A 288358-nucleotide genomic window follows, 5' to 3' on the forward strand; every position below is an offset into this window, starting at 1 on the left:
CTCCTGTGTGTGTTGAGTGCTGTGTGTACGAGTTTCTATTCTCCCTTATCCATGAGGTTTTATGTTTGTGTTTTCCGGCCTACCCAGAGTGTGGTGGAGTGGGAGAGTAAGAAAAGGGCCTGGACAGGAGTAAGGGTCACGCAGGGGGCTCGGACCTGGTTACCATCAAACCAACCTCTGAAATAAGGGACAGCGCTGGGTTGCAAATCTTAGGGCCAGTTTCAGTTTAGAGGCCCCTGTCCTATGTCCGTATATCCCGTGACACCAGGCCATTTTTTCAATTCTGACCAGTGTCACTTTATGAGGTTTAACTCTGGAGTGCTTCAATGGATACCAGTACTTCTGAAATAGTTTTTTTCGTGACATATTGTACTTCCTGATAGCGGTAAATTTAGGATGATATTTTTTGTACTTGTTTGTAAAAATATCAGAAGTTTAGTCAAAATTTCAAAATATTCAATCTTTGAATTTATATGTCCTTAAACCAGAGAGTTATGTCACACAAAATAGTTAACCCTAGAACGCATACCTGGGGCCTCGCAGGCCTGCTAGGTTACTTGTTATCAATGGTTGATTTCTATGGTTGCGCGTTCTAGGGTTAATAAATAACATTTCCCATATGTCTACTTTACATCAGCACCATTTTTAAAACATATTTTGTTAGGAAGTTAGAAGGGTTCTCATTTTCCAAAAAAATTTACAAAACCTTTTTTTGGGACCACCTCACAGTTTAAGTGACTTTGAGAGGCCTAGGTAACAGAATACACCCCAAGTAACAGCATTCTAAAAACTGCACCCCTCACACTGCTCAAAAGCACATTCAAGGCGTTTATTAACCCTTTAGGTGCTTCACAGGAACTAAAGCAATTTGGAATGAAAAAATAAAAATTTTACTTTTTCCATAAAAATGTTACTTTTGTCCCAAATTTAGCATTTTTGCAAGATTGACAAGAGAAAATAGACTGTACAAATTGTTGTGCAATTTCTCCTGAGTACACGGATACGCATTGTGCGGTGGAAAACTACTGTTTGGGCGCACGCCAGGGCTCGGGACATAAGGAGCGCCATTTGAATTTTAGTGCTTAAATTGTCTGAAATAGCTAGTGGACGCCATGTCGTGCTTGGAGACCTCCTGAGGTGCCTAAACAGTGGAGCTCCCCTACAAGTGACCCCATTTTGGAAACTAGATATCTTAAAGAATGTATCTAGGTGTTTGGTGAGCACCTTGAACTCCAAGGTGCTTCACAGAATTTTAAAACATTGAGCCGTGAAAATGAAAAAAATATATTTTTATCTCAAAAATGATGTTTTAACCTCAAATCTTTCATTTTAATAAGGTTAACAGGAGAAAATGCACGATACAATTTGTTGAGCAATTTCTCTTCAGTACTTCGATACCCCATAGGTGGTGGAAATCTACTGTTTGGGCGCACGGCAGGGCTCGGAAGGGAAGGAGTGCCATTTGACTTTTTCAACGCAAAATTAGTTGGAATCGTTAGCGAACGCCATGTCACATTTGGAAAGCCCCTGATGTGCATGAGCAGTGGAGATCCCCCACAAGTGACCTCACTTTGTAAACTAGACCCCTTCCCTCAAGAAATTTAGCTAGATGTTTAGTGAGCACCTTGAACCCCCAGGTGCTTCACAGAATTTTATAACATTGAGCTGTGAAAATGAAAAAATATGTTTTTACTACAAAAATGTTGCTTTAATCCCAAATCTTTAATTTTCACAAGGGTAACAGGAGATAATGCACTGTACAATTTCTCCTGAGTACGAATACTCCATATGTGGTTGAAAACTACTTTTGAGGCATGATACAAAGAGAAGAAGGGAATGAGCGCCATATTTTAGGTCAGATTTAGTTGGAATGGTTTGCAGGTACCATGTCACATTAGCAGAGCCCTTGAGGTGCCAGAACAGGAGAAATCCTCCATTTTGCAAAATGTACCCCTTAATTAATTCATCTACGAGTGAAGTGAGCATATTGACATTGAAAAAGAATAATTACATTTTTTACCGCAAAATGTTGTTTTAACCCCAGATTTCCAATTTTCACATAGGTAATAGGTACAAAAGGCGCCATAATGTGTTACACAGAACGTGGCAATACCCCATATGTAACGGTACAGTACTATTTGGCCACAGATCCGGGCTTGGGAGGGACGGATCGCCATTTGATTTTTGGGGCACAGATTTTCCTAAAATAGTTTGCATACTCCAATTACAGAACCCAAAGTGCCAGAACAGCAGAAACCCTGAGCATCCCTTCTAATAACTTTGAACCCTATACCCTTGTTTGAGCCTCTCTATTCACACAGCAACGTTGGCAATCCTCTTGCTCCTTTTACCAATGAGATCTGTTTTCCATTATTTTTTTTTTTTTTGCACACTTCATCTGATCATGCTGTTGTTACTCCCAGTGCGAGCCATTCAAACACTGCAAGTGGCTCATACTGGGCTGAGCACCGAGCGTACCCAAGCACAGCTATGCTCGCACAAGTGGTTTGCATACGTAAAGCACCCAAACAGCTTTTTTTATAAAGTCTGTGTATGATACTAACACCAAACCTTGGGTTCACTCATCTCTACCCAGAACAACTTCCAAATAGATTAGAGGTGAACTCTAAAGTCCAGGTACAGTGTCAGATAGAACCATTCGTCGCTGTCTTGGCCAAAGTGGACTTAATGGAAGATATCCAAGAAGGAAACCACCGTTGATAGTAAATCATACAAAAGTGTGACTAGAATTTGTCAAAATGCATATTGATGAGAGACAAATGTTCTGGGAAAATGTCCTTTGAACAGACGACAAAACGGGAGCTTTTGGCCATCACATCAGCTACATGTTTTCAGATGCAAAAATGAAGCAAAGAAAAGAACATTGTACCTACTGTCAGACATGGAGGAGGCTTGGTTATGTTCTGGAGCTGCTCTGCTACATCTGGCACAGGGGATTTTCAATTTGAGCAGGGTACAATGAAATCTCAAGAATAACAGGGCATTCTAGAGCAAAATGTGCTACCCAGTGCCAGAAAGCTTGGTCTAAATAGCAGGTCCTGGGTCCTCCAACAAGATAATGACCCAAAAAACACAACTAAAAGTCTTCACCACAGTGTCTTCAATAAAATGGCACCAGAGATTGCGGTTCGTTAATGTGCTGACTCCGGCTCCATTTAATGAAGACAGAATTACTGTGGCAATGTGCACGTGCCGTCAAAAACAGCAATGGGGGTGTGATATTCAAATAAAGAAAAAGGGGCAAGCTAGTAGGACGCTGGAAGAGAAGGAATCAACGCCAAGGACCTGGCCCACAAACGCCCGCCCCCATTGCACTTGTCAATCAAAGTGCTGAGCATTTCTGAAACTTTGCTTAAAGATATTTCATCAGCCAAACATCCAATCTTTCTACAACAGGTATGCCTGGATTCAATATCCTAGTGCCAGTACGGCACTGCCTTTAGTTCATATAGCAAAACCCTGGTGGTTGGTTCTTTTTAAAAGGATGAAAAAAATTGACAAAAATGTCAGATGTAAAAGGTAAAAAGAAGAAATTTGATATAAAATGTGAAATGATATAAAAGTAACACTAATTTTCCCATTTCTTAAGTAAATAAAAGCTAAAAATATATAAGTATTACCAAGTCTGTAAAAACCTGGTTATCCCAAATGGTAAAAACTGTGTGTGTGTGTGTGTGTGTGGGTGTGTGTGTGTGTATATGTATATATATATATATATATATATATACACACACACACATACACATATGTATATGCATATTTATGTATATATATATATATATATATATATATATATATATATATATATGTGTGTGTGTGTGAAAAAGAAATGTAAAATACCATCTACAATATGCACAATAATCACTAAAATCTTCAGATTCACAATTTGCTAAGGAAATGAACACTCAATTTGTGACCTTTTGCTTCTAAACTAAACATAAAGGGGTTGTCTGGGACGTTTATATTGATGGCCTATCCATAGGATAAGTCAGAAATATCTGATCATGGTGGTGTGACACCCAATACTGCACATCTTCCCATTATTGAAATCTATTCGGAACTTTGAACAGCATATTGATGATATATCTTAAGGATAGGCCATCAATGTAAAATTCCTGGAAAAGCCCTGTATAGGCTTTCAGCTCTTGCAGAAAAGCAGGTGTCCTAGAAGTAAACCATAGTCAGAGTCACTGTACAGAAATTAATCAATCATAGTACAGTTGACTTACAAAGATTTAAGTGAATGCAGAGACAGCTATTAATGAGTGCTCCACTCTCTTCAATGCTTTGCTCAAGGAACACCACAATCTGAGATAAGCTTGTAAGATAAAGATTAAATAACTCCATTGATTATGGGGCTTTTATATATTTTGTAGATCAATAGTATTAATAATCTGGATATCTAGTAACTCTAAATAGAAAACTAAAACATAAACATACAGAATGAAGTACAGCATATGTACATTTCTTGGAGAAGTCTACCATCTAGTGGTATAAAAGTAGTACTGCAGATAATGTGCTAACCAGCTTTGTTGCATTTAGCAATTTTAATAACTGAGCTCTGCTACATTAATGACCAACTCTACTACATTAAATCATGTGTACAACTCAGCACTGCCACACCGGTGGCCACCTGTGCTCCATTGAATTACATGTACAACCCAGCCCTGCTACATCTCTACATTGAACTGGAATCAGAGATTCCTCATATTTTAATTTTTGTAAAGGAGCCCTTACAGGTTATTACAGCCGTTAACCAGCTCTTCTTCACGCAGTATGGATAGGACCCTCATGATGTCGCTATTGCTTTCCGCTGATGACAAGCAAACTCATCAAAAACCCATGTGTATATAGAAACCCACGTATACATAGCCTCCCATGCATACATAGCCTCCCATGTATACATAGATCCCCATATATACATATAGCCCTATGTATATATAGACCCCCATGTGTACATAGATCCCCATGTATACATAGCCCCCCATATATACATATATCTCCATATCAGCATAGACTCCCATGTATACATAGACTCCCATGTATACATAGACCCCCATATGTACATATAACCCCATGTATACATATAACCGCATGTATACATAGACCCACATGTATACATAGACCCCCATGTATACATATGCCCCCATGTATACATAGATCCCCATTGTCAAGGGGCTACCGCAACAGAAAGTGGTGTACATAAGGTCCGTGCCAGAGTATTTTTTGGACTTTGAGGATGTTTCTGAGCAAGGGAATCATGAGCTGCCTCCTCACTGCCATTATGATTGCGCAATAAACCTAATTCCAAGTGCCAACTTGCCTAAAAGCAGGCTATATAACATTTCTGCTCCTGATAAGAAAGCTATAAAGGATTACATTTCAGAAAGTCTTTCTAAAGGGGATATTAGACCCTCCTCATCTTCCCTGGCAGTAGGGTTAATCTTTGCAAAGACAAAAGATGGGGGGGTGCGCCCTGTTTGGACTTCCCCAAAATAAATCAGATCACCATTCAGGAACCCTATCCTTTCTCTTTCATCATGGAACTGTTTAACCAGATTATTGGGGCTAAATGGTTTACCAAAATGGATCTCAGGGGGTGGGGGGGTCTACAATCTTAACCGTATTAGGGAGTGGAATGAGGGGAAGACGGTCTTCAACACTCCAGAGGGGCATTATGAAAACCTTGTCGTGCCTTTTGGTTTGTCCAACGCTCCCGCCATTTTTCAGCATTTTGTTAATTACATTTTCTGACATCTGGTGGGTAGATTTGTGGAAGTCTATTTGGATGACATTTTAATTTATTCACCCGACCTAGAGTCACCAGGTACATGTGTGGGAGATTTTACAGGTACTTAGGGAGAATAAACTGTTCGTCAAGTCAGAGACATGTATGCTCGCCATTTAGGAGATTCAATATCTGGAGTATCTAATATCATCCACCTGTTTTCATATGAATCCCGAGAAAGTCCGGACAATTCTGGACTGGGATCTTCCTGAAAATCTAAAGCTGTTTCAGCAGTTTCTTGGTTCCAGCAACTATTACCATAGATCAGAGGTCCCCAACCTTTCTGACCATGTGAGCCACATTCAGCTTCGAAAGAGGGTCGCAAACCACATACAGCTATCACCCCTTCAAAAGTAGTGACACCCCGAGAGCCCATTACCAGTGCAATGACAGCTAAAGCTTTTCCACAGAAATCAAACCGAGGCAGTATACCAATATTCAGGGGTTACCAAAATACCCCCATTCAGATCTGCTCTTCTGCGAGACGCTACTCACAAAAGTCACCATCTAGAGACCTGCTCTTCATAGCTGTGTGCTAGCCCTGGTGCTTATGCGCCAAGCTGGAAAACAGCCGCAACCCACACATCACGGGCTCCAGAGCCACATGTGTTGGGACGCCTGACGAAGGTTAATGAATTTTTTTTTTCGGTTCTGGCTAGAATTTTTTGAGATGGTCTAATCAGGCCCATGTGGCATTTGCTTCTTTAAGCAAAATTTTAGCTTCTGCTCTGATCCTCATACAGCCAGATGTCACCCAACTGTTTTTGTAGAGGTGGATGCTTCAGAGGTGGGGGTAAGGGCTGTATTATCAAAGGGGTCGTTCTCAAGCGAATGGAATCAGTGAACTTTTTTGTCTAAAAAATTGTCCCCACTTAAAGGAATTATGATATCGACACTAGAGAACCTCTGGCTATAAAATTGGCCTTTGAGAATTGGAGTCATTTGTTGGAGAGGGCAGTTCATCAAGGTCCTCACGGATCATCAAAATGTTTTGGAATCTGCTAAGCGACTAACTCCTAAGGGTGCTTTACACGAGTCGAGCTATCGTGCGATGCATCGTCGGGGTCACGGTTTTTGTGACGCACATCCAACATCGTTCACGACGTCGTCTCGTGTGACACCTCCGAGCGACGCAGTATCGCTCACAAATCGTGAGTCGTGTACTCGTCGCTCAGTTTCAAAAAATTGTTTAATTAAAATGGTGCAGGTTGTTCATCGTATCCGGGGCAGCACACATCACTCCGTGTGACACCCCGGGAACAATGAACACAGCTTACCTGTGTCCCGCGGCTCCCGGCAGCTATGCGGAAGGAAGGAGGTGGGCGGGATGTTTACGTCCCGCTCATGTCCGCCCCTCCGCTTCTATTGGCCGGCGGCTGTTTGACGACGCTGTGACGCCGAATGTCCCTCTCCATCAGGAAGTGGATGTTCACCGCCCACAGCGACGTCGCTCAGCAGGTAAGTGCGCGTGACGGGGGTTTCACGACTTTGTGCGACACGGGCAGCGATTTGCCTGTGGCGCACAAATGACGGGGGCGGGTACGATCGATCGTGAAATCGCACAATCGGTCGACTCGTGTAAAGCAGGCACTAGTCTCTGTCCACTAAATCCCTGCTTGTCTGGCATTGATAAATTTAGCTTGGGCATTTTTAGTCCAAAAGCATGACCTCGGCTGTGTGAATGGAAGCCTGAGACGTTTCATGTCAGTGGATTATTGTTTTCCCATTTCACGGCAACTTTTCCCATCCACAGCGCTGCCGCCATCTTATCACATCTATCACATTTACACTGCAGGACTCGGCAGATTTGTAGCTCTTGTGCTTAGAGAACTGGAATGGCCGCTCTGTCTTAACAGAGATGACTAAAAAAAATTGTGTTTTCTTTACTGCCAACTCTTTGCTTTGACAGGACACTAAAATATCAATTCCTCTATATGAAGAAATCACAAATGGTTGTCGGGTCTGTACAACTGAACAATCACAGTAAGGCTACTTTCAAACTTGCGTTCAGCGCAATCCGCCGCTATGGAGAATAGCACAATCCGTTAACGCACTGCGCTATTCTCCATAGACTTGTATTGACGACGCACCTAACGCATGTGTCTGCGTTGCATCCGCTGGACAACACTGCGTCATTATTTTGACGCAGCGTCGGGCGGAGGGAACGCTGCATGTAGCGTTTTTTGGGTCATTAAAATAACACACTTTCACGGATTCCGTTAGAATCCGCCAAGGTGTCTAATGATTGTCTATGGGGGCGGATTCCATCACGTTCTACTGAGCATGCTCAGCATGTCCAGCAGAACGATCTAAATCGTTTAAAATCAGTCCTGGTCTCTCTCCCCCCTCTCTCATACTCACCGATCACCGGCGCTGCACGACTGACTCCTCTGGCGGCTTCTCCTGCTCTTGAAAATGCCGTCCGCTCATTATTCCATCTAGTATTCACTGCTTTCCCTGCCCACTGGCGCCTATGATTGGTTGCAGTCAAACACGCCCCCACGGAGTGACAGCTATCTCACTGCAACCAATCACAGCCGCCGGTGGGCAGGTCTATATTGTGCAGTTCAATAAATAAATAATTTAAAAAAACGACGTGCGGTCCCCCCCTTAATTTTGATATCAGCCAAGGTAAAGCCACACGGCTGAAAGCTGGTATTCTTAGGTTGGGGAGCCCCACGTTATGGGGAACCTCTCAGCCTAAAAATATCAGTCAGTCCATTAGATGCGACAGTTCCAGGACTTTACTCAGCTCATCCCGAATTGCCCTGGTGCGGTGACAATCGAGGTTATAAGGAGTTAATGGCAGCCCATAGCTGCCACTAAGACCTAGGTTAATCATGGCAGGCGTCTATGAGACACATTCCATGATTAAACTGTAAGTGAAAGTAAATAAACACATACACCCGAAAAAATACTTTATTTGGAATAAAAGACAAAAAAACACCCTCTTTCACCACTTTATTAAAAACCCCAAATTCCCCTCCAGGTCCGGCGTAATCCACACGAGGTCCCGCGACGCATCCAGCTCTACTACATGAATCTGACAGGAGCGGCAGTAGAACATTGCCTCTCACTGTGAGCTCCACGCAGAAACTGAAGGGAGTCGCGCTGTCAGTGGGGACGTCACTGAGGTAATGCCCGTGTGTGTGTGATGATGATGAGTGCGGTAGTGCCTGCGTGTGTGCGGGGATGATGGGTGTGGTAGTGCCTACATGTGTGCGGTGATGATGGGTGCGGTTGTGCCTGCGTGTGCGAATGATGATAAGTGTGGTAGTGCTGACGTGTGTGCGGTGATGATGATGGGTGCGGTAGTGCCTGCGTGTGCGAATGATGATGAGTGTGGTAGTGCTGACGTGTGTGCAGTGATGATGATGGGTGCGGTAGTGCCTGCGTGTGCAAATGACGATGAGTGTGGTAGTGCTGACGTGTGTGCGGTGATGATGATAGGGGCGGTAGTGCCGTGGTGTGTGTGATGATGATGAGTGCGGTAGTGCCAAGGTGTGTGTGATGATGATGAGTGCGGTAGTGCCAAGGTGTGTGTGATGATGATGAGTGCGGTAGTGCCAAGGTGTGTGTGATGATGATGAGTGCGGTAGTGCCGAGGTGTGTGTGATGATGATGAGTGCGGTAGTGCCGAGGTGTGTGTGATGATGGGGGCGGTAGTGCCAGGGTGTGTGTGATGATGATGAGTGCAGTAGTGCCTGCGTCTGCGGTGATGATAGGATCTCTCTCTCACGGCTAGAAAACTTAACGCAACGCGTTATTTCCCAGGAGTCCGTTGCCTTTATTATCACACTATTTGCAAGGCATCCGTCACATGCGTCACACAATGCAATGCAATGGATGCCGTTCAACGCAAGTGTGAAAGTAGCCTAAAGCTTTCATTTTTCATTAATAAAATCTGTGCTCTCGATTGGTTGCCCTTTTTTTTTACCACAGGAGCCTCATGAATATAGAGTGCTCTCATTGGTTGCTTTTTTTTTTACCTCAGGAGGCTCATGAATATAGAGTGCTCTGATTGGTTGCTTTTTTTTTTTTTTACCTCAGGAGCCTCATGAATATAGAGTGCTCTGATTGGTTGCTTTTTTTTTTACCTCAGGAGCCTCATGGATATAGAGTGCTCTGACTGGTTGCCAAAGATATCAGTAAATAAGGCTCAGTATTTCATAACTGATTTTTTTTGTTACATTTATCTACTAAAATAATCAGCCACTGGACCACATATAAGCTTTATTATCAATGCAATAAAAAAAAATCTATTCGAGGTTACCTCATGTTAAGAAGCCTCCGATCATGTTCTATGCCACGCCATTGATCACGTCACTATGTGCCAGTCAGAAGACGTCTCCTAAGTCACATGACCTCATACCACAGCTCTCTTTATGCCTTGTCGTCTTCCCGCCTTTTTTTCCCCTCACACTTTACTTCACACGCACAGATGACGCCTCCTGTGGCCCCCTTCACACTTCCGTGAAAATCACGCACGTGTGTTACGGGCCGTTTTTTGGGTCCGTATCCCGATTTTGTGTCCGTTTTTATGGTCCATGTGGCATCTGTGTGAATTGCGTATGCTAGCCGTGTTTGTGTGCAGAACGTCCGTGTGTGCGTGTGGAAAGAACGTGTATGTGTACGTGGAATGTCCGTGTGGAATGTCCGTGTGTGTGATGCACAATGTCGTTTATAAATGTCGGCTGACAGCCGACAGAGTTGCGCGATGAGAATGAACTCGGGTGAACTTCACCCGACTTCATCCTCATACCGCGGCTCTGTCTGTGTCGAGTACTGATTAGCGGTCACCTGTGAAGGATTCACCGGTGACCGCTAATCCCCCGAGTGACTGAAGTTTCCCCCCCTCTCTCATACTCACCGATCCCCGATCCCCGGCGCTGCGCGGCATTCACACTGCTGCGGCGGCTTTTGCTATTTTGAAAAAGCCGGCCGCTCATTAAACAATCTCGTATTCCCTGCTTTCCCCGCCCACCGGCACCTATGATTGGTTCCAGTGAGACACGCCCCCACGCTGAGTGACAGCTGTCTCACTGCACCCAATCACAGCAGCCGGTGGGCGTGTCTATACTGTGCAGTAAAATAAATAAATAAATAATTAAAAAAAGGCGTGCGGTCCCCCCCCAATTTCAATACCAGCCAGATAAAGCCATACGGCTGAAGGCTGGTATTCTCAGGATGGGGAGCCCCACGTTATGGGGAGCCCCCCACCCTAACAATATCAGTCATCAGCCGCCCAGAATTGCCGCATACATTAGATGCGACAGTTCTGGGACTGTACCCGGCTCTTGATTTGCCCTGGTGCTTTGGCAAATCGGGGTAATAAGGAGTTAATGGCAGCCCATAGCTGCCACTAAATCCTAGATTAATCATGTCAGGTGTCTCCCCGAGATTCCTTTCATGATTAATCTGTAAATTACAGTAAATAAACACACACACCCGAAAAAATCCTTTATTAGAAATAAAAAACACAAACATATACCCTGGTTCACCAATTTAATCAGCCCGAAAAAGCCCTCCATGTCCGGCGGAATCCAGGATGGTCCAGCGTCGCATCCAGCTATGCTGCATGGAGGTGACAGGAGCTGCAGCACACACCGCCGCTCCTGTCAGCTCCACGCAGCAAATGAAGAGTGCCGCGCGATCAGCTGAGCTGTCACTGAGGTTACCCGCTGTCACTGGATCCAGTGACAGTGGGTAACCTCAGTGACAGCTCAGCTGATCGCGCGGCACTCTTCATTTGCTGCGTGGAGGTGACAGGAGCGGCGGTGTCTTCTGCAGCTCCGGTCACCTTCATGCAGCAGAGCTGGAAGCGACACTGGACCATCCTGGAGTACGCCGGACATGGAGGGCTTTTTCGGGCTGATTAAATTGGTGAACCAGGGTATATGTTTGTGTTTTTTATTTCTAATAAAGGATTTTTTCATGTGTGTGTGTTTATTTACTGTAATTTACAGATTAATCATGAAAGGAATCTCGGGGAGACACCTGACATGATTAATCTAGGATTTAGTGGCAGCTATGGGCTGCCATTAACTCCTTATTACCCCGATTTGCCAAAGCACCAGGGCAAATCGGGAAGAGCCGGGTACAGTCCCAGAACTGTCGCATATAATGTATGCGGCAATTCTGGGCGGCTGATGACTGATATTGTTAGGGTGGGGGGCTCCCCATAACGTGGGGCTCCCCATCCTGAGAATACCAGCCTTCAGCCGTATGGCTTTATCTGGCTGGTATTGAAATTGGGGGGGACCGCACGCCGTTTTTTTTAATTATTTATTTTACTGCACAGTATAGACACGCCCACCGGCTGCTGTGATTGGGTGCAGTGAGACAGCTGTCACTCAGCGTGGGGGCGTGTCTCACTGCAACCAATCATAGGCGCCGGTGGGCGGGGAAAGCAGGGAATACGAGATTGTTTAATGAGTGGCCGGCTTTTTCAAAATAGTAAAAGCCGCCGCAGCAGTGTGAATGCCGTGCAGCGCCAGGGATCGGGGATCAGGGAACGGTAAGTATGAGAGAGGGGGGGGAAACTGACCGACAGACTGTGAGAGAGGGACAGAGATAGTGACGGACCGACAGAGAGACAGAGAGACCGACCGACGGACTCAGGGAGATTGACCGACATACACAGAAATAGAAAGAATAGCCGACATCATTAGAAATAAAAAGACCAAACGGACACGGACTATAGGTAGATGCATACGTGTTTACTAACGTGTGTGCACATACCCATAGACTTTCATTGTGTCCACGTGTGCGTGCTCCGTGCAGATAACGGACATGCTTCCGTGCAAAACGCAAACACATACGGATCACGGACACGCACACACGGACATAATGAAATAACGCACGTGTGACCACAATCATAGATTAACATTGGTGCACGTTTGTCCGTGTCTCCGGTATATACGGAAACGGACCAAACACGCACGTGTTTCACGGACGTGTGAAGGGGGCCTGTGAGAGGGCGAATGCGTTAGTGATCACCTATCACTGTCTGCCAATCAGAAAACGTCTCAGAGGTCACCTGACCCACACGCCCATTCCCCCGCGCTGTCACCTCTCCTTGTCGTCTTCCCGCCCTTTTTTACCCCCTCACAGAAGTTTTACTTCACACGCACAGGTGACGTCTCTTATGAGGGGGCGGATGCGTCACTGTTCACGTGACACACCTCCGACCTATCCCAAGGACGCTGAGAGTCATGTGATGCGCAGCCGCTTCCCCGCGCAGTCAGCGCCTCCTTCCTCCGGTCAGAGCGGTGAGGAGGGCTCAGCATGGCGGAGGCGGCCGCTCCCGGTGCCGTCCTCCTCTTCCTCATCTCGCTGTCTCCGCGCCCGGCGTCTTCCTGGCTGCTCGGTCTCCGGCCGGAGGACACGGTGGGCGGCCGTGTGTCCCTGGAGGGTGGCACGCTGCGGGCGGCGGAGGGGACCCGCTTCACCCTGCGCCTGTACTTCCAGCCTCCGCTCTCGGCTCAGCCGCATCAGCAGCAGCCGAGCTCCGCGGGTAACGGCTCCAGCCCTCCCCCCAGGCTGGTGTTCATCGAGGAGCCCCGGGCTGGCGGTGACCCGTGCGTGGATGAGGGGGCCTGGGCTTCGGATGTGGAGGTGCTCGGCCCCCTGCAGCCCTCCCCTCACGGGGGCTCGGCCCTGGTGGAGGTCCGGGTCCGGGAGCTGCGGAAGGGGGAGCGGGGGAAGCTGTTCTCGCTCTGTGCCTTTGACGGGCGGCGCTGGGAGCACCATGGAGGGGAGCACTTCGTGCTGGAGGTCCGGGAAGCGGCCGAGGCGATGGCGGCCTGGCTGCGGGCGCTGGTGGCGCTGCTGCTGCTCGCCATGTCCGCGCTGTTCAGCGGCCTCCGCCTCAGCCTGCTCTCCCTGGACCCGGTGGAGCTGCGGGTGCTGCAGAATAGCGGCTCTCCGGCGGAGAAGGAGCACGCCCGGCGGGTGCAGTCTGTGCGCGCCCGGGGCTCCTACCTGCTGTGCACCCTGCTGCTCGGCAATGCCCTGGCCAACGCCTCCCTGGCCGGCTGGCTGTGCGCGTCCCTCCCCGCGGAGCCCTGGCTGGCCGTGCTGCTGTGCACCGCCTGCGTCTTCCTGTGCGGGGAGGTGGCGCCCTACTCGGTGTGCTCCCGGCACGGCCTGGCCCTCGCCTCCCGCACCCTGTGCCTCACCCGCCTGCTGATGGCCGTCACCTTCCCGCTGTCCTACCCTCTGAGCCGCCTCCTGGACTGGGCCCTCCGCCAGGAGATCAGCACCTTCTACACCCGGGAGAAGCTGCTGGAGATGCTGCGGGCGGCCGACCCCTACAACGACCTGGTGAAGGAGGAGCTGAACATCATCCAGGGCGCGCTGGAGCTCCGCACCAAGGTGGTGGAGGACGTGCTCACCCCGCTGGGGGACTGCTTCATGCTGCGCTCCGACGCCCTGCTGGACTTCAGCACCGTGTCCGAGATCCTGCGCAGCGGATACACACGCATCCCGGTCTACGAGGGCGACGACCGCGCCAACATTGTGGATATCCTGTTTGTCAAGGACCTGGCCTTCGTGGACCCTGATGACTGCACCTCGCTGCAGACGGTCACCCGCTTCTACCACCGTCCACTGCACTGCGTCTTCAACGATACTCGGCTGGACGCGGTTCTGGAGGAGTTCAAGAAGGGTGAGGACGGCCACGACCCCGACCACCTGTGCATGTCCCCCATCTCCGGGCTCCTCCTGTCCAGTGTCGTCCACCCCCCCCTCCTCATCTCCGGCCTCCTCCTTTCCCCCGTGTCGTTCCCCCCCCCCCCTCCTCATCTCCGGCCTCCTCCTTTCCCCCGTGTCGTCCCCCCCCTCCTCATCTCTGGCTTCCTCCTGTCCCGTGTCGTCCCCGTTCCCCCCCTCCTCCATCTCCGGCTTCCTCCTGTCCCGTGTCGTCCCCGTTCCCCCCCCCCTCCTCCATCTCCGGCTTCCTCCTGTCCTGTGTCGTCCCCGTTCCCCCCTCCTCCATCTCCGGCTTCCTCCTGTCCCGTGTCGTCCCCGTTCCCCCCCCCTCCTCCATCTCCGGCTTCCTCCTGTCCCGTGTCGTCCCCGTTCCCCCCCTCCTCCATCTCCGGCTTCTTCCTGTCCCGTGTCGTCCCCGTTCCCCCCTCCTCCATCTCCGGCTTCCTCCTGTCCCGTGTCGTCGCCTGCCCCCCCCCCCTCCTCATCTCTGGCCTCCTCCTGCCCCATGTTGTCACCCCCCCCCCTCCTCATTTTCGGCCTCCTCCTGCCCCGTGTCTTCCACCCCCCCCCCCCTCTCCTCTCCAGCCTCCTCCTGTCCAATGTCGCCCCCCCCCCTCCTCATCTCCAGCATCCTCCTGCCCCGTGTCGCCCCCCCCCCCTCCTCCTCATCTCCAGCCTCCTCCTGCCCCGTGTCGCCCCCCCCCTCCTCCTCATCTCCAGCCTCCTCCTGCACCGTGTCGTCCCCCCCCCCCCCCTCCTTCCTCATCTCCTGCCCCGTGTCGTCGTCCCCCTCCTTCCTAATCTCCGGCCGCCTCCTGCCCCGTGTCGTCGTCCCCCTCCTTCCCCATCTCCGGCCGCTTCCTGCCCCGTGTCTTCGTCCCCCTCCTTCCTCATCTCCGGCCTCCTCCTGTCGCGTGTCGTCATCCCACCCCCCTCCCCCATCTCTGACTTCCTCCTGTCATTGTCCCTCATCTCCGCCCCCCCCCCCCCCCATCCATTCCTGGCTGCCTCCTGTTTCGTCCACCATCAAATTCTTAGACTTCTCCTTTTGTGTCATGCCTCCCTGGCCTCCTGTGTCGTCACCCCCCTCCATTCCTGACCTTCTGTGTGCGTCTCCCATCCCCAGCCTCCTTTTGCGTTTCTAGCCTACTGTGTGTGTCATGAACCCCGCAGCCCATCCCCGGCCTCCTGCGCGTCCCATCCCCGGCCCTTGTCCTCTGCAGTCTTCACCCCCCCCTCCGCAGCATGTGCCCAGCATGGAGCATCCCCTGGCTGCAGCTTCATCAACCAGCCATCATCACAAGCCTGTGTCCTCAGTAGTCATTGGCTCCTGCATACTAGTGTATTATGGATCTAGTATCCCTCTACAGCAGCGCTCAGTACAGTAATCGGCATCATTGAGCAACTGTATTGTACTGTATCACACATATATTATTCAAAGATTTCTCGTCTGTATGGTATCTTCTTCAACTCCTGCTTCGTAATATAGATCTCTAGTATCCTCCATCACCTTCCTATATCCCAACTACGGTTGTCAGCTCCTGCATCTTACGTTGCACGCACGTTAGCGGTATTCTGCCGCAATGCCGGATCCGTCAGAAATGTGGTACAGTTCAATACAGTTAAATGGCATTGCGGCAAGATACGGTTACACACGATCACATGATTGCCACGATGCCATTTAACTGTATTGAACTGCATTTCAATACAAGCATTTATGACGGATTCGGCATTGCGGCAGAATATCGCTGATGTGAAGACAGCTTTACTGTATCATGTATCTTATCAGGGGTACACACAGAAGAGGGCCCCTGTGTAAGAACAGTGTGTGCCTTTTTGGAGTCCACTAGATCATCTTAATGAGCCCCTCTGTGTCATTTTGGATGTAGAGGTGGCCCCCTTATCTGTAAGGCCCCTGTGCAGCTCCAGAAGTTGCACCAATGAGGTGGCAGATCCAGTCTCCCCATCAATCCCTGGCTGCAGTACAGTTATTCATGTCATTCGGCATCAGTACCCTATTATTATACATCTAGTATCCACTAGTGATGGGCAATCCGGCTCTTTTTGGTGATCCGGTTCCCATAGCTCCGCTCACCAAAAAGACCCGGATCTTTCAGATCGTTCTCTGTTCCTTATTAAATGTGTTCATCCCAGGTGAACACCTATTTAAGATTATAGTAACCCCGCCCACCCGCGGCTAAACCCCTCCCACTTACAAATGACCAATTAGATTGTTGAGTAGGCGGAGATTTGCCGTGGGTGGGCGGGGTTTCAGCGGCGAAACGAGCCGTTTAGATTTTTTAGTGGCTCTCATTGGTAATCCGGCTCCTGTCGGTCACTGCAGGGAGCCGGATCTTTAGTCTTAACTATTGTCATCTGAAAAATTAGAACCAGGCACTCCAATATATGTAAGAAGGATGAATTCACTATTGTCATCAACTGTATCCTCCTGTCTTACAATACAGTCTGTATCCTCTACAGGCATCGATCAGCTCCTACATTACTCCTCTAGCATCAGCGGCCGGTATGCTCCTGACTAGTTATCAGCATTGTTCAGCTGTTTTGCCCTTCTACTCAGATCTGTATCCTCATTAGCAGCCGTCAGCTACTGCGGTCTGTAATATTACGTAACTAGGATCTCCATCACCAGCCTTTCTCCCCCAATCTCTAAAACCACTGCACTGTACAACTTATTACTTTTATTCCATTTCTTTTATCCCCCCTCATCAGACTATTCGTAATACAGTTATCACCTTGGTTCAGTTGCTGCATATTTTCTATTTTAAATATCTATTACCAGTGATGTGTGAACTCGCAGATAACCGGGACCACCTCTAACTGGATTAAAAAAAAAACACAAAACCCCGGTTCCGCCCAGGATTTGACCTGGATATCTGGGCAGACACCGGTCCCTATATAAGTCTATGGGGACCAGAATCCTGCTATTAAAAATGGTGGTAGACTGGATAGGAGCAAGTGGGCTGTTCTCACAGAGGCTCCGGTGAGGCTGTAACTGCTCCCGCAGCCACTCGTTCACTTACGGGGCCGCTCATTACTTTCATAGCATATGCACTGCTTTCCCTGCCCACCAGCGTCTGTGATTGGTTGCAGTCAGATGCTTCCAATCAGACGCTCTGTGTGTCTATCGTGGTATAAAAATAAATCAAATATATTTGCTGTAGGGTCCCCCCTATTATGATACCCAGCGCAGATAAAGCCTTTGGCTACAGGCTGCAGCCTCCAGCCGTGCACTTATCGTGGCTGTGTATGTGGCTTTTTATTTAAATTAATAATTAAAAACAAGCGGGTCTCCTCAATTTTGATACCGAGCCATGGTAAAGCCTGACAGCTGCTTTTTTTTGTCTTTCAAATAAAGGATTTTTCGTTGTTTGTGTTTTCTTTACTTTCACTTACAGATTAGAAAGGGTGGGGGGTCTCATAGACGCCTGCCATTACTAATCTATGGTTTAGAGGCAGCTGTAAGCTGCGATTTACCTCTTATCACCTCGATTGCCACCACACAAGATCAATTGGGAAGAGCCGGGTAGAGTGCTGGTATTGTTGCATCTAATGGATGCAGCAATCTTGGGCAGCTGCAGACTGCTATTTTTAGGCTGGGGGGCAATAACCATGGGTCTCTTCAATGAAATTGGGTGGGGGATCGTACTTTTTTTTTTTTTTTTTTTTTTAATTATTATTGATTTAAATAAAGCTGCATGTGCTTCCTCCTATTTTGATACACAGCCAAAGTATGCGCACAGCTGGGGGCTGCAGCCTGTAGCCATAGGCTTTATCTGTGCTGGGTATCAGAATACAGGGGCCCTCTACACCAATTTTTTTATTTTATTTTACTGTACTACATAGAGCCACAGATGGTGCCTGTGACTGGAAGCGTCAGACACGGTCACTCAGGGTGGGGGTGCATCTGACTGCAATCAATCACAGACACTGGTAAGCAGGGGAAGCAGTGCATATGCAAGGAAGGTAATGAGCGGTCATGGGAGCTGTTACAGCCGCGCCGGAGGCTCGGTAAGTACAGCCCGCTTGCTTTATTATTTTCTTTATATATATATATATATATATATATATATATATATATATATAATTATTAAACTCAAGGAAAACAAATGTCAGAATTGTCAAACAAATGTCAGAAAAAATAAATAAAAATTATGAGAAAATATATATATATATAATATATATATATATATATTAAACATTTATATTTCATAACTTTTTTTTTTATTATTACTAGTGTCAGATTCGGATCAATAACCTGAATTCTCTGAGAATTCCAGGTCGGGCACTCTGGTACCTTTTGAACCTGTGCGGGTCTAGAATTTTACAGTCTGGGTTCGCCCATCACTAATTATTACCCTTCACTAATATCCTATTACATATTTCACCAAGTATCTACTATCCTGGCTCTGTGTTCTCAGCATCATTCAGTAACTGCATCCCTTTACAACCTGTATCCACAATAGTCATTGCTCCTGCATCCTGCTATGTGAAAGGGGTTGTCCACTTTTGAAATCAAATTAGTATTTTTACTTAGAAGTATTTGGATGAAGTGCTTGCATCTTTCTTATCTATGTGACATCAGATTGTATCCCCATTGAATCAATTTGCTATGTGACGCATTTTTCTCATGCTGTAAAAATAGCGAAAGTCAGCACCTAAGCAAGTGAAATTAATGGGCAGGTGCAAACCTGCTGTGACTGCAATACGATAACTAGCACAAAGATGCGGCGGGGCCCTCCAAGTGATACAATATATGCAAACACGGAAACATTTTAGTTATGACCACTTAATTACATTTTTTTTTTTTTTTTTTTGGTGCTTATGATTTTTTTTTTTCCCTTTAAAACAGCCATAACTGTTTTCTTTTTCAATCATAGCTGTATAAAGGATAGGTGTTGCGGTAAGGGTAGTAATGTTTTCAAAGATGCCATTCTTTTTACCATATAATGACTGAAAAATAGGGATAACAACCAGAGTAGTTTGAAATGGTGAGAACCCCCCCCCCCACCCCCCCCCCCCGCCCCAATTCTGACATTGTTTTTCTTGAGTTTAATTTTTACTACAATCAATGTGCTGTGAAACTGACCTGGTAACATACATGATTCTTCAGACAAGTGTAATTATGGCAATACCAAAAATATACAGTGCCTTTCGAAAGTATTCGGCCCCCATGAATTTTTCAACCTTTTCCCACATTTTAGGCTTCAAACATAAAGATAAAAATTTTAATGTTCTGGTGACGAATCAACAACAAGTGGGACAGAATTGTGAAGTTGACTGAAACTTATTGCTTATTTTAAACTTTTCTAAACAATAATAAACTGAAAAGTGGGCGTGCAATATTATTCATCCCCTTTACTTTCAGTGCAGCAAACTCACTCCAGAGGTTCATTGAGTATCTCTGAATGATCCAATGTTGTCCTAAATGACTGATGATGATAAATATAATCCCCTGTGTGTAATCAAGTCTCCGTATAAATGCACCTGCTCTATGATAGTCTCAGTGTTCTGTTTAAAGCACAGATAGCATCAGGAAGACCAAGAACACAACAGACAGGTTCGTGATACTGTTGTGGAGAAGTTTAAAGCCGGATTTGGTTGCAAAAAGATTTCCACAACTTTAAACATCCCCAGAAGAACTGTGCAAGTGATCATATTGAAATGGAAGGAGTATCATACCACTGCAAATCTACCAAGACCCTGCTGTCCCTCAAAAATTTCATCTCAAACAAGGAGAAGACTGATCAGAGATGCAGCCTAGACGCCCATGATCACTCTGGATGAGCTGCAGAGATCTACAGCTGAGGTGGGAGAGTCTGCCCATAGGACAACAATCAGTCGTACACTGAGAAATGGCTTTCTCCTTGCCACTCTTCCAGAAAGGCCAGATTTTTGCAAAGATATACATAAAAAGTGTTGTTTAAAGTTTGACACAAGCCACCTGGGAGACACCCCAAACGTGGAAGAAGGTGCTCTGGTCAGATGAAACCGAAATTGAACTATTTGAGCACAATATCAAACGATATGTTTTGGCGTAAAAGCAACACAGCTCATCACCCTGAACACACCATCCCCACTGACAAGTATGGTGGTGGCAGCATCATGGTTTGGGCCTGGTTTTCTTCAGGAGAGACAGGGAAGATGGTTACAATTGATGGGAAGATGGATGGAGTCAAATACAGGACCATTCTTGAAGAAAACCTGTTGGAGTCTGCAAAAGACCTGAGACTGGGACGGAGATCTGTCTTCCAACAAGACAATGATCCCAAACATAAAGCAACATCTACAATGGAATGGTTCACAAATAAACGTATGCAGGTGTTAGAATGGCCAAGTCACAATCCAGACCTGAATCCAATCGAGAATCTGTGGAAAGAGCTGAAAACGCCTCCATCCAACCTCACTCAGCTCCAGCTGTTTACAAAGGAAGAAAGGGCGAGAATTTCAGCCTCTCGATGTTCAAAAGTGATAGAGACATTCCGCAAATGACTTGTGCTGTAATCGCAGCAAAAGGAGGGGCTACAAAGTATTAACTTAAAGGGGCCAAATAATATTGCACGCCCAAATTTTGTTTTTTTTTATAAAAGTTTAAAATAAGCAATACATTTCGTTCAACTTCACAATTGTGTCCCACTTGTTGATTCTTCACCATAAAAAAATTAAATTTTCTTTGAAGCCTAAAAGGTTGAAAAATTCAAAGGGGCTGAATACTTTCGCAAGGCACTGTATAGATTTTCTTTTTTTACTTATTTAAATGGCTTTAAAAAATTAAACCTTTTTTTTTAAAAAAAAAAATTGGTTTGTGTCGCCATTTTCTGAGCCATAACTTTTTTCTTCACAACTTATTTAAAAGAATCCCTTCTCTCAACAGCTTTCATTTTTGTTTCAAACACGTTGTCCTTCATGAGTTTCCAAATATTTGGAACCACAAAATTGCCTTCCTTCAGTTTTGCTTCGGACAGTCTGAAATTTTGTACACAGGTACTTAAGTTGCTTTTCCATTCGGTAGAGCTTTCACAAACTGCTTCATCAGTCCAAGCTGAATGAGGAGTGATGGCAGGAGAACTTTAGTGGAATAAACTAAACTTTCTGCAGCTATGATCTTGAGTTGAGACCCAAGAGATGTGGTATGAAAAGAACCATGTCCCTGTACGGTCAGACACAGCCATTACACAGTACATAGCAGGGACTCTTGTGTAGAAAATTATCCAGCATCCAGATCAATAGATTGGTTAAAAATCAATTTTCCTTTATTCCAAACTTCATAAAACATAAAATTCTCCATCATGATGAAGAACGCATCACAAGGCGTGTGAGGTGGACGCATTTCGGACAAAAAACTAGTCCTTAATCTGAGACAACACATAATACATCTGAACACATACTTATAAAAGGAACCACAGGAAGTCATGGAACAATCAAAGCTGAACAAGGCCACCTGATATGCTGAGTAATGAATCGCAGTAACCCTTACAAGACACTCAAAATTTCGTTTCTAACATTCATGCCTGTTGGAGTTCTACTTTGTAGAATTAACATCCATTTTGCCTCACGGCGCAATAATAAATCATTTAAATCTCCACCTCCCCTCAGTGTCTGCACTTTCTCTATTGCATTAACTCTAAAGTGACTCAAATCACCTCTATGTATATGCAAAAAATAACGGGAGGCGGCTGATAAACTGCGTGTGGTAGTGTGACCCACGTCATAAACGTGCTCTGATATGCGGCGTCTTAGGGTTCGTGAAGTATTCCCCACATACTGGATATTGCAATCTGTACACGTTATGACATAGATCACACCAGCAGAAGCGCAGTTCATCAGAGACTGAATTTTAAATTCCTTTTTTGTAACAGAGGAAACAGTTTTGTCCGTATTCCACATGAATCTGCACAGCCCAGTTTTTCTGGCCGCATTTGAAAGACCCACAAGTGGGTAGCCAATTCCTTGCAGTTATTTCGTTGCCCAGAGTGTTTTTATTTTTGTTCTTTTTGGAGTGATCACTGGGGGACACTCTATTAGCGATAGTTTTATTCCTCCTAGACACGAATTTGACTCCGTTTTTTAATATATTTTTTAACGTGTCATCTACATATAAAATCGGCAAGAATTTTTTAATGATATTAACAATCCGATAAAAATCGGTACTGTAGCTTGTTGAAAAAACAATAGGCATATGACCTTCAGCAAGAGCAAGGGTTTTTTTGGTATTATTTCTGCTTATTTTTAAATAATCCTCTAGTTTTCTCATCCGTTTTTTGTTTAGCTCTCTCTATATTTTTATTAGAATAGCCCCTCTTCTTAAAGCGCTCACCAATAATCTCACATTGTTTCTCATATATATGGGGTGCAGTACATGTTCTCTTCGCCCTTAATATCCCCACGGGGGAGTTTATAACTATTACATGGCGCGGGTGACAGCTGGTTGCATGTAATAACGAATTCCCTGCTATTGTTTTTCTGAAAATATCACAGTCAATTTTCCCTTCCTCCAGGTTTGCTGTCAGTAGAATGTCCAAAAAAGGGATTGTTTGAACACTATACTGATATGTAAACCGTATATTGCATGGATTATTGTTAATGTAAAAGGCGAAGCTCTCAATGTCGGCCACTTCACCATCCCACACGATTATAACATCATCAATAAATCTCAAAAAAAGAAAAATATTGGCAGAAAAAGGATTTTTTTCCGAAAAAATATATTCCTCCTCCCACCAAGCCATGAAGATATTGTCGAGAGAAGGTGAAAATCTAGAACCCATAGAACAACCCTTGTACCTGTAAATAACGATCATCCAGAAAAGAAAAAAAATATTTTTTAACAAAAAATAAGTAACTTCAATTAAATAGCTTTGTAAATCAACTGAAAAATTACTATATTTTTGCAGGTAGATTATTAAAGCCAAAATGGCCAGATCGTGGGGGATGGAGGTGTACAAACTTTGCACATCACAAGTTAGCCAGCAAAAAGAGCTCCGCCATTTCACCTGTGAAAAAATATTCAGAACATGCTTAGAATCCTGCACGTAACTAGGTGAGATTTTGGCTAGGGGACTCAATCTAACGTCCAGCCATTCTGACAGGTTCTCATTGAGAGATCCTGTGCCAGATATGATTGGGCGGAAAGGTGGTGGGAAAATTTCCTTGTGCACTTTTGGGAGTGCATGGAGCAAGGGGGTTCTGGGATACAAAGGACAAAAATAATCCAGCTGTTTTTGATTAATAATTCCCAAACTAAGGCCCCTATTGAGGAGTTCCTGTAGTTCTGATCTGATATTTTCCGTGGGATCACGATTAATCATTCTATACACATCACTATTATGAAGCATAGCCCTAACCTCCTTTTCATATAACCCAGTGTCGAGTATAGTTACAGACCCTCCCTTATCGGAATTCCTCACAACAATATTGTGATTCACAGATAACAAATCAAGTGCCTGTCTTTCAGCAAGAGAGATATTAGAACGTCCATTCTTTTTTACATTGTAGATTTTCATAAATTCATCCTCAACAAGGTACTGGAAATCGTCCATAATCTGCAGTTTGGAATGCTCAGGATAGGATTTGGGATTAGGGATCCTTGAGGAAAAGTTGTCATCCGTTAAATGTGGTAACCTGGATCCAGATTCTGACAAGTCCCTCAGATTTGTAATGGTGACCTGCTCCTGGAAAGAGGTGGGTGTAAATTCCTCTGGATCCATAGAAAAATTCATAGCATTACTATCCATAGCATTTCTCTGGCCTGAGTCCTCCACAAAAAAATGTCTCTTAAGGGTTAATCTTCTCATAAAATGGTTTACATCAAGCATAGTATTAAATATGTCCATTTTTGCAGAAGGAACAAAATTGAGACCCCTTTTAAGAATATTAATTTGGTCATTAGATAAGATGGAAGCAGAGAGATTCAAAACCGTAAACTCTTCAGTTGAATCTAGAAGTGTTTGTTCCGCGCCGATCTTCTGAATTCCCTTATTATGGGGGTGTTTTCTCCCTGATCTCCTTTGGCGTTTTTTCTTCCTGGACCATTTTTTGAATGATTATTACTGTGGCAATTCTGTTGATCTACACCCTGTGCGTTATTAAAGCTGGTGGAAGACAGATTCTCAGTATCAGAGTTGTCTGTATTAACATCCGTATTGTCCATATCTGTTGAAGAAAAGCTTACTCTGTTCTCTCTCCGTTTCAGAATAGAGGGATTAATATTATTGCGTCTCCTTCTATAGTCATGCCAGTTATATATGTGGTTATTTTCATAATCGCTCTTATCCCTTCTAAACTTTTTTCTTTTATAGCTGTAATAGAGTCCTCCATTTTAATCAGATTGTTGTTAATTTTTTCTTTAGTAGTTTTGAAAAAGGTAGAATCTTTAAATTTTGTCAGATCATTTTCAATCTTTTTAATAGATTCCTCCAAAGTCAGCATCTTAATCTCCTCTCTCTCCACAATCAAATTCATCAGCTTAGTGGAACAGTAATTCAAAATGTTATCCCATTCTTTTACAAATTCAGGGTCATATTCTGTAGTAGGGCGCTTTTTAATGCGCAAACCCCTAGGGATCATTCTGCTGTTCACATAAGCCTGCAGGGTTTTGTGGTCCCACCACACCCTGAGCCGGGAAGACATATGTTTCTCAAGTTGCCTCATAAGCGATTTCAAATCCGTTTCATCCTCATGCAATATAGTTTACATATCAGTATAGTGTTCAAACAATCCCTTTTTTGGACATTCTACTGACAGCAAACCTGGAGGAAGGGAAAATTGACTGTGATATTTTCAGAAAAACAATAGCAGGGAATTCATTATTACATGCAACCAGCTGTCACCCGTGCCATGTAATAGTTAATATCCCCACGGGGGAGTTTATAAGGGCGAAGAGAACATGTACTGCACCCCATATATATGAGAAACAATGTGAGATTATTGGTGAGCGCTTTAAGAAGAGGGGCTATTCTAATAAAAATATAGAGAGAGCTAAACAAAAAACAGATGAGAAAACTAGAGAAGATTATTTAAAAATAAGCAGAAATAATACCAAAAAAAGCCTTGCTCTTTCTGAAGGTCATATGCCTATTGTTTTTTCAACAAGCTACAGTACCGATTTGTATCGGATTGTTAATATCATTAAAAAATTCTTGCCGATTTTATATGTAGATGACACGTTAAAAAATATATTAAAAAACGGAGTCAAATTCGTGTCTAGGAGGAATAAAACTATCGCTAATAGAGTGTCCCCCAGTGATCACTCCAAAAAGAACAAAAATAAAAACACTCTGGGCAACGAAATAACTGCAAGGAATTGGCTACCCACTTGTGGGTCTTTCAAATGCGGCCAGAAAAACTGGGCTGTGCAGATTCATGTGGAATACGGACAAAACTGTTTCCTCTGTTACAAAAAAGGAATTTAAAATTCAGTCTCTGATGAACTGCGGTTCTGCTGGTGTGATCTATGTCATAACGTGTACAGATTGCAATATCCAGTATGTGGGGAATACTTCACGAACCCTAAGACGCCGCATATCAGAGCACGTTTATGACGTGGGTCACACTACCACACGCAGTTTATCAGCCGCCTCCCGTCATTTTTTGCATATACATAGAGGTGATTTGAGTCACTTTAGAGTTAATGCAATAGAGAAAGTGCAGACACTGAGGGGAGGTGGAGATTTAAATGATTTATTATTGCGCCGTGAGGCAAAATGGATGTTAATTCTACAAAGTAGAACTCCAACAGGCATGAATGTTAGAAACGAAATTTTGAGTGTCTTGTAAGGGTTACTGCGATTCATTACCTAACATATCAGGTGGCCTTGTTCAGCTTTGATTGTTCCATGACTTCCTGTGGTTCCTTTTATAAGTATGTGTTCAGATGTATTATGTGTTGTCTCAGATTAAGGACTAGTTTTTTGTCCGAAACGCGTCCACCTCACACGCCTTGTGATGCGTTCTTCATCATGATGGAGAATTTTATGATTTTATGACGTTTGGAATAAAGGAAAATTGATTTTTAACCAATCTATTGATCTGGATGCTGGATAATTTTCTACACTACGTCCTGCTGCAGAGGGATCCTGCTTTCTTTTCTGTGCACCGATCAAACATTTAGCCGTCTCCATTGGGTGAGCTGGACTTTTTCTATATACTGCATAGCAGGGACTCTTGTATAAGATTATCTCAGCACAGGAACATTGTTGTTTGTGTGGGGGTTTTTTTGTTTTAATAAATATATCCAATTGTTTAAATTTGTTTTTATTCTAAGATCTATTGATGAAAATCAGCTTTTAAAATGAACGTTGTTTGTGTGGAAAACCTCTTTAAATTTTTCCATCAGCCCAGAAACTCCACTGCAATACACTAGAGCACTGCATTGAGAATAGTATGGAAGAAATTCCTTTTAGATCTCTATGGAATTTTTTTCTTTTGACAGACTATGATGTCTGTGTTTGTGAAAAGAACTAAATGGAATTTTTTTTATATATATATATATATATATATATATATATATATATATATATATTTTTACTTAGTTCAGCTATTGAAAGTATGTCATCTCTTTTCAAACCATTTTAACTTTGCAACCATCTACAGTGTGGAAAGAAAGTATTTAGTCAGCCACCAATTGTGCAAGTTCACCCACTTAAAAAGATGAGATTTGCCTGTAATTGATATCATAGGTAGACCACAACTATGAGAGACAAAATGAGAAAGCAAATTCAGAAAATCACCGTGTCTGATTTGGCGAAATTGTTTTGCAAATTATGGTGGAAAATAAGTATTTAGTTATCTAAAAACATGCAAGATTTCTGGCTCTCACAGACCTGTAACTCCTTTGAGAGGTTCCTCTGTCCTCCACTCATTACCTGTAGTAATGGCCCTTGTTTGAACTTATCAGTATATAAAGCACCTGTCCACAACCTCCCTTTTTTTTTTTTTAAATCAGATACTTTTTTATTAAAACAGAATACATACAACAGAATAACAAATCGGCATCCAAATTAAGATTATCACATCTATTACCCCTTTAACTCCCCCTCCCGCCCCCTCCCCCACCCCGGCAGCAACACTTCTCTCCGATACTACATCCCATTTAGTACACACTTAGAATACCCTCCAACTGCAGTATAGCAACCATCCCGCTGTGCAGGAGGAACAACTAGTAACACAAATAAAACAAAGCACACACATCAGAGGTCTCCGACGGCTATCCCGGTCCCAAATCAGTTTACTGGTCCATCACTCGTCCTATTCACATTGCAGCCAAGGAGACCAGAGCTTCTCAAACATTTTAACATTCCCCCTTCTTTCATACACTCCCTGTTCCAGCTGAAGAATACATTTCACCCTTTTAATTTACTCTCCCCTGGTCGGGGGGTCTTTTTTAATCCAGGACCTGGCGATCAGCTTTCTTGCCGTATACAGCAGCCTAGCAATGGCAATTTTCATAGTATTTTCCACCCCAAGCTCCTCAACATATCACAATATGCATAGCAATGGTTCCCTGGGAAGGACACACCCATATGTTCTTCCTATCTTGTGGATAACCTTAGTCCAAAAGGAGACCAGTCTCGGACAAAGCCACATCATATGAAAAATACCTGCGTCAGCTCCCTGACACCTTGGACACTCCGAATTCCTTTTCAACCCCATTTTAAACATCAGTAAAGGAGACCTATATACCCAGTGAATCACGTATAGGTGAGATAGTCTGGCCAGTTCGCTCATGGAAAGTTTAGGGACATACTCTAAGATACTCTCCCACACCTCCTCCGTTATCGGCCCAACTTCCTCCTCCCATTTAGATTTAGTTTTAATTGGGTAGTCTAAAAGAAAGGTATGTAGTATATCTTTATATGTGCCAGAAATGATCCCTTTAGTGCTTCCTCCCCCCTTACACACATACTCCAGTACCAGGTCAGTCTGTATGGCCACACTTTGTTAAGCCGCTTGGGCTGCAATCGCATGTTTTAATTGACTGTAGTGGAGCCAGCCGGACGCCGGTAACTGAAACTCACTCTGTAACTGTGGGAAAGATTTCAGAATTCCCCCGTCCAATATCTGATGCATGTATATTACACCCTTGCGTCTCCACTCCTCAATATTCCCCATTTTCTGAATCTCCGGGAGATTACTGTTATCCCAGATAGGTGTAAACTTAGTTAACCGGGTCACCCCTCTCACCCTTTTCAGCCTATCCCAGGTCTACCTGTCCACAACCTCAGTCACACTCCAAACTCCACTATGGTGAAGACCAAAAAGCTGTCGAAGGTTACCAGAAACAAAAGTTTAGCCCTGCACCAGGCTGGGAAGACTAAATCTGCAATAGTCAAGCAGCTTGGTGTGATGAACCACATGGGGGGACCTAGTGAATGACTTGCATAGAGCTAGAACCACCGTAAGGCTATGTGCGCATGTAGCGTTTGTCCCTGCAGAAATTTCTGCAGCGATTTGAACAGCACATGTGCGGTTCAAATTGCTGCAGAAAGAGTCCGTAATGAAAAAAAAAAAGCCGAATCCATGCGCTCTGAGTGCAGCCCCTCCCATAGACAGCGGGCGCTGCATGCAGAGCGCAGGAAAGTAGAATGTCACTTCTTAGAATGCGCGCTTCGGGCAGTAGCCACGTGCGCACGTCTCCTGCATAATCTTCATATATTATGCTCAGGACGCGTGCAGTTACGCTGCGGTGCAGATCGCAGCGTAACTGCATGCAAATCCGCAACGTGCGCACATAGCCTAACAAAGGCTACCATCAGAAACATAATACGCCGCCAGGGACTCAGATCCTGCAGTGCCAGACGTGTTCCCCTGCTTAAGCCAGTACGTGTCCGGGCCCGTCTGAAGTTTGCTAGAGAGCATTTGGATTATCCAGAAGAGTATTGGGAGAATTTCATATGGTCCGATGAAACCAAAGTAAAACTGTTTGGTAGAAACACCTCGTCGTGTTTGGAAGAGACAAAATGCGGAGTTGCATCCAAAGAACACCATACCTACTGTGAAGCATGGGGGTGGCAACATCATTCTTTGGGGCAGTCTCTGCAAAGGGAACAAGATGACTGATCTGTGTATATGAATGAATGGGGCCATGTATCGTGTGATTTTGAGTGCAAACCTCCTTCCAACAGCAAGGGCATTGAAGATGAAATGTGGTTGTGTCAGCATGATAATGATCCCATGCACACCACCAGATCAATAAAGGAGTGGCTTCGTAAGGAGCATATGAAGGTCCTGGAGTGGCCTAGTCAGTCTCCAGATCTCAACCCCATAGAAAACCTTTGGGGAGAGTTGAAAGTCCGTGTTGCCCAGCGACAGGCCCAAAACATCACTGCTCTAGAGGAGAGCTGCATGGAGGAATGGGCCGACATATCACCAACAGTGTGTGCCAACCTTGTGAAGACTTACACAAAATACCTGACATCTGTCCTTGCCAACAAAGGATATATGACAAAATATTGAGATGAACTTGTTGACTAAATACTTATTTTCCACCATAATTTGCAAAAAAAAAAATCTTGGCAAATCAGACGCGGTGATTTTTCTGGATTTGTTTTTCTCATTTTGTCTCTCATAGTTGTGGTCACCTATGATGTCAATTACAGGCCAATCTCTTTATAAGTGGGAGAACTTGCACAATTGGTGGCTGAATAAATACTTTTTTTGTCCCCCCACTGTAACTACTACCTAAGTAATTAAAATCCTGTAATACCTCATAAAATTAAGGAGATGACTATATGCAGACAACACATACAAATCTCTAAGTCTCTGAATAATGTGGCCAAATCCCACAAAATACCGTTTTTAAATAATCTAAATTGTGGTATTTTATGGGATTTAATTACTTGGTGCAGTTTAGGTAGTAATGTTTCATTGTTTATTTAAAAAAGGTTGTTTTATTGGTAACCTCCTTTTCAATGAGTCATGTTTTAGTGTTATGTAGGACAAGCGTTCAGATGATCACAGATTCAAGTTGCAGAAGCAAACAAAAACTTTTTTTCTTTTTAAAAATCCTTTTTTAGCAAATTTCAGATTTTTTTTTTACCATTTAAAAATACATTCCTTTCTCGCCTTTTCATTGGGGGACACAGACAGTGGGTATTATGGTGTCTCCAGGAAAGCATGACACTAGATTTGCAAAAGTGTTAGCTCCTCCCCCCAGAGCATATACCCTAGCTAGGCAGGAAACTAGCTCAGTTTTTTCTAGTGTCAGCAGGGAGGCTGACATGTCTGGCCTTGCCCTACCAGGTGCCTCAGGCCAGCTTATTTGTTTTATTTTTTATTTTGTTTTTGCTTTTCATTCTATTTTTGATTATGGTGCAATACCGGGGTGCCTTGCCACCCTCGTTCCCCCCGCGTACGGAGAGGAAACCTGGCGTGCACAAGCCGTCAGTCTTCCCTCGCGCCCAAGTGGTCGGGTCTGCGTACCCCTCCAGGCTCCCTGGAAGCACCTCACACCAAGGTAGCTCCAGAGGGCTGAGCAGAGCCGAAAACCTGCTTCAGCCTTGAGCCGAAGATGCGTCCCTAAGATCCCCGCATCCATCATCGACACGTCTTCAGACGGAGCCAGGAGCAGGTAGGGAGACGACGAGTCATCTGTCCCCTGCATCCAAACCGCTGCCTGGAAAGGCGCTGGTGGGGCAATTCAGGCCGTGATCCCGGGGAGCATCATTATTTTAGCCCCCGGCTTCTGGCTGCATTATAGCAACGCCCCTTCTCACTGCTCTGGAAGCTGCTCCCTCACTCAGGAACAGCTCCTTTCCGATTGGCTGTCACGCTTAGTCCCAGCCCTGAGACAATCAGCCTCAGGGGGCCGTCTCCTCCATGCTGCCAGGAACACTGGACGCCATTTTCCACGTGGGGAGCAGACTCTGGTGAGATCGCCTCCTTGGCTCTGCACTTCTGCAGCACTATATACCACTCTGCTCAGCGGTATATCGCTGTCTCTCTAGCTGTCAGGTTTCCAGGTTTTCCAGTTCTCTTTTGAATGAGCTTGCCCTCGGTTAACATGGAGTTTACTGTTCTGTTGCCCTACTTCCTGTCCAGCTGCTTAAAAGGCCGCCTCTAAGCCTAGTCCAGTGCCTGAGTATACTGCTTGCTGTGTGCTCCTGCTTTGCTGCTGCTAATCCTGATTGCCTTTGGATCCTCCTAAAGACTACCGACCGACCGACTCTGGACCTTACCCGGTTCCTCTAAGCTGTGCCCGGATTCCGTCTGCCATCTTCGGTCAGCACTCTGCCCGGTTCTCTCTGGTTCGTAACCACTCTGGACAATCATTCCGTACGGACACTCCTGGACTTTTACCGCTTGCCCCTTGTGTCCCGGCTGCGGCGCATTTAGGCCTTCCGGGGTGATTGCCGGACAGTCCCTGTATAGGGGTTCGCTCTGGTGGTCTCCCTGGGGGAGTCCGGTGCGTGGCCCCGGGAATTCCCTTCGCTCCGTTTCGGAAAGGTATTTTGTGTATTTGTACTGCTGTGTTTTCCGTTGTGTATCTACCGTGGTTACATATTATAAAACATCTTGTACCAGGAACTCGTCTCTGATTGTCATTGCCCTACGCTATCGAAATCCTCAGAACATATATAAGTATTACACTAGCGGTGTGTGCCTGCTGGCTAGCGGTGTATATCAGCTATTAGCGGTATATACTGGCTCTGCCTGCAGGTATATGCCGGCTGTTTGACAGTATATGCCATTTCTTCATCGTTCCTTATGGGAGACCCAAACCATGGGTGTATAGCTTCTGCCTCCGGAGGACACACAAAGTACTACACTAAAAGTGTAGCTCCTCCCTCCGAGCATATACACTCCCCGGATGACAAATCCAACCAGTTCAATGCTTTGTGTTCAGGAGGTCACACACACACATGCATCCTCTGATTTTTGATTTCAAAGATTTGGAAGAAAAGCGAGTCCAATCTGGACTCCCGGCATGTCCTTTCTCACCCCACTGTGTCGGCGGTGCTGTTAAGGTTGATGTTACAAGGCTGGAGCCTTCACATGCCGCGCTCCTTCACCATCCCCTGAGGCTCTGGCTTGAAGTGGGAGCCATCACGGTTCTCTCTGCTTTGCAGGAGACCGGTCTCCATCCGCAGCCCTTTTCAGGACCCTGACGGACGGAGCGATCACCCCCCAGGGACCTGGCACCTGCGTCTCACAAGCTAAGTACTGAGACGTTATTACCACAGACGGTGGTCTTTCCAGGGGTCCCTTGTACTTTATATATTGGGGAGAGTGTGTTTTATAACTGTGTTCACATTTCCGGCCGGTTCTCCAGTTTTCACTGGAGAACCGCGCCGATGGTGCCTGCACGCTGGCCGCATGTTTAAATCTAGGCCCCGGCTTCGCCTGAGGCCTAGTTTCGATTCTCTACCCCTGCATGTCAGTCAGTGCAGTGGGACAGTGTGGCTCCGCCCAGCGGCTATTCAGCACAGGGAAGGGACACTCCTCACTGAGGAAAGATTCCCTCCCCTGTATGCCTCATTTGCCCTCCGTCCTGCTCTCAGAGTAGGCCCCGCCCCCTCTCCTCGCTACGGACGCCATTTTCTCAGCGTTCTAGGGCACAGAGATCAATGTCTGCAAACACATTGTGACAAATGGGGGCCTGGGACAGAGCCCCCACTTCTGGGGGATCTGGAGGGCACAGAGATGCCCCTATGTTAAACAGTCTGGCAAGCCACAACCTCCGGTTGTGCAGCTGCTTATATACTCTGTTTATATACTCTGCTGGGGGTTTTTTTCCGGAGAGCCCCCACTTCTGGGGAATCTGGAGGGCACAGAGATGTTATGTTAAACGGTCTGGCAAGCCACAACCTCTGGTTGTGCTGCTGCTTATATACTCTGTTTATATACTCTGCTGGGGGTCTTTCTGGACAGAGCCCCCACTTCTGCAGCATGTCTCATATCAGAGCAGGGCTGCAAGGCTGTTTTTTATTATGCACCGCATGTAGACTCGTACTGTCTGTACCGAGCACATAACCACATTGTGATGCCTGCTCTGACATAGTGGTGCCTCAGCCTGGAAGCTCATCCCCAGTGGTCCCTCCGGCTGCTCCGGCTCCGGTGGCTGAACCCCCGGCTTGGGTAGAATCCTTCTCTCCAGGGGACAGCTGTCCCGGACACTGCTGAGCATGCATCAGCCCCCTTCTCAGGGCGCTTCTGCTGCTACGGCTCGCTCAGCAAAGCTCACAGAGGATTCTTCATCTGGTCTCAGACCCCGTCCTCCTAAAATGGAGACGCAGGGTCCCCTTTCCCTCCTCGCCCCGCGGCTCTGGTTCACGAGCTGACTCGCAGGACAAGGAGGATGCCTTACTGGGGGCTCGGACGCTTCTCCATGTACCCCATTGATCTGTCCGAAAGTGACGCAGATGCTAATGATTTGATTGCGTCCATTATATTTGTACTGGACCTCAATCCGCCTGTATCAGGGGAGCACCCCTCTTTGGCAGAAAAGCATCAGTATACCTTGCCTAAGAGAACAAGGAGTGTGTTCCTTATCCACTCCAGCTTTCAGGTCACTGTGACCAAGCCCAGAGCCTGTCCTGACAGACGCTTCCCAGAGCGTGGTTCTGATGACTGTTTCCCCCTTCCACCAGTGGTGGTCAAGGAGTGGGCTCATTCACCAAGGGTGGACCCTCCGGTGTCTAGACTTTCAGCCTGGACAGTTGTATCAGTGGCTGACGGCACCTCTCTAAGGATCCCACTGTCCGCCAGGTTGTCCTTCTGGCCAAATCTATATATGAGGCGGCAGGGGCCTCGTTCTCCCCATCTTTTGCAGCAGTGCGGGCTCTCAAAGCCATCTCTGCTTCTCGGGAGGAGATGCATTCCCTCACCAGGGTCTTTATGCCCGAATTGGTTGCCTTAACTTCCAGGCTTCAGTCTTTTCATCCTATAGCTGGAGACTGTCACCGCACTGCGGTGGCCTCGGCTACTTCCCTCGCTACCCGCAGGTTCCTGTGGCTTCGAGAGTAGAAGGCAAATGCTTCTTAAGAAGTTCCTTGCTGGACTCCCTTTTGCTGGGACCAGTCTATTCGGTGAACAACTGGATGAAATTATTAAGGAAGCTTTTGGCAGGAAGAGTACTTCCATGCCACAACCCAGGAAACCTTCCAGGGCAGGAACCAGTCGAGGTTTCGTTCCTTTCGTTTCCTCTAACTGGTCGTCCTCTAAGCCCTCGGCCTCGTCCACTAACTCAGCCAAGGTCCGTAAACCAACTGGCGCATGAAGCCGCGTCCTAAGTCGGCAGGAGCTGCTGCCACCAAGGCAGCCTCCTCTTGATTATCTGGCCGCGCCAGTAACGTCCTTGGTCGGTGGCAGGCTCTCCCTCTTGGGCGACGTGTGGTTTCAACACGTCTTCGATCAGTGGGTGTGGGTTACCATCTCCCACGGCTACAGAATAGAATTCTATCCAGCAGCCAAACAGATTTTTTCTGACAACTCCCCCCTGCTCCAAGGACGCCGCCTTCTCACAGACTGTGGCATTCTTGCAGGCCAATGGAGTAATTTTACCAGTTCCCGACTGGGAACGGTTCTGAGATTTCTACTCAAATCTCTTCCTAGTCCCCGAAAAGGACGGTGCTTTCCGACCTGGATCTCAAGCTTCTCAACAAGCATGTTCAGGTGCGGCAATTTTGCATGGAATCTCTGCGATCAGTCAATGACCCAAGGAGATTTCTTAGCATCCATCGACATCAGAGATGTCTCTCTGCATGTGCCATTCGCAGTTTCACACCAGCGTTGGCTACGTTTTGTAATCGGAGAGGAACATTTCCAATTCGTGGCTCTCCCCTTTGGGTTAGCCACGGCCCCTCGTGTATTCACCAGTTGCGGTTCTGCTCCTCCAGGGGTTGGTAGTGATTCCTTACCTGGACGCCCTTCTAGTCAGGGCTTCATCCAGTGCAGACTGTCGGCGGAGTGTCTCGCTCACTCTCGCCACGCTTGCAAGTCCACTCTGACCCCGACCCAGGAACTTACGTACCTAGGGATGCAATTCGAGACTCTGCTGGCACTTGTGAAGCTGCCCTTAGTCAAACAGCAGTCCCTTCATCTGGCGGTTCGCTCTCTGCTGAGGCTTCGCCGTCATTCCATCAGGCACCTCATGCAGGTGCTGGGTCAGATGGTGGCGTCAATGGAAGCGGTTCCCCTTGCCAGTTCCATCTGCGTCCCCTGCAGCTGGACATTTTCCGCTGTTGGGACAAGGGACTTCTTCCTTGCACAGGCTGGTGGCTCTGTCGCCACAGACCAGGAGCTCTCTTTAAGTGGTGGCTTCGGCCCCTCTCTCTGTCCCAGGGACGCTCCTTTCTGGCCCCGTCATGGGTGGTTCTCACCACGGATGCCAGTCTATCCGGCTGGGGAGCAGTGTTTCTCCACCACCGAGCACAGGGCACTTGGACTCCGTCCGAATCAGCCCTCTCGATCAATGTGCTGGAAATCAGGGCTGTACTCCTAGGACTCGCAGCCGCCTAGCAATGTTGGAAGTTCAACGTATCCTTCAGTGGACGGAGGACTCCAAGTCCACCATATCCGCAGTCCACATCCCAGGCGTAGAAAACTGGGAGGCAGATTATCTCAGCCGTCAAACCGTGGACAGCGGCGAGTGAGCCCTGCATCCGGCAGTGTTCCGGTCAATTTAGCAGGCGGGGCACTCCGGAAGTGGATCTAATGGCATCCCGGCACAACAACAAGGTCCCGGTTTACGTGGCTCGCTCCCACGATCCTCAGGCCTTGGCAGCGGACGCGCTGGTTCCAGATTGGTCCCAGTTCCGTCTGGCCTACGTGTTTCCCCCTCTAGCTCTCTTGCCCAGAGTCCTGCGCAAGATCAAAATGGAGGGCCGTCGGGTCGTACTCATCGCCCCAGACTGGCCCAGGCGAGCTTGGTTCCCAGACCTGCTCCGTCTGTTCGTAGAGGTGCTGTGGCATCTCCCGGACCGGCCAGACGTTCTCTCAGAGGGTCCGTTTTCCACAACAATTCTGCGGCTCTCAGATTGACGGCGTGGCTCTTGAGCCCTGAATCCTTACGGCTTCAGGCATTCCTTCCGAGGTCATCTTCACTATGACTCAGGCTCGGAAGTCTTCCTCGGCCAGGATTTACCTCAGGACTTGGAGAATTTTCCTGTCCTGGTGTCGTTCTTCCGGCCATGCTCCTTGGCCGTTTTTTCCTTGCCGACCATCCTGTCCTTTCTACAGTCCGGCCTGCAGCTAGGACTGTCCCTCATTCCCTCAAGGGACAGGTCTCGGCTCTGTCAGCGTTGTTCCAGCGGCTTATCGCCCGACTGGCCCAGGTGCGCACCTTCATGCAGGGTGCATCTCACATCATTCCGCCTTACCGGCGGTCTCTGGATCCCTGAGACCTTACTCTGGTCCTCATGGCCTTACAGAAACCCCCCTTTGAGCCTCTTAGGGAGGTTTCGTTGTTTAGTCTTTCACAGAAAGTGGTCTTTCTGGTGGCCATAATTTCTCTCAGGAGAGTCTCTGATTTGACTGTGCTCTCTTCGGAGTCACGCTTTTTGTTTTTTTTCACCAAGACAAGGTGGTTCTCCGTCCAACTCCGGGCCTTCTCCCTAAGGTGGTGTCTCCTTTCCACCTTAACCAGGACATTTCATTGTCTTCCCTTTGTTCGGCCCCTGTGCATCGCTTTGAGAAAGCGTTGCATGCTTTAGATTTGGTGCGGACGCTCCGGATCTATGTGTCACGCACCGCTGTTTTTTTAGGCGGTGCACCTCTCTTTTTGTGCTGACCACAGGTCAGCGCAAGGGTCTCTCGGCTTCTAAACCGACCCTAGCTCGTTGGATTAGGTCGGCCATATCCGATGCCTACCAATGTTCTCAGGTGCCTCCCCCGCCGGGGATTAAGGCGCACTCGACCAGAGCTGTCGGTGCCTCTTGCGCTACGGCTCAGCAGATCTGTCAGGCTGCCACTTGGTCTAGTCTGCACACCTTTTCGAAGCACTACCAAGTGCATGCTCATGCTTCGGCAGATGCGAGCTTGGGCAGACGCATCCTTCGGATGGCTGTCGCCCATTTGTGAAGTTAGGTTTGCCTACTTCTCAGTTTCTGTTATTTCCCACCCATGGACTGCTTTGAGACGTCCCATGGTTTGGGTCTCCCATAAGGAACGATGAAGAAAAAGAGAATTTTGTTTACTTACCGTAAATTCTTTTTCTTATAGTTCCGACATGGGAGACCCAGCACCCTCCCTGTTGCCTGTTGGCAGCTTTCTTGTTCCGTGTGTTTTCACCGGCTGTTGTTGTAGACAGAGGTTCCGGTTATTCCGGGTTTTACTCTATCTCTACTTATGGGTGGATGTCCTCCTTCAGCTTTGGCACTAAACTGGTTGGATTTGTCATCCGGGGAGTGTATATGCTCGGAGGGAGGAGCTACACTTTTAGTGTAGTACTTTGTGTGTCCTCCGGAGGCAGAAGCTATACATCCATGGTTTGGGTCTCCCATGTCGGAACTATAAGAAAAAGAATTTACGGTAAGTAAACAAAATTCTCTTTTTTGCTACGGTATATACCGGCTGTGCATAGCAGTCACTTTATAATACTGCTAGTGGCTCCTCACTCATATAACTCTACCCCTATAGGGCTGTAGGACTCTATTGCTGACATGCGTAACCGCAAGGGTGATAAACCTTCCCAGGCGTCCTCTACGGACCTGTACTATGCCTGTATCACCTGTGGACGCTCGTTTTCTAATGGCCGAAGCTATCTACTATGCCGGGGCTGCGATGCCCCTTCTACCGTGTCACATCAGACCCCGTTGCCGGACCAGGATGCCGTGCAGTCTCTGGATTCTGCTCCGGCCACCGGCCAGGCAGCACCCCCGTCTGATGACGTAATGCCTGCATGGGCTCTTCTAATGTCTAAAAGGTTAGATGACCTTGCCGCTCAGATATCCCAGCTGTCCTCAGGCTCCCACAGCCTTCCCCCAGCCCAGCTCCCTCAGAGGAGCCCGCCTGCTTCGTCTGGTCCCTCTTCCCCAGAACGTAAAAAGGCTGTTTCCAAAAGGCGCCATTGCGACCTCTACGCCTCATCCGACTCGGATGATGGTCAGTCTGACCGAGGTTCCGTGACCTTTAGTAGTCACGATTCTCAAGACTCTGACTCTGATTCAGATGTCCTTTCTGAGTCTAGGCATATAGAAGACACACTAATTTCGGCTGTCAATCACTCTGTCGAGCTCTGATCAGCCTCCTGACCCGACTTCTCAGTCGGCAATCAAGCGGGCCAAGAAGCCTCCTAAATCCTTTGCTCAGGATCCGGTTTTTCGGCAAATTATATCTAAACGGTGGGATCACCCTGATAGAAGGTTTAATAAAAAACCCTTCTCTTCATTCGCTTATCCCTTTTCCTCTGAAATGGTTAAGCCCTGGTCAGTACCCCCCGTTGTGGATCCGCCAGTATCCAGACTGGCTAAACACACGGTCATGTCTGTTTCAGACAACGCGTCTCTCAAGGACTCGTCTGACCGCGCAGTTGATGCTGCAGTCAAATCTATTTTCCAGGCTTCGGGCTCCTCTCTTCGCCCCCTGTTTGCCTTAACATGGGTCGCGAGAGCTATGGGGGTGTGGAGCAAGAACCTACGCAGGATGCTTCGCTCTTGTAATATTCCCCCGGCGGCTTTTGAGGTCCTTGATTTGTTCTCTCTAGCCTCTAATTATTTTCTTCACGGCTCCCTAGATGCAGCTAGTTTGTCAGCCCTATCGGCGGCCAATGCTGTCTTTGCCCACAGAGTCCTTTGGCTAAAAATATGGAATGTGGACAGTGCCTCCAAGAAATCCCTGTGCACACTCCCCTTCCATGGCCTGCGTCTGTTTGGAGAATGCCTGGACAAACTCATATCTGAGACGACGGGTGGTAAAAGTACCATTCTACCTCAGAAGCTACCCGTCGTCTCAGATATCCAGGAATTTTAAAAAATCTCCTTGGCGCAGGCAGTCCTCATCAGCGCATCACCTTTTTAGGTATGCTGATAGACACGGCTCAGTCCCGGGTTTTTCTTCCAGAGGACAAGAGGTCTTCCCTGATCCGAGCCGCCCAATCCCTCCGCTCTCGCCTTCACACATCCCTTCGGAATGGAATGAGAGTGTTAGGCAAGATGGTGGCGGTCATAGAAGCCGTGTCCTTTGCCCAATTCCATCTGCGCCCTCTACAACTGGATCTTCTATCCTCCTGGGACAAGAATCCAGCTTCCCTAGACCGGTCAGTCCGCCTATCTCGGTCTGCGCTTAGCTCCCTCGTCTGGTGCACTCAAGCCTCATCCCTATCTCAAGGGAAGTCCTCCCGCCCGGTCCACTAGCAAATAGTCACGACGGATGCCAGCCTGATAGGCTGGGGGGCGGTGTTTCTCCACCACACTGTTCACGGACGCTGGTCTCCTTCCGAGCGCTCCCTGCACATCAATGTTCTGGAGATCAGAGCCATATTTTTGGCCCTTCAGAATTTTCAACCCTTACTATTGGGCCTCCCTGTTCGGATCCAGTCAGACAATGCCACGGCCATGGCTTACATCAACCGTCAGGGAGGAACTCGCAGCAGGGCAGCGATGAAAGAAGTATCCAGGATTCTTCTTTGGGCAGAGATGCACATTCCCATTATTTCAGCTGTCCATATTCCGGGGGTAGACAACTGGGCCGCAGACTTTCTCAGCAGGCAAGGTCTAGCGGCAGGGGAATGGTCCCTCCACGACGAAGTGTTCCATCAGATCACTCTTCGTTGGGGACTCCCAGATGTTGACCTCATAGCTTCTCGGATGAACGCCAAAATACATCCCTTCATATCCCGGTCGAGAGACCCACTAGCGCTCGGCTCCGACGCTCTAGTCTTTCCGTGGTCGCAGTTTCGCCTACCCTACATCTTCCCTCCGTTTCCTCTCATTCCGAGAGAAATCAAGAAAATCAAAGCGGAGGGAATCCCGGTGATCCTCGTGGCCCCGGACTGGCCCAGGAGAGCCTGGTACCCAGAGCTTCTCCAACTGCTCGGCGACACTCCCTGGTATCTCCCCAACCGCCCGGATCTTCTGTCGCAAGGTCCAATACTCCACCAGAATACAGCACAGCTGCATTTGACGGCGTGGCGCTTGAATCCTTGATTCTAGCAAAATCAGGTCTTTCTTCTAAGGTAGTTAATACCATGCTTAATGCTTGGAAGCCCTCCACCGCCAGTATCTACCACAGGACCTGGAAGACCTATCTTTCCTGGTGTGACCGTCATAATCGGTCGCCCCTTACCTTTTCAATCCCTAATGTTCTTGCCTTTCTGCAAGACGGTCTGGACTGGTCTAGCTCTCTTTTCTGCCTTGTCAGTATTTTTCCAGAAGCGGCTGGTTTCTCGCCCTCTGGTCCGTACCTTTCTTAAAGGGGTGGCGCATTTGGTCCCTCCTTATCGCCACCCCTTAGATCCCTGGGATCTGAATCTGGTTCTCGGAGCTCTTCAGCTTCCTCCCTTTGAACCTCTGAGAGAAATCTCTCTTCAACGACTGTCCTGGAAGGTTGCCTTTTTAGTCGCCATTACCTCTATCAGATGAGTGTCCGAACTGGCGGCCCTTTCCTGTCGCTCACCTTACCTGATTTTCCATCATGATAAGGTGGTCCTTCGGCCTTCCACCGCCTTTCTTCCGAAGGTCGTATCTTCTTTCCACTTAAACAAGGACATTGTGTTGCCGTCATTCTGCCCGGTCCACTCTTTTGAAAAAGCCCTTCACACTCTAGATCTCGTCAGGGCTCTGCAGATCTACATCTCCAGAACAGCGCCGTTGCGCAAGTCCGATGCCCTCTTCGTCCTCTTACAAGGACACAAAAAGGGCAATCCGGCTTCTAAATCCACGATTTCTCAATGGATTAGGACTGCCATCTGTGAGGCTTACAAAACATGAGGTGTTGTTCCTCCTCAATCTGTGCGGGCCCACTCTACGCGAGCAGTGGGTGCTTCCTGGGCTATCCGTCATCAGGCTTCGGCGGCCCAACTTTGCAAGGCCGCTACCTGGTCCAGTGTGCACACGTTTACAAAATTCTACAGAGTGCATACGCATGCCTCCGCGATTGCTGCTCTTGGAAGACAAGTCCTTCAGGCGGCAGTAGCCCATTTATAAGTGACCACTGCTCGGTTTCTTGACAGTTTTGATACGTGTTCACTGCAGTTGCAGTTGTTAGTCAGCTCTTTGTCTGATGTTATACACTGTTAATAGTACAGTTCCCACCCAGGGACTGCTTTGGGATGTCCCACTGTCTGTGTCCCCCAATGAAAAGGCGAGAAAGGAAATGACATTTTTGTGTACTCACCGTAAAATGTCTTCCTTGGAGTCTTTCATTGGGGGACACAACTCCCACCCTTGTGGTTTTGGTTGTCCTTCTCCTACTGCTTTTACACCAAACTGAGCTAGTTTCCTGCCTAGCTAGGGTATGTGCTGTGGGGGGAGGAGCTAACACTTTTGCAAATCTAGTGTCACGCCTCCCTGGAGACATCATAATACCCACTGTCTGTGTCCCCCAATGAAAGGCTCCAAGGAAGACATTTTACGGTGAGTACACAAAAGAAGGGAATTTTGTTACTTACCGTAAATTCCTTTTCTTCTAGCTCCTATTGGGAGACCCAGACGATTGGGTGTATAGCTACTGCCTCCGGAGGCCACACAAAGCATTACACTAAAAAGTGTAAGGCCCCTCCCCTTCTGGCTATACACCCCCAGTGGGATCACTGGCTCACCAGTTTTAGTGCAAAAGCAAGAAGGAGGAAAGCCAATAACTGGTTTAAACAAATTCACTCCGAAGTAACATCGGAGAACTGAAAACCATTCAACATGAACAACATGTGGACCCGAAAAACCAACCAAAAATCCCGAAGGACAACAGGGCGGGTGCTGGGTCTCCCAATAGGAGCTAGAAGAAAAGGAATTTACGGTAAGTAACAAAATTCCCTTCTTCTTCGGCGCTCCATTGGGAGACCCAGACGATTGGGACGTCCAAAAGCTGTCCCTGGGTGGGTAAAGAAATACCTCATGTTAGAGCAGCAAAGACAGCCCTCCCCTACGGGGAGGCAACTGCCGCCTGCAGGACTCTTCTACCTAGGCTGGCGTCCGCCGAAGCATAGGTATGCACCTGATAATGTTTGGTGAAAGTGTGCAGACTCGACCAGGTAGCTGCCTGGCACACCTGTTGAGCCGTAGCCTGGTGTCGTAATGCCCAGGACGCACCCACGGCTCTGGTAGAATGGGCCTTCAGCCCTGATGGAACCGGAAGCCCAGCAGAACGGTAGGCTTCAAGAATTGGTTCCTTGATCCATCGAGCCAGGGTGGCTTTGGAAGCCTGCGACCCTTTGCGCTTACCAGCGACAAGTATAAAGAGTGCATCCGAGCGGCGCAGGGGCGCCGTGCGGGAAAAGTAGATTCTGAGCGCTCTCATCAGATCCAACAAATGCAAATCCAATTCATATCGATGAACTGGATGAGGACAAAAGGAAGGTAAGGAGATATCCTGACTGAGATGAAAGGGGGATACCACCTTAGGGAGAAACCCCGGAATCAGGCGCAGCACTACCTTGTCTTGGTGAAACACCAGGAAAGGAGCTTTGGATGACCGCGCTGCTAGCTCGGACACTCTCTGAAGAGACGTGACCGTTACCAAAAAGGCCACTTTCTGTGACAGTCGAGAAAGTGAAAAAACATCCCTCAGAGGCCCCAAGGGCGGCTCCTGGAGAGCAATTAGTACCCTGTGCAGATCCCATGGGTCTAACGGCCTCTTGTACGGAGGGACAATGTGACCAACCCCCTGCAGGAACGTGCGTACCTGAGGAAGTCGTACTATGCGATTCTGAAAGAATACAGACAGCGCTGGGACTCGTCCTTTAAGGGAGCCGAGCGACAAACCTTTTCCCAAACCAGATTGCAGGAAGGAAGGAAAAGTAGGCAATGCAAATGTCCAGGGAGACACTCCCTGAGCAGAGCGCTAAGAGAAGAATATCTTCCACGTCTTGTGGTAGATCTTGGCAGACGTCAGCTTCCTAGCCCGTCTCATGGTGGCAATGACGACTTGAGATAATCCTGAAGACGCTAGGATCTCGGACTCGATGGCCACACAGTCAGGATCAGGGCCGTAGAATTCAGTGGAAAAAACGGCCCTTGGGACAGTAAGTCTGGCCGGTCTGAGGGTGCCCACGGTTGGCCGACCGTGAGATGCCACAGATCCGGGAACCACGACCTCCTCGGCCAGTCTGGGACGACGAGGATGGCGCGGCGGCAAGCGGAGCTAAGCTTGCGTAGCACTCTGGGCAACAGTGCCAGAGGTAGAACACCTAGGGTAGCTGGAACTGCGACCAATCCTGAACTAGGGCGCCTGCCGCCAGAGCACTTTGCTCGTGAGACCGCGCCATGAAAATCGGGACCTTGTTGTTGTGCCGAGACGCCATTAGGTCGACGTCCGGCATCCCCCAGCGGCTACAGATTTCCTGACACCATTCTGGGTGCAGAGGCCATTCCCCTGCGTCCATACCCAGGCGACTGAGGAAGTCTGCTTCCCAATTTCCTACGCCCGGGATGTGAACTGCGGATATGGTGGATGCTCTGTCCCCCACCCACATCAGAATCCGCCGGATTGCCTGGTAGGCTTGGCGATGCGTGTTCCGCCTTGGTGGGCGATGTCTGCCACCGCTGTGGAATTGTCCGACTGAATTCGGATCTGTTTTCCTTCCAGCCACTGCTGGAAGGCTTGCAGGGCAAGATACACTGCCCAGATTTCCAGAACATTGATCTGAAGGATGGACTCCTTGACCGTCTGAGAAGGGAAACGTTCCTGTCTAGGGACGTCGACTCCCCAACCCATTGGCAAAGCATGTCCCATTGAAGTGGACGCAGATGAAACTGCGCGAAAGTGACTGCCTCTGCATGAGACGTCTTAAGGGGTGTGACTGGCCTTGAAGGAGAGACTGCACCCCCGTCTGTAGTGAACGCTGCTTGTCCAGCGGAAGCTTCACTATCGCTGAGAGAGTGTGAAACTCCATGCCCAGATATGTCGGCGATTGGGTCGGTGCCCGATGTAACCTTGAAAAGTTGATGATCCACCCGAAACTCTGGAGAGTCTCCAGCGCCACGTTCAGGCTGTGTTGGCATGCCTCTTGAGAGGGTGCCTTGACAAGTGGATCGTCCCAGTAAGGATCACAGAGTGACCCTGAGAGTGCAGGACTGCTCCCACTGCTGCCCTGAACTTGGTGAAAACCCGTAGGGCTGTCGCCAGACCGAAGGGCAGGGCTACGCACTGAAGATGCTCGTCTTCAATAACGAAAACATAGCAAACGCTGGTGCTCTGGAGCAATCGGCACGTGGAGATAAGCATCCTGATGTCTATTGATGCTAGGAAATCTCCTTGCGACATTGAGGCAATGACGGAGCGGAGGGTTACATCCGGAACCGCCTGGCCTTCACGTGCTTGGTGAGCAGTGTTAGGTCCAGAACGGAACGGAAAGAGCCACCCCTTTTTCGGCACCCCAATCAGATTGGAGGAAAAAACCGTGTCTTGTTCCTGAAGAGGAACAGGGATTACCACTTCTTCTGCCTGCAGAAGAGCATCGGCTCGGTGGGGGGAGGGGGGGAAGTGCTGAAGAATCGCGTCGGAGGACGAGAACAGAGCTCTATCGTGTACACGTGAGACAAAATGTCTCTCACCCACCGGTCTGTGACCTGTGGCAGCTAAATGTCCCCAAGCGGGAGATTCTGCCACCAACCGCGGATGCGGAGAGAGAGAGCTGACAGTCATGAGGAGACCGCCTTGGTAGCGGTTCCTCCTGCTGCCTTCCTTGGGCGTGATTGAGCCCGGCCGGAATCTGAGCCCCTCTGAGCCTTTTGAGCCCTTTTGGACGAGGAAAATTGGGACCTGCCCGAGCCTGGGAAGGACCAACCTCGACTGTCCCTCCAGGACAGCATTACTAGGGTAAGTCGCAATGCAGACATTGCGAGGTTAAGGACACCACCTGCGGCACAGATGTACATGTGCTCAAGACCAGCTGCGCAAGCCCAGCTGAAATAGGTTAGAGTGCCCATACGGCTGCGAATGCCGGAGCAACCGACACGCTGATAGCTTCACAGACAGATTTCAACCAGAGGTCCATCTGTCTGTCAATGGCATCCTTAAGTGAAGCCCCATCTCCACTGCAACTATGGATCTAGCCGCAAGCCTGGAGATTGGGGGATCCACCTTTGGACCCTGGGTCTAGCGCTTTACCACGTCAGGTGAAAGGGATAACGTGTATCCTTAAAACGTTTGGAGAAAACGCTTATCTGGTAAGCGTGGTGTTTCTGAACTGCTGCTCTGAAGTCAGCGCCAGAAAAATACGCAATATACACATGAGTACTGAAAAAGGATTTCTCCTGCTGTGAAGCTGACTCCTCCACTGGGGGAGCTGAGGGAGAAGTATCCAACATTCCATTGATGGACGCTATAAGATCATTCACTATGGCGTCACCATCCGGTGTATCCGGATTGAGAGCGGTGTCAGGACCAAAGCCCTGATCAGCTACGTCTGCCTCATCATACAGAGAGTCCTCCTGCTGGGACCTTGACCAGTGATGAAGCCGAGTGCCGCACCCAGCGAGCTAGCTTAGGCTGTCTGGGACTGCCGTCCGTGTCAGAGCCTTCACCCTGGAATGCCTGGGACCCCCCCGGAGCACTGATTACGTTCCAAATGAGGGTGGCCAGGGAGCATTAATCAAGATTGCCCATGGCCTGTCTGGACTGCAAAGTCTCTATCCCATGACAATCCATCAGCCGAAACTGCAACTCCGTCCCTGTCCCTGGACAGGGTTCACGGATGGTTCCTTTGGCCACCTCTAGTAGAGACCCCGGCTGACCAAGTGCTACAGGGGAGCTTGCACACAATGGGGGTCAGTGGAACCTGCCGGTGGAACAGTATCACATGCAGGAAAAACAGCATAGGAAGCCTTGTTGCTTTTTTGCTGCTGTATTCAATCCAGCTATGCAATGTATAGCATACAAGCATAAACACTTCAGCACATGCAGTACAAGCAGCATAGAAAGCCTGTGCCTTGGCACCCTTGCTTTTTTGCTGCTGTTGTCCAGCCATCTAGGAGAATATAGCCCAGAGTAGCGACCGTACAGTGCAATGTATAGCATACAAGCATAAGTACAAATGAACACTTCAGCACCTGCAATACAAGCAGCCTATAAAGCCTGTGCCTTGGCACCCTTGCTTTTTTGCTGCTGTTGTCCAGCCCTCTAGGAGAATAGAGCCAAGAGTAGCGACCGTACAGTGCAATGTATAACATACAAGCATAAGTACAAATGAACACTTCAGCACATGCAATACAAGCAGCCTAGAAAACCTGTGCCTTAGCACCCTTGCTTTTTTGCTGCTGTTATCTCGCCATCTAGGAGGGCATATAGCCAAAGATAGCGACCGTACAGTGCAGTGTATAGCATACAAGCATAAAATACAAATGGACACTTCGGTATTTAGTGGGGTCAGCACTTCAGGTGCTGCTTACCGCCCGCCTATAACGCGGGTATGTGGTCGCCAGAGCCCTGTGTTGGTTGCCCAGAGCATGTCTCCGTTCCCCAGCTCGGACTGCGTGCAGGAATGGCTGCCGGCGTCCTTCTCCAGCTCGTGTGACGAGGGGCGGGCCGTGGGCGTGCCCCAGACACGAGCGGGAAACTGGCGTCCCACTGTGTCCAGTGAAGAGGGCTGGAGAATGCAAAGCAGACTCCAGCCCTCTGCGCTGACTGTCTGTACAGCGTCCCGCCTCTCCCCTGACTGGCAGGGCTGGAGGCGGGAACGAAACGAAAACTAGGCCGCAAAGCCGGGGACTCGAGTAATAAGCGCGGCCGTCCATGTGCACGGCCAGCGCGGAAGTCACCGGCGCACCACAAGTCCCAGCCGCGCCACAATGTAAAAAACACCCAGCAGCGGCCGGCGCGGCAGTTCCCAATACATAAAGTCACTCAGCAAAGCTGTAGTGAATAATAGCACGAGCGCTCCGCGCTGTTACCCCCGGCGCACTAACACTCCCAGCAATGCTGGTGTGTGTGTGCGCGCTTGCCCGGGGACACAGAGTACCTTAATGTAGCAGGGCCTGTCCCTGACGATACTCAGCTCCATATCCAGCAGGTTCTCTGGGTCTGTGGATGGAGCCCGGTCTCAGTGCCTGGAGACCTGTAAGATCCCACTTCGCCCAGAGCCCTGAGGGGGGATGGGGAAGGAAAACAGCATGTGGGCTCCAGCCTCCGTACCCGCAATGGGTACCTCAACCTTAACAAACACCCGACAAAAGTGGGGTGAGAAGGGAGCATGCTGGGGGCCCCATATGGGCCCACTTTTCTTCCATCCGACATAGTCAGCAGCTGCTGCTGACTAAAAACAGTGGAGCTATGCGTGGATGTCTGACCTCCTTCGCACAAAGCAGAAAACTGGTGAGCCAGTGATCCCACTGGGGGTGTATAGCCAGAAGGGGAGGGGCCTTACACTTTTTAGTGTAATGCTTTGTGTGGCCTCCGGAGGCAGTAGCTATACACCCAATCGTCTGGGTCTCCCAATGGAGCGCCGAAGAAATGTCATTTTTTGTTTAAGATTTTTATATTTGTTTGGTATTGCCATAATTGTGCTAACCTGAAGAACAATAATGGCAGATAATTTTTTTTTATTTTATTTTTTTTTACCATTAAAACAAAATCCAAAAATTAATTTCAGAATTTTTTTTTTGCCATTTCACATGAATTTTTTTTTTCTGTTCTTCAGTAATTTGTATGTTTAAAATAAATGTCATTCAAAGTTCCAACTCGGCCTGCAAATGACAACTCCTCAAACGGATATGTTGGTGAAAAAATAAGAAAGTTGGGATTTGGGAGAAGTACTACAGTATAGGGACAACGATGGGCACATTACTACAATATAGGGACAAGGATGGGCACATTACTACAGGATAGGGACAACGATGGGCATTTTACTACAGTATAGGGATGTGCACATTACTACAGGATGGGGACAACGATGGGCATATTACTACAGTATAGGGACAAGGATGGGCACATTACTAAAGGATGGGGACAACGATGGGCACATTACTACAGTATAGGGGCAAACATGGGCACATTACTACAGTATAGGGACAAGCATGGGCACATTACTACAGGATAGGAGTGAGCACATTACTACAGTATACGGACAAGCATGGGCACATTACTACAGGATGGGGACAACGATGAGCATATTACTACAGTATAGGGACAAGGATGGGCACATTACTAAAGGATGGGGACAACGATGGGCACATTACTACAGTATAGGGGCAAACATGGGCACATTACTACAGTATAGGGACAAGCATGGGCACATTACTACAGGATAGGGGTGAGCACATTACTACAGTATACGGACAAGCATGGGCACATTACTACAGGATGGGGACAACGATGGGCATATTACTACAGTATAGGGATAGGCACATTACTATAGTATAGGGACAAGGATGGGCACATTACTACAGGATGGGGACAACGATGGGCATATTACTACAGTATAGGGACAAAGATGGGCACATTACTACAGGATGGGGACAAGGATGTGCACATTACTACAGGATGGGGACAAGGATGGGCACATTATTACATGATGGGGACAAGGATGGGCACATTACTACAGGATGGGGACTTTACTACAGGATGAGTACCATGATGGAAAAATTATTATTATACGTTGGGGACGAGGATGGGGCACATTAATACAAGACATTGACCGAAATTACTATAAGGTACAACAGTAAGACGATATTACTTACAAGAAGGGGATAAAATGTAAAAAAATAAATAAATAAAGCATAAACATTTTTTACCATTAAAAATGCTGTAACAACCCAAGCTATAAAATCGTACCAATGATATAAAATGATGAATGCCATTAAAAGAAATAAAATAAACAATAAAATAAGCAAGCGCACAATGTTCAAAAAAGTGATCTAAAGGTGTATAGAAAGAATATATGGTATCACTAAAAATGTCACTTTATCCTGCAAAGAATGCAGCCCCTTAAATTCAATTGTTTTCCATGGGCGGCCCATATACCCAGCCGAATTTGAGACTCCTGTGTTACAGCTCACCTTCTCTTGTACAGTGACATAACACATCTACATACAGTGTGTAATAGAGGATTCACAATAGATGAACCGCTCACCTCCTCCCCCTCCTGTACAATGACTGGTAACACCTTTATATACAGTAGAAAACACAGGATCCACCATTTACAATAGGTGATGTCACAGCTCACCTTCTCCCTCTACTGTAAAATGACCTCTGCCCTGATTAGAGCACATTCAGTATACCAATATGGTCTAGATCAGTCTTTTGTCTCTAGAGCCCATGTGAAGAGTATGCAGGAGCCTAATATCAGAGCTAGTGTCCAGTTTGAATGAGTTTTTTTATTTTTATATAAAAGTATAAAATATATATATAAATTTTTTTAAATTAGTTTTCCTGATGACATATTCATGTTAGGTCCTTGTACATATAATAATAATAATTTTATTCATTTATATAGCGCTATTAATTCCACAGCGCTTTACATACATTTGCAACACTGTCCCCATTCGGGGTCACAATCTAGAGTCCCTATCTGTATGTCTTTGGAGTGTGGGAGGAAACCGGAGTACCCGGAGGAAGCCCCCTCAAACACAGTGAGAACATACAAACTCCTTGCAGATAGTGTCCTTGGTGGGATTTGAACCGAGGACCCCAGCGCTGCAAGACTGCAGTGCTAACCACTGAGCCACCATGCCGCCCGTACATATGGACGTATTACAGCTTCATGCAGCCTTACAGTTATTACAGGTAGTAGCTTCTGTCGGGTTTCTCCAGTGACCTTACAACCTTGCATCCAGCTTGGCTTTTATTGCTTGTATTAAATGGAAGCCGTGATCCAAGTGTGAATAGAGGCTGACTTTGGTATTACTCATAAGTGTGACGTCAGGTATTATAACAGATTATGTATTCCCCCTGCAGACTAATTGCAGTTTTATTCTTTCATCTTTCACAGGTAAATCTCACCTGGCCATAGTGCAGCGGGTCAATAATGAAGGTGAAGGAGATCCGTTTTATGAAGTGATGGGAATTGTTACATTGGAGGATATCATAGAAGAGATCATAAAGTCAGAGATCCTGGATGAGACTGATCTGTACAGTAAGTATCACATTTAGAATATGGTGCACATTTTGTTTCATTAAAGTGGATCTGTCATTGGATTTCACAGTACACATTAAGGCTATGTGCGTACTGAGTTTGTTCCAAAAATATGATGAGAAATCAATTCAAAACGCTTGAAACACTTTCTGTTCATTTCAGTTACAAAAACTACTTTGGTCACGTTTAGTGTTGTCAGCAATTTTTTTTTCCACTTCCGGCTTTGGAAAATGCCTGGTGGGAAGAAACGAAAGTGCATGTTAGGCTAGCTTCACATTTCCGTTGTTTTAAATCCGTCAGGTCCATCAATGCGACTGAGCGATGGATCCGTCACTTTTTAGATGTCAACTGACGCAACGGATGTGTTATTTCACAAGATTCCGTTCACAGGAATCCTGTGCAAAAACGTATCCGTCACGTCCGTTACATCCGCTGTGCGTCGGTTTTTTGACGGATCCGTCATGATCCGTTTGTGTTTGGGACAGCCCAGTGGGTGTGCCAAACATGCTGGGCATGCTCAGTAGAGCATGACGGAATCCTGCACTGGATTCCGTTGTAAGACGGATTACGACGGAATCCAGCACCATAGACAACCATTACAAGCTTGACGGATTCCTGCGCGGTGCGTTAAATTTGACAGCCCAAAAAACTTTACATTCTGCATAGTTTCCGCCCGGCAGTCAGTCCAAAAACGACTGACCGCGGCGCAGCGGATGCAACGCAAGGTAATAAGTCGCATTCCGCCACTAATACAAGTCTATGGGACACAACGGAATCCGCCAAACGGATTCCGTTGTTTACCAGAGCCGTGGATTGTGACTGATACAAATTGACGGAAATGTGAACCTAGCCTTATTTGTTTGAAGAGGCTGGAAAATTCTCCAAACTAGAGACTATCCAATCAAAATGCTGGAAAAAAAAACCTACTCAAAATCTTATTAGAAGTTTTTGCAGACAGAGGATTTTTTTGCTAGTGTTTGCAAGAGAAACTAGTATTGTCTTGACGTCTCTTAAGCCCCCATGGCCAAATTGCATTTTCGTGTTTTCCTCCCCTTCTTCCCAGAGCCATAACTTTTTTTTATTTTTGTGTCCACACAGACATATGAGGGTGCATTTTTTTGTGGGGCAAGTTGTACTGTTGAATGACACCATTCATTTTAACACATAACATACTGGAAAATGGTAAAAAAAAAATTTAAGGGCAGCGATTCCCCCCTCCCTCCCCACCCGCAGTTCTCACATTATTTTTTTGGAATTGTTTCTATGGCATACATTTCTGGTAAACATAACCCACCAATATGATTCTCCCCACTCGTATGGTTACGGTGATGCCAAACTTGTCCAGTTTTCTTATTATTTTAGTGTTAAAAAAAAAATTGGATCGTGTCACCATTCATTTAAGGCTAGGTTCACATTTACATTATTTTGCATCAGTCACATACGTTGCTTGACGCTTGTGACTGATGCGTTGTACAACGGGTGACAAGTATTGGAAGAGAAAGCGGATTCCGTTATAAAACAAGAGACAGAGATAACGATCAGCTGATCGCTTTCATTAGCCGGCCGCCAGGAGATAATCTGTTCGCTCTCAAAAGCCGGCGGCCGGCTATTGTGAACGATCAGCTGATCGCTCTCAATAGCCGGCCGCTGGGTGATCAGCTGATCGCTCACAGAAGCCGGCCACCGGGTGATCAGCTGATCAGTCACAGAAGGCGGCTGCTGGGCGATCAGCTTATCGTTTGGCCGCCGAGAGAGCACATGCACAGCGAAATCAAAAGGATTCCGCTGCTCAAAAAACGCTACTTGCTGCGTTCCTGCCGCCCGATGGTCAGTCATTCCACGACTGATCAGTCGGGCGTTGAATGCAATGCAAGGCATCAGTCACAATCCGCCGCACATACAAGTCTATAGGAACAACAGAATCCGCCAAGCGGATTCCGTTTTTTATCAGAGCGGCAGATTGTGACTGATGCAAAACAACGGAAATGTGAACCTAGCCTAACAGGTTAACAGTTGTCTGCCCCGCTCCACTCCACGCACAGTTTACCAATTGGGGGTGTGTCCCCTACAAATTTTGAAGCTATCCAATCAGTGCTGACCATTTGTGAACACACCCCTTTGACAAGAAGCCACACCCCTTTAACCCTTAACATGAAAATCAATCTTTTTTACATTTTTCTTTTTTTTTGTACAGCAGATAATAGAAAAAAAGAGAGAATTCCTCACCGGGAGAGGAAACAACATGACTTTTCTCTGTTCAAGCTGCCAGACAGTGAGATGAAGGTGAAGATTTCTCCGCAGCTTCTTCTGGCTACACATCGATTCATGGCAACAGGTTTGTATTGATGCGTAGATCTACCTGCAGGACTTACCTTATACGTAAATATCTGATGCTCATTCACATGCGACTAGAAGGCTATGTGCGCACGTTGCGTACTAGCCCTGCAGAAATTTCTGCAGCGATCTGAACAGCACACATGCGCTTCAAATCGCTGCAGAAACAGTCCGTAGTAAAAAAAAAAAAAAAAAAGCCGATTCCATGCGCTCTGAGTGTAGCCCCTCCCATAGACAGAGCGGGACCTGCAGGCAAAGCGCAGGAAAGAAGTGACATGTCACTTCTTAAAACGACCACTTCAGGCAGCAGCCGAAGCGCTGCGCTCTAAGACGCCACGTGCGCACGGCTCCTGCATAATCTTCATAGATTATGCAGGGGACGCAGGAAACATGCAGTTACGCTGCGGTGCAGATTGCACCGTAACTGCATGTAATTGCGCACACGTGCACACATAGCCGAAAAGAGCAAATCGATTCTACACTATGCGATTGTACCATAGATTTCCTCCATAATTCCAGTTCTAACTAATCCAAACTTGGTTCACTCGTCTCTTGTTGGCTCAACCCATACCTGACTCCCCCCGCCCCCTCTTTGGTCCTTGTCTTCCTGCTACCTCTGAGTCTCCTTTCTTCTGGCCACTTCTTGAATGGGCTCAATGCAGTCACACAGAGCACAATGCACATCATTGACGTGCATATGTTGTTAATGTTGATGTACTTCCCAGCAAATTCACAACAAATTTATTCAGTGGTAAGCACAGCAAACCCCCCCCTCAAATTGAAAAAATCTTCTGGAATCAAATTTCAGGAAATTAGCTCAACTGTACATATAGATTTTATAAAAGAAGGGTATATGGACAATATAAAGGGGAGGTCCCCTGTTTGGAGCCACGTGCTGTTAGCCAGCCATAGTCTGGGTGTCCACCTTCAGTAAGCGTATACTCCCAAAAATGGTGCATGACTAAGCACACGGTGACTCCGTCTGCACCATTATAGTCAATGGCCCGGTTGGCACATGCGTCCAAAACCCGTTTTGCGGGGGATTCAGGCGGAAGCCCCGACAAAACTACTGAATGGGGAGAGAAGCAGAGTGTAAAAGGGGCACTAATGGACTTGGTGCAGTCATGTACAATTGAGTTTCCTATTCTTTTGCAGCCACCTGCAATACCATGTAGTCATTGGGTATTTCCGTAAATCAACGTCTAAGGTGACCCTCCAGAGCTTTTCTTCTTCCCAATTAATGCTCTTTCCCCTGCAATTACATCACAATCTTTTTGTTACTATTGGTTTCTTGATCTGCATTTTATAATCATTCTTTCTTTATCGTTCCTTTGGGAGACCCAGACCATGGGTGTTTAGCTTCTGCCTCCGGAGGACACACAAAGTACTACACTTAAAAGTGTAGCTCCTCCCTCTGAGCTTATACACCCCCTGGTAGCCAGTCCCAGCCAGTTTATCGCTTTGTGTCAGGAGGCATACATCCACACATGCATTCTCATCTGATTTGTTTGACTTTTGGAAAGAGTTTGAAGAAAAGCGGGTCCATGTCTGGACTCCCGGCATGTCCCTTCTCACCCCACTGTGTCGGTGGTGTTGTAAGGTTGATTTACAAGGCTGCAGCCTTACATGCCGCGCTCCTTCACCATCCCTTCTGGGCTCTGGCTTGAAGTGGGAGCCAGCACGGTCTCCATGCCTGGCAGGAGTCCGGTCTCCATCCACAGCCCCTTGAGGATTCTGTTGGACCGGAGCACTCATCCCCAGGGACATGGCCCTGCGTCTCAGCAGCTAAGTACCTGAGACGTTTATGTTGGGGGTCCCGGTTCTTTATTGTAAGGGGAGAGTATGCTGTATGTGATTGTTTTAACTTTTCCGGCGGGTTCTCTAGCTTTTGCCTGAGAACCGCGCCGATGGTGCCTGCTTGTCGGCCTCGCCGCTTAAATTTAGGCCCCGGCTTCGCCGGAGGCCTAGTTTCATTTCATTTTCCTGCCCTCGCATGTCACTCATGCAGAAGGACAGGTTCGGCTCCTCCCGGCGGCCGTTCTACACAGGGGAGGGACACTCCCCACTGCTGGGGCGTCCCTCCTTCCCTGCAGGTCTCTATAGCCCTCCAGTTCCCGCTCTTTTATAGGAACGCCCTCTTCTCAGACAGAGGTCACTCTGCTCTGGGACATCCTGCATTCTGCATCTCTGCTGAGGTGCTGCGACAGGGGGACCGGGCTTCGGGATCTGGAGGGCACACAACACCGCGCTCAGCGGTCTGGTAAGCCACAGCCGGTCTCCGGTTGTGGACCTCTGTATATTCTCCCTGGGGTTCATTCTCTGCAAAGCCCCCACTCCAGCAGCACCTATCCACATTGTGATGTCTGCTCTAACTTGGCGGTGCCACAGCCTGGAGTCTCACCCCCAGTGGTCTCTCAGGCTGCTGCTGCACCTGTGACTGAACCCCCGGCCTGGGTAGAGTCCTTTTCTAGGTCCATATCCCAGTCATTTGCTGAGTCCATGGGACTTTTGTCCAGGACTTTGATGAATATGCATCAGCCCCCCTCACAGGGTGCCTCTAATACTCTTGACAGAGGACTCCTATCCTCTGACCTCCGTCCATCGGAGCTCACGGAGGATTCATCATCTGATCCCAGACCCCGTCCTTCTAAGAGAAGGCGCAGGGTTTCCTCCCCCTCCCCGTCCCACGGCTCTGTCTCAAGAGCTGACTCTCAAGATGAGGAGGATGCCCTCACTGGGGGCTCGGAGGCTATGTATCCCTTCGATTTCTCTGAGGGTGACTCAGATCTTAGTAATTTGATTGCTTCTATTAATTCTGTGCTGGATCTCAATCCGCCAGTGTCAGAGGAGCATCTCTCTTTGGCAGAAAAACATCAGTTTACCTCGCCTAAGAGAGTAAAGAGTGTGTTCTTTAACCACTCCAGTTTTCAGACCGCTGTGACCAAACCCAGGGCCTGCCCTGACAAACGCTTTCCAAAGCGTGGTTCTGATGACCGGTTCCCGTTTCCACCTGAGGTGGTCAAGGAGTGGTCTCACTCCCCAAAGGTAGACCCTCCAGTGTCTAGGCTCTCAGCCCGGACCGTTGTGTCGGTGGCTGACGGCACCTCACTTAAGGATTCCACTGACCGTCAGATTGACCTTCTGGCCAAATCTGTGTATGAAGCTGCGGGGGCCGCGTTTTCCCCGACTTTTGCAGCAGTGTGGGCTCTCAAAGCCATCTCTGCTTCTCTAGAGGAGATGCATTCCCTCACCAAGGAATCTATGCCTGAGATGGTTACCTTAACTTCTCAGGCTTCAGCTTTTTCATCTTATGCCATGTCTGCCATGCTAGAGGCTGCTCACCGCACTGCGGTGGCTTCAGCTAATTCTCTTGTTATCCGCAGGATTTTGTGGCTTTGAGAGTGGAAGGCAGATGCTTCTTCCAAGAAGTTTCTTGCTGGGCTCCCTTTTGCTGGTTCACGGCTGTTTGGTGAACAGCTGGATGAAATCATTAAAGAAGCTACTGGCGGGAAGAGTACTTCCATGCCACAAACCAAGACCAGGAAACCCGCCCAGGGTAGGAATCAATCGAGGTTTCGTTCCTTTCGTTCCTCCAACTGGTCATCCTCTAAGCCTTCCGCCTCGTCCGCTAACTCAGCCAAGGATCAGAAATCCAACTGGCGCCCAAAAGCACGTCCACAGAAGACCGCAGGAGGTTCTGCCACTAAGGCAGCTTCCTCATGACTCTCGGCCCGCTCCAGCCACGTCCTTAGTCAGTGGCAGGCTCTCCCACTTTGGCGACGCTTGGTTAAAGCAAGTCTCCGATCAGTGGGTGAGAGACATCATATCTCACGGCTACAGGATAGAATTCTCTTCCAGCCCGCCAAACAGATTTTTTCTCTCAACTCCCCCCTGCTCCAAGGCCGCCGCCTTCTCACAGGCCGTGGCGTCCTTGCAGGCAAACGGAGTGATTGTCCCAGTTCCCGCTCAGGAACGGTTCAGAGGTTTTTACTCAAATCTCTTCCTAGTTCCAAAAAAGGACGGTACCTTCCGGCCCATCCTGGATCTCAAGCTTCTCAACAAGCATGTCCGGGTGCGGCATTTTCGCATGGAGTCTCTGCGATCAGTCATTGCCTCTATGACCCAAGGGGATTTCCTGGCGTCCATCGACATCAGAGATGCCTATCTACATGTGCCAATCGCAGTGTCACATCAGCGTTGGTTACGTTTTGCGATAGTAGAGGATCATTTCCAATTCGTGGCTCTCCCCTTCGGGTTAGCCACGGCCCCTCGGGTATTCACCAAGGTCATGGCGGCAGTGATTGCGGTCCTGAACCTCCAGGGGTTAGCAGTGCTTCCTTATCTGGACGACCTTCTGGTCAAGGGTCCATCCAGCGCAGACTGTCAGCGGAGTGTTTCGCTCACTCTCGCCACCCTAGCCCAATTCGGGTGGATTGTCAATCTTCCCAAATCCACTCTGACTCCGACCCAGAGTCTCACGTACCTAGGGATGCAGTTCGAGACTTTGCCGGCACTTGTGAAGTTGCCCTTAATCAAACAGTCTCTCCGGCTAACGGTGCGCTCTCTCCTGAGGCCCCGCCGTTATTCCCTGATGCAGGTGCTGGGTCAAATGGTGGCCTCCATGGAGGCGGTTCCCTTTGCCCAGTTCCATCTGCGTCCTCTGCAGCTGGACATTCTCCGCTGTTGGGACAAGCGGCCTTCCTCCTTACACAGGTTAGTGGCTCTGTCGCCACGGACCAGGAGCTCTCTTCAGTGGTGGCTTCGACCACTCTCCCTGTCCCAAGGGCGCTCCTTCCTGACTCCGTCCTGGGTGATTCTCACCACGGATGCCAGCCTATCCGGCTGGGGAGCGGTACATCTCCACCACAGAGCACAGGGCACTTGGACTCTGTCCGAGTCAGCCCTTTCAATCAATGTGCTGGAAACCAGAGCTGTGCTTCTAGCTCTCCTAGCCTTTCACCACCTGTTGGCGGGCAGGCACATTCGAGTCCAGTCAGACAACGCGACAGCGGTTGCCTACATCAATCACCAAGGCGGGACACGCAGCCGCCTGGCAATGTTGGAGGTCCAACGCATTCTTCAATGGGCTGAGGACTCCAAGTCCACCATATCCGCAGTCCACATCCCTGGCGTAGAAAACTGGGAGGCAGATTATCTCAGCCGTCAATCCGTGGACGGTGGTGAGTGGTCCCTGCACCCGGCAGTGTTTCAGTCAATCTGCCGCAAGTGGGGCACTCCGGATGTGAACCTAATGGCATCCCGTCACAACAACAAGGTTCCGGTTTACGTGGCTCGCTCCCACGATCCTCAGGCCTTCGCCGCGGACGCTCTGGTTCAAGACTGGTCCCAGTTTCGTCTGTCCTACGTGTTTCCCCCTCTAGCTCTCTTGCCCAGAGTCCTGCGCAATATCAGAATGGAGGGCCGTCGAGTCATCCTCATTGCACCGGACTGGCCCAGGCGAGCTTGGTATCCGGACCTGCTCCAACTGTCCGTGGAGATGCCGTGGCATCTTCCGGACCGTCCAGACCTGCTCTCGCAAGGTCCGTTTTTCCGCCCGAATTCTGCGGCACTCAAATTGACGGCGTGGCTCTTGAGTCCTGGATTTTGACGGCTTCTGGTATTCCTCCTGAAGTCATCTCCACTATGACTCGGGCCCGTAAGTCTTCCTCCGTCAAGATCTATCACAGGACTTGGAAAATTTTCCTGTCCTGGTGTCGCTCTTCCGGCCATTCCCCTTGGCCATTCTCGTTGCCGACCCTTCTGTCTTTTTTACAGTCCGGTCTGCAGCTAGGATTGTCCCTCAACTCTCTCAAGGGACAAGTCTCAGCTCTATCAGTTCTGTTCCAGCGGCGTCTCGCCCGGCTGGCTCAGGTCCGCACCTTCATGCAAGGTGCGTCTCACATCATTCCGCCTTATCGGCGGCCCTTGGATCCCTGGGACCTTAACTTGGTCCTCACGGTATTGCAGAAACCCCCTTTCGAGCCCCTTAGGGAGGTTTCTTTGGATCGTCTTTCTCAAAAGGTGGTCTTTCTAGTTGCCATAACTTCTCTCAGGAGAGTCTCTGATTTGGCTGTGCTCTCCTCGGAGTCACCTTTTTTGGTTTTTCACCAAGACAAGGTAGTTCTCCGTCCGACCCCGGACTTTCTTCCTAAGGTGGTCTCTCCCTTCCACCTTAACCAGGATATTTCCTTGCCTTCCTTCTGTCCGGCCCCTGTTCATCGCTTTGAGAAAGCGCTGCATACTCTAGATCTGGTGCGTGCTCTCCGGATCTATGTGTCTCTCACCGCTGCGCTTAGGCGGTGCACCTCTCTTTTTGTGCTAACCACAGGGCGGCGCAAGGGTCTCTCTGCTTCTAAGCCGACCTTGGCCCGTTGGATTAGATCGACCATTTCGGACGCCTACCAGAGTACTCAGGTGCCTCCCCCGCCGGGGATCAAAGCACACTCGACCAGAGCTATCGGTGCCTCTTGGGCTTTTAGGCACCAGGCTACGGCTCAACAAGTCTGTCAGGCTGCCACTTGGACTAGCCTGCATACCTTTTCGAAGCACTACCAAGTGCCTGCTCATGCTTCGGCAGATGCGAGCTTGGGCAGACGCATCCTTCAGGCGGCTGTCGCCCACTTGTGAAGTTAGGCTCCGCCTACTTCTTAGTTTTTTCTGTTTATTCCCACCCAGGGACAGCTTTGGAACGTCTCATGGTCTGGGTCTCCCAAAGGAACGATAAAGAAAAAGAGAATTTTGTTACTTACCGTAAATTCTTTTTCTTATAGTTCCGTATTGGGAGACCCAGCACCCTCCCTGTTGCCTGTTGGCAATTTTCTTGTTCCGTGTGTTATCACCGGCTGTTGTCGTGGACAGAGTCTCCGGTTGTTCCGGTTCTTACTCGGTTCTACTTGTGGGTGGCTATTCTCCTTCAGCTTTTGCACTAAACTGGCTAGGACTGGCTACCAGGGGGTGTATAAGCTCAGAGGGAGGAGCTACACTTTTGAGTGTAGTACTTTGTGTGTCCTCCGGAGGCAGAAGCTAAACACCCAAGGTCTGGGTCTCCCAATACGGAACTATAAGAAAAAGAATTTACGGTAAGTAACAAAATTCTCTTTTTCCTTACTGAACCGTGTATATATATTTATCTTATGACTTCCTGCTGAGTTTGTTATAGGGAGTTGTCCCCTTTCAGATAACATTTGTCCAGGTCTGACATCATGGTGGTAGACAATCAGTGAGGTCAGCAGCTCTGAGTGGGGCGTTCAGTCTACAATGGCAGAACTGCTGAGTTCACTGATTGGCGCCCAGGCTGTCAGCGTAATGCCAGACACTGTACTCGCTGGTGGACCCATGGAAGGCGACTAAAGCTCTTCTTTTTTTATTTTTTTTTATTGCAAACTGTGCTCCAGGAAAAACATTAACTGAAAGGGAACAAAACCTTTAAGCCCTATATTTAGGCACAGGGAATCATCTCCTTTGGGTGTTGACTTGCATATGATTTTTGAGATATGACCGGACATTAATTTTAAACCCTTTCAGATCAACTGATTTTTATTTTCTGTGGTTACTTTTTTTTTCTCCCTTTCTTTCAACAGCCATAACTTTTTTTTTTTTTCTTTTCTTTTTCCTTCAACATAGCCATAGACCAAGTTGCAGTTTTCAGTCACACCATTCATTCTACCACATCATATACTGAAAAATCATTACTGATCGCAAAAAGGTGTCACACACAACGACATCGCTAACGTGGCCGGATGTGCGTCACCAACACCGTGACCCCGACGATATCTCGTTAGCGATATCGTTGTGTGTAAATGGACCTTTAGTTGCTGATATATTTCACAGGTTCATACTGTTGTGTTCAATTTGTACGTGTTTTATACATTTTGCCATGTTGGATTAGATTTACTGAATTACAAACATTATCTCTTATTGTCTTTTTCAGAGATTGAACCTTTCAAAACCCCGTACCTATCAGAGAAGATTCTGCTGCGGCTCCTGAAACATCCACATGTGATCCAAGAACTGAAATTTGATGAGAAAAATAAAAGGTCTTGTGATCATTTTCTTTACCAGCGCAACAAACCGGTGGACTATTTTATTTTAATCCTGCAGGTAAATATCTGTAATGTGCAATTTGTTGAGTTATATTCACCATTTCCACATTATGTTGCATCCTCAGATTTCTTTGCTTTCGTCCTTCTAAGGGTAAAGTGGAAGTCGAAGTTGGTAAAGAAGGATTGCGATTTGAGAATGGCGCCTTCACCTACTATGGCGTTCCTGCTATACTCACTGCTGTGTCTTCAGGTAATGGTGATTTCCAATTTGCATCAGCTTACACTGCAGAGCGATTACCGTATTTTTCGCTTTATAAGACGCACCGGAATATAAGACGCACCCCAAACTTAGACATAAAAAAAAGGTAAAAAAAAGAAAAATGGGGTCCGTCTTATACTCCGGTGTTCTCTTACCGGAGGGGGCCAGCAGTGGTGGTGAAGCGGGGTCACAGGAGGCACAGGTTGTGCTGGCAGGCGCGGCAGGTCAGTGGCAGCGGGGTCCGTGGTTGCAGGTGCCGTGGCGTCCGTGGTTGCAGGCGCGGTGGCGTCCGCGGTGGCAGGATCCGTGGGGTCCGTGGTGGCGGCAGCAGCCGTGGCGTGTGAGCCGTGCAGCAGGCCGGTGCAGTGAGTGGCAGCGGCGGCGGCGGCGGCTCAGTGGTGGGAGCGGCGGCAACTGCTCAGTGGTGGCAGCGGCAGGGACTGCTCAGTGGTGGCGTGTGTCCGCGGTCCCGGTTCAGTGGTGGCAGCGGCGGCGGCGGCTCAGTGGTGGGAGCGGCGGCAACTGCTCAGTGGTGGCAGCGGCAGGGACTGCTCAGTGGTGGCGTGTGTCCGCGGTCCCGGTTCAGTGGTGGCAGCGGCGGCGACGGCTCAGTGGTGGAGTGTGTCCGCGGTCCCGATTCAAGTAATGGCGCCCGGAGCGACGCATGCGCAGATGGAGCTCTCATCCAAGGGCTCCATCTGCGCACGCGCTGACTCCCGGAGCAGCGCGTGCGCAGATGGAGCTCTCATCCAAGAGCTCCACCGGCGCCATCATCTGAAAGTGGGACCGCGGACAACTGGTAAGCTGCACAGCCGCCCGCCCCGCATGCACAGAGTGGCAGCCAGCAGGCTGCCCGCCCACTCTGCGTACAAGCCGCCGGGTACCTGTGCTTGCGTACGGTGGCAGCCGGGTACCCATGGCTGTGTGCGGGCGGCAGATGGGTGACTGTGTGAGGGCGGCAGCCGGGTACCTGCACGGGCACCCGACTGCCGCTCGCACACAGCACCCGGCTGCCGCCCGCACACAGCCATGGGTACCCGTCTGCCACCGCATGCAAGCACAGGTACCTGGCTGCCGACCCCACACAGCACCCGCTGCCGCCCGCACAGCCACGGGTACCCGGCTGCCGCTGCATGCAAGTACAGGTACCTGGCCGCTTGCATGCAGCCACAGGCACCCGCCCGATCGCCTCAGACAGGACCCCCCCCCCCCGCTACCACTTTATAAGACGCACCCCCCATTTTCCTCCCAAAATTTGGGGAGGAAAAGTGCGTCTTATAAAGCGAAAAATACGGTAAATAGAAGTATGATGCAATGTATCTTTCATTTCTAAGATGTTTGCACATCATTTACCTTTTCTGGACTACATGATTATTCATTTGTTTTTTTTTTTCTTTCTCTCCCCTTTTTCCAAGGTCCATAACTTTTTTTATTTTTCCATCATCCGACCCATACGAGGCCATGTTTTTTATGACAAATTGTTGATTTGAATTACACCCTTTTCTCCCATATGTTGTAAAAAAAAAAAAAATATTCCAGGTGTGGTGTAACTGAAAAAAAAAAGTTTTTTTACTTGCTACATAAAAAATATGTACCATACTTTTTGTTTTATAAGACGCACCCTAAATTTAGAGAAAAAAATGTGGAGTCCGTCTTATAATCCGCGGTGCTGTCTTACATCTTACCGGAGGGGGCGGCAGCTGTGGTGGAGCGGGGTCACAGGTGTCGGGAAAGTGCTGAAGAGTATGATGGTGCAGCAGGTGTCCCAGATGCTCGCTGTGGGCGCTGTGACGCAGGAGGAGCATCCAGAAACTGTCAGCGGTGCGAGCTTCAAAGAAATGGTGCCCAGAGTCGATGCGTGCGCAAATGGTGCTATCGGCTCAATGACAAGCCGAGATCTCATCTGCGCACGCGCAAGCTTCGGATGCCATTTTCCTTAAGTCTGCCGCAGGGAGATAAATGGGCCAGGAGTCGGCGCGTGGACAGATCAGATCTTGAGCCAAGAGCTACATCTGCATATACGCCGACTCCGGGCGCCATTTGAAGCCTGCTCCGCTGACATTTTCAGAATGGCGGCCCCTGGCCTCGCAGCATTTCCCCTTCCTTCTGTGACCATTCTCCACCACCCCGGTAAGGTACATTCAGATAAGATGCACCCTTCATTTTCCTCCAAAATTTATGGGAGGAAAGGTGCGTCTTATAATCCGAAAAATATAGTACTTTTTTCTTTTAAATGGCTCCAGCCGTCATATATTGAGAGTCATAACCTTTCTATCCATTGATAATGTTGTATGAGGCTAGATTCTTGCAGGAATTTGGGCTCCATATGATTTTCTGATATTTTTATTTTTAGGAGGGATGTTACATTATTATTATTATTATTATTATGTATTTTTAAAGCATCATTAATGCTGGGCTGCTGAGCATATAAAAAGGGGTTAAATGCATATAATATAGAGTGTGTATATGTATATGTATATATATATATATATATATATATATATATATACAGTGCCTACAAGTAGTATTCAACCCCCTGCAGATTTAGCAGGTTTGATAAGATGCAAGTAAGGTAGAGCCTGCAAACTTCAAACAAGAGCAGGATTTATTAACAGATGCATAAATCTTACAAACCAACAAGTTATGTTGCTCAGTTAAATTTTAATAAATTTTCACCATAAAAGTGTGGGTCAATTATTATTCAACCCCTAGGTTTAATATTTTGTGGAATAACCCTTGTTTACAATTACAGCTAATAATCGTCTTTTATAAGACCTGATCAGGCCGGCACAGGTCTCTGGAGTTATCTTGGCCCACTCCTCCATGCAGATCTTCTCCAAGTTATCTAGGTTCTTTGGGTGTCTCATGTGGACTTTAATCTTGAGCTCCTTCCACAAGTTTTCAATTGGGTTAAGGTCAGGAGACTGACTAGGCCACTGCAACACCTTGATTTTTTCCCTTTTGAACCAGGCCTTGGTTTTCTTGGCTGTGTGCTTTGGGTCGTTGTCTTGTTGGAAGATGAAATGACGACCCATCTTAAGATCCTTGATGGAGGAGCGGAGGTTCTTGGCCAAAATCTCCAGGTAGGCCGTGCTATCCATCTTCCCATGGATGCGGACCAGATGGCCAGGCCCCTTGGCTGAGAAACAGCCCCACAGCATGATGCTGCCACCACCATGCTTGACTGTAGGGATGGTATTCTTGGGGTCGTATGCAGTGCCATCCAGTCTCCAAACGTCACGTGTGTGGTTGGCACCAAAGATCTCGATCTTGGTCTCATCAGACCAGAGAACCTTGAACCAGTCTGTCTCAGAGTCCTCCAAGTGATCATGAGCAAACTGTAGACGAGCCTTGACATGACGCTGTGAAAGTAAAGGTACCTTACGGGCTCGTCTGGAACGGAGACCATTGCGGTGGAGTACGTTACTTATGGTATTGACTGAAACCAATGTCCCCACTGCCATGAGATCTTCCCGGAGCTCCCTCCTTGTTGTAATGGGTTAGCCTTGACTCTTCGGACAAGCCTGGCCTCGGCACGGGTGGAAACTTTCAAAGGCTGTCCAGGCCGTGGAAGGCTAACAGTAGTTCCATAAGCCTTCCACTTCCGGATGATGCTCCCAACAGTGGAGACAGGTAGGCCCAACTCCTTGGAAAGGGTTTTGTACCCCTTGCCAGCCTTGTGACCCTCCACGATCTTGTCTCTGATGGCCTTGGAATGCTCCTTTGTCTTTCCCATGTTGACCAAGTATGAGTGCTGTTCACAAGTTTGGGGAGGGTCTTAATTAGTCAGAAAAGGCTGGAAAAAGAGATAATTAATCCAAACATGTGAAGCTCATTGTTTTTTGTGCCTGAAATACTTCTTAATACTTTAGGGGAACCAAACAGAATTCTTGTGGATTGAGGGGATGAATAATAAATGACCCTCTGAATAAACTTTTCACAATTAAAAAAAAAAAAAATTAAAAAAGAAATAACATTCTTTTTCTTTATCGTTCCTTTGGCAGACTCAGACCATGGGTGTTTAGCTTCTGCCTCCGGAGGACACACAAAGTACTACACTTAAAAGTGTAGCTCCTCCCTCTGAGCTTATACACCCCCTGGTAGCCAGTCCTAGCCAGTTTATTGCTTTGTGTCAGGAGGCATACATCCACACATGCATTCTCATCTGATTTGTTTGACTTTTGGAAAGAGTTTGAAGAAAAGCGGGTCCATGTCTGGACTCCCGGCATGTCCCTTCTCACCCCACTGTGTCGGTGGTGTTGTAAGGTTGATTTACAAGGCTGCAGCCTTACATGCCGCGCTCCTTCACCATCCCTTCTGGGCTCTGGCTTGAAGTGGGAGCCAGCACGGTCTCCATGCCTGGCAGGAGTCCGGTCTCCATCCACAGCCCCTTGAGGATTCTGTTGGACCGGAGCACTCATCCCCAGGGACATGGCCCTGCATCTCAGCAGCTAAGTACCTGAGACGTTTATGTTGGGGGTCCCGGTTCTTTATTGTATGGGGAGAGTATGCTGTATGTGATTGTTTTAACTTTTCCGGCGGGTTCTCTAGCTTTTGCCTGAGAACCGCGCCGATGGTGCCTGCTTGTCGGCCTCGCCGCTTAAATTTAGGCCCCGGCTTCGCCGGAGGCCTAGTTTCATTTTCCTGCCCTCGCATGTCACTCATGCAGAGGGACAGGTTCGGCTCCTCCCGGCGGCCGTTCTACACAGGGGAGGGACACTCCCCACTGCTGGGGCGTCCCTCCTTCCCTGCAGGTCTCTATAGCCCTCCAGTTCCCGCTCTTTTATAGGAACGCCCTCTTCTCAGGCAGAGTTCACTCTGCTCTGGGACATCCTGCATTCTGCTTCTCTGCTGAGGTGCTGCGACTGGGGGACCGGGCTTCGGGATCTGGAGGGCACACAACACCGCGCTCAGCGGTCTGGTAAGCCACAGCCGGTCTCCGGTTGTGGACCTCTGTATATTCTCCCTGGGGTTCATTCTCTGGCAGAGCCCCCACTCCAGCAGCATGTCTCACACAAGGAGCAAGGCTCCAAAGCTTTATTCTGCATGTACTGCATGTAAGCTCCTGCTGCCTGAGCCGAGCACCTATCCACACTGTGATGGTTGCTCTAACTTGGCGGTGCCACAGCCTGGAGTCTCACCCCCAGTGGTCTCTCAGGCTGCTGCTGCACCTGTGACTGAACCCCCGGCCTGGGTAGAGTCCTTTTCTAGGTCCATATCCCAGTCATTTGCTGAGTCCATGGGACTTTTGTCCAGGACTTTGATGAATATGCATCAGTCCCCCCTCACAGGGTGCCTCTAATACTCTTGACAGAGGACTCCTATCCTCTGCCCTCCGTCCATCAGAGCTCACGGAGGATTATCCCAGACCCCGTCCTTCTAAGAGAAGGCGCAGGGTTTCCTCCCACTCCCCATCCCACGGCTCTGTCTCAAGAGCTGACTCTCAAGATGAGGAGGATGCCCTCACTGGGGGCTCGGAGGCTATGTATCCCATCGATTTCTCTGAGGGTGACTCAGATCTTAGTGATTTGATTGCTTCTATTAATTCTGTGCTGGATCTCAATCCGCCAGTGTCAGAGGAGCAACTCTCTTTGGCAGAAAAACATCAGTTTACCTCGCCTAAGAGAGTAAAGAGTGTGTTCTTTAACCACTCCAGTTTTCAGACCGCTGTGACCAAGCCCAGGGCCTGTCCTGACAAACGCTTCCCAAAGCGTGGTTCTGATGACCGGTTTCCATTTCCACCTGAGGTGGTCAAGGAGTGGTCTCACTCCCCAAAGGTAGACCCTCCGGTGTCTAGGCTCTCAGCCCGGACCGTTGTGTCGGTGGCTGACGGCACCTCACTTAAGGATTCCACTGACCGTCAGATTGACCTTCTGGCCAAATCTGTGTATGAAGCTGCGGGGGGCGCGTTTTCCCCGACTTTTGCAGCAGTGTGGGTTCTCAAAGCCATCTCTGCTTCTCTAGAGGAGATGCATTCCCTCACCAAGGAATCTATGCCTGAGATGGTTACCTTAACTGCTTAGGCTTCAGCTTTTTCATCCTATGCCATGTCTGCCATGCCAGAGGCTGCTCACCGCACTGCGGTGGCTTCAGCTAATTCTCTTGTTATCCGCAGGATTTTGTGGCTTCGAGAGTGGAAGGCAGATGCTTCTTCCAAGAAGTTTCTTGCTGGGCTCCCTTTTGCTGGTTCACGGCTGTTTGGTGAACAGCTGGATGAAATCATTAAAGAAGCTACTGGCGGGAAGAGTACTTCCATGCCACAAACCAAGACCAGGAAACCCGCCCAGGGTAGGAATCAATCGAGGTTTCGTTCCTTTCGTTCCTCCAACTGGTCATCCTCTAAGCCTTCCGCCTCGTCCGCTAACTCAGCCAAGGATCAGAAATCCAACTGGCGCCCAAAAGCGCGTCCGCAGAAGACCGCAGGAGGTTCTGCCACTAAGGCAGCTTCCTCATGACTCTCGGCCCGCTCCAGCCACGTCCTTAGTCGGTGGCATGCTCTCCCACTTTGGCGACGCTTGGTTAAATCAAGTCTCCGATCAGTGGGTGAGAGACATCATATCTCACGGCTACAGGATAGAATTCTCTTCCAGCCCTCCAAACAGATTTTTTCTCTCAACTCCCCCCTGCTCCAAGGCCGCCGCCTTCTCGCAGGCCGTGGCGTCCTTGCAGGCAAACGGAGTGATTGTCCCAGTTCCCGCTCAGGAACGGTTCAGAGTTTTTTACTTAAATCTCTTCCTAGTTCCAAAAAAGGACGGTACCTTCCGGCTCATCCTGGATCTCAAGCTTCTCAACAAGCATGTCCGGGTGCGGCATTTTCGCATGGAGTCTCTGCGATCAGTCATTGCCTCTATGACCCAAGGGGAGTTCCTGGCGTCCATCGACATCAGAGATGCCTATCTACATGTGCCAATCGCAGTGTCACATCAGCGTTGGTTACGTTTTGCGATAGGAGAGGATCATTTCCAATTCGTGGCTCTTCCCTTCGGGTTAGCCACGGCCCCTCGGGTATTCACCAAGGTCATGGCGGCAGTGATTGCGGTCCTGCACCTCCAGGGGTTAGCAGTGCTTCCTTATCTGGATGACCTTCTGGTCAAGGGTACATCCAGCGCAGACTGTCAGTGGAGTGTTTCGCTCACTCTCGCCACCCTAGCCCAATTCGGGTGGATTGTCAATCTTCCCAAATCCACTCTGACTCCGACCCAGAGTCTCACGTACCTAGGGATGCAGTTCGAGACTTTGCCGGCACTTGTGAAGTTGCCCTTAATCAAACAGTAGTCTCTCCGGCTGGCGGTGCGCTCTCTCCTGAGGCCCCGCCGTTATTCCCTCAGGCGCCTGATGCAGGTGCTGGGTCAAATGGTGGCCTCCATGGAGGCGGTTCCCTTTGCCCAGTTCCATCTGCGTCCTCTGCAGCTGGACATTCTCCGCTGTTGGGACAAGCGGCCTTCCTCCTTACAGAGGTTAGTGGCTCTGTCGCCACGGACCAGGAGCTCTCTTCAGTGGTGGCTTCGACCCCTCTCCCTGTCCCAAGGCCCTCCTTCCTGACTCCGTCCTGGGTGATTCTCACCACGGATGCCAGCCTATCCGGCTGGGGAGCGGTACATCTCCACCACAGAGCACCGGGCACTTGGACTCCGTCCGAGTCAGCCCTTTCAATCAATGTGCTGGAAACCAGAGCTGTGCTTCTAGCTCTCCTAGCCTTTCACCACCTGTTGGCGGGCAGGCACATTCGAGTCCAGTCAGACAACGCGACAGCGGTTGCCTACATTAATCACCAAGGCGGGACACGCAGCCGCCTGGCAATGTTGGAGGTCCAACGCATTCTTCAATGGGCGGAGGACTCCAAGTCCATCATATCCGCAGTCCACATCCCTGGCGTAGAAAACTGGGAGGCAGATTATCTCAGCCGTCAATCTGTGGACGGTGGCGAGTGGTCCCTGCACCCGGCAGTGTTTCAGTCAATCTGCCGCAAGTGGGGCACTCCGGACGTGGACCTAATGGCATCCCGTCACAACAACAAGGTTCCGGTTTACGTGGCTCGCTGCCACGATCCTCAGGCCTTCGCCGCGGACGCTTTGGTTCAAGACTGGTCCCAGTTTCGTCTGTCCTACGTGTTTCCCCCTCTAGCTCTCTTGCCCAGAGTCCTGCGCAAGATCAGAATGGAGGGCCGTCGAGTCATCCTCATTGCACCGGACTGGCCCAGGCGAGCTTGGTATCCAGACCTGCTCCAACTGTCCGTGGAGATGCCGTGGCGTCTTCCGGACCGTCCAGACCTGCTCTCGCAAGGTCCGTTTTTCCGCCCGAATTCTGCGGCACTCAAATTGACGGCGTGGCTCTTGAGTCCTGGATTTTGACGGCTTCTGGTATTCCTCCTGAAGTCATCTCCACTATGACTCGGGCCCGTAAGTCTTCCTCCGTCAAGATCTATCACAGGACTTGGAAAATTTTCCTGTCCTGGTGTCGCTCTTCCGGCCATTCTCCTTGACCATTTTCGTTGCCGACCCTTCTGTCTTTTTTACAGTCCGGTCTGCAGCTAGGACTGTCCCTCAACTCTCTCAAGGGACAAGTCTCGGCTCTATCAGTGCTGTTCCAGCGGCGTCTCGCCCGGCTGGCTCAGGTCCGCACCTTCATGCAAGGTGCGTCTCACATCATTCCGCCTTATCGGCGGCCCTTGGATCCCTGGGACCTTAACTTGGTCCTCACGGTATTGCAGAAACCCCCTCTGTCAGGCTGCCACTTGGACTAGTCTGCATACCTTTTCGAAGCACTACCAAGTGCATGCTCATGCTTCGGCAGATGCGAGCTTGGGCAGACGCATCCTTCAGGCGGCTGTCGCCCACTTGTGAAGTTAGGCTCCGCCTACTTCTTAGTTTTTTCTGTTTATTCCCACCCAGGGACAGCTTTGGAACGTCCCATGGTCTGGGTCTCCCAAAGGAACGATAAAGAAAAAGAGAATTTTGTTACTTACCGTAAATTCTTTTTCTTATAGTTCCGTATTGGGAGACCCAGCTCCCTCCCAGTTGCCTGTTGGCAATTTTCTTGTTCCGTGTGTTATCACCGGCTGTTGTCGTGGACAGAGTCTCCGGTTGTTCCGGTTCTTACTCGGTTCTACTTGTGGGTGGCTATTCTCCTTCAGCTTTTGCACTAAACTGGCTAGGACTGGCTACCAGGGGGTGTATAAGCTCAGAGGGAGGAGCTACACTTTTGAGTGTAGTACTTTGTGTGTCCTCCGGAGGCAGAAGCTAAACACCCAAGGTCTGGGTCTCCCAATACGGAACTATAAGAAAAAGAATTTACGGTAAGTAACAAAATTCTCTTTTTTTGCTGCAGTGCATTTCACACTTCCAGGCTGATCTACAGTCCAAATGCCACAATGCCAAGTTAATTCCGAATGTGTAAACCTGCTAAATCTGCAGGGGGTTGAATACTACTTGTAGGCACTGTATATATATATTATACTAGAAGGTGGCCCGATTCTACGCATCGGGTATTCTAGAATTTACGTATTGTGTAGTTCATGTATGATTTTTGTTATATATATATATATATATATATATATATATATATATATATATATATAAATGTTGTTGTGTGTAGTTACCAAGTGTTTGTGTAGGGCGCTGTACATGTTCTGGGTGTTGTCTGGGTGTGACGGGGGGTGAGAGCGGTGTTGTATGTGTGTTTCGTGTGTTGCGTTGTTTGTGGAGCGCTGTGTGTCTGTAGCGTTTGTGTGTGTGTGGTGTGTTTTGGGGGGAGGTATGTTTTGTGCAATGTGTGTGTTGTGCGGTATGTGCGTATATTTGTGTGTGCCGCGGTGTTTGTGTGTTGGGTGTTGTGTGTGTGCAGCGTTGTCTGTGTGTGTGGGTGTCTGTGTAGGGCAGTTGTTTGTGGTTCCCAGTGTGTGTGGTGTGTTGTGCAGTGCGCGCGCGTGTGTGTGTGTGTGTTGGGGGGAGGTGCGCACTCCCAAACATGCTCCATCCCCCATGCAGCGCACTCCCCATCGTGCTCCATCCCCCATGCAGCGCACTCCCCATCGTGCTCCATCCCCTATGCTGCGCACCCCCCATCGTGCTCCATCTCCCATGCTGCGCACTCCCAAACGTGCTCCATCCGCCATGCTGCGCACTCCCAAACGTGCTCCATCCGCCATGCTGCGCACTCCCAAACGTGCTCCATCCGCCATACTCCGCACTCCCCATCGTGCTCCATCCCCCATGCAGCGCACTCCCCATCGTGCTCCATCCCCCATGCAGCGCACTCCCCATTGTGCTCCATCCCCCATGCAGCGCACTCCCCATCGTGCTCCATCCCCTATGCTCCGCACCCCCCATCGTGCTCCATCTCCCATGCTGCGCACTCCCAAACGTGCTCCATCCGCCATGCTGCGCACTCCCAAGCGTGCTCCATCCGCCATGCTGCGCACTCCCAAACGTGGTCCATCCGCCATGCTGCGCACTCCCAAACGTGCTCCATCCGCCATGCTGCGCACTCCCAAGCGTGCTCCATCCGCCATGCTGCGCACTCCCAAACGTGGTCCATCCGCCATGCTGCGCACTTCCAAACGTGGTCCATCCGCCATGCTGCGCACACCCAAACGTGCTCCATCCGCCATGCTGCGCACTCCCAAACGTGCTCCATCCGCCATGCTGCGCACTCCCAAACGTGCTCCATCCGCCATGCTGCGCACTCCCAAACGTGCTCCATCCGCCATGCTGCGCACTCCCAAACGTGCTCCATCCGCCATGCTGCGCACTCCCAAACGTGCTCCATCCGCCATGCTGCGCACTCCCAAACGTGCTCCATCCCCCATGCTGCACCAGCATCAGCCTCTCTACCCGCAGCATCAGCCTCTCTCCTCCCAGCATCAGCCTCTCTCATCCCAGCATCAGCCTCTCTGTCCCCAGCATCAGCCTCTCTGTCCCTAGCATCAGCCTCTCTGTCCCCAGCATCAGCCTCTCTCATCCCAGCATCAGCCTCTCTCCTCCCAGCATCAGCCTTTTCTGTCCCCAGCATCAGCCTCTCTCCTCCCAGCATCAGCCTCTCTCCTCCCAGCATCAGCCTCTCTCCTCCCAGCATCAGCCTCTCTCCTCCCAGCCTACCCCAGCCTCAGCCTCCCCCAGCATCAGCCTCTCTCCTCCCAGCATCAGCCTCTCTCCTCCCAGCATCAGCCTTTTCTGTCCCCAACATCAGCCTCTCTCCTCCCAGCATCAGCCTCTCTCCTCCCAGCATCAGCCTCTCTCCTCCCAGCATCAGCCTCTCTCCTCCCAGCCTCCCCCAGCCTCAGCCTCCCCCAGCATCAGCCTCCCTCCTCCCAGCATCAGCCTCTCTCTTCCCAGCATCAGCCTCTCTCCTCCCAGCCTACCCCAGCCTCAGCCTCCCCCAGCATCAGCCTCTCTCCTCCCAGCATCAGCCTTTTCGGTCCCCAGCATCAGGCTCTCTCCTCCCAGCCTACCCCAGCCTCAGCCTCCCCCAGCATCAGCCTCTCTTCTCTCAGCCTCCCCATCCCAGCCTTCCCCAGGATTAGCCTCTCTCCTCCCAGCCTCCTCCAGCATGCCGTGCTCCTCTGCCGACACTCACACACCCGATCGCATACACTCACACACACACACCCGATCGCATACACTCACACACACCCGATCGCATACACTCACACACACCCGATCGCATACACTCACGCACACACACATTGACGATATTGCACATACGCGCTCATACTCACAACATCCGGAGATACCACATGCTTCTGGCCATGTGATCCTCCGGTAGGTCCTGGAAGCTCACAGCACAGTATCGCCGCCGAGAAGCAAGCGATATCCCAGGATGTTGTGAGTATGTGGATGCGATGTGATGTGTGTGTGAGGTGTGTGTGAGAGTGAGTGTGATCTGATGTGTGTGTGTGTATGTGTGTGTGTGTGCTGTTATGTGTGTGCGTGTGTGTATGTTCCGCCGCTGCAGGACCTTGATGTGTGGATGCGATGTGATGTGTGTGTGTGAGAGTGAGTGTGATCTGATGTGTGTGTGTATGTGTGTGTGTGTGCTGTTATGTGTGTGCGTGTGTGTATTTTCCGCCGCTGCAGGACCTTGATGCGCTGGTAACTATGCTACCATGGTTACCAGCGTATCTCGTCCCCCGCTCGCACGGGAGCCCACACCAGCATACGCCGGCCAGCCCCAGCAATGCGAGGGTATGTGTCGGCTGGTTTGGCGGCGTACGCTGATTTGGGCTCCCAGGGGTACAGTACTCACCTGGTAGTCGTGGCTCCGTGACCGTGTCGGTTCGGGGAATGCGTGGGGGGGCGGGGCCAGAGCTAGCGTGCATTGCGTGAGGGGGGCGGGGCGTGGCCGAGTTGCCAATGCCTGCAGGGTGCCGGGGCGAGAGGCCAATCTGTGGGGGGGGGGGCGGAGCCTGGGCGAGCGGCCGGCCAATCCGTGTGGGGGCGCAGCCTGGGCGAGCGGCCAATCCGTGCGGGGGGGCGGGGCCATGGCGAGCCCAGCGGCCAATCAGCTTTGTGTCACCGTAAGGACACAATTTTGGAGCAAGACAGACAGACAGACAGACAGAATAAGGCAATTATATATATAGATGTGGACAGTACTGTGAATTGCTATTCATTTTTTGTTTGTTTTTACCTTTGCAGACAATGATGTGAGGAAAGTTGGAAGTTTAGCTGGATCATCCTTTCTCTGTAAGTATATTGCCCACTGGTATTTGTAGGTTACCAGGCTAATATCTCAGTTCTCAATAATATATGCAGTGGACCTGGGTACCAGTGTTGAATTTTCACTACAGCGCCACCACAGGGGAAAATCAGCATTACACATTTCCTATTGAAATCAGAAGCATTTTAGAAATCAATGCAAATCTTAAAAGATTGCCATGCAATAGGTTGTGTTTGGTTCCTACATAATGGGTCAAGAGTGGCACTGTTTCAGTAAATAAAAAATAATGGGCTATGGTGCTGTTATGATGTGATGTCACATCTGTGATATCACCACCGATATGAAGTCTTAAATGGTATGAATCAGGCTATGTCCCTGACACCCCCATGTTCATGTAATCCATGACATGTCCATAAGAAGGATTTATACAAGATTTTGGAGGTGTCTGTGGGAAATTTTAACCCTTCATCCAGAAGAGCACTTTTGAGGTCACACTGATATTGAGCTTGCAGTTTTTGGTCTGGTTCATCCCAAAGGTGCTGGATGGAGTTGAGGTCCAGGTTCTGTGCAGCCGGTTATGTTCTTCCCCCAAACTCCCCCCTCCATGTCTGTATGGACCTTGTGCACTGGATACAGTCATTGGGAACAGAAGAGGGTCTTTACAGAACTTCCCAAAAAGCTGTAAACATCTATTGTCCACAATGTCCTGTGCTAAAGTATTATGCTTTCCCTTCACTGGAATTAAGAGGCCGAAACCTGATAACAGCTCTGAGCATCCTCCACCAAACTGTACAGCCGGCACAATGCAGTCAGGAGGGTAACGTTCTCAATTCACCAAACCCAGACACCTCCATCAGAGACAGAGCAGTGTGATCTGTCCTAGCACAGAACCAGCTTCCTCCAAAGTCAAGTGGTGGCGGCTTTACACCGCTCCATCCGATGCTCAGCATTGTGCTTGGTGATGTACGGCTCGGCATTGTGCTTGGTGATGTACGGCTTGGCATTGTGCTTGGTGATGTGCGGCTCGGCATTGTGCTCGGTGATGTACGGCTCGGCATTGTGCTTGGTGATGTACGGCTCGGCATTGTTCTTGGTGATGTACGGCTCGGCATTGTGCTTGGTGATGTACGGCTCGGCATTGTGCTTGGTGATGTACAGTTTGGCATTGTGCTTGGTGATGTACAGCTTGGCATTGTGCTTGGTGATGTACAGTTTGGCATTGTGCTTGGTGATGTACGGCTCGGCATTGTGCTTGGTGATGTACAGTTTGGCATTGTGCTTGGTGATGTACGGATCGTCATTGTGCTTGGTGATGTACAGCTTGGTATTGTGCTTGGTGATGTACGGCTCGGCATTGTGCTTGGTGATGTACGGTGGTTGCTACTGCTCGGCCATGGAGCCCCTGGAAGCCGCAGTGTTTGTGCTGATGTCACCAGAGGAGGTCTGAACTCTGCAGTTATGGAGTCAGCAGAGAGGTGGTGACTTTTCTGCACTCTGCTCCTCAGCACTCGCCCCCCCCGCTCTGTAACATTATGGGGTCTCCACTTTGTCGCTGAGCGGCTGCGGTTCCTTCCACTCCTCAACAATATAAGTCACAGGTGATGGGTAAGATTTAGGGAGAAATGTCATGAACTGACTTTTTACCCCAGTAGCTTCTATTGCAGGATGCGCTGGTATCAGTGAGCTCCGCACCACCGGCCGTTCTGTCACATGGTAGTAAAGGCAGACGGCATGGGGGGGGGGGGGCCAAGGTTATACATTGGGGTCGAAGGGCCAGAAATTTCATACTCATATGAACGAAAAATTAAAATGCAATGATTAAGATGTGTGTCCTCAATATTTTCTTCATATGTAGAATAGAGGAGACGCTTTGCTCTCAGCGGCCAATCAGATTGCTTCTTTAATTTTCGAATGAGCAACTGAAAATAAGACCTGTGATCTGATTGGTTCCTGCTGCATTTTTCGCACATTTTGATAATTTTCCTCTTAATAGTTACTATCCTGGTTGGTCTCCCTCTTGCAGACACCTCCTGGTGTTGGCCTCACAACCCATTTTCAAGCTTCTGTAATTTTTTTTAGTTGTTTTTTTTTTCCACTGTGCCTCCTCTTAATATATTGTCCTTAGTGCAGACAGCACTGAAGATGCTCTTACAATATATTGGTGATTTCTCCAGACATTTCACCCTCTTACATGATGTGATTCTTTCCGTTGTGTGTGTTGTATCTTCTATGTATCGTCCCTGTCATTCCTCAAACTCTTCTTATTCCCTACTTTTGCTTTGCCCTCTTAGTACCCGTGTCCGTATCTCGTACCTTCGCTTTCAGCAGAGGGGAATCATTGGCTGGCTCCCCAGGTAAACATGCATGGCTGTGTTCTTTAGGTGAAAATGGGTTGAAATTTTTTATATAGGTGGATCCTGTATATAGTTCATTCTATATGGATCTATTGCTGGTTAAATACAGTGTGTCCACCCATATCCTGTCCACCTCCATTAACTTGAGAACAGCGGCAGCTTTAGGCATAGAAGTGGTGTCTAGGTATTGTAAAGTAGCCATGCGCTACACAATGAAACCACCTATAGCGCCACCTGGTGGAAAACAACGGAGTTAGTATTTTTATCTCGAAAACGGAACGAGATAGAGAAAAAAAGTGAATTACAAAGTTGTAGGGCATCATCAATTCAATACGAATCGACACCTTGCATACAGAAATGCTATGATATGAAACCCATGATTTCCCCCCAAAACATTGAATGCTGGTCACGCATATAGCGCTCATTTAACTTTGATGCTCAAAGTGGCCCCCGTCAGCTGCAATGCACATCTGGACTCTGGACAGCATACTGTATCTTGCTGCACGTTGTGCAATATGGTAGGTGACACGTTTGCACAAGCATCGGTGATACGTCGTCGTAGGTCCTGCAATGTTGGTGGAGGGGTCGCATACACCTGCTGTTTGATGTGACCTCACAGAAAGAAGTCCAATGGGGTCAGGTCAGGTGAGCGTGGAGGCCACTCCACACAGCCACCATACCCAATGACTTGTAGGAAGGTCTCCATGAGGTATCGCTTCACGTCCGCAGCCTTGTGAGTTTTACACGTTCTAATCATAGCATATTCTGTATGCAAGGTGTCGATTCGTATTGAATTGATGATGCCCTACAACTTTGTAATTCACTTTTCTTCGTCGCTCTATTGGGAGACCCAGACAATTGGGTGTATAGCTACTGCCTCCGGAGGCCACACAAAGTATTACACTTAAAAGTGTAAGGCCCCTCCCCTTCTGCCTATACACTCCCCGTGGGATCACGGCTGCTCAGTTTTCATGCTTTGTGCGAAGGAGGTCAGACATCCACGCATAGCTCCACTGTTTTTAGTCAGCAGCAGCTGCTGACTATGTCGGTTGGAAGAAAAGAGGGCCCATACTAGGGCCCCCAGCATGCTCCCTTCTCACCCCACTTTCTGTCGGCGGTGTTTGTAAGGTTGAGGTATCCATTGCGGGTACGGAGGCTGGAGCCCACATGCTGCTTTCCTTCCCCATCCCCCTCAGGGCTCTGGGTGAAGTGGGATCTTACAGGTCTCCAGGCACTGAGACCGGGCTCCATCCACAGACCCAGAGAACCTGCTGGATATGGAGCTGAGTATCGTCAGGGACAGGGCCCTGCTACATTAAGGTACTCTGTGTCTCCGTACACATCGCGCACACACACACCAGCATTGCTGGGAGTGTTAGTGCGCCGGGGACAACAGCGCGGAGCGCTTGTGCTTTTATTCACTGCAGCTTAGCTGAGTGAATTTATGTATTAGGAACTGCCGCGCCGGCCGCGGCTGGGTGTTTTACACTGTGGCGCGGCTGGGACTTGTGGTGCGCCGGGGACTTCCGCGCTGGCCGTGCATAGGACGGCCGCGCTTATTACTCGAGTCCCCGGCTTTGCGGCCTAGTTTTCGTTTCGTTCCCGCCCCCAGCCCTGCCAGTCAGGGGAGGGGCGGGACGCTGTACAGAAAGTCAGCGCCGAGAGCTGGAGTCTGCTTTGCATTCTCCAGCCCCCTCACTGGACACAGTGGGACGCCAGTTTCCCGCTCTTGTCTGGGGCACGCCCACGGCCCGCCCCTCTTCACAGGACGCCGGCACCATTCCTGCATGCAGTCCGAGCTGGAGAAGGGAGACAAGCTCTGGGCAACCAGTCACAGGATTCTGGCGACCACACACCCGCTTTTGTGCGGGCGGTAAGAGCACCTGAAGTGCTGACCCCACTAATGCCGAAGTGGTCATTTGTACTTTATGCTTGTATGCTATACACTGCACTGTACGGTCGCTATTCTTGGATATATACCCTCTTAGATGGCTAGACAAGAGCAACAAAAAGCAAGGGTGCTAAGGCACAAGCTTTCTATGCTGCGTGTATTGCATGTGCTGAAGTGTTCATTTGTACTTTATGCTTGTATGCTATACATTGCACTGTACGGTCGCTATTCTTGGCTATATACTATCCTAGATGGCTAGTCAACAGCAGCAAAAAAGCAAGGGTGCCAAGGCACAGGCTTTCTATGCTATAAACAACAATCAGGTCCACACAGCAAATATACGTGTGATCATACTCAATTTATTAAATGTTACAAAAGCATACATATAAAATTGTGACAATGCAAATTCATAGATAGAAGCTACACAGATATGGAATAGGGAAAGAGTCGCACTACTCAGGGTGACCGCACGGGACCAGTGCACTCCGCAGTAATAAGTTACCTGCAGCCATGTGATGCCTCCTGACGAAACCGGAAGCGGTGAAACGCGCGTCGAGGTGGGAGTGGCTACACGGGCAGGTGCATACCGAATAGACACATGGCTGCAGGTAACTTATTACTATAGTCCTGTATCAGTGTAGGGGCACAATAGATGATTAATAGAGACGGCTGAGTGATAGCGCAATTCTGAGGATCTCGGTTTAACAAGGGATGATGAACCTTAATTAACTATGTGTGTATTGATACCACCAGTACCCTCAATGTTAATCAGAGCCCATAGATAATCTGCCATTATACATTTGTGTCTGCGGAGTGCACTGGTCCCGTGCGGTCACCCTGAGTAGTGCGACTCTTTCCCTATTCCATATCTGTGTAGCTTCTATCTATGAATTTGCATTGTCACAATTTTATATGTATGCTTTTGTAACATTTAATAAATTGAGTATGATCACACGTATATTTGCTGTGTGGACCTGATTGTTGTTTATAGGATATCTTATTCCCAGGGACACGTTGTATGACATATATGAGGCTAATTATAGGTTACAGGCTTTCTATGCTGCTTGTACTGCATGTGATACCGTTCCACCGGCAGGTTCCACTGACCCCCATTGTGTGCAATGCTCCCCTGTAGCACTCGCTCAGCCGGGGTCTCTGCTAGAGGTGGCCAAAGGAACCACCTGTGAACCCTGTCCAGGGAAAGGGACGGAGTGGCAGTTTCGGCTGATAGATTGTCTGTGACTATGACTAACATCTTAGAGACTTTGCAGTCCAGACAGACCATGGGCAATGTTGATTCAATGCTCCCGGGCCACCCTCATTTGGAACAAATCAGTGCTCCGGGGAGGTCCCATGCATCCCAGGGTGAAGGCTCTGACACGGACAACAGTCCCAGACAGCCTAAGCGAGCTCGCTGGGAGCGGCACTCGGCTTCATCACTGGTCAGGGTCCCAGCAGGAGGACTCTAATGATGAGGCAGACGTAGCTGATCAGGACTCTGATCCTGAGACCGCTCTCAAGCCGGATACACCGGATGGTGACGCCATGGTGAATGATCTTATAGCGTCCATCAATGGAATGTTGGATATTTCTCCCTCAGCTCCTCCAGTGGAGGAGTCAGCTTCACAGCAGGAGAAATTCCATTTCAGTATCTCAAGCGTAAATTGAGTACTTTTCTGGCCACTCTGACTTCAGAGAGGCAGTTCAGAAACACCACGCTTATCCAGATAAGCGTTTCTCCAAACGTATTAAGGATACAAGTTATCCCTTTTCACCTGACGTGGTCAAGAGCTGGACCCAGTGTCCAAAGGTGGATCCTCCAATCTCCAGGCTGGCGACTAGATCCATAGTTGCAGTGGAAGATGGGGCTTCCCTTAAAGATGCCACTGACACAGATGGAGCTCTGGTTGAAATCCATCTATGAAACTATCGGCGCGTCGTTTGCTCCAGCATTCGCAGCCGTATGGGCACTACAAATTAGTTCAGCTGGTCTGGCGCAGATTGACATCGTCACACGTACATCTGTTCCGCAAGTAGCGTCCTTAACCTCTCAAATGTCTGCATTTGCGTCTTACGCTATTAATGCTGTCCTGGACTCTACGAGCAGTACGGTAGCGTCCGCCAACTCCGTGGTTGTACGCAGAGCCTTGGGGTTAAGGGAATGGAGGCAGATGCTGCTTCCAAAAAAGTGCTTAATTGCCATTTTCTGTGACAGACTGTTTAGTGAGAGATTAGATGAAATCGTTAAACAGTCCAAGTCTAAGGATTCTTCCTTACCCCAGCCCAAACCTAACAAACCCCAACAGAGGAGGGGACAGTCGAGGTTTCGGTCCTTTCGAGGCTCGGGCAGGGCCCAATTGTCCTCGTCTAAAAGGACTCAAAAGGTTCAGAGGAGCTCAGATTCTTGGCGGGCTCAGTCACGCCCAAAGAAGGCAGCCGGAGGAACCGCTACCAAGGCAGCTTCCTCATGACTGTCGGCCTCCTCTCTCCGCATCCTCGGTCGGTGGCAGGCTCGCCCGCTTTGGGGACATTTAGCTGCCACAGGTCAAAGACCGTTGGGTGAGAGACATTCTGTCTCAAGAGCCTCCCGACCGAGCCGGTGCTCGTCTGCAGGCGGGTGCTCTCTAAAGGCAGAAGGAGTGGTGATCTCTGTTCCTCTCCAGGACCAAGGTCACGGTTTTTACTCCAATTTGTTTGTGGTGCCACAAAAGGGACGGGTCTTTCCGTCCTGTTCTGGACCTAAAAAACTGCTCAACAAGCATGTGAAGACCAGGCGGTTCCGGATGGAATCCCTCCGCTCCGTCATCGCCTCAATGTCTCAAGAAGAGTTCCTAGCATCAATGGACATGCTCCAGAGCACCAGCGTTTCTACGCTTCGTTATAGGAAACGAACACCTTTAGTTCGTAGCCCTGCCTTTCGGTCTGGCGACAGCCCCACGGGTCTTCACCAAGGTCATGGCTGCAGTAGTAGCAGTCCTGCGCTCTCAGGGTCACTCTGTGATCCCTTGCTTGGACGATCTACTCGTCAAGGCACCCTCTCAAGAGGCATGCCAACACAGCCTGATCGTTGCGCTGGAGACTCTCCAGAGTTTCGGGTAGATCATCAACTTTTCAAAGTCAATTCTGACCCCGACCCAATCGCTAACATATCTTGGCATGGGGTTTCATACTCTATCAGCGATAGTGAAACTTCCGCTGGGCAAACAGCGTTCACTTCAGACAGGGGTGCAATCTCTCCGTCAAGGCCAGTCGCACCCCTTGAGACGCCTCATGCACTTCCTAGAGAAGATGGTAGCAGCATTAGAGGCAGTCCCTTTCGCGCAGTTTCATCTGCGTCCACTACAAGGGGACATTCTCCGCCAATGGGACGGGGAGTCGACGTCCCCTCGACAGGGACGTTTCTCTTTCTCAGGCGGCCAAGGAGTCTCTTCGGTGGTGGCTTCTTCCCACCTCATTGTCTTCAGGGTGGGGAGCAATTTTTCTCCTCCACAGGGCTCAAGGTACGTGGACTCAGCAGGAGTCCACCCTTCAGATCAATGTTCTGGAAATCAGAGCAGTGTAATTTGCCCTACGAGCCTTCCAGCAGTGGCTGGAAGGCAAGCAGATCCGAATTCAGGCGGATAACCCCACAGCGGTGGCATACATCAACCACCAAGGGGGGACACGCAGTCGGCAAGCCTTCCAGGAAGTCCGGCGGTTTCTGACGTGGGTGGAAGACACGGCATCCACCATATCCGCAGTTCACATCCCGGGCGTAGAAAACTGGGAAGCAGACTTCCTCAGTCGCCAGGGTATGGACGCAGGGGAATGGTCTCTTCACCCGGACGCGTTTCAGGAGATCTGTCGCCGCTGGGGGATGCCGGACGTCGACCTAATGGCGTCCCGGCACAACAACAAGGTCCCAGCTTTCACGGCACGGTCTCACGATCACAGAGCTCTGGCGGCGGACGCCTTAGTTCAAGATTGGTCGCAGTTCCGGCTCCCTTATGTGTTTCCACCTCTGGCGCTGTTGCCCAGAGTGCTACGCAAGATCAGGTCCGACTGCCGCCGCGCCATCCTCGTCGCTCCAGACTGGCCGAGGAGGTCGTGGTTCCCGGATATGTGGCATCTCACGGTAGGACAACCGTGGGCACTACCAGACCGGCCAGACTTGCTGTCTCAAGGGCCGTTTTTCCATCTGAATTCTGCGGCCCTGAACCTGACTGTGTGGCCATTGAGTCCTGGATCCTAGCGTCTTCAGGATTATCTCAAGAGGTCATTGCCTCCATGGGATAGGCTAGGAAACCAAGCTCTACCAAGATCTACCACAGGACGTGGAAGATATTCTTAGCTTGGTGCTCGGCTCAGGACGTTTCTCCCTGGCCATTGGCATTGACTACTTTCCTTTCCTTCCTGCAATCCAGGTTGGAAAAAGGTTGGTCGCTCGGCTCCCTTAAGGGACAAGTCTCTGCGCTCTCTGTGTTTTTTTCAGAAGCGCCTGGCCAGACTCCAACAGGTACGCACGTTCCTGCAAGGGGTTTGTCAGATCGTCCCTCCTTACAAGCAGCCGTTAGAGCCCTGGGATCTGAACAGGGTTCTAATAGCTCTCCAGAAGCCGCTTTTCGAGCCTATGAGGGATGTTTCCCTTTCTCGCCTTTCACGGACAGTGGCCTTTTCTAGTGGCGGTCACGTCTCTTCGGAGAGTGGCCAAGCTAGCAGCGCTGTCTTGCAAATCTCCCTTCCTGGTGTTTTCACCAGGACAAGGTGGTTCTGCGCCCGATTCAGGAGTTCTCCCTAAGGTGGTATCCCCCTGTCATCTCAATCGGGATATCTCCTTACCGTCTTGTCATCCAGTTCATCAATGTGATCGGGATTTGCTTTTGTTGGATCTGGTGAGAGCTCTCAGAACCTACTTTTCCCGCACGGCGCTCCTGCGCCGCTCGGAGGCACTCTTGTCCTTGTCGCTGGTCAGCGTAAGGGGTTGCAAGCTTCCAAATCCACCCTGACTCGGTGGATCAACGAACCAGTTCTTGAAGTCTACCGTTCTGCGGGGCCTCCGGTTCCCTCAGGGCTGAAGGCCCATTTTGCCAGAGCCGTGGGTGCGTCCCGGGCATTACGGCACCAGGCTTCGGCCCAGCAGGTGTGCCAGGCGGCTACCTGGTCGAGTCTGCACGTTTTTACCAAGCATTATCAGGTGCATACCTATGCGTCGGCGGACGCCAGCCTAGGTAGAAGAGTCCTGCAGGCGGCGGTTGCCCCCATGTAGGAAAAGGCCATTTTACGGCCTATCACGAGGTATTTTTTTACCCACCCAGGGATTGCTTTTGGACATCCCAATTGTCTGGGTCTCCCAATAGAGCGACGAAGAAGAAGGGAATTTTGTTTACTTACCGTAAATTCCTTTTCTTCTAGCTCTAATTGGGAGACCCAGCACCCGCCCCTGTTTTTTTGGGGTATACATGTTAGTCATGTTGAATGGTTTCAGTTCTCCGATATTCCTTCGGATTGAATTTGCTTAAACCAGTTTATTGGCTTTCCTCCTTCTTGCTTTTGCACTAAAACTGAGCAGCCGTGATCCCACGGGGGGTGTATAGGCAGAAGGGGAGGGGCCTTACACTTTTAAGTGTAATACTTTGTGTGGCCTCCGGAGGCAGTAGCTATACACCCAATTGTCTGGGTCTCCCAATTAGAGCTAGAAGAAAAGGAATTTACGGTAAGTAAACAAAATTCCCTTCTTTTTCTCTATCTCGTTCCGTTATCGAGATAAAAATGCTAACTCCATTGTTTTCCACCAGGTGGCGCTATAGGTGGTTTCATTGCGTAGCGCATGGCTACTTTACTATACCTAGACACCCCTTCTATGTCTATAGCTGCTGCCGTTCTCAAGTTAATGGCGGGGGACAGGATATGGGTGGACACACTGTAGGTTTATACATGTATAAAAAAAAATCTTCAGTTTGGATACAATAAGACGTTTTATGGTTTTAATACGAAACTCGATTCCCTGTATATTTTATTCCTCGCTGGTTTTGACGATATCTGCTGCCTATCAGTGAATGAGAACAAATCCAAGAGGCTGGAAGTCTGCGCTGATCATGTCAATCTGACACAAGTTCACTTCTCATTTCAAGAATGAGCTCAGATCTGCTGTACCGAGATATTAACCCGCGCTAGTTGGACATGATCAGTGCAGTAGGGTCCAAATCACTGACAGCCAGCAGAGATCTTGAAAATGGTAAGATATAAAATCACAAAGTATATTAGAAAGTTGTAGAACTGTGTGCAATAACTAGGCAAGATGTACAAAAAAAGAAACACTGAAGAGTAGGAAAACTACATCAAGGTATGATTGCAACTGCACCAAGATGCAGATTAAGGCCTCGGTTCCACTTGCGTTTTGTATGAACGAGTGCAATCCGATAAAACATCGGATTGCTCTCACTCTAATGCAAACTATGGGGCAGCGTCCATCTGCGATTGATTTCTCATGCCTTATAGACATCAGAAATGAATTGCAGCACGCTGTGTCTGGCAGCGAGTCTCGTTTCACGCACCCATAAAAGTCTATGTGTGTGTGTGAAACATCGCACTGCACTCACATGTCATCCGACCGCAGTGCGATGTATGCAGAGACAGGCAGCAGAGGGGATGGGGAGAAAGTGTTCCCTCCCTCTTCTCCGCAGCTGTGATACGATCGCAAGATCACATCACAGTCGCATGACCCTCGGCTCCCGCTCGCAACAGAGTCATTTGCATATCGCTATAAGGTATGTGGAAGTGGAACCGAGGCCTAAATGTGCAAATCATCTCTACAGAGAGGAAGAGAACTTGAGCTATAGCGCCATCTACTGGAAGTAGCAATCCTAAAAGTCAATATTGAGCCTTTAATGAGCCTTGACACATAACTTAAAAAAAAGCCAAACCAGAAAGACATGCCAGCCAATTTGCACATTTAATTTCCTAAAGGAGCATTGCAAGGCATTTAAGTCTCCTCATACTGGCATGTCACTCTCCACCAGGGAAACCTTACCCTTAGTTTCCAATAGGCAATTTATCAGCTTGTAGCTAAAACAGTTTGATTAAAGGGGTTGTCCCACCAATTTTAAGAAAAAAAGAAAACACTCTGAATGGTGTAAAATGATAAAAAAAAAACCCCTTACCTGGCTGATTGTTCTTGGCCTCCACGTTTCCGGTTTCCACACTTCATGCTGTCTGGACAAATGTGACCACTGCAGCCAATCACAGGCTTCATCAGTGATCAACACTTTATTGCTAAAGCCAGGGATGGTTTGAAACTATAACGTCAATTTTTGCATGATTTGGACTGAAATACCATGTTCCCCCAAAAATAAGCCCTAGCAGGATTTTTTGGCCTTTTTTTGAGTAGGCTTGAAATATAAGCCCTACTCCAAAAATAAGCCCTAGTTGCTTACTCAAAGTAGCAGTGTCCTGAAATAGGGCTTGTGGAGCCCTATTTCTGGATACGTAACTTGTATTGCCCCTTGTGTTGCTCTATAGCCCAGCTAATTAAGTGAATAAATATTCACCCTATTCCCCGCCCTCCACCGTGAACTTTGCACGCACGCTCTATGCCTGCTGTACTATATCACTGTACGAGGATCGCATCTCAATCCTCGGTATCTCTCCTGAGCTGAGAGTGACAACTGCATATACATACACGCTGTCACTCTCGGATCAGGAGTGCCGTTGATGACTGCGGTAAGCAAGCACATGGCTAATTAAGTGAATGACTATTCAGCCTCATGTCCTGCAATCCCACTGACCGCTCTGAGTCCTGCACTGCACTTGCACTTTGCTGTATTACCAGTACTGTTAGGCTATGTGCCCAAGGTACTCTGTATCCGCGGATTTTTCTGGAGCTAAATCCGCAGCATTCCCCCGGAAACTGCAACTTTGCATAGGTGCGGATTTCGCTTTTTTTTAACATTCACTTGCATGGGCAAAATCCGCAGGTATCCGCAGGAATAATTGACATGCTGCTGATTTTTCCGCAGGGAAATCCGCACTATTTCCGCTGCGTAAAAAAAAGCAGCGTGGGCACAGCAGTTCCCAAATGCCATAGAAATGGCTGGGGAGTAGCTGTGCTGCAGATTGTTGAAAAAAACACGGAATTTCCGCGAAAAATCGGCGGCAAATTCCGCGCATTTTCCGCAGCGTGGGTACATAGCCTTAGCCCGAGGATCGCATGACAATCATCGGTGGCACTCCTGAGCTGAGACTAACAGCGTGTATGTCTATGGAGCTGTCACTCTCAGCTCAAGAGAGTTGCCGATGATTGCGATGCGATCCTGGTACAGTAAGGCTATGTGCGTACGTTGCGTATTTGCATACAGTTACGCAGCGATCTGCACCGCAGCGTAACTGCATGTGTCCTGCGTCCCCTGTATTAGGCGGGCTTTGCACGCTGTGACATCGCAAGCCGATGCTGCGATGTTGCACGCGATAGTCCCCGCCCCCGTCGCAGGTACGATATCGTGTGATAGCTGGCGTAGCGAAAATTATCGCTACGCCAGCTTCACATGCACTCACCTGCCCTGCGACCGTCGCTCTGGCCGGCGACCCGCCTCCTTCCTAAGGGGGCGGGTCGTGCGGCGTCAGAGCGACATCACACGGCAGGCGGCCAATAGCGGCGGAGGGGCGGAGATGAACAGGATGTAAACATCCCGCCCACCTCCGTCCTTCCGCATAGCCGGCGGCGGCAGGTAAGGTGATGTTCCTCGCTCCTGCGGCTTCATACACAGCGATGTGTGCTGCCGCAGGAACGAGGAACAACATCGTACCTGTCGCAGCACCGGCATTATGGAAATGTCGGTGAATGCAACGATGATACGATAACGACGTTTTTGCGCTCGTTCATCGTATCATCTAGCATTTACACAGTACGATGTCGAAAATGACGCCGGATGTGCGTCACTTTCGATTTGACCCCACCGACATCGCACGTGCGATGTCGCAACGTGCAAAGCCGCCCTTAGAGCGCAGCGCTTCGGCTGCTGCCCGAAGCGCGCGTTCTAAGAAGTGACATGTCACTTCTTTCGTGCTCTCTGCATGCTGTCCCCGCTCTGTCTATGGCAGGGGCTGCACTGAGAGCGCATGGAATCGGCTTATTTTTTTTTTTTCCATTACGGACTCTTTCTGCAGCGATTTGAAGTGCACGTGTGCTGTTCAAATCGCTGCAGAAATTTCTGCAGGGACAGAACGCTACGTGCGCACATAGCCTTACACACTATGCCTGCTGTACTGTATGAGTGCAGGGTTCAGATCGGTGGGCGGGATTCTCTGTGGGGAAGAGGGTGAATATTCATTCCCTTAATTAGCCATGCGCCTGTTCAACGCAATCATCAGTGGCGGCACTCCTGCTCTGAGAGTGACAGCGTGTATTTCTATCTAGGCAGTTTTGATTTTAAACATGTATGCTTTTAACATGTTTTGTGAATAAAGAATAACTTAATTTTCACTGAAGACTGGACTACGGGTGCTGGATTACCACTTACTCTTATTTAGAGTGTATTTCTATGCAGCTGTCGTTATCATTTCAGGAGAGATAATGAGTATTGTGGTGCGATCCTCAGGCACTAATACAGCCGGCAAATATAAGACACCCCCTGAAAATAATCCCTAGCATATTTTTGAAAGCAGAAAAGAATATAAGCCTCTGTCTTATTTTCGGGGAAACACGGGTATGATGACAAAAGCCCGCCGTTTTGTGGGAAGTAGAAAAAGTGACGAGGGACCCGGGAAACATCAGAATGGATCTGACAAGGGATTCGTAAGGTGAGTCTTTCTTATTTTATCATTTTACATCATTCCGAACTTTTTTTTTCTTAATACATTTTACTTGTTTAATAACATTGTAGTAAAATGCTATATAGGTGCAAAAGCAAAAGCAAGCGCCTTCCGTCACAAAAGGCAGGAATTCACATAGGGATCGTTTGGCTGAGACTCAGCTCCTTGGATTTCGTGGCTGTGTGGTGGGCACGCGTTGACTGCTAAGTAGGACCCTACCCTAAAAGGTGGCGATATAAAGGAAACCTGACAAATGATACTTGCTGCGCAAGCAACGGGCCGCATTGGTTTCAGCAAAAATGTTGGACCTTTGTGCTTTTGCAGACTCTTTCGCTGTGCATTCAACACTGATGTGGTCATATATCTGCTGAGGAGCTCAGAAAAAGAGGGATAAAAGTTACCAACTCCTCATCAGACCATCATAGTAGGCTGACGGAGTTACGCCACTTGCACTTGTTTAATATTTGGGGAGTATTTCACCCCAGTAGTTGTAAGACAAAACCAGGAGGGGGTAAAAAAAATATACAGAAGTGGTGCCCGTGTTTCTATTATACTTTTCCTCTGATTATTCCACTTCTGGTTTTGGCTACAAAGATTGAGGAAAAACTGACCAAATACTCAACATGTGCATGTGGCCTTATTCTGCACCCAGAAATAGACAGGGCTATAGAAGGCAGATGGTTCAACATTTTTAATGACACCTAATTGCAAAAAATTATTTTCGACCCAAAATACATGCAGTTAAGTAAAAAGAAAAAAAAGTGTCACTTAGGCCTGTTTCACACGTCAGTGATTCTGGTACGTTTGTGCTTTTTTTTTCTACATACCAGAATCACTGACATACGCAGACCCATTATAACCAATGGGTCTGCTCACACATCAGTGATTTTTCACTGACCGTGTCTCCGTGCGGCGTACCCGCGTGTCCGTGATTGCCGCACGGAGACATGTCCATTGTTTTCTGGCATCACTGATGTCCCACGGACCACGCAGTGGTGTGATCCGTGAAACACGTGCCAGAAAAAAACATGCATATAAAATAAAAATCATTTTCTTTGTCGCTCCATTGGGAGACCCAGACAATTGGGTGTATAGCTTCTGCCTCCGGAGGCCACACAAAGTATTACACTTTAAAAAGTGTAACCCCTCCCCTCTGCCTATACACCCTCCCGTGCATCACGGGCCCATCAGTTTTTATGCTTTGTGTTGAAGGAGGCACACATTCACGCAAGCTCCACATTTAGTCAGCAGCAGCTGCTGATTTTATCGGATGGAAGAAAAGAGGGCCCCCCACAGGGCCCCCGGCATGCTCCCTTCTCACCCCACTAATGTCGGCGGTGCTGTTAAGGTTGAGGTACCCATTGCGGGTACAAAGGCTGGAGCCACATGCCGTTTTCCTTCCCCATCCCTTAGAGGCTCTGGGAGAAGTGGGATCCTAACCGGCCACCATGCACTGGGACCGGGCTCCCTCCGCAGCCCCTGGGGGAATCTGACGGACAGGAGACTGGCTATCATCAGGGACAGGCCCTGCTTCTAAGAGGTACTCTGTGTCCCCTTGGGGACGGCGCACGGAGCGCCTGTGTAACAGACGCTGCAGCGGCTGCTGTGTTTTTTGTGACGCCGGGACTACCGCGCCGACCGCGCCTGTTTGCCGGCCGCGTTATTAAATTTAGTCCCCGGCTTCTGCGGCCTAGTACCATAACTCCCGCCCCCGGGCCTGCCAGTCAGGGGTAAGGGCGGGACGCTCGACTAGACGTCGGCAGTGAGGGCTGGAGCATACTTAGGTATCCTCCTCCCCCCTCACTGAGCACTGAGGGGCACCAGATTCCCGCACTTTATTAATCACGCCCACGGCTCCCTCCTCCTCTGAGAACGCTGGCAGCCATTGTTATAATCACTTCTGCCGGTGGAGGAATTCAGAACGAGCTCTACAGCTCTGGGAGGCCCAGGCAGGGAATCTGGTGGTCACACAACCGCTTTGGGCGGTCGGTAAGCCGCACCGGTTATAGGTGCTGGCCCCCTTGGGTGCCGAAGTGTATATATATATTTATATATTGTATACATTTTCCCTGTTCGGCCGCATTATTTGCCTTTGGCTATATACCCTCACTGATTACTCTAAGAGGAGACAACAGCATGTCGTCCGCAAAGAGCAAGGGTGCCAAGGCACAGGCTTATTTTGCAACCTGTACCTCTTGTGCGGCTATGTTACCTGCAGGTTCCACCTACCCTCATTGTGTGCAATGCTCGGCCCCTGTGGCACTCACTCAGCCGGAGCCTCAGGCACTGGTGGGACCCTCGGCTCAGGTAGAACCACCGGCTTCCACTGTCCAGGTGGCAGGGACAGAGTTTGCAGTTTTGGCTGAAAAACTCTCTGAGTCGCTTTCACAATCCATGGCTCAGTCTATGGACATATGGTCTGCTAAGATACTAGAAGCCTTGCAGTCCAGACCGGTATCACAGGCCCAGGGCAGGTCATTACCCCCAGGCCCCCCTTGGTCGGCGCAGCAAAGTGCTCCTGGGGTGACACCTAGGTCCCACGGGGAGGACTCCGACACGGACCGCAGTCCCAGACCGCCTAAGCGGGCTCGCTGGGAACCTTCCTCGCCTTCATCACGCTGCTCAGGGTCTCAGCATGAGGACTCTCTGGAGGATGAAGCGGAGGTCGCAGCTCAGGGCTCTGACCCTGACATTGCTCTCAATCTTGATACACCGGAAGGGGACGCCATAGTAAATGACCTTATAGCGTCCATCAACCAGGTGCTAGAACTTTCTCCTCCAACTCCACCTATAGAGGAGTCGGCTTCACAGCAGGAGAAACACCAGTTTAGGTTTCCCAAACGTACACGGAGTGCGTTTTTCGATCACTCTAACTTCAGAGATGCTGTCCAGAAGCACCGAGCTTTTCCGGACAAACGCTTTACTAAGCGCCTTAATGACACACGTTACCCCTTCCCCCCTGACGTAGTTAAGGGTTGGGCTCAGTGTCCCAAGGTGGATCCTCCAGTCTCTAGACTGGCGGTTAGATCCGTAGTATCAGTGGCAGATGGCTCATCGCTCAAGGATGCCACTGACAGGCAAATAGAGCTCCTGATGAAATCCATCTATGAAGCCATAGGCGCGTCTTTTGCTCCGGCATTCGCAGCCGTGTGGGCACTCCAAGCTATCTCAGCTTGTCTGTCTGAGATTAATGCGGTCACACGTACCTCTACTCCGCAGGTTGTGTCTTTGACTTCTCAGGCGTCGGCTTTTTCGTCCTACGCCATGAACGCCGTCCTGGACTCTGCGAGCCGCACAGCGGTAGCATCCGCCAATTCGGTGGCAGTCCGCAGGGCCATGTGGCTACGCGAATGGAAGGCAGACTCTGCTTCCAAGAAGTTCTTAACCGGTTTGCCATTTTCTGGCGACCGTTTGTTTGGCGAGCAATTGGACGAAATTATTAAACAATCCAAGGGAAAGGACTCGTCCTTACCCCAGTCCAAACCAAACAGACCTCAGCAGCGAAAGATACAACCCAGGTTTCGGTCCTTTCGGCCCGCAGCCAGGTCCCATTCCTCCACGTCCAACAGGTCAGAGAAGGGCCAGAGGAACTCTTCTGCATGGCGGTCTAAGTCACGTCCTAAAAAGACCGCCGGAGGAGCCGCCCCCAAGGCGGCCTCCTCATGACTTTCGGCCTCCCCAAACCGCATCCTCGGCCGGTGGCAGGCTCTCCCGCTTTTGCGACGCCTGGTGGCCACATGTCCAAGACCGATGGGTGAGAGACATTCTGTCTCACAGTTACAGGATAGAGCTCAGTTCTCGTCCTCCGACTCGTTTCTTCAGAACATCTCCGCCCCCCGAGCGAGCCGATGCACTTTTTTTAGGCGGTGAACACTCTGAAGGCAGAAGGAGTTGTGATCCCCGTTCCCCTTCACGAACGTGGTCGCGGTTTTTACTCCAACTTGTTCGTGGTGCCAAAAAAGGACGGATCATTCCGTCCCGTTCTGGACCTCAAACTGCTCAACAGACACGTGAGAACCAGACGGTTCCGGATGGAATCTCTCCGCTCTGTCATCGCCTCGATGTCCCAAGGAGACTTCCTAGCATCAATCGACATCAGGGATGCTTATCTCCATGTGCCGATTGCACCAGAGCATCAACGCTTCCTGCGTTTCGCCATCGGGGACGAACACCTTCAGTTCGTGGCACTGCCTTTCGGCCTGGCGACAGCCCCACGGGTCTTCACCAAAGTCATGGCAGCAGTGGTGGCGGTCCTACACTCTCAGGGCCACTCGGTGATCCCTTACTTAGACGATCTTCTAGTCAAGGCACCCTCCAGGGTGGCATGTCAACACAGCCTGACCATTGCTCTGGAGACTCTCCAGAGGTTCGGGTGGATCATCAATTTCACAAAGTCAAAATTGACACCGACCCAATCACTGACTTACCTCTGGATGGAGTTTCATACTCTCTCAGCGATAGTGAAGCTTCCGCTGGACAAACAGCGTTCGCTGCAGACAGGGGTGCACTCTCTCCTTCGGGCCCAGTCACACCCCTTGAGGCGCCTCATGCACTTCCTAGGGAAGATGGTGGCAGCAATGGAGGCAGTTCCCTTTGCGCAGTTTCATCTGCGTCCACTTCAATGGGACATTCTCCGCAAATGGGACAGGAGGTCGACGTCCATAGACAGGAACGTCTCTCTTTCACTGGCAGCCAAAACCTCTCTTCAGTGGTGGCTTCTTCCCACTTCTTTGTCGAAGGGAAAATCCTTCCTGCCCCCATCCTGGGCTGTGGTCACGACGGACGCGAGTCTGTCAGGGTGGGGAGCGGTCTTCCTCCACCACAGGGCTCAGGGAACCTGGACTCCGACAGAGTCCTCCCTTCAGATCAATGTTCTGGAGATAAGGGCAGTGTATCTAGCCCTAAGGGCGTTCCAGCGGTGGCTGGAGGGCAGGCAGATCCGAATACAGTCGGACAACGCCACGGCGGTCGCATACATCAACCACCAGGGCGGCACACGCAGTCGTCAAGCCTTCCAAGAAGTTCGGCGGATTCTGCTGTGGGCGGAAGCCACAGCCTCCACCATCTCCGCAGTTCACATCCCGGGCGTAGAAAACTGGGAAGCAGACTTTCTCAGTCGCCAGGGCATGGACGCAGGGGAATGGTCTCTTCACCCGGACGTGTTTCAAGAGATCTGTTGCCGCTGGGGAATGCCGGACGTCGACCTCATGGCGTCTCGGCACAACAACAAAGTCCCGGCATTCATGGCACGGTCTCAAGATCACAGAGCTCTGGCGGCGGACGCATTAGTTCAGGATTGGTCGCAGTTTCGACTGCCTTATGTATTTCCTCCTCTGGCACTACTGCCCAGAGTGTTACGCAAGATCAGGTCCGACTGCCGCCACGCCATCCTCGTCGCTCCAGACTGGCCGAGGAGGTCGTGGTACCCGGATCTGTGGCACCTCACGGTGGGTCAACCGTGGGCACTCCCAGACCGACCAGACTTGCTGTCGCAAGGGCCATTTTTCCATCTGAATTCTGCGGCACTCAACCTGACTGTGTGGCCATTGAGTCCTGGCTCCTAGCGTCCTCAGGGTTATCTCTATCACGCCTTTCGCAGAAGGTGGCCTTCCTCGTGGCAGTCACATCACTTCAGAGAGTGTCTGAGCTAGCAGCGCTGTCATGCAAAGCCCCCTTCCTGGTGTGTCACCAGGATAAGGTGGTTCTGCATCCGGTCCCGGAATTTCTCCCTAAGGTGGTATCCCCTTTTCATCTCAATCAGGATATCTCCTTACCTTCTTTTTGCCCTCATCCAATTCACCAATGTGAAAAGGATTTGCACTTGTTAGATCTGGTGAGAGCACTCCGGCTCTACATTTCTCGCACGGCGCCCCTGCGCCGTTCTGATGCGCTCGTTGTCCTTGTCGCTGGCCAGCGTAAGGGGTCGCAGGCTTCCAAGTCAACCTTGGCTCGGTGGATCAAGGAACCGATTCTTGAAGCCTACCGTTCTTCTGGGCTTACGATTCCTTCAGGGCTGAAAGCCCATTCTACCAGAGCCGTAGGTGCATCCTGGGCATTGCGGCACCGGGCTACGGCTCAGCAGGTGTGTCAGGCGGCTACCTGGTCGAGTCTGCACACTTTCACGAAACACTATCAGGTGCATGCCTATGCTTCGGCAGACGCCAGTCTAGGTAGGCGAGTCCTTCAGGCGGCGGTTGCCCACCTGTAAGAGGGGGCCGTTTTCGGCTCTTTTTTATCGAGGTATTCTTTTACCCACCCAGGGACTGCTCTTGGACGTCCCAATTGTCTGGGTCTCCCAATGGAGCGACAAAGAAGAAGGGAATTTTGTTTACTTACCGTAAATTCCTTTTCTTCTAGCTCCTATTGGGAGACCCAGCACCCGCCCCTGTTCCCTTCGGGCTGTTGTTCTTTTGTGTACACATGTTGTTCATGTTGAATTGTTCTTTTGGTTCATGGTTTCAGTTCTCCGAACATCCTTCGGATTGAATTTACCTTAGACCAATTTATAAGTTTCCTCCTTCCTGCTTTGGCACCAAAACTGATGGGCCCGTGATGCACGGGAGGGTGTATAGGCAGAGGGGAGGGGTTACACTTTTTAAAGTGTAATACTTTGTGTGGCCTCCGGAGGCAGAAGCTATACACCCAATTGTCTGGGTCTCCCAATAGGAGCTAGAAGAAAAGGAATTTACGGTAAGTAAACAAAATTCCCTTCTTTACTCACCCGGCTTCAGCGGCGCTCTCTGCAGTCTGTGCTGTGCTGCTTCTGAGCCGGCTCATTACTGTCGTGCATATTCATGATGTGCGACACAGCCAACCCGGAAGCAGCTGCTGCGGGGGTCAGCGCTGGCCGGATGCTGCACCGCGGGAGCGTTCAGCACCATGGAGAGCGGGAGCGGGCGCAGGTGAGTTGATCTCTATGTGCAATCACGGACCACGGAGAATGGAGCCCGGATTGCACTTAGACAACCCACGTGTGCCATGAATCATGGCACATGGAGGGACATGTGCGTGTTTTACACGTCAGTGAAGAACGTCTATGTTTTTCACTGACGTGTGAAACGGGCCTTAAGGTGAACATTTTTAATCCTTTGAAGTTCCCTCTCCCCATCTCCTCGCTTGATACTTGCAGGTCAGTAGTCCCGCTCCGCCTATAGCCCTCATATAGTTCATTCTTGTTGATGTATTGCTTCCTTCTTTTGCAGTAAATCTCCTTTCTTGCTGTCTTCCTTACCCTATTTTCTGTCCAATTTTTCTGCTTTCTTTTCCTCCACCCTTTCCCCCGCTCTCCGTAGTAAACAGATCCCCTTCTCGCTGCAGTGGTTTGAATCGTTCTGAATCCCCTAACAGAGAACGTAATGATTACGGGGGCAGCAACAACCAGCTAAGCAACAGCAACAACAACCTGTACATTCCAGATTACTCCGTCCACATCCTGTGCGATGTCCAGTTCATCAAGGTAACCCAGCAAACACAGTTTTTTTGGTTTTCTTATAGCCCGTATAGTATTGCACTTTCCAAATTTGGATTTTTCTATCCTAATTGCTTTTCAAACAAGTGGTATTGCCCTTACTACCTGCTGTACCTGAAGCCAAAGCTCAGCGTAAAAGCATGGTCTTGCTGCCCTCGTTTCACCCAAAGTATAACTGCTTTTGATGTACCCTATTTTTAGTTTTATAAGACGCAACCCAAATTTAGAGATAAAAAAGGGGGGTACGTCTTCCGGTGGCGAGTGGCAGCGATGGTGGAGCGGGAAACACAGGAGGCAGGGGCGGTTCTGCAGGAACTGCTGTGGCTGTGCTGGCTGCGGAGGCTGTGTAGAGCAGGGCGGTGCGGAGGGTGTCCCAGATGCTTGTGTCAGCGCTGCGGGCTTCAAAACAATGGCGCCCGGAGTCAGCGCATGCGCAGATTGAGCTCTAGGCTCAATGACAAGGCAAGATACCATCTGCGCACGCGCCACCACCAGGCACCATTTTCGTTAAGTCCGCTGATGAGATCTTCAGCCTAGAGCTCCATCTGTGCACACGCCGACTCCGGTGCCATTATTTGAAGCCCGCACTGCTGACAGAGCATCTTGGACACCTGCTGCACTGCCCTGCTCCACATCAGCCAGCACAGCCCCCATCGCAGTCAGCACAGCCCCCATCGCAGCCAGCACAGCCCCCATTGCAGCCAGCACATCCCACACCGCAGCCAGCACAGCCCCCACCACAGCCAGCACAGCCCCCACCACAGCCAGCACAGCCCCCACCGCAGCCAGCACAGCCCCCACCGCAGGCAGCACAGCCGCCAGCAGAGCCCACACCGCAGCCAGTACAGCCCCCACCGCAGCCAGTACAGCCCCCACCGCAGCCAGCACAGCCCCCACCGCAGCCAGTACATCCCCCACCGCAGCCAGCACAGCCCCCACCGCAGCCAGTACATCCCCCACCGCAGCCAGCACAGCCCCCACCGCAGCTAGCACAGCCCCCATCGCAGCCAGCACAGCCCCCACCACAGCCAGCACAATCCCCACCGCAGCCAGCACAGCCTCCACTGCAGCCAGCACAATCCCCACCGCAGCCAGCACAGCCCCCACCGCAGCCAGCGCAGCCCCCACCGCAGCCAGCGCAGCCCCCACCGCAGCCAGCATAGCCCCCACCACAGCCAGCACAGCCCCCACCGCAGCCAGTACAGCCCCCACCGCAGCCAGCACAGCCCCCACCGCAGCCAGTACAGCCCCCACCGCAGCCAGTACAGCCCCCACCGCAGCCAGTACAGCGCAGCCAGTACAGCCCCCACCGCAGCCAGTACAGCCCAGCCAGTGCAGCCCCCACCGCAGCCAGCACAGCCCCCACCGCAGCCAGTGCAGCCCCCACCGCAGCCAGCGCAGCCCCCACCGCAGCCAGCGCAACCCCCACCGCAGCCAGCGCAGCCCCCACCGCAGCCAGCACAGCAACCATTCTCCACCTCCCGGTAAGCAACACTCGGATTATAAGCTGCACCCCTCATTTTTCTCCCTATTTTCTGGGAGGAAAAGTGCGTCTTATAATCCAAAAAATATGGTATATACCAGTCTAATATGTTCCGGGACTGTCCCGATTTTCCTGCTTTGTAACTTGCGATCTACTTTTAGTGTGAGCAGTAACTGAACGTGCTGGAACTTTCATGTCCTTGCTTCCTAGTTTTCATTGTACCTGTCATTCTCCAATAGCATGGGAGGCCAACACTCCTACTGAGGTGAATAGAAGCCGAGCTGTAGTGCCCAAAAACAGCCACTACACAGAATATGCATCTGTTCTATTCCGGCTCCATTCACTGCTTACACCCGGCCAAATGGCTAATCGTTGGGTTGTCAGGTGTAGGACCGATCTGATATTGATTAGAAAAGAGCTGGACAATTTTAAGCTGTAGTAAAATGTCTTTCTTTTCTACCAATAGATTACAAGGCAACAGTATCAGAACGCACTGGCTGCCAGTCGCATGGACAGTTCTCCACAGTCCCCGGAAATAGAAGTGTTCAGTGATGGGGAATCCACAAAAGTCACCAAGTATCACCGAGTGTCCGAATCTCCAAAAGACGACGCTGTCACCACATTAGTGAGCGACAGAAATTGCAACTTAGGTAAATGACATCGATCTCACATAAGGGTTATATGTGCTTCCTATTAAAGAGGGTGTTGCACAAATATTAAATTGTGTTTACAGCTACAGACCATGTAAAATACACGCACGCTTTATAATGGGGTCAGTAAAAGAGCGGAGACTGTGTGCAGCCGTCAGTGTTGGAGCTGCTGAGATAGAAATCAATGGACTGACGTGACTGCACATAATCTCTGCTGTCCCCTCCTCACCCTGCATTATTGTAAGTAGACTGTGCCGTCAATGGCAAATGGGTATAGCTCCGCCTCTATTATCAAGTCTGCTCTGAAAAGCAAATTGAAAGATGGATTCCTATTGGTTGCTGCACTTTTAAGAAAACTTTTGACACGTTTGGCCACGTGCACATGTTGAGTATTTGTAGCCAAAACCAGGAGTGGAAAAATCAGAGGAAAAGTATAATAAAAACACGGGCACCAGTTCTGTGTTTTTTACCCACTCCTGGTTTTGGCTACAAATACTGAAGTAAATAAACTCTCCAAATACCTAACATGCATGTGGGCTTAAGGGTACTTTACACTCTGCGATATCGGTACCGATACCGCTAGCGAGCGTACCTGCCCCCGTCGGTTGTGCAACACGGGCACATCGCTGCCCGTGGCGCGCAACCTCGCTAACACCCGTCACACGGACTTACCTTTCCTGCAACGTCGCTCCGGCCGGCGATCCGCCTCCTTTCTAAGGGGGCGGTCCGTGCGGCGTCACAGCGACATCACACGGCAGCCGTCTAATAGAAGCGGAGGGGCGGAGATGAGCGGCCGGAACATGCCGCCCACCTCCTTCCTTCCGCATTGCCCGTGGACGGAGGTAAGGAGATGTTCGTCGTTCCTGCGGTGTCACACGTAGCGATGTGTGGTGCCGCAGGACCGACAACAACATTGTACCTGCAGCAGCAACGATATTAAGGAAATGAACGACGTGTCAACGAGCAACGATTTTTGCGCTCGTTGATCGTCGCTCATTGGTGTCACACGCTGCGATGTCGCTAACGGCGCCGGATGTGCGTCATTGACGACGTGACCCTGACGATATATCGTTAGTGATGTCGCAACGTATAAAGCACCCTTTAGGGTTCGTTCACAGATTTATCTTTATTCAATGGATCACTGAAGATCACTTGATTACAGGGTATCCTGCTCCCAGGATCCTTAATGTGATGCTGTCATCTGTGGGCAGCGCCAGCAGCAATATTAAACTCCTATTTCGCTCCAACACATGGTCCTGATTAAAATGTATAATCCCGAGACAGAGTTGGATTGAGTACTCTGAGGTGGAAGAAACACTTTGTAGAGTCCCACTTCCACGGGCTGATCTGCTCATTATGAGCATTGATATAGCGAGTTAGTTACCTCCATTTACATGGAGCTATACGGGCGAACCAAATCCCATGTACATGAGACGTGTCGCTGACGGCAGTGATTATTATGTCTGCAGAAAACAATAAGTACACATGTTGACTTAGAGAAAAATGAAGAAAAAAAATTGGGATTCTGATCTGGCTTATATATCCTAGGTCATATTGCAAAGGATTGTTAAAAATCCACATTTGACTTTTAGGATCGCTACTTCCCATAGGTGGCGCTGCGCTAGAGTTTGTCTCCTTTCTTGGAGAGACAATTTGAATAATCCCTAGAGGGGCGTGGCAGCTATAAGTCCCCTTACTTTACTGACAGCCAGACTGGCTTGCAAAGTCTCCTTAAGGAGAATAGTGTTCTCCTGTGGTCCCCACAAAGCTTCTCATGAGCCAGATCAGACACCCCATACTTTGCACTGACGAGGGGCAAGCACCCCGAAACACCGTGTCTGCAAATTGGGATTCTGATCTGGCTTATATATCCTAGGTCATATGCAAAGGATTGTTAAAAATCCACATTTGACTTTTAGGATCGCTACTTCCAATAGGTGGCGCTGCGCTAGAGTTTGTCTCCTTTCTTGGAGAGACAATTTGAAAAAAAAAATAAAAATTGTTGAAATTGTTTTGTTTGTGCCCCCTCCCCCCCCCTTTAACTCAACCTCCCATTTTTCTCTGACGCCTCATTGGGGGACACAGGACCATGGGTGTTATGCTGCCTATCCATAGGAGGACACTAAGTAGATGCAAAAGCATAGCTCCTCCTCTGCAGTATACACCCCCTGGCCGGGCCAGGCAGTCTCAGTTTTAGCTTAGTGTCTGTAGGAGGCACTTCCTTTCAAGGTTTGTTATTTTTTGAGGGCGACGGTTTCCTTTTGGGACCGATCTCCCACTACCATCAATGGGTGGGAATGTGAAGCGTTGCCTACACGTACCCCCTCCCGCGACGCTGGATCCTGGGCTGGACGACGGGTTCCATAGACACCGATTTTCCAAAGCCCAGGGCAGAGGCACAATTCCTTAGCCCCTCTCTGCAGGCTCTGAGTTGAATATGGCACCGTTGTGACCGGATACAGCAAGCTGACTCTGCTATTGTCACTGCCAGGATTGAAGCAGTGTTTAAGGTGAGATCCCCCCTGACTGGTTTCCCGGACAAAGGGAGAAAAGGCTGTGCAGGAAAGGCTACCAGGGCTGAATATACAGTATTTATTATGAGAAAGTCCCTGGCTAATGCAAGGAAGAGAGGGGGGGGGGGTGACTTAGAGAATCACAGAGCTCAGGGACTCAAGTTTATTATCTGCTCTGTTTATTTGATCTAGCAGAAAAGCGGGCTGATAACCACCAGTGACACGCTGTGTGCTGACTAGAGGGAGGAAAACTATCAGAAGCTCCTTTCCCGCCGTTTTTTTTACTACCCACAGCGGGGGGGGGGGGCACACTGACTACTTCTTCGCGCTCTTTTAGCGCTAAGCCCTGCCCCCCGCGGCCGCAATAAGCCCCGCCCCCCAGGAAAGCGTGGGAAGATCTCCAGCCATTGGCTGATTCTGGTAAGTTGCTGCTCACTGTAGCTCTGCTGAGCATTGCTCCCCCTCCTAGCATACTCCTATCAGGAACATGCAGAATTCAAGGGGCACTAAGAGGGCTAAGGCTCACATAGTCTATTATTCAGCCTGCACTGCCTGCCACGTTGAGCTACCACGTAAACACAACTCTTCTCTCTGTGAGTCCTGTGCCCCTATAGCCCTCCAAGACCCCCCTGCCACCACCGCCGCAACCGTCAGCCCAGAGCCTAGGGCTCCCAGCCCACCGGAATGGGCACAGTTTCTGTCCCAATCCATGGAAAAACTGTCACAGAACCTGGTGCTGGCTATGCAATGTCGTCCTCCACACCCTTCTGGGTCCCTGGACGGAACACAGCCTGAGCATACCCCTATAGAGGATCCTTCTGAGGTAATCCGGACACATGCTTCATCGGTTGCAAGGATCAGGAAAAGAGCACACGGCCGGGTGTCTCCAGCGGGCTCTCCCTCGGGAGCACACAGGGCAGGCTCTCCCACACGCTCCACGGCTTCTGAAGAGCTGGAGGAGGGAGAATGCTGTTTGTACCAGGAGGATTCCTTGGTTTCAGCCTCCCCAGATGATCAAACTGCAATAGACTCCCTTATAGCAGCAATCAACCAAACTCTGCATGTAGAGGATCCCCCATTCACTACCACTGACCATGCGGTCTCCTTTATGAGGGCAAGGAAACCCCAAAAGGTTTTCGCTGATCACCCTGAGTTTCAAGATATACTCACAAAGCAAAGGAGAAGCCTGACAGGCGCTTCGGTAACCGAAAACTCATGGAGTCCCGGTACCCTTTTGCCTCACCTGCCCCTAAGGGCTGGGCCGATCCGCCCTCGGTCGACCCCCCGGTCTCCCGCCTTACCACAAAGACGCTCCTGTCTTTACCCGATGGTTCATCCATCAAGGACCCAACAGACAGACAGGTGGAGCACCTCGCCCGCTCTGCTTTTGAGGCTGCGGGTTCCTCCCTCTCACCCTCCTTTGCCTCTGTGTGGGTCGCAAAGGCGATCTCGGTCTGGACAGAATCCCTTAACACTTCGCTTGAGGAATCCCAGTTCACTCATACCTTCACAGAGGTAACAGCTCAAATTGCCGCTGCAGCGGAGTACCTCATGCAGGCCTCCATGGACGCTGCTACCTGCGCAGCGTTTGCCGCCTCAAATACCATAGCCATCCGTAGAGCTCTCTGGCTCCGACAATGGCGAGCGGACTCTGCCTCCAAGAAGTCTGCTTCATCCCGCATTTACCACCGTACGTGGAAAATCTTCCTTTCATGGTGCAGAGAAACTAACGTCCAGCCTATGCCTCTGGCCATCCCCAGAATTCTCTACTTTCTACTTTCTACTGGCTTGCAAGCGGGGTTGGCTCTCAGTTACCTTAAAGGACAGGTCTCAGCGCTCTCAATCTTTTACCAATGCCGCCTGGCTCAAAAACTGCAAGTCAAGACCTTCCTCCAGGGCGTTTCCCATCTAGTTTCCCCGTACAAACAGCCACTGGACCCATTGGACCTCAACCTCGTTCTGAACTGTCTCCAGAGGTCTCCCTTTGAACCCCTCAAGGAATTCTCCCTTGCTCTTCTGTCCTGGAAGGTAACATTCCTGGTGGCAATTACGTCCATCAGACGGGTTTCGGAGCTAGCAGCACTCTCTTGCCGCGAGCCTTTCCTGATCTTTCACCAGGACAAGGTGGTTCTGCGCCCCCTTCCGGATTTTCTTCCAAAGGTTCTTACCCCGTTTCATTTGAACGAGGACATTGTTCTGCCTTCATTTTGTCCACACCCAGTTCATAGGGTGGAAAGGTCTCTGTATTCGTGAGACCTCGTCAGAGCTCTCAGATATTACATATCCAGGACAGCCCCCCTTAGGAAAACGGACTCTTTGTTCGTCATTCCTGAGGGGCCTAAGAAGGGACAGGCAGCTTCAAAGGCGACTCTGGCTCACTGGATTCGCTCTGCGATCCAGGAAGTCTACCGCCTGCAACTCAGGCCCATTCCTAGTGGGCTGCGGGCTCATTCCACGCGAGCAGTTGGCGCTTCGTGGGCCATTTGGCATCAGGCTTCAGTGGAACAGGTGTGTAAGGCTGCGACCTGGTCTAGCCTACATAAGTTTTCAAAGCATTACAGGTTTCAACTGAGGCAAATCTGGGTAGGAAAATTCTGCAAACGGCAGTAGAGCACCTCTCTCAGTAGGCGCTCCAGGCTGTCTGGGACTGGCTCCTAGTCCTTGGGTTGTGTTGTCTTCTTTTATGTTTCCCACCCATGGACTGCTTTAGGACGTCCCATGGTCCTGTGTCCCCCAATGAGGCATCAGAGAAAAACGGATTTTTTGTTTACTCACCGTAAAATCGTTTTCTCTTAGCCATCATTCGGGGACACAGCACCCACCCTGTTGCCCTGCGGGGCCTTGGTTCTCTCAGTACCTTATTTGGTTTTGACTCTTCTTTTCTCATGTTCCTCTGTTGAGAAGTTTTTTACTGCTTTTTTCTCCTACTGCTTGTGTACTAAAACTGAGGCTGCCTGGCCCGGCCAGGGGGTGTATACTGCAGAGGAGGAGCTATGCTTTTGCATCTACTTAGTGTCCTCCTATGGATAGGCAGCATAACACCCATGGTCCTGTGTCCCCCAATGATGGCTAAGAGAAAACAATTTTACGGTGAGTACACAAAAATCCGTTTTTTAGAGATGGAACTCATCTCGCTCCATCAAAGGAAAATAATGATGGCTCCCAGAAAATGGTTACAGAAAACAAGTTTGTTTTTTTGTTTTGTTTTTTTTTAACAAAAAAAAGTCAACTTTTTTTAAGTTCCTAAAATAATGAAAATTATACCTTTTTGTACCCGTGTTTTGATACAAATATAATAACAATAATAAAGATATATTAAACATAAAATAATATACTATAAGCTTGGCATCGCCTCAAGCAAACGGATCAGAAGAATAGTGTTGCCAGGTCATTTTTTTCTTTTCCTTACATTGAATGTCATAAAACGGAAACCCAAAAAATAATGGCCAAATGCATTTTTTTTTATACACCATTTTACCGCACTTGGTGTTTCTATCCTGTTTTTCCGGTACATTTTCTGTGTAAAACCTAAAGTGTAAAATGAAAATTGCCTGCCATTAAAAGGATTGTCTAATCTTATTAAATGTGTACATTTGTAAAAAGTAACTTTGACATTTTTTCTCGTTAAAAATCCTCTCCGCTTCCAAGAATGGAGGAATTTTTAACTTTACAGTGTATGCCTTGTTGCCTATGTTACCGGCCACTTCTGCAGTCTCAGTGGCCACGTACCTACTTATTGAGCCTGCTCTTCTAATGATAGAAGAGACAAGCCTTTTAGGAGGTTGACATGATACCTTTTTGGTAAGAATGATGTTCCATATTCCTCTTGTTGCTGGCTTTACTCTGCAGTCACCAGCTGGTGGCTATGGTAGTATTCCTGTATAATCAATTGTGTAAACATTTTAATTTTTTTTCTAATTATCGGTGCTTAAATAATAAAATATAAGACTATAACCTATTTTCTCTTACCAGCCGGCAGCAGATCAGATGTTTTGAAGAGTCCCAATGACTCTGTGTTCTTACATATGGAGGACATCCCCCAAATAAGAGAGGAGCTGGCGGACATTTACAGCTGCACAAGTGAGTTTGGAGATCACTGTTGTCATTTTTTTTTATATATATATTTCTCTGACGCCTCATTGGGGGATACAGGACCATGGGTGTTATGCTGCCTATCCATAGGAAGACACTAAGTAGATGCAAAAGCATAGCTCCTCCCCTACAGTATACACCCCCTGGCCGGGCCAGGCAACCCCAGTTTTAGCTTAGTGTCTGTAGGAGGCACATCTTTCAAGGTTTTGTTATTTTTTGAGGGCCACGGTTTCCTTTTGGGACCGATCTCCCAATACCATCAACGGGCGGGAACGTGAAGTGCTGCCTCCACTTACCTCCTCTTGCGACGCTGGATCCTGGGCTGCCTTTTACTGGACGACGGGTCCCACAGACACCGATTTTCCAGAGCCCAGGGCAGAGGCACAATTTCTCAGCCCCTCTTTGCAGGCTCTGAGTTGAATATGGCACCTGTGTGGCCGGACACAGCAAGCTGACTCTGCTATTTCCAATGCCTGGACTGAGGCAGTGTTGAGGTGAGATCCCCCCCTGACTGGTTTCCCAGACAAAGGGAAAAAAGACGGTGCAGGGAAGGCTCCCAGGACTACTGAATTTCAAGTATTTATTATGAGAAAGTCCCTTGTTGATTGCAAGGAGGAGAGCCCCAGGGATCCTGAACACACAGTGTTAATTTTTCTCTAACTGCGTGCTGGCTGGAGGAGGGGGGAAGTCCCTCGCTGTTTGCAGAAAATCCTGCACAGATAATTTAGCGGTGGCGGGGGGAGGGCCCAGAGCTCAGGAAGTCACACGGTTTATTTGCTCTGCTTATTTGCTCTACTGCTTGCTCTGATTGCAGGAAATCCGGCAGAGATAATCCTCGGTGACAAACTGTGTGCTGACTTGAGGGAGGGGGTGAAAAACTGTCACAGAAGCTCCCTTCCCGCCGTTTTTTGCTACCGACAGCAGGGGGGGCACACTGACTTCTTCTTGGCGCTCTTTTAGCGCTAAGCCCCGTCCCCCGCGGGCCGCGATAAGCCCCGCCCACCCCAGGAAAGCGTGCGAAGTTCTCCACAGAGCTTACTCCTTCCTGAGGATGCAGGGCCATCGGCTGATTCTGGTGAGGTACCTGCTTCACTTGTAGCTCTGCTGAGCATTGCTCCCCCTCCTGGCATACTCCTACTAGGAACATGCAGAATTCTAAGGGTACTAAGAGATTATTCAGCCTCCACTGCCTGCCACGCTGAGCTACTTCTTCTCTCTGTGAGTCCTGTGCCCCTATAGCCCCCCAAGACCCCCCTGCCACCACCGCCGCAACCGTCAGCCCAGAGCCTAGGGCTCCCAGCTCACCGGAATGGGCACAGTTTCTGTCCCAATCCATGGAAAAACTGTCACAGAACCTGGTGCTGGCTATGCAATGTCGTCCTCCACACCCTTCTGGGTCCCTGGACGGAACGCAGCCTGAGGATACCCCTATGGAGGATCCTTCTCAGGTAATCCGGGCACATGCTTCACCGGTTGCAGGGATCAGGAAAAGAGCACACGGCCGGGTGTCTCCAACACTCTCTCATGGCCCCCATGGCTCTCCCTCGGGAGCACACAGGGCAGGCTCTCCCACACGCTCCACGGCTTCTAAAGAGCTGGAGGAGGGAGAATGCTGTTTGTACCAGGAGGATTCCTTGGTTTCATCCTCCCCAGATGATCAGACTACAATAGACTCCCTTATAGCAGCAGTCAACCAAACTCTGCATGTGGAGGATCCCCCATTCACTACCACTGACCATGCGGTCTCCTTTAAGAGAGCAAGGAAACCCCAAAAAGGTTTTCGCTGATAACCCAGAGTTTCAGGCTATCCTCACAAAGCAAAGGGAGCAGCCTGACAGGCGCTTCGGTAACCGAAAACTCATGGAGTCCCGGTACCCTTTTGCCTCACCTGCCCCTAAGGGCTGGGCCGATCCGCCCTCGGTCGACCCCCCCCGGTCTCCCACCTTGCCACAAAGACGCTCCTGTCTTTACCCGATGGTTCCTCCATCAAGGACCCGACAGACAGACAGGTGGAGCACCTCGCCCGCTCTGCTTTTGAGGCTGCGGGTTCCTTCCTCTCGCCCTCCTTTGCCTCTGTGTGGGTCGCAAAGGCGATCTCGGTCTGGGCAGAATCCCTTAACACTTCGCTTGAGGAATCCCAGTTCACTCATACCTTCACAGAGGTAACAGCTCAAATTGCCGCTGCGGCAGAGTACCTCATGCAGGCCTCCATGGACGCTGCTACCTGCGCAGTGTTTGCTGCCTCAAATACCATAGCAATCCGTAGAGCTCTCTGGCTCCGACAATGGCGAGCGGACTCTGCCTCCAAGAAGTCTCTCACGGGCCTTCCCTCTTTTCCAGACCGATTGTTTGGCGAACGTCTGGACAAGCTCATTTCTGACGCCACGGGAGGAAAGAGTACCTCCCTCCCCCAGCTGAAGTCCAGGACGACCTTCACCAGACGTCCATAGTCCTCGTTCCGCTCCTTCGGTACTCATTGGTTGGTCGACATCCCGTGCTGTCCTCGCCACCAGCCGCGGACTACGCAGGGACCGACCTTCTCAGCTCTCCCCGAAACCCACTTCGTCATGGCAGCCTAGACCGAAACAGTCCAGGACTAGGGAGACTCGTCCACGACGTTTTCCCCCCTCACGACTCCTTCGGCGCCCCGGAAGACACACTCATTGTAGGAGGTCGACTGCGGCTCTTTCAACACATCTGGGCTGCCGCCACAAACGACAAATGGGTGCGAGACCTTGTGTCTTTCGGTTACCGGGACCCGACCCTTTTCTCTCAAACCCCCCAAAGACCCGAAAACGACGCAAAGCTTTTTTCTCAGCAATCCGCTCGCTCCAAACAGCAGGAGTGATAATACCTATCCCGGACGACGAGAAGTTCAGGGGTTTTTATTCCAACCTCTTTGTGGTCCCCAAAGAGGATGGGTCAGTTCGACCCATCCTGGACCTCAAACACCTGAACAAACATGTGCACGTACGGAGATTCAGAATGGAGTCCCTAAGGTCCATTATTGCATCCATGGTTAAAGGGGAATTCCTCGCCTCCATAGACATCAAGGACGCGTACCTGCACATACCCATTGCCCCAGATCACCAAAAGTTCCTCCGCTTCGCAGTTCAGGACTCCCACGTTCAATTCGTAGCTCTACCCTTCGGCCTTGCCACCGCACCAAGGGTCTTCACCAAAGTCATGGCGGCCGCCATGAGCGTCCTTCACGCCAGGGGAGTAGTCGTTCTCTCTTACTTGGACGACCTCCTCATCAAGGCCCCCTCCTTCCGCGACTGCTCAACCAGCGTACAGATCACTGTGGACACCCTATCCCGCTTAGGGTGGCTAGTGAATCTAGACAAATCATCCTCGATCCCATCACGATCCATCACCTTCCTGGGCATGTCCCTGGACACCCGTCGGGGCTTGATCTATCTCCCCCTGGACAAGGCAATTGCTCTTCAACGAGTGGTACGCTGCCTTCTACGTCCTCCGTCTCGCTCCATTCGATTCAGCATGAAGGTGCTCGGCAGGATGGTGGCGGCTATGGAAGCAGTACCCTTTGCTCAACTGCACCTCCGCTCACTGCAGCTAGCCCTTCTAGTGGCCTGGGACAAGAGCCCCTTCTCCCCGGACAGACATCTTCACCTGACGCCTTCAATCAGGTACGCACTCTTCTGGTGGCTTCGGTCCTCATCCCTATCGAAGCAGAGAATATTTTCTCCCAGTGAACTGGCTGGTCCTGACCACGGACGCCAGCCTCCTAGGCTGGGTAGCAGTGTACCGGCACCACACTGCTCAAGGACGTCTTCCCTACCCATAAACATCCTGGAAATCTGCACGATCTTCCTCGCGCTCAGGGCGTTCTGCCCTCTGCTAGCGGGTCATCAGATTCGAGTCCAATCGGACAATGCGACAGGGGGACACCTGCAGCAAGGCAGCTTATCTCGAGGCCCACAGGATCTTCAGCTGGGCCGAATCGACAGGGTCAGTGATATCAGCGGTACACATACCAGGAGTAGAGAACTGGTCAGCAGACTGCTAAGTCACCAAGGCCTGGCCACCGGAGAGTGGTTTCTCCACCCAGAAGTGTTCCTACACATCTGCACTCGCTGGGGTACACCAGACGTGGATCTAATGGCCTCAAGGTTGAACGCAAAGGTACCCGCGTTCATAGCCAGGTCACGCGATCCGCAGTCCATCGACCCGGTTGCTATAGTCTGCTCCTGGCACCACTTCCGCCTGCCTTACATTTTTCCACCTCTACCACTGCTGCCGCGGGTAGTCAGAAAAATCAAGGCAGAGGGAGTCCCGGTGATACTGATAGCACCGGACTGGCCCAGGCGCGCCTGGTATGCCGAATTAGTACAAATGCTTGTAGACGTACCATGGTGCCTTCCAGACATCCCAGACTCGCTGACCTAAGGGCCCATTTCCCATCAGAACTCCAGAGCCCTGAAGCTGATGGCATGGCCATTGAGACCTGGGTATTAACAAGAGCAGGATTCTCCCCCGCGGTTATCTCCATCATGATCAGCGCCCGAAAGCCTGCTTCATCCCGCATTTACCACCGTACGTGGAAAATCTTCCTTTCATGGTGCAGGAAAACTAACGTCCAGCCTCTGCCTCTGGCCATCCCCAGAATTCTCGATTTTCTGCAGGTTGGCTCTCAGTTCCCTTAAAGGGCAGGTCTCAGCGCTCTCAATCTTCTACCAATGCCGCCTGGCTCAAAAACCGCAGGTCAAGACCTTCCTCCAGGGCGTTTCCCATCTAGTTCCCCCGTACAAACGGCCGCTGGACCCATGGGACCTTAATCTCGTTCTGGACTGTCTCCAGAGGTCCCCCTTTGAACCTCTCAAGGAATCCTCCCATGCTCTTCTGTCCTGGAAGGTGACGTTCCTGGTGGCAATTACGTCCATCAGACGGGTTTCGGAGCTAGCAGCACTCTCTTGCCGCGAGCCTTTTCTGATTTTTCACCAGGACAAGATGGTTCTGCGCCCCCTTCCGGATTTTCTTCCAAAGGTTCCTACCCCGTTTCATTTGAACGAGGACATTGTTCTGCCTTCCTTTTGTCCACACCCAGTTCATAGGGTGGAAAGGTCTCTGCATTCGTTAGACCTCGTCAGAGCTCTCAGATATTACATATCCAGGACAGCCCCCTTTAGGAAAACGGACTCTTTGTTTGTCATTCCTGAGGGGCCTAAGAAGGGACAGGCAGCTTCCAAGGCGACTCTGGCTCGCTGGATTCGCTCTGCGATCCAGGAAGTCTACCGCTTGCAACTCAAGCCCATTCCTAGTGGGCTGCGGGCTCATTCCACGCGAGCAGTTGGCGCTTCGTGGGCCATTCGGCATCAGGCTTCAGTGAAACAGGTGTGTAAGGCTGCGACCTGGTCTAGCCTACATACGTTTTCAAAGCATTACAGAGTCCATACCCAGGTTTCAGCTGAGGCAAATCTGGGTAGGACAATTCTGCAAACGGCAGTAGAGCACCTTCTCTCAGTAGGTGCTCCAGGCTGTCTGGGACTGGTTCCTAGTCCTTGGGTTGCGTTGTCTTCTTTTATGTTTCCCACCCATGGACTGCTTTAGGACGTCCCATGGTCCTGTGTCCCCCATTGAGGCGTCAGAGAACTGGGACTATAACCCACCAGGCGGACAAAATATATATTTGTTTAACCTAGTGTTAGCCTTCCACTGGTAGGTTGTATAAACACCAAAGTGATCTGCGGCTTTTCCCTGGACCCTGCGTCCTTTGACTGACACCCCTGGGTTCTGGTAGGTGCCCTCCTGGTCTTTCTCCTTTTCTTTTCTTAATGAAGCCCCTATGGGCCCTATTTTGTTTGCTCACACTGCAGAAAATGCTTATCATGCAGTCAGACAGGTTCCCTCTGTGTCCAGTACTATAACACTGCGCCTGTTTAGGACCCGTTGGACACAACTTTAGGAATTTGGCTTTTCAGATTGGGTCAGAAATGTGACACAGACCTTTTATAATCTGATGAGGCTTTCCTAGTCTGTGGTGGAGTCTGTAGAGGGGCTGCCAGCTCACATTGCCACCCTCCTCCATTCCCTATTAGCTACGTCTTACAGCGAGCCTACTCCAGTTTCCCACCGACGCACATGAAAGAGAACCAGGATCTTCTCCCATAGACCATCCACGGCTTTGGAGTCTTCACAGGATAGAGCAGCCGTTAACGAGCCTGCTTCTCTTCTTGCTTAGTCTGAATTCTCGGGGAACCCTTCTTAGCCGTCCAAGCTAAGTGCTAAGCTGGCTTTGGCCATGCAGAACTTTATCGGGCAGTGAAGGACCCTCTCCTTGCTGTGGACTAACTAGTCCGCCTCCTTCTCCCAGGAGAAAATTTCTTTCCGTCAGCACCAACTGCAATAGGTGTTTTTTTGCTAAACACATGGACTTTGATGATCTCCTTGACAGTGAATGGAAGCATCCCGGCAACTCCTTGCCTTCCTTTTAGAGGGTGGACTTTCCTTTCCCCTTTTTGATGAGTTGGTTCCTAAGTGGTCCACGCTTCCATCTTTCTATACTCTTGTGACATGTCTTTCCAGAGCCACCACCTTTCCTTATTCTGATGCAGCATCGCCAGTGACACGATGAATAAAAAGATCAACAACCTCTCTAGAGCAGCCTTTTAAGAGGCAGGCCCCCCTGTGCTTCCCTTGTACTGGATCAGTAAGACAAGCATGGTGTGGACTAGTCCGCTCCCTCACAGCCTGTCTTCTGGAGCTCCGCAGGAAGATCTTGTAGATCCGCTCCCCCACAGCCTGTCTTCTGGAGCCCCGCAGGAAGATCTTGTAGATCCGCTCCCTCACAGCCTGTCTTCTGGAGCCCCGCAGGAAGATCTTGTAGATCTGCTCCCTCACGGCCTGTCTTCTGGAGCCCCGCAGGAAGATCTTGTAGATCTGCTCCCTTACAGCCTGTCTTCTGGAGCACCGCAGGAAGATCTTGTAGATCTGCTCCCTCACGGCCTGTCTTCTGGAACTCCGCAGGAAGATCTTGTAGATCCGCTCCCTCACAGCCTGTCTTCTGGAGCACCGCAGGAAGATCTTGTAGATCTGCTCCCTCACGGCCTGTCTTCTGGAACCCCGCAGGAAGATCTTGTAGATCCGCTCCCTCACAGCCTCTGGAGCCCCGCAGGAAGATCTTGTAGATCCGCTCCCCCACAGCCTGTCTTCTGGAGCCCCGCAGGAAGATCTTGTAGATCAAGCTTTGCCACAACACTTTCCCTCAGCTGCATCCAAGGGACCTACCAGTCCATAGTTTAAGCTGGTAAGACCCAATCTGCATAGTGTATCACTGGACTTTGGGAGTCCTCCTTTTTTTCTTCTTCTTGAAACCTGCAGGATTTTTATCCTTTAGGCTGTATGTATGCACACAGTCCATATAACTCAATACTTTTTGGTCATACAATAAAGGGACTGTTCCCCAACCTACTAGCTCTGAAGGAATCATATAAGAACCCTCAAACACAAAGAAAAACACCAGGATAAAAGTAATAATTTTATTAATATGTTAAAATTAAGAGAGGACATTACAGAAAATATGAGGGAGCTGAGAAATGGCATAAAGAATACACCCAAAGGAGAAGTCCACTAAACGATTCTTCAAAAAGTGGAGAACATTTATTGAGCAAAGCTTCACACAGACGGAAATCACCCAGTTATTTAAAGCATTTGAACACACGGCTTGGTATTGGAAGACATTACAGGGACACTAAAGATAGGGAGCATCCAAAGGACCAACTGAATTGAACAAATATGTTAGTTTGTTAAGTTAACGGAAATTATTGTTAAGATAATTCTATGGAGATGAAATTGTCAAAACAATGAAAAAGAAAGTGATGTAACAGAAGCATTGTACAATCCGGAGAAATTTTATGGAATGTAACAACTTTTACTCTTGTTGATGCTATATGCTTGTTGACATCAAATGAAATATGTTTAAAAAAAAAAAAAAGAATATACCCAGATAAGTATAAACATATACACTATATACATATATACTATAAAATCCCAAAATATACCGTAGTCACAAATATGCTATATTTCAAAATAGTTTCTATAAATGCACATAAATCAAATTACAAAAAAAGAAATATCTGCATATCTGTGAATTACATTGCATGTATATAAATCCAAGATAACCACAGTCAGAAGATACAGACATAAATCAATGTTAAACAAGAGGTAAATAGTAATAATATAAGTGGTCATATCACACATAGCCACTAGATGGCATAACTGATCTATATATGAGAACTGTTCTCAGTAAATGCAAGCAATACAACAAGCCATGACAATAGAGCATATAAGGAATGTCCGCTATTACCAACATTATAAACCAATGAAAGTGGTCCAGTAATTACCTTGGTAAGTGTACCAATATTCCAGGTGCCTCCAACCCTACGCGCGTTTCGCCCAGCTTCTTCTTTACACCTCCCCCCGCCAAAGAAACTGGGCGAAACGTGCTGTATTCAAATTTCAGTTATCAAGACTGCTAAGAAGTGAATTTTCTATAACAAAAGTGTCAGTTCAGTATTAGACTTTGTAGTCAGAGAGCAAACTGCAAGATTTCAGGACTTCTTTTTATTAATAAAATGAGGTGAAGAATTTAAAAAAAAAAGTCACAAAAAATCTTTATATTTAGCATAGTAATTTGATTTGTACTGTTGTACATTTTCTGATCAATCATATATATAATTTTTTTTAAGCAAATTTTTCTTGTGTTTTCTGGCAGAACCGGACTCCTGCAGTGTCACTGTGGACATGGAGCATTCCTGTGGAGACGTGATATCCAGTCCAGCGCAAAACAGCGGAGAGGAGACTCTTGGCAAGAAGTTATTGAGGACACTAAGTATGTCTGTTGTTTACTATGAGACCTGTTTGAGGGTGCACAGTCTGTAAGACCCCAAACACCGGCTGTATCTCTGCTAGGAGGATCAGTATGGACCCAAGAGCTGATGCAAAGTTCTCACCCACCCAACCAAACAAAACCTACTCTGTACTAGCAAGGAGTGAAAACTCAGAAATCCCACTGTCTGCAGTTGGGTGTCTGTGTTTGCATGATATCTTAAGGCTCTTTAAATGAATTCTGTCACCAGGTTTTGCTTTTTGCTACCCCAACTCTGAACAGCATAATGAGACTGCGACTTTGATTTCAGCGCTGTGTCACTTACTGGGCTGCTTGCTGCAGTTTTGATAAAATTAATATTTTATTTGCTGGAGATCTACCAGTTAACTGAATGATGAGCTTTGTATAACTCCGCCCCCACCACTGATTGGCATCTTTCTGCCTATGCACAGTGTACACAAAAAAGCTGCCAATAAAATTGGAAATAAGAATATTTTTATGCTAGAAATACTGAGAATTACTTTAAAACTGACAACCTGCAATGTGGCTCTATTCAATTGAATAAGGCTTCCTACAGTTAGCAGCACAATGCAGGCGAAAATTAGGAGGCGACAAAGCCTTAAGGCCACTTTACACACAGAGATAAATCTGCGGCAGATCTGTGGTTGCAGTGAAATTGTGAGCAATCAATGCCAGGTTTGTGGCTGTGTACAAGTGGAACAATATGTCCATGATTGCACTGCAACCACAGATCTGCCAAAGATTTATCTCTGTGTGTAAAGTGGCCTTTACACCTGAATCATGGCCTTTTCTCTCCCATGGTTTCTAGGGGTCCCAGAGATCAATCATAAAGTGATGGCATATCCTTGATTAGATGGGAGTACCCATTTTATTAGCTTATTATCTCAATGCCAATTTTCATAACATGCTGTGCCTCTTTTTTCCTTTATTTCTTTTGGCTCCATATGCTCTAGAATATGTTCACACACATCAGAATTGTTGCTAAAATTTCTGAGAACATTCCATTCCATAAATCTGAATGAGGTTGTTTCTGCAGCATGTGCATGGATTTCTGCGCTGTGTGAGTATACCCCTTAGGCCATGTGCGCACTAGAAACTGCCTTTTTCTAAAGAAAAAAGCGTACCCTCTGAAAGAATTCCGCACTCGCGGTAAAACCGCACCCGCTTTTTTGCCGTGGATTTACTGCAGATTTACAGCATATTTTCCGCAAATTGGTCCCCACGGTTTTTACCATTATCTATGGGAAAAACCGCAGGTACCTGCGGAATAGAAGTGACATGCTCAGTAATTCCGCAGCGGAAAAAAGGAATTTATGGTAAGTAAACAAAATTCCCTTCTTCTTTGTCGCTCCATTGGGAGACCCAGACAATTGGGATGTCCAAAAGCAATCCCTGGGTGGGTAAAAGAATACCTCGATAAAAAGAGCCGAAAAACGGCCCCCTCTTACAGGTGGGCAACTGCCGCCTGAAGGAGTCGCCTACCTAGGCTGGCATCTGCCGAATCATCGGCATGCACCTGATAGTGTTTCGTGAAAGTGTGCAGACTCGACCAGGTAGCCGCCTGACACACCTGCTGAGCCGTAGCCTGGTGTCGCAATGCCCAGGAAGCACCGACGGCTCTGGTAGAATGGGCTTTCAGCCCTGCAGGAATCGGAAGCCCAAAAGAACGGTAGGCTTCAAGAATCGGTTCCTTGATCCACCGAGCCAAGGTTGACTTGAAAACCTGAAGTCCCTTACTCTGGCCCGCGATAAAGACAAGAGCGCATCGGACCGGCGCAGAGGCGCCGTGCGAGAAATGTAGAGCCGGAGTGCTCTCACCAGATCTAATAATGCAAATCCTTTTCACATTGGTGAACTGGATGCGGACCCAAAAAGAGTAAGAAGATATCCTGATTGAGATGAAACGGGGATACCTTAGGGAGAAAGTCCGGAACCGGACGTAGAAACACCTTATCCTGGTGAGACACCAGGAAGGGGGCTTTGCCTGACAGCGCTGCTAGCTCAGACACTCTTTGAGTGATGTGACTGCCACTAGGAAGGCTACCTTTTTCGAAAGGCGAGATAGAGAGATCCCGCCTCGGCTCGAAAAGTGACTTCTGAAGAGTCGTCAGCACCCTGTTAAGATCCGAGGGTGCTAACGGACGCTTGTAAGGTGGGACTATGTGGCCAACCCCCTGCAGGAACGTGCGGACCTGCGGAAGCCTGGCTAGACGCTTTTGAAAAAACACGGAAAGCGCCGATACTTGTCCCTTGAGAGAGCCGAGAGACAAGCCCTTGTCCATTCCAGATTGAAGGAAAGAAGAAAAGTGGGCAAGGCAAACGGCCAGGGAGTAAAACCCTGAGTCAGAGCACCAGGATAAGAAGATCCTCCAAGTCTTGTGATAGATCTTGGTGGACGTTGGTTTCCTGGCCTGTCTCATGATGGCAATGACGTCTGGAGATATCCCTGATGACGCTAGGAGCCAGGACTCAATGGCCACACAGTCAGGTTTAGGGCCGCAGAATTCAGAAGGAAAAATGGCCCTTGAGACAGCAAGTCTGGTCGGTCTGGGAGTGCCCACGGTTGACCCACCGTGAGGTGCCACCGATCCGGGTACCACGATCACCTCGGCCAGTCTGGGCGACGAGGATGGCGCGGCGACAGTATGACCTGATCTTGCGTAACACTCTGGGCAGTAGTGCCAGAGGAGGAAATACATAAGGCAGTCGAAACTGCGACCAGTCCTGAAGTAGCGCGTCTGCCGCCAGAGCTCTGTGATCCTTGGACTGAGCCATGAATGCCGGGACTTTGTTGTTGTGCCGAGACGCCATTAGATCGACGTCCGGCGTTCCCCAGCGGCAACCGATCTCTAGAAACACGTCCGGGTGAAGAGACCATTCCCCTGCGTCCATGCCCTGGCGACTGAGAAAATCTGCTTCCCAGTTTTCTACGCCCGGGATGTGAACTGCGGAGATGGTGTAGGCTGTGGTTTCCGCCCACAGCAGAATCCGCCGAACTTCTCGGAAGGCTTGACGACTGCGTGTGCCGCCCTGGTGGTTGATGTACGCAACCGCCGTGGCGTTGTCCGACTGAATTCGGATCTGCCTGCCCTCCAGCCACCGCTGGAACGCCTTTAGGGCTAGATACACTGCCCTTATCTCCAGAACATTGATCTGAAGGGAGGACTCTGTCGGAGTCCAGGTTCTCTGAGCCGAGTGGTGGAGGAAGACCGCTCCCCACCCTGACCGCCTCGCGTCCGTCGTGACCACAGCCCCGGCTGGGGGCCGGAAGGATTTTCCCTTCGCCCAGGAAGTGGAAAGAAAGAGAGACGTTCTTGTCTAGGGACGTCGACCTCCTGTCCCATTTGTGGTGTCCGATAGAAGCGGATGCAGACGAAACTGCGCAAAGGGACTGCCTCCCTTGCTGCCACCATCTTCCCTAGAAAGTGCATGAGGCGCCTCAAGGGTTGTGACTGGGCCCGAAGGAGAGAGTGTACCCCTGTCTGTAGTGAACGCTGAATATGCAGCGGAAGCTTCACTATCGCTGAGAGAGTATGAAACTCCATCCCGAGGTAAGTCAGTGATTGGGTCGGTGTCAGTTTTGACCTTAGAAATTTGATGATCCACCCGAACCCCTGGAGAGTCTCCAGAGCAATGGTCAGGTTGTGTTGACATGCCACCCAGGAGGGTGTCTTGACTAGAAGATCGTCTAGGTAAGTGATCACCGAGTGGCCCTGAGAGTGTAGGACCGCCACCACTGCTACCATGACCTTGGTGAAGACCCGTGGGGCTGTTTCCATGCCGAAGGCAGTGCCCCGAACTGAAGGTGTTCGTCCCCGATGGCGAAACGCAGGAAACGTTGATGCTCTGGTGCAATCGGCACATGGAGATAAGCATCCCTGATGTCGATTGATGCTAGGAAGTCTCCTTGTGCCATCGAAGCGATGACAAAGCGGAGAGAGTCCATCCGGAACCGTCAGGTTCTCACATGTCTGTTGAGCAGTGTGAAGTCCAGAACGGGGCGGAATGATCCGTCCTTTCTTGGTACCACGAACAAGTTGGAGTAAAAACCGCGACTACGTTCTTGAAGGGGAACGGGTAACGCAACTCCTCCTGCCTTCAGAGTGTTCACCGCCTGAAAACGTGCATCAGCTCGCTCGGAGGGCGGAGATGTTGTGAAGAAACGAGTCGGAGGACGAGAACTGAGCTCTATCCTGTAACCGTGAGACAGAATGTCTCTCATCCAACGGTCTTGGACATGTGGAGACCGCTCCCCTGACCTGGACCGCCATGCAGAAGAGTTTCTCTGGCTCTTCTGTGGCCTGTTGGACGATGAGATGGGGACCTAGCTGAGGGTGCTAAGGTCTCTTTGGTATGGGCTGGGTAAGCACAAGTCCATTCCTTTGGAATGCTCAATCGATTCATCCAATTGTGCGCCAAACAATCGGTCGCCAGAAAATGGCAAACCGGACAAGAGCTTCTTGGAAGCAGAGACTGCCTTCCATTCTCGTAGCCACATGGCCCTGTGGACTGCCACCGGATTGGCGGATGCTACCGCTGTACGGCAAGCCGAGTCCAGGACAGCATTCATGGCGTAGGATGAAAATACCGACGCCTGGGACGTCAAAGACGCTAATTGCGGAGCAGAGTATGACCGCATTAATCTCAGACAGAGCAGCTGAGATAGCCTGGAGTGCCCCCACTGCCGCAAATGCTGGGGCAACGGACGCGCCTATGGCTTCATAGATGGATTTCATTAGGAGCTCTATCTGCCTGTCCGTGGCATTCTTGAGCGTTGAACCGTCAGCCACTGCTACTACGGATCTAGCCGCCCGTCTAGAGACTGGAGGGCCACCTTGTAACACTAAGCCCAACCCTTAACCACGTCAGAGGGGAAGGGATAACGTGTGTTATTAATGCGTTTAGTAAAACGCTTGTCCTGGAAGCCCTGTGCTTCTGGACAGCATCTCTGAAGCATTGAGAGCCACGTCCGGACAGAGTCCTGGGCTGCGACCTCTGCCTCATCCTCTAGAGAGTCCTCAAGCTGAGAGTCTTGATGAAGTCGGGGAAGATTCTAAGTAAGCCCGCTTAGCCGGTCTGGGACTGCAGTCCGTGCCGGAGTCCCCCACGTAATAACTAGAGGTCCCCCCAGGAGCCCGCTGCGTCGCGGACCGAGCGGGGCCTGTGAGCTATCCCGCAGTGCCCGGGGCCTGTGTAAGGGGCCGGTCTGGGCTGCAAGCTTCTAGTATCTTAGCAGACCATATGTCCATAGACTGAGCCCTGGATTGTGAAAGTGACTCAGAGAGTTTTTTAGCAAAAGCTGCAAACTCTGTCCCTGCCGTCTGGACAGGGGACGCCGGCGGTTCTACCCGGGCCGAGTCCAACCAGTGCCCCAGGCTCCGGCTGAGCGAGTGCCACATGGCCCGAGCAATGCTCACAGTGATCACTGAGTATGTACCGCCGAACTGTGAAAATGCATACAATATTATATATATATATATATATATACAGTTCAGCACTCTAGGTGGCCCAGCCCGATGGGAAGAAGACACCTGGCTTACCGACCGCTCAAGCAGTGTGTGCTGCTTAAAAACATGGCTGTCGGCGTTTACAGGGGAAGAGGGGGCCGTGGGCGTAACCCCAAAAGTGCGGGAATCTGGAGTCCCGGAGTGAAAGTGAGGGGGGCGGAGGACAGCCAAGTGTGCTCCAGCCCTCACTGTCGGCGTCAGACCGACCGTCCCGCCCCTCCCCCTGACTGGCAGGTTTGGGGGCGGGAGTTTAAGGCACTAGGCCGCAAAAGCCGGGGGCTAAAGTTAAAAACCTCGGCCGGCCAGCAGGCGCGGTCGGCGCGGTAGTCCCGTACTACCCCCGCAGTCGCCGCCAAGTCTGAGGCCAAGGTGCTCCATGCACCGTCCCCGAGGGGACACTGCGGGGATCTGTGCCGTAGAGTGATTAGTGAGGGGGGCGGAGGACAGCCCAGTCTGCTCCAGCCCTCACTGTCGGCGTCAGCCCGACCGTCCCGCCCTTCCTCCTGACTGGCAGGTCCGGGGGCGGGAGTTTAAGGCACTAGGCCGCAAAAGCCGGGGGCTAAAGTTGAAAACCGCGGCCGGCCAGCAGGCACAGTCGGCGCGGTAGTCCCGTACGAACCCCGCAATCGCTGCCAAGTCTAAGTCCAAGGTGCTCCATGCACCGTCCCTAAGGGGACACTGAGTACCTGTGCGGGGATCTGTGCCATAGAGTGATTAGTGAGGGGGGCGGAGGACAGCCAAGTGTGCTCCAGCCCTCACTGTCGGCGTCCGACCGACCGTCCCGCCCTACCCCCTGACTGGCGGGGCCGGGGGCGGGAGTTTAAGGCACTAGGCCGCAAAAGCCGGGGACTAAAGTTAAAACCGCGGCCGGCAAGCAGGCGCGGTCGGCGCGGTAGTCCCGGCGTCACACCAATCACTGCAGTCGCTGCAGCGTCTGAGGTCCAGGTGCTCTATGCACCGTCCCCAAGGGGACACAGAGTGCCTGTAGATGCAGGGCCCTGTCCCTGATGATACTCAGTCTCCTGTCCGTCAGATTCCCTCAGGGGCTGCGGAGGGAGCCCGGTCCCAGTGCCTGGATGACCGGATAGGATCCCACTTCTCCCAGAGCCCCTAAGGGATGGGGAAGGAAAGAAGGGAATTTTGTTACTTACCGTAAATTCCTTTTCTTCTAGCTCTTATTGGGAGACCCAGACGATTGGGTGTATAGCACTGCCTCCGGAGGCCACACAAAGCATTACACTAAAAAGTGTAAGGCCCCTCCCCTTCTGGCTATACACCCCCAGTGGGATCACTGGCTCACCAGTTTTAGTGCAAAAGCAAGAAGGAGGAAAGCCAATAACTGGTTTAAACAAATTCTCTCCGAGTAACATCGGAGAACTGAAAACCGTTCAACATGAACAACATGTGTACCCGCAAACAAACCAACAATCCCGAAGGACAACAGGGCGGGTGCTGGGTCTCCCAATAAGAGCTAGAAGAAAAGGAATTTACGGTAAGTAACAAAATTCCCTTCTTCTTCGGCGCTCTATTGGGAGACCCAGACGATTGGGACGTCCAAAAGCTGTCCCTGGGTGGGTAAAGAAATACCTCATGTTAGAGCTGCAAGACAGCCCTCCCCTACGGGGAGGCAACTGCCGCCTGCAGGACTCTTCTACCTAGGCTGGCGTCCGCCGAAGCATAGGTATGCACCTGATAATGTTTGGTGAAAGTGTGCAGACTCGACCAGGTAGCTGCCTGGCACACCTGTTGAGCCGTAGCCTGGTGTCGTAATGCCCAGGATGCACCCACGGCTCTGGTAGAATGGGCCTTCAGCCCTGATGGAACCGGAAGCCCAGCAGAACGGTAGGCTTCAAGAATTGGTTCTTTGATCCATCGAGCCAGGGTGGCTTTAGAAGCCTGCGACCCTTTGCGCTTACCAGCGACAAGGACAAAGAGTGCATCCGAACGGCGCAAGGGCGCCGTGCGGGAAATGTAGATTCTGAGTGCTCTCACCAGATCTAACAAATGTAAATCCTTCTCATACCGATGAACTGCATGAGGACAAAACGAAGGCAAAGAGATATCCTGATTAAGATGAAAAGAGGATACCACCTTCGGGAGAAACTCCTGAATAGGACGCAGCACAACCTTGTCCTGGTGGAAGACCAGGAAGGGAGCCTTGGATGATAGTGCTGCCAGCTCAGACACTCTCCGAAGAGATGTGATCGCTACCAGAAAAGCCACTTTCTGTGATAGTCTAGAAAGTGAAACCTCCTTCAGAGGCTCGAAGGGCGGCTTCTGGAGGGCAACTAGTACCCTGTTCAGATCCCATGGATCTAACGGCCGCTTGTACGGGGGTACGATATGGCAAACCCCCTGTAGGAACGTGCGCACCTTAGGAAGGCGTGCCAAACGCCTCTGAAAAAAGACGGATAGCGCCGAGACCTGACCTTTAAGGGAGCCGAGCGACAAACCTTTTTCTAACCCAGATTGCAGGAAAGAAAGAAAGGTAGGTAATGCAAATGGCCAGGGAGACACTCCCTGAGCAGAGCACCAGGATAAAAATATCCTCCACGTTCTGTGGTAGATCTTAGCAGACGTGGGCTTCCTAGCCTGTCTCATGGTGGCAACGACCCCTTGGGACAATCCTGAAGACGTCAGGATCCAGGACTCAATGGCCACACAGTCAGGTTCAGGGCCGCAGAATTCCGATGGAAAAACGGCCCTTGGGACAGTAAGTCTGGTCGGTCTGGGAGTGCCCACGGTTGGCCGACCGTGAGCTGCCACAGATCCGGATACCACGCCCTCCTCGGCCAGTCTGGGGCGACGAGTATGACGCGGCTGCAGTCGGATCTGATCTTGCGTAGCACTCTGGGCAGGAGTGCCAGAGGTGGAAACACATAAGGGAGCCGGAACTGCGACCAATCTTGCACTAGGGCGTCTGCCGCCAGCGCTCTTTGATCGCGAGACCGTGCCATGAAGGTTGGGACCTTGTTGTTGTGCCGTGACGCCATTAGGTCGACGTCCGGCACCCCCCAGCGGCGACAGATTTCCTGAAACACGTCTGGGTGAAGGGACCATTCCCCTGCGTCCATGCCCTGGCGACTGAGGAAGTCTGCTTCCCAGTTTTCTACGCCGGGGATGTGAACCGCGGATATGGTGGAGGCTGTGGCTTCCACCCACATCAGAATCCTCCGGACTTCCTGGAAGGCTTGCCGACTGCGTGTCCCCCCTTGGTGGTTGATGTATGCCACCGCTGTGGAGTTGTCCGACTGAATTCGGATCTGCCTTCCTTCCAGCCACTGCTGGAAGGCTAGTAGGGCCAGATACACTGCTCTGATTTCCAGAACATTGATCTGAAGGGTGGACTCCTGCTGAGACCACGTACCCTGAGCCCTGTGGTGGAGAAAGACTGCTCCCCACCCTGACAGACTCGCATCTGTCGTGACCACCGCCCAAGACGGTGGTAGGAAGGATCTTCCCTGTGATAATGAGGTGGGAAGAAGCCACCACTGCAGAGAGTCTTTGGCCGTCTGGGAAAGGGAGACCTTCCTGTCCAGGGGTGTTGACTTCCCGTCCCATTGGCGGAGAATGTCCCATTGAAGTGGACGCAGATGAAACTGCGCAAACGGAACCGCCTCTATTGCCGCCACCATCTTCCCGAGGAAGTGCATGAGGCGTCTTAAGGAGTGCGGCTGACTTTGAAGGAGAGCCTGCACCCCAGTCTGTAGAGACCGCTGCTTGTCCAGCGGAAGTTTCACTATCGCTGAGAGAGTATGAAACTCCATGCCAAGATACGTTAGTGATTGGGTCGGTGACAGATTTGACTTTGGGAAGTTGATGATCCACCCGAACGCCTGGAGAGTCTCCAGTGCAACATTCAGGCTGAGTCGGCATGCCTCTTGAGAGGGTGCCTTGACCAGTAGATCGTCCAAGTAAGGGATCACAGAGTGTCCGTGAGAGTGCAAGACTGCTACCACTGCCGCCATGATCTTGGTGAACACCCAAGGGGCTGTCGCCAGACCAAATGGCAGAGCTACGAACTGAAGATGGTCGTCTCCTATCACGAAGCGTAGAAAGCATTGGTGCTCTGTAGCAATCGGCACGTGGAGATAAGCATCCTTGATGTCTATTGATGCTAGGAAATCTCCTTGAGACATAGAGGCAATGACTGAGCGGAGGGATTCCATCCGGAACCGCCTGGCGTTCACATGCTTGTTGAGCAGTTTTAGGTCCAGAACAGGACGGAAGGAGCCGTCCTTTTTTGGAACCACAAAGAGATTGGAGTAAAATCCTCGCCCCCGTTCGAGAGGGGGGACAGGGATCACGACTCCTTCTGCTCTTAGAGAGTCCACCGCCTGCAGCAGGGCATCTGCTCGGTTGGGGTGTGGGGAGGTTCTGAAGAACCGAAGTGGAGGCCGAGAACTGAACTCGATTCTGTACCCGCGAGACAGAATGTCTGTTACCCACCGGTCTTTGACCTGTGACAGCCAAATGTCGCAAAAGCGGGAGAGCCTGCCACCGACCGAGGATGCGGAGGGAGGAGGCCGAAAGTCATGAGGCAGTCGCTTTGGAAGCGGTTCCTCCATTTGCTTTCCTGGGGCGTGAGTGAGCCCGCCAGGAATCTGAGTTCCCTTGTTCTTTCTGAGTCCTTTTGGACGAGGAGAATTGGGCCTTGCCCGAGCCTCGAAAGGACCGAAACCTCGACTGCCACTTTTTCTGTTGAGGTTTACTTGCTCTGGGCTGTGGTAAGGAAGAGTCCTTACCCTTGGACTGTTTTATGATTTCAGCCAATGGCTCACCAAACAGTCTGTCTCTAGATAATGGCAAGCTGGTTAAGCATTTTTTGGAACCAGCATCTGCTTTCCAGTCCTTTAACCACAAGGCTCTGCGCAGAACCACAGAATTGGCGGACGCCATAGCGGTACGGCTCGTAGATTCTAGGACAGCATTGATAGCATAGGTCGCAAACGCAGACATTTGCGAAGTTAGGGACGCTACTTGCGGCACTGCTGGATGTATGAAAGCATCCACCTGTGCTAAACCCGCTGAAATAGCTTGGAGTGCCCACACGGCCGCGAATGCTGGAGCAAACGACGCGCCGATAGATTCATAGACAGATTTCAACCAAAGGTCCATCTGTCTGTCGTTGGCATCTTTAAGTGAAGCGCCATCCTCTACTGCGACTATGGATCTAGCCGCAAGCTTGGAAATTGGGGGATCCACCTTTGGACACTGGGTCCAGCGTTTGGCCACCTCAGAGGGAAAAGGATAACGGGTATCCTTAGAACGTTTAGAGAAACGCTTGTCTGGATGAGCGTCGTGTTTCTGGATCGATTCTCTGAAATCAGAGTGGTCCAAAAAAGCACTTAATTTACGCTTGGGATATAGGAAATGGAACTTCTCCTGCTGTGCAGCTGCCTCCTCTGCAGAAGGGGCTGGGGGAGAAATATCCAACAGCCTATTAATTGCCGATATAAGGTCATTAACCATGGCGTCACCATCAGGGGCATCCAGATTGAGAGGGGCCTCAGGATTAGAATCCTGGTCACCGTCCTCAGTCTCATCACAGAGAGACTCTTGTCGCTGAGACCCTGAACAGTGTGAAGACGTGGAGGGTCTTTCCCAGCGAGCTCGCTTAGGCTGCCTGGGACTGTCATCTGAGTCAGAGACTTCAGCCTGTGATGCTTGAGACCCCCCTGAAGTACGGATTAGTTCCAACTGAGGGGGACCGGAGAGCATAGACACAGCAGTGTCCATGGTCTGAGTAACTGGCCTGGACTGCAAGGTCTCCAGGATTTTTGCCATAGTCACAGACATTTTATCAGCAAAAACTGCAAAGTCTGTCCCCGTCACCGGGGCAGGGTTCACAGGCGTCTCAGCCTGGGCTACCACCACATTAGGCTCTGGCTGACGGAGTGCCACTGGGACTGAACATTGCATACAATGTGAGTCTTTGGAGCCTGCCGGTAGATCAGCCCCACATGCAGTACAAACAGTGTACACAGCCTGTGCCTTGGCACCCTTGCGTTTTGCGGATGACATGTTGCTGCCTCCTCAGAGCAGTACAGGGTGTCCAGCCAAGAAGCGACCTTACAGTGCAAATATATATATATATGGTACCAAGAAAAAGTACACTAATATATCACTGAGGCACAAGTGGGGCCAGCACTAAGTGCAGCTTACCGCCCGCTTAGGAGCGGGTGTGTGGTCGCCGAAATCCCTTTAGTCTGGGTCTCCCAGAGCCTGCTGCCTTTCCCCAGCCAGACCGCATGTGTAATGGCTGCCGGCGTCCTTGTGGAGAGGAGGGGCGGGCCCTGGGCGTATACAGACGAAAAGCGGGAAGCCTGCTTCCCACTGTGCCTAGTGAGAGGGCTGGAGCATGTAAATAAAGCTCCAGCCCTCGGCGCTGCCTATTGAGCAGCGTCTCTCCCCTACCCTGATTGACAGGGTGGGGGCGGGAACGAAGCGGCGCTAGGCCGCAGAAGCCGGGGGCTAAAGTTAGAAGCGCCGCCGCCGTAAAAGCGCGGTCGGCGCAAAGTCCCCGGCGCACCACAAGTCGCAGCTGCGCCGCCGCTCCAGTAGCGGTCGGCGCAGTAGTTCCCAACATGTAACGTCACTCAGCAAAGCTGCAGTGACCTAACCCCAGCGCACAGCGCTACTGTCCCCGGCGCACTATAACGCTCAGCAAGCCCTGAGAGTGTCCGTGCCTGCCGGGGACACAGAGTACCTGAATGTTGCAGGGCCTTGTCCCTGAACGGCACTCCCGCTCCAAATCCAGCAGGTTCTCTGGGTCTGTGGATGGAGCCCGGCCCCAGGGCTTGGGGGCCGGCAAGATCCCACTTCCACAGAGCCCTCCAGGGGATGTGGAAGGAAAACAGCATGTGGGCTCCAGCCTCTGTACCAGCAATAGGTACCTCAACCTTACAAGCACCACCGCGGGTGAGAAGGGAGCATGCTGGGGGCCCCATATGGGCCCTCTTTTCTTCCATCCGATATAGCCAGCAGCTACTGCTGACTACAAACAGTGGAGCTATGCGTGGATGTCTGACCTCCTTCGCACAAAGCAGAAAACTGGTGAGCCAGTGATCCCACTGGGGGTGTATAGCCAGAAGGGGAGGGGCCTTACACTTTTTAGTGTAATGCTTTGTGTGGCCTCCGGAGGCAGTGCTATACACCCAATCGTCTGGGTCTCCCAATAGAGCGCCGAAGAAACGGCATGTGGCTCCTGCCTGTGTACCCGCAATGGGTACCTCAACCTTAACAACACCGCCGACTCAGTGGGGTGAGAAGGGAGCATGCCGGGGGCCCTGTGAGGGGCCCTCTTTTCTTCCATCTGATAAAATCAGCAGCTGCTGCTGACTAAAATGGGAGCATGAGTGCATGTGTGCCTCCTTCAACACAAAGCATAAAACTGATGAGCCCGTGATGCACGGGAGGGTGTATAGCAGAGGGGAGGGGTTACACTTTTTAAAGTGTAATACTTTGTGTGGCCTCCGGAGGCAGAAGCTATACACCCCAATTGTCTGGGTCTCCCAATGGAGCGACAAAGAAATACACATTTTTTCAAACCCATAGCATTTGCTGGGGAATGATTGCAGCAATTATAGACACATTGGAGAGGTAGATATTCAGGGAAGAGTGACACGAGGGGAGCGATGTATGTCATCATCTGAAACAGCAAGCTATTTGGTGGTAATGTGATTATTTAAAAAAAAAAAACAACAATTTCTCTTTCTTTTTGCAGGTGGAAAAACAAGGAAAAAATCCCGAGATACAGATAAAAGTCCAGAAGAAATTTCAGTTTTGCACCTAATCACATGAAGGCGAATCCGTGGTAAAAGACAGACATGATTGTGGGATTATCGGCAGGAGTTCCTCCTCTCTCCCTCGTTCGCCATGCCTATGCACTTTTATTTTTCTGAACACGTTTTTCTACACGTAACATCTAACTGCACAGAAAAAAAAAAGGATGAAATGGAAAGTTAGTGCAAATGTCACACAGAATAGCACTGTGGGAAATGGGGAATTCACTACCTAGAAACATCACAATGTCTAGTGTCCGCTTGTTTCTGGGGGGGAGGTTTCTACATTGGTCCAAAGGGAAGGGTATTAAAGGATATTCACAAACATAAGCCCAATACACAAGAGATGTGTATATATACAGAATATAAAGCCAAGTGGCTAAAGATATATGTAAGGAGCTAAGTATGGAATATATAGGACTAAGGGAATTAAGCCCATAAAATATATGTTAAGATTAGAACCTTTATTGATTAAAACACAGGGAGATAGATACAACAGTAGCAAAGGGTGGCCTATTCGGCAGGAGAGGACATCAAGTATTCATGTGCAAAATCAGAAAAGTGCGGTAGAACTGAAGTATATTGGCAAAGGAATTATTAGCAAATGGTAATTATATCAAGCACAAACCTATGGAGAGTCCTCTCCCCCTGGAATGGAACCAGCCCCAACGCGCATTTCGCCCATGAGCCTTCTTCCGTGAGTGCACCGCAGCTCCATGCTACCCTGGATAAAAGTTCACCGTTGCGCCAATAGGTGTGGGTTCCAGCAATCAGACACCCCACCAATCAATAACTTTTTTCGACAGACAACCCCTGCAAATGCTTGAATTTTTGCAATAGCGTTTAATTAAAAATGTTGGACCACTTGGCTTCTACAGCCTCTATATATGACTGTACACAGCAGACTGCTGAATTAGTTAACAGTGAATCCGCCTGTGAGCTCGTTCTGACTGCAGATTCTGTAATCCGCTGCTTTCTTGGACCTTCTTATAAACTGATTTATGTCCAAACCAAAGTTCAAGATTCCACTCATCACAAATCCGCTTATAAGATGGTTCCGTAGAAAAGAGATACCATATATACTGGCGTATAAGACGACTTTTTACCCCCTTAAAATAATGGCTACAGTGGGGGGTCGTCTTATACGCCGGATATACGGGGGGGGGGGGGGGGGGGGGGTGTGTGTGTATATATATATATATATGTACACTGCAGCGTCCAGGGGAGGTGGGGGCAGCAGCTCTGGAGCACAGGGGAACGCAGCCTTTGATCTCCTGCACCCGCTCATATAATATGCACAGCCGCTGTCCATCTCCAATGGTGCTGAAATCGCACGCAGTGAGGGGCTGGGGCAGCGGTGCATATTATATGAGCCTGCGTCCCAGTGTGATCGCACATGTCCCCCATGTGTTAGATTTGGCCCCCAGGCTGCTGCTCATTCTAAAATAAAAAAGCTTTACTTACCCCTGCAGCGTTTCTCCCCGTGTCCCTGCTTCCACTGTGATCAGGCAGGCAGAGATCTCAGGCTGCTCTGCCGAACACATGACCGCACTGAGAACCAGGAAGTGGAAGAACAGAAGCACGGAGCCAGACAGGAGGGAGCTCAGCGCTGGAGGAGGTAAGGAAAGAGGGTTTTATTTTACTATGGGCAGCAGCCTAGGGGCCATATCTGACACAGGGGGACTTGTGCGATCTATAGGGGCCATGGGCAGCACTATGGGGGCGATATCTAACACAGGGGGACTTGTGCGATCTATAGGGGCCATGGGCAGCACTATGGGGGCGATATCTGACACAGGGGGACTTGTGCGATCTATATAGGGGCCATGGGCAGCACTATGGGGGAGATATCTGACACAGGGGGACTTATGCGATCTATAGGGACCATGGGCAGCACTATGGGGGCGATATCTGACACAGGGGGACTTGTGCGATCTATATAGGGGCCATGGGCAGCACTATGGGGGCGATATCTAAGGCTAAGTTCACACATCCTGTGTTTTGCATCAGTCACAATCCGTCGCCTTGGGGAATTACGGTAACCTGCAAAATATTTTGCAGGAATCCTGTATTTCCCCATAGACTTCTATTAGCGACGGATTGCGACTGATGACCCTGCGTTGCATCCGCTGCGTCGCGGTCCGTCGTTTTTGACTGACCGCCGAGCGGGTAGCAACGCAGAATGTAACGTTTTTCGGGCCGTCAAAATTAACGCGCCGCGCAGGAATCCGTCGCCATCCGTCAAGCTTGTAATGCATGTCTATGGTGCTGGATTCCGTCGTAATCCGTCTTACAACGGAATCCAGCGCAGGATTCCGTCATGCTCTACTGAGCATGCCCAGCATGCTTGGCACGCCCACTGGGCTGTCCCAAACACAGACGGATCATGACTGATCCGTCAAAAAACGGACGCACAGCGGATGTAACGGACGCAACTGATCCGTTTTTTCACAGGATTCCTGTGAAAGGAATCCTGTGAAAAACACATCAGTTGCATCAGTTGACATCTTGAAAATGACTGATCCGTTGCTGACGGACCTGACGGATTGAAAACACAGGATGTGTGAACTTAGCCTAACACAGGGGGACTTGTGCGATCTATATAGGGGCCATGGGCAGCACTATGGGGGCGATATCTAACACAGGGGGACTTGTGCGATCTATATAGGGGCCATGGGCAGCACTATGGGGGCGATATCTAACACAGGGGGACTTGTGCGATCTATATAGGGGCCATGGGCAGCACTATGGGGGAGATATCTAACACAGGGGGACTTGTGCGATCTATATAGGGGCCATGGGCAGCACTATGGGGGCGATATCTGACACAGGGGGACTTGTGCGATCTATAGGGACCATGGGCAGCACTATGGGGGCGATATCTAACACAGGGGGACTTGTGCGATCTATATAGGGGCCATGGGCAGCACTATGGGGGCGATATCTAACACAGGGGGACTTGTGCGATCTATATAGGGGCCATGGGCAGCACTATGGGGGCGATATCTAACACAGGGGGACTTGTGCGATCTATATAGGGGCCATGGGCAGCACTATGGGGGAGATATCTAACACAGGGGGACTTGTGCGATCTATATAGGGGCCATGGGCAGCACTATGGGGGCGATATCTGACACAGGGGGCTTGTGCGATCTATATAGGGACCATGGGCAGCACTATGGGGGCGATATCTAACACAGGGGGACTTGTGCCTATTATGGGCCCCGGTGAGCTGCTTCTAACCCCCCAGATGTATGCCCTGCCAATCCCCCCCCCCCCCGCCGATGCCGCGGGTGCTGTACCCGCCGAGCCGCGGGTGCAGGCCCCACAGAGCAGCAGAGTTGTGTGTGTTTGTCTGCATGTAGCAGAGTTGTGTGTGTTTGTCTGCATGTAGCAGAGTTGTATGTGTTTGTCTGTATGTAGCAGAGTTGTATGTTTGTCTGTATGTAGCAGAGTTGTATGTGTTTGTATGTAGCAGAGTTGTATGTGTTTGTATGTATGTAGCAGAGTTGTATGTGTTTGTATGTAGCAGAGTTGTATGTGTTTGTCTGTATGTAGCAGAGTTGTATGTGTTTGTCTGTATGTAGCAGAGTTGTATGTTTGTCTGTATGTAGCAGAGTTGTATGTGTTTGTATGTAGCAGAGTTGTATGTGTTTGTCTGTATGTAGCAGAGTTGTGTGTGTGTGTTTGTCTGTATGTAGCAGAGTTGTGTGTGTTTGTCTGTTTGTAGCAGAGTTGTGTGTGTCTGTTTGTAGCAGAGTGTAGTACCATTGTTTCAGTCCAGTTGTGGCTTTATACAGCAGGGAGGAGCATTCCTTGCTGTACTAAGTGAACATTGGAGCGATTGATCTGTCAATGGCCCTTTAAAAACATATTGTACGGCTCTCGCGGAATTAAAATTAACATGTTGCAATCAAAGCAGACTTTTTTTCATTTGGGAGCGGGGTAGTCTTATACAGTGAGTATATCCCAAATTCTATATTTTTAGGGCAGAAGTTGGGGGTCGTCTTATACGCCCAGTCGTCTTATACGCCGGCATATACGGTAAGTGTTACAGACCCGGGTATCAGAATGAGCTCACTAATCGATTCCCTGCTAACTCATTCTGCAGTCTGCAGTGTACTGTAGAAATGGTGCAACATTTTTAAAGAATGGGGAAACCATTATTTTTATCCCAAAAATGCAAGCAAAAAAAAAAAGATACTGTCCCAAAGATGTTCACTAAAGGGGTTTTCACATGAACAAAGTTCATTTTAATCCATAGGTTTTGGAATGAATAAAGTACTACGATTGGATGTGTTTAATAAAAAAAAAAATGATGTGCTGAGATCATCTTTTATATGTGTCCCTGCTATGTACTGTGTAATGGCCGTGTCTAACTGTACAGGGACATGATCTGATCATACCACAGCTCCTGGACCAGGGAGAAAAGGGAAAAAAAAAGTAAACAAATCCTAAATTTTTTTTTTGAGATAAAACATTTAAAAGAAAAACCAGACATGGAAATGCTCTACCTCACAGAAAGAATCAGATACGATCCCTTGCTATGCTGTATACTCTCTTCCTTCCTCCCCTGCACAGGAGCTGTGGTATGATCAGACCTTGTGCCTGTACGGTCAGACACGACCATTACACAGTGCACAGCAGGGACACATATATAAGATTATCTAAGCACAGGAATATTTTATTTAATCCCATTCAATTGTGGAAATTATTACTATTCCAAGAGCTATTGATTAAAATCAACTTTAAATTTGTTTTTTATTTTTTTGTGGGAAAACCGCTTTAAATTAATTTACAAAGAATTTATATCTATGTAAATAAAAAAAATGCCCAGATATTTACTTTAAGAAAGTTCACAAATTTTATGACCCATTTTAAGATAAATTATAAGGATAGAATTGTTTTATATATTTTCTTGAAAATAATTTGTTCTAATGCGAAAAGCAACGGGTAAGAAAAAAAAAACAGATGTTGGATATATGGACCATGTGAATACTAATAGAGATGGTTGATAATATTTTTATAATTTGACAGGGATGACACCACTGATTCAGCTATAATATATCACTGGTATATAGAAATGACTCTGACGTTACATTCCTTCTGCGCGGTACATATATGTGCGCTGTTAGGGCTCAGATGTTCTGTAATGATGACACAATGCAAACGTTTCAGTGCAACTTATTTTTACACCTCCCACATTTCACATCCCATAAAGAAATTCTCATTGATTCATAAAGGGGATTAATCACTCCATCTGCATTTTCCATGGTTAGTAGATTTGGGGTGACGTAGCAGGCTGTTGTTTATCTTCTAGCATTTGTGCACTTAAAGTGAATGTTCACCATTAAGGATTAAAATCATGTGCTTTTTTTTTTTTTTTTTATTTATGTCTAAAAGATCTCTGCAGTTGAAGTAGGAAAATTCTTGTCTTGGCTGTAGGTATACAGAATTGTATTCTTTAAAGCGTACCTGTCCTTTCAAATGAAATCTGTAGAAAGCAGTCTTTGTGCCTTCATCCGGCAAAAGTGCTTGGTGCACGAACCAGTCTAATATATTGAGGAATTGCCCTAAATAATATGCTCTGTAACTTGCCATCCACTTTTTCAGTGGGCGTCTTCACTTCATCAGCATTCTTCCAGATCAATAGGTGCAGGAACATGCGTTCCATCAGTTCCCAGATATATTGCTTATGCCTTTTCTCCAATGGCATACTCACTTTGAACTGAATGACCTCTGTTATGACTGTATACAGCAGAGATGAGGAACCTTTTTTTTCTTCTGCCAAGGGCGATTTGGTTATTTATAACACCATTCGCTGGCCATACAAAATTTATCAACTTAAAAGTGATCCCGTTCTATTTGGTCAAATCTCCTTCCCTAATGTGATGGCTCTAGCTGCTTCTCTTTGGTGCGGCGGTGATGGTAGCTGCTACTGATGGTGTGGCTACTTACAACTGCTTTATCAGATTTGTTTGTGTTAGTCTGGAGCCAAGTTGACTCTTTGCAATGACAAGTTTTGTAAAGACGTTATAGCAGTAAGTTCTACTAACAGATGCATATTTCACTGTATGTCTCCTCAAAGTGGGAAATTCATCATTGCTCACATAACATCTATAGAACTCAAGCAATGTGAGGTCTGCAGTATATATCTCATAGGAAAGACCAGAGAGTGCAGTATATACATCACATATGAGACTCTGCTGAACATGCATCACATAGGAGACAGCAAGACTATTATATATACATTAGATAGGGAGACTGCTATATATACATTACATAGGAAGACATTGAATCTGCTGTATATACATCACATAGGAGACACCGATTGCTGTATACATCAAATGGATAGACAGACTGTTTATACATCACAAAAGATGTACTGAGACTGCTATATGTAAATCACATAGGAGACTGAAATTCCCATATACATCACATCAGAGATATCGAAACTGCTCTTTACATCACAAAAGAGACACAGAGACTGCTGTAAATGGATCACATAGGATACACTGAGACTGCTGTATATACATCACATAGGCAACTGCTGTATGTATATATATATATATATATATATATATATATATATAAAATCACATAGGAAACATCAAGACTGCTGTATACTGATTACATTGCTGTATAAATCACAGAGTAGACACCAAGACTCCTCTATTGATTTACATAGGAGACACTGAGATTTATGTATCCATCACATAGGCGATATCAAGACTGATTTATACATCATATAAAAAACAATGAGATTGCTCTATACATTATATGGATACAGTCAGGCTGCTGTAAAATGTACTGAGATTGTTTTATATAAAACACAGTGTTGTATACCTCACATAGGAGACACAGAGACTGCTGTATATACATTACATAGGATACATTGAAACTGCTGTATATACATCACTTAAGCAAATCTACTTTATATACATCACATAGGAAACATCGATACTGCTGTATATACATAACATAGAAAAAGAACAAGACTACTGTATATACATTACATAGAGAGACTGAGACTGCTGTATATGCATCACATGGGAATCATATAGGAGACACTGAGATTACTGTATCATTCACATGGATACAGTCAGACTGGTGTACATGTACTGAGACTGCTGTATATGCATCACATGGGATATACTGAGATTGCAGTTTACATCACATAGGAAACACAAAGACTGCTGTATATATCACTAGACTGCTGTATATACATCACATAAGGTGTACTGAGACTGCATTAAATAAATATGTAGCACTGAGATTACTTCTGGTTGAGAATCAAAGTCCCATCCCCACCTTTTAAAATCTGTCTGTGTCTGCTGCTAAACGTGGATTATACTTCATAATATACAGGGGACGGCAAGTTACACAGGAGGGACACACCTAATGTCAGGGGTATGACCACATCATTTTATTAACGAGCACATGATTTAAATCTACACAACATGGTGTTAAAGGGGTATTCCCAAAATTAAATTAATCCCCCATCTACAAGATATGGGATATTGATCGCTAAGAGTCTAACTATTGGGACTTTTGGAAAAACTTCTTTAAATGGTGAACATTCACTTTCGGCTTTTTCCATTTTACTGAAAGCTTTCACAGAACCACATGCATGTAAATGAAGGCGACGATCCTATCTGATGGCACAAAATTCTAGCAGAGTGAATCCTTTATTTTCACCTTTCTAGGTCAGACGCTCTTAATTTATGATGGGAAATAGAAACATATATTTTGAAATAGGAAAGAGACAACCGAAGCAGGAAAGCCACTGTATTATTTATACTTCACATGATACTTTTATAGTGCGCACTCCTCCACGGCTTTGTAGTGATGCATGCACGTTAAGATACATAAAGGGAAATGTAGCAAAAGTTTATTTTTATCTATGATTATAAAGACCAATACAGATATAAAATGTTATAAATAATCATGTTGAGATGCAGCAACATGAGATAATGACCTCAAGACAAGCAGCCATATTATGTCGTGTTTGTGTCAGTCGTAGTACTAGGAATACATGTGGGGTATTTGCGCTTCACCAGTAAAGCTGGGAACTCATGCATTAGCCGCCTTATCAGTTTGTGCCAAATAGAGTTGGTGCAAATTGATTTGTCGGATCGGGCCCATTGGCTGCGACAGTCGTTAAAACCGGCACTCCTCTTTTTATTAGTCGGCCTGGCGAGACGTCTTTGTTACAGCATGATATACGTATGATATAAGACCAGTCCATCTAATATAAAAAAGCACGAACTGGGGATGCCATCGGGTAAGATGTAGTTCTCAGGGCTCCTGCAAATTGATTCACTCCAACTAATGCCAATGTGGGTTTTTTGGGAGTCCTGGACAGCTTTGCCAAAATGAACAGAGAATGGAGGGAGCTGAGAGTAAAGGCCGCTTTACACGCAACGACATCTCTAAAGCGATGTCGTTGGGGTCACGGAATTCGTGATGTACATCCGTTCTCGTTAGCGACATCGTTGCGTGTGACACATACAAGCGACCGCTAACGATCAAAAATACCTTATCGTTGATTGTTGACACGCTGTCCAGTTCCCAAATATTGTTGCTGTTGCAGGACGCAGGTTGTTCGTCGTCCCTGCGGCAGCACACATCGCTACGTGTGACACCGCAGGAATGAGGAACCACATCGTACCTGCGGCCGCCCGCAATGAGGAAGGAAAGAGGTGGGCGGGATGTTCGTCCCGCTCATCTCCGCTCCCTCCGCTTCTATTGGGTGGCCGCTTAGTAACGTCGAACGAACCGCCCCCTTAGAAAGGAGGCGGTTCGCCGGTCACAGCAACGTCGCTAGGCAGGTAAGTAATGTGACAAGTCCGAGCGATAATGTGCGCCACAGGCAGCGATTTGCCTGTGACGCACAACCAACGGGGCCGGTACGCACGCTAGCGAGATCGCTGCGTGTAAAGCGGCCTTAAGCCTGCCCATCTAATTCATAAACACTTATGGCACTTTGGTGGCATATATTTCACCAGAAATGTACTTCAATCCTCGACTGGAGTACATCTCTGGAGGAGGCGCACAACCCTTTTAAGAAGCACTTCTTAATGAATTAGGCGCATCTTATCCCAGCACACTCCTTCATTAAAGGGGTTGTTCACTACTTGGACTCCCTTTTTCTCATTCCCATTGTTCGCCTCCATAAAAATAAATAAGCCTATACTCACCTCTGGTGCTGCTGCGCTCCCGGGGTCCACACGACAGTTATGACACACGGACCCCACAACCAATCAGCACCCGGCACCTGTCTCCCCGCTTTCGGATATTTGAGCAGGATGTGAGCGCAGCGCTGGCTTCCTGCTCAAACGTTCAAAGGCGGGGATTGGTTGCAGGGCCTGTGTGTCATAACAATGTCACGTGGGCCTCAGGAACATGACTTCATCCATCGCTGGAAGTGAGTATAGGCTTATTTATTTTTACTGGGGCAAACAAGGGGAATGAGAGAAGGGTGACCAAGTACTGGACAACCCCTTTAACATGTTTTCCCTTCCTGCTGAGTGGATGTCTTCAGTCATGATCAAGATGTCAACATCAATACTAATGTCAATCAGATGTGTGCTCATTTCTGCTTCTTCTCCCCTCTTACAGCATGCATGGAGAAAATCTGCGGCTGCATCCCCCTCCTCCCTGCCCAGTATTAACTGCACAGTGATATTACTATAGATTATTTTTTTTTTTATAGGGGATGAATATTGCAGATAGGAAGGTAAGGCGAGAAAGAGGTCACTTTCCCTTAATATGATATATTGTGTCCTGTTTTTGCATGTGTTACCCATTTATGCAAAAACCCTGTAAGGGGTTAGGTGTGCTTTACGCAGCCATAGTGTATTTGTAAGAACAGCGAGAATACTTATGTGGCAGTCTTGTCCTGATTTTGGAAGACCTCGTTTTTCTGTACATATGCAAGGGAAAACAAAACTTGTGGGAAACTGTTCCTTCTGCCGCGATAGTAACGTGTCCTCTGCTCTTCTCATAATCTGGGTACAAGTCTATCTCCAGCACATGGTGGCAGCCGTTGAAACCAAAAACTGATTGTTCTTGCTGCTATTATTGTATCGATGTTTTGCACATTATGTTTAGGATGTAATAGTATCCTGTAGATAAATGAGGCCCAGACTCCTCATTACAGAAACGTCTGTCTAAATAGGGCTGTAATTGCTCAATGATGAGACAGACCTGCGTAGTAGAGCGACAGCTCACGGGCCAAGGCTGTAGTATATGGAGTGTATCCTGAAGCAGCCATCTACTGCAATTGTCATTGTGCCAAAACCAAAGAAGGATAAATGCATCTTGTGAGCAGTCAGGCCATTTATCTACCACCAGGAGCATTGTCACATATACCGTATTTTCCGGCGTATAAGACGACCCCCAACTTTTCCAGTTAAAATATAGAGTTTTGGGTATATGATATATATGTGAGTGTAGGCTGACCAGAGTAATATCCTTATTGTTTAGTGATGGCCCCTGCTGTAATGTCCCCATTGTTTAGGGATGTCCCCTGCAGTAATGAGCCCATTGTTTAATGTCCCCTGCTGTAATGTCCCTTGCAGTAATTAAACAATGGGCTCCTGTCTCCTGCTGTAATGTCCCCTGCAGTAATGATGAGCTCATTGTTTAATGTCCCCTGCTGTAATGTCCCCTGCAGTAATTAAACAATGGGCTCCTGTCTCCTGCTGTAATGTCCCCTGCAGTAATGATGAGCTCATTGTTTAATGTCCCCTGCTGTAATGTCCCTTTCAGTAATTAAAAAATAGGCTCATGTCCCTTGCAGTAATGAGCCCACTGTTTAATGTCCCCTTCTGTAATGTCCCTTGCAGTAATGAGCCCATTGTTTAATGTCCCCTGCTGTAATGTCCCCTGCAGTAATGAGCCCATTGTTTAATGTCCCCTGCTGTAATGTCCCCTGCAGTAATTAAACAATGGGCTCCAGTCTCCTGCTGTAATGTCCCCTGCAGTAATGATGAGCTCATTGTTTAATGTCCCCTGCTGTAATGTCCCTTGCAGTAATTAAAAAATAGGCTCATGTCCCTTGCAGTAATGAGCCCATTGTTTAATGTCCCCTGCTGTAAAGTCCCTTGCAGTAATTAAACAATGGGCTCCTGTCCACTGCTGTAATGTTCTATGCAGTAATGAGGTCATTGTTTAATAAGCCCTTCTGCTAGTTCCCTTCTGTCCTCTATCATGCTGGTGTTTACATACAATAACAGATATTCTCACCTCTCCTCTGTGCCCGCGTTGCCTCCAGCTGTTTCTTGCAGTCCGCAGGCACACAGATCCCTCCGTGATAGTGTGATCGGAGCGGCCGCTGCAGGATGTCATAATGGCTTTACGGAGCCACAAAGCATTCAACTGCAGTAAAGCGCGTCCAATACACAGGGCCGCCGCTACTGTCAGTGCTTTACTGCAGTTGAATGCCTTGTGGTGCCATAAAGCACTGTAGTAAAGCCATAACGACATCCTGCAGCGGCCGCTCTGTACACTGGACACTATCACGGAGGGCTCTGTATGTCTGCGGACTGCAAAAAGCAGCTGGAGGCAGCGCGGGAGCGGAGGAGAGGTGAGAATATCTTTTATTGTGTGTAAAGCCGTAATGACACCCGGCGTAAAAGACGACCCCTGACTTTTGAGAGGATTTTCAGGGCTTAAAAAGTCGTCTTATATGCCGGAAAATACGGTATATCCGCCTGTGCCAGCAGAAGGAAGGGAAGGCCCTCTGGCTGGAATCACTCGTTGCTTTTGGTGCCATTTTTCAGCCAAAGGATTAAAAAGGACAGGAAATAGAAGGAAGGCCTTATACTTCTCCGATTTACTAATGTTATGTTAGGCCTCTTTTTGATGTCTATTTTATTTATGATTTCTATCCATGTTTCTTTTTTTACAGATAGAACACAAAATAGGTTAAGAAAATGGCTACTTGTTAGTTTTAATCAGGTACAGGTCAAATTCAGCCGCTAAACTCAATAGGCCCGTAAAAAAGAAACCATGCAGATGCCATCAATGTTTTGTCCAAGTGCTGCTCCTTTTTTCTCATAAGAAAACAAAAGCCACAAGGACCAAAAACAGTATAAAGTCAAATCCAGCGCTGATGAAAACCTATTTTTTTCTCATATACAAAAAAACAAAATCTGAATGAGGCCTTAGGGCGAGACAGCGAAGAATTAGATGCACCAAATTCAAGTTGGATGATGGCTCTTTAGACACCTTTGTCAGACTTTTTACCACCTGTTTTTGGCTTTTTTTTGTCATTTTGTTTGCAACAAACTCTGGCTGTATTCTGGCTTATCTTAAAGGGATTGTCCAGGCTTGGGGCTCAAGTCTTCGGTCACTCTATGCGGTCAGGATTTTCCAGCGTCAGGAGCGGGCAGTCATGTGACCTGCAAGTGTGTGATTTGCATACTTCTGGGTCTCAATCAATTCACTTTTAGTTCATAGGTCTGTGATTCTGATACGTATGATGTCTTTTTTTTTTTTAATACATACCGGAGACATGGACATACACAGACCCATTAAAATTAACGGGTCTGTGAAAACATCCGTGTTTTTTCACGTCTGTGTGGCACACATGCATGTCCGTGTGTTCTGCACAGATACATGTCCGTTTTTCTCTGGCAGCATTGATGTGATTCGTGTGACAGAGTGCGCACGTGTGCTTTTTTTCATGCTTTTACGCTGCGTCCTGCGTCCCCAGCACAATCTATGAAGATTGTGCAAATTGCATCCGCACGTTGCGTTTTAGAACGCAGCGTTTCGGTTGCTGAAATATTTTGCCAAAACGCTGAGTTCTAAAAAGCAACATGTCACTTCTTTTGTGCGTTCCGGATGCTTTTCCCACTCTGACTATGACAGAGCAAGCATCCAGAACGCCTGAATTTCACATGCACAATGCTTTCAAAACGTTTTGAAACGCACATGCAGTGACTTCAACGCTGCGGAATAGAGCGCAGAGACGTGCGCACATACCCTAACACGTGTCCTTGGAATGAAATGATTTTCTATACTCACCTGTCTCCAGCGCTGCGGTCTTTGGTGCTGCTGTCACTTGCTTCTGGGCCCGCTCATTATGCTCATGAATATTCACTGCACTGCGGACACAGAAGCAGCAGTGCCAGAGACATCAGCACCACAGATAGCAGTGCCGGGGACAGGTGAGTAGAAACTTCCTAATCTCTGATTGCACATGGAGAACACATGTGCCAAAATCACGGCACACGGATGGCCATACGCACCTTCAACACGGACTGTGAAAAACGTGCGTTTTTATCATGGATATGTGAAGGGGGCCTTTACTCAGAGAGACCGTGCACAGCTCATTGGCTCAAATCGTATATTTGCAATCACACGCCCGGCCCCGGAGAATCCTGACAGCACACAGTGTGCACACCATGAGGAAACACAAGTCTGCAGTTACAGAGCCTGGACAATTTCCCCTTTAGTAATGCTCCTTTTCTGGTTAACACACAATACATACTGTTTTTTTGAATTCTCAAAAAAACAGTAAGACTTTTTTTTAATGTAGTAGTTTTGACATCACAAGTTATTCCAAGTGGAATTATGGAATTGCATGTCTATGACTCGCGATGATAAAACTGCAGCTTAAAAAAAAAATAAATGCAGCTACAAAAACATGTTAAAAAAATTAACTAAAATGGCAACAAAAAAAAATGTCATTTTACAATTTCTGGACCAAAAGGCCATTTATCAGATTTCCTATAACCAAATATACAGCTTTAAAAATAATTTGTTAAAGGGAACCTGTCACTTAATTTATGTTGTCCAAACCTCTGGCAGCATGGATTAGACTCCAGAGCCTTGGGTGCATGATTGATTTCTGTGAATCGCTCTCCCAAAACAATAAGTCTGCAAGTCACCTGAGAGAAGCCGGCCAGGAGCGGTCCCAGACTAGTTTGGTCTTTGGCTACAATCCCCAGCCGGATCTTGTAACAATATCTTCCCTGGAGCATTTAAGAGAAAAATGTACCTGGCTGCAATCGTGGGTGAGATTGCATGAATCAGGTCACAGGTTCCCTTTAAGGCCTCATACACAGCGAGTTATGGCTGCGTTCGTACAGAGCCATAAAGACGCCATTTAGCTATGTGTCCACAGTAGAATGTTGCTGCGGATTTTTCTGCATGAAAATCCGCACCTTTTCAAAGGTGCAGATTTGCCGCAGATTTCCCCCCCCCCCCCCCCAATTCTGAAGCCAAAATCCGGATCAAAATCCGCAACAATAATTGACATGTTGCAGATTTTTCCGGATCAAAATCCGCACCAACTTCGCCGCGGAAAAATCCACAGCACGGGCACAGCATTTCCAAAATGCCATAGAAATGGCTGGGAAGTGCCGCTGCTGCAGATTTTCGGAAAATCCGCGGCTTTTCCGCGAGAAATCCGCGACAAAATCCGCGCATTTTCCGCAGCGTGGGCACATAGCCTTTCACCAGTGGGTTTTTTTTCCAGGCTGAAAGAACCTTTTCTGTTTTGTTTTTCTATTAAGTCTGCAATTCACATGTATACCCACTACGGCTTCACACACACAGCTTATTTGTTGCACGACCTGCACCAAAATTCTGCAATAGTACAATGTCACCAAATGAGGTTTTAACAAACAGCATCTGTTACAGATCGTTATATCCGGAACAATACTCTGTAAGTGCCGCGGATTTCATTCATTGCAGATTGCTGTGAAACCCACAGCTTAAATTTGCACCAAATCGGACAGTGAACATGTAACACCTGCAGATTTTGGGACCGATTCACAGCATAATTTTCAAGCTGTGTTTGCACACGACCCAACAAAACCCAATAGATGGCTGTAATCACACAGAGCACAGAAAAAAACTATTAAATGTATTCTTCTGTACTAGTACACATTCATGTTGCTGTTCCAAAAAATAAAATTGTTTTCCTAATTTGTGAAGGTAATATTTTTAAAATAAATTAAAAAAAAAAAGTTGTGGTTTTTTTTTTTTGAGTGACTGATGCTATTTGTTCGGTGATGTCATTGTCAGGCCCTGGTCATTTGCAATGCTCTTGGCTATTCCACGTTCCATTGTGTACCGCACCAATGTAGAGTTAAGCGGGCTTCACACGCTGCAACATCGCTAACGAGATGTCGATGGGGTCACGGAATTCGTGACGCACATCCGGCCGCGTTAGAGACATCGTTCCGTGTGAAACGCAGAAACAACCGTTAACTATCAAAATTACCTTATCATTGACGCGTCGTTCTAATCCCAAATATCGTTGCTGTTGCAGGACGCAGGTTATTTGTTGTTCCCAAGGCAGCACACATCGCTATGTGTGACCCCGCAGGAGACACAAGTGTTGTCCGCAGAAGATCGCAGCAGTCCACGAATGCGATCAGGGTTTTGGTTCCTGTGGTCTTTCGCTGTGTTTTCCAGCTGCGAACACTCACGTCTCCGCAAGCATAAATTGACATGCTGCAGATCAGAAAGCTACACCGCAGGTCAGTTTACGCTGCAGAGAAAAGGGGCACAATGTGCATAGGATTCCTATAAATCCCATCCACTGTGCTTGTGCTGCACAATGCAGCATTTTGGACACAGCAAAAATACACTGCGTCCAAAACGCCGCTATTCCTGATCGTGGGGATGTTCACATTGAGTATTTACAGTGCTGGCCAAAAGTATTGGCACCCCTGCAATTCTGTCAGATAATACTCAGTTTCTTCTTGAAAATGATTGCAATCACAAATTTTTTGGTGTTATTATCTTCCTTTATTTTGCTTGCAATGAAAAAACACAAAAGAGAATGAAACAAAAATCAAATCATTGATCTTTTCACACAAAACTCCAAAAATGGGCCAGACAAAAGTATTGGCACCCTCAGGCACAACCTTTAGACAAAATAACTACGAACAGCCGCTTCCGGTAACCATCAATGAGTCTCTTACAATGCTCTGCTGGAATTTTAGACCATTCTTCTTTGGCAAACTGCTCCAGGTCCCTGAGATTTGAAGGGGCCTTCTCCAAACTGCCATTGTGAGATCTCTCCACAGGTTTTCTATGGGATTTAGGTCTGGACTCATTGCTGGCCACTCTAGTAGTCTCCAGTGCTTTCTCTCAAACCATTTTCTTGTGCTTTTTGAAGTGTGTTTTGGGTCATTGTCCTGCTGGAAGACCCATGACCTCTGAGGGAGACCCAGCTTTCTCACACTGGGCCCTACATTATGCTGCAAAATTAGTTGGTAGTCTTCAGACTTCATAATGCCATGCACATAGTCAAGCAGTCCAGTGCCAGAGGCAGCAAAGCAACCCCAAAACATCAGGGAACCTCCGCCATGTTTGACTCTAGGGACCGTGTAATTTTCTTTGAATGCCTCTTTTTTTTTTCCTGTAAACTCTTATGTTGATGGCTTTTCCCAAAAAGCTCTACTTTTGTCTCATCTGACCAGAGAACATTCTTCCAAAACGTTTTAGGCTTTCTCAGGTAAGTTTTGGCAAACTCCAGCCTGGCTTTTTTATGTCTCGGGGTAAGAAGTGGGGTCTTCCTGGGTATCCTACCATACAGTCCCTTTTCATTCAAACGCCGACGGATAGTACGAGTTGACACTGTTGTACCCTCGGACTGCAGGGCAGCTTGAACTTGTTTGGATGTTAGTCGAGGTTCTTTATCCACCATCCGCACAATCTTGTGTTGAAATCTCTCATCAATTTTTCTTTTCCTTCCACATCTAGGAAGGTTAGCCACAGTGCCATGGGCTTTACACTTCTTGATGACACTGCGCAACGTAGACACAGGAACTTTCAGGTCTTTGGAGATGGACTTGTAGGCTTGAGATTGCTCATGCTTCCTCACAATTTGGATTCTCAAGTCCTCAGACAGTTCTTTGGTCTTCTTTCTTTTCTCCATGCTCAATGTGGTACACACAACGACACAGGACAGAGGTTGAGTCAACTTTAATCCATGTCAACTGCTGCAAGTGTGATTTAGTGATTGCCAACACCTGTGAGGTGCCACAGGTAAGTTACAGGGGCTGTTAATTACACAAATTAGAGAAGCATCACATGATTTTTCAAACAGTGCCAATACTTTTGTCCACCCCCTTTTCTTCGTCGCTCTATTGGGAGACCCAGACAATTGGGTGTATAGCTACTGCCTCGGGAGGCCACACAAAGCACTACACTCAAAAGTGTAAGGCCCCTCCCCTTCTGCCTATACACCCCCCGTGGGATCACGGGCTCCTCAGTTTTCATGCTTTGTGCGAAGGAGGCTGACATCCACGCATAGCTCCACTGTTTAGTCAGCAGCAGCTGCTGACTTTGTCGGATGGAAGAAAAGAGGGCCCATACTAGGGCCCCCAGCATGCTCCCTTCTCACCCCACTTTTGTCGGCGGTGTTTGTAAGGTTGAGGTACCCATTGCGGGTACGGAGGCTGGAGCCCACATGCTGCTTTCCTTCCCCATCCCCTTAGGGCTCTGGGTGAAGTGGGATCCTATCGGTCTCCAGGCACAGAAGACCGTGCTCCGTCCACAGCCACTGGGAATCTGCTGGACATGGAGCTGAGTATCGTCAGGGACAGGGCCCTGCTGCATTAAGGTACTCTGTGTCCCCGTACAAATCGCGCACACACAGACCAGCGTTGCTGGGTGTGTTAGTTTGCCGGGGGCAACAGCACGGCGCGCTTGTGCTATTACTCACTGCAGCTTTGCTGAGTGAGTTTATGTATTAGGAACTGCCGTGCCGGCCGCTGCTGGCGGTTTTTTACACTGCGGCGCGGCTGGGACTTGTGGTGCGCCGGGGACTTCCGCGCTGGCCGTGCTTATAGGACGGCCGCGCTTATAAATCGAGTCCCCGGCTTTTGCGGCCTAGTTCCGTTTCGTTCCCGCCCCCAGGCCTGCCAGTCAGGGGAAGAGCGGGACACTGTTCAGAACGTCAGCGCCGAGGGCTGGAGTCTGCTTAGCATACTCCAACCCCCCTCACTGGGCACAGTGGGACGCCAGTTTCCCGCACTTTGTCTGGGGCACGCCCACGGCCCGCCCCTCTTCACAGGACGCCGGCAGCCATTCCTGTTTGCAGTCTGAGTGGAGAAGGGACACGAGCTCTGGGAGACCCAGGCACGGGATTCTGGCGACCACACACCCGCTTTTGAGCGGGCGGTAAGCGGCACCTCGGGTGCTGACCCCACTAGTGCCGAAGTGTTCATTGGTACTTTATGCTTGTATGCTATACATTGTACGGTCGCTATTCTTGGCTATATACCCTCCTAGATTGCCAGACAACAGCATGTCGTCCGCAAAAAGCAAGGGGGCCAAGGCACAGGCTTTCTATGCTACCTGTACCGCATGTAAGGCTGTTCTACCGGCAGGTGCCACTGACCCCCATTGTGTGCAATGTTCGGCCCCTGTAGCACTTGCTCAGCCGGGGCCTCTGCTAGAGGTGGCCCAAGGAGAACCACCTGTGAACACTGTCCAGGTGACAGGGACGGAGTTTGCAGTTTTTGCTGATAGATTGTCGGTGACTATGACTAAAATCCTTGAGACTTTGCAGTCCAGACTGGTAACTCAGACCATGGGCACTGTTGATTCAATGCTCCCTGGCCCCCCTCATTTGGAACAAATCCGTGCTCCGGGGGGGTCCCATGCATCCCGGGGTGAAGGCTCTGACACGGACGACAGTCCCAGACAGCCTAAGCGAGCTCGCTATGAGCGGCCCTCGACTTCATCACACTGGTCAGGGTCTCAGCAGGAGGATTCTCTGTATGATGAGGCAGAGGTAGCTGATCAGGATTCTGATCCTGAGACCGCTCTTAATCTGGATACACCTGATGGGGACGCAATAGTGAATGATCTCATAGCGTCCATCAATAAAATGTTGGATATTTCTCCCCCAGCTCCTCCAGTGGAGGAGTCAGCTTCACAGCAGGAGAAATTCCATTTCAGGTATCCCAAGCGTAAATTGAGTACTTTTCTGGACCACTCTGACTTTAGAGAGGCAGTCCAGAAACACCACGCTTATCCAGATAAGCGTTTCTCCAAACGCCTTAAGGATACACGTTATCCCTTTCCCCCTGACGTGGTCAAGAGCTGGACCCAGTGTCCAAAGGTGGATCCCCCAATCTCCAGGCTTGCGGCTAGATCCATAGTTGCAGTGGAAGATGGGTCTTCACTTAAAGATTCCACTGACAGACAGATGGAGCTCTGGTTGAAATCCATCTATGAAGCTATCGGCGCGTCGATCGCTCCAGCATTCGCAGCTGTATGGGCACTCCAAGCTATTTCAGCTGGTCTTGCGCAGATTGACACTGTCACACGTACATCTGCTCCGCAAGTAGCGTCCTTAACCTCTCAAATGTCTGCATTTGCGTCTTACGCTATTAATGCTGTCCTGGACTCTACGAGCCGTACGGCAGTGGCGTCCGCCAACTCCGTGGTTTTACGCAGAGCCTTGTGGTTAAGGGAATGGAAGGCAGATTCTGCTTCCAAGAAGTGCTTAACCAGTTTGCCATTTTCTGGTGACAGACTGTTTGGTGAGAGATTGGATGAAATCATTAAACAGTCCAAGGGTAAGGATTCATCCTTACCTCAGCCCAGACCAAATAAACCCCAACAGAGGAGGGGACAGTCGAGGTTTCGGTCCTTTCGAGGCTCGGGCAGGTCCCAATTCTCCTCGTCCAAAAGGACTCAAAAGGATCAGAGGAGCTCAGATTCTTGGCGGGCTCAGTCACGCCCAAAGAAAGCAGCCGGAGGAACCGCTACCAAGGCGGCTTCCTCATGACTTTCGGCCTCCTCTCTCCGCATCCTCGGTCGGTGGCAGGCTCTCCCGCTTTGGCGACATTTGGCTGCCACAGGTCAAAGACCATTGGGTGAGAGACATTCTGTCTCACGGGTACAGGATAGAGTTCAGTTCCCGTCCTCCAACTCGATTCTTCAGAACTTCTCCGCCTCCCGACCGAGCCGATGCTCTTCTGCAGGCGGTGTGCTCTTTAAAGGCAGAAGGAGTGGTGATCCCTGTTCCTCTTCAGGAGCAAGGTCACGGTTTTTACTCCAATTTGTTTGTGGTGCCAAAAAAGGACGGGTCTTTCCGTCCTGTTCTGGACCTAAAACTGCTCAACAAGCATGTGAAAACCAGGCGGTTCCGGATGGAATCCCTCCGTTCCGTCATCGCCTCAATGTCTCAAGGAGATTTCCTAGCATCAATAGACATCAAAGATGCTTATCTCCACGTGCCGATTGCTCCAGAGCACCAGCGTTTTCTACGCTTCGTTATAGGAGACGAACACCTTCAGTTCGTAGCCCTGCCTTTCGGTTTGGCGACAGCCCCAAGGGTCTTCACCAAGGTCATGGCAGCAGTAGTAGCAGTCCTGCACTCTCAGGGTCACTCTGTGATCCCTTACTTGGACGATCTACTTGTCAAGGCACCCTCTCAAGAGGCATGCCAACACAGCCTGAACGTTGCGCTGGAGACTCTCCAGAGTTTCGGGTGGATCATCAACTTTTCAAAGTCAAATCTGACCCCGACCCAATCGATAACATACCTTGGCATGGAGTTTCATACTCTCTCAGCGATAGTGATGCTTCCGCTGGACAAACAGCGTTCACTACAGACAGGGGTGCAATCTCTCCTTCAGGGCCAGTCGCACCCCTTGAGACGCCTCATTCACTTCTTGGGGAAGATGGTAGCAGCAATGGAGGCAGTCCCTTTCGCGCAGTTTCATCTGCGTCCACTACAATGGGACATTCTCCGCCAATGGGACGGGAAGTCGACGTCCCTAGACAGGAACGTCTCCCTTTCTCAGGCGGCCAAGGATTCTCTTCAGTGGTGGCTTCTTCCCACCTCATTGTCAATAGGAAAGTCTTTCCTACCCCCATCCTGGGCGGTGGTCACAACGGACGCGAGTCTATCAGGGTGGGGAGCAGTTTTTCTCCACCACAGGGCTCAAGGTACGTGGACTCAGCAAGAGTCCACCCTTCAGATCAATGTTCTGGAAATCAGAGCAGTGTATCTTGCCCTACAAGCCTTCCAGCAGTGGCTGGAAGGCAAGCAGATCCGAATTCAGTCGGACAACTCCACAGCGGTGGCATACATCAACCACCAAGGAGGGACACGCAGTCGGCAAGCCTTCCAGGAAGTCCGGCGGATTCTGACGTGGGTGGAAGACACGGCATCCACCATATCCGCAGTTCACATCCCGGGCGTAGAAAACTGGGAAGCAGACTTCCTCAGTCGCCAGGGTATGGACGCAGGGGAATGGTCTCTTCACCCGGACGTGTTTCAGGAAATTTGTCGCCGCTGGGGGATGCCGGACGTCGACCTAATGGCGTCCCGGCACAACAACAAGGTCCCGGCCTTCATGGCACGGTCTCACGATCTCAGAGCTCTGGCGGCGGACGCCTTAGTTCAAGATTGGTCGCAGTTCCGGCTGCCTTATGTGTTCCCACCTCTGGCACTGTTGCCCAGAGTGCTACGCAAGATCAGGTCCGACTGCTGCCGCCGCGCCATCCTCGTCGCTCCAGACTGGCCAAGGAGGTCGTGGTACCCGGATCTGTGGCATCTCACGGTAGGACAACCGTGGGCACTACCAGACCGGCCAGACTTGCTGTCTCAAGGGCCGTTTTTCCATCAGAATTCTGCGGCCCTGAGCCTGACTGTGTGGCCATTGAGTCCTGGGTCCTAGCGTCTTCAGGATTATCTCAAGAGGTCATTGCCACCATGAGACAGGCTAGGAAACTAACCTCTGCCAAGATCTACCACAGGACGTGGAAGGTATTCTTAGCTTGGTGCTCTGCTCAGGAAGTTTCTCCCTGGCCATTTGCATTGCCTACTTTTCTTTCCTTCCTGCAATCCGGGTTGGAAAAAGGTCTGTCGCTCGGCTCCCTTAAGGGACAAGTCTCTGCGCTATCTGTATTTTTTCAGAAGCGCCTAGCACGACTTCCTCAGGTACGCACGTTCCTGCAAGGGGTTTGTCATATCGTCCCTCCTTACAAGCGGCCGTTAGAGCCCTGGGATCTGAACAGGGTTCTAATTGCTCTCCAGAAGCCGCCTTTCGAGCCTATGAGGGATGTTTCCCTGTCTCGCCTTTCTCAGAAAGTGGCCTTTCTAGTAGCGGTCACGTCTCTTCGGAGAGTGTCCGAGCTAGCAGCGCTGTCATGCAAATCTCCCTTCCTGGTGTTTCACCAGGACAAGGTGGTTCTGCGCCCGATTCCGGAGTTTCTCCCTAAGGTGGTATCCCCCTTTCATCTCAATCAGGATATCTCCTTACCTTCTTTGTGTCCTCATCCAGTTCATCAATGTGAAAAGGATTTGCATTTGTTGGATCTGGTGAGAGCACTCAGAATCTACATTTCCCGCACGGCACCTCTGCGCCGCTCGGATGCACTCTTTGTCCTTGTCGCTGGCCAGCGTAAAGGGTCGCAGGCTTCCAAGTCAACCTTGGCTCGGTGGATCAAGGAACCAATTCTTGAAGCCTACCGTTCTGCGGGGCTTCCGGTTCCCTCAGGGCTGAAAGCCCATTCTACCAGAGCCGTGGGTGCGTCCTGGGCATTACGGCACCAGGCTACGGCTCAGCAGGTGTGCCAGGCGGCTACCTGGTCGAGTCTGCACACTTTTACCAAGCATTATCAGGTGCATACCTATGCTTCGGCGGACGCCAGCCTAGGTAGACAAGTCCTTCAGGCGGCGATTGCCCACCTGTAGAAAAGGGCCGTTTTTACGGCCCTATCATGAGGTATTATTTTACCCACCCAGGGATTGCTTTTGGACATCCCAATTGTCTGGGTCTCCCAATAGAGCGACGAAGAAGAAGGGAATTTTGTTTACTTACCGTAAATTCCTTTTCTTCTAGCTCTAATTGGGAGACCCAGCACCCGCCCCTGTTTTTTTGTATACACATGTTGTTCATGTTGAATGGTTTCAGTTCTCCGATATTCCTTCGGATTGAATTTGCTTAAACCAGTTTATTGGCTTTCCTCCTTCTTGCTTTTGCACTAAAACTGAGGAGCCCGTGATCCCACGGGGGGTGTATAGGCAGAAGGGGAGGGGCCTTACACTTTTGAGTGTAGTGCTTTGTGTGGCCTCCGGAGGCAGTAGCTATACACCCAATTGTCTGGGTCTCCCAATTAGAGCTAGAAGAAAAGGAATTTACGGTAAGTAACAAAATTCCCTTCTTTTATGTTTGGTGCGGAATTATATCCAATTTGGCTTTATGACAATTATTTTTTTTCCATTGAAGACAAATTAAATGAAGATAATAATACCAAAGAATTTGTGATTGCAATCATTTTCAGGAAGAAACTGAGTATTATCTGACAGAATTGCAGGGGTGCCAATACTTTTGGCCAGCACTATATCTCCCACATTTTTTGAGTGCCTTTGTTACTAAAAGCGCTACAGGGGGGAAAAAAACCTCAACAGAATCATCTTATTTGTTTCTACAGGAAAAATAACTTACTGGTCCTATGTTGAGGCATTAAAAAAAATGTTTAAAAAAAGTGACCCCGTCCGTTCTGTTTTCTGCAAAGAAGACGCTCTATAGAGGACTATGGGAATTCTAGAGGGCGTCTGTTTGAGTAAGAGATTTCACCTTGAAAAATGAGCGCTTTGTTCATTGCTTATTGGACTTTCAGAAATGTCAGAAAAGACCAAAAGAAACTGAAGAAAAATCTTAATTCTGGTTGGAAACTCCAACAAATCGCTTCAGGCAACTACTTTAAAAAAAAAAAAATGCATAAGCATACAAAACTGCAGAATAAGGTCTCCTTCACACATCCGTGCCTCCGGTATGTATGACGTCCGTTTTCACAATTACCAGAGTCACGGACATAAAATTAATGGGTTTACGCACATGTCCGTGTTTTGACATGGACATTTGTGGCCATGTGGAGCACACGCGTGTCAGTGTGCTCTACACGTCAACATGTCTGTTTTCTGCCAGTAGCACAGGTGTCACATGGACTGCACAATGATGTGATCTGCGTGACATCAGTGGGACATGAACCGGAGAAAACACGGGTGTCATAAAAAGAAAGAATTTTTATACTGGTCTGTACCCGGCGCTGCTGTTGCTTCCGGGCCTGCTCATTGTGCCTCATGAATATTCACTGCACCGACAGAGGACCCAGAACTGACACGCAAGTATACCAGCTCATGCTATCTGGATGTCACACAGAAAGCACATGAACACATATGTACCTTCACCATGGACTGTGCAAAATGTTAGTGTTTTGCACCAATGTCTAAAGGAGCGAGTCCTTCTGCATGAAAAACGGATGTTTATTGACCACTGGAAAAAGATGCAGTGTGAACACAGCCTATGTATTGTACCTTAGCAAATAGTTCCAACCTGTAAAATTATCTCCCAGCACATCCATCATGGTAAATTTAACAATGGAGGCATCTGATCTGCAAATTGTGTGGTCGAGTTCCTTGTGAAACTGCTACAAATTTACAATCATAGTTACTTAGGTTGAAAAAAGACCTAGGTCCATCTAGTTCCTCCTTCCTCCACCAGTTCTACATTTGGTCACTAAGTCATTTATAACCAATAATGTGGTGTGCTGAGGAAATCATCCAGCCCTGATATAAAAGCTGTTATAGTATCTGCCATTACTACCTCTTGTGGTCGGCATTCCACAGTCTGACTGCTCTAACTGTAGAGAACCCTTTCCTATTTAGCTGCCGGAATCGCTTTTCTTCCACTCGCAGTGAGTGCCCCCTGGTCCTTAGTATTGTCTTTGGAAGGAATAAGTCATGTGCCAGTCCTTTATATTGATCACACGTATTTATACATATAGAGATCTCCTCTGAGACGTCTTTTTTCTAAGCTAAACTAAAATCTAAATTGAGTATGTGAAATATTCACTACATGCAAGGCTGGGTTCACACACCTACACATCTGCCTACCGGCCCCACACACACGCTGGCCTTATAAATAAATGACAAATTGAAATCACTGATATATGGAGATTTGCATTTTTTTTTATTTTTTTTCTGTGCAGAAAAACTGAATCACAACCCATTGAATTCAATGCAAGTAAAGCCCAGTAGTCTTTTTTTTTTCTATTCCAGTAGGTAATTGCTAAAGGGATATTCCAGCTTTGTTTAATTCTGCAGAGATGCTCAGTATCGGACATCCGTGCTACTTTAAGGAAAATAGGTGCGAAATAGTTGTCGATCACTCGGGCATCGCTACAGGTACCAGAGAATATCGTACCCCTACACAGACTCCCGTACTTTCTTACCTTTGAGTGATGAGTGGTGACCAGCTATGATTTAGCCTGTCGGGAGATGTTTGTTACAGAAGTGTCTATATGTGGCCACGCAGTGGTTGTGTTATGCCCTGCGTCTCGACAAGGAGCAATAATGGATTCAATTTATATTGCAAGAAATTAGAGCCCTTAAAAGGGAACCAATGACCAGGATTTTCGGATATAAGCTAATATACTGGCACTATCAGGCTGCTTTATCTACATACCATTAATGGTCAGCTCCGATCTTTAAGCTTTCAAATCCAAGAAAGTAAAGTTTATAAAATCATCAGCTACTTGATTGGCATTTGCAAATGAGCAGATAATCTCTGGTTGGGTATTCATATGGATTCCTGCCCCCTTCCTGTTCCTCCCTCTCTCTGCTCTCTATGGTAAGTATTATACAAACGATTCACTGTGTTGAAGGACCTGGAGGAGGTCATAGTCATGTGACCAGAAGGGGCGGGGCCTCAGCCAACAAAGCTGTATATCAGGTCACACGGGTATGACCTCACACAGGTCCTTCAACAAAAGTGAATCATTTGTATACTATTTACCATAGAGAACAGAGAGAGGAAGGAACAACAGGCAGCAGGGGGGCGGGAATCCATATGAATACCCACCCAGAGATTATCTGCTCCGTTGCAAATGCCAATCAAGTAGCTGATGATTTTATAAACTTTACTTTCTTGGATTTGAAAGCTTAAACATCCAAGCTGACCACTAATAGTATGTAGATAAGCAGCCTGATAGTGCCAGTATAGCACTGGCTTTAGCTTATATCCGAAAATCTTGATGATTGGTTCCCTCTAATGATCTTTAAGGCTATGTGCGCACTAGAAATGTGACGTTTCTCAAGAAAATTTCTTGAGAAACTTCTGGGAGTGAAAGATTTCCGGACCTCCGGAAAAAATCAGCACCAATTCCGCATGCGGATTAGCCGCGATTTTGCCGCGATTTTCCCGCGGGTGGTTCCCTGCGGATTTTGCAGGCTGTACTGCCGAAATCCGCAGGGTACCTGCGGAAATAATGGACATGTTCATTTTCTCAAGAAAGTTTCTCGAGAAATTCTTCTCAAGGAAATTTCTTGAGAAGAATCCGCACAAGTGCGCACAGGTATTTTTTTTTTTTCATAGCATTTGCTGGGAAATGTCTGCACAAAGATTGCAGACATTTCTCAAGAAATTTCCGCGGCAAATCCGCGGGTAAAAAGGTCTAGTGCGCACAGAGCCTAAGAAAAGGTTGGAATATGAGCACAGAAGTCTGCGGAGTTTTTGAAGTAAAAGTTTAGAAGTTTTTTTAATTCCCAAAATTCTTGCTTGAAAAACTGCACAATCCTAAGCTCACTAGATCTGCAAGTTTCCCTCAGTTTTACTATACCGCCCACAAATGATCCGGTGTGAAAAGAAGAAACCTCCGAATGAGTAAGACACCAGTCCCGAGCCACCATAGGGTTGGATGGATTTATTGCATCACTTTACATTAATTACCAACTTCATTTTCTCAGCCATTTTCATAATTTTTTTTATGACACAGTTGTGCGCTTTTCTGCATTGCATGACTATAGCATTACATGATGTGTGATATTGTGCGGCACGTCGTCACATATTCCCCTTCCTGGAGAGTGAGTTAGGACACTTTCACAATAAAAGGCAGGTTTGTGGGAAGGTTTAGGCATTTCCTCGCTACGACAGACCATAATCACAAAGTACGGAGGGCGGATGGGAGATTATGGCTCTTTGGACAGGTTTTTAACATGGCTTATAGTGTATTCTGCTGCATGTGATCGATCATATATACAATAATGGAACCGTTTGCTCAAGTAAAACCCGATTTGTTATTATTGACAACACAGTCATAAGACACACAAACAAACACGGAAGTGACTTTACCGTGCAGCGTATTGTGGCGGCTGTCCGACGCCGGTGACCACAAGATAAGTGAGGAGTCAGAGCATGACCCCGCAACCTGTATCTCTACAGCTATTGTAAAAATATAATGCCCTGCATGCTGGGAGTTGTAGTTCTCTTGCAGCTATGGAACCAACAAGCTTGGTGTACACAACCCTACAGAATTGACCACAAAGTGCTGAAAATTGCATTGCTGCTCAGTTTACACTGCGGATTCCCTCTGCAGCACGTGCTGGAGATTTCGATAAATCCTATCCACAATGTGCCCACCGTGTGAATTTTCTGCCGCGTTCACATGCCCTTAAAAAGTGACGAGAGGGGAGATCTATCCTAGTGCTTTCTGTTTGGCTTGAACAATGCAATGTATCTTTCCCCCGACGTTGGGGTGGTCATCGCCCAGTCGGGACAGACTGATCGTTGCATTGAATCATCGTATATATGTAACAAGTCTCTCCTTGTGTTACTTTGATCAATTTAAAGCCACAAAAGGGAAAAAAAACAAAACAAAAAAAAAACATTACACACAATAACTACTATGACATCAATTACTGCAGTTTTGAGGGTTTTGTTTACTGGATCTTCGTGGCGGCTTCAAAAATAGATTGGGCCACGTAGTCCAGGTTCTTTGTCGTCAGCCCGCACATGTTTATACGTCCGCTCGCCATCAAATAAATATGCTTTTCTTTAATGAGGTATTCAACTTGCTTTGCTAAAAAATAAATAAATAAATAAAATGTAAGCATTGGCCATGAAGGAGCAGTTAAAGTATTTCTGCATCTCTTTATAGCCCCTAGACAAAGTGATGTCCGTTTTATCGAAAGGTACAGTTTTCCATATATTGGTTACATACAAGTAGTAAATACTTAGATATCATGGTAGGAGTAAAGGGTGCTTTACACGCTGCGACATCGCTAGCGATTGCTAGCGATATCACAAGCGATAACACCCGCCCCCGTCGTTCTTGCAACATGTGGCGATCGCTGCTGTAGCGAACAACATCGCTACGGCAGCGTCACACGCACATGCCTGCTTAGCAACGTCGCTGGAGACACCGAACAATCCCTCCTTCAAGGGGGAAGTGCGTTCGGCGTCACTAAACAGCCGCCCAAAAGCAGAGGAGGGGTGGAGATGAGCGGCGGGAACATGCCACCCACCTCCATACTTCCTCATTGCCGGTGGACGCAGGCAAGGAGATGTTCGTCGTTCCTGCGGTGTCACACATAGCGATGTGTGATGCCGCAGGAACGACGAACAACCAGCGGCATGCACCACCAACGATATTATGAAAAGGAGCGACGTGTCAACGATCAACGTTTTTTGACGTTTTTGCAATCGTTGATAGGCGCTCCTTTAAGTCACAAGCTGCGATGTCGCTACCGACGCCGGATGTGCGTCACAAACACCGTGACCCCGACGATATATCGTTAGCGATGTTGCGGCGTGTAAAGCACCCTTTAGTCATGGCTTCCCTGCACAACATGATAGAACAATTCTCAGACAAGTTGCACAACAAAAAAACATTTATGTGCAATCCTTTCTGTTCTTTTTAATATCCGCTGCCCATAGAGGAGTCCATACTTACGATTCAGGCCAGTAAAGCTGAACATTCCTATCTGCTCCACGATGTGCTTCCATGTACCGGGGGTTTTTAGAGCCTCCAGTCTGGATTTAAGTTCTGCTCTCATTAAGAGGACTCGATCTGCCATAGTCTTCACATTGTCCCTCCTAGGTGGTCACAGAGAGAAAAGAAAAACAATAAACAAAATTATGCACAATTATCTGTAAGCAACAAATAGACTATCACCGATGAGAAAGTAGATTTGTGCTGCTCTGATGTAGTCCTCTGTGGCATCCGACCTTCACTTCTAGGCCTCATGACGTCACGCGGTTCTAATAAGCTCCAGGGACACCCACCAGGATAAAAGTGAAGACCGACTGCCAAGGAGCATTTATCCAGAATGGCACAGATTCATTTGCTCATCTTTTAAAACACTATAGATTCAAAAAGGGCTAAGCGAAAAATAATACGTCTGTAAAGAAGGGAATTTTGTTTACTTACCGTAAATTCCTTTTCTTCTAGCTCCAATTGGAAGACCCAGACAATTGGGTGTATAGCTTATGCCTCCGGAGGCCACACAAAGTATTACACTAAAAGTGTAAAGCCCCTCCCCTTCAGCCTATACACCCCCCGTACTGCTACGGGCTCATCAGTTTTGGTGCAAAAGCCCGAAGGAGGAAAAAATTATAAACTGGTTTAAAGTAAATTCAATCCGAAGGAATATCGGAGAACTGAAACCATTTAACATGAACAACATGTGTTATACAAAAACAGGGGCGGGTGCTGGGTCTCCCAATTGGAGCTAGAAGAAAAGGAATTTACGGTAAGTAAACAAAATTCCCTTCTTCTTTGTCGCTCCTTATTGGGAGACCCAGACAATTGGGACGTCCAAAAGCAGTCCCTGGGTGGGTAAATAATACCTCATAATAGAGCCGTAACGGCTCCGTCCTACAGGTGGGCAACCGCCGCCTGAAGGACTCGCCTACCTAGGCTGGCATCTGCCGAAGCATAGGTATGCACCTGATAGTGCTTCGTGAAAGTGTGCAGGCTCGACCAGGTAGCTGCCTGACACACCTGCTGAGCCGTAGCCTGGTGTCGCAAGGCCCAGGACGCTCCCACGGCCCTGGTAGAATGGGCCTTCAGTCCTGAGGGAACCGGAAGCCCCGAGGAACGGTAAGCTTCGAGAATTGGTTCCTTGATCCACCGAGCCAGGGTTGACTTGGAAGCTTGTGTCCCTTTACGCTGCCCAGCGACAAGGACAAAGAGTGCATCCGAGCGGCGCAGGGGCGCCGTTCGAGAAATGTAGATCTTGGCGGACGTAGGTTTCCTAGCCTGTCTCATAGTGGCAATGACCTCTTGAGATAATCCTGAAGACGCTAGGATCCAGGACTCAATGGCCACACAGTCAGGTTGAGGGCCGCAGAATTCAGATGGAAAAACGGCCCTTGAGACAGCAAATCTGGTCGGTCTGGCAGTGGCCACGGTTGGCCGACCGTGAGATGCCACAGATCCGGGTACCACGACCTCCTCGGCCAGTCTGGAGCGACGAGGATGACGCGGCGGCAGTCGGCCCTGAACTTGCGTAACACTCTGGGCAACAGTGCCAGAGGAGGAAACACATAAGGAAGCCGAAACTGCGACCAATCCTGAACAAAGGCGTCTGCCGCCAGAGCTCTGTGATCTTGAGATCGAGCCATGAATGTTGGGACCTTGTTGTTGTGCCGTGACGCCATTAGGTCGACGTCCGGCATCCCCCAGCGGCAACAGATCTCCTGAAACACGTCCGGGTGAAGGGACCATTCCCCTGCGTCCATGCCCTGGCGACTGAGAAAGTCTGCTTCCCAGTTTTCTACGCCCGGGATGTGAACTGCGGATATGGTGGATGCTGTGGCTTCCACCCACAGCAGAATCCGCCGGACTTCCTGGAAGGCTTGCCGACTGCGTGTCCCACCTTGGTGGTTGATGTAAGCCACCGCTGTGGAGTTGTCCGACTGAATTCGGATCTGCTTGCCTTCCAGCCACTGCTGGAACGCTTTTAGGGCAAGATACACTGCCCTGATCTCCAGAACATTGATCTGGAGTGAGGACTCTTGCTGAGTCCACGTACCCTGAGCCCTGTGGTGGAGAAAAACTGCTCCCCACCCTGACAGACTCGCGTCCGTCGTGACCACCGCCCAGGATGGGGGTAGGAAGGATTTCCCCTTCGATAATGAAGTGGGAAGAAGCCACCACCGAAGGGAAGCTTTGGTTGCCTGAGAGAGGGAAACGTTCCTGTCTAGGGACGTCGGCATCCTGTCCCACTTGCGTAGGATGTCCCATTGAAGTGGACGCAGGTGAAACTGCGCGAAAGGGACTGCTTCCATTGCTGCCACCATCTTCCCCAGGAAGTGCATGAGGCGCCTCAAGGGGTGTGACCGACCTTGAAGGAGAGATTGCACCCCTGTCTGTAGTGAACGCTGTTTGTCCAGCGGAAGCTTCACTATTGCTGGAAGAGTATGAAACTCTATGCCAAGATATGTCAGCGATTCGACCGGTGTCAGATTTGACTTTGGAAAATTGATGATCCACCCGAAACTCTGGAGAATCTCCAGAGTAACGTTGAGGCTGTGTTGACATGCCTCTTGAGAGGGTGCCTTGACCAGCAGATCGTCTAAGTAAGGTATCACTGAGTGACCCTGAGAGTGGAGGACCGCAACTACTGTAGCCATGACCTTGGTGAAAACCCTTGGGGCTGTCGCCAGGCCGAACGGCAGTGCCGCGAACTGAAGGTGTTCGTCTCCTATGGCGAAGCGCAAGAAGCGCTGATGCTCTGGAGCAATTGGTACGTGGAGATAAGCATCCTTGATATCGATCGATGCTAGGAAATCTCCTTGGGACATTGAGGCGATGACGGAGCGGAGGGATTCCATCCGGAACCGCCTGGTCCTTACGTGTTTGTTGAGCAGTTTTAGGTCCAAAACAGGACGGAAGGACCCGTCCTTCTTTGGAACCACAAACAGGTTGGAGTAGAAACCGTGGCCCTGTTGCTGAAGAGGAACCGGGACCACCACTCCTTCTGCCTTCAGAATGCCCACCGCCTGCAGAAGAGCCTCGGCTCGCTCGGGAGGCGGAGATGTTCTGAAGAATCGAGACGGAGGACGAGAGTTGAACTCTATCCTGTAACCGTGAGACAAAATGTCTCTCACCCAACGGTCTTTTACTTGTGGCAGCCAGGTGTCGCAAAAGCGGGAGAGCCTGCCACCGACCGAGGATGCGGTGTGAGGAGACCGTAAGTCATGAGGAAGCCGCCTTAGCAGCGGCACCTCCGGCGGTCTTTTTAGGGCGTGATTTAGACCGCCATGCGTCGGAGTTCCTCTGATCCTTCTGAGGCCTTTTGGACGAGGAGAATTGGGACCTGCCCGCACCCCGAAAGGACCGAAACCTCGACTGTCCCCTCCTCTGTTGGGGTGTTTTTGGTTTGGCCTGGGGTAAGGATGTTTCCTTTCCCTTGGATTGTTTGATGATTTCATCCAATCTCTCACCAAACAAACGGTCGCCAGAAAATGGCAATCCAGTTAAGCACTTTTTTGGAAGCCGAATCTGCCTTCCATTCCCGCAGCCACAAGGCCCTGCGTATTGCCACCGAATTGTCGGCTGCAACCGCCGTACGGCTCGCAGAGTCCAGGACAGCATTAATAGCGTAGGACGCAAATGCCGACGTTTGAGAGGTTATAGACGCCACCTGCGGCGCAGACGTACGTGTGAGTGCGTCGATTTGCGCCTGACCAGCTGAGATAGCTTGGAGTGCCCATACGGCTGCGAATGCTGGAGCAAAAGACGCGCCGATAGCTTCATAGATGGATTTCAACCAGAGCTCCATCTGCCTGTCAGTGGCATCCTTGAGTGAAGCTCCATCTTCCACTGCAACTATGGATCTAGCCGCAAGTCTGGAGATTGGAGGATCCACCTTGGGACACTGAGTCCAGCCCTTGACCACGTCAGGGGGGAAAGGGTAACGTGTATCCTTAAGGCGCTTGGAAAAACGCTTATCTGGACAAGCTTGGTGTTTCTGGACTGCCTCTCTGAAGTCAGAGTGGTCCAGAAACATACTCTTTGTACGCTTGGGAAACCTGAAACGGAATTTCTCCTGCTGAGAAGCTGACTCCTCCACTGGAGGAGCTGAGGGAGAAATATCCAACATTTCATTGATGGACGCAATAAGATCATTCACTATGGCGTCCCCATCAGGAGTATCAAGGTTGAGAGCGACTTCAGGATCAGAATCCTGATCAGCTAGCTCCGCTTCATCATACAGAGAGTCCTCTCGCTGAGACCCTGAACATTGTGATGATGTCGAGGGGATATCATAGCGAGCTCGCTTAATCGGTCTGGGGCTGCGGTCCGTGTCAGAGACCTCACCCTGGGATCCATGAGACACCCCGGGAGGACATTGCTGTTCCAACTGAGGGGGACCAGGGGGCAATGATTCCACAGTGCCCCTGGCTTGAGATGCCGGCCTGGACTGCAAGGCTTCTAATATCTTAGCCATAGTCTCAGAAAGTCTTTCAGTAAAAACTGCAAACTCCGTCCCTGTCACCTGGACAGTGTTAACAGGTGGTTCTCCCTGGGCTACCCTTAGCAGAGGCTCCGGCTGAGAAAGTGCCACAGGGGCCGAGCATTGCACACAATGAGGGTCAGTGGAACCTGCCGGCAGTATAGCCGTACATGCTGCACAGGCAGCATAGTAAGTCTGTGCTTTGGCACCCTTGCTATTTGTGGACGACATGCTGTTGTCTCCTCTGAGCAATACAGGAGGGTATATAGACAAAAATCAACAGTGCACCATACAGTGTAAAGTATAGTCTATAATCATGTAATCTATAAGTACACTTCTGCACTAGTGGGGCCAGCACCACAGGTGCTGCTTACCGCCTTCGCAAAGCGGTTGTGTGGGCACCAGAAATCCTGCCTGGGTCTCCCTGAGCTTGTCTCTCCTCTCCAGCGTTAGCAGAGCTGAGAGGAATGGCTGCCGGCGTCCTGAGGAGAGGAGGGAGCCGTGGGCGTGACCCAGAAAAGTGCGGGAACTGGTGCCCCACTGTGCAGAGTGAGGGGGGTGGAGTATGCAAAGCATGCTCCAGCCCTCAGTGCTGCCGTCCTGTACAGCGTCCCGCCCTTCCCCTGACTGGCAGGGCTGGGGGCGGGAAGAAAACGAGACTAGGCCGCAAAAGCCGGGGACTCGAGTTATAAGCGCGGCCGCCGTATAAGCGCGGTCGGCGCGGAAGTCCCCGGCGCACTAACAGTCCCAGCCGCGCCGTAGTGATAACCATGGCAGCGGCGGTCAGCGCGGCAGTCCCCCTACACTAACACACTCAGCGACGCTGAAGTGTGTAATGGCACAAACGCAGTCAGCGCTGCTGTCCCCGGTGCACTATCACACCCAGCAATGCTGGAGTGTTGCTGTGCGCGGTCCCCACGGGGACACAGAGTACCTCAAAGTAGCAGGGCCATGTCCCTGAACGATACTCAGCTCCTATCCAGCATGGTCCTCAGGAGCTGTGGATGGAGCACGGTCTCCTGTGCCTGGAGACCGAAAGGATCCCACTTCACCCAGAGCCCTAATTGAGGGATGGGGAAGGAAAGCAGCATGTGGGCTCCAGCCTCCGTACCCGCAATGGATACCTCAACCTTAACAACACCGCCGACAAGAGTGGGGTGAGACGGGAGCATGCTGGGGGCCCTGTTATGGGCCCTCTTTTCTTCCATCCGACATAGTCAGCAGCTGCTGCTGACTAAGCTGTGGAGCTATGCGTGCATGTCTGACCTCCTTCGCACAAAGCATAAAAACTGATGAGCCCGTAGCAGTACGGGGGGTATATAGGCTGAAGGGGAGGGGCTTTACACTTTTAATGTAATACTTTGTGTGGCCTCCGGAGGCATAAGCTATACACCCAATTGTCTGGGTCTCCCAATAAGGAGCGACAAAGAAAATTAGTCATGAGTGAGCACTACCATACCCAGGTGCTCTGTACTCGTAACTAGTGATGAGTGAGCACTACCATGCTCGGGTGCTCAGTACTTGTAACTAGTGATGAGCGAGCACTACCATGCTCAGGTGCTCAGTACTCGTAACTAGTGATGAGCGAGCACTACCATGCTCGGGTGCTCAGTACTCGTAACTAGTGATGAGCGAGCACTACCATGCTCGGGTGCTCTGTACTCGTAACTAGTGATGAGCGAGCACTACCATGCTCGGGTGCTCAGTACTTGTAACTAGTGATGAGCGAGCACTACCATGCTCAGGTGCTCTGTACTTGTAACTAGTGATGAGCGGGCACTACCATGCTCAGGTGCTCAGTACTCGTAACTAGTGATGAGTGAGCACTACCATGCTCGGGTGCTCGGTACTCGTAACTAGTGATGATTGGGCACTACCATGCTCGGGTGCTCAGTACTCGTAACTAGTGATGAGCAGGCACTACCATGCTCGGGTGCTCAGTACTCGTAACTAGTGATGAGTGAGCACTACCATGCTCGGGTGCTCAGTACTCGTAACTAGTGATGAGCGAGCACTACCATGCTCGGGTGCTCAGTACTCGTAACTAGTGATGAGCGGGCACTACCATGCTCGGGTGCTCAGTACTCGTAACTAGTGATGAGTGAGCACTACCATGCTCGGGTGCTCAGTACTCGTAACTAGTGATGAGCGAGCACTGCCATGGTTGGCTGCTCAGTAGTCTTAACGTGTGGTGACAACATGCAAGCTGTATGGGGACACAATGATTATTCTGTCCCCAGAGCTTGCATCAGCCGTGTGGAGGACTTTCAAATTAGCGGTGGCTGACTTTTTTTTGTAGACATTAGTTTTTAATAAATTTATCTTTTGGTCTCTTTAAAGTTAAAGGGGTTGTTCAGGTTTGGAGTGTCATGTGATCCCTGCTCTCACAACCAGCAGTGGAGAATCTTGACAGCATGCAATGTGTGCAGCTCTCACCACTTGCACTGGAGAATCCTGACACTGCGCAATGTGTGCGGCTATCACCGCCAGCATGGAGGAGCCCGACAGCGTGCAATGTATGCAGTTATCACTGCTGGCACTGGAGGATCCTGACAGCATGCAATGTGCGCATAGTGACTGCAGCCTTTCTCCACAAACCTGGACAAGTCCATTAAAGTTTATTTATCTCCTTACCATTCATCAAAGAGTTCAGGTGTGGTCAGAGTGGTTGCAACGATGCGAGCGCCTTGTGAAGGAGGATTGGACCAGGTTGTGCGCACAATCTTCTCCATCTGAGACAGGACACGTTCGACATTGTCACTGTCTTTACCCACGACAGTCAGATTGCCCACTCTTTCATCTAAGGGAGAGAAAACGTAGACTCGTTGTCCGTGGATCGACATTGAGAGAATCGAAGTGCAGGTCTCAAAGGCAGGGAGTGTACAAAGTCTGTCACTAAAGGACCAATCAACACCTGCAGCCATCACTGGGACCCCCCACAATCCTGGATACGAGATGGGTACAGCTGTGCCCCTTAGTAAAGAGCAGGCAACACACTAAAGGCCCATTTACACACAATGATATCGCTAACGAGATATCGTCGGGGGTCACGGTGTTGGTGACGCACATCCGGCCTCGTTAGCGATGTTGTTGTGTGTGACACCTTTTTGCGATCAGTAACGATCGCAAAAAGGTGTCAAATCGTTCGTCGTGTACACGTCGTTCATTTTTTAAAAAAATCGTTCTTTGTTTGGAACGCTGGTTGTTTGTCGTTCCTGCGGCAGCACACATCGCTATGTGCGATACCGCAGGAACGAGGAACAACATCGTACCTGCGGCCGCCGGCAAAGAGGAATAAAGGAGGTGGGCGGGATGTTTTGGCCGCGCATCTCCGCCCCACCGCTTCTATTGGGCGGCCGCTGTGACGCCGAACGAACCTCCCCCTTAAAGGAGAGATTGTTCGGTGGCCACAGCAACGTCGGCGAACAGGTAATTGCGTGTGACGCTGCCGTAGCGATATTGTTCGCTACGGCAGCGATCACCCCGTGACGCGCCACCGACGTGGGCGGGTGCCATCGTTAGCGATGTCGCAGCGTGTAAAGCCCACTTTACACAAATAAGCTAATGGTGATTACAGGAAGTGCAAAGTTCTCCAAAACCACCCTGCTCCCAGGACTGATGGAAATCCCGGGCACCTTAGCCCCATCCAGCCTCTCGTCACATTATATGACTATATTGTGGGAAAACTCCCGGCACCATATAGCGAGATGCCCCATACTCACTGTATAAACCAAAGTTCTTGGAGAAAGACTGAGCGCAGAACAGCTCGAAGCCCTGAGCCACAAAGTAACGTACGGCCCAGGCGTCCTTGTCTAGATTTCCAGAGGCAAATCCTTGGTAGGCAGAGTCGAAGAAGGCAAAGAGAAAGCGTCTCTGAAAAAGCAGGTATATTAAGACAATAGATGTTAGTGTATTTAACAGGGATCAGCTTTAATGGGGTTCAATCATCTCCCCCAACATTGACAACTGCTGGACACACTATTAAAGTCCCCAGGGTGCTGTATGAACCACTATAGGGGTTGTCCAGTATTGGATAAACCCTTTAAACTAATGGTAATGGATCCCTTTTATACACAATATATCTGAAAGCTCAGGATGATGGATCTGACAAGTCAAGAACGACCAGATGAATGTAGCGGTCACGCATATACCTTCATGACGTCAGCGATCTGCTTCCACTCGTCTTGTGTGGGGTCTGTTCCGGTGGGATTGTGGGCACAGGCGTGCAGGACAAAGATTGAGTGCTCCGGAGCGGCCTGGAGGGAAAAGGCATCACAACCACCATTCATGTAAAAAAAAAAAAAAAAAAAAAAAAATTGTCATGAGCTCCCTTAGGCCAAATTCACACATTTGTGTGTCGCGGTCCAAGTACAGACCCATGAAACGCGGGCTGGGCCTATGGGGATGTGGAGCTCAGTTGGGAGATCAGTCCATGCATTGCGGTATGTGGCATATGGATGTGTACGGCGGAGCATTGCTCTGTGCACAAGTGGTCTGCAGAGTATCCATACAACATGTTCTGTATGATGGGGATTGCCCTCACTGGGAAGGCAGCGATCAATGGCCAAGGACAGGTGACAGCTACTGGAAAAAAGCCAAAACAGACTAACCCGTCAGTGGATACTACTATAGGCCAGTGTTATATATCATCGGGCTGTATAAAGGCTCCTGGAGAAAACTGTCCCCAGTACATATAGAAAGGTTGAAAACACAGACTTGGAAACCATCACCCCTTGCTTACCTCCAAATCTTCCAGGAATCCCTTAAGGTCAAGTCCTCGTTTAGTAGCGTCCCAGTAACGGTAGCTTCTGATGTCTTTAAAGCCAGCATCAATAAATACAGCATTGTGGTTCTCTGCGGCCAAAAATGAGAAGTGCAAGGTTTACAGAAAAAAAAAAAATAATCATCAGCAATAATTAGGAAGTCACAAGTTAGACCAAAATGATCTGGACCTGGACCACCTGGAGTGTAGCTCACTGCAGGGCTCAATATTCCCTTATGGTGACAGGAGTCACTGACAGAGGTGATCTGCCGGCGACAGGCGTCACTGACAGAGGTGATCTGCCGGCGACAGGCGTCACTGACAGAGGTGATCTGCCGGCGACAGGCGTCACTGACAGAGGTGATCTGCCGGCGACAGGCGTCACTGACAGAGGTGATCTGCCGGCGACAGGCGTCACTGACAGAGGTGATCTGCCGGCGACAGGCGTCACTGACAGAGGTGATCTGCCGGCGACAGGCGTCACTGACAGAGGTGATCTGCCGGCGACAGGCGTCACTGACAGAGGTGATCTGCCGGCGACAGGCGTCACTGACAAAGGTGACCTGCCGGCGACAGGAGTCACTGACAAAGGTGACCTGCCGGCGACAGGAGTCACTGACAGAGGTGACCTGCCGGCGACAGGAGTCACTGACAGAGGTGACCTGCCGGCGACAGGAGTCACTGACAGAGGTGACCTGCCGGCGACAGGAGTCACTGACAGAGGTGACCTGCCGGCGACAGGAGTCACTGACAGAGGTGACCTGCCGGCGACAGGAGTCACTGACAGAGGTGACCTGCCGGCCACAGGAGTCACTGACAGAGGTGGTCTGGGCACACTAAGGCCCAGAAGCTTAGGTATGTCAGCGAGCGCCTAGAGCATGTATAATCGCTTGGACCAATTAACCCCTTAACGACCGCGGGCCGTAAAATTACGTCCTAAATGACATAATCTTACTGCCCGCGGTCCTCCGGCGGCAGCATGCCGCGATCGGCACACATCTCAGCTGATTTTCACAGCTGAGATGTGTGCCTGCTAGGCACGAGCAGAATCGTTATCTGCTCGTGCCGATTAACCCCTTATAATGGCGCTGTCAATACATGACAGCGCCATTATAAGCGCAATCGCGGTAAAGTTTTACTTACCGCCGAAACCGGAAGTCACGTGACGCGATCACGTGACTCCCGATAGTTGTCATGGTAGTACAGGGTCATGTGATGACTCCTGTACTACACATGAATTGGTTTCACTTTCGCTGTGCCCGGGGCACAGCAAAAGAGAAAGACAGCGTATCTGCTGTTTACAGCCTTCCAGCTGTGATCAGCAGATACTGCAGAGCGATCGGAATGCTGATCGCAATAGCCCCCTAGGGGGACTAGTAAAATAAAAAAAAAAGTAAAAAAATAAGTTTTAAAAAATTAAAAAAAAACAAAAAAACCTAAAAGTTCAAATCACCCCCCATTCGCCCCATTGAAAATTAAAGGGTTAAAAATATAAAAAATATACACACATTTGGTATCGCCGCGTTCAGAAACGCCCGATCTATCAAAATATAAAATCAATTAATCTGATCAGTAAACGGCGTAGCGGCAAAAAAATTCCAAACGCCAAAACGACGTTTTTTTGTCGCCACAACTTTTGCGCAAAATGCAATAAGAGGCGATCAAAACGTAGCATCTGCGCAAAAATGGTACCGTTAAAAACGTCAGCTCGAGACGCAAAAAATAAGCCGTCATTGAGCCTAAGATCCCGAAAAATGAGAACGCTACGGGTCACGGAATATGGCGTAAAACGTGCGCCACTTTTTTCGGACAAACTTCCGATTTTTTTTTAACCCCTTATATAAAAGTAAACCTATACATGTTTGGTGTCTACGAACTCGCACTGACCTGAGGCATCACACCCACACATCAGTTTTACCATATAGTGAACACAGTGAATAAAATATCTCAAAAACCATAGTGCTATCGCACTTTTTTTGCAATTTTTCAGCATTTGGAATTTTTTTGCCATTTTCTAGTACACAATATGGTAAAACTGATGGTTTCATTTAAAAGTACAGCTCGTTCCGCAAAAAATGAGCCCTCACATGACCATATTGACTGAAAAATAAAAAAGTTACGTCTTTCAGAAAAAGAATGGCGAAAAAAAAAAACGGAAAGCGAAAAATCGGCCGGTCGTGAAAGGGTTAAGGAAGCACCATTCATCGAGTGGAAAAAGAAAAGACAAAATAAGGGATAAACCATTTTTATCCTCCATCTCGCCACTTTCCAAGACTGCAGGCACAGAAGCTTTATAGCAGCAATGCAAAAAGGCATTCTTACAGACTCAGGACCTGCACTGCCCGCTGTCAAAAAAGGAGGGCGTTCACAAGGGGTCAAAAATGAAGTCCATTGTGTAATATATCTGTGTGATAGCTAAAATTAGAGACCCAAATCTGGGGCAACAATACTGTGATTGAGACACATTAGCTCCAGACTTCTGTTGATGCAGAGCAGTCACTGGTGCTGCAACCAATCAATACAGCTGGGATATTAAAACCATTATGGGCCCCATAATAGCTGGACAAGCATCACAACTCGGAATAAGAAATGTGATTTTTGGCATTTCGGTTGTGCATCCTGTACATTAAAAGGGCATTTTGGTTTGGGGAAATCTCCATTAAAATGCTAATTACATAAAAAAAATATATATATATATATATATATATATATATATATATATATATATATATTTGTTTACATCCACTAAGAGTTTAAATAAAATAAAATTTATTTGCCAAAGACAAGTACGTGAGGGCTGGGATATGCACAAACATAACACAATCTCACCCCAGGAAGGAGCTGAAATGTAGATGGGGGTTGCAGTGTTATTGGTTCCGTTGTACCAGCGTCTCAAAAACTCGGCTCCAATGCGCAGCGCCCCGGTACCACCCAGAGACTGGACACCTCCAACCTTCAAAACACAATATAAAAAGGAGCAACATTTTAATATTAAACTGTAGATTCATTTGATTAAAGAACATTCATGTGATAACAAGAACTATCTATATGTTGTATACTTGCTCTAATTCTGGCCATTAACTGACACACTAGGACTGGCTTATGTTTATTTCATGGGCTTGTCTCTTTCTGTAGCACTAAACATTTTTTTCTTGATCCCGCTGAGAGGTTCTTATTTTATATATTGTACGTCGATACATCATAGTATCTAGTGATGAGCGGGCACTACCATGATGAGGTGCTCAGTACTCGTAACTAGTGATGAGTGGGCACTACCATGCTCGGGTGCTCAGTACTCGTAACTAGCAGGGCTGTGGAGTCGGTAAGCCAAACCTTCGACTCCGACTCCGACTCCGACTCCTCAAATTCTCTTGCACCGGCTCCGACTCCGGCTCCGACTCCGACTCCGACTCCGACTCCTACATATATTGCTTATAGTTAGGTGAAAAATTTATTGTAGTACATGAATATGTGTATGTGAACATCAGACATTTAATAATTTTTATGATACAATAATCAAGATATTTGGATAGAACATATAATATATTTATTGGAATACAACTTTAGAACACAAAAAACTGTAATAAATTGTAAATATGTAATACACTATGTAATATACAGTAGATTACATATATATCTTGTGTGTGTATATACACTGTGTATATATATATATATATATATATATATATTTTACATATTTACAATTTATTAGTTTTTTGTGTTCTAAAGTTGTATTCCAATAAATATTTTATGTTCTATCCAAATATCTTGATTATTGTATCATAAAAACAATTAAATGTCTGATGTTCACATTGTACTACAATAAATTTTTCACTTAAATATAAGCATTATACTAAATGTTATTATTTAGTAAAATATTCAGCACATTCTGCATTGCACTCCTGTCCCCAATTTATTATATATTTTAGGAGTCGGAGTCGGTGCATTTTATACCGACTCCGACTCCGACTCCGACTCCACCAAAATGAGCTCCGACTCCGACTCCGACTCCACGACTCCGACTCCGACTCCACAGCCCTGGTAACTAGTGATGAGCAAGCACTACCATGCTCAGCTGCTCAGTACTCGTAACTAGTGATGAGCGGGCACTACCATGCTCAGGTGCTCAGTACTCGTAACTAGTGATGAGCGAGCACTACCATGCTCAGTACTCGTAACTAGTGATAAGCGGGCACTACCATGTTCAGGTGCTCAGTACTCGTAACTAGTGATGAGCGGGCACTACCATGCTCGGGTGCTTGGCACTCGTAACTAGTGATGAGCGGGCACTACCATGCTCAGGTGCTCAGTACTCGTAACTAGTGATGAGCGGGCACTACCATGATGAGGTGCTCAGTACTCGTAACTAGTGATGAGTGGGCACTACCATGCTCGGGCGCTCAGTACTCGTAACTAGTGATGAGCGGGCACTACCATGCTCAGCTGCTCAGTACTCGTAACTAGTGATGAGCGGGCACTACCATGCTCAGGTGCTCAGTACTCGTAACTAGTGATGAGCGAGCACTACCATGCTCAGTACTCGTAACTAGTGATGAGTGAGCACTACCATGCTCGGGTGCTCAGTACTCGTAACTAGTGATGAGCGGGCACTACCATGCTCGGGTGATCAGTACTCGTAACTAGTGATGAGCGAGCACTACCATGCTCAGGTACTCATAACTAGTGACATAAACAACCAAAAATCTAATGCCCGCTGCCATGTAAAGTGGTAGTAACTCTTCATCTACAAGTAATAAACTAAATCTACATACCCGATCCTCTTTAAAGGCCGGACTATCAGCACCCAGGGCGATCCTGGAGGCGCTGGCACGGAACTCCGGCAGTCCGAGGATCGGCAGGTACTCATGATTTAACGTGTGGTCGTTGGCGATCTTCTGCTCCACCTTCTTCACCACCGGCAGGACCCAGGGCTGGGAGTCATCAGTCCTGTAGGCTGCAGGGGCAAAGGCATCAGACAATTATAAGGGAACAATGCAGTAGAAAACCTGTACTAGAAAACAAATTATTAATAGAGAAACGTTCAAGTATATGGAACAAAGGAAAAAAAATGTCAGCTCAGGAAAAAAGCCAAAATCAAGGTGCGGATCAAGGAGACTCCGGAGCGGACTCGTGGTGGATATAAGACAATGAACAGAAGAAACCCACTTTCTATAGGTTTTCATAATACCTTGCCATTTTAACTTTCTTGGAATAAAAGGCGAGGTTTTAATTTCAGAAGAGTTTTTGCAGATGCTGGATTTTTTAATCTATGTATTAGGTGGCCTGATGATCAAAGATCAGCTTTATTATAGGCCGTGAGCCAAAGTACGCAGAGCTGTCTGGTACAACGCAGCCTTGACTTAGATAACAATAGCAAAGGCAAAAAAACAACAACATCAATAAACGCTGCGCAACATTAAAAGCCTGTCCTCAGGTCAGCTGTATATATATATATATAAAAAAAAAAGCGCTTTACTTAGGGTACCGTCACACTTTAGCGACGCTCCAGGGATTCCACCAGCGATATGACCTGGTCAGGATCGCTGGTGCGTCGCTACATGGTCGCTGGTGAGCTGTCAATCAGGCAGATCTCACCAGCGACCAGTCCCCAGCGACGCGTGGAAGCGATGCTGCGCTTGGTAACTAAGGTAAATATCGGGTGACCAAGCACTTGGTTACCTGATATTTACCTTGGTTACCAGCGCACACCGCTTAGCGCTGGCTCCCTGCACTCGTAGCCAGAGCACACATTGGGTTAATAAGCAAAGCACTTTGCTTATTTACCCGATATGTACTCTGGCTACGTGTGCAGGGAGCAGGCACTGGCAGCCCGAGAGCGGCGTACGCTAGTAACCAAGGTAAATTTCGGGAGCCGGCACTAGCAGCCTGAGAGCGGCGTACACTAGTAACCAAGGTAAATATCGGGTAACCAAGCAAAGGGCTTCCCTTGGTTACCCGATATTTACCTTGGTTACAGCTTACGGCAGGCTGCCAGACACCGGCTCCCTGCACATTCAGATCGTTGCTCTCTCGCTATCACACACAGCAGGAGAGCAACGTCCAAAAAAATTAAGCAGCACTGTGTGTAACAAGCAGCGATCTCACAGCAGGGGCCAGATCGCTGCTTAGTGTCACACACAGCGAGATCGCTAATGAGGTCGCTGCTGCGTCAAAAAAAACCATGACTCAGCAGCGATCTCGCTATGTGAGAAGTACCCCTTACCCTCCCCAGGTCTTGCGCTGAGTTTCTGATCTGATTCAACGATGTGGATGACAGGAGCTGCCAAGCCCAGTGATTGACCTCAGCGGTATCGAGAGAGCTGCAGCCAAACATTAGAAGCTGGAGACTGTGCTGGACCCGGTGAGGGTAAGTAAAGCTCAGGTTTGTTTTTTTGAGCAAAAATGGCATTATAGGTTGATAATTTAGTGACAAAGATGATATAATAATGAAGATTGTGGATACATTATGTTGACCTTTCCGAGTGCCGCAGAAGAAATCTGCAGCAGAAACTGGTCAAAATGAAATCCGCCCGGTCCATCTATGCTGAGGATCGTCACCACGGATCTCACACTGTGTAACATAAGGGTGATATCTGCGGTTTAGGCCCCTTTCACACATCAGTTTTTTGCCGTCAGTCACAATCCGTTGGCTCAACGGCAAAAAAATGTAGCATGCTCAGATAAAAAAGAAAAAGGAATCAGTCGCCGGATTCAGCCATTTGACGGATTACGACGGATCCTATAGGCTTCCACTCTACCAAACGATGGACGGCGACAGATTCGTCGCTGTCCGATTTTTCGACGTAGACAAAGAAAACGTTACTTTGGTCGTTAGCTCCGTCCGCTGGACCATTTTCGACGGATGAAAAGTGAGGCCATCCATCGCTAATACAAGTCGATGAGAAAAAAAAAAAAACGGATCCAGCGGCATCAGTCACCGTATCTGTTTTTCCAAAATTCGACGGATTGTGACTGACGGCAAAAAACTGATGTGTGAAAGGGGCCAAAGCCAAAAAGGAGCAGTCAGGTGTGGACCGGTCCCGAAAGTCCTAAAACCGTGAGAATAACAATCAAATCATCATTCTGGAAAACGTTCCAAGATATTTCCTCATTATTTCCCTTTGGGGGTTTTAGTAATAAATAATAACAGAGCAATAAAAATGAAAACTGGATGCCGCCTGATTACACACAAGTTCCAGCTCTTCCTAATGTGGAAATACTTGTGGCAGGGATGAAAGTTACACAAGCGGATGATTCTGGCCAGGTGCAGATGGGTGATCGGACCTCGTACTCACTGCACCAGATATCACTAGATATAAGAACTGTCGAATGTAAAAAAAACAAAAGTGAGCCAATACCCTAAAAAATATTGCAACAGTGCATGTAAATAATAGAGTACTTCGACAACATGTTTTGATGGGGAAAAAAAAAAAAAAAAAGTAAAAGTCATCCCACTGCATCAAGGTGACCCATAACAGGATGGTCCTGGCTAATGATGAGCGAGCACTACTGTGCTCAAGTGCTAGGTACTCATAACTATCGTTTTGTTTCCAAAAATAAGACAAAAAGCACTAGGGCTTTTTTTTGGAGAAACATGGTCGCCGGTAAGTTTACATCGCCCCCCCCCCCCCCCCCAAAAAAAAAAAAGCAGACCCCCCCCCACGAGACTCATACTTACTAGGGCCCGGACTTCTGAATGGCTCCCAGGTCCTCCTGTGATCTCCGGCGTGCCCTCCCAGCAGGTATGCCGCACGCTGCCTCCCCTGCTTCTGGCCCACACACACACACATCAAATCGCGCGCACACTCACTCACTACATCCAGCAGTCCAGAATGCCTCCGGCCACAGGGATGGGAGAAAGTCGCGTGTCGCAGGTCCTGTAAGCATTCCATCCAAAGGTCCTTGCACTCCACAGCACTATGTCTCAGGATCAGTGTCACTGGATGTGTGATTGCGTGTGGGATCTGATGTGTGTGGGTGTGCGATTACTATTACTGCAGGGCCTCCCACTCGGCGTCTGGTGAGAGTGATTGTGGGGTGTCCGCTGTCTATAGTGAACTGTCCTGCAGTATTCTTTAACTTTTTTAGCTGCATGGACACTTCATTATTGAACCGCGACTAGGGTTTATTTTCAAGGTGAGGCTGAAGGGTGCTTTACACGCTGCAACATCGCTAGCGATAGCACCCGCCCCCCCGTCATTTGTGCGATATTTGGGGATCGCTGCCGTAGCGAACATTATCACTACGGCAGCGTCACACGCACATACCTGCAGCAGCAACGATATGAAAAGGAGCGACATGTCAACGATCAACGATTTTTGACGCTTTGCGATCGTTGATCGACGCTCCTTGGTGTCACATGCTGTGATGTCACTAACAGCGCCGGATGTGCGTCACTAACAAAGTGACCCCGACGATATATTGCTAGCGATGTTGCAGCGTGTAAAGCACCCTTTATATTTAAGCCTTGCTCTGAAAATGCTGAAAATCCCTGCTAGGGCTTATTTTTGGAAAAACATAGTAGTGATGAGTGAGCACTACCAATGCAGTACTCGTAACTAGTGATGAGCGGGCACTACCATGCTCAGGTGCTCAGTACTCGTATCTAGTGATGAGCGGGCACTACCATGCTCGGGTGCTCAGTACTTGTAACTAGTGATGAGTGGGCGCTACCATGCTCAGGTGCTCAGTACTCGTAACTAGTGATGAGTGGGCGCTACCATGCTCGGGTGCTCAGTACTTGTAACTAGTGATGAGTGGGCGCTACCATGCTCGGGTGCTCAGTACTCGTAACTAGTGATGAGCGGGCACTACCATGCTCGGGTGCTCAGTACTGGTAACTAGTGATGAGGGAGCACTACCATGCTCGGGTGCTCTGTACTCGTAACTAGTGATGAGCGGGCACTACCATGCTCGGGTGCTCTGTACTCGTAACTAGTGATGAGCGGGCACTACCATGCTCGGATGCTCAGTACTCGTAACTAGTGATGAGGGAGCACTACCATGCTCAGGTGCTCTGTACTCGTAACTAGTGATGAGCGGACACTACCATGCTCAGGTGCTCTGTACTCGTAACTAGTGATGAGCGGACACTACCATGCTCAGGTGCTCAGTACTCGTAACTAGTGATGAGCGGGCACTACCATGCTCGGGTGCTCAGTACTTGTAACTAGTGATGAGTGGGCGCTACCATGCTCGGGTGCTCAGTACTCGTAACTAGTGATGAGCGGGCACTACCATGCTCGGGTGCTCAGTACTGGTAACTAGTGATGAGGGAGCACTACCATGCTCGGGTGCTCTGTACTCGTAACTAGTGATGAGCGGGCACTACCATGCTCGGGTGCTCTGTACTCGTAACTAGTGATGAGCGGGCACTACCATGCTCGGATGCTCAGTACTCGTAACTAGTGATGAGGGAGCACTACCATGCTCAGGTGCTCTGTACTCGTAACTAGTGATGAGCGGACACTACCATGCTCAGGTGCTCTGTACTCGTAACTAGTGATGAGCGGACACTACCATGCTCAGGTGCTCAGTACTCGTAACTAGTGATGAGCGGGCACTACCATGCTCGGGTGCTCAGTACTTGTAACTAGTGATGAGTGGGCGCTACCATGCTCGGGTGCTCAGTACTCGTAACTAGTGATGAGCGGGCACTACCATGCTCGGGTGCTCAGTACTGGTAACTAGTGATGAGGGAGCACTACCATGCTCGGGTGCTCTGTACTCGTAACTAGTGATGAGCGGGCACTACCATGCTCGGGTGCTCTGTACTCGTAACTAGTGATGAGCGGGCACTACCATGCTCGGATGCTCAGTACTCGTAACTAGTGATGAGGGAGCACTACCATGCTCAGGTGCTCTGTACTCGTAACTAGTGATGAGCGGACACTACCATGCTCAGGTGCTCTGTACTCGTAACTAGTGATGAGCGGACACTACCATGCTCAGGTGCTCAGTACTCGTAACTAGTGATGAGTGGACACTACCATGCTCAGGTGCTCTGTACTCGTAACTAGTGATGAGCGAGCACTACCATGCTCGGGTGCTCAGTACTCGTAACTAGTGATGAGGGAGCACTACCATGCTCGGGTGCTCTGTACTCGTAACTAGTGATGAGGGAGCACTACCATGCTCGGGTGCTCAGTACTCGTAACTAGTGATGAGGGAGCACTACCATGCTCGGGTGCTCAGTACTCGTAACTAGTGATGAGCGAGCACTACCATGCTCGGGTGCTCTGTACTCGTAACTAGTGATGAGGGAGCACTACCATGCTCAGGTGCTCATTACTCGTAACTAGTGATGAGCGAGCACTACCATGCTCAGGTGCTCAGTACTCGTAACTAGTGATGAGCGGGCACTACCATGCTCGGGTGCTCAGTACTCGTAACTAGTGATGAGTGAGCACTACCATGCTCGGGTGCTCAGTACTCGTAACTAGTGATGAGGGAGCACTACCATGCTCAGGTGCTCTGTACTCGTAACTAGTGATGAGCGGGCACTACCATGCTCGGGTGCTCAGTACTCGTAACTAGTGATGAGGGAGCACTACCATGCTCGGGTGCTCAGTACTCGTAACTAGTGATGAGCGGCCACTACCATGCTCGGGTGCTCAGTACTCGTAGCTAGTGATGAGCGGGCACTACCATGCTCGGGTGCTCAGTACTCGTAACTAGTGACGAGCGGGCACTACCATGCTCGGATGCTCAGTACTCGTAACTAGTGATGAGGGAGCACTACCATGCTCGGGTGCTCAGTACTCGTAACTAGTGATGAGGGAGCACTACCATGCTCGGGTGTTCAGTACTCGTAGCTAGTGATGAGCGGGCACTACCATGCTCGGGTGCTCAGTACTCGTAACTAGTGATGAGCGGGCACTACCATGCTCAGGTGCTCAGTACTCGTAACTAGTGAGGAGTGGGCACTACCATGCTCGGGTGCTCTGTACTCGTAACTAGTGATGAGCGGGCACTACCATGCTCGGGTGCTCTGTACTCGTAACTAGTGATGAGCGGGCACTACCACGCTCGGGTGCTCAGTACTCGTAACTAGTGATGAGCGGACACTACTATGCTCGGGTGCTCAGTACTCGTAACTAGTGATGAGTGGGCACTACCATGCTCAGGTGCTCAGTACTCGTAACTAGTGATGAGCGGGCACTACCATGCTCTGTACTCGTAACTAGTGATGAGTGGGCACTACCATGCTCAGCAACATGGACAAGCAACTGGAAGGTAATATAAACGTAATGTTCAGCTCAAAGAAAGGGAGGCTGCATCTTTGTTTGCATTAGTGCAAAAAAAAAACAAAAAAAAAAAAAAAAAACACACCCAAAAAACAAAATTGTATTCTTAGCTTCCATTATAGTTAAGCAAGTACCCCATTTTATTTAAAGACACTATTGGTAATTATTTATTTTCGGGTATTTGCTCAGTTTTGCTTTTTTTCTTGAGTGTTGCCGTTTCGTGGCCAGTGTGATCTTGCTCCTCCACGTTGCATATACACAAGCTTTTATTGCAGCTCAGTTCCTTCGGATGTCTCTGTAGGATGTAATGTGGAGCTGCTGAGGCCGGACTGCTGCTGGCTCAGCACATACTCCGCACGTGACCTCAGCCCCAGACATACAAGGACACAGAATCAAAGCACTAAAGAGGAAACGGGTCCTGCGGCCGACACTGGGCAACAAGAGCCGTGTAACCAGACCCGGGATGGGGTGTGGAGGGGAGACGTTTATGCTCGGATCCAACTCCGTGACAAGAAATAAGAATCACAAATGACGACGCAGGCGATATCTGTGCGTAATTTGTGCCTTCACCGATCCGCATCCTGGACCGGAAGGGGCCGTGAAATTGCAATACAGATCTATACCAAAATCTGCTGATCGCAAGGTAGATCTTATTCCCCAAATTAGATAATGGGTGGGGGGGTCTAAAGGAGAGGGCAGCTGCTAAGGCTGCAGTAATGGTGATTTCAACCAAAGAGTTAGATGAGTGAAACATTCTATCGTTTGATTATAGAGATTCCTAAACATGGCCGACAGACACAAGTTTTTTTCTGGCCTGATTGCTGCATCATAAATCCAAGACTGTCGGACGCAGCCCAGAATAGTTTTTTTTCCACTGCTGTATAGGGGGCGCTTTTATTATCCTTGCAGAGAACCCCCGGCCCCCATATTATGATTAAAAGGGCAATAGACCGGGTCTTTATGGCACGTATAAAGTTGCATTAGAGAAACGCCAGAGCCACTGTCCTTAAAGGGAATCTGTCACCAGGTTTTTGCCGCCTAATCTGAGAGCAGCATAATATAGAGGTAGAGACCCTGATTCCAGCGATGTGTCACTTAAAGGGCTGCTTACTGTAGTTTTGATAAAATCACTGTTTAATCAGCAGAGATTATCATTACAGGACTACTTGGCAGCTGCAGGTAGTCCAGCATATTCATCAGCTCTGTATAACTGCTAGATCTGCAGCAGAGAAAACATTGATTTTATCAAAATGACAGCACACATCTCAGTAAGTGACATCATTGGAATCAGGATCTCTGTCTCTACATTATGCTGCTCACAAATGGGGGAGCAAAACCTGGTGACAGATTCCCTTTAAGACAGATCTTCCCACCTTACAGATGGATACGCATAGATATTGTAAATATGAACACTTTTGTAATTTGCTGCTTCTTAACATTTGCAGCCGTTCTTGAGATATTAACACTTCTCATACATTTACAGCTCGTTGCCTAGGTGACCGACCACCGCTGCTGTTGTCATACAGGGAGAGTTAGGCGGTAATGGCGCTCTAGAAATCCTGACACCTTCAAGACAGCAATTACAAGCGCAACAAAAAAAAGAGCTTGTAAACACTGCGCATGGACTGCTATATAGCAGAGGTGGTCGGTCTCCAAGGCAACGAGTTATATACAGAAAAAAAGGGTTAATATCTCAAGAGGGAATGAAAAGTTTAACAAGCATTTATGTAGGTGGGAAAACCCCCTTTAAGAGAAAGAGCAGAGTAACTGAGTGAAAGATTTCAGCTCTGAAGCTTGCAGGACAGTGAATGCAGCACTGGATTGTATCAGTACTTAAAGGGACAGGCTAAGCATAGAGATATTATGGGACCCCTGTGTATTAGCAGGGGAGCTGACAATCTAATCTCCTCTTTAAAAAACAGACAGTTCCTTTGAGGAGCAGTTATCAATGACTTGTGCCCTTTTAGTGGCTGCGGAACTACATGTCCCAGCAGCCCTTGCGCGCAGCCCCGGCCCCACTCACCTCCCACTCCCAGGTTGACCTTGCGAGAGTCCCCATCTGCACGAAAATCCGCTGTCAGCTTAAAGACGGCCACAGGGGGCGCCTGAGGGACAGAAGCGAAGATGGAGCAAGAAGCCATAACAACGACCGCGTCCAGTCACCGGGAACCGAGCCTTCACCTTCACCTTCACCGGCTGGCTACGAGGGGCGGAGACACAGGCTAGCCAATCAGAACGCACGGTGCTGTCGACGCCTGTCAACTACTGTAGACGCTACACTGTATGGGCGGATCCTTCCAGGTATGACGTCATTTCCGCCACGTGTTAGGGGCGTGTTCTCATCATATTAGGGGTGTGTTTTGACGTCATTCACTTCATACAGCGCGATATTCGTTTGTGTCCTGCAGTGATTAGAAGCAAACTCTGCAGGGAGTGAGGGCCGGGCCTCAGAGAGAGAGAGAACGGGAGTTTAGAGGGGTTTAATTGCTGGTTGATTGTTTTCTTGTGTTCTTAGGGGGAGGCAATGCTAGAGAGCCCTCTGCGGTGGGATTTGGGGTGAGGGTTAATTCTGAGGGCTCCCTGTGCTGGGATTTAGGGTGGGTGATAATGCTGGGGACCAAAAATTGTCGGATTTGGTGTGGAGGTTAATGCTGGGGACCCTCTGGTGGGATTTAGGGTGGGAGGATTGATTCTGGGGACCCTCTGTTGGGGGGGGGAGGTTTAATGCTGGGGACCCTCTGTGGTGAGAGGATTGATGCTGGGGACCCTCTGTGGTGAGAGGATTGATGCTGGGGACCCTCTGTGGTGGGGGGGTTTAATGCTGGGGATCCTCCGTGGTGGAATTTGGGGTGGGGGTGTGTAATGCTGGGGACCCTCCGTGGTGGGATTTGGGGGGGGGTGTAATGCTGGGGACCCTCCGTGGTGGGATTTGGAGGGGGGGGTGTAATGCTGGGCACCCTCCGTGGTGGGATTTGGGGTGGGGGGGTGTAATGCTGGGGACCCTCTGTGGTGAGAGGATTGATGCTGGGGACCCTCTGTGGTGGGGGGGGGGGTTAATGCTGGGGATCCTCCGTGGTGGGATTTGGGGTGGGGGGGTGTAATGCTGGGGACCCTCCGTGGTGGGATTTGGGGTGGGGGAATGTAATGCTGGGGACCCTCCGTGGTGGGATTTGGGGTGGGGGGGTGTAATGCTGGGGACCCACTGTGGTGGGATTTGGGGTAGGGGTTGATGCTGGGGACCCTCCGTGGTGGGATTTGGGGTGGGGGGTGTAATGCTGGGGACCCTCTGTGGTGAGAGGATTGATGCTGGGGACCCTCTGTGGTGGGGGGGGTTTAATGCTGGGGATCCTCCGTGGTGGGATTTGGGGTGGGGGGGTGTAATGCTGGGGATCCTCCGTGGTGGGATTTGGGGTGGGGGGGTGTAATGCTGGGGACCCTCCGTGGTGGGATTTGGGGTGGGGGGGTGTAATGCTGGGGACCCTCCGTGGTGGGATTTGGGGTGGGGGGGTGTAATGCTGGGGACCCACTGTGGTGGGATTTGGGGTAGGGGTTGATGCTGGGGACTCCACATGGTGGGATTTGGGGTGGGGGGGTTGATGCTGGGCGGGCCCCCTGTGGTGGGATTTGCGGTGGGGGTTGATGCTGTGGGCTTTTTGAGGATTTGGGAGGTTATCCTGGGGTCTGATTTGCGTGCTGATGATTTGAGGGATTGACCTCTTCAAACTGTGACATACCTATACGTCATAGTTGGGAAATGGCTTCTGACCTATAACATATAGGTGTGTCATGGTATCGCACGAGGGACAGGCAATTGCTGCTTGAAACTCAGCGTAGTGTATAGCCAAGCTCCGGCTGTCACAGGCAGGGACGGTCCCCGCACCACCCCTAGCTGTTTAACACTAGAAGTCCCACAGAGGGGTTATTTGACATTTCTACCATTGGAACCCTATGGAGCTCGAAATTCTTGAGACTTCTAGTGTTAAACCCCTTAAATGAAACGATTGGGCCCCCAATACTGCGATTGCAGCATTGGGAGCCCAATCGTGCCGAAGTTGTGAGGACGACGTCCGTGTCACCTAGTTGCAGAAAGCTACAACAATTCCGAGTCCTGAGCGTGGTCTGAGAGGCTTCTGTCAGTGTCTCACTGACAGGTGTAATGTGTTGCAATGCCTGCGAATTTTAATATTTCATACCAGTGATCAGACTAATACAATTTAATGTTCCAAGTAAAAAATGTAAAAAAAAATTAAAAATAAAGAACAAAAATATATATATTATAACAAAAAATACAAAAAAGTGCACATGGTATTACTGTGTGCGTAATAACCTGATCTAGAGAACTTTCACAAGATAACCCTTTCGGTGAACAGAAAATTCAAAATGTTGCAAGAACTGCCTTTTCATCACATAGCTGACAAAAAAGTGTAATAAAACGCAATCACGAGGTTGTGGATAAAGTAATCTTGTCTTGCAAAAAACAAGCTGCCATAGAGCTGCATCAGTGAGAAAAATAAAAGCTATAGTTCTCAGAAAACAGCAATGCAAACATTTTTTTTTTTGTAGAAAATTATTTTTATGGTGTAAAAGCGTCAAACATAAAAAAATTATAAATACAGTGGAACCTTGGATTACGAGCATAATTGGTTCCGGGAGTGCGCTCTTAATCCAAGTTACTCTTATATCAAAGCGAATTTTCCCATAGGAAATAATTGAAATGCAGACAATTCGTTTAACAACCCAAAAATATTTACTGTATTTATGCAAACTTATTACAGTAATATAAAATAATGTACTATGTTCATATAAAGTTATTACAGTACAATAATACAACATACTTTGCAGTTAAAAAGCAGAAAAATTAAAGGGAACCTGTCAGGTAATTTATGTGTTCTAACCTAGTAGCAGTGTGATGTGTGGCCTAGTAACCCCTTCCTACCCATCCCTGTGTTGTAATAGTGTGTAATGTGCATGTATAAAAATATGTTTTATTACTTATGTGTACCCTATGTAATGGGCATCGCATCGCCCTGTGGACATTTGCATGTTTTCCATGGTATCATGCCCCTGTGGGTGTAATACCATCCATTTATATGAGCGACGTCCCCGTCGCATCATGAGATCCCGCACATGCGCACTTACCATTCCCGCAGCCTTGTTTTCCTGGTACTCGCTTTTCGTGTTCAAACGCACACTGCGCATGCTCAGAAGAATCATGCAGTTACGGTCATGCGCAGTGCGCATCTGAAGACGAGAAGCAAACACCGGCTGACAAACAAGACTGCGGTAATGGTAAGTGCGCACGCGCGGGATCTCCAGGAGCTGACGGAGACATCGCTCATGTAAATCCATGGTATCACCCCCACATGAGCGTGAAACCACGGAAAACATGAAAACGCTTACAGGGCAATGCAACGCTCATGGGGCTAGAGCCTATGATCATTTACATAGGATACACATAAATAATAAAACATTTTTATACATGCACATTACACACTATTACAACACAGGGATGGATAGGAAGGGGTTACTAGGCACACTGCTACTAGGTTAGAACACATAAATTACCTGGCAGGTTCCCTTTAAACTGCATGTTAGCTTACAAAAGAATTGTTGGCGTGCGAGAGATGCACTATAGAGAGAAAAACTGATGTATAAACATGACAATCTTTATTCTAGTACAATACACAAAACAACACACCCTAAATCTATTCTCCCCAATATAAGGGCAAAATTAAGCCAAATGTGGGGTAGGAATACTGCACAGGCAGATTTCAGTACAAGTAATTTGCTGTACTGGTTATCAGAAAGAAAGTACAATACTGTATCCACAAATGCAAATTGATAGACATGATATATAGTATATACTATACAATGGTATACATTATAGAGAGGGGGGAGCCAGCACTGCCTATGAATGGCATGCAACAAATAAAAAGTGTAAAAATCACATTCATTCCTACTGTACTATAATGCAAATGAGATTTTTCGCAAACAATTGATCAATAATTTGAGCCACCCCTGCCACGTCACGGCAAATCTCAATAGGGGTGTCCTACTCTATATTATATAATTTAATGTAATTATATAATGGCTTATGCTTACTAAAATATTTAGGAGGCCCTATGGCGCAATGGTAAATTATATATTATAGAGTAGGACCCGCCAATTGAGATTTGCCATGACGTGGCAGGGGTGGCTCAAATTATTGATCAATTGTTTGCGAAAAATCTCATTTGTACTATAGTACAGTAGGAATGAATTTGTGAATTTTACACTTTTTATTTGTTGCATGCCATTCATAGGCAGTGCTGTCTCTCCCCTCTCTATAATGATGTACAATGGTATACAGTATACAGTACATATGTTCAGAAAGTTACCTCCAGAGCGTGGTGAAAGGACGCCTCTTATTGGACAAATATGTGGGAAGTTGCATCGCAACCATACAATCACGCTCCTGCCATTTATCAAGTATTATACATATCCGTGACGTATCGCGGGAGGACCCTGCATTAGCTATTGTCCCATAATGGAAATTGCGCATGCCCATGATGTTCAAAAATGCAATAGCCCCCCACACACCTGATTAGGCATGTAAGACAGGGGGATGTCATATCAATCATACAAACATATCGAATGTCACTCCCAACGACATACACACAGGGAAATGGCTGCACAATCCCCTGTGGCTCAATCAAAAAATTGTACAAATTCAAAAATTGCCCCGGTCTATTAAAGTGGGCGTACTAATGTCACCAGCAAATGCCCGGCGGACTAGACTACTGACCCAAAACCGATAGAAAATAATTCCTCCCAGATTGAATGAACACCTCCCCATCAATTTCAATGTTCAAAAGACCAAAAAGCACCCTTATGTACATGCCCCAGGAGTATATCTCCCCAGGCAACCTATCATTATGGTGCTATGCCAGTGTAGAACCACATGAAATAATGCAAACCCCAGTGATTAAGGGCACAAAGGGGGGGTAACAAAGGGAAGAAAAGATAAAGGGGAGGGGAAAAAGAATGCCCTGTCTAATATATAAAGCTAAATGTGTGTATGTATGTGTGTGTGTATGTGTGTATGTGTGTGTGTGTGTTTGTGTGTGTATGTCCGGGATTGGCATCTGCACCGTCGCAGCTACAGCCACAAAATTTTGCACACTCACACTTCTGGACCCCAAGAGCGTCATAGGCTGTGTTTTGAGGGGAAATTTTAACCCCGCGCTTTACAGTTATTCACCAAAAAACCTGCCTCCATTACAGTGCAGCCAGAACTTCAGAAGAATGTAGATTCACACCCTTATATGGAATGTTGGCGTGTCACAATGCAGCCAGGGAAAGAGACAGACACAGACAGGGAAAGAGGCAGACACAGACAGGGTAAGAAACAGACATAGACATGGTAAGAGACAGACACAAAGAGACAGACAAAGAGACAGACTGAAAGGGAAAGAGAAAGACAGGGAAAGAGAGGGAAAGAGAGAGACAGGTTAAGAGACAGACACAGACAGGTAAAGAGACAGACACAGACAAAGAGACAGAGACAGACTCAGGGAAACAGACAGGGAAAGAGAGCAAAAGAGACAGACAGGGTAAGAGACAGACACAGGGAAAGAGAAAGAGGGAAAGAGACAGACAGGGAAAGAGAAAGAGGGAAAGAGACAGACAGGGAAAGAGAGGGAAAGAGACAGACAGGGAAAGAGACAGACAGGGAAAGTGACAGAGATAGATAGACAGACAGGGAAAGAGATAGACAGACAGGGAAGGAGATTGAGACAGACTGAGACAGAGACAGTCAGAGACAGACAGGGAAAGAGACAGACAGACAAAGAGATAGAGAGAGACAGAGAGATATATACAGAGGGGGAGACAGACAGAGAATGGGAGAGAAACAGAGAGATAGTTACTATCCCAGGCGTTAATACATTCTATTTATACATTCTATCCCGGGAATGTTAATACATTCTATTTTGTTAACAACAGTTATTAACCCGGGCGAAGCCGGGCAGTACAGCTAGTTTGAGTGTAAAGCATAACAGAACGCCCACTGATAAGGCATCTAATGGAAGAAAAAAATCTGTAAATACTTAAGTAAACCCGGGATCCCTGGTCCAGTGCGTCCTCACGCCTGTCTCATCAGTAGCAGTCACTGCCGCCCCAGCTGTAAACACCAAGACTATAGCTGCACTTGCAAGCTCATTTGCATAAAAATTTACCTATGGATTTCTAGGCACCAGAAGCACTGACTTACAATATGAAGGCATGGAAGTAATCATTACCGGTACTTTACTCTGTTGCCAATACTTTGGGGTATAAACCCCTTTAAGACATATTGAGGCTTATTTCTCTTGTCTTTCTTTACTCCTTTTTTCCATGTGTTCTCTCTTCCGGTTTTGCTGCCTTCAGCCTAAATCTACAATGTGCGCATTCCAATTTAAAAAAGGAAAACCAATGCATGAATAGGTGAGTCCAAACATTTGACCAGTACTGTGCATGACAAAGTCGTGCTGGGCTCATGAGTATAAACTGGATGAGGATGATGAGAGTCACAGTACAAGTATGAATACTCCCAGCCACTCGCTACCCACGGTGCACGTGCACGAGTCCTGATATGTGCGGTAAATGAGGCATGCCGAACCAAAGAGGCAGCTTAAGATAAATGGAATATAATGTTTCTTGACACCTTCTGTCGGCAGCTGTAATCAGTCGCCCGCAGGGTTCAGAACTGCGATACCATCATTGTCACAAAACCCAAGAACCACCACATTGAGGAAATTGTACGGCCGCTGACTGAGGACAAGTGCTTACTCACTAGTCACTCTTTTCTTCTTCCTGTCAGGCTATGACATATTGCAAAGTTACGGTGCGTTTCTCCAGGTGTCTGCTTGTATACATGCCTCTATTACTGTACTTCTCCTTTATTTCTACATAAGTAGAATACCTCAAACCCAAATTCCTTAGGACAGGATTTGCTTGTCACGACCAGTGACGAACCAGTGCTCCTAGGTTGTCCCATAAACTAGGGGGCCCTATGCTATTCCTAACCTCAGGGATACTCCTAATGGTAGAGAGGCCCGAGTCTCCTTCCTGGCCCGTTTCTTGACCAGTCCTGATCTGATTCAGTATCCCCCTTCCCTCAGGACAGGAGTGTAATGAAAATCAAAGATCTAGACAGACAAGGGAAAATCAAAACTGTCATACAGTGTGTGCACACACAGACGTAAAGAAAAGATTTAGGAGGAAACACAAGAGAAGGAAGTAAGCTACAAAACAACAGGGGTAAACAAGCAAATAGCACAATTTTTACCAGACTATCTTGGACACCACACATGCAAACAGAAGCTATAGCTGGCATGGGTAGAACATTTCATCCAGCTGAAATAGCCGGACAGCAGATGTGATTGGCCTCCCCACCACATGTGATCAAAGGACCCTAACAAGCATAGTAGCAAATATTAACTCCCTCTAGCCTGCCAATGAATAAGGACACAGCAGCTCAATCCCCGACTCTGCCTGTATTGATCCCAGACACTAGAGCAACCATCAGGTGGAATGTCAGAATCCGCAATGTGAACAGAGTCCGACGTCACCATGACAATCATTGAAGTTTGTGCAAAGCTCCATGTGATAATGCTATCCTGAAGTCTAACATGTTGGTATACCTTAGCAGAAATATAGGCAGGAGATATATCCGATATACGCATCTTTGACCTAGTATAGTTAATGGAGTTGTCCAGGACAGAGATATTGATCACCGGTCCCTACGATAAGTCATGAATGTCACATCCATTGTGGGCCAACACCTGCTATCCCTACCGATCATCTGACATCTGGTGCCCCATCTGCCAGAAGCACAAAGTCTACTGATTTGTAACAGCACAGTTCCCTCCGTGCACCATGTAGTGACCATTCTTGGTGCTACAGCTCAATTCCCATTGAAGGGATTGAAATCTGGAATGCAATACCCAAGAATGACCCCTAAACATTGTAAGTAGCTGTGCTGTTTTGGCTCCATACATTGAATATCCAGCAGCTGCAGCACCAGGTGTCTGCTGACCGGTGGGTCGCTGGTATTGTAGTCCAGGACAACCCATTTCTCACCTGTCCTGTCTCCACTGATTGTCCCCTGTTCCAACCGGTTCCTTCATTTTTGAGTAAGCACTTTTGAGCTCATGCTTAAGTTGGCTCAGGCACCAGCAATCTGTCTGAGTATTCAGGTACTTGGCCTCCTCTCCTATTAAGATTGTTTGCTGGACTATTGTACTCAGAGTCTTCGAACCTAGTGACATCAGCAACATTGATGTGGCCTTCTACATTGCTACAGTGAGTCTCCAGGTAGTCCTACAGAGGGCTCTGCTACATAACTACAGTCAGTCTCCTTCCTTACTTATTTCAACTGTCACGATTCCGATGTGCAGAACATTCTGTATTGTTCTGCTATGCTCTCCTGCAGAGCCGGTTGTTGCTTATGGTGCAGAGCATTTTGCAGGATGAATGCTCTGCTGGCTGTTTCACAAGCACTGGGTTTCATCCTGGTCCTGGGAGGTGCTTTCGCAGATGCTTCTCATTTCCGGTGATTGCTCTGCTTCATTAGGGAGCGTGTTAGCTCAGAACGCCACCAGTCGTACTTCCTGTTTACAGTTGTGCTGTTGGCTCCCATGGTGGCGTAACGCGTGGGGCAGGCGCACCCATACCACCTCCCTCACTATTTACTTACCTGGTATTGTATTAGCTCTCTTTGATCTGTACCATATTTATGTGAATCCTACAATTGGTGACTATGTACTGCTGTATACTGTCCTTTGGTACTGCTATTTTGAGCTTGTATGCTTTATATTAATTCATGAGGTTTTGGTTGGTGATGTGCCAATTTGCTCATGGGTAGATCATTCTTTTGATCTTTCCCATTTTTAAATGGTCTTAACAATATTTCTCTGTGTTACTAATAAACTTTTTCACACTTTTTGCATGCAACAAGGGACTCCTCTTGCTTGATTCCATTATCCTGGATTTTCCAGTATATGTTTGGTGTAGTTGTGCTCACTCTTTCCCATGTGTTGTGTTCCAGATTCTATTTATGGGTTGAAGCACACTTCCATTACCTATATATATTTAATGGTGGTGCCGTCCCTATTTTGTTTTATTGTCGCCACCTTGTGACAGTCATCACATCAATCTCTCATCTGAACTGAGGGCTTCAAGGACCCACCTCACCATGTGAGACAGATAGCATTTTTCAAATGTCTGTAAAACAGAGTTGCAGGTCAAATGCCATAAAAAATATATTTTTTGTGTCCTTTAAGCAGAAGAGACTATATTAAACACAGAACCATGGGAATCACTTGACGCATCTCATCTAAACCCCTCAAACACCAGATGAGCCCTGATTACCAAAAGTATGACATTTGCAAGCATTGTCCCTATTTTTAAAGGCTTTTTCACAACTCTGAAGTCACAACAGGTAGGTGATAACTTTCTGATCATGGATGGTGCTGTACAACTGCAGAAACCCACACATATTTTGAGGAAAGGGGCTCTTAAATGCCCCCTTAGAATGGAGTGGTGCCCATTGGTCCAATCAATATTTAAGGGACTGCTGGAGATAGCTGAGGACAGCTCTCGACTATTTCTATCTATAACTGACTCATGGGGCATTTCGGAGCCCGATAGTAGGATCAGTGCAGGTCCCAGTGCTCTTACCTCTAGCGATCAGCAAGATATCTTCTGGATAGGTGACAATATGCCAAGTTGGATATAAACATTTAAAGGCAATGCATGAAAATAATTGTCCTAATCCCTTTCTGGCAAATTAAGGAGAACCAGTAAAGATGAGTATCTAAGGGGAGATTATCCAGGGTCTGAAATATGGCTTCTGGTCTGGGGGGTCTTTATTTCATCCAGCTTTTGTAAAAATGGTAGCATATAGGAATAGTGCTCTCAATGATGGGTTCTGATAGAGATGACAGCATACAGGGAAAGTTAAAAAGAAAAAATATATATTCTGACAACAGATGCCATGGGGTATAACATGGTAACAGGGGTGAGGGGCACCTAGACTGGCCCTCAGACTAGGGGACGCTAAACTGTCCTTTATTCCAGAGGTATGCCTGATGGTGGTGAGGTCTAGACCGCTAGCGTGACCCTAACTCCTGAAAAGCCCTGGTCTAACACCCTCACACAACCACCAAGGCCAGGACTGGGACAGGAGAAAAACATACCACAAATAGCAACATAGAGAGGAAACCAAAGCTCAAACTCACAGCAAGCACACACAGAGGAAAAGACAATATGTGCGCAGGGAGAAATAAAGTGCAGGGAGAAAATAAACAACAAGGATATTTCCACCACATATCATAGAACAAATCACCAAAGTTGGATCAAATGCACAAGACCGGTGTCGCTGGAGCAAGCTGAAGCTATAGTCGGCATGAGACCCCAGGTTCCACCATCTTTTAAAGGGTATAGGTGGCTGTGATAGGTCTTCCACAACCTGTGCTCACAGATCGAACACCAAAAAGAGCAAAACCGGGCCATTCCCTGCTCTAACTGAGCAACTTAAATGCACCATGAGATGTGTCAGACTCTGCAGTGTGAACAGAGTCTAAGGCTATGTGCCCACGCTGCGGAAAATGCACGGATTTTGCCGCGGATTTCTCGCGGAAAAGCCGCGGATTTCCCAAAAATCTGCAGCTCAGGCACTTCCCAGCCATTTCTATGGCATTTTGGAAATGCTGTGCCCACGCTGCGGATTTTTCCGCGGCGAATTTCGTGCGGATTTTGATCCGGAAAAATCTGCAACATGTCAATTATTGTTGCGGATTTTCATCCGGATTTTGGCTTTAAAATTGGGGGAAAAAAAAAAAAATCCGCACCAAAATACGCATCAAATCCGCGGCAATTCCGCGGTAAATCCGCGGCAAATCCGCACCTTTGAAAAAGTGCGGATTTTGCGGGAAAGCTGCGGATTTTGGTGCAGAAAAATCCGCAGCTACATTCTCCCGTGGACACATAGCCTAAAGACGTCAAGTCACTTGGTGAGTTAAGAGCAGAAGACCGAATGACAACAGTCCTCTCCCCCTATGGCTGGCCACCACTGTGAAATGCGGAGCGTCCCTAGAAATATAAATCATTATGGTAAATTAAAAGGTGATTTACACGCTGCGACATCGCTAGCATTTGCTGGCGATGTCGAGCGCGAAAGCACCCGCCTCCGTCATACGGCTGATATGTGGTGATCGCTGCCGTAGCGAACATTATCGCTACGGCAGAGTCACACGCACATACCTGCATAGCGATGTCGCTGTGACTGGCGAACCGCCTCCTTTCTAAGGGGCGGTTCGTTTGGTGTCACAGCGACGTCTCTAAGCGGCCGCCCAATCAAAGCGGAGGGGCGGAGATGAGCGGGACGTAACATCCCGCCCACCTCCTTCCTTCCTCATTGCCGGTGGGATGCAGGTACGGTGAGTTTCCTCGTTCCTGCGGTGTCACATGTAGCGATGTGTGCTGCCGCAGGAACGACAAACAACCTCGCTACTCACCTGTCCACGATTTTTGGTATTTGAGCGACCTCTCCAATCCCAATGATTTTTACCTCTTTTGCGATCGTTTTAGGTCGCTCAGAGGTGTTACATGCTGCGATGTCGCTACCGGCGCCGGATGTGCGTCACGATGTGACCCCGACGATATATCGGTAGCGATGTCGCACCCTTAATTTTTAGGATCTGGTCCATCAGCCACATCGGTGCTCTGTGGCCGCTGGACGGGAAGTCTGAGAAGCACATCCTACCTCCTGGCATCCGCAGCTCTTCTGTTGATTAGCCAGCACTTAAAATATGAGTTTGTGCTGAATTGGGTAATCCAAAGAACAGCAGCGGAGGCAGTAAGTTCAGAGGTCTTTAAAGGAAGACACGCACCCGTCCAGTGGACACAGACTACGGTCGTGGCCAATAGACTGGGTTGTTTGGATCGATTTTCTCCGGCTCTACCAGGTACAGTATGTGGGATTTGAGGCTGATCATAGTTATGATTTGGTCGATCTAGATCTATAGTGGAAATTAGCGGGAGGATTATGTAATCACTTTCAGTAATCCTCGACAAGAGAGACATGACACAATAAGTTGATCTTTTACGGCAGCCGCACTGACGCCTCCTCCACCATTGTGTAATCCGGTTACACATCAGGACCTGAGTCTTCGAAGCAGAAAATGTATTCCATAGCTCCCAAACATATTATCCTCATTTCTATATATTTGTGCAGTTTTGTAATTTGATAATTAATATCTTTATCGTGTTATAGCAAGACTGGATCTTCTGGTTTATGGGGGTTATTGCTGTGGTGCAGACACTTGTGCTTACACGTCTGTGTCTACACTGATGTAATTTAAAGGGACTCATTTAAAAAGACAACGCCTGTTTATTTGGGACGTTAAAAATATTCTGAACCCCCTCAATTAGCCAAAGTGAATTCCTGTTCTGTAAGGGTCTTTTTACGCGGCCACATATATTGAGCGCCAAATGATAACATGGCAAATTGATCCGTTGATCTCTGGATCTGGGATAACGCAACATGTTATTTCACAGGAATCCGTTGCCTTTATTATCACACTATTTACAACGCATCCGTCACGTGTCACACAACGCATTGTGACGGATGCCAAATGACGCAAGTGTGAAGTACCTTAAAATGGTGCACACACTATAAAACATAGCAGACAATATATATATATATATATATGTATATATATATATATATATATATATATAAACAACATAGAAGTGGGCTAATCTGGCCACCTCCTACACAGGTACCGGGGGCGTTGGCGTCACAGTGCCATTTTTGGGGTACGTATGATTCCAGCATTTGTTTCTTTTGTTTAACGCTTTTTACCCATTAGGTTACATTTTTTATTTTTTTTGTATAGGGAAAATAAAACATTTTTTTCTATTTTTAATTTTTTTTCTAACTGTTTCAGTTCCCTCGGGTACTTGAATCTGTGATTGTTGGAAGGGGGTCCTTCAATAGGTCCCTGGCTGCAATGGCAGAGATTGACATTGGCATTTAGCTTGTTAAACAGCAGTAATCAGAGTTAGCTCCAATTGCTACTGTCAGCAACAGATGTCAGTTGTATAACACAGCCGTCACCTAATGTGTTGGAAAGGGGTTAAAATCGTTTTACGATAATTGACACTTGTCACCTGTAATAATAATAATATTCTTAATTTCTATAGCGCCAACATATTCTGCAGCGCTTTACAATTCAGGGGTTCATATACAAGCAAGTAACAGTTATAGAAGATACAATAATTAGGGCAAAAATAAGGACAACCCTGCTCGTAAGAGCTTACATCTACAATGAGATGGGGGTGGACAAAGTACAGGTGCTTAATTACAATGACAATCTAGCCATCGCAAAGAAATGTGGGATGGATAAAGGCTGCAAGAGCCAGGCATCAGTCAATCTTTGTGGTGCTTTTGGGTGCGGTGGAGTTTGACAGAGAGTTATGTTTGAGAAATACTGGTGAGACTACGTGAGTTGAATTTTATTAGGAAGTGTAATGGGCCACCCTAAAAAGATATGTTTTTAGGGAGTGTCTGAAGGTGAGTAAGTTGCGGTTCATCCTAGTTTTTTGGGGTAGAGTGTTCCAGAGGATTGGTGCAGCTCAGGAGAAGTCTTGAAGCTGAGAGTGGGAGGTTAGGATTAGTGTGGATGTTAGTCAAAAGTCGTTTGCGGAGAGTAGAAAACGGGTAGGGTGATGGATAGAGATGAGGGTGGAGATGTAGGGGGGTGCCGCACTGTGGAGAGCTTTGTGGGTGAGAACAAGCAGTTTGAATTGGATCCTGTGATATATGGGCAGCCAGTGTAATGACTGGCACAGAGCAGAGGCATCTGAGTAGCAGTTAGCCAGATAGGTGACCCTGGCTGCTGCATTAAGGATGGACTGTAGAGGGGAGAGTCTAGTTTAGTTAGGGGGAGACCAATTAATAGAGAATTGCAGTAGTCTAGGTGGGAGTGGATGAGGGGTTTTGTGGTTTCCATGGTGAGAAAGTGGCGGATTCTAGAGATGTTCTTCAGGTGCAGGTGACAGATTGTATATAGGAGGTGAAGGAAAGATCAGTGTCGAGTAGAACACCCAGACAGCGAGCCTGCGGCCTAGGAATTATCATGGTGCCGCACACACAGAGGGAGATGTCTGGTATAGTTAGGTTAGTAGACGGAGGGAAGAGAAGTAGTTCAGTTTTGGAAAGTTTAAGGTTCAGATAGAAAGCAGACTAATGTTGGAAACTTATCACCTATCTGCAGAATCGGTGATAAGTGCGTTATTGGGGGTCCCACAACAAGAACAAAGGTCCCTTTCCCCTCATTTGACAGCAGTGGTTTTCATAGATGCACATTGCTCTATTTAGTGACTATGTGAGCGCAGCGCTTGATGTTTTTTATCAGTCCCATGGACATGGAATGGGGCCACAGGATCTTGTTTCTCACTAAAGTGCTCCGACTCTAGTAATGGTAAGACCCCTTTAAATGTAAATATTGTATATCTCTTTGAAGATCGATCATCCTTCCCTGTAGTTAACCATTTCAGGCTGCAGAATGGCTGTCTTCAGTGTATTTCTATGGGACTATTGACAGATATCAGTCCCCAGAGTACTGAGATGACCGGCTAAAGGTTAACTTGCCGGTGGTGCAAGCTCCGACCTTGTCAAGAACGCATGCCACAGAGGCCAATGGCTAATTTTATCCTGACATAACCCTCTCAGCGCTGAGGATGGGCCAAACAGGAGGTGCAGATCTGAGCCATGAACACCAGGGGGCGTGAGTGCACTGCGCATACACACTACATTCTATATATATATATAGATATAGATAGATAGATAGATAGATATGTATAGAAATATAGATATATATATATATATATATATAGATATAGATATATACTGTGTATATATATATATATATATATATATACTGTATATAGTACAGACCAAAAGTTTGGACACACCTTCTTATTCAAAGAGTTTTCTTTATTTTCTTGACCCTGAGAATTGTAGATTCACATTGAAGGCATCAAAATTATGAATGAAAACATGTGGAATGAAATACTTAACAAAAAAGTGTGAAACAACTGAAAATATGTCTTCTATTCTAGGTTCTTCAAAGTAGCCACCTTTTGCTTTGATTACTGCTTTGCACACTCTTGGCATTCTCTTGATGAGCTTCAAGAGGTAGTCACCGGAAATGGTCTTCCAACAGTCTTGAAGGAGTTCCCAGAGATGCTTAGCACTTGTTGACCCTTTTGCCTTCACTCCAGCTCACCCCAAACCATCTCGATTAGGTTCAGGTCTGGTGACTGTGGAGGCCAGGTCATCTGGCGTAGCACCCCATCACTCTCCTTCTTAGTCAAATAGCCCTTACACAGCCTGGAGGTGTGTTTGGGGTCATTATCCTGTTGAAAAATAAATGATGGTCCAATTTAACGCAAACTGGATGGAATAGCACGCCGCTGCAAGATGCTGCGGTAGCCATGTTGGTTCAGTATGCCTTCAATTTTGAATAAATCCCCAATAGTGTCACCAGCAAAGCACCCCCACACCATCACACCTCCTCCTCCATGCTTCACGGTGGGAACCAGGCATGTACAGTCCATCCGTTCACCTTTTCTGCGTCGCACAAAGACACGGTGGTTGGATCTAAAGATCTCAAATTTGGACTCATCAGACCAAAGCACAGATTTCCACTGGTCTAATGTCCATTCCTTGTGTTCTTTAGCCCAAACAAGTCTCTTCTGCTTGTTGCCTGTCCTTAGCAATGGTTTCTTAGCAGCTATTTTACCATGAAGGCTGCTGCACAAAGTCTCCTCTTAACAGTTGTTCTAGAGATGTGTCTGCTGCTAGAACTCTGTGTGGCATTGACCTGGTCTCTAATCTGAGCTGCTGTTAACCTGCGATTTCTGAGGCTGGTGACTCGGATAAACTTATCCTCCACAGCAGAGGTGACTCTTGGTCTTACTTTCCTGGGGCGGTCCTCATGTGAGCCAGTTTATTTGATGGTTTTTGCCGCTGCACTTGGGGACACTTTCAAAGTTTTCCCAATTTTTCAGACTGACTGACCTTCATTTCTTAAAGTAATTATGGCCACTCGTTTTTCTTTACTTAGCTGCTCTTTTCTTGCCATAATACAAATTCTAAAGTGGGCTTTACACGCTACGATATTTATAGCAATTGCTAGTGATATCGTACGCAAAAGCACCCGCCCCGTCGTGCATGCGATATCGTGTGATAGCTGCCGCAGCGAATATTATCGCTACGGCAGCGTCACACGCACTTACCTGGTCGGCGGCGTCGCTGTGACTGCCGAAAAATCCCTCCCTCAAGGGGGAGGTGCGTTCGGCGTCACGGCGACGTCAGCGCGACGTCACTAAGCGGCCGGCCACCGGACGTAACATCCCGCCCACCTTCTTCCTTCCTCATTGCGGGCGGGACGCAGGTCAGGTGAGGTTCCTTGCTCCTGCAGTGTCACACGTAGCAATGTTTGGTGCTGCAGGAACGAGGAACAACATTTTTAAACAACCATTAACAATTTTTGGTTTTAGGACGACCTCTCCATGGTGAACGATTTTCACCACTTTGGAGGACGTTTAAGGTCGCTGGTAAGTGTTACACGCTGCGATACCATTAATGACGCCAGATGTGTGTCACTAACGACGTGACCCCGACGATAAAACATTAACGATATCGTAGCGTGTAAAGCCCCCTTAAAAGCCTATTCAGGAGGACTATCAGCTGTGTATCCACCAGACTTCTGCACAACACAACTGATGGGCCCAACTCCATTTATAAGGCAAGAAATCCCACTTATTAAACCTGACAGGGCGCACCTGTAAAGTGAAAATCATTTCCGGTGACTACCTCTTGAAGCTCATCAAGAGAATGCCAAGAGTGTGCAAAGCAGTAATCAAAGCAAAAGGTGGCTACTTTGAAGAACCTAGAATATAAGACATATTTTCAGTTGTTTCACACTTTTTTGTTAAGTATTTCATTCCACATGTGTTAATTCATAGTTTTGATGCCTTCAATGTGAATCTACAATTTTCAGAGTCATGAAAATAAAGAAAACTCTTTGAATGAGAAGGTGTGTCCAAACTTTTGGTCGGTATTGTATATATATATATATATATATATATATATATATAATATATATATATATATATAATATGCATGCCTATATAGCGCCATTATATCCCTCCGTGCTGTACAGGCATCGTCATCACTGTCCCCATTGGGGCTCACAATCCAAACTCCCTATCGGTATGTCTTTGGAGGAAACTCACACGAAGACGGGGAGAACTTACAAACTCCTTGCAGATGTTGTTGTCCTTGGTGGGATTTGAACCCAGCATACTTAATGGATGATGGTTTCTTTTAATATTGGCAAATTTCCCTTATGGGAACGTAAATACCAATTCCAGAGAACTGTATATGTTTTAATTTGTTTTATATTATTTTTTTTAATCAAAAAGCATATATTGTGTGTACATGAGGAATAACACCCTTTCTGGCCATTATATGACTTGTATCCTGTATTTTTTCACCAGTTTTCCTCTCTCTAATCTTTAGTTGCCTTTGAGTTAGTTGGTGGAGATTATCTACTATTTTATCTCCCATACACAGCACACATAGACGTGACAAATTCTTGCCATCTTGTGTCTATGTGGCACGTGGTAAAAAGCAGCAACAGCATAGAGAACATAATACTGAGCAATGTGTAGCTGTGAATCCAGCACTGGGGGAGATAAACACTTACTGGAAAGCATAAGCTGTGCTCTGTGTGTCTTTGTCTCTTTTTTTGCTCTGTTCTACTCTCCATAGACTTCAGTAGGCAGCTGTGATTTCATACCGCAGTAAGCCGAAAGACATTTGTGCTTTACGCGAGATAGATTTTAGCAGCATTTTACAATAAAGGTTAAGTTCAGGAGGCGAGAGTGGGGAAGAAGTGGCTTATAAGTGGAGTAAGAAGCATGTCTATTGAAATGACACTGACTATTTAAAGGGAATCTGTCAATAGGTTTTCGCAACCCTAACTGAATGCAGCATATAGAGGCAGAGAACCTAATTCCAGCGATGTGTCACTTACTTTACTAATTGCTACCGTTTTGATTAAAAACTGTTTTATCTGTTGCAGATCTACCAGTTCTCTGAATGCTGAGCTCTGTAAACCACCGCCAATTGCACTGATTGGCAGCTTTCTGTGTGCACTCTGCATAGCCGGAAAGCTGACAATCAGTGGTGGGGTGGATATACAGAGCTGAGGAATATGGAGGACTACATGGCAGCAGGCTTACTAATCCTCTAGTGATAATTTCCTGCTGATAAAACAGTTATTTTATAAAAATTACAGCAAGCAGCCTATTAAGTGACACATTGTTGGAATTTGGGTCTCTATTTTTTCATCATGCTGCCCTCAGATTAGATAGCAAAGACCTGGTGATAGATTACTATGACTGACTACCATTTAATCAAGTTTCTCAATCCAATTTTTTACTTAAAATTTTTCTTTAATTTTTCATTTTAAAATTAACCATCATCATGGCCCCCATTTACAAAGGAATTTTCGCCAGTTGTTGGGTTTATGTGGAATAAATGCAACATAGAAATAATAAAGCTTACTGCAATTAAAGTTCACAGAAAATAAATCAATATACCTAAATGGTGCAAAAAAGAAATGCCGAGCAAAAAATGCATTGTAGCTATTATCACTTGACTGCACTTTTTGTACTTTATTTTGGCAAACTAACAATTTCAATTGAAGCCAACGTGTGGCGCCAGTGAGCTACATGTGTAAAAGCTCATGGAAAAGTCTGCACCCTGCGATCTACTGTACATGACATAGTGGTAGGAGGAGACGTCAGATTTGTTTTTTCCTTTCTCTGATCCCATAAATGGTCCTCCATCTTATTTATCATCACAGTTTTCTTGGGAAAATCTAAATTTACTCATTTGAAAAATTCAGTTTACATAAATGAAGTTCCTGAAGTTCCGACTCCGTATGTCGTTGGTGTAATCATCTGGATGGGAAATTCCAAAAAGTATATCTGAATTTTTTTTTTGCCCTGATGCATTTCAGTTTGTTGATATCTAAGTTTACTCTTTTGTTATTTTCTTCAACATTCTGCTTTTATTTATTAACCCCTTCCAGCGCTAGGTATGTACAATTGAAATCAAAAGTTTCCATCCAGTACCTAAAAAGACACATCTGCAGGTTTTTCCCTCCTCTCTCTATAAAGACACATCTGCAGGTTTTTCCCTTCACTCTATACATCTGCAGGTTTTTCCCTCCAGTCTCTATAAAGACACATCTGCAGGTTTTTCCCTCCGCTCTTTATACAGACACATCTGCAGGTTTTTCCCTCTACTCTCTATAAGACACATCTGCAGGTTTTTCCCTCCACTCTCTATACAGACACATCTGCAGGTTTTTCCCTCCTCTCTCTGTAAAGACACATCTGCAGGTTTTTCCCTCCGCTCTCTATACAGACACATCTACAGGTTTTTCCCTTCGCTCTCTATAAAGACACATCTGCAGGTTTTGCCCTCCGCACTCTATAAAGACACATCTGCAGGTTTTTCTCACTATTTGACATGAAATCAAAATAAACCTCTCCCGTTCTAGGTCAATTAGGAACCAAAATTATTTATATTTACCAAATACCAGACTAATGAGAAAGAGATAAATGTTTTAAGGCATTTTTATTGCTTTCTCCAAAGTCAAAAGTTTACATAAACTAAGGGGGGGTTTACTCGTTGCGACATCGCCACCGATATTTCGTCGGGGTCACGTCGTTAGTGACGCACATCCGGCGCCGGTAGCGACATCGCAATGTGTAAATCAAAGGTGCGACGATGAACGAGCGCAGAAGCGTACAATATCGCTGATCTGTGTAACGTCGTTCATTTCCATAATGTCAGTTCGACCGCAGGTACGATGTTGTTTGTCGCTCCTGCGGCAGCACACATCGCTGTGTGTAAACCCGCAGGAGCGACAAACATCTCCTTACCTGCATCCCAACGGCAATGCGGAAGGAAGAAGGTGGGCGGGATGTTATGTCCCGCTTATCTCCGCCCCTCCGCTTCTATTGGCCGGCTGATTAGTGAGGTCGCGGTGGCGTCGCTGTGACGCCGAACGCACCTCCCCCTTGAAGGAGGGATTGTTCGGCAGTCACAGCGACGTCGCAGAGCAGGTATGTGTGTGTGTGTGTGTGTGTGTGAAACTGCCGTAGCGATGTTTGCTACGGCAGCAATCACCACATATCGCATGTGCGACGGGGACGGGTGCTATCGCGCTGGACATCACAATGTGTAAAGCCCGCCTAAGAGTACTATGCCTTTAAACAATATAGGACAGCCCATATGATGATGTCATGTCTTTGGAAGCCTCTGATAGGTTTATTGGCAACATCTGAGTTAATTAGAGACACACCTGTGGATGGATTTACTGCACACCTGCAAACACTGCTTCTTTGTGTAGCATCATGGGAAAGTCAAAAGAAATCAGCCAAGATCTGAATTGTGGACTTGCACAAATCTGGTTCATACTTGGGTGCGATTTCCAGATATCTGAAGGTGTTCTTTCATCTGTACAAACAATTATATGCAAACAAGATGGGAATGTCCAGCGATCACACCCCGCTCAGGAAGGAGACGGCTTCTGTGTACCGGAGTTGAAAATGCTTTGGTCAGACATGTGCATATCAACCCAAGAACAAAAGCAAAAGACCTTGTGAAGATGCTGGTGGAAGCTGGTAAGATTGTCTCATTATCTACAGGGAAACAAGTACTGTATCAACATGGGCTTAAAGGCCACTCTGTCAGGAAGAAGCCATTACTTCAAAAGAAACATAAAAAAGACAGATTAATGTTTGCAAATGTGCACAGGAACAAAGACCTTAATTTTTGGAGACATGTCCTGTGGTCTGACGAAACTAAAATTTGATCAACATTTGAAGGGTTTTTTTTATGCCACTAGAACAGTGTTTTACAAAATACCCAAAGTTTATTAACTTAAAACCTTTATTTTACCCAAAACTTGATGATTATTATTAGAGAACAGAAATGACTGTAGCACAAAGGAAGATTATTAGTAAATTTTCTACAGGTAACAACAGTCACCAGTCAGTAGGACGTGTACAGGGCTTTTCTTTGAATGACTTCAGCACATCTGTGGCCACAGGACAGCACTAGTCTCTCACACTGCTCTGGTGGGATTTTGGGCCACTCTTCTTCCAGTCTCTTCCACAGTTCTTTGACTGTTGTGGGTTTCTTGGCCATAACTTTGTCACCAAGGATTTTCCAGAGATTTACTATTGGGTTTAGATCAGGACTCTGGGCTTTTGCCATTTCATTGTTTCAATGTTTTCTGTTTCAAGGAACTGCTTTATCCATTTTGCTGTGTGACAGGGGACATTGTCCTCTGGAGGAGTATAATGGAATTATATATATATATATGGAATGGAAGGAGATGAGTATAATGTGAATCATGTGTTATGTGCTGTCTGTATGTGTTATGTATAAGATATGTGTGTCCTGTATAGTGTGCAATATGTAGCTGTCTGTGTATACTGTCTGTCTGTGTATACTATCTGAGTGTATATATGGTCTGTCTATACTATCTGTCTGTCTTGTATACTGTCTGTATGTGTATACTGTTTGTCTATACTATCTGTGTGTGTACACAGACTAAAGAACTTAGACGGGCTTCCAGAATTGCTGAGCGCAGATGGAAGAGGTCTCATTCCACTGAGCACTTCATTGCATATAAAGAGTCCCTCACCACTTTCAAGTCCACACTCACTGCTGCAAAACAAACCTACTTCTCATCCCTCATATCTTCTTTCTCTCACAACCCTAAACAGCTATTCAACACTTTCAATTCTCTCCTCCGTCCTCCGGCACCACCTCCCTCTCCTCTCATCTCAGCTGAAGACTTTGCCTCTTTCTTCAAGCGGAAGATTGACAACATCAGAGCAAGCTTTGGCCCACAATCGCCACAGCCCCTCATCATAGCTACTCATCCCTCTTCCTCCAAATCCAGCTTCTCCACCATGACAGAAAACAATCTCTCCACTCTACTCTCAAGATCACATCTAACCACCTGTGCACTGGACCCGCTCCCATCGCACCTCATCCCCAACATCACCGCAGTCCTCATCCCAGCCCTAACCCATCTCTTCAACCTATCACTAGCAAGTGGTGTATTCCCTTCATGCTTTAAACATGCCTCTATTACACCCATCCTCAAAAAGCCCTCCCTTGACCCATCCTCTGTGTCAAACTATCGCCCCATATCCCTTCTCCCCTATGCCTCAAAACTACTGGAACAGCATGTCCATCTTGAATTGTCCTCATACCTCTCCTCCTGCTCCCTCTTTGACCGGCTTCAATCTGGCTTCCGACCACATCATTCTACCGAAACTGCCCTAACCAAAGTCACCAATGATCTACTAACCGCCAAAGCCAAGCGACACTACTCTATCCTCCTCCTCCTGGACCTGTCCTCTGCCTTCGACACAGTAGACCATTCCCTCCTACTACAGATTCTCTCATCTCTGGGCATCACAGACTTGGCCCTATCTTGGATCTCCTCATACCTAACCGACCGAACTTTCAGCGTCTCCCATTCTCACACCACTTCCTCAGCTCGCCCCCTATCTGTCGGTGTCCCTCAAGGCTCAGTTCTTGGACCCCTGCTGTTCTCCATCTATACCTTCGGCTTGGGACAGCTCATAGAGTCCCATGGCTTCCAGTATCATCTCTATGCCGATGACACACAGATCTACCTCTCTGGACCTGACATTACCTCTCTACTAACCAAAATACCACAATGTTTGTCTGCTATTTCATCCTTCTTCTCTGCACGATTCCTAAAACTTAACATGGACAAAACAGAGTTTATTGTCTTTCCTCCTCCTCACTCACCTCCTCCAACAAGCCTTTCCATCAAACTTGATGGTTGCTCACTCACCCCAGTCTCACAAGCTCGTTGCCTTGGAGTAACCCTCGACTCTGCTCTATCCTTCAAGCCACACATCCAAGCCCTCTTCAACTCATGCCGATTACAACTCAAAAATATCTCCCGGATCCGTGCATTTCTTAACCAAGAATCCTCAAAAACATTAGTGCATGCCCTCATCATCTCCCGCCTCGACTACTGCAACCTCCTGCTCTCTGGCCTCCCTTCCAACACTCTTGCACCCCTCCAATCTATCCTAAACTCTGCAGCCCGCTTAATCCACCTCTCCCCTCGCTACTCCCCAGCCTCGCCACTCTGCCAATCCCTTCACTGGCTTCCCATCGCCCAACGACTCCAGTTCAAAACATTAACCATGACATACAAAGCCATGCACAACCTGTCTCCTCCCTACATCTGTGACCTAGTCTCCCAGTACCTACCTGCACGCAACCTTAGATCCTCACAAGATCTCCTTCTCTGCTCCTCTCTTATTTCCTCTTCCCACAATCGTGTACAAGATTTCTCCCGTGCATCCCCCATACTCTGGAACGCTCTACCTCAGCACATCAGACTCTCCACTACCGTGGAAAGCTTCAAGAGGAACCTCAAGACCCACCTCTTCCAACAAGCCTACAACCTACAATAGCCCTCAGCCCAGTAGACCACTGCGCAACCAGCTCTGTCCTCACCTATTGTACCATCACCCATTCCCTGTAGACTGTGAGCCCTCGCGGGCAGGGTCCTCTCTCCTCCTATACCAGTCTGTCTTGTACTGTTAATGATTGTTGTACGTATACCCTCTTTCACTTGTAAAGCGCCATGGAATAAATGGCGCTATAATAATAAATAATAATAATAATAATAAATACACTGTCTGTCTGTTTATACTGTCTGTGTATGCTGGCTGTATACTATCTGTCTGTCTGTGTATACTGTATGTCTGTCTGTTTATACTGTCTGTCTGTGTATACTATCTGTCTGTTTATACTATCTGTCTGTCTCTGTGTGTGTGTGTGTGTGTGTGTGTGTATACTGTCTGTATGTGTATACTGTCTGTCTGTGTATACTATCTGTCTGTGTATACTATCTGTCTGTGTATACTATCCGTCTGTCTGTGTATACTATCTGTCTGTCTGTGTATACTGTCTGTCTGTGTATACTATCTATGTATACTGTCTGTCCATCCTATCTATCTGTCTGTACATCCATCCTGTCTGTGAGTACATCTATCTATCTATCTATCCAAAATTTCTTATGCCTCATTATGAAAGTGAACACATAGTACAATCGTTTATTTATTTTTTTCTACTGTGTGTGGCGCGGAGGGCTATATACCAGGATGAGTGGGCTAGTCACACATCAGATCACACACACCACATAATCGCTCTGACAATCGCACCAGTGCACACTCACCACATCCAGTGATACCACCAGCAGCAGGTCCTAGAAGCTCCACAGCACAGTGCGCAGAGTCACATGATGTGTTCCACCCGCAGGTCCTAGAAGCTCCACAGCACAGTGCGCAGGGTCACATGATGTGTTCCACCCGCAGGTCATAGAAGCTCCACAGCACAGTGCGCAGGGTCACATGATGTGTTCCACCCGCAGGTCATAGAAGCTCCACAGCACAGTGCGCAGGGTCACATGATGTGTTCAACCCGCAGGTCCTAGAAGCTCCACAGCACAGTGCGCAGGGTCACATGATGTGTTCCACCCGCAGGTCTTAGAAGCTCCACAGCACAGTGCGCAGGGTCACATGATGTGTTCCACCCGCAGGTCCTAGAAGCTCCACTGCACATTGCACAGTGTCACAGGTCCTTAAGCCGATGTGTTTGTGATCTGACGTGTGTGGGTGTGCGTTCCGCCGCAGGTCCAGTTGCGTTCCACTGCTCCCAGTCGGTGTCTGCTGAGTATGATTGTGGGGTCTTCTTTCTTCTCTCTTTTGGGGGTGTCTGCTTTCTATAATAATGTGTCCTGTAGTATCTTTAACTTTTTTAGCTTCATGTACACTTTATTATTGAAGCGCGACTAGGTCTTTTTTTGGGGGATGTCTTATATTTAGGACTTGCTGAAAACTCCTGCTAGGTCTTACTTTCGGGGGAGGTCTTATTTTCAGGGAAACACGGTAATACCACCACTGTGCCCCTTACATGGTAACATGCCTCCTTTTTGCCCTCTAGATCAGACCTGGGCAAGGGGCGGCTCGCGGGCCACATCCGGCCCGCCTACTCTCTGTGACCGGCCCGCCTGGCTCCGGGCGTCCTTGCTGGCCGGTCACTGATGAGGGCAATCTGACCTGTTGTCCGGAGCTCCAGGCTCCGGGCGGCCCGTGGTCAGATTGCCCTCATCACACGCTGCGTGCCGGCAAGGAACAGAAGACAGATACTGCAGCACCGCACAGTGCAGCAGCGGAACGCAGGAATCTGTCCTCTGTTTCCTGCCGGCACTTTCTCTGTGACACACACGCGCGCGCCCTGATGTCGTCAGTACGGCGCGCGTGTGTGTCATTTGAAAAGTTCCCGCCCGGCAGGAGAAGAAGATGCAGCAGCCGGAGCCCGTACGGAGAGAGGAAGCAGCTCAGCGGGGAGCCGTACAAGAGAAGAAGGATGTCAGCGGGAGCCCGTACGGAGGTGTCTGAGGAGGGAAAGGTGAGTGGTGACTAGTAACCTGAGGGGACAATGGGGGGAGTGGAGGTGAGGGGGGGGTAACTGGTAAGTAATATTTGGGGGGAGTGATGTAGTATATGGCAATGTAGTTTTACAGGTGTAGTATATAGGGGTCTAGTGATGTATATGTGGATGTAGTGATGTATATTACAGGAGTATATAGCAGTGTAGTGATGTATATTACAGGTGTATATGGGGGTGCAGTGATGTATATTACAGGTGTATATGGGGGTGCAGTGATGTATATTACAGGTGTATATGGGGGTGCAGTGATGTATATTACAGGTGTATATGGGGGTGCAGTGATGTATATTACAGGTGTATATGGGGGTGCAGTGATGTATATTACAGGTATATATGGGGGTGTAGTGATTTATATTACAGGTGTATATAGGGGTGCAGTGATGTATATTACAGGTGTATATGGGGGTGCAGTGATGTATATTACAGGTGTATATGGGGGTGCAGTGATGTATATTACAGGTGTATATGGGGGTGTAGTGATGTAGTATATGGGGATTGTTTGTGTATATATGTATATAGCGTGTGCGTGTGTGTATGTATGTGTGCGTGCGTGCAGAGAGAAAAGCCCGTAACTGCGAGTGGTACTGGAGTTACATCGGGTACCACGTGCTCTCTCCCCGCTTCCCTGCAGCGCCATACCGCCATTACAGGGCCTGATTGCATTTCTCCGGTACCTGTTTGCATACATGTGACAGGTACCGGAGAAAACACGAGTCTGTGAAATAAAAAGATTTTCCATATTTACCTGCTTTCTTCAGCTCTGCTGCCTCCTGCTCCTGACCACTGCTCATTCATTGATTATTCACCGCACTCAGGACCTGGAAGCCGGAGCATCGCGATGACAGCACCGGGCACAGCACCGTTTAGGACATCACCGCAGGGACAGGTGAGTATTCTGCAAGCACAGTGACCTCCAGGAGGTCATCAGAGTTTCCAATGAACTTTGATGACCATCCTGCGACACCCACGCTACAGCTTCATGGGTTCATCAGAGTTCATTGGGAACTGTGACGAGTCCCCGAGATGCTCCGGCTTCCAGGTTCTCAACATACACACACACCTGTATACTCACCCAGCGATGCGGTCCCCAGCGCTGTCCCTGCTTCCAGCTGCTCACTGCAGTGAATATTCAGTGAGTATAATTACCAGCGATAAGGAGCGGGAGGCAGCAGAGCCAGAGACAGCAGCGCTGGGGAGAGGTAAATATAGAAAATCTTTTTATTAAAAAGACCCGTGTTTTCTCTGGTATTTGTCACACTGATGTCACACAGATCACATCAGTGTGCGATCCGTGTGACACCTGTGCTGCCAGAGAAAAAAAGGACATGTGTGCATGCAGGGCCACGAGGGGTCACACAGTCCGTAACTTACTGTTTGTATATGAAGGGATAGTATATATGCTATATACAGTATTGGGTAAAACTGAGTTAATTATATTAGTCCGGCCCTCTAAAACCATCCCAATTTCTCATGCGGCCCCATGGGAAAATTAATTGCCCACCCCTGCTCTAGATGGTCAAAAATATTAATGGTAGAAAATATTAATGGTAGAAAATATTAATGCCCTGAGCAAGTGCCCTAGAAAAGTGTCCATATTTTGCGCCTAGGAAATTAATAATAATGCCCCATGTGCTCCTTTGATGGTTACAATACCCTGAGTCCCCTATAACAGTAATGGTTCTTAAGTGCCTTCTTAACATTTAATAATGTTTCCTAAGTCTCCCCATGTACACCTCCCCTATACACAGTATGATGCAAGTACACCCCCCTATAGACAGTATGATGGGTCCACAGCTCCCCCAAAAACAATAGTCCACACACTGTATAATGACCACCACAGTAGCCGACACACTGATTGTCCCAACAGTAGTCCCCACATTGTATAATGGCTTCTACAGTTGTCCCCACACTGTATGAGAACCCCCAAAGTAGTCCCCACAGTATATGACAGCCCCCCACATTAGCTCCCATCCTGTATAAGTGCTCCCTACACTGTATAAGTGCCCATTACACTGTATATCTGGGAAGGGGGATCTGCATTTCCTGGGGGATAAACTTACCCCGAACCATGCCTCCCCGAAATTAAGCCCTTCCCCGAAAATAAGACCTAGTGCTTTTTCGGGGCAAAAAAAAAAATGACAGTGTCTTATTTTCGAGGACAGACGGTATGTGGGGCAGTAAGAGGAGCACGGTTTTTGTGCCACACAGCCGGTGCAGTAATAAGGGCACAATCGGCAGCAGCGGCTCAGTATTGGGGTATCAGGAGGATGAGGAGTTTGTGCAGGTGGGGAATAGATGGGGACGGCGTCAGAAATGTGAGGTCAAATGTGTCTTTTTTTGTATTCTCTGCAGATGAGTTGTTCCTGGAAGAAGTTGTCATGTCGGTCTGGACCAGATGGAAAAGATGGGAAAAGTAAACAATTCCATCCGAAAGAACATCAGCTGTTAGGCTGCTTTCACACATCTGGTTTTTCCTGTGTGGCACAATCTGGCGCTTTGCAGAAAAACCGCAACCGTTTTTTTTTTCCGCCGGGTGCGGTGTTTTTGCAGAGACTTACATTAGTGCCGTATTGTGCCACATGGACTTGCGTTTCGTCCGTTTTTTGCCGCATGCGGCAGATTTAGCCGATGCGGCGGCCGGATGGAACGTTGCCTGGCACGTTTTTTGTCCGGAAAAAAAAAAACGCATCGCGCCGCATCCAGCCGATGCGGCGCAATTTGTACTGCATGCCTATGGACGCCGCATGCGGCGTCCTGCGGCAAACACAGCATCCGGCCGCCTCATGCGGTTTTTTCCACTGCGCATGCTCAGTAGCCTGCCGCAAGCGGCAAAAACCGGACGCGGCGCATGTCAAAAACTTATGCAAAGGATGCGGTTTTGTCGTCGCATCTGTTGCATAGGTTTTAGAGCCGGATTGGCCGACTCTGCTAAAACCGGAGGTGTGAAAGCAGCCAAAGTCACCATCTATAACTGCACTGTGACCTCTTGTATGTCCTGCAGCACCGATATCTACCACTATATAGTCACCATATAGCGGTAATATCAGTGTCATCTGCTGAGGTTCCACTATACCCATGATTAGGCTGCGCTACTGTAGTAATCATGGTTACCAGGTTAGGGGCCCACTCTGATGTTTCACCCCCTTGAGCTGAACCCCTAGCTACCTCTATATTCTAATCATGAATCATGATATCTGTTAAAGGGGCCCACTTGGAATCTTTCCCCCAGGGCCCATAAAAACCTGGAGCCGGCCCTGCATCTGGCATTTGCCAGAGTTGCTAGATGGCCAGTCCGGCCCTGATTAGAGCTCCTGTCCTTGTGCCCCTTTGCTACTGCGCCTGAGGCCTGAAACACACATCCGTGAAAACCACGTCCATGTAAAACGGGCCGTTTTTCGGGTCCGTTTTCCGTTTTTTAGGTCCGTTTTTATGGTATGTGTGGCCTGCGTGTGTATCCCGTATGCTAGCCGTATGTGCGTGTGGAATGTCCGTGTGTGCGTGAGTGAAATAACTGACGTGTGTGTGTTGTCCGTGTGAAATGTACGTGTGTGATGCAAAATGTCGTTACTACATGTCGGAAGACAGAGTAGCGGGATGAGAATGAACTCGGGTGAACTTCACCCGACTTCATTCTCATGCCGCGGCTCTGTCTTTGTGCCGTGTACTGATTAGCGGTCACCTGTGAAGGATTCACCGGTGACCGCTAATCCCCCGAGTGACTGAAGTGTCCCCCCCTCTCATCCCCGATCACCGGCGCTGCACGGCATTCACACTGCTCCGGCGGCTTTTTCTAATTTGAAAAAGCCGGCCGCTCATTAAACAATCTCGTATTCCCTGCTTTCTCTCCCCACCGGCGCCTGAGATTGGTTGCAGTGAGACACACCCACCACGCTGAGTGACAGGTGTCTCACTGCAACCAATCACAGCAGCCGGTGGGCGTGTCTATACTGTGCAGTAAAATAAATAAATAAATAATTTAAAAAAACGGCGTGCGGTCCCCCCCCCCCATTTTAATACCAGCCAGATAAAGCCATACGGCTGAAGGCTGGTATTCTCAGGATGGAGAGCTCCACGTTATGGGGAGCCCCCCACCCTAACAATATCAGTCAGCAGCCGCCCAGAATTGCCGCATACAATATATGTGACAGTTCTGGGACTGTACTGGACTGTTTTCAGGTGTGTGTGTGTTTTTTAACTGTCACTTACAGATTAATCATGGAAGGTATCTCGGGGAGACGCCTGACATGATTAAAGGGAACCTGTCATCAGAAATTTAGCTATAAAGCTAAAAGTTCCCCCCTCTGCAGCTCCTGGGCTGCATTCTAGGAAGCTTCCTATAGATTTTGTGTCACCTTTTATCCCAAAATAAACACTTTATAAACTGGTACCTTTTCGTATGTAAATTTCTTAATTTTCCATGTGGGCGGGCTGCCTGATGTACGTTGCTGTTCTTCCATCATATTGACGCCGCCCCCGAACGCTGAATTTGAAAGTTCAGGACACCGCCCCTGGGTGCCCGTGGTCCAGCGCATGCGCTGTTCCACTGTAGCGGTGCCGTGCACTGTGTGCACGTGCGACCGCTGTGACGCTTTGCGCGGGCACGAGGTTATGGGCGGCGCCGTTAGTGTCATCAGTAAGTGCCGCCCATAACCTCGTGACCGCACTTTCCCCTATTCCTCCAGCGTTATGCGCAAGCGCTGGAGGAATGATGCCCGGACGTCCCCTCCTTCCCATCATGCTCAGCACGAGGTTATGGGCGGCACTTACTGATGACACTAACAGCGCCGCCCATAACCTCGTGCCCGCGCAAAGCGTCACAGCGGTCGCACGTGCACACAGTGCACGGCACCGCTACAGTGGAACAGCGCATGCGCTGGACCACGGGCACCCAGGGGCGGTGTCCTGAACTTTCAAATTCAGCGTTCGGGGGCGGCGTCAATATGATGGAAGAACAGCAACGTACATCAGGCAGCCCGCCCACATGGAAAATTAAGAAATTTACATACGAAAAGGTACCAGTTTATAAAGTGTTTATTTTGGGATAAAAGGTGACACAAAATCTATAGGAAGCTTCCTAGAATGCAGCCCAGGAGCTGCAGAGGGGGGAACTTTTAGCTTTATAGCTACATTTCTGATGACAGGTTCCCTTTAATCTAGGACTTATTGGCAGCTATGGGCTGCCAATAACTCCTTATTACCCCAATTTGCCAACGCACCAGGGCAAATCGGGAAGAGCCGGGTACAGTCCCAGAACTGTCGCATATAATGTATGCGGCAATTCTGGGCGGCTGCTGACTGATATTGTTAGGGTGGGGGGCTCCCCATAACGTGGAGCTCCCCATACTGAGAATACCAGCCTTCAGCCGTATGGCTTTATCTGGCTGGTATTAAAATGGGGGGGGACCGCACGCCGTTTTTTTTAATTATTTATTTATTTATTTTACTGCACAGTATAGACACGCCCACCGGCTGCTGTGATTGGGTGCAGTGAGACAGCTGTCACTCAGCGTGGTGGGCGTGTCTCACTGCAACCAATCACAGGTGCCGGTGGGCGTGGAAAGCAGTGAATACGAGATTGATTAATGAGTGGCCGGCTTTTTCAAAATAGTAAAAGCCGCCGAAGTTTTTATAACAGCCGTGCAGCGCCGCGCTGGAGATCGGGGAACGGTAAGTATGAGAGAGGGGGGGGAACTGACCGACAGACAGCTAGAGGGACAGATAAGACAAAGAGACCGACCGACAGACATAGAGACCGACCGACGGACTGAGGGAGAGAACGAAACAGAAAAAGAAAAAAGACCGACATCACATGAATAAAAGCACAAAACGTACAGGGAGCAAACAGAGATGCGTCTGTGGCGCCCCTGAGGCTTCCGTCGCCACAGGTCATTGCACCCCATCTGCGGTGTGATGCCCCATTCTGGGAGAGGAAGAGAGTGAACTCCGGTCCCCTGGTAAATCCACACTACACCCATTGTTAGGTACATACTGGGACCAGGGAAAGTGGCAGGCAACCCTCCCATGCTGCATGCTGAGAGGGGCTGTAAGACCCATCCCTGCTCCCATAGGGTGGTAGCTTAGCAACTGGGGAGGTGGGAGGAGCCACCAGAGAGCAGATAGAGAAAGGAAGGTCAAGTTTAGTTAGTTTACCTCAGGGAGTGAGAGAAGCAGCATGTAGTTGGAGGAGAAGAACGGGAGAAAGGAGGGAGGAGGAGGCCTGCTGAGGCAGGCAAGGAGGAGAAAGAAGAGAAGGAAAGAAAGGGTCGCAGGGCCGCGGGTAGTCCTGTAGGTACCACGAGCTGTCCTTGTTGGGTACCGAAGCCGAGGGCCCAGAGGCGCTACGAGTAGCTGCAGGCTGCGGTGGCCTGGTCCACAGTGACATCGGTGGAGTGATTAGCTGCGACAGGGGACGGTCCCTAGAGACTGGAGGAGTGAAAAGACAATCTCCAGACAGTAAAAACTGAGGCCCAGGGAATTGCAAGCTCCCAGGGCCAGAACCCAGAGCAGACCACCAGAAAAGGGGTAATCAGCCGACAGGTGACCCCCCAGCCTGGAGGCTGTAATGGAGGCCAAGCCAAGTCCATCTACCTAAGGCAAGGCTAGTGAAGACAGCAGAGAAAGAGACACTAAGAGAGAGGGTACCGGATTTCACACTCTGAATCACCCAGAAGACGGAGGTCCCTGACAGTGGTCCCAGCAGTCCAAGGGTCCTGCCTGCCCTGACAAGAACTGTGAGTAAAAGAACTTGAACTGCACCTCTGAAGTTGCCTCAGTTATTTCATCTGCATAGACATTTACAAGCACCAACTGTGCCCCGGGCATTGCTCCACCTGTGGGGAGCAGTACTACCATTGCTGCCATAATATCATCCCGGAGGCCTCACACAGCAGCGGCGGCTTATTAGCCGCATACCACAGGTGGCGTCACGAACACAAACTTTAACTTAAGCCACTTATTCTACTGACACCCACCAGGGCCACGGAGCCGGGCCCAGCCACCACTGACTACCACCGGACTAGTCCGGCCCGGCACCGAGTGTCCCATAGCCCTGGGGTGGGCGAGTCAACTTTTGGCGCTGCGAACAGGATTTCGTGCCCGGTCTAACCGGGTACTGTGCGCCTGAAGAACCGTGTGACAGACTGTGTACTTTACTGAGAAACCGCCGCCATTAGCGCTGCTGAGCGCGGGAAGAAGGGGGGCGTGAAAGAAGAAAGGGCGCGAAGAGAAGCCCCGCCCCCTTGTCCAAGAAAAGAGCGCGAAGCAGTGCCCGCCATGGAAGGCGGAGGAAGAAGAAATGGCGACTAGATAAGCTGGCAGGCTGGCAGAGAGAGTCTAAATGCCAGACCAGCAGATAAAGAAAATGTACCTTATCGCAGCAAAGGTGATGCAGCAGATCCGGCAAGCGACGCACGGAGCAGCGACCACCAGAACACCGGAGATGCAACTGAGGGGTGAGTCATTTAATGCCCCTGCCGGCGCGAGAGCCCCAACCCCCGCTGCCATGCCCGCGGTCCCTGGAGAGATGCCCGGCACGGCGACGCCGATCCGGGCCGCAGCCACGCCAGGTGCGGCCCGCCAAGATTTCGCCGCCGGAGCGACGCCCATCCACACCGCAGCAGCGACGCCAAGCCCGGCCCGTCCAGCTCAGGCCCCAGCAGCGATACCCCGCTCGGATCAGCAAGATCCCGCCGCAGCGGCGACGTTAATCCACGCCGCAGATGCGGCCCGCCAAGCCCAGGCCGCAGCCACGCCAGGTGCGGCCCGTCAAGAATCGGTCACAGCAGCAACTTCAATACAGGCCGCCGCCATGCCAGGCGCGGCCCGCCAAGACCAGCAGACGCAGACTGTGCTGACCGCTGTCTACCTGCTGCCAGGTGGGGAGCCGGAGAAGAATCCCTACAAGTAAAGATGAAGAGATGCTGAACTGTAGATAGCCCCTGTCTGCCCCTCATTCTTTTCGAAGACGACACCCTTTCCTGCTGTGTTTTGCCCCTTATTCTTTTTGAAGACGTCACCCCCCATGTTATGTGCTACCGGGCCACTGAACTGGAATGTGGGCCCCGGTGAATGTTTAGGTGTCCTGACATACCAGGCCACTGGACTTAGTGGCTGGTGTGTGGTGTATGTGTTTTATGTCCTACCAGGCCATTGGACTTAATGGCTGGTATGTTGTTGATCTGTCTGATGCAACCAGGCCATTGGACTTAATGGCTGGTCGAAGATGTTACTTTGTTTGTTTGAAACGAACTGACGGGCTACTGGACTTGTAGTAGCCAAAAATGTAATTAGTTGCACCTGTTGTGCCCCCTACCAGAATTATGGGGGATTTGCCAAACCGTGCAATGGACTGGAAGTGCACATATAGTCTCTTTATAAGAAGTTTGCAACGTTAAAGAATTTGTGCCTCCCATAAAGGGAAGAAATGTTTTATTGTTTTATGTTTTGCATAACAAAAATTTTGCAGTTTTCCATATGTTTTTGTTGTTTTTCAGCCCGAGGACGTGCTGGGATTTGCTGTGGGGGAGTGTGGCGCCCCTGAGGCTTCCGTCGCCACAGGTCATTGCACCCCATCTGCGGTGTGATGCCCCATTCTGGGAGAGGAAGAGAGTGAACTCCGGTCCCCTGGTAAATCCACACTACACCCATTGTTAGGTACATACTGGGACCAGGGAAAGTGGCAGGCAACCCTCCCATGCTGCATGCTGAGAGGGGCTGTAAGACCCATCCCTGCTCCCATAGGGTGGTAGCTTAGCAACTGGGGAGGTGGGAGGAGCCACCAGAGAGCAGATAGAGAAAGGAAGGTCAAGTTTAGTTAGTTTACCTCAGGGAGTGAGAGAAGCAGCATGTAGTTGGAGGAGAAGAACGGGAGAAAGGAGGGAGGAGGAGGCCTGCTGAGGCAGGCAAGGAGGAGAAAGAAGAGAAGGAAAGAAAGGCTCGCAGGGCCGCGGGTAGTCCTGTAGGTACCACGAGCTGTCCTTGTTGGGTACCGAAGCCGAGGGCCCAGAGGCGCTACGAGTAGCTGCAGGCTGCGGTGGCCTGGTCCACAGTGACATCGGTGGAGTGATTAGCTGCGACAGGGGACGGTCCCTAGAGACTGGAGGAGTGAAAAGACAATCTCCAGACAGTAAAAACCGAGGCCCAGGGAATTGCAAGCTCCCAGGGCCAGAACCCAGAGCAGACCACCAGAAAAGGGGTAATCAGCCGACAGGTGACCCCCCAGCCTGGAGGCTGTAATGGAGGCCAAGCCAAGTCCATCTACCTAAGGCAAGGCTAGTGAAGACAGCAGAGAAAGAGACACTAAGAGAGAGGGTACCGGATTTCACACTCTGAATCACCCAGAAGACGGAGGTCCCTGACAGAGGTCCCAGCAGTCCAAGGGTCCTGCCTGCCCTGACAAGAACTGTGAGTAAAAGAACTTGAACTGCACCTCTGAAGTTGCCTCAGTTATTTCATCTGCATAGACATTTACAAGCACCAACTGTGCCCCGGGCATTGCTCCACCTGTGGGGAGCAGTACTACCATTGCTGCCATAATATCATCCCGGAGGCCTCACACAGCAGCGGCGGCTTATTAGCCGCATACCACAGGTGGCGTCACGAACACAAACTTTAACTTAAGCCACTTATTCTACTGACACCCACCAGGGCCACGGAGCCGGGCCCAGCCACCACTGACTACCACCGGACTAGTCCGGCCCGGCACCGAGTGTCCCATAGCCCTGGGGTGGGCGAGTCACGTCCGTGTCACTCGGACGTGCGCACAGACCCATTGACTTTCATTGGGTCCGTGCTGCGTGTTGCGTGCAGAAAACGGACATGCTGCCGTGCAAAACGCACACAGGTACGGATCACGGACACGGACAAACGGAAATGCATCAAAAACGCACGTGGACCTTTTACCATACAATAACATTGGTGCACGTTTGGCCGTGTCTCCAGTATACACGGAAACGGACCAAACACGCACGTGTTTCACGGATGTGTGTTTCAGGCCTAACATTGTGCCCCTTGCTCCTCTGATACTGTCCCTGGCATTATGCTCCTTGCACCCCTGCTACTGTGCCTGGCATTGTTACCCCTTTGCTACTACGCATTGCATTGTGTCCCTCGCCCCTCTGCTACTGCGGCTTGCAATGTGCCAGTCATTCACTACTTGCGCCTGGCAGGGTGCCCCTCTGCTACTTGCGTATGGTAGGGCGTCCCCTGCCCCTGCGCTATTTGCACCAGGCAGCATTCCCCTCGCCCCTTTGTTCTGGTGTGGCAACTGGCAGCACGTCTCTCTGCTGCTGCACTCGGCGGCGTGCCCCTTGCCTCTCTGCTCCTGCACCTGACAATGTGCCCCTTTGCTACTGCACCAGGCACTCAGCCTCCCTGCTGTGGCACCTAGCAGCACACCAATCTGCTGCAGTGCCTGGCAGCATGGCCCTCACCTCTTTGCTATTGCACCTGGCTGCTGAACTGACAACGAGCCCCTCTGCTACTGTGCCTGGCAGTGAGCCTCTCTGCTGTAGTGCCTAACAGCGCCCCCACTGCCGCTTTGCTATGTGTGCCTGGTAGCGTGCCCCTAACCTGCTCCTACTGCACCTGGCAGCACGCCTCTCTCTCGTGGTGACTGTCAGTGTGCCCCTCTGCTGTGTTGCTTCTCAAACCCTTTCTGCTGCTTACGCCTGGCAATGGTCCCCTTTCCCTCTGCTGCTTGAGCCTGGCGGTGCAGCCCACACCCCTCTGCTTCTGCGACGTACCACAGGTCCATGGTTGCATCCACAGAGTAGCTGCTGGCCGGAGGAGCGAGCTTGAGGCTAGAGTGGCTGAATCCAACCCTAAATGAAAAAACTGTCTACTGCGGCTCTCTTGTTAGGACCTGTCTGAGGCCGTCGGCTCCAAAAGGCTTCCTAGGACAGACGTGAGACTAGCCACTCTATCCTACAGGTTCCAGGGAAACCTTGTCCTTCACTTTTACACCCCTGTACAGGGATAGAGACTTACCACAGGCAAAGGGTTGCATCTACAGAGTAGCTGCTGGCCGGAGGAGCGAGCTTGAGGCTAGTGGTTGATTCAACAATAAGTTAAGCATAGCAAACGAAAAGGCAACAGTATTTATCTACCCAGATCACAGAAACCGATGCACTAACAGGATACAGCAGCCCTCCACTGAGACAGACACCCTACCCAGCACTCTATCATTGCACTCCACTGAGACAGACACCCTACCCAGCACTCTATCATTGCATTCCACAGGGACAGACACCCTACCCAGCACTCTATCATTGCACTCCACAGGGACAGACACCCTACCCAGCACTCTATCATTGCATTCCACTGAGACAGACACCCTACCCAGCACTCTATCATTGCACTCCACTGAGACAGACACCCTACCCAGCACTCTATCATTGCATTCCACAGGGACAGACACACTACCCAGCACTCTATCATTGCATTCCACAGGGACAGACACCCTACCCAGCACTCTATCATTGCACTTCCCTGGGACAGACACCCTACCCAGCACTCTATCATTGCAATCCACCGGGACAGACACCCTACCCAGCACTCTATCATTGCACTTCCCTGGGACAGACACCCTACCCAGCACTCTATCATTGCACTCCACTGAGACAGACACCCAACCCAGCACTCTATCATTGCACTCCACAGGGACAGACACACTACCCAGCACTCTATCATTGCATTCCACAGGGACAGACACCCTACCCAGCACTCTATCATTGCACTTCCCTGGGACAGACACCCTACCCAGCACTCTATCATTGCAATCCACCGGGACAGACACCCTACCCAGCACTCTATCATTGCACTCCACAGGGACAGACACCCTACCCAGCACTCTATCATTGCACTCCACTGGTAAAGACACCCTACCCAGCACTCTATCATTGCACTCCACAGGGACAGACACCCTACCCAGCACTCTATCATTGCATTCCACCGGGACAGACACCCTACCCAGCACTCTATCATTGCATTCCACCGGGACAGACACCCTACCCAGCACTCTATCATTGCATTCCACCGGGACAGACACCCTACCCAGCACTCTATCAGTGCACTCCACAGGGACAGACACCCTACCCAGCACTCTATCATTGCACTCCACAGGGACAGACACCCTACCCAGCACTCTATCATTGCACTCCACAGGGACAGACCCCCTACCCAGCACTCTATCATTGCACTCCACTGGTAAAGACACACTACCCAGCACTCTATCATTGCACTCCACTGGTAAAGACACACTACCCAGCACTCTATCATTGCATCCACAGGGACAGCCACCCTACCCAGCACTCTATCATTGCACTCCACAGGGACAGACACCCTACCCAGCACTCTATCATTGCACTCCACAGGGAAAGACACCCTACCCAGCACTCTATCATTGCACTCCACAGGGACAGACAGACACCCTACCCAGCACTCTATCATTGCATTCCACCGGGACAGACACCCTACCCAGCACTCTATCATTGCATTCCACCGGGACAGACACCCTACCCAGCACTCTATCATTGCATTCCACCGGGACAGACACCCTACCCAGCACTCTATCAGTGCACTCCACCAGGAAAGACACCCTACCCAGCACTCTATCATTGCACTTCCCTGGGACAGACACCCTACCCAGCACTCTATCATTGCACTCCACAGGGACAGACATCCTACCCAGCCCTCTATCATTGCACTCCACCGGGACAGACACCTTACCCGGCACTCTATCATTGCACTCCACAGGGACAGACACCCTACCCAGCACTCTATCATTGCATTCCACCGGGACAGACACCCTACCCAGCACTCTATCATTGCATTCCACCGGGACAGACACCCTACCCAGCACTCTATCATTGCATTCCACCGGGACAGACACCCTACCCAGCACTCTATCAGTGCACTCCACCAGGAAAGACACCCTACCCAGCACTCTATCATTGCACTTCCCTGGGACAGACACCCTACCCAGCACTCTATCATTGCACTCCACAGGGACAGACACCCTACCCAGCACTCTATCATTGCACTTCCCTGGGACAGACACCCTACCCAGCACTCTATTATTGCACTCCATCGGGACAGACACCCTAGTTTACAAGACCAACATAGATGGAATTGGCTGTAATTGAGAATCATGTACATACAAATATAAATAAATGAGGTATTGGTTAATATTTTGGCCAAAATACGCAAGCTCACAGCCCAACGTCAAGGGTCCTCATTGTTTTAGAGTCGCTATACTAAAATTATAAGCAAAGCCACAGAAAAATTAAAATTTCCCAAAATTTCACATATTTAATATAGCAAAAAATGGGCACCAGTATTTACCTGCCCAGGTCACAGAATGTAATGCAGTAACCGGATTGAGCAGCTCTCCTTGATAAATATGGAGGTAACAAAGGTGCAAAACACTGATGAGACAACCACTCACAACCTGCCAAATCATGGAGGGGTGATTGCTCAGTATTAACATTGCACTCAGAGAAGGTCTGAATAGGGGGCTGGTCACACACATGAAGTGCACAGGGCCTGGCTTATAGCCTATTAGTGACGCCCATAGTATTAGATTAGGTGGGCAACCCAGCACTCTATCAGTGCACCCCACAATCACAGACACCCTAGTTTACAAGGCCAACATAGATGGGCTTGGCTGCATCCTGCATAAAAAGAGATATAATGTGCAAAAATATATTATAAATTTATGCGGCATGGGTCAATATTTTGGCCAAAATATACAAGCTCGCAACCCACGTCAAGGGTCCTCATTATCTTGCGAGTCCCTACCTAAAATTAAATGCAAAGCCACAGAAAAAGGAATTAAAATTCCTCGAAAGTTCAATATAGCAAGAAAAAACCCTAAATCTTTCTGTGGCTTTGCTTTTAATTCACCCTTAAAGGGGTTTCCCCACGAATAAAGTTAAACTTAATCAATTGAACAGGATCACAGCTGATTCTTTTTGTGAGGTAAAACATTTCCCTACTTGCTTTTAAAAAATCTTTTTCCTCAAAGAAAGAATAATTTGCGATCCTGTGCTGTAATGTCTGCATACTTTTTTAAGTCCTCCCCTGCCTAGGAGTATGATCAGACCATGTCCCTGTACAGTCAGACACAGCCATTACACAGTACATAGCAGGGGCACATAGTATAAGATTATCTCACCATAGGAACATTTTTTTTAATTACATCCAAATCTGGAAATTATTATTATTCCAAGATTTATGGATTAAAATTTGTGTTAAAATTAAGTTTGCTCATGGGAAAACCCCTTTAACTAACTAAAGCTCCCCCCCCCTAAATGTTGGGATCTGTCTAAGGACATCAGCTCAAAAAGGCTTCCTGGGATAGACTTGGAGCAAAACACTCCATTAATGCTGGTCCCAAAGAAACCCCGGCCTACACCCTTGAGCCTCAATAGAAAGACAGTTTCAGAGCTTTAAGGTTGAAAGACCTAAGTCCATCAAGTTCATTCTAAAAGCTAATGTGCTGATCCAGAGGAAGGCAAAAACCCCATGAGGCAGATACTAATTGCCCCATATTAGGGGAAAAATTCCTTCCCGACTCCACATATGGCAATCAGACTAGTTCCCTGGATCAACGTCCCATAACAAAATCTAGTAACAATAACCTGCAATATTCTATTATTCACAAAAGGCACATATGCCATCCATGAACTTTTTTCTTTCAGCCGGGGTAGTAATGGAGGTGTCTGATAGACACCTCTCCATTACTAACCCCCAGGGTTGATGCCCTCTGTCAATTCACAGCTGACATCAGCCCCAAAAGTATTAATCCGATTGCCACCAAACAAGGGCAATCAGGAAAAGTTGGGCAAAGCGCCAGAACTAGTGCATCTAATGCATGTGCCACTTCTGAAGTGGCTAGGGGCTGCTATTTTTAGGCTGGGAAGGGCCAAATAACCTTGGGCCTTCCCAGCCTGGTAATACAAACTTATAACCAGAAATCTCATAAAAAATCACTAATTGTTTTGCATATTTTACACTTCACCCTGTACATGAGTCTCCCAAGGAGCTGAAGATACAGGGAGAAGTCACAAGATACCCTGATTCCAGCAATGTATCACTTACTGAGCTGTTTGCTGTCATTTTGATAAAATCAATCTTTTCTCTGCTGCAGATCTAGCAGTTATACAGAGCTCATGAATATGCTGGACTAACTGGTAGCACGCCAAGTAGTCCTGTAATGATAATCTCCTGCTAATTACACAGTGATTTTATCAAAACTACACTAAGCAGCCCAGTAAGTGATACATCACTGGAATCAGGATCTCTGCCTGTACGTTAGGCAGATTAGTTGGCAAAAACCTCTTGACTAATTCCCTTTAAAAGTTGAGTCAAATACATTAAGAAGAAATGAATTTGGTGCATCTTACTCCAATGGGCGCTTCATGAAGGTTGGTATAGAAAAACACCAGCCTTGATTAAACGCCACCAAAGGGTTACATGACATTAGCAGATACAGAGCAGGGGAGGGGTATACGTCACCAGGTTCACATCATGGTGCTGGGTCGTCCTCCATCGGCTCTTTTTTCATACTTATCCTGTTTCTCTCCAAAATGGCAATAAGGGTTCAGGGCTCCACAGTTTATAATCCAGAGGCTTGTTCTTGTCCTTCGTCCTATATAAGAAAGTAATATTGTTGCAGGGCTCCATGGTTTATATTCCCAGAGCTCCACTTACGTCTTTCTGGCTGCCATAGTTCGGCTCTATCGTCCTGCTTCTATAGTAAAAAAGTGGAAAATGGCTGTAAAGCTCCCAGGAGCGGTTTGTTTAGAGCCTTTGGTCATTGTGACATCATAAAGTGATGACATAGACAAGTGGGCGGGGCACCTTTATTAGCCATCGGATGTGGTCAGATACAATTTGCATATTCTATAAAGTTGGATGGAATTTGCATATTTCATGATGCCATAAACCTCTGATGTCACCACAATGAGGACAGACATGAACATTCCGTTCGGGGCCCGGCCGTCATCATCATCTGAACCATTCATGACTGCGGCGCACAGATGTCAGGGTTCAGTTTTCTTGTGTAGTTACAAAGCAGAGGACTTAGTGCTATAAAAAGCAAATGTGCGATCAATGGTTCCCCTGAATTCACAGCTCTGGAGCCGGAGGATCAGCCACTAAGGATTCTGGGAAAGCTGAATGAGAGATGTTAAAGTAAATAAAAACTCAGAATTTTTAGAAATCCGGGAGAGACCCCTGGAGATGTAATGGGGGCCGTGTCTTGTGTTATACAGCCTTGTACGAAAAACATAAAATATATAAATGGTGCGCTCCAATAAACTATATCATGGGTGCAGTGTCTCACAACAAGTCTCCTTTTGGTGATTTTGGTTCTGCGGTCATGCTTTGCACAGTACATCTCCTCTCTTATCCCATTATATACAGCCACTTACTACAGTACATCACTCCTCTCAGCCCCATCCTGCAGTACATGGGTCCTCTCAACTATATACAGCTCCATCCTATCGTACATCACTCCTCTCATCTCTATACAGCCCCATCCTGCAGTACATGGCTCCTCTCATCTCTATACAGCTTCCTCCTCTAGTACATGGCTCCTCTCATCTCTATACAGCCACTTACTACAGTACATCACTCCTCTCATCTCTATACAGCCCCATCCTACAGTACATGGCTCCTCTCATCTCTATACAGCTCCTCTAGTACATGGCTCCTCTCATCTCTATACAGCCACTTACTACAGTACATCACTCCTCTCAGCCCCATCCTGCAGTACATGGGTCCTCTCAACTATATACAGCTCCATCCTATCGTACATGGCTCCTTTCATCTCTATACAGCCTCCTCCTCTAGTACATGGCTCCTCTCATCTCTATACAGCCACTTACTACAGTACATCACTCCTCTCATCTCTATACAGCCCCATCCTACAGTACATGGCTCCTCTCATCTCTATACAGCTCCTCTAGTACATGGCTCCTCTCATCTCTATACAGCTCCTCTAGTACATGGCTCCTCTCATCTATATACAGCTTCCTCCTCTAGTACATGGCTCCTCTCATCTCTATACAGCCACTTACTACAGTACATCACTCCTCTCATCTCTATACAGCCCCATCCTACAGTACATGGCTCCTCTCATCTCTATACAGCCCCATCCTACAGTACATGGCTCCTCTCATCTCTATACAGCTCCTCTAGTACATGGCTCCTCTCATCTCTATACAGCTCCTCTAGTACATGGCTCCTCTCATCTATATACAGCTTCCTCCTCTAGTACATGGCTCCTCTCATCTCTATACAGCCACTTACTACAGTACATCACTCCTCTCATCTCTATACAGCCCCATCCTACAGTACATGGCTCCTCTCATCTCTATACAGCTCCTCTAGTACATGGCTCCTCTCATCTCTATACAGCCACTTACTACAGTACATCACTCCTCTCAGCCCCATCCTGCAGTACATGGGTCCTCTCAACTATATACAGCCTCCTCCTCTAGTACATGTGTAGCACCCCTGAGCCACTCAAGGCACTACAGGGAGCTGCATCCTCTCGGGGATGTAGGACCTACCCCCTGGGACCTGTAACACCAGTGCCAGCAACAGCAACACACACCTAAAAATCCCAGTTGCCACTCACACCAGGGCTCAAAGGGTTAGTCAGATAAGGGGGTGGTCACCCAGTGGGCAGAGCCAATCCAGGGACTAGACCACCTGGTGGGAGGGGACAAGGCAGTTAGAGTCTGGAAGGAGGAAGTGAAGGGTGCCTCGAGCTGGGTTAATGTAACGGTGACCGGGGGCAAGAAAGTAAGGTCGACAGGGCAGGTGCTCCGAAGCACCGCTGGGACCGGGGCACGCATGGGGCACAGGGCCCTAGGTCAGGCGGCAGTTGTATGCGGCCTGGCAATTACCTGCACAGTTAGGGTACCTCCACGGGCTTCACTGACCTACAGATCCGGGGGCATCAGCAGTACCGTAAGGATCGGGGTTCGGACACATACCTCTCCACAGGGTCCACACTGCCCACCGTACGGATAGAGAGAGAGACTGTAACCACCAAACGAGAGACAGTTGGACCCCCAAAGTTTCAAGCTTCGGGGGCTTAACTACACTGAGAGTGTCGGGGACAGAGCAACCGAGTCATCAACTGGCACTGGCAATACAGGGACCGTAACCAGCCGTCCAGGGTCCACAGTGAGTAAAGACTGTTAAATACAATCCACGGACTGGCCTCCCTTAATATTGCGCCGTACATCTCCCAGGCTCACCCCTACCTGCGGAGGGCCTACCGTCACAGCTGCCACTACCACCAGCCCTGGGAGTACCCACCTAAGCAGCGGTTCCACGAGGATGAGGATGAGATGGGTATCAGAACATAGGAAAGCTGGGTGCTGATAGAGGGATTTCAGATCCTGGAAAACCTGGGTGCTGAGGATAAGAGCCAAGTGTCAGTGTCATTATCCCGTACCCCGAGTGTCAATGTCATTATCCTGTACCCCAAGTGTCGGTGTACATGGCTTGGGGGGCCCAGGTCCAAACTTTGCATCGGGGCCTATCAAACTCTAGTTATGCCACTGGTTCTGAGAGAGGAGCACGAGCCACATTCAGCTCTGAGAGAGGAGCACGAGCCACATTCAGCTCTGAGAGAGGAGCACGAGCCACATTCAGCTCTGAGAGAGGAGCACGAGCCACATTCAGCTCTGAGAGAGGAGCACGAGCCACATTCAGCTCTGAGAGAGGAGCACGAGCCACATTTAGCTCTGAGAGAGGAGCACGAGCCACATTTAGCTCTGAGAGAGGAGCACGAGCCACATATAGCTCTGAGAGAGGAGCACGAGCCACATTTAGCTCTGAGAGAGGAGCACGAGCCACATTTAGCTCTGAGAGAGGAGCACGAGCCACATATAGCTCTGAGAGAGGAGCACGAGCCACATTTAGCTCTGAGAGAGCATCGGGAGCCACATATAGCTCTGAGAGAGCGCCTCGAGCCACATTCAGCTCTGGGAGAGCATCGCGAGCCACATTTAGCTCTGAGAGAGCACCTCGAGCCACATTTAGCTCTGAGAGAGGAGCACGAGCCACATATAGCTCTGAGAGAGGAGCACGAGCCACATTTAGCTCTGAGAGAGCATCGGGAGCCACATATAGCTCTGAGAGAGCGCCTCGAGCCACATTCAGCTCTGGGAGAGCATCGCGAGCCACATTTAGCTCTGAGAGAGCATCGGGAGACACATTAAGCTCTGAGAGCGTGTTGAGAGCCACATTCAGCTCAGAGAGAGGAGCACGAGCCACATTCAGCTCAGAGAGAGGAGCACGAGCCACATTCAGCTCAGAGAGAGGAGCACGAGCCACATTCAGCTCAGAGAGAGGAGCACGAGCCACATTCAGCTCAGAGAGAGGAGCACGAGCCACATTTAGCTCAGAGAGAGGAGCACGAGCCACATTCAGCTCAGAGAGAGGAGCACGAGCCACATTCAGCTCTGAGAGAGGAGCACGAGCCACATTCAGCTTTGAGAGAGGAGCACGAGCCACATTCAGCTCTGAGAGAGGAGCACGAGCCACATTCAGCTCTGAGAGAGGAGCACGAGCCACATTCAGCTTTGAGAGAGGAGCACGAGCCACATTCAGCTCTGGGAGAGCATTGCGAGCCACATTTAGCTCTGAGAGAGTGTCGCGAGACACATTCAGCTCAGAGAGCGTTGCAAGCCAAATCCAGCTCTGAGAGAAGGCCGCAAGCCCCATTTAGCTCCCGGAACCCTCACAGTGGTGACACCCAGAGCCCCCATTTACCGTTATACTGACAGCCAAAGCTTTCCCACAGAAATGCTACTGAGGCTGTATACCAAGATCCAGGGGTTCCTACGTTACCCCCATTGAGATTTGCTCTTTTTTGTTCTGGGATACTCACAAAAGTCACCCACTGGAGACCAGCTGTTCATAGTTATTTTCTAGACGTGCTGTTAAGGCTCCAAGCTGGCATCATGGCCCGCGAGCCACATGTCTCTCCAGAGCTACAGGTTGAGGACCCACCCTTGCATTAGAACATAGCTGTGATCTGTGCCCACTATTAGGCTATAGTGCGTACAGGAGTCTGTGGTAGTCAGAGACACACCCCCTGTCTCCTCATTGGTTTAGGCTTCTGGTCACTCCTGCCCTCAGAAGCTATGACAACTCTAATTGGCTACTGTGCATAAAAATATGGAAGTCATTATCATAATATGCCACCTAAAATGTTATTGTGAATCCTACCTTATATCCTACCTTTTTCTTTGTTTGTTTTAGGGCCAAATATTTTTGCATTTAATGTATCAGATATGACACTGGTATGTAAGAGATGCAGAATCTGGTCAAACCTGTACATTTTTCCCTATTTTTCTGCATGGTAGCGGCGCCTCAATCACAAGGAACCAGCAGGTGTCGCTCTAGATCCATTTGCAGAGCTCTAGTGACCATACATTTCTTACATTTCCTATATACATATTATCTGCACATATCATTTATATTATATAACTTAGGAGGCAAAACCAACAAAATGAGCGCAGTTTTTGGATTCTTCGCATTCTTTGTAAACAATGACACAGATGGTTTAGCAGGAGAATGTTCTCAATGAGGCGTTCACGCCGAGGGACGGCTGCACCGCCGAGAAACAGAAGACCAAAGTTATATCTGCAAACAAGTAGAACAACTTTACAACACGCTGTAAAGCAAAACAAAAAGAGGCCTGAGAGTTTCCGACCCCCATCGGAATAGTCTCAAAGTTTCATATTGCTAGTCTAAATATAAAGGAACAACCTTCTGTAATATTATTATAGCTATTATTATTGCCTCATTATTATTTCTTTTTGCATACATACATTTTTTTCTCTTTTTTTAACCCTTTCACGACCGGCCGATTTTTCGCTTTCCGTTTTTTTTTTTCGCCATTCTTTTTCTGAGAGACGTAACTTTTTTATTTTTCAGTCAATATGGTCATGTGAGGGCTCATTTTTTGCGGAACGAGCTGTACTTTTAAATGAAACCATCAGTTTTACCATATTGTGTACTAGAAAATGGCAAAAAAATTCCAAATGCTGAAAAATTGCAAAAAAAGTGCGATAGCACTATGGTTTTTGAGATATTTTATTCACTGTGTTCACTATATGGTAAAACTGATGTATGGGTGTGATGCCTCAGGTCAGTGCGAGTTCGTAGACACCAAACATGTATAGGTTTACTTTTATATAAGGGGTTAAAAAAAAATCGGAAGTTTGTCCGAAAAAAGTGGCGCACGTTTTACGCCATATTCCGTGACCCGTAGCGTTCTCATTTTTCGGGATCTTAGGCTCAATGACGGCTTATTTTTTGCGTCTCGAGCTGACGTTTTTAACGGTACCATTTTTGCGCAGATGCTACGTATTGATCGCCTCTTATTGCATTTTGCGCAAAAGTTGTGGCGACAAAAAAACGTCGTTTTGGCGTTTGGAATTTTTTTGCCGCTACGCCGTTTACTGATCAGATTAATTGATTTTATATTTTGATAGATCGGGCGTTTCTGAACGCGGCGATACCAAATGTGTGTATATTTTTTATTTTTTTAACCCTTTAATTTTCAATGGGGCGAATGGGGGGTGATTTGAACTTTTAGGTTTTTTTGTTTTTTTTTAATTTTTTAAAACTTATTTTTTTACTTTTTTTTTTTATTTTACTAGTCCCCCTAGGGGGCTATTGCGATCAGCATTCCGATCGCTCTGCAGTATCTGCTGATCACAGCTGGAAGGCTGTAAACAGCAGATACGCTGTCTTTCTCTTTTGCTGTGCCCCGGGCACAGCGAAAGTGAAACCAATTCATGTGTAGTACAGGAGTCATCACATGACCCTGTACTACCATGACAACTATCGGGAGTCACGTGATCGCGTCACGTGACTTCCGGTTTCGGCGGTAAGTAAAACTTTACCGCGATTGCGCTTATAATGGCGCTGTCATGTATTGACAGCGCCATTATAAGGGGTTAATCGGCACGAGCAGATAACGATTCTGCTCGTGCCTAGCAGGCACACATCTCAGCTGTGAAAATCAGCTGAGATGTGTGCCGATCGCGGCATGCTGCCGCCGGAGGACCGCGGGCAGTAAGATTATGTCATTTAGGACGTAATTTTACGGCCCGCGGTCGTTAAGGGGTTAAGTTATAGGTTTGAAAGATACAAAAAAATCAATAATTCATAGCACTTTTATTAGAGAAAAGTGAATTGATTGGAGGAGAATCCAATTGCTTGCCCTGACGCTGTCATAATGCTTATGTACCACTAGGGGGAGCACACTGCACACATATACTATATGTATAAATCATTTGTAGTGGGCTCCCCCTAGTGGTGGCCAGAGACAGACAGAATTATATGAATTCTCAATCCTTAGTAACAGAGATCCGCTATTGGTCAGCACCTAATTTTGGACTTTTTGGAATTGTGCATGTTTACATTAATAAGGGTGCAGTACATTTGGCATATCTCTCAGCAGACAGCGTGACTTTTCTGCCCATCCCTTGGATTTATGCTATTAACATATTACAACAAAAAGCATTCACTTGTTTGTGTTATAATATAACATAAAACACATTGGGGTTGTCTGCAGGAGCATGATATGGTGCGACAGATATGGCATATCCTGCCCATCATAGTTATAATGTATTTCCATAATATGGTAACCCATAATAACTGATACATTCTGACACAAGCAACTGCTACCACCAATGATGTCTGATAGTAGCTCTCACATAGAGAACACGGCAGCTCTCGCGCACTTCTATGTATTGGAGGCTCGGGCGATAAACTTATAATAACTGATACATTTTGACACGACAACTGCTACTACCAGTGATGTCTGATAGCGGCTCTCACATAGAGAACACAGCAGCTCTCGGGCACTTCAATGTATTGGAGGCTCGGGCGATAAACCTATACTAACTGATACATTTTGACACCAGCAACTGCTACCACCAGTGATGTCTGATAGCGGCTCTCACATAGAGAACACGGCAGCTCTCTGGCACTTCTATGTATTGGAGGCTCGGGCGATAAACCTATACTAACTGATACATTCTGACACCAGCAACTGCTACCACCAGTGATGTCTGATAGCGGCTCTCACATAGAGAACACGGCAGCTCTCTGGCACTTCTATGTATTGGAGGCTCGGGCGATAAACCTATACTAACTGATACATTTTGACACCAGCAACTGCTACCACCAGTGATGTCTGATAGTGGCTCTCACATAGAGAACACGGCAGCTCTCAGGCACTTCTATGTATTGGAGGCTCGGGCGATAAACCTATAATAACTGATACATTTTGACACCAGCAACTGCTACCACCAGTGATGTCTGATAGTGGCTCTCACATAGAGAACACGGCAGCTCTCAGGCACTTCTATGTATTGGAGGCTCGGGCGATAAACCTATAATAACTGATACATTTTGACACCAGCAACTGCTACCACCAGTGATGTCTGATAGTAGCTCTCACATAGAGAACACGGCAGCTCTCAGGCACTTCTATGTATTGGAGGCTCGGGCGATAAACCTATAATAACTGATACATTTTGACACCAGCAACTGCTACCACCAGTGATGTCTGATAGTGGCTCTCACATAGAGAACACGGCAGCTCTCAGGCACTTCTATGTATTGGAGGCTTGGGCGATAAACCTATAATAACTGTTACATTTTGACACCAGCAACTGCTACCACCAGTGATATCTGATAGTAGCTCTCACATAGAGTACACACCAGCTCTTGGGCACTTCAATGTATTGGAGGCTCGGGCGATAAACCTATAATAACTGATACATTTTGACCCCAGCAGCTGCTGCCACCAGTGATGTTTGATAGTAGCTTTCACATAGAGAACACGGCAGCTCTTGGGCACTTCAATGTATTGGAGGCTTGTCGATAAAGCTCCCGGTGAACAACCCATTGAACTATTGTTTAGCAGGTTATTATTTAACAGGTTATTTCAATCTACAAAATCGTTGACACGTTTCTGATTGATGGGGATCTGACCGCTGGGACCTCCATCAATCCTAAGAACAGGGGTGTGCAGAGCTCTGTATGAATGGAGAGGTTGCCGGACATGCTCACCTCAATTCTTGTCATTGTCTGTGGGACTATAGGAATAGGATCTGTACTGTTCTTGACTATTTCCAATAGTCCAATAGACAAAGAACATAGTGAATGTAAGCATATCTGGCCACTGCTCCATTTTCGGAAAAATTTCATTGTTAAAAAGACTTCTGACTGACGCAGAGCGCAGTGTGATCCGAGAGTCTGATCACGTGGCTCAGAAGAGGAGTGAAACGCAGGTGGATACTGGGGAAGATGGCGATCGGGGAGAATATTAACACGCTGACACTACAGTATATACACATGTTTAAGAGAAAAAAAAATAAATGGGGGGCTTCTTTAATATCTTTGTTTCTTGTCATAGCATAAAAACATGACTTTGCAAATACAGATTATTGAGGCTCGTCTCCATTATAGGATTTTTGAGCCTGAATATGACGGGAGTATTAATAATAATAATAATAATAATAATAATAATAATATTTATTCATTTATATAGCGCTATTAATTCCATAGCACTTTACATACATTGGCAACACTGTCCCCATTGGGACTCACAATCTAAAGTCCTTAATTGTATGTTTTTGTATCCCCATCCTTGGATATATATGTCCCTCATCTTGCTATACACCCCCATCCTGGTATATGGCCGCATCCTGTGGCACAGGAAAAAAATAAACGTTTCTACTCCTATTACCCAACGAATTCTTCAGATGGACGGCTCTGACAGGTAAGGAAGCACAATATGGCGATACAATGGACTATATACGGTATGTGCAGACCATGCTCGTGTATGTGACCTGGTAATAGTGTATTAGAGGTGCAGTACCACCTGTGACCACTGTATGGCACTTTGCCACCTAAAAGGTAAATTTTCAGATTGTCCTACTTGCTGTGAAATGGAGTGCAATCTATTGTTCCCTGTTATCAGTTATTATTGCAGCCTTGCAAGAAGATAGCTGCAATGGTTTTTGATGTTACCACTAACAGGAAGTCCCTGCCCCCACTTTATCCCCAAATTTCTAGACATCAGCAGATTCTGAGCTTCTATAAAGGCTCCCATACACATAACGTTGGCTGCTGATATCGACAGTCTAATATGTAATGGGGACCCCTGTTAGATGATGTGGGGGAGATAAGGATCCAGCATGTCTGATTTTGGCCTGATACAACCAGAGGTGTCTGACAGCAGCTCTCACATAGTGTACACGGCAGCTCTCGGGCACTTCAATGTATGGGAGCAGAAAAGCTGTTTGGGGGCTTTTGAGGCTCATTATACAAGGTCATTGTATAATGCTGATGGACACCAAAGCTTCTGTCATTCACCTTAGTTATATCTTTATCATTGGGATTAACCCTTTACGTAATCCGTTGCTTGCACCGCATCTCCTCTATATACTGTACGTGCAGCGAGAACGACTATTAGCGCTACACGGACTTTTTTTTTTAACTTGCAGGAAGTTTCCTAAGGAAACCGTGGCGTTTGGCAATTGCTTTAGGAAACAAAGTCCCACATAGTTTTATGATTTATTTAAATATAGATTTTCTCCCATGAGTGAGGCAGGAACATTGGAGAATATTCGGAAAAGGGTCACCCTGTTACTTTCTCATCCAAATAAAAAAAAATAAGACACAGAGGGATCTATTTCATGTGTTTATTTCTGTTAATGTTGATGATTATGGCTTACAGCCAATGAAAACCCAAAAGTCATTATCTCAGAAAATTAGAATATTATATAAGACCAACTGAAAAAATGATTTTACACTCAGAAATGTCGGCGCCTCCTGAAAGGTCTGTGCAGTAAATGCCTCAATACTTTGTTGGGTCCTTTTGCATGAATTACTGCATCAATTTGGCAATGTGGCATGGAGGCGATCAGCCTGTGGCACTGCTGAGGTGTTATGGAAGCCCAGGTTGCTTTGATAAAAGCCTTCAGCTCGTCTGCATTGTTGGCTCTGGTGTCTCTCATAGATTCTCTATGGGGTTTAGGTCAGGTGAGTTTGCTGGCCAATCAAGCACAGTGATACTGTGATTAGTAAACCAGGTATTGGTACTTTTGGCAGTGTGGGCAGGGGCCAAGTCCTGCTAGAAAATGACATTTCCATCTCAAAAAGCTTGTCTGCAGAGGGAAGCATGAAGTGCTCTAAAATTTCCTGGTAGACGGCTGCACTGACTTTGGTCTTGATAAAACACAGTGGAATTACACCAGCAGATGACATGGCTCCCCAAACCATCACTGATTGTGGAGACTTCACACTAGACCTCAAGCAGCTTGGATTGTGGCCTCCACTCTTCCTCCAGACTCTGGGACCACGATTTCCAAATGAAATGCAAAATTTACTTTCATCTGAAAACAACACCTTGGACCACTGAGAACAGTCCAGTTCTTTTTCTCCTTGGCCCAGGTAAGACGCTTCTGGCGTTGTCTATTGGTCATGAGTGGTGACACAAGGAATGCGACACTTGTAGCCCATGTCCTGGATACGTCTGTGTGTGGTGGCTCTTGAAGCACTGACTTCACCAGCGTCCACTCCTTGTGAATCGCCCCCAAGTTTTCTTTAACAATTCTATAAAGGCTGCAGTTATCCCGGTTGCTTGTGCACCTTTTTCTACCACACTTTTTCCTTCCAATCAACTTTCCATTAATATGCTTGGATACAGCACTCTCTAAACAGCTGTCTTCTTTACCAATGACCTTTTGTGGCTTACCCTCCTTGTGGAGTGTATCAATGACTCCCTTCTGGACATCTGTCAAGTCAACAGTCTTTCCCATGATTGTGTAGCCTACTGAACCAGACTAAGGGACCATTTTAAATGTTTAGGAAGCCTTTGCAGGTGTTTTGTACTAATTTTCTGAGATAATGACTTTGGGGTTTTCATTGGCTGTAAGCCATAATCATCACATTATATAAACAATTGAAATAGATCCCTCTGTGTGTAATGACTCTATATAATATATAGGATTAGATCACTCTGTGTGTAATGACTATATAATATATAGGAATAGATCACTCTGCATGTAATGACTCTATATAATATATAGGAATAGATCCCTCTGTGTGTAATGACTCTATATATTATATAGGAATAGATCCCTCTGTGTGTAATGACTCTATATATTATATAGGAATAGATCACTCTGTGTGTAATGACTCTATATAATATACAGTGTGTCCACCCATATCCTGTCCACCGCCATTAACTTGAGAACGGCGGCAGCTATAGGCATAGAAGTGGTGTCTAGGTACAGTAAAGCAGCCATGCGCTAAGCAATGAAACCACCTATAGTGCCACCTGGTGGAAAACAACAGAGTTAGCATTTTTATATGCGAATCGGTACCTTGCATACAGAAATGCTATGATATGAAACCCATGACCCCCCCAAAACATTGAATGCTGGTCACGTATACGGCGCTCATTTAACTTTGATGCTCAAAGTGGCCCCCGTCAGCTGCAATGCACATCTGGCCTCTGCACAGCATACTGTATCTTGCTGCACGTTGTGCAATATGGTAGGTGACACGTTTGCACAAGCATCTGTGATACATCGTCGTAGGTCCTGCAATGTTGGTGGAGGGGTCGCATACACCTGCTGTTTGATGTGACCTCACAGAAAGAAGTCCAATGGGGTCAGGTCAGGTGAGCGTGGAGGCCACTCCACACAGCCACCATACCCAATGACTTGTAGGAAGGTCTCCATGAGGTATCGCTTCATGTCCGCAGCCTTGTGAGTTTTACACGTTCTAACCATAGCATTTCTGTATGCAAGGTGTCAATTTGTATTGAATTGATGAGGCCCTACAACTTTGTAATTTACTTTTTTTCTCTATCTCGTTCCGTTTTCGAGATAAAAATGCTAACGTCGTTGTTTTCCACCAGGTGGTGCTATAGGTGGTTTCATTGCGTAGCGCATGGCTACTTTACTATACCTAGACACCACTTCTATGCCTATAGCTGCCGCCGTTCTCAAGTTAATGACGGTGGACAGGATATGGGTAGACACACTGTATAGGAATAGATCCCTCTGTGTGTAATGACTCTATATAATATAGAGGAATAGATCCCTCTGTGTATAATGACTCTATATAATATATAGGAATAGATCACTCTGTGTATAATGATTCTATATAATATATAGGAATAGATCACTCTGTGTATAATAGCTCTATATAATGTATAGGAATAGATCCCCCTGTGTGAAATGACTATATAATATATAGGAATAGATCCCTCTGTGTGTAATGACTCTATATAATATATAGGAATAGATCCCTCTGTGTGTAATGACTCTATATAATATATAGGAATAGATCCCTCTGTGTGTAATGACTCTATATAATATATAGGAATGGATTACTCTGTGTGTAATGACTCTATATAATATATAGGAATAGATCCCTCTGTGTGTAATGACTCTATATAATATATAGGAATAGATCACTCTGTGTGTAATGACTCTATATAATATATGTGTTTCACTTTTTGTTTTGAATTACTGAAATAAACTAACTTTTTGAAGATATTTTAATTTTTTGAGGTGCATTTGTAGGTTGGTTCCTTTTAAGAAAGTAAGAATGATTTTTTTTTTAATTCTTAGGAGAATATCGGTGTGCAGAATTATTGGGTAACTAAATGAAAATATAAATTTTCCCATTTCAATTGTTTATTTGTATCTGTTACAGTGAGAATAATAACCAAACAGGCCAAAATGTACAAAAATACAGTTTTGACAAGTCTCGATGTTTCCCCTTCTGTGTCTTTCTCAGTGGTGGTCGGACTCAAGCTCCCCACCTCGGCCGTGTCTCTGAGCACTGAACACCTTGTACTTCTGGGGTCTCCAGGGAAGCTGCAGTTCTGTGGGAGCCCGGCTTTATTGGCCAGCCTGGTTGTGGCTCGTTTTTGCCCTCTTTTCTAATGTTCAGGAAAGGGTTACTGATCCTGTTTTCCTGTCTCCTAACCGTTCTTCCCTTGTAGGTACACCTAATTGTCGCAAAGTGCCCCCGGATCACGATGTGTATTCTTATCCTCCCTCCCTCCTTGGGGGTATATTTAGCTGTGCCCGAGGCTCTTCCGGCCTCTTTGATCCTGGGTCAAGAGCTGCCCACCCTCCCTACCTCTTTTTATTTGTTGGTTTGTTTTGTGGTTATGGTGTTGATGAAAGTCGCAGCTAATGGCAGAAGATCAACTCTAGGTAACATAACATGTGTCGGGAGTCCAGCGGCATATCCCCATCTCTTCCGGTGGTCAATTTTAAGAGCTGCGACCTTACCCCTCCAAAGTTGGTGATGCGAAAAGATGAGAGTGGTTTTAATTTCGATACTCTCCAATAAAAGTTAAATTTGAATTTTTTGTTTCCTGTCTTTCATGGCGTTGGGAAAAGGGACAATCGTTTAATGGTGTGGGCAGTCTGGAATATGATAGCTATGGAGGATAATGGGCTCCAGGTCGCTTCTCGTTTAATTCTTTCTAAATCTTTGGCAGTTAAAGGGAACCTGTCACCGCTTTTTTTGGTGTATAAGCTTCGGCCACCATGACCGGGCTCTTATATACAGCATTCTAACATGCTGTATATAAGAGCCTGGGCCAGGAGTATAACATAAAAAACAATTTATAATACTTACCTAACAGTCGTGCGTTGGGCCTAATGGGTGTCTCCGTTCTCCGGTGCCCGCGCCTCCCCTTTCGGCCATCTTCGTCCTCTTTCTGAAGCCTGTGTGCATGACGCGGCTACGTCATACACACTCGCCGGTCCTGCGCAGGCGCACTACAATACTTTAATCTGCCCTGCTCAGGGCAGATCAAAGTGCGCATGTTCAGGACCTGAATGCCGGCGAGTGTGTATGACGTCGGACCTGTCATGCACCGCGGCTAGAGAAGGAGATCAAAGATGGCCAAAAGATGCGGCGCCGGGAACCGTACAACGGAGACGCCCATATGGCCAACCGTGCGACCGTTAGGTAAGTATTATGAAGTGTTTTTTATGTTATACCCCCGGCATGGGCTCTTATATACGGCATGTTAGAATGCTGTATATAAGAGCCCGGTGGTGATGGCCACAGCTTATAGTCCAAAAAAGTGGTGACAGGTTCCCTTTAATATTGCTGGGTTTTTTCTTAACTTGTTTTATGACCCAGTTGACTATTTGCTCCAAAACTTTTGATGGTTCTGTGATCGCTCCAATATCTTGGCAATTTCAAGAGTGCTGAATCCTCTGTAGGACGTGCAACAATTCCTGACTTTCCAGAGTCAGTTAAATCTTTTTTAGGCTCATTTTGCCTGAGGAAAACAAGCTGCCTTACAACACAGGTCTGCAAGGGTAAAGGTTCCGTTACACGCAACGACATCGCTAACGAGATATCGTTGGGGTCACGGAATTCGTCGTTGCGTGTGACACATACGAGCGACCGCTAACAATCCAAAATACTTACCACATTGTTGATTGTTGACACGTCGTTGATTTTCAAAATATCGTTGCTCGTTCAGGACGCAGGTTGTTCATCATTCTTGAGGCAGCACACATCGCTATGTGTGACACCCCGGGAACGACGAACAGCGTTCCTGCGTCCTCCAGCAATGAGGTGGGAGTGACGTTCATGCGGCTGCTCTCCGCCCCTCCTCTTCTATTGGTGGCCTGCTGTGTGACGTCGCTGTGACGCCGAACGAACCGCCCCCTTAGAAAAGAGGTTGTTCGCCGGCCACAGCGACGTCGTTAGGAAGGTAAGTACGTGTGACGCGTACCTGCGATATTGTTCGCGCCCGTGACGCACAAACAACAGGGGCGGGTGCGATCGCTAGCAAGGTCGCAGTGTGTAAAGCACCCTTAAGACTATTTGAAAAGTAGGAAGTGATTTTTCTATACTTTCGATCTCTGAACTCAGTAAAAATATCGAAAAAACTACATACTTTTCTGAAGACAATTATTTAGTGTATTCCGGTGATGCTTTGGGGCTGATGGAGAAATGTAACATTCAGTACAATGAGTGAGTGGAGACTCTTTATTCATCCCCAAATAAAGTCTGAAAGCTGCTCCTGCATAATGGCAGCGAGTATACTGCACTGCCTGTAGGACATTCTGTGCACCTGAAGGAAAACTATGAGAATTTAGGCTTTACTCTCAAGAAACTTAACTACGAGGATCAAGGAAGGTCAATATGTGGTGATCTGAAAGTTCTCTTTTGTTCCTTGGGCAACAAAGAGGATTCACAAAGTACCCATGGGCAAGCCTGGATAGGAGTCATCACTGGAGCCAAAAAAGTTGGCCAACGAGAACATCTTTGCAACCTAGACTCAAGAACAAAGTTGCGGAACGTTTTGTTGATCCCACTAAAGTTCTCCTGACACCGCTCCACATTAACTTTGAACTGATTAATCAGTTTGTGAAAGCTCTACCCAAAGAAGAAGAGACTTAAGTACCGGTTTACCACGTTTCAGGGAGTGTTCGAAGCAAAACTGACAGAAGGCAATTTTATGAGTCTGGATATTCAGAAACTAATTAAAGGATGAGGTATTCAAAATCAAAATGAAAGATGTTGAGAAAAGGACTTGGGATTGTTTTAAAGAAGTTGTGAAGAAAGTTCTAGGTAACAAAGATCCAAAATTTAAGTCCATCTTGGAGAACAAGCTAAAACATTTCAAAGCCTCGGGTTGTCTGATGAATTTGAAGTTACTTTTCCATTTGGACGACTTTCCTGAAAACCTCGGTGCTGTTAGAGAAGAGCAAGGAAGAAGAATTTATCATGATATCAAGGAGATAGAACGACAATACCAAGTTAGATGGAACGTGAACATGATGCAGGACGACTGCTGGAGGCTTCACAGAGAAGATCCGCGGCCTTCTATAAGAGAAAAGGGATCAAGAGAAAAGGAAAAGGTGCAAGAATCAATTTCCAATAAAAGTTGCTGAATGAATGTTCAATACATTTATATATATATATATATATATATATATATATATTATATAATGATGTGTACGTTTTTGGCTACAATAACAATTTTTCTTGTTCTTCTTGCTTGCACGTAATTTCATGCACAATTGCTCAAAATCCATACGTCATAGTTAAAAATAGAAGTGTTTTTTTTTTTTAATCAGAGCACAAGAAATGATAATAATCAGTCATGGCATTTGAAAAAGTCTTCATATACCCAAATTTTGCATACTCTGTAATTCTGCTCACCCTTCCTCATTACACAAATAAACATCATCTGATCTGCTTCATCCACTAAGCAAGTTCATACATCCCAGAGTAAGAAAATCTGCAGAAAGATGATAATACTCACTGATAATACTGGTGAAAATACTCACTGCCTAATAGTTGTGCACACAGTGTATGGCGTCTGTACTGATACGGGAGGGCACTAGAGAAGAAACCAGTCAGGGTTAGTGTTGTGTTTCTCAAGGGCAATATCTGTTGTATATTCCTATAATTCCTGCTGTGTATATTACTTATGTGAGATATAATGGGAAATGACAATCACAGAATGTTTAGGACTCGCTGTCTATGATTGTGTAGCGGAGCGTTCCCGTATTGGAGCAGAGACGTCTTGGGGAATTCAGTTTTCCTGCTGTTTAAGTGCAACTTCTGAGAATTACAATTTGACTTCCCCCTGATTTCCTTTCTCAGTTCTTGGATCGGAGTTACTCCAATAATAGAAGTATATTAAGAGGGTTTTCCCATCCTAAATATATTTCTTACAGGATGTGTCATATAAGTCTGATAGGTGAGAGTCCAAAATCTGGGATATCCGAGTTACCTGTAGAATTGAAAAGTATCATATCTGGAGGCAGAGTGGGTTCATGGCTCATCTTCTTTCAGTTGTGCAGTTTCGGCTCTTTCAGACGTCAGTTTTTCACCAATAGAAGTTGTACCTTTCATAGTCTATGGAGCTGATCAAAAGTTAAGGTATATTTGTGGACCACATGTGTGGCGCCCCTGCGGCTCCAGTCGCCACAGAGTATTGCACCTTACTTAAGGTGCGGTATTCACCTCAGGTAAGGATGGGGTTAATCACCAGTGTTCCACATTCACACTTTACATACAGTTTAGGAGCCTTCTCACTGCGGAGCTGGACTAGGGTAGGCAGGGGGTTGGCCAACATGAAGCTTGGGACTAGGACAACCACCTGAGGGGCAGGTTCTACTTGGGGTAGAAGTAGGAGCAACTTCAGACAATCTTCAGTCAGTCTACCCGGGACTTCAGTTCTTGCGACACAACACAACACCACCACCTTCTTCCTTCCTTTTTCTTTTTTCACGGGGCCTGTGGCTTGGAGCGGAACGCTCAGCCTGGGTTCCTCACTACTGGAGGGGCAACTCTTAGAAAGGACATTTGCCAAACACCGGTGGCTTCTTCCAACTTATCCAAGGTTGAGGGAGCCCATCACAGCGGTGACCGATACTACCCGGGCGCGTGACATAACAGTGAGTAAAACAACCTGGAACCGCAGCAGACGACTCAGACTCTTATTACCGTTGCCCCGCACCCCGGTGCCAACAGCCCCCGCCACCACTACAACAGCCCTCATCATCCTCCCCGGGGCCCTCTCCACCTGTGGGGAGCGAGACCATCTTTGCTGCTACTACCATCCGCCCCAGAGGACAGCGACAGCAGGGAGGCTAATCCCTGGCCGCGTACCACAGGTGGCGTCATGACAACACCACCCATCATCACCTCCCTTCCCCTTTTATTGTGGACACCTCGGGGCACGAAACCGGGCAGGCCACCTCAACATCCCAGACCTCCATAACGGCCCGGTGACGAGTAACAGGTACGATAACAGACCTGAACCCCCTTCCCCCCTGGGTTTCACACATGATCCTCACAAACTCACTGAGACATCTCTGATTTATCTGAGTCTCTGATCAATCTCACCTATGCAAGTCTATGGGTCCATGAAAAAAATCGGACAGTACTTGGATGCCAGGTGGGCCACCTCCAGCAGTTTTGTCTTTTTTCATCCGAGAAAAACTAATGAATCTTTGACCAAACTCTGATGGTAAAAACTGACTATGACCAAACTCTGATGCCACTCTGATCAAAAACACTGATGAAACTCGGACCGTTTTTTGTTGTACAAGAAAAATCACGGTCTTGGGAATGAGCCCTAGCAAAAAGAGCTGAGCAAGTTTTATTGAGGGGGTCGTCTACTTTTGGTGACATTTTTTGTTGTTTTATTTAAATGCAGGGGTGCACAACATTTTTTTGGTCCAAGGGCCACATTGTCATACTGAATCAATCCCACAGTAATCCCAATGTCTTAGAAACAAGACATTGTTTGACAGCTGCCCCTGATTTGCTGCAGCTTCGACGTTCTGTTCAAGATGTAAAGCAAAGCTGGGAGACTGTTTCTTCCTTCTTTACATCAGAACGTCACCACTGATTGACTGCAGGGATCACATGACATCAGCATTGCAGTGAAACACGGGAGTCCAAGATGAGTGTATGTATTTTTTATTTTCAAACCAACATGGGCCAGATTGTAAAAAAACAAAAGTAGTAGTGGAAGACCCCTTTAAGGAATTGTTTTATATTGGCATGAGGTATGCACTAATGGAAAAGGGGCTCCTAGGCTGACCCTAAGACTGGGGCCCCTGCGCTGTCCCTTATCTTGAAGGTAGGCTCGATGGAAGCCAGGTTCGAGCCCCCAGCATGGCCCTGTCTCCTGTCCTAGCCCTGATATTACTCCCCCAGCCAGGGAGTGGGCCAGAAGCCCAGTAATGAAAACCCCACAAATAGGCACAGACAAGGGCAAACAAAAACTCATGCACACAAACACAAAAGAGGGGAATAAGGCAAACGAGTTAGGAAATAACTTCACAACTGGAGAACTCACACACCACGCTGAGCCACAACTTGTAGATCCCCATAGAACTGGATAACCACACGAACCGAGGTATCATAAGCTATATCCGGCACTCAGCCCCAGAATCCAGAACCTTATAAAGGGTGAAGGCGGCTGAGGATGGTAATGATCAGCCTGAGCTTCCAGTAGAATAAACTCCTGCTGTACTGGGCAGCAGTAAAGCCAGAACCAGTCGACACCCAGGACAGTCTGTGCAACTCAGGGAACCTAGGCTGTTTGTTGGACTCTGCAGTGTGAACAGAGTCCGACGCCGCCATGACACCCAGCGAGTGCAACGCCGAACACCGCACAACATATATGCTATTATTCCCTAATTCACAGATTTCTGTTCACCTTTACAGAGGTGATCCTAAGCTTTACACGCGGCTTATCCTAAGCTTTACATGCAGCTTACTGACATTTATTTCATTGTGAGATACTTTTAGATGCGCAAACAGAGTGTAATGTTTGTCGGTAGCTAGCGGTGACCACACAGCACTTTCTAGTTTTCGAAGCTCTCGACCCTCCATTGTCTGCAGATATTCTGCCAGCTTATAGCCCCATTTACATTATCCTCTGGGTGCCAAACACCTGTTTGGAAGAGAGAAGAATGAAACCCTCAGTGTTTGTTCCACAAACACTATGACTGTTACCTACTTTAAGCTTCTCCAAATTGTAATTGTTTCCAATCTTTATAGCTTCTGCACGAAAAAAAAATGAAAATTGAGCCAAGTTGCTTAAAGAGTAATACAATGCAGGAATCTCCCCGCGGGCGTTCTGTTCTACCCCGTCTGTTAGCAGGATGTATCCATCCAGTGGCTGTCATGCCAAAAACCTGAGCGCTGCATTCCTCTGTCACTCAATCATCGTGAATTATGCTGCACTTCCAAAGAGAATGATACACAGTAACGCACAGCACTTCATCTCCATCAAGAGACCTACGACTGGTAACAAAATTACAAGCGTTTGTTTACTCTGCGGAGATGGGATGGTCTCTTCTTACTGAAATCAATGGCCGGGCTTGTAGCAAGTCTTTTATGGAGGAGCCAAACCCTTTCCAGCAAATGAGATGAACACTTGCAGGTGTAACCCCTTTCTGTCATCACAGATTAAGGTGCAACTGAATATACATTTTACCCCTTTTCTGATTCATATTGTGTATCTTGAGGAAGAGAGGCCATCCTTGAGACTTTTACAACAAAGATATTCACCTTTCCTTCTTACTAGGAGTCCCAGGACTTGAGCTATGGATCCTGTATCATGAGCCGCTCACACTTTGCTGCCCGTAAGGCCCGTTTCACACGTCAGTAAAAAACACTGACGTTTTTCACTAGCGTGTAAAACACGCACATGTCCCTCCGTGTGCCGTGATTCACGGCACACGTGGGTTGTCTAAGTGCAATCCGGGCTCCGTTCTCCGTGGCCCGTGATTGCACTTAGAAATCAACTCACCTGTGCGCGCTCCCAGTCTCCATGGTGCTGAACGCTCCCGCGGTGCAGCATCCGGCCGGCGCTGACCTCCGCAGCAGCTGCTTCCGGGTCAGCTGTGTCGCGCATCATGAATATGCGCGACAGTAATGAGCCGGCTCAGAAGCAGCAGACAGCACAGACTGCAGAGAGCGCCGCTGAAGCCGGGTGAGTAAAAATGATTTTTATTTTAAAAGCACGTTTTTTTCTGGCACGTGTCTCACGGATCACACCACTGCGTGGTCCGTGGGACATCAGTGATGCCAGAAAAAATGGACATGTCTCCGTGCGGCAATCACGGACATGCGTGAACGCTGCACGGAGACATGGTCAGTGAAACATCACTGATGTGTGCGCAGACCCATTCATTATATTGGGTCTGCGTATGTCAGTGATTCTGGTACGTTTAAAAAAAAGCACAAACGTACCAGAATCACTGACGTGTGAAAGGGGCCTAACACTGTAGTAGGGAAAAAAAGCGCAAATAAGGTCTTACCCGGTATGACGGTAGAAATGATGAGAAGGAATACACTCACCTGGTGAGGTTGTGCCAGTCACAACCCCTTTCTCAAGCTTAAACTCTGGTGGTCAGCAGCGGCCCCGAAATAACATATAAAATATATATAGAAAAGAAACGGGTTTGTGCGCCGCGCTAAAATCCACAGGTACAGCAGATTAAAAAAGACTTCCTTTTTATTTTCACAAGTTTACGCGTTTCAGAGACATCTCCGTCTCCTTCATCAGGAAAAACTAAATCATGCTTCTGATCATGATTTTTTTTTCCTGATGAAGGAGATGGAGATATCTCTGAAACGCGTAGACTTGTGAAAATAAAAAGGAATCTTTTTTAATCTACTGTACCTGTGGTTTTAAGCGCGGCGCAAAAACCCGTTTCTTTTCTCTATATATTTTATACTTTGCTGCCCGTGACAGAGTCTCAGCATCGTTCAGTGAATCTTTGAAATGTGTATCTTTCATCAGTCCTCTGATTTAAAGGGAACCTGTCAGGTCCAGTATGCACCTAGAACCACGAGCAGTTCTGGGTGCATATTTCTAATCCGTGCCTAACCGTCCATGTATACACTATTATAGATAAAGAGATCTTTAGAAAAGGTATTTCTAAAGATCTTATATTGTATGCTAATGAGCATGGGGACTAGTCCCCTGGCCGTTAGTTCCCCGGTCAGTCGGCTCCACTAGCATGTTAGTACGCCCCTGTTGTGCCCAGTACATTGTAGTGCCCGTACATTGTGCCCAGCTCCTGCTTCTGGAAACCTGCACCCCTTACATTTAAACTGGCTCTCTTCACTATAACAATGCCAAACATGTGGATGCTAACTGTAGTTTAGGCACATTGTGGGGGTCAGAAGAGAGGGGAGCATTTGGATTTGGGAGCGCAGATTTTGGTGGATTTCTTTGTGGAGGAGGGAGCCATAGTGTTTTTGAGAGCCTTTGTGCTACCAGTGATGTGGAAGCCCCCTATATTTCCATTAACCGATGACGGACCTGAGTGGGGACTTGTGTTTTTGTGAGTTGAGTGCTATTTGGTGGCGATTTTGGCACAGAACATTTTGGATCAGTCCACATTTATCCTGTGCTCTATGCTGAGAGCTTACATCAGGATTTCCATCTGCATCTCCAAAATATGTGATTCAGGTGAAATTCACTAATGAGGCAGCAGAGTTACTCCGGACTCCGTTTGGCCTCTGTTCAAGGGTGTCCATCTTTTCAAAGGTGAACAAAACTGTTGATGACCGCACTTTTATGCACGCCTAAAAAGAGGCGTAAAAATATGGACACCAACGGACCACAGGCCAAATATTAGATCAAATTGACTCCCTCTACCTCAATACAGTGAATTTTCCTTTGGGAATTTTGTCTGAATCACGTTTTTCAGAGATTTAGAGTATATGACCACAATCCGCACATGCTGTTTAATGGACATAGCGTGTCTTCCCCTCTGGAAACACAAGCACTCTCTACAGGAGATCGCAGCTGCCTGTGCTCATGGTCAGGGTTTGGGGAGCTGTGGACTTTTGCTCTGTTTTCCAGCTTAAATTGACATGTTGCAGCTAGAAAAGCTGTGCCGCATGTCAGTATACACTGCGGAGAAAAGAAGCGCAGTGGGCACGGGATTTCTATAAAAACATACATACATGGCAGCATTTTGGATGCAGCAAAAATACGCTGAGTTCAAAGCTCTGCTATTCATGATTGTGGACACTCACCCTTACACGTTATCACGGTGTAAGCACTCAGCATAGAGCGCAGGATAAATATGAGCCATGCTGTACTGCAATCTTTTAGAGACAGATTGAACAAATCAACAGCAGATCAAGAATTGGCTTTATTTATTTATTTTTTTACCTCGTTCATTGTGCGGTATAAGTGATCAGGGGGCTTTATTCCTCAGGTCAGTACGATTATAGTGATGCCAGATTTATATTGGGGTTTTATTTTACAAACTAAAGATTTTCCATCTCCCTGAATATTGAAGGTTATAGTTTTTTTTATTTTTCTGCCGACAGAGCCGTGTAAGGGCTTGTTTTTTTGTTGTATGAGGTAGAGTTTTTATTGGTACCATTTTGGGCCATATAATATTTTTTGATCGCTTTCTATTCCGATTTTTTTTTTAGGCAAAATCAAGAAGAAACAGCAACTCAGTAATAGTATTTTTTTGTGTGTTTTTTAGGGCGTTCACCATGCCGTAGATGTGGTAAGACAGTTTTATTCTTCAGGTCTATACGATTACAGTAATACCACATTTATGTAGGATTTTTTTGTTTTGCTGCTTTCACTCCATAAAAATTTTTTTTTAGGAAAAAAACTGTTTTTGCATTGCTGTATTCTGAGAGATATAGCTTTTTTATATTTTAGCTGATGGAGCTGTGTGGCAGCTTGTTTTTTGCGAGATAGGATGATTTTTATTTATCTACTGTATGACTTTTTATTCCTTTTTATTCCACTTTTTTGTCAGCTCTATGACGAAAAGACATAGTTTTTGCTAGATTTTTTATTTAATTTTTTTACCATGTTCACTGAAGTGGTTAACTAATGTAACAGTTTTATAGATCTGGTTTTTACGGACGCGGAAATACCAAATATGTGTAATTGTCTTTTTTTTGTTTCTTGGTTTTTTACATATTTAAACATTTATTTGAATATTTTTATTTTTTCGTTCTTTATTTTCAGATTTTTTTTAACTTTTAAAACTTTTTTTTTTGTTACTTTTTAACTTAGTCCCTTTATGGGATATCACCTTTTAGCACTTTGATCTAATCAATGATCTAATCCTCTGCAGTGCTTGATCACTGCAGTGGATTATATCTGTCAGGGCTGCACTCTCAGCCCTGACACAACGCCTCACACTCCATGCATATCGAATGGTCTGTGAGGCGATCCGTAGCTCAGTAACCCGGGGTTGTAAGAGTGACAACCCCGGATTACCATGGCACCTATCAGGTCCCTGTGATCACATCACAGGGACCCGATCACCAGGGAGAAGAAAAAAGCCCAAACAAATGAGTGAGCAACTGTACATTATCTGAAAAAGTAGAGCTGCTATGAAACAAATGAATGGCATATTCTGATTCAGAGGACTGAATATACCTACAAACTCACACAGAGTTTTGCTCAAAACTCGCCAATTGTCATGGCTGAATCAGATTCTGTTCACACTACAGATTCTGATACTCCACCCTATGCTTTCTCTAATCCTTCTGAGTTAAAAAAGGCAGGTTCCAGCGTCAACCAGCTGTGTGCTCATTCATGATAAGAGCTTGCAAGAGTTAACCTCTGCTAGCCTGCTGATTACCTCTGGGATCACATGTTCTTGGAAACCTATCACATTTGCTTCCTGCTTTTTTAAGATGGTGGAATCTGTCTACCTACGCCGACTATAATTTATTGCTGTGTTGGTGTCTGTGTGCTGGTGATTATATTGTGTGGTGCTTGGAGTTGTTGTGGAGTTCTCCCATCATCTTGTTGTTTCCTCCCTGCTCTTATTTTCCTCCTTATCACTTATTATCTTATACCTTTGTGTGATCGTGCTGTGACATAGAGTTTTGGTTTCTCTTGTTCGTCTATCTCTGTTGGTTCAATCACACCCCTGTCCCAGCCCACTACTGGTGTGAGGGGAAGGGGATATAAGATCAGGGCTGGTCAGGAGCAGGGCCAGGAAGGCGGCTCAGACATCCCCACCTTCAGAGGTAACTCTGAGACCAGGAATAGCTAGGGCCCACCTAGCCTAAGGGCCAGTCTAGGAGCCCCTGTCCCCAGCCTTTTCCATAACCACCGTGACACAATCAAGCCTAATATCTGTAACACCCGAAACATTTTTTCATTTGTCCCCATGTATTCCGAGTACTGAGCAACCGAGTATGGTAGTGTCCGCTCATCACTAGGTACGAGTACCGAGCACCCAAGCATGGTAGTACTCGCTCATCACTAGTTACGAGTACCGATCACCCGAGCATGGTAGTGCCCGCTCATCACTAGTTACGAGTACTGAGCACCTGAGCATGGGAGTGCCCGCTCATCACTAGTTACGAGTACTGATCACCCGAGCATGGTAGTGCCCACTCATCACTAGTTACAAGTACTGAGCACCTGAGCATGGTAGTGCCCGCTCATCACTAGTTACCAGTACTGAGCACCCGAGCATGGTAGTGCCCACTCATCACTAGTTACAAGTACTGAGCACCTGAGCATGGTAGTGCCCGCTCATCACTAGTTACCAGTACTGAGCACCCGAGCATGGTAGTGCCCGCTCATCACTAGTTACGAGTACCAAACACCCGAGCATGGTAGTGCCCACTCATCACTAGTTACGAGTACTGAGCACCCGAGCATGGTAGTGCCCGCTCATCACTAGTTATGAGTACCGAGCACCTGAGCATGGTAGTGCTCGCTCATCACTAGTTACAAGTACCCAGCACCTGAGCATGGTAGTGCCCACTCATCACTAGTTACGAGTACTGAGCACCCGAGCATGGTAGTGCCCACTCATCACTAGTTACCAGTACTGAGCACCCGAGCATGGTAGTGCCCGCTCATCACTAGTTACCAGTACTGAGCACCCGAGCATGGTAGTGCCCACTCATCACTAGTTACGAGTACTGAGCACCCGAGCATGGTAGTGCTCACTCATCACTAGTTACCAGTACTGAGCACCCGAGCATGGTAGTGCCCGCTCATCACTAGTTACGAGTACTGAGCACCCGAGCATGGTAGTGCCTGCACATCACTAGTTATGATCAGTGATGAGTGAACATGGTCAGCAGCACTGCTCGATACTCGAGATGCTCCGTCGTCGATCGAGTATCGTGCATTTGCTCAATATGCTCAATTTCCTGGCCAACATATTCTCTCTCTCATTGTTCCAGAAGCCCCTAACAGGAAAGAGAGAGATCTCATCCCTGACAGTCCTGTTAGGGTCTTCCGTAAAAATGCTTCAGTTTCCCATTGACTTCCTTTATACTTGGTACTTGTGTCGAGCTCATCCGAGAGTCCAACCTGCTCGATTTGAGCACCAATCACTCAAATACTTTAGTACTCGCTCATCACTAGTATATATGCTAGATAAATATAGTCATTAGAAGGAAAAACAGGGAGGGAAACAAATCCAGCACTGTTGTCTTTAAAAATCTTGACGTTTATTAGGTCACATTAAAAAAATGTTAATGGATCAACAAAATCTCTCCATTTGTCTTTCCACGCCTTACGCGTTTCAGATAAAAAACTCCTTAATCATAGGCCTATTTTTTTAATGTAACCTTATAAACGTCAAGATTTTTATAGACAGCGATGCTGGATTCGTTTCCCTCCCTGTTTTTCCTTCTAATGAGTATGTCATCTGTGGATGCCAACCACGGATACCGTGCACCGACCCAAATGGAATTCTATGCAGAGGAGTAGTGAGCTGGAACTTGTTTTTTGTTATAGAAATATAGTACTACTGTATAATAATACTACTGTGCAAAACGTCTAGGCAAAAGTGAAAAAAATGATAGAAAGTGAGAATACTTTAAAAAATAGAAGTCAATAGTTTATTTTTATCAATAAACAAAATGCAAATTGAATTAACAAAAGAGAAATCTAAATGAAATCAATATAACCTCTCTTTGCCTACAAGCAGAAAGGAAGAGATGTACACTATAAACACCAGCAACTCAATACTAATAACGAAAAATGAAAATTAATATAAAGCCTGCATGTTGAAAAAAAAAATACAAAATACTGAATTCAGGAATATATAATCCTGGTGCATCTTTTTAAAAATAGTTAAAAGCAAGTAATTACATAACCCCTAAGGACATGAATAAGGGGTGAAAAAACAATGCTCCCTATCAGCCAAAAAATAAGGCTAGAGAAAAGTGTAATACATAAATTTGTATGGTCATAAATTATACAAACCATTAAATATGCAAACAATTATTATAAGTATAGTCTGAGTAGGTACAGTATAATCAAAAAGTAACGGAAATAGGCCCTAAGTGCATAGAGAAAATTCATGAGAAAGTAAGGAGAGAGGAGTAAAATCCTCAGAGGAAGCCACTAAGGTGGAGAAACACATGGAGCTTTTACTCCTCTCTCCTTACTCTCCTTATGGGTCACTGCTATATATGTCACACGTCCATTCTGGTCTAAGTATTTATTTACCTTTTCATATTTTTTCTCTGTCAACTCAGGACCTATTTAGGTTTCTTTTTTATTATATCTACTTAGCCTATACTTATACTGAATGATTGCATATTTTATGGTTTGTATAATATTTGACCATACCCTTATTGTATTACACTTTTCTCTAGCCTTACTTTTTGTCTGTTAGGGAGCATTGTTTTTTTCACCCCTTATTCATGTCATGAGGGGTCATGCAATTGCTTGCTTAAAAAATTGCACCTGGATTGCATATTTTTGAAAAAAAAGCAAAAGGCGATTCTACAAAGCATTTCCTAAGGGGGTCTGAATACAAATGCACATCACAATGTTCAAATTTTTTTATTTAAGATATTTAGAAATCCAGATATCGTTTCTTTTTCACTTCACAAATTATTGCTACTTTGTGTTGGTATATCACATAAAATCCCAATAAAATATATTTCAATTTGTGGGTGTAACAGGAAAAAATGTGGAAACGTTCACAGGGTATGAATTCTTTTCAAGTCACTGTGTGTGTGTGTGTGTGTGTGTGTATACTTTATATATATATATATTCCTTTTTTTTTCTTTATATATATATACATATATATATATATATATATATATTGTGATGTGATCACTGGTGATATGTGTTGTAGCTGTTCTGTTTTGTCACAAGTCAGCTTATGGGATCACCAGTGAGGTCCTCTGAATTAGGCCTCTTCAGACCTAATCAAGATCGAGCGCTCGGAGAAAAAGACCTGCATCCATGTGAGCATGATCAATTTTCTGTTTATTTAGCTAAGGTACAGTTTATTTATACCATTTACAGATCAATGTGATATTGCAAATAAGGCTTCTAGCTGGACTTTACAAGTTGCTCATATGACCTTTAAGTTTTAGCAAAACAAAAATGTAGAGTCATGCATATGAGATAAGAAGAAGATAAGAAGAACATTTAGAGACAATAATAATCCTTGAGCTTGTCTCTTATTCCGAAGGCTCTATGACTATGAACTACTACCAGATATACTTACTAATGAAATAAAATATCTTTAATAAAGAAATAGAGAAACTATTTAACCCTTCTATATCATATGCAAGAGGGGAGATATGTGTCGCTGAGACTATTGAAATCAGTGATGTGAACCTGGGTGGAATACTCCAGCATATTAGGTGCTGAGAGGGTTAATTTGTATTACCTGGGCTGGGTTTGTTGTGAACAGCTAAAGAGATGGGTGGGATGGCTGTTCACCATATCTCCACCTCGGGGTGTGGTCCCTGAGGTAAAAAACAGGCCTCTGGACACACTCGTGGTTCTGCTCTGTGTTTTCCGGTGCTGGAAGAAGTAGTTCTGTCTGTCTGTAAATGGCTTGTGGCTGAAGTTAATAAACCAGGTGAAAATCGACTTGTGAGGTGTTTCTGCATCCACCTCCTATTGCTGCTGAGAGAGTGGCTCTACCACAATATATATATATATTATATTGTGGTAGAGCCACTCTCTCAGCAGCAGTAGGAGATGGATGCAGAAACACCTCACGGGTCTGGCAAAAATTAGGAGACCACTTCCAAATTTTCAGTCTATCTGATTTCTCTCTTTATAGGTATATTTTGAGTAAAATGTAAATTGATCTTTTATTCTAATCTACTGACAATTTCCATGCAAAAGATTTTGCATTTATTTTTTGAAAATGAGCAATGGACAAAATAACAAAACAATGCATTGCTTTCAGACCTCAAATAATGCAAAGAAAACAAGTTCATAATCATTTAGAAACAACAATACTAATAATGTTTTACCTCAGGAAGATTCAGAAATCAATATTTTGTGGAATAACCATGCTGTTTAATCCCAGCTTTCATGCGTCTCAGCTGCTTTCCACCAGTCTGTCACGCTGCTTTTGGATGACCTTATGCTGCTCCTGGCGCAAAACTGTAACCAGCAAATGTCAGAGCAAACTTCTTTGTTTTTCCAGGATGACCTTGTGTGTCGCCCTGGGCAAGCCAGGGGTCACAGGTCACAACACCACCACACCCCACACCCCAGGTAGGCACACCTAAGCTGAACCAAAAATCCTTGTTGCCTTCCTCCAGGAGTCTGTTGATGCACACCAGGGGGTGGGCCAGGCGGTTGGCTCCACCCACCAAGGAGCTCACAGCTCTGGAGGCAGGAAGTTGTCAGGCAGTCAGCTCAGGGACGAGCTTGAGTAAACAAGTCGAGTCAGGGAGGAGGAAGTGGAAGGAGTGGAGGAGTAGCCCAGGCAGGGCTAGAGTAAACAGAGAAGTGAAAGTGAAGGAAAGAAGAGTAGTAAAGGAGGAAAGCAAGAAGTGGTGACAGAGCAGAGAGTGTGCCAAGCCTGAGAGCCCAGCTTTGTGTAGGGCTAGAACAGCAAGGTCAGCGACGGCGGTGACTGTTCGGAGGGGGACCGTTTGGAAGTTCCTGGAAGGACCCCGTTGGCTGTGTGCCCGGTGGTCTGGAGCAGTGTTCCGAAGGACAGTCAGCACCAGGGCAGGGGCCTCTCGGACCCCGGCAAGGCTAGGAGTTGCCAAATTTGCCGAATCCGTCAGTGAAGGGGACGTAGATTCCCCCAACAACCAAGTCCCGATTGAAGGCAACAGTCCAACCTGTACAACAGAGGCACCGCCACCGCCAGGGCACCAGTCTCTGAGGGCCAGCGCCTGCGGGCAAAGTGTAGTGCTCCTCCGGCCCAGCTTGAAGCCGGGGAGCGGGTTACCGGTGGGGACCCATCGCAACCAACCGTACATACAGGTGCAAGGAAGAGAGACATCACCGTCACCTACCGGGGAAGCAAAGCAGCCGTCTGTGGGACCGTCCTACCAGCCGTTTGGTTTACCGTACAAACTGTGTCCAAGTCTCAGGCTGAGTGAGTACCACAGTGCCGCAAGGCACAGCGCTGTCCCCGCGTCCCTGCGCCCACCAAGCCCTGCACCTCCCAAGCCATCACCGGGCCCCGGGATCACCAACCCCTACCCACGGAGGGGCAACACAACACCTGGCTGCTTCCCATCACCATCCCCGGGATCCCCGCATTAAGCAGCGGTGGTGCTACACATCACCACAACCGTGGGTGGCGTCACGGACATTATCCCAACATCCCAAAACCCCCTTTCACTCACGGGCGAGGAGTGCCGCTCGAGGAAGCCCCCGGGATCCGGCCTACGGCTCGAGCCACCACTGAGCTGCCGGACCCGAGCAGAAGGGGTGAGCGTGGTGTGCTGACACCCTCCTCCCCGCCCGCGACAACTTGGCGTCACGAACAGGATCTTACCGCTCTGCCGTCTGGTAGAGGTGCGCCTTGTTACCGCCGGAGGTATCCGGCAGAAAAATTTCAGAAGCCGCCATCTTTGGCGCGAAAAGTTCCCGCTCGAGCGTCTTCTCGAGCAGTAGAGGCGCGAAGGCCAAAACCCCGCCCCGAGAGAGGAGGGGCCGGAAAGAGCTAAGGGGGACGCGATGGCGGCCGGCCGCATGTAGCTGCGGCTATAAAAGCAGGGACGCCAGGACTCTGCAAACATCCCGTTCCTGGAAGAAAGAGAGAAAGCCATCATGTGGATGCCGTCCCGCGACACCGTACCCCCCGCGCCTGGAACCGCGGCGTGGGTGGAGATCCGGACCGCGCAGCTCTACCAACGGCTGCAGGTAAAGATGCAGCTCCTCATGGAGGAGTGGGAGGCCGACATGGCGGACGTTGTAGCCACCGTGCGGAGACGCGAGGAGGAAGCGGAGAAAGGGAGGGTGAGTGACCCACGTCCCGATGCCCTTGAGGGGCCGGTCATCGCGGCTGTGGGGCCCGGTCCAAGCCCTCTCCCTTCGCTGCCTCCCTCGGCACCCGTCCCGGAGGCCGTGACCCCGCCACTAGGCCTGCTACCACCGCAACCGGTAGCAGTACCCAGCGTCCCCGCCCAAGCGGGCCAACCTGTAGCCGGAGCCTGCAGCAAGTCAGCGGTGTTGCCGTGGAAGACTCCGAAGACCGAACCGGAGGCATCCCCTGAGAAACTCCCCGAGCCGGAGCCGATGACCCGCTCCGGGCCAAAGGCCCAGCAGCGGAAAGCCCCTAGGCCCATCCCCCACACCTCGGCTGAGGTAGCGCCGGGTTGCTGCTGCAAGGCAGCGCCCAAGGCCATGACACCGCGGGACATGCCGCCCGTAGTCCTGACAGTGGGTAATATCCAGGATGTCCCGCGGGGCCCGACCCGTGCGCCGGCGCTGGCAGCAGCGCCGTACTGGGATAGGGAGCCGGTACCGCTGGGCCTGGAGATCGCCGAGAGGGAGAGGAAGAAGGCCGAGCTGGTGGCCAGAGCGATCCGGGAGAAAGAAAATCTCCGGCAAGCGACCTTCCGTGACCGGGGACCGCTGTACGAGGGACAGGTGAGGCGGTTTGATGTCCGCCGGGGCTACGGGTTCATCTACGAGCCGGGCCTGGAGGCCGAGGTGTTTGTAGCCCGGCGGGATGTGCATGCTCACCTGCCCGAAGAACATCCCGGCCGTAACCTGATGCCGGGAGATATTGTGCGGTATACCCGGCACTTTGGGGAGCGAGGCTGGTTTGCGCTGGACGTTAACCTCAGGAGGGGCCCGGAGGCCCGAGCGAGCGCAGACCTCTACCCCTTGCCAGCAGCCCCAGCGCTTGAAAGACCGGAGTAGGGCAATGGAGGCCCGCAGCACCGTCCCCGTTGGGACCACCTGTTTGTTGTTTGAAAGTTTACAGAGAATGATAAGTGAAAATGATCCGAAGTTCACCTGATTGTCAGCTGTGATTAGCAACCGGCTGGAGCCGGCACCGTTGTCCCCGTGGGGACCGTTTAAAGTTTAAATGCATGGAGGACTATCCATGGACAAGCCCGTGAACTCTGCAGGGCAACCACAAACGTTAGTGGCTTGTAAATATGTTGGGTACCGTTACCGTTTCCGCAGGCCGCCTCCGGAGAGGCAGGTTGGAAGGAGGGCCCTGAGCAGAGCAGGCCAGGGCCCAGCCACCAAAGGAACCGGTGGCTACCCTCTGGAGGGAAGGACAGATCCCGCTCGGGTACCGTGTGCTGGACTGTGGGTCAAGGGGTGCTGCCTGGGTTTTAGGGGCAGCATCAGGGCCAGGTTACTTGGGTGGGAGAGAGCGGAAACCGTGACCGTATACCGTTGAAACGTTAAAAGTAAATGTGCCTCCCGTCTTGGGAAGAAGTTATTAAAAAAATGTATTTATGTTATGTTTAACCCTGTTATCCCCTTTTTACAGAAAAAAAAATAAAACCGGTGTAGGACGGCAGCCCGCGGACGGTCTGCATTTTGCTAAGGGGGAATGTGTCGCCCTGGGCAAGCCAGGGGTCACAGGTCACAACACCACCACACCCCACACCCCAGGTAGGCACACCTAAGCTGAACCAAAAATCCTTGTTGCCTTCCTCCAGGAGTCTGTTGATGCACACCAGGGGGTGGGCCAGGCGGTTGGCTCCGCCCACCAAGGAGCTCACAGCTCTGGAGGCAGGAAGTTGTCAGGCAGTCAGCTCAGGGACGAGCTTGAGTAAACAAGTCGAGTCAGGGAGGAGGAAGTGGAAGGAGTGGAGGAGTAGCCCAGGCAGGGCTAGAGTAAACAGAGAAGTGAAAGTGAAGGAAAGAAGAGTAGTAAAGGAGGAAAGCAAGAAGTGGTGACAGAGCAGAGAGTGTGCCAAGCCTGAGAGCCCAGCTTTGTGTAGGGCTAGAACAGCAAGGTCAGCGACGGCGGTGACTGTTCGGAGGGGGACCGTTTGGAAGTTCCTGGAAGGACCCCGTTGGCTGTGTGCCCGGTGGTCTGGAGCAGTGTTCCGAAGGACAGTCAGCACCAGGGCAGGGGCCTCTCGGACCCCGGCAAGGCTAGGAGTCGCCAAATTTGCCGAATCCGTCAGTGAAGGGGACGTAGATTCCCCCAACAACCAAGTCCCGATTGAAGGCAACAGTCCAACCTGTACAACAGAGGCACCGCCACCGCCAGAGCACCAGTCTCTGAGGGCCAGCGCCTGCGGGCAAAGTGTAGTGCTCCTCCGGCCCAGCTTGAAGCCGGGGAGCGGGTTACCGGTGGGGACCCATCGCAACCAACCGTACATACAGGTGCAAGGAAGAGAGACATCACCGTCACCTACCGGGGAAGCAAAGCAGCCGTCTGTGGGACCGTCCTACCAGCCGTTTGGTTTACCGTACAAACTGTGTCCAAGTCTCAGGCTGAGTGAGTACCACAGTGCCGCAAGGCACAGCGCTGTCCCCGCGTCCCTGCGCCCACCAAGCCCTGCACCTCCCAAGCCATCACCGGGCCCCGGGATCACCAACCCCTACCCACGGAGGGGCAACACAACACCTGGCTGCTTCCCATCACCATCCCCGGGATCCCCGCATTAAGCAGCGGTGGTGCTACACATCACCACAACCATGGGTGGCGTCACGGACATTATCCCAACATCCCAAAACCCCCTTTCACTCACGGGCGAGGAGTGCCGCTCGAGGAAGCCCCCGGGATCCGGCCTACGGCTCGAGCCACCACTGAGCTGCCGGACCCGAGCAGAAGGGGTGATCGCGGTGTGCTGACACCCTCCTCCCCGCCCGCGACACTTGTATGCGGCTTGATTCATACGTCCTTCACAAAGATGTTTGTTGAATTTTCTTTACCTAATTTTCAGATTTGCCCAACACCTGGTCGTCTAATGGCTAGACGGAGACCTGGAGAGGCGTACAAGCCACAGTGTTTTGCACCCACTGTGAAATTTGGTGGAGGATCGGTGATGATCTGGGGATGCTCCAGCAAGGCTGGAATTGGGCAGATTAATCTTTGCAAAGGACGTATGAATCAAGCCGCATACAAGGAATCCTTGAAAAACAGTTGCTTCCTTCTGATCAGGCAATGTTCCCCAACTCTGAGGACTGTTTTTTTCCAGCAGGACAATGTGCCATGCCACACAGCTAGGTCAATGTGTGGATGAAGGGCCATCACATCAAAACCCTGTCATGGCCAGCCCAATCTCCAGACCTGAACCCCATTGAAAACCTCTGGAATGTAATTAAGAGGAAGATGGATATTCACAATCCATCAAACAAAGAAGAACTGCTTACATTTTTGCACTAGGAGTGGCATAAGGTCACCCAAATGCGGTGTAAAAGACTGGTGGAAAGCAGCTAAGACGGATTAAAGCTGTGATTAAAAATCATGTTTATTCCACAAAATATTGATTTCTGAACTCTTCCTGAGGTAAAACATTATTAGTATTGTTATATCTAAATGATTATGAACTTGTTTTCTTTGCATTATTTAAGGTGTCTGAAAGCAAAGCATTTTTTGTTATTTTGACCATTTCTCATTTTCAGAAAATAAATACAAAATTTATTGCTTGGAAATTTGGAGACGTTGTCAGAAGTTTATAGAATTAGAGAATAATTTACATTTTACTCAAAAATATACCTATAAAGAGAAAAATCAGAAAAAATGAAAATTTGGAAGTGGTCTCTTAATTTTTGCCAGAGCTGTATATATATATATATATATATATATATATATATATTGTGAGGTAGCGTGGTCGGCTGCGCGGCAGAAGACACGGGATCCAGGCACCAAGGGTCACAGCACACGGTTTATTGCACAAACCAAAAAGTCCAATACAGTACACACTTGTTTCTCCGGCAGAGACTCAGGGAGTTGTGTTCACTCCCTCACACACTAAGAGCCCACGCCCATGTTCCTGTTTCCTTTTAACCCTCCTTTCAGCCTGTAGGGAAACAGGATTAACCCTGGAGTGGAGTTGCTTACTATACATGGAGGGAGCACAACCGGGGCGAGACGTACCGGCCGTCATGGACCAGCCCGGTCACAGTCTCACATACCCCCCCCCTCAGTTCAAGCGCGCGGGGTTGAACTCCCGCCAGCAAACACGGGCCGCGGGACAAGGCATCGGCGTTGCCCTGCAACCCACCAGCCCGGTGTTCAACCGTAAAACAGAAGTTCTGCAGAGAAAGGAACCACCAGGTAACCCGGGCATTCCGTTCCTTGGCGGACCGCATCCAGACCAGCGGAGAGTGATCAGTCACCAAGCGAAACTGCTGTCCCAGCAGGTAATAGCGTAGGGACTCCAAGGCCCACTTAATCGCCAGGCACTCCTTCTCCACTACGCTATAATTCCGCTCGGGAGGGGTGAGCTTCCTACTCAAGAAGGTGACGGGGTGTTCCTCCCCCTGAACCACCTGAGACAGCACTGCCCCCAGGCCGACCTCAGATGCGTCAGTCTGTACTATAAACTCCTTCCGGAAATCAGGGTTGACAAGAACGGGCTGTCCGCACAGGACCCCCTTCAAGGCCCGGAAGGAGTCCTCGGCCTGCGGAGTCCAGCGCACCATGACGGACTTCTTGCCTTTGAGAACGTCCGTCAAGGGGGCCGATAGTCCCGCAAAATTCTTTACAAACCTCCTGTAGTACCCCACAATACCCAGGAAAGCCCTAACCTGCTTCGTGGTCAGGGGTCTAGGCCACTTCTGGATCACCTCAACTTTGTTAATTTGGGGCTTAATCACTCCTTGGCCGATTACGTAGCCCAAGTAGCGGGCTTCCGTGAGTCCCAACGCACATTTCTTGGGATTGGCTGTCAATCCGGCTGTTCGGAGCGCGTTCACCACCGCTTGTACCTGGTCCAAGTGGGTCTGCCACTCGGAGCTGTAAATAATGATGTCATCAAGGTACGCTGATGCATACGCCTGGTGGGGTTCCAGCACCAAGTCCATCAACCTCTGGAACGTGGCTGGAGCGCCGTGTAACCCAAAAGGCAAGACAACATAGTGGAAGAGACCCTCCAGCGTAACAAACGCGGTTTTCTCCTTGGCGGACTCCATCAGTGGCACCTGCCAGTACCCCTTGGTCAGGTCGAGCGTGGTGAAATATCGCGCCTGTCCCAGCCTATCAATCAGCTCATCCACCCGGGGCATGGGGTAGAGATCGAACTTGGATATTTCGTTCAATCTCCTAAAGTCATTGCAGAACCTTAAGGAGCCATCGGGTTTTGGTATTAGGACAATGGGACTAGCCCATTCACTCCGGGATTTTTCGATGACCCCTAGGCGTAGCATTGTCTTCACTTCTTCTGATATGGCTTGTCTTCGAGCCTCCGGTACCCGGTATGACTTCAGGCGTACCTTCAGGTGAGGCTCGGTGACAATGTCATGTCGTATCAGACTTGTCCTACCAGGCAGCTCGGAGAAGACATCGGGGTTCTGTTGAACCAGCCGTCTGGCCTCTCGCCTCTGTTGCTTGGTGAGGGCTTCTCCAATCCTTACTTCCGGTTCGTCCTCTCCTGAGGTCGCTGGAGCAGTGGTTGAACGACCCGAAGAGGAGGGAGATGGGGAAAAATCAACCATCAGGCTTTCCCGTTCCTGCCAAGGTTTTAACAGGTTGACATGGTATATTTGTTCTGGTTTCCGCCTACCGGGCTGCAATACCTTATAGTTGACCACCCCGCTTCTTTCCTTTATCTCGTAGGGGCCTTGCCACTGAGCCAGGAATTTACTCTCCGCCGTGGGGATTAATACCAACACCCGATCTCCGGGTTTAAAGGTCCGCACGGTGGCTTGTCTATTGTAGCGGCCGCTTTGCGCGGCCTGAGCCTCCTGTAAATGCTCCTTCACAATTGGCATGACCGCGCTTATGCGGTTCTGCATTCCTAAAATGTGTTCAATCACACTTTTATGGGGGGTGGGCTCCTGCTCCCATGTTTCCTTTGCCAGGTCCAATAATCCCCGGGGATGTCGCCCGTATAACAACTCAAAAGGCAAAAACCCCGTGGATGCCTGTGGCACCTATCGGATGGCAAACATCAAATAGGGAAGCATCATATCCCAGTCCTTCCCGTCTTTGGAAATCACCCTTTTGAGCATGGATTTCAGGGTTTTATTGAAACGTTCCACTAAACCGTCCGTTTGAGGATGATACACAGACGTACGCAACTGCTTGATCTGGAGTAGCCGGCATAGCTCTTTGGTCACTTTAGACATGAATGGGGTCCCCTGATCTGTAAGGATCTCCTTGGGCAACCCCACCCGGCAGAACACAGCAAACAACTCCCGAGCTATAAGCTTTGCTGCAGTATGTCTGAGAGGTATCGCCTCTGGATACCGGGTGGCATAGTCAACGATCACTAGGATGTGTTGGTGCCCTCGAGCGGACTTTACGAGGGGCCCCACCAGATCCATCCCTATCCGTTCAAAAGGGACTTCTATAATGGGTAACGGTACCAACGGACTGCGAAAGTGGGCCAGGGGTCCGGTAAGCTGACACTCCGGGCAGGTTTCACAGAGCCGTTTTACCTCCCCAAAGACCCCGGGCCAATAGAACCTTTGCAATATTCGCTCCTGCGTTTTCTTGACCCCTAGGTGGCCACTCATCAGGTGTTTATGAGCCAAGTCGAGGACCCGCCGGCGATACGGCTGGGGCACCACCAACTGCTCTACCCCCACGCCCTGTATTTCATCTACCCCGTAGAATAAATCCTGCTTAAGAGCGAAATGGGGGTACCTTACCTGGGCACCGGGCAGCTGTGCCACCCCGTCAACCACTGTCACCCGACTCCGGGCATGTATTAATGTAGGGTCCTGGAGTTGGGCTGTCCCAAACGTATCCGGGGACGCCTCCAACTCTGGGATGGGCTCGACCATCTCAGCCTCTCCTGCCAATACCTCTAAGGGCGACCTATCGGGTTCACATTCTGTCCCTATCATGGGGACCCCTACAGCAGGTGTCCCGGATTCGGGATTGTCGGGCTCAGGTCCCGGACTGTCCAATACCTGAAGGGACTTAGGAGGCCCCTTCCATAGAGTCCAAAAATACGGCAGATCCCTTCCTAGGATCACGTCATAGGGAAGAGAGTTCATAAGTCCCACCTCATGTTGCACCTGCCCGCAGGGTGCTGTGATGGTGACGACCCCCGTGGGATAGTCTCGGCGGTCCCCATGTATGCAAACCACCCCCACGGTACGTCCTGTGGCCTTTATGTTAGCCCTTAGGGTTGATCGCACAAGGGTCACTAAGCTTCCGGAATCCAACAAGCCTGTAACCGGACGTCCATTCACCTGTATTTGGCACAAGTGGGGCTCAGTCTCCGGGGAGACAAGGTCCGCGGTATACACCGCCTGAGCATACATTGAACCCCGCCGGGTAACCCCACAATCCATGGGCTCCGTGGTGAGTGGACACTGAGCTTCCATATGTCCCACCCGCTGGCACCGCCAACATCTAATAGGGAAGGATACCCCCTTGACGAGTTGTCGTTTAGGGTACATGGCCTTCCGGACCTCAGGGACGGCGGGCGCGGCCTCAGAAGGGACGGTAGCGGCCTCCCGCACCGGTGTCAGCGGTGGGTCCTTGGCCCGAGGCTTGGAGGGGCCGGACCGACGGGCGGCACGCAAAGTCTCAGTGTCCCGTATCAAGTCCTGCGTAGCCACATGCCGCTCCACCAGGCACACTAATTGGTCCAGGGTACTTGGGTCGCCCTGTCCTACCCACCGTTGAATGGTGACGGGTAAAGTGCGCACAAAGCGATCAACCACTACCCTTTCCACCATTTGCGCCGGGCTCAGAATGTCAGGCTGCAACCACTTCTTTACCAGATGCAACAAGTCATAGGCCTGGGAGCGTACGGGTTTGACTTCCTCATAGAACCACTGATTTACCCGCTGAGCCCGTACATAGGTATTCACCCCCAACCGAGCAAGTATTTCGGCTTTCAGGGTCGCATAGTATATGGCGTCCTCGGTACAGAGGTCCAGGTACGCTTTTTTGGGCTCCCCCGTCAGATAGGGCGACAATACCTCAGCCCACTGGGGGGCCGGCAGCTTTTCCCGCTCGGCCACCCGCTCAAACACCGCCAGGAACGCTTCCACATCATCCCCCGGGGTCATCTTTTGCAACGCTTGTCTCACCGTTTTCCGGACGCTGCCGTCGTCACCCGGTCCCGGGGTTGTTGCTGCCGGTCCGGCACGGATCGACTTGGCCAGTAGAACCATCTGTTCTTGGTGCCTTTGTTCCTGCAATTGCAAGGCTTGCTGCTGACGTGCATTGGCCTGAACCAGCTGCTTTAGTATGTCCTCCATGGCGTCGCCGGGTTTGGGCTGTAGTATAGCCGCTTGAATCTAGGACATGTGCCACTGGGTCACCAGGAATGGAAGCTACACCTCACCGGGCTGGCATGCCCGCCGATTCTCCACCATATGTGAGGTAGCGTGGTCGGCTGCGCGGCAGAAGACACGGGATCCAGGCACCAAGGGTCACAGCACACGGTTTATTGCACAAACCAAAAAGTCCAATACAGTACACACTTGTTTCTCCGGCAGAGACTCAGGAAGTTGTGTTCACTCCCTCACACACTAAGAGCCCACGCCCATGTTCCTGTTTCCTTTTAACCCTTCTTTCAGCCTGTAGGGAAACAGCATTAACCCCGGAGTGGAGTTACTTTCTATCATGGAGTGAGCACAACCGGGGCGAGACGTACCGGCCGTCATGGACCAGCCCGGGCACAGTCTCACAATATATATATAGTATATGTGTGTCTATATGTAAGATTCAGCCCAGTTACGTGGATGATGATGGAGGCATCATCCACATCAATTATGAAAGGAGGACGGCAAACTGCGGCAAAAGGAGGGACAGGAGACGAAAAGAGGACACCCATCCGACCACAACAGTTCATTTAAATACGTGACGGGAGATTTTATAAAGGTATTTGTGGGGTCTGCAAGGGGAGTCAGGGCATAAGTTGCACCTTCATAGAATGCAGCCCAGAAGCTGCAGAAGGTGATACTTTGGGTTGAATACTAAAAACACTGGTGACAGGTTCCCTTTAAACACTAACAGAATTTATTCAATCGCTGGAGATCACCTTCTTTGTTTAGCTGATCATTAGGGGATCCAACACAGTCACTTGAGGACCCTTCATACAAAAAGGGATTGTCCACAGCAGCGAACCGAAATTGTGTAATGCTTCATGTCAGCCAGGTGGGTGCGGCAGTGAAATTAAAGACTTAATGCCATATTTTTGTTGATGGCAGGAGCCTGTTTGATCATCTAATCATTGACTTTTCCTCCAATGATTAACCAATCAAAAGATGGTCAGCAGATGCTATACCCAGCAATGAGCTAAACTCTGTGATCTTAGCACCAAGTGTTCAATTTCCGTACAGCTCCCCCACAGGATAAGTTAAGCATTACATAGTTAACAATTGTTGGAGGACCAAATACTTTCATAGGGGGTCATTTATTCCAAAAGTAAGGAATGGGGTCTATAGCTGAGAACTATTAGGTAAAGATCGTCTTTAGCCAAATAACAAGTCACTCATTCCAGGAAGATGATGTATATTTAAATTGTGGCATCATCTTAATGGTTTATGTATTTAGATTTTACTAACGGAAATAAACCCCAACACAAGAGCGTAGAGAGTAACGGCTTTCATCACACATAAAGTCATATTTTCCAATATGTGACTCCGAGTCCTCGGCTTTGTACTGGCTAAGTGGAGTTGATAATTTACTATAATTGTTTTTGAGGTTGGGCTGTACCACCACATATATCTACGTAACGGCAAACAATCCGCCAGGTTTCAGGGCTGGCATAATGTCACTGGTACGGTACGGAGGATTAACAAGATCTATTCATGACATATTGAAACCTGTTGGTGTCATGGAAGCTTATCATCCTTTCTACGCATCAGTAGCAATATTAAATATCTGTATCTCGCAGTGCCCAATGTGTTTGCTCCATGACTCCCTCGGAGCATCATGCTTCATTTGATAAGAATTAAGAATAAGAAAGATGTTACACTCTGTATTATGAGAGATGCGGCTAAAAGAAAAAAAATATCTAAATTTTAAAGAGAATGGAAACAATTACCATTCGGTAGGTATATTTGCTCGGCAAACTTGCTATTGTAAAGTAGAAAATCTTTACGAGGCGCAAGCTTTGTTACAATGTAACGATTTCCTTATTTATGGTGTAACTTTTATATTGCTCCATTGCCCATTTGTGGTTTTGTTTGACAGCAAATTACAGGAGGGTTTACTGACCCTGTTGATCACTGTGGACCTTTAAAAAGGGGTTCGCTTTGGCTTTGTTCCTCTTCACCTGATATGAACTTTTAGGCTATGTGCCCACGTTGCTTTTTCGTGTGCTTCTTTTCTGCCCATAAAAAAAAAACATGTTTTGGCAGGAAAAATGCAGCAAAGAGTACATTTTTTAATTGCGTTTGCACATTTTTCATATACATTTTTTTCTACACTTCTTTTTCTGCTTTTTAAAGTCCTGACGATTGTGGGTGTTCCTGCGCTGTACCCCAGCAATCACCGCTGGGACCCAGCTCTCTCCGCTCTGAGCGGTGCCTGCTCCGCTTCCGGCAGTGTAAAGGCTGCTTTACACCTTACAATTACACATGCGATCTCGTATGCGATCGCACCCGCCCCCATCATTTGTGCGTCTCGTGCAATTTGTTGCCCATGTCGCACAAACGATTAAATCCCGTCACACGTGCTTACCCGTCCATACGACCTCGATGTAGGCGGCGAACATCCACTTCCTGGAGTGGGAGGGACGTTCGGCGTCACAGCGACGTCACATGGCAGCCAGCCAATAGAAGCGGAGGGGCGGAGATGAGCAGTACGTAAACATCCCGCCCACCTGCTTCCTTCTGGATAGCCGGCGGGAGCCACGGGACGCAGATAAGCTGAGTTCATCGTTCCCGGGGTGTCACACACTGCGATGTGCGCTGCCTCGGGAACATTGAACAATCCGACGTTCAGTTTTTAGTAATTGAACGACGTGCATGCAATCAACGTTTTTTCGTTCAATCGCAATCGCACGTAGATTTCACACACTACAATACCACTAACGATGCCAGATGTGCATCACTTACGACGTGACCCCGCCAACACATCGTTAGATATATTGTAGCGTGTAAAGCCCGCTTTACACCCCTGAATGCTGCAATCAGTGTGATCGCAGCATTATGGAGGTAGGAAGAGGGATCTCTTACCTGTGATCACAGGGACCTGATTGCTGCCATAGAAACCCTGTGTCATCATCATGACGACCCCAGGTTACTGAACTATGGAGAGCCTCACAGACCATGCTGGATGCACGGTGTGTGAGGCAAAGTAGTGCAATATAATCTCCTGTAGTGATAAAGCATTGCAGGGTATTATAGAAATGCAGGAAATAAATGAAGAAACAATTGACAAAATCTACAAGAAAAACAGAAGCAGCGTGTGCACAGTAAGTCACAATTCTCATAGACTTGCCTCTGATGCTTTGTCCTTGCTTTTATTGATTAAAAAAAAGCACAGAAAAACTCTAGAAAAAACACACACACAAAAAAAACCCCGCAACGCTGGCACATGGCCTTAGAAGGATTATGTTCATGTGCACTGCAGCTTTAAAAAAAAAGAATAATAATCAAAGGGTCATTACACCGGTTTATCCTATAAGAGACGGAGGGAAGTGTGCTTGTAACAGTATCCATCCAGGAGGGGACAATTTTTAATTTTGGTGCCTTCTCTTTTCTATGTATGCCACTGACTATTTTCGTTGACAATATTGCAACTCTTAGGCGGGCTTTACACACTACGACATTGCTAGCGATGTCGAGCGCGATAGCACCCGCCCCCGTCGTTCGTGCGATATGTGGTGATTGCTGCCGTAGCGAACATTATCGCTACGGCAGCTTCACACACACATACCTGGTCGGCGACGTCGCTGTGACCGCTGAACAATATCTCCTTCATGGGGGAGGTGCGTTCGGCGTCACCGTGATGTCACTACTAAGCGGCCGGCCAATAGAAGCGGAGGGGCGGAGATGAGCGGGACATAAGATCCCGCCCACCTCGTTCCCTCCGCATTGCCGGTGGAGGCAGGTAAGGAGATGTTCGTTGTTCCTGCGGTGTTACACACAGCGATGTGTGGTGCTGCAGGAACAACAAACAACATTGTACCGGCAGCAGTAACGATATTATGAAAAGGAGCGACATGTCACCGATCAACGATTTTTGACGTTTTTGCGATCGGTGATCGTCGCTCCTAGGGCTTACACGCTGCGATGTCGGTAACGGCGCCGGATGTGCGTCACTAACGACGTGACCCCAACGATATATCGTTACCGATGTCGCAACGTGTAAAGTCCGCCTTACATTCTATGGATTCTATTGATTGACACATTTTTTTAAATTTGAACTTTATTTGTTATACAAAAATGTGTGGCTTTGAATGAAATGGTGCTCACTTGCAATACCAGAAAACAATCTTGCCTGATAATTAATAAACCTATAGCTCTTCAGAAGAAAAGACTAAAGGCCGCTTTACACGCTGCGATCTCTCTAGCATGCGTACCTGCCCCCATCGTTTGTGCGTCACGGGCAAATCGCTGCCCGTGGCGCGCAAAATCACTTGGACCCGTCACACTTCTTACCTGCCTAGCGACGTCGCTGTGACCGGCGAACCGCCTCCTTTCTAAGGGGGCGGTTCGTTCGGCGTCACAGCGACGTCACTAAGCGGCCACCCAATCAAAGCGGAGGGGCAGAGATGAGCGGCCGTAACATCCCGCCCACCTCCTTCCTTCCTCATTGCGGGCGGCCGCAGGTAAGGTGAATTTCCTCATTCCTGCGGGTTCACACATAGCGATGTGTGCTGCCACAGGAACGACGAACAACATCGTACCTGCAGCTGCAGCGATATTTGGGAATAGGGGGGCATGTGAACGATAAATGATTTTGCGACCTTTTTTGATCACACGTAGGTGTCACACGCAACGACATCGCTAACGAGGCTGGATGTGCGTCACGAATTCCGTGACTCCAACAACATCGTTTTAGCGATGTCGCTGCGTGTAAAGCGGTGTTAAGAGAATGAATTATAAAAGCATGGCCAAATTTTTTTTCCAGAAATAGACTGTTCACAGTTTAGATCTAATATTTGGTGCTCGGCTCCATTCACCGATCTGCAATATCAAACACCACCCATGAACAGGAGTGGCGCTGTTCCTGGGAAAAAGCAGCCAAACTTTTCTAATACTGGTGATTTACTTTAGGCCTTGTGCCTATTGTGTTTTTTTTCATGCTTTTTTCCTTGCTTCTTTTAATCAATAAAAGCAAGGAAAACGCATCCCAGCAAAGTCTATGAGAACCCTGACTTGATATGCACACGTTGCTTCTTTTTTACTTGCAGTTCTTTGACTTCAATGGAATCAGTGAAAAATGCAGAAATAAACGCATGTGTAATGCAAATGCTGCTTTTTTATGTGCTTTTTTGATGTCACTGGGGTTCCCTGCAGCCATTTGCTCATCTCTTGGTCTTTACCGCGGCACCTTGCTGCAGGGAATTCCAGTGACATCACAGGATTGAGTTCATGCAGGCGGATCACCGGGGTTTCCTGCACATCCGCCAGCATGAACTCGGTTCATCTTGTGACGTCCGCAGGGTTCCCTGTACCTTGGCTTCAAGGTTTTTACCGTGGGACTTTGCTGCAGGGCACTCCAGGGACGTAGGTGCCCTGGTCTCTGAGACAATCCGTACCTCAGTTACCTGGGGTCATCATGGTAACGACTCAGGGTTACCATGGCAGTGATCAGGTCCCTGTGATCACATTACAAGGACCCGATTGCCAGTGAGAGGTGCCTCCTGAATGCTGTGATCCCACAGATGCAGCATTCAGGGGGTTAAACTTCCAGAAGCGTTGCGGGCACCACTTTCGAGCACAGAGAGCCGGGTCCCGCCTGAAAGATCATCCGGTGACAGCGGCAATCACGTGGGTACAGTGCAGGAACCCCCTCGGTCACCATGACTAAAAACACACAAAAAAATAAACATGGAAAAAAGCATCTGGAAAAAAACATGCAATGCAATTAAAAAATGCACATTTTTTTAGCTGCTTTTTTCCAGCCAAAACATGCGTTTTTATTTGCAGAAAAGAAGCACATGAAAACGCAATGTGGACACATAACCTTACTATAATTAATTTAGAAGGTCAAGGTGAAGACATAAAGAAAGTCTGAGATTGGTTTGCTTGGGTTAGGTTTCATAACCAAAGATCTAGTATATAGCTCTTGGTATAGAAAAGAGGGATTGCACTGAATAAGAAAAACATGGCTACTGTCTTAAAAAAACATTACTAGACCTCACCCGGGGGTTGCGGTGCTGTAGCTCAGATCTAATTACAAGGGTTACCCACTATTTGGACAAACCCTTCTCATTCCCCTTTTTTGCCCCAATAAAAATAAAAAAGCCTATACTCACCTCCGGTGCCGGCGCGGTTCCAGAGGTGTCAGAAGTCACTTTCCTGGGGCTCACATGACATCGATATGACATGTGAGACCCGCAACCAATCACAACCGTCTTTCCTGTCCCCGCCTTTGTACAGTTAAGTAATTAAGAGACAGTGAGTGCTGCGGCTACCACTCTCTTTCTGTTAATTACTTACATGCCTGAAGGTGGGGACAGGGAAGCCGGTGGTGTCTGGGCATGTGAGTTCTAACGCCCCTGTCTCCGCGCCGGCACCGGAGGTGAGTATAAGCTTTTTTAGTCTTATCGGGGTGAACATGGGGACATCACCATTTTATGAAAAGTGTACTAATAATAGTAATAATATCATATTATTATAATAATTAGTAAAAAATATTATAAATAAAATAAAAGCAATATAATAACCCTCTTATATAATTCGTAAGATTACTGTATAAAAATTATTAATAATAATGCAATTATTCACAGGGATATCATAGAACCACTATTCTATTGAGCATCGGAACCATTGGGATACAGCTAACACAAAAAGAACCCGACAAAGGTCAGATTAATATAATAAATATTTTATGAATATTTATATATATATATATATATATATATCCACGATGTAGATATGAAAAGGTCGCACTCCAAGTCAGGGAAAAGGAATTTCGTTTATTCCATGATCACATCACAGGTACAGGTAGTGAGGGAGGGTGAGGGTGTGCCACGCCGGACGACGGCGGCCGTTTCGCAAGTAGTCTTGCTTCTACGGGTCCAATGCCTTGGACCCGTAGAAGCAAGACTACTTGCGAAACGGCCGCCGTCGTCCGGCGTGGCACACCCTCACCCTCCCTCACTACCTGTACCTGTGATGTGATCATGGAATAAACGAAATTCCTTTTCCCTGACTTGGAGTGCGACCTTTTCATATCTACATCGTGGATTTTGTATTGCCTTTTCTTTGGGACACGCACCCAGGTGGAAGCACAGCTTGTCAGCCATACAGGATTCAGCGGTGCCCGGTATCCTCAACTCAGCCTTATATATATATATATATATAGATATAGATATAAAATTTAATACCAGGAATTAAAAAAAATAATCACAAGTCATGAATTACATATAGGTACCAAACAGGAACGGAATGCAGGGATTATATATGACCAGTATTATAAAAAAGATACAATCCACAACATATAATATGTATAATATAAATTGTGCATATAAAAAAATAATAAAAGTTTAGAAAAAATCGTTTTAAGGGCAAAAATACACGTGGAAAATTATCAATATAGCCTATATAGTACAAAAAGTGCTAATAAGTGTATAAATAATAAACAATATTAAAGTGCTATTGCAAAAGGTCAAATATTATCCATAGGTGTAAAAAGTGCCATAGTGCATCTGAGAAAATAACACAACAAAATTATAACAAGTAAAATGTATTGGATAATCCCACGTGTATCCAACCCTTAAAACTGAGTCAACAACACAAATTAATTCAATCTGGTAGCTGCCTGCAACCTATCAATATAGTATGACACACCTAAACAATCGCATATGGGTTATACAAACACATATACAGTACAGACCAAAAGTTTGGACACACCTTCTCAAAGAGTTTTCTTTATTTTCATGACGGCATCAAAACGATGAATTAACACATGTGGAATAAAATACTTAACAAAAAAGTGTGAAACAACTGAAAATATATGTCTTATATTCTAGGTTCTTCAAAGTAGCCACCTTTTGCTTTGATTACTACTTTGCACACTCTTGGCATTCTCTTGATGAGCTTCAAGAGGTAGTCACCGGAAATGGTTCTCACTTCACAGGTGCGCCCTGTCAAGTTTAATAAGTGGGATTTCTTGCCTTATCAATGGGGTTGGGACCATCAGTTGTGTTGTGCAGAAGTCTGGTGGATACACAGCTGATAGTCCTACTGAATAGACTGCTAGAATTTGTATTATGGCAAGAAAAAAGCAGCTAAGTAAAGAAAAACGAGTGGCCATCATTACTTTAAGAAATGAAGGTCAGTCAGTTCAAAAAATTGGGAAAACTTTGAAAATGTCCCCAAGTGCAGTGGCAAAAACCATCAAACGCTACAAAGAAACTGGCTCACATGAGGACTGCCCCAGGAAAAGAAGACCAAGAGTAACCTCTGCTGCGGAGGATAAGTTTATCCAAGTCACCAGCCTCAGAACTCGCAGGTTAATAGAAGCTCAGATTAGAGACCTGGTCAATGCCACACAGAGTTCTAGCAGCAGACACATCTCTAGAACAACTGTTAAGAGGAGACTTTGTGCAGCAGGCCTTCATCGTAAAATAGCTGTTAGGAAACCACTGCTAAGGACAGGCAACAAGCAGAAGAGACTTGTTTGGGCTAAACAACATAAAGAACACAAGGAATGGACATTAGATCAGTGGAAATCTGTGCTTTGGTCTGATAAGTCCAAATTTGAGATCTTTGGATCCAACCACCGTGTCTTTGTGCGATGCAGAAAAGGTGAACGGATGGACTCTACATGCCTAGTTCCCACCGTGAAGCATGGAGGAGGAGGTGTGATGGTGTGGGGGTGCTTTGCTGGTAACACTGTTGGGGATTTATTCAAAATTGAAGGCATACTGAACCAGCATGGCTACCACAGCATCTTGCAGAGGCATGCTATTCCATCTGGTTTGTGTTTAGTTGGACCATCATTTATTTTTCAACAGGACAATGACCCCAAACACACCTCCAGGCTGTGTAAGGGCTATCTGACTAAGAAGGAGAGTGATGGGGTGCTACGCCAGATGACCTGACCTCCACAGTCACCAGACCTGAACCCAATCGAGATGGTTTGGGGTGAGCTGGATGGCAGAGTGAAGGCAAAAGGGCCAACAAGTGCTAAGCATCTATGGGAACTCCTTAAAGACTGTTGGAAAACCATTTCCGGTGACTACCTCTTAAAGCTCATCAAGAGAAGGCCAAGAGTGTGCAAAGCAGTAATCAATGCAAAAGGTGGCTACTTTGAAGAACCTAGAATATAAGACATATTTTCAGTTGTTTCACACTTTGTTAAGTATTTCATTCCACATGTGTTAATTCATAGTTTTGATGCCTTCAATGTGAAGCTACAATTTTCAGAGTCATGAAAATAAAGAAAACTCTTTGAATGAGAAGGTGTGTCCAAACTTTTAATTTGTAGTTAAAGATGAAAAAAAAATGTAACAGCATGGATGTTCCATGAGATGGGCACAAATCATGAACCCACCAATGAAGACCTGAACTTAAGATGGGACAATCTGGAGAAAAACTATTCAGTCAGCAGGAAATAAGAAGGACTTGAGATATTTGGTGGATCCTCCAGAGATGGGGCCGGGTGTGGTAAGGACCAGATTGCCGGCATTGACACTTGCAGGATGCAGCCACCACATTGGACATTACAAGACCTAGTCATGTAAACCAAAAGTCATAGTCGCTAATGAGGTGGGAAGTGTTGAGAATATAAAATGAGAGGGGCAGAACACTTGCTAGTAAAGAAGACCTAATACGGTATTTCTCGGTGACAAAGATGGATGACGACTTTCTCCTATGATTCATATTTACTCCTGTGTTTTCAAGAAGATACGACAACGTAACAATGATTAATGTTTTTTTAACTGGAATTCAAAAATAATTTTTTTCACATGTGTCAGCAATGGTGACATCTCCTGTCTTCCAGTATTTGACTTTGAAGGGTCACCTCGGGCTTTAGCACATAATTACACTAGTGTGTACATCAGCTGATGGTGTCCTGGGGGAATCGCCAGCTGCATAGTCCTGTCTGACTGTTACCGCCATTACTTTTTTTGCATACCCAAGCACCATGGTTTTGACTATAGTGACAGTCAAAATATCCACCTGTCATCAGCAGTGATCTATGGGAGAACCTGACACCAAGAATTCAATTTCCCTGCAGTGCCCCCAGAGGAGAAAAGAAAAATTGCAACACCTCCTGCTGAAACAGCACTCCCAGAGGAGAAAAGAAGAATTATAACAAGCTCCTGCTGAAACAGCACTCCCACAGGAGAAAAGAAGAATTACAACAACTTCTGTTGAAACAGCACTCCCACAGGAGAAAAGAAGAATTACAATTCCTGTTGAAACAGCACTCCCACAGGAGAAAAGAAGAATTACAACTCCTGCTGAAACAGCACTCCCACAGGAGAAAAGAAGAATTACAACTCCTGCTGAAACAGCACTCCCACAGGAGAAAGAAGAAATTTAACAGCTCCTGCTGAAACAGCACTCCCACAGGTGGAAAGAAGAATTACTTCAGTTCCTGCTGAAACAGCACTCCCACAGAATAAAAGAAGAATTACAACTAGGGATAGGCGATCTCCCCCGATGGTCGGGATCGGGGAGACTCGTCCGATCATTTTGTAAAGATCGGGATTGAGATAACACGATCTTGCATGCCGATCACCGATCTTTGACTTTACAGTTATGTGATGGGGCGGGGGGCTGTAAAATAAAGAATACAGTTAATAATAAACATTGTCATTATACTTACAGGTCCCGCGACGCGTCCTGCAGACTCTATCTCCCACCGCTTCTTCTTCTGAGTCCGATCATCACTGTGCCACCCGGTAACCAAAGGACCTTCCGTGACATCATAGCATGTGACTAATCACGTGTGAATGTTGTATTACCTCGTTGGTTACAGACCGGTCACATGGCTATGACGTCATGCTAGGTCCTGTCAGTGCATCTCGCAGTACTCAGTATACTCGGTGAGCACCGTGTACTGGCAAGATGCTCGGGCATATGCTCGGCTCCCCTTCCCTGCATGTCGGCGCTCTTTACAGAGTCAGCCCACATGCAGGGATTAGCTGCCACAGCCGGTGAATAGCGGCATCGGGAATCGGGTGATCGGAGATCACCGTTGCTATAGTAACCCGCCCGTCAGGTTACTATAGCAACGGTGGCAGCTGTGATGTCACTGCTTACCAACCCGCAGCCTCTGCTCACTCATTGAGTGACTAGACAGCACGGGTATGAGCAGCGTTCTTCCTCCCCCTGTGCTTGTGGAGGGCTGAGAGGGAGTAATAAACATGGATTCCCTAAGTGTGTCTGTGTATTTATTTCTAATAAAGTATTTTTTCTCTGTGTGGTGTCTTTTTTTTAACCTTTTATTGGAGATTCTTAATGGCTGGGTTAAACTTGGCCTGACATTAAGAATCTCGTCCTTTATACCAGCTGGAAAAACAAAGCTGGTATTAACCCCTTATTACCCAGCATGCCACCTGGCACCAGGGCTGCTTGAAGAGTTGGATACAGCGCCAGAAGATGGCGCTTCTATGAAACCGCCATTTTCTGTGGCGGCTGCGGACTTCAATTCTCAGCGTGGGGGCCAGAAAGCTTGGGCCATCCAGCTCTGTGGATTCCATTCCCCAGCTGCCTAGTTGTACCTAGCTGGACACAAAAAATTGGAGAAGCCCATGGGTTTTTTTTTAAATTATTTCATGAAATTCATTATTTCAGTATTTTTGATTCTCAGCGCAGATAAAGCAGACGGCTACGGGCTGCCACCCCCATCTGTCTTGCTTTACCTACCTGCTGATCAAAATACAGGGAAGCACATTAATTATTTTTTTTATTTAAAAAATTAATTAAAAAAAATGCATGGGCTCCCACTGTATTTTGATCGCAAGTCAGGTAAAGCCAGGCAGCTGGGGGCTGGGAATCTCAGCAGCCCGCAGCCGCCCTTGGAAATGGCGCATTGTTTCTTAGCGCCATTTCCAGGCACTTTACCTGGCTCGTCCAGTGGCCCTGGTGGCGCTGGCATGCTGAGTAATAATGGGGTTAATACCAGCTTTGTATTCTCAGATGGTACTAAGCCCGAAATTCATGGTGTCACGCCAAATTAGACATGGCCACCATGAATTTCTAGTAAGCAGTAAAAAAAAAACACAACACAGAGACATTTTTTTATTAGAAATATAATAATAAAAACATTTAGAGACTCCACCTTTATTATAAAAAAATCCTTAGTCTGACATAATCCACAGGTAGAGCAATGTCAGCTTCATCACTCTGTACAGATACAGTCTATACACAGTGAGAAGCACAGAGCCAAGTCAGCTCTGCTGCATCGCTCTACAGAGCGAGATACAGGCTGACAGTGAGGGGATGTTTCCACTTGCGTCTCGCATCACCCCGCACGGTCTGACAATCTACGGACAGGAGCGCACCAGCTGCATGGAAATACATGCAGCCGACCGCTCCTGTGGGGAGATTATGCGCTGCGATGCGCCACTCACACAGTGACAATAAAAGTTCAGTTACCAGGACCTTCGATGACGTCATTGTCATGTGACTAGTCTGTAAGCAAATCAACATTCACATCAGACGGTGACACTTGCTATGACGTTATTGAAGGTCCTGCAAGTCACTGCTGGTTAACGGCGGCACAGCAATGATCGGACTCAGAAGAAGGAATGGCCGGGAGTCTGCAGGACGCATCGCGGGACCTGTAAGTATGACAAAGTTTTTTAATAATGTGCTTTTGTTTTTTTTTTACAGCCCCTGGACCCGATCTGGACCCGATCTGGAACATGAGCTTCCCAGGAAAGCTCGTTGTCGGGATCGTGTACACGATCACTATGTGATCGGTACGATCCCCGGTCTTTACAGATAGGGATCGCCCATCCCTAATTACAACACCTCCTGCTGGAATAACACTCCCACAGGAGAAAGGAAGAATTACAATAGCTCCTGCTGAAACAGCACTCCCACAGGAGAAAAGAAGAGTTACAACAGCTCCTGCTGAAACAGCACTCCCACAGGAGAAAAGAAGAGTTACAACAGCTCCTGCTGAAACAGCACTCCCACAGGAGAAAAGAAGAGTTACAACAGCTCCTGCTGAAACAGCACTCCCACAGGAGAAAAGAAGAATTAGAACAGATCTTGCTGAAATCAATAGGTTGCCTGCGTAGTGCACGAACAGTCCGGGTCCTCCAAATAAAAACACACTCTTTGTAGTCACGCTCTGTTAATGAATACCCTCATCCTTCTTAATTGTTTAAAAAGAAGGGGGAATTTAAAAATTGTTTTTTTGAAACATTTAACCCTGTTTATGCAAGTTAAAAAAAGGATGTGATTGCAATTCCCTAAATTCCTATTTATGACCACATTTCTGAGTTATCCACCACTGGAGACATTTCTTTTTTTTATCTTATATGTATTTCTGGCTAAGAATCATTTTTTCAATTGGGTTGTATTAAAACTTTTGCACCGTTTCCCTTTTACAGGCTTTTCATTTCCCTGCACATTCAGCTAAAAGTTTTAGATAAATATAAAAAGTTTCGAAGTTTTATATGAAGTTTGGAACATCATATAAAGAGTGAAATAAGTATTGAACACGTCACCAATTTTCTAATTAAATATATTTAGAAAAGTGCTATTGCCAAGAATTTCTCACCAGATGTCGGTAACAATCTATCCAATCCACACAGGCAAAGAAATCAAACCATAGATGTCCATAATTTAAGTTATGTGTAATAATGAGAAATTAACCAACTTTAACCAAAATCCAGATATTATGGCTCATTTGCATTTATAAATCATAATATGCACCAAAATATTGAAAACCCAAGTGTATAAAATATATCATGTTTATTACATAATAGAATTAAAACAAAATTACAAAATAGTAATAATTAAAATGACAGGTACAAGAGAAAAGGCACGGATACCTGGTACAAATCTATATAGAGATGACAATAAGTCACTGGACTGAAGGTAAGGCCTGGATAAATATATTTATTTAAAAAATATACTGTATTTTGAAAAAAATTAAGAGAACACTGCAAAATTGTCGGTTTTTCCGATTTTTGTCTTTATAGGTATATTTTTGAGTAAAATGTAAATTGTTCTTTTATTCTATAAACTGCTGACAACGTCTCCGAATTTCCAAGCATTAAATTTTGTATTTACTTTCTGAAAATGAGAAATAGTCAAAATAACAAAAAAATGCATAATGCAAAGAAAACAAGTTCATAATCATTTAGAAACAAGAATATTAATGATGTTTTACGTCAGGAAGATTCAGAAATCAATATTTTGTGGAATAACCATGATTGTTAATCCCAGCTTTCATGCGTCTCGGCTGCTTTCCACCAGTCTGTCACACTGCTTTTGGGTGACCTTATGCCACTCCTGGTGCAAAACTGTAAGCAGTTCTTCTTTGTTTGATGGTTTGTGACTATCCATCTTCCTCTTGATTACATTCCAGAGGTTTTCAATGGGGTCCAGGTCTGTAGATTGGGCTGGCCATGCCAGGGTTTTCATGTGTTGGTCCTTAATCCACACATTGATTCACCTAGCTGTGTGGCATGGCACATTGTCCTGCTGGAAAAAACAGTCCTCAGATTTGGGGAACATTGCCTGAGCAGAAGGTAGCAACTGTTTTTCCAGGATAACCTTGTATGCGGCTTGATTCATACGTCCTTTGCAAAGATGTTTGTTGAATTTTCTGTACCTAATTTTCAGCTTTGCCCAACACTTGATCGTCTAATGGTTAGACGGAGACCTGGAGAGGTGTATAAGCCACAGTGTCTTGCACCCACTGTGAAATATGGTGGAGGATAGGTGATGATCTGGGGATGCTTCATCAAGGCTGGAATTGGGCAGATTAATCTTTTCGTGAAGGACGTATCAATCAAGCCGCATACATATCACTAAATTTCTATACATCATTGGTTTGATTTCTTTGCCTGTGTGGATTGGACAGGTAGTTACTAACATCTGGTGAGAGAATCATGTGAATAGTTCCTATAGAATATAATGTACTTAGAAAATTGATGGTGTTTTCAATATTTATTTCCCCTGCTGTTTATATTGAGAAGTTTTTAGCTAGTTGCCTTTTGATCCCCAATGCTTTTGGACCTCAAAACATGCCAAACTGTCCGAGCATCTGAGTATATACTTGGTATTTGATTTTAAAATATATTTTCATGTATTCTGGGGTTTTTTTTTAAGGGACTCAAACTATTTAAAAAATGAAAGAATTATTACTGTGAATGAGTCCTTCAGTTCGTGTTTCACTGCTCGCCTGCTCCTTGCTGTACTCCACTTCTTGGTCCTGTTATGAAGTACTGGAAATGGCCGTAAACTTCTGCTCGGCCAATCACTGTTCACCGCTGCGGAGTTCCTGGCCATTTCCAGTGTGTTGAGACTTCTCTAGGAAGTAGCAGGGACTCGGAAAGTGTCAGATTGGAAGGTGCAAGGATCATTGGGGGTGAGAATTTACATTTTTATTTTTTTAATCAGTCCGAATTTGTACCTACTGGACAACACTTTTAATCATTTACTACAACCTTTTTAAAAAATCAAAGGCTATTTTATCTGCTGTGTGAACAGGGCATTATACTGTAAATCGTCTGTTGATAAAAAGAATATATTTTGCAGCTTTTTTTGAAACCACAAAAAGCAATAAGAAGAAGAATGGGGGGCTTTCTGACAGTTCCCCTCTCTCGTCATGTTTTTTTGTAGCTTGTGCCCTGTTTTATACAGAGCTCATTGTACCTGGGGCTGGTTTCTATATTAGACAGTGGAACAGACACATAATTTAGACACTGCAGAAATTCTATACATTGTTTCCACATTCCAAGGCTGAAAACTTCCATAGAGAAATCTCTCAGCTGCTGCATAAGGAATATTAGCTTAAATTTCTAATGGATTTGTACTTCTGGATGGGCAATGAGTTTTCTTGATTACACCATTCTTGGGGAACTCTCACCATAGCCCATGGCTAGCAGTTTATGAATTGCTCGACCCGGGTAGTCCAGCCTTGATGACCAGGGACATTCAAAGGTGCTCAGATCGCAGAATGTTTCCATTGTAATGTGGATTCACACTTGCTCACTTGATTTTATGCTCCACTTCGAGATCACTCGTATCATTTCCTTAAGGCTAAGACCGCACTTTGCGTTTACCTACTTGCAGTTCAAAACGCACGTTTTGGGCTTAATTGATTTGACCAAAGTTGTCTTTTTCTGAACTTTAGCGCTGAAAACGCATGCGTATTTACTGCTTTTTTGATGCGTTTTCATCTGCGTTTTGACAGATGCATTTTAACATCAAGACACTGCTTAATAAAGTTTAAACAGTCAAACAGAATGAAAAAAGAGAAAAAAAGGATCAAATCTATATTAATGGGAAAAATAATGAAAATAGATATACTATTTCATAAAATTATAGCGGTAATATACATTTTATCGCTAAAATAGCAATAAATGCACATTTTTCTTAAATTTAATTGTCGGATTATGTGTGTGTAAAGGGACATATCAAATCATTATTTTGATGTCCAAACGCATGTTTTCTGCACTGAAAAAGCAGGTAAAATGCAGGAATTTGAAGGAATCTTGGTTTTTGCCATTTCTCATTGACTTCAATGTTAGCAAAACGCACCCAAAATGGCAAAAACAACTGACATGCTGCTTCTTTGAACCCATGTTTTTTGCCACAAAATATGCAAATTAAACGCAGTGTTTAGAAACGCAAAGTCTGCGGTCTGGAAATCACCATTTTCCATTGACTATAATGGAAAACCAAAACGCATGCCATTTGGCATGAAAACGCTGCAGCTCAAAACGCTGCGGAAACGCAGGTAAAAACGCAAAGTGCGTTCTTACCCTAAAGGGAAATTTTAATCATGAAAGGGCAGATGTTCCTATTAAAGTGGCCCCTACACCACAGTTCCAAAATATAAGGACACCAGTGTGCCACAGCAATCTTTTGTGTCCAGACATATGTAAGTGGTAGAGATGTGCCGCCAACATACAGTAGAAAAACATACCTCCATATGTGTCCACTGCATGGCCCTATAATTGGTAACTAACAAAATTGGCAACCATTTGATCCCTCTATAAAAGTCTGCAAGATGCCCCCCACAATTAGCAGCCAAATTCCCCACCTACACCGATCAGACACAACCTGTGTCAGGGATGAGAACATCTTTGATTATCTTGTGACAATGGCCATTGTTAAGGTGTAGGATATATTATGCAGCAAGTAAACTAAGTTCATTCTTAAGCTGGGGTCACACTAAGCGACAGCGACAACGACGTCGCTGTTACGTCACCATTTTCTGTGACGTAACAGCGACCTTGTAAGTCGCTGTTATGATCGCTGCTTAGCTGTCAAACACAGCAGAAGCAGCGATCATAACGTCGCTGTGCTACATGTGCATAGAGCAGGGAGCCGCGCTTAGCGCTGGCTCCTTGCTCTCCTAGGTACAGTACACATCGGGTTAATTAACCCGATGTGTGCTGCAGCTACATGTCACACTGCAGAGAGCAGGGAGCCGCGCGCACTGCTTAGCGCTGGCTCCTTGCTCTCCTTGCTACAGTATACATCGGGTTAATTACCCGATGCGTACTGCAGCCACATGGGCACAGAGCAGGAGCCGGCGCTGGCAGCAAGGGCGGAGGCTGGTAACCAAGGTAAATATCGGGTAACCAGGGAAAGGGCTTCCCTTGGTTACCCGATGTTTACGCTGGTTACAGCTTCGCAGCTGCCAGACGCCGGCTCCTGCTCGCTTCATTTCGTCGCTCTCTCGCTGTCACACACAGCGATGTGTGTGTCACAGCGGGAGAGTGACGACCAAAAAATGAAGCTGGACATTCAGCAACGACCTGCGACCTCACAGCAGGGGCCAGGTCGTTGCTGGATGTCACACACAGCGACAGCGACGGGACGTCGCTGCAACGTCACAGAAAATGGTGACGTAGCAGCAACGTCGTTGTCGTTGTCGCTGTGTGTGACACCAGCTTTAAAGTTGATGTGCTAGAAGCTGAAAAATGGACAAGCATAAGGATTAACTGGGCCAGAGCATGTCCAGAGCGGCAGGTCTTGTGGGGTGTCACCAGTATATAGAGGTAGGTGCATACTAAAAGTGGTGGAAGGAAGGACAACTGCAGCAGAGTTGGAAACCCAAGGCTCGTCATTCATCCTGTCTGTTCAGCACAGGGCAATATTGGCGTTTGCATCCAGCACTGGTTGTGTTATAATGATTTTTGCTGTTTCAGGAGTCACCAGTTACATTACCTTTTGCATGAGGATAGAACAGAAGTGGATACAGACAATATAATATGTTCTGTCTGGAGTTTCCAAACTTATAAGCAAAATGACAGCACAAATACAAGCCCCAGTATATAAAGTCTGGAAGTGGAGTCTGGGATAGACCCATTGAATCTTAGGCGGGCTCTGCACGTTGCGACATCGCAAGCCGATGCTGCGATGTCGCACGCGATAGTCCCGCCCCCGTCGGAGGTACGATATCGTGTGATAGCTGGCGTAGCGAAAAGTATCGCTACGCCAGCTTCACATGCACTCACCTGCCCTGCGACCGTCGCTCTGGCCGGCGACCCACCTCCTTCCTAAGGGGGCGGGTCGTGCGGCGTCATAGCGATGTAACACGGCAGGCGGCCAATAGCGGCGGAGGGGTGGAGATGAGCAGGATGTAAACATCCCGCCCACCTCCTTCCTTCCGCATTGTGGCCGGCGGCAGGTAAGGAGATGTTCCTCGCTCCTGCGGCATCATACACAGCGATGTGTGGTGCCGCAGGAGCGAGGAACAACATCGTACCTGTCGCGGCACCGGCATTATGGAAATGTCGGAGGCTGCAACGATGATACGATAACGACGCTTTTGCGCTCATTCATCGTATCATCTAGGATTTACACACTACGACATCGCAAGTGACGCCGGATGTGCGTCACTTTCGATTTGACCCCACCGACATCGCACCTGCGATGTCGTAATGTGCAAAGCCGCCCTTAGACTATGACTGATGGGACCATAAGAGGGTTGAATTGCACATGGCTCTGGAGAGATTAGCCCTTGAGGAACCAGGGGGCTAAGCATTAGGTGTTTGTGTGGAGAGATTGGGCAGGGTGTATGCCTCTTGATTGAGCATTAGTACGCAATCTTGAACATGGTCCAGTATACTGGTGGACACAGACAGGTCCCCTGTGCAAGAACAATATATGGGTCCCTTGCAGTCCAGTATCTCATCATAATGCACAATTCCACCTGCTTTGGAGATGGAAATGGTCCTCCTTGCCCCTTGGGCCCCTGAGCATTTGCTCCAATGATATGTCTGTCCCTGATTCAGTATATTTAGGGTCTGTTTTCCCACTATTTGGTGTCAGTTGCATAGGGCAAGAGAATGGGTTGGAACTCTGAGCTACTGAGAGCCTGCAAAATAGTAAAGTGGGGTATGAGCATCCTCGCAGATTGGTATGCTGCCCAAGGGTCAATGACTTGTCTCCTTTTACTTTCCTTGGTGCAGGAACCACAAAAAGAGACTAGTTCTTTACTTTGTCAACTTATAAGCCCTCGACTTGGACTTGAAAGTTTGAGCTCTTGGTAAATGTTCTTTCTTGGGTTGTCATCCTGATCGGGGGGCTAAAGCATTAGGTGTTTGTGTGTGGTAGTCTGGGCAGGGTGTATGCCTTGTGAGCAAGCATTAGTACACACCCTTGAATGTTGATAATTGGGGGCTAGTTTTACACCATTCAGTGTCAGTTGCAGAGGACATGAGACTAAAGGGGGTGTTACATGCAGCGATATCGCTAGTGATATCGCTGGTGAAAGCACCCGCCCCGTCGTTTGTGTGTCACGGGCAAATCGCTGCCCGTGGCACACAATATCGTTAGGAGCCGTCACACGGACTTACCTGCCTAGCGCCGTCGCTGTTGCTGGCGAACCGCCTCCTTTCTAAGGGGGTGGTTCGTGCGGCGTCACAGCGGCGTCACTAAGCGGCCGCCAAATAGAAGCGGAGGGGCGGAGATGAGCGGCCGTAACATCCCACCCACCTCCTTCCTTCCGCATAGCCGGCGGCCGCAGGTTAGCTGCAGTTCGTCGTTCCCGAGGTGTCACACGTAGCGATGTGTGCTGCCTCGGGAACGATGAATAACCTGCGAGATCAACAATCAACATTTTTTTGAAAAGGAACGACATGTCAACGATGGACGATTAGGTGAGTATTTTCCATTGCTAACGGTCGTTCCTTGCTGTCACACGCAACGACGTTGCTAACGATGCCGGATGTGCGTCATGGAATCCGTGACCCCCGCGATATATCGTTAGATACATCGTTGCGTGTAACAGGGCCTTTAATTTGTGCTTTCAGCTACCTGAGAGACTGCAAAATAGGGGGAAATAAGCATTTCTGCACATTGGTTCGCTGTCTTAGGCGGGCTTTGCACACTACGACATCGCAGGTGCAATGTCGGTGGGGTCAAATTGAAAGTGACGCACATCCGGCATCGCATGCGACATCGTAGTGTGTAAAGCCTAGATGATACGATTAATGAGCGCAAAAGCGTCGTAATCGTATCATCGGTGCAGCGTCGGCGTAATTCATAATTACGCTGATGCGACGGTCCGATGTTGTTCCTCGCTCCTGCGGCAGCACACATCGCTGTGTGTGAAGCTGCAGGAGCGAGGAACATCTCCTACCGGCGTCACTGCGGCTTCCGTAGGATATGCGGACGGAAGGAGGTGGGCGGGATGTTTACATCCCGCTCATCTCCGCCCCTCCGCTCCTATTGGCCGCCTGCCGTGTGACGTCGCAGTGACGCCGCACGACCCGCCCCCTTAATAAGGAGGCGGGTCGCCGGCCAGAGCGACGGTTGCAGGACAGGTGAGTCCATGTGAAGCTGCCGTAGCGATAATGTTCACTACGGCAGCTATCACAAGGATATCGCAGCTGCGACGGGGGCGGGGACTATCGCGCTTGGCATCGCAGCATCGGCTTGCGATGTCGCATTGTGCAAAGCCTGCCTTAGGGTCACAAGACAATCCGGGATGGAGGAATCAGTCTTCACGTGTAGGAGAGAAGGAAGAGTCTCCGATAGAGTAAGGAATCATCCCTGTATTGAGACTGAAGGAGGAAACAAGAGGCTTAATAAAAGGATGTGACCGGGAGTAAATGAACCATTCAGCAATACAGTGAGTGCACTGACACGCCCCATTGTACTTTTGGGATAATTTCTTGTGACTTCAAATTTTGATTTCTAAGCGTTGTTAGGCTAGGACCTATGCAGCCACACTATAGTGTCTAGTTTCAGTAGTAAAATCATCCTGACAGGTTATTTTTAAAGTAAACCTTTCAGCATAGTTTTACATATGTAAGTAGTGGTACTACCCCAATAAAAATGATACCTTTCTTGTAGAGATCCAATATGCCAGTCATAGAAATTTAGAGTATTTAGAGTGTCACAGACTAGGTGGGTATTTTTGTATTTTATTTCAGATAAATGATATTTTTCAGTGTTTGTGTTTATTGCTTTTCACTTGCAGATTAGTAATGGGGGATCTCATAGACGCCTCCCATTACTAATCTAGGGCTTAGTGGCAGCTGGGGGCTGCCATTTATCCCTTAATTTCCCCGATTGCCACCACACCAGGGCAATGGGTATGAGCTGGATAACGTTCTGGGAATGTCACATTAATGGATGCGACAATCCTGGGCGGCTGTATTGTGCTATTTTTAGGCTAGGGGGACCCGATAACCATGGGCCTTCTCAGCCTAAGAATACCAGCCCCCAGCTGTTGGGCTTTATCATGTCTAGGTATCAAAATTGAGGAGAACTGCATGTTGTTGTTTTTAATTATTTATTTAAATAACTTTTTAAAAAGCCGCATGCAGTTCCTCTTATTTTGATACACAGCCAAGATTATTATTATTATTATTTATAGAGCACCATTGATTCCATGGTGCTGTACATGAGAAGGGGGTTACATACAGAATACATATACAAGTTTCAATAGACAGATTAGTACAGAGGGAAGAGGACCCTGCCCTTGCGGGCTTAAATTCTAAAGGATTTTGGGGAGGAGACAGTAGGTGGGGTGTAGGTTGGGTGGCAACTCCGCACGGTGGTGGTTCCGGCAGCTCCGCACGGTGGTGGGGCGGCAGCTCTGCACGGTGGTGGTTCCGGCAGCTCCGCACGGTGGTGGGGTGGCAGCTCCGCATGGTGGTGGTTCCGGCAGCTCCGCACGGTGGTGGGGCGGCAGCTCCGCACGGTGGTAGGGCGGCAGCTCCGCACGGTGGTGGGGCAGTGGGGACATTGAAGGTTATAGGCATTTCTGAACAGATGAGTTTTCAGGTTCCAAGATAAGCACATGGCTGGAGCCTGCAGCCTGGACCAATATGCTTTATAATGGCTGGGTATCATAATATGGGGGTTCCATACACCAATTTTATTTATTTATTTATTTTTACACCACAATGGAGCTGCAGACAGGGTCTGTGATTGCATGCAGTCAAACACGTTGTCACACATGCTTTCTCACAGACTGGGGGTGCGTCTGACTGCAACCAATCACAAATGCCAGGACTGCTGGTGGGTGGGAGAAGCAGTGAATATGTATGAATGATAATGAGCGGCCCCGGAAGTTGCGTTAGAGCCACGTTAGAGCTGCGCCGGAGACTGGTAAGTATAAAGCTCCTGTGCCAATCTACCTATCCCTTCTTCCACCATTTAAAGCACTGAATTCTGGTCCCCATGGACTTATATGGGGACTGGCATCAGGCCAAATATCCAGGATCAATTCCGGGGCCGTTTTTTTTTAAACCCTCCATTCTCTGGTATCTGCGAGTCCACCCATCACTTGTCCTAAAAGGAAAGGGATAAACACCAGGCAGAGAATATACATAGGATACCACTTATGTGACGCCCTGGGCAAGCCAGGGGTCACAGGTAACTACACCACCACACCCTACACCCCGGTTAGGTACACCAAAGCTAAACCAGAAATCCTTGTTGCCTTCCTCCATCGGCTGATGTTCACACCAGGGGGTGGGCCAGGCGATTGGTCCCGCCCACCGAGAAGTTCACAGTCCTGGAGGCGGGAAAAGTGGGAGTCCAGCTAGGGCAGTGAAAGTGGAAGGAGTAAAGTGAAGTGGCAGTAGAGCAAGCAAAACTGACTGAGAGCGTCCGGGTGTGTGCCACGGACAGTGACAGCAAGGTTAGCAGACGACGGTAACTGTCTGCAGGAGTGGCTGATCGGAGTTGCCGAAAGGACCGTGGACGGGTGGTGGCCCGGCGGTACCGGAGCGGTACACAAAGGGAGGCCAGCACCATTGGCAGGGGCCTTTCGGATCCCGGCAAGGCTTGGAGTCGCCGTAATTTGCCAAATCCGTCAGTGAAGGGGACCTCCGGGTTTCCAAACAACTAAGTCCCGATTGAAGGCAAAAGTCCAACCGTATGAGAAAGACACCGCCACCGCCAAGGCACCAGTTTCTCAGGGCCAGCGCCTGCGGGCAAAGAGGGGCTCCTCCGGCCCACATCCAAGCCGGGGAGCGGGTTACCGGTGGGAACCCATCGATACCAACAGAAGTACTAGGTGCAGGGAAAGAGACAGTCACCGTTAACTACCGGGGAAAAGCAACAGCAGCCGTCCGTGGGAACCATCTTTCCAGCCGTGTGTTTTACCGTGAACTGTGTCAACGTCTCAGGCTGAGTGAGTACCACAGTGCCGTATGGCACAGCGCTGCCCCTGCATCCCTGCACCTCACCAGGCCCCATAACCCGCCTGCCATCCTGTCCTACCCCATCACCGGGCCCCGGGACCATTAACCCCCTACCCACGGAGAGGAGGATTAACAACTTAGCTGCTCCAGTCAACGCTCCCGGGATCCCCGTTCAGAGCAGCTGTGGTGTCACTAAAATCACCACAACCGTGGGTGGCGTCACGGACAATAACCAAATCCCCCACCACCAAAACACCAACCATCCCCTTTTCACTCACGGGCGGAGGGGCGCCGCTCGAGTCCCTGGGATCCGGCCCATCGCTCGAGCCACCGAGCAGCAGCAGCCGCAGAGCGGCGGCGGCCGGACCCGAGCAGTGGGAGAGCGCAGCGTTGCCATCCTCCTCCCCGCCCGCGACAACTTGGCGTCACGAACAGGATCCTACCGTTCTACCGATTGGTGGAAGTGCGCCTTGTGTGACCGCCGGAGGTGTCCGGTCGGAAAATTTCAGAAGCCGCCATCTTTGGTGCGGAAAGTTCCCGCTCGAGCGTCTTCTCGAGTAGTGGAGGCGCGAAGGCCAAAACCCCGCCCCGATAGAGGAGGAGCCGGGAAGAGGCTAAGGGGGACGAAATGGAGGCTGATCGCATGTAGCCGCGGCTATAAAAGCGGGGACGCCAGGACTCTGCACCCATCTTGTTCCTGGGAGAGGCCGCCAGCAACATGTGGATGCCATCCCGAAGCACCGTAGCCCCCGCGCCTGGAACCGAGGCATGGGTGGAGGTCCGGACCGCGCAGCTCTACCAGAGGCTGCAGGTCAAAATGCAGCTCCTCATGGAGGAGTGGGAGACCGACATGGCGGAGGTCATAGCGACCGTGCGGAGACGCGAGGAGGAAGCTGCGGAAGGGAGGGTGAGTGACCCACGCCCCGATGCCCTTGAAGGGCCGGTCATCGCGGCTGCGGGACCCGGTCTAAACCCTCTCACCCTGCTGCCTCCTTCGCCACCCGTCCCGGAAGCCGTGACCCCGCCACTAGGCCCGCTACCACCGCAACCGGTAGCGGTACCCAGCATGCCCGCCCTGGCGGGCCGACCTGTAGCCGGAGCCCGTAGCCAACCGGAGGTGCTGCCGTGGAAAGCCCCGAAGCCAGAACCGGAGGCATCCCCCGAGAAGTTCCCCGAGCCGGAGCCGATAGCCCGCTCCGTGCCAAAGGCCCAGCAGAGGAAAGCCCCTGTACCCATTCCCCACACCTCGGCTGAGGTTGCGCCGGGTTGCCGCTGTAAGGTGGCGTCCAAGGCCAAGTCACCGCGGGACCTGCCGCCCAGATCACCAGTAGTGGGCAGTGTCCAAAAGGTCTCGCGGGGCCCGACCCGTGTGCCGGAGCTCGTAGCAGCGCCGTACTGGGACAGGGAGCCGGTACCGTTGGGCCTGGAAATCGAGGAGAGGGAAAGAAAGAAGGCGGAGATGGTGGCCCGTACGATACGGGAGAAAGAGAGCCTGAGACAAGCGACCTTCCATGTCCGGGGCCCGCTGTATGAAGGGCAGGTGAGGCGGTTTGATGTCCGCCGGGGCTATGGATTCATCTATGAACCGGGCCTGGAGGTCGAAGTGTTTATAGCCCGGCGGGATGTTAATGCTCACCTGCCAGAGGAGCATCCCGGTCGTAACCTGATGCCGGGCGACTTGGTTCAGTACACCCGGCACTGTGGAGAGAGGGGGTGGTTTGCGCTGGATGCAAAGCTAAGGGGAAGCCTGGAGGCCCGTGTGAGCATCGCACCCCCTCCCTCAGGTGATGTCGAGGACTCTGAGTGATGGCAGCAGAGCACCGTTGTCCAGTCCCCGTTGGGACCATCTGTGTGTTCAGTTTTGAAAAGTTTGAAAACTTTTTGAAAAATGATGAGAAATGAATAATTGCTGGAAAGTCACCTGATTAGAAGCTGTGATTTGGAAACCGGCCGTTGCCGGCACCGTTGTCCCCGTGGGGACCGTCTAAAAAGGTTGCGTAAGGGACTCCTTATGGACAAGCCCGTGAACTTGCAGGGCAACCACAAACATTAGTGGCTTGTAAATAATTAATGTTGTTGCAGCTTCCGACCGTTGCCACCTCCGGAGAGGCAGATTGGAGGAAGGGCCCGCAGTGGAGCAGGCTGGGGCCCAGCCACCAAAGGAACCGGTGGCATTCCTCTTGGGGTTCCAGGGGCTCCCCATGGACGTGGGTCCCCTGGAAAGGACAGATCCCGCTAGGGTGACTTGGTGCAGGACTGGGGTCAAGGGGTGCTGCCTGTTTTCTTAGGGGCAGCATCAGGGCCAGGTTGCTTGGGTGGGTGAAAGCGGAAGCCGTAACCGTTAACCGTTTGAAACTGTTACTGTAAAGTTTAAGAAAAGTGCCTCCCGTTGTGGGATGATGTTCTTCTACTTGTATTGTTTTCTTATCTTTTTTCAGAAAAATAAAACCGGTGTTGGACGGGCAGCCCGCGGACGGTCTGCATTTTGCTAAGGGGGAATGTGACGCCCTGGGCAAGCCAGGGGTCACAGGTAACTACACCACCACACCCTACACCCCGGTTAGGTACACCAAAGCTAAACCAGAAATCCTTGTTGCCTTCCTCCAGGGGCTGATGTTCACACCAGGGGGTGGGCCAGGCGGTTGGTCCCGCCCACTGAGGAGTTCACAGTCCTGGAGGTGGGAAAAGTGGGAGTCCAGCTAGGGCAGTGAAAGTGGAAGGAGTAAAGTGAAGTGGCAGTAGAGCAAGCAAAACTGACTGAGAGCGTCCGGGTGTGTGCCCCGGACAGTGACAGCAAGGTTAGCAGACGGCGGTGACCGTCTGCAGGAGTGGCTGATCGGAGTTGCCGAAAGGACCGTGGATGGGTGGTGGCCCGGCGGTACCGGAGCGGTACACAAAGGGAGGCCAGCACCATTGGCAGGGGCCTTTCGGATCCCGGCAAGGCTTGGAGTCGCCGTAATTTGCCAAATCCGTTAGTGAAGGGGACCTCCGGGTTTCCAAACAACTAAGTCCCGATTGAAGGCAAAAGTCCAACCGTATGAGAGAGACACCGCCACCGCCAAGGCACCAGTTTCTCAGGGCCAGCGCCTGCGGGCAAAGAGGGGCTCCTCCGGCCCACATCCAAGCCGGGGAGCGGGTTACCGGTGGGAACCCATCGATACCAACAGAAGTACTAGGTGCAGGGAAAGAGACAGTCACCATTAACTACCGGGGAAAAGCAACAGCAGCCGTCCGTGGGAACCGTCTTTCCAGCCGTGTGTTTTACCGTGAACTGTGTCAACGTTTCAGGCTGAGTGAGTACCACAGTGCTGTACGGCACAGCGCTGCCCCCGCGTCCCTGCACCTCACCAGGCCCCATAACCCGCCTGCCATCCTGTCCTACCCCATCACCGGGCCCCGGGACCATTAACCCCCTACCCACGGAGGGGAGGATTAACAACTTAGCTGCTCCAGTCACCGCTCCCGGGATCCCCGTTCAGAGCAGCGGTAGTGTCACTAAAATCACCACAACCGTGGGTGGCGTCACGGACAATAACCAAATCCCCCACCACCAAAACACCAACCATCCCCTTTTCACTCACGGGCGGAGGGGCGCCACTCGAGTCCCCGGGATCCGGCCCATCGCTCGAGCCACCGAGCAGCAGCAGCCGCAGAGCGGCGGCGGCCGGACCCGAGCAGTGGGAGAGCGCTGCGTTGCCATCCTCCTCCCCGCCCGCGACACTTATACCACAGCAGGAAGAATAGAATGTCAGGGATAGAGTTGAGCGGATCGGTTATAATCCGGGTCCGATCCGAAATCCGCGTCAATGGAGAGAGAGAGAGAGAGAGAGAAAAAAAGGATCCGGATCGTGCACCCTGAATCCCGGGTACTGGTCGGACTCGGATCGGGCTCTCAAACCGTGCGGATCCGGATTTTGCAGATCCGGGTCCACTCAACACTACTCAGGGAGCATTTTGTGTAGCCAAACGCTGAGAACTTCTACAGCCGGACACCACAGGACCGTCTGTCAACTGTGACACACCTCTGACACTGGCTCATCGGATTTCTACAAAATAGGTGTCATTTTTTGGGGGGGTCCAAGTGCCTAAACAGCCTTAACACTATGTCCATGTGTGGACGCTGTGGTCTTAATAATTTTGCTGATCACACACAATTTTTAGTGACTGAAAACGACTCGGAATTTCTTGATTGTAACAAAAACCTCTCTCTTTTTCTTGTGGGTTATGGTTGAACTTATTTCTCTCTGGAGCCTTTACATTTCTGGACAGAAGACAGATGTTACTGAGCGTAGTGATGGGGAAGAAGCAGAAGAGAGAAGCGTCTGCGCTCGTCCTGGATACTGAATGTTTTCATTCCAAACTTCGGGGTCAGGTCAGAGTTTGCCTAAATGACTTTTGTTGTTGTAATTATCAGATTAGCTGATCTCTAGGGGCATGTTATTGAACCTTCCTATTAGGCCGTCCGCTGCCCACCCAGACAACTGCTTACATCAATACTAAATATAAAATGCTAAAAATACACATTGCAAAAATGAGCGCTTTATAATAGATAAACATTCCAACATTCTCAAAATGGGCTAATTATAGGTTCCTATCCTTCGTTTTGATTGGACTGGAAAGAGGGGGATACAATTCCCATTAATTTCAATGGGCCCATGTAATAATACTCATTTCCAGCCAGGACAATTTAGTAAACATCACTTATTATTTATATAGATATTTATATTTTATATAAGAGCAATTTTACAATATTATTATAATATAAATACACTAAATTCACAAATGTGAAAGCCAATAAGGCACGCTGAGAGATTTTATCCAGGTTTTACAATAACTATAATAATATGAAAAGTTCAGATTAAACCCTAATTGTCTAAGAACAAAAATATGTCTCCTGCAGCCTCACTCTAAATTTTGACTGATCTGACTTGACTACCTGCAGCCACCACTAGGGGGATCTTACTCAATATGCCTAATATTGAACTCAATGTTATCTGTGCAAATCTGTATGCAGTGAGCTCCCCCTAGTGGTGGCTGCAGATAGCGTCTATAACAAGGCTTCAGGGGAACTGGTTCCCCTCTGACTACGAATGTTGTTCACTAGGACACAGCTATCTGACTTGACTAATGATATCACTCTGACTACCTGCAGCCACAACTAGAGGGAGCAAACTGAATATGCCCAATATTGAACTCAATGGCAGTTATTCAAATCTGTATGCAGTGAGCTCCCCCTAGTGGTGGCTGAAGGTAGCTTCTATAACAAGGCTGCAAGTGAACTGGCTCCCCGATAACAACCAACATTGGCTTCACTAGGACATAGATATGATCAGTAGCCATAGGTTACATCTGACTTGTCAATTTAATGACGACCATCTGACTTAATTAATGATATCACTCTGACTACCTGCAGCCACCACTAGAGGGAGCATACTGAATATGCCTAATATTGAACTTAATGGGAGCTGTGTAAATCTTTATGCAGTGAGCACCCCCTAATGGTGGCTGTAGAAATCTGTATGCAGTGAACTCCCCTTAGTGGTGACTGTAGAAATCTGTATCAGTGAGCTCGCCCTAGGGGTGACTGTAGAAATCTGTATGTAATGCTCTCTCCCTAATGGTGGCTGTAGAAATCTGTATGCAGTGAGCTCCCCCTAGTGATGACTGTAGAAATATGTATCCAGTGAGCTCCCCCTAGTGGTGGCTGTAGAAATATGTATGCAGTGAGCTCCCCCTAGTGATGACTGTAGAAATATGTATCCAGTGAGCTCCCCCTAGTGGTGGCTGTAGAAATATGTATGCAGTGAGCTCCCCCTAGTGATGACTGTAGAAATCTGTAGGTAGTGAGCTCATCCTAGTGGTTACTGTAGAAATCTGTATGCAGTGAGCTCCCCCTAGTGATGACTGTAGAAATCTGTATGCAGTGAGCTCCCCCTAGTGATGACTGTAGAAATCTGTATGCAGTGAGCTCCCCCTAGTGATGACTGTAGAAATATGTATCCAGTGAGCTCCTCATAATGTTGGCTGTAGAAATATGTATGCAGTGAGCTCCCCCTAGTGATGACTGTAGAAATCTGTATGCAGTGAGCTCCCCCTAGTGATGACTGTAGAAATCTGTAGGTAGTGAGCTCATCCTAGTGGTGACTGTAGAAATCTGTATGCAGTGAGCTCCCCCTAGTGATGACTATAGAAATCTGT

General features: G+C 48.3%; 2 protein-coding genes across 4 annotated transcripts; one reads left to right on the plus strand and one right to left on the minus strand.

Moving 5' to 3' along the window:
- The first annotated feature begins 13081 nt into the window (after positions 1-13081).
- CNNM1 (cyclin and CBS domain divalent metal cation transport mediator 1) lies at positions 13082-127528 on the plus strand. 3 transcript variants are annotated; one of them, XM_075348413.1, is made up of 12 exons: positions 13082-14477; positions 50553-50696; positions 52891-53031; positions 60961-61130; positions 61223-61322; positions 73967-74014; positions 76280-76342; positions 95312-95475; positions 97437-97620; positions 104106-104213; positions 112960-113076; positions 126328-127528. In XM_075348413.1, the coding sequence occupies exons 1-12, from the start codon at positions 13097-13099 to the stop codon at positions 126402-126404; spliced, it is 2697 nt and encodes an 898-aa protein (XP_075204528.1). In that variant the 5' UTR covers positions 13082-13096; the 3' UTR covers positions 126405-127528. The 3 variants fall into 3 exon arrangements, with proteins under 3 accessions (XP_075204528.1, XP_075204529.1, XP_075204530.1); XM_075348414.1 differs by having other exon boundaries at positions 52894-53031; XM_075348415.1 differs by lacking the exon at positions 76280-76342.
- Positions 127529-153073: 25545 nt separating this feature from the next.
- On the minus strand, positions 153074-177895 carry GOT1 (glutamic-oxaloacetic transaminase 1). The gene is made up of 9 exons (XM_075348416.1): positions 177658-177895; positions 169161-169342; positions 167218-167341; positions 164368-164480; positions 163778-163882; positions 163349-163499; positions 162261-162426; positions 155117-155259; positions 153074-154243 (listed from the first exon to the last, which is right to left on the minus strand). The coding sequence occupies exons 1-9, from the start codon at positions 177773-177775 to the stop codon at positions 154104-154106; spliced, it is 1242 nt and encodes a 413-aa protein (XP_075204531.1). The 5' UTR covers positions 177776-177895; the 3' UTR covers positions 153074-154103.
- Between the last annotated feature and the right edge of the window lie 110463 nt (positions 177896-288358).

Source organism: Anomaloglossus baeobatrachus, chromosome 5 (assembly GCF_048569485.1).
Source record: "Anomaloglossus baeobatrachus isolate aAnoBae1 chromosome 5, aAnoBae1.hap1, whole genome shotgun sequence".
NCBI lineage: Eukaryota > Metazoa > Chordata > Amphibia > Anura > Aromobatidae > Anomaloglossus > Anomaloglossus baeobatrachus.

Coding starts and splice junctions, on each gene's coding strand:
- GOT1 (XM_075348416.1), bottom strand. CDS start 177,775: ATGGCTTCTTGCTCCATCTTCGCTTCTGTCCCTCAGGCGCCCCCTGTG. Junction 169,343..177,657: donor GGTCAACCTGGGAGTGGGAG/GTGAGTGGGGCC, acceptor TTGCCCCTGCAG/CCTACAGGACTGATGACTCC. Junction 163,500..163,777: donor AGATCGCTGACGTCATGAAG/GTATATGCGTGA, acceptor CTGCTTTTTCAG/AGACGCTTTCTCTTTGCCTT.
- CNNM1 (XM_075348413.1), top strand. CDS start 13,097: ATGGCGGAGGCGGCCGCTCCCGGTGCCGTCCTCCTCTTCCTCATCTCG. Junction 53,032..60,960: donor ACATCGATTCATGGCAACAG/GTTTGTATTGAT, acceptor TGTCTTTTTCAG/AGATTGAACCTTTCAAAACC. Junction 74,015..76,279: donor AGCTGGATCATCCTTTCTCT/GTAAGTATATTG, acceptor TTGCCCTCTTAG/TACCCGTGTCCGTATCTCGT.